Source organism: Atractosteus spatula, chromosome 4 (genome assembly GCF_055471065.1).
Source record: "Atractosteus spatula isolate fAtrSpa1 chromosome 4, fAtrSpa1.hap1, whole genome shotgun sequence".
In the NCBI taxonomy this organism is placed as follows: domain Eukaryota; kingdom Metazoa; phylum Chordata; class Actinopteri; order Semionotiformes; family Lepisosteidae; genus Atractosteus; species Atractosteus spatula.
The window spans coordinates 58,395,020-58,683,377 of record NC_142709.1 but is presented as its reverse complement, the minus strand read 5'-3'; the positions used below and the strand labels follow the sequence as shown (position 1 = coordinate 58,683,377).

Genomic DNA, 288,358 nt, shown 5'->3' with positions numbered 1-288,358 from the left:
AAGTAGTATGTCAACTATATTATCACTGGAACAATGGTTATTAAAAGATAACAGATAGACTTTGTGGTTAAAGATTAAAATAAATGCGGGCCCATTTTAGTGCTTTTTAATTTGCTTACTATGAAAATAAAGCCATAAATTTGTCATAAAGTGTATAATGCGTACTGTATGCTGGTATTAATACCTTTAGGGTGATCAGTTTTAGAACATTAAAAACTTGCTAATGAATTGATACAAGCACATGGGAGAGTATATAATATTATCGATCACATGTACAGTACAAGGAGACCTTGAAGCATCAGAAATATACTATAAAGAAATTCAGCTGCTCACACATGCCAAGTCCTAAAATTAAAGAGCAGGATAGACACTGAGTTGAAAAGTAATCAATACTATATGTAATTCTACACATTTTGCAATGAGAAATATTTTCAAAGGGCTAAATCTGCAGCCCTCAGTGTTCAGGGCTTATCCATCATGTTTGGTGTTCTTGAGTTGAGTCAGCAAAGTTGGTACCGAAGCTTTTGAAGCTGCTACCCGAGGACTGGAGAACTGAAAGAATGAAGAATGCCACAGTGTCACTCGTATCTGTCCTGTGCTGATTTGCCATTTGAAAACATTCCAGAAATGCAACACTGGCAGGGCCTCCTTGATATTATAGATTAGCCGTGGCTCCGGGAAAATTACATGTTGACTCTACATTGGAAGGGAAAAAAAAACTTTTCATTAAGTTCTTAGCTGGTCTTTTCTTCTTTTTTCTGAACTCCTGTCAGAAGACATGTTTTCTTGCAGTGCAAAAGTAGAACAGCTCAACACTTGAACGACTGGTGTTTTGGAAACTCGTCATAAAGTCAGATGCTTTTCTGTTAGTCAGAGATAATTATTGTCTGAGAGAGGGGAGAAATCAGCTGAGAACAACTTCTTTGCCTTTCATTGAATTGTCGCTCCTTCTAAGCTTTATTAAGTGCAAATGAATACTTACACGTAGGAACACCAGCAGGTCATGAAACAGGACTAAAGATACCAAACAAGTGACATCACTGCCCAAAATGTTTCAGGGCTGTTGCGCTGAAAATCAACAGCTCATTTCCTAAACCATTTCCAGTCATTATGAATAAACAAATTATTGTATATTAATAATATTTCAAGATTTCAGTTGTTCATGAATGTTAGAATAACCATCAGGCCAATTTGACAGTAAAATCTAAACATACAGAATCTTTTTTCCTTTCCTCTTATTTGACAGAAAATAAGAAAAAAAACACTCAAAATCAACAGACATAAAACAGCTTTGTCAGTGACTTGAACTAATTACACATACTATGTTAGCCACGTCTATTCATATCCATGTGCCCTTAACACTCAAGGCTGGAGCAAAACCCACTGGCAACTGTACAAGAAATAATGTAATGTGGCATAACCTACCACAGTCTTAGTAGTGGAAGAATATTGGTACTGATGTTTGAGAAATATGGTAACTGACCTTGGTCAATACCATGTAAATGAAGCTATTACTTCCCTTTCACATCTGTTGATTTTATATTTACATAACCTACAATTATATCCTGACTCTCAAACTCTTTTTTGAGTCAATTTCTCATGGGTCATTTTTCTTCTGGAAGTGTCTGAATAATGAGTGACAGTGGTATGGCATAAACCACTACAATCCACTTTCAGAGGTCACCGTTATTTATTGTGGCTGAACAAATGAGCTGATGAGAAAGTCTTTGCTGCAAGACTGATAGTGCATGGAGCATTGCCACTGGTATTGATTCACTTATAAGCTTGACTTGATCAAAATGTACTGCTTATACTATCCTCTGCCCTTGCCCTTAATGTAATCTGATATTGATCAGATGGAATTGTTGTACAAATACTGTCGTTTCTATTATATTCCTACATGAAACAGAGTAATAGTGTGTTGATAAAAGCACGGCTGTCAACAAACACAATAAATTAGCATGTGTTGAATGATGCCTCCATCTACTGAATATTGAGTTATTCAGCTGAGGAGCTCCAGCATAAATTCAAGAGAAAACATAATACTGCCTTATGTCACAGGATGAAGTTTAAAGGTCAAATGTAAAAACAAAAGCAGCAGCAAAGATATCTTAGCTTATCTTTGCATATTTATTATTTATGAGAACAATGGGTTTTGGCATCAACGGTAAGGATTATATTGCAAAGCTGAGAAAGGGTATTACCTCAGTTTTATTTAGCTTCATTGGTAAGTTCAAACAATTTGATAGAGAAAAGCTAACATTTTAGGAAATTATTCCTGCAACAGAAACTCATTCATATATCTATCTGTTTAGCCCTCCATGCCTCGCATTTATGTCTCACATTTGATGTAAATACAAAACACAGCTCTTTGAATATGAATCAGTCTTTTTTAGCATACTCATCTGTAACACACCCTTATTAAAGTATTAAAACTTTATTTTTGGTTTGAATGGATTCGACTAATGTGCTTTTCCTATATTTCCTATATTTTATGTGGAATGTTTGCTATTCTGAAGCTATTATTTATTAAACTTCCTAGAAAGTTTTGTGCACTTCTTGAGGTGGACAATAGTAAATACTGGCAAGTACTGTACACTGCATGCTGAAGTGTCAAAAAACTGAAAGTTGCCTGGTTACATTTCTCTTCATCTTCATTAGTAAAAAAGCAGTATAAAAATAGTTGATCAGCTCAGACAGTTTACCATGGAGCAATGGAAGTTATTTTGTTAATTTTGGCCCACATCATCAACCACTACCATGCGTAAGAATGTGTTACCCAAGCCATATTATTTGAATACATTATCCAAGATCACGTTATTCTATTCCCATTACTATTAGTTTCCTGAAACAGATGTTTGAGTAAACCAACTACTGCAATGTCATAAGCACTTTGTACTTTTTCCCTTGCTGGAGTTCCTATGCACATCTTGATATTTTTGTTATATTGCCACCCAGTCTGCCCCTTAATGGCAGCATTGTGAAGTGGCACACAGGATTCTGAACTCATAAGTGGAATAAATCCCAGGTGAGACACTGCTGAACCCTTCAGCAAGGTACTTCACCTAAAATGATCCAGTAAAATACCAGGCTGTATGGGTCACTTTGGATAAAAGCCTCAGCCAAATGAATGATTCCATTAGTGCCCAATTTATAAAATATGCCTTAACCCGATAAGCCGATAACACACTCATTCAATAAATAATTTCATTCTGTTGAATCGGTGTTATAAGGAAATCTTCAGTTTTTTAGAACTTTTACTTGATTGAACCTTTTAACTGACCAGACATTCAAGATACAAGGTTATATTGGGTCAGGCCTTTTTATTATTTTTTTTATCTGATATTTTTGTACAAGTGAAAGCACAACTATGAAAATTGCATTAGCAAGATAAAGTTTCCTCACTATTCAAATTCTATTCTACTCACAGTTCCTTATGTTTTCCCCTGGTTGACAATTGACAGAGTTGATACTGTTAGTTAATGAAATGTGTTCTGCTCCCACCTTTGATGGTGAAAATGGAGATGTCTAGGTTACTGCCTAGCAGGGAGCCTAGTAATTACAGCAAACACTGACAACTGCTGTGCTTTATATTTTTCAGACTGTTAGATTATTTAAAATTCCAGTTCTTTTCTTTGCTATTTAAGCTGGAGCAATACAGCTTTAAAAATGAATTCATTTATTTATGTTCCAATTGTCTGTGAATACTTTACTATATTTAACTATATTTATGATTCTGTACAATATCATTCACAGACAATTTGAGGGTGAAACGAGACAAAGATAATCCTGGTAGAGCATAGTTTATTAGTATCATCATACTCAACTCACAAATCTTTAGGCTATGACACTTAAGCACTGCATCAGCAATTGTAGATCTTTGTAATCTCTTTAAACACTCAACATAAATCTTAAAAGCTATTCACATTTATCTGGAGCACCATTTAGCATGATATTGTTTTTCATTTTATACTCCAGTTTAGAGTACTACTTTGGCATAACTCATGTTTTTGTTTGTGTAAATGCATAACAATGTCTCTTTTGTATGCATCGTTTTGTTGATAGAGATTTTCAAATTTCAGGAAAGCCATCTTGGTTGAATGTTTTATTGAATGTTAAATCTTCCTGTTTCTTTTTTACCTAAATATGTTTTCTTAATCAAGGACAGCAGTTTTAATAAAACATCATATCATTTTGAAATTATTTTAAGGTTTTTCACCCCACGATTTCCAAATATACATTTTATTTCTTCTGTTGCTTTATGAATTTCTTAACTGTGCAGCAGTACATAGATGTTTTGCAAATTACTTTTTCCAATCAATGAGAAAAAAGAGTTCATTAAATTATCCATTATGTAAAATTAAAAGATCTTCAAGGCCATACCTTTAGGGTGATCTCTGGTGTATGATTTCCTTTGATACATGTTACACTAAGTGCTCTCTGGGGCTTTCATTCATGTACTTTAAGCCTTTTCAGGCTGGAATAAGGACAGTGATGCTTCATTAAGGTTTTTATGTAAAAAATTAAAGTAGGGGGTACAAGTTACATTTATAAATGCTAACTTGAAACCTATAAAGAGAATATTAACAAAATGTCAGCAATCCACTGATGTTTGCACTGTATGTTAATAGTTTGAAATTTGAGCACTTATGTGTCATTCACAACCTGTAATCTGACGTGTTACTGATATTTATGATTTATTTTTTAATACTGTTCAATTATATTGAATTTATAATTTATTTTGAGCGTAAGAGGAAAACATTGGACCTGGTCTGCTCATTAGGCTGAGAATGAGTTGTTGGTCCAAAGATCTGAGACAATTCGTTTTCTACACTGTGATCTATGCCAACCCAATATCATCTGAATGGCTCAGCGGAACCTCAATTGTTCTTGTAAAAAGGTATAGATAATAGTATTGCTAATTCATTAGAAACATTTTTCCTTGTGCATCCATTGCAACCATTATATATAATCCAAACCTCTAAAGTTAGTCTGAATGAACTTCACCTCACCTTTCTGATTTATCAGTTTATCAGAAACAAATTAAAGAGCTTCAGCTTAACAGTAAGCTTAAAAACTCCCAGTCATCGACTGGAATGCTTCTTAAATTTATGCACATAACATTATCAGTTATGAGTTGAATCACCATAAATTGATCAACAAATCTCAAAACATTATTAAAAGGCTTTAGAAACTTAAAATGTATTGACTATTGGCACTTTGAATGTTAAACTTTGCAACAGAAAGCTCATTAAACATGTGAAAGCCTTCCATATATAGCCGTAAACTGTGTTTGTCATCATCTACATAGATGTTTTTAATTAGCAAGGCTCCTTCACCGTCAGAATCAATATAGTTAAGACTTACTCAGACTTTGGAAGTAAATAACATTGGAATTGGATCAAGTAACATAGACAGATGGATGCCTCTCTCCAGTATTCCAAGATATATAATGTTCTAAAATTCACAATTATGGGAATTGAAGACATAAGGTCCTCTACGAATTATGATTTCCCATGTCATATCTGCAGGCTGTCGTGGATAAATTCAGAAAACAAAAATCCCAATGAGGCAATACTTTACACAAGTATTTTGTTTTCTTTTTCTGTTTTCTGTCTGTTGCGCAGAAAGGGGAAAACACAGGAGATCTATCGCATTGCTGTTTGATCTATTGCAAGTGTTATGAACTGCAAGATACTGTTCAGATTACATGAATGTCATACAAGAAAACAGATGCTAGAAAAGGCATTTGTTTTAAACTTCATGCATGCATCTCTCAAAGCCTGCATTTGACCAAAATGCTTAGCAATGGGAATCTGTCCATTATAGAAATAATACATTTTTATTCTACTTACAGCAAAATAAGTGACAAGAATAATAAATAGCATAAATAAACTACATATGGAAATTAGCACACATGTCAACTGGAAATAGAATACAGAATTATTGGGATACATTAACACTGTTCTCTGTGGTACATGTGTTCTTTAGATTGTTTTATCATGACAAGTGTTCTCAAGTATTCTTTTCCTGATTTTCCCTGTGTAAAACAGTCATACTAGATAAAAAAGCAGATGTGCAGAGCTGATATTGCAGAATTTTGCCTTAAACTTTGTGCTTTAACTTCCATGGGAATGCAGCCCAAAGCAAAGTACTCTACAAAGCAAAGCCTTAAGAGCCAGATTTCTTTCAGTCTAGACATCCCTGGCTTGCTGCCTAACAGCTATATTGAGAAGCTTTATTTCCAATGAATATGTCAGAATGATTTAATGGAAAACAAAGGTGTTGTCAAAAAACAATGAGATACTACAGTGCTTATTACATTGAAAATGCTCCTTTCATTCACAGAGAATGCAAAAAAAATCATAAAAAAGACACACTTTGTAACCCCTGGCAACAGAAAGTCGTATTTTAATTAATATTCACAACTGAAGAATGCATGTTGTAACTCCTGCACAGCTAAATATGAGGACATTTCTAGTATAATCCCTATAGTCTAGAAACACATAGGCCTTTGGATTCTATTAATTGTTATAGATGCTGTTCAGTCCATAGTAAATACAGTAACTTAGATAAAACAGATCTTTAATTAATAATTAATTAAAGACTGAACAGACTCTTCATAATGTACATATCTCATGGTTTGGCGATCCATTGTGTTGCCATTAAAAGTAAAATAAAGAATGGGGTAGTCTGCTGGGGAAGATTTTTCACAGATGCTGAGTACAGATGACGCTGTGACAGATTCTACGTTGAATGTCACGGTTTAGCTTTTGCAACACACCTCTGCTGATTTTACTCCAGGAAAGAATAGAATGAATGTCAAGGAAATGACATTCACTACTGGCTGATATTCCATTTAAAGTCTTACCAATCCATCATCGCATGGTAATAAATTGGATATAGTGAAAGAAAAAAGTTAACACAAACAAAACTGAGCACATGCATACAGACATAGCAAGAACTGCTAAGAATTTTGTGCATCATACTGTATACCATGAAAGGATCTGAAAAATAAAAATGCATGGCGGTGAAAAGTATGACTTTTCCTCAAGTTTACGCTGGCCCAAAAAAACAGCCATGAGGTTAAAAAATGACTAAGTACTATGAGAGTCCTAACCCTAACCCTAGCTGGGGTTTAAACTGAGCAATTTTTCAGTCTGATTCTGAAGCCCTCCATTCATCAAAATTCAAAAGTCTTTGCTCAAACCAAAAATAGGACACTAAAACAATTCAATCTATTCCTAAAATCTCTTTAAAAATTCACCTTCTTGAATCTTGTACCTTCTAGAGAAAATCTTCATTCCCTTGAATAATTCAGTTACGATGGTATTTAAATGAAAATGCATTACAGAACTAACTAGGGTTAGGGTTGGAGGACCCATCCAAATTTGACACCATGTTTTCCTCTAATTCCACTTTAATTAACAAAACTGAGAGAGTTTACTCAATACAATGTGTTTTCCTAACACTTTTAATTTCACTCAGTTTTGAAGTACAGTTCCTGAATTTTGCTATACCTTGTAAGGAGCCAAATCTATCTGAAAAATAAAAATGTATGTCGGTGAAAAGTATGACCTTTCCTCAAATGTACTCTGGCCCGCAAATACTGTATTTTTGTTTTACGGTCACCACAATAATGATTGTGAATATTTAATGTCTTGCAGTTTAACTCAATTAATTACACTTGGGAGATATGCACCAAGTAAAAGATCATGCATGCTACATCCGTGCATTCTGTAATTCCACTAACAGAATTTGATGAGGATTTGATAGGTTAAGCTCACTTTATGATACTTAGTGAGCAGCTTCTTTGAGACGTGAAACAGCAGGGCAGCCAGAGCCATATAACTGAAAGAGGAAGAAAATCAGTTTAAAGAAGCTGCAACTTGGCTTTAACATGATAGTTAAATGAGCCTCGGCTCTCCTTTACTTAATACAGAAGTCTCTGAAGAAAGCTGTTTAATTTGTTACTAAGGAAAGGTTGTTATATTAAATTTTTGTATTAAAAATGTCAATGTCCTTACAGATGTTTCATTCTATACTGAAATCCTGCAGAGGACACTTCCATCTATCCATTTTTTAAACCGCTTTATCCAGTTTAGGGTCATAGGAGAGCCAGTACTTATCCCGGTAACCAACAGCCACAAGGCGGGATATGCTCTGGATGGGATAGTGTTCCTTCACAGGGGAGACACAGACATGCACATGCTAGCACCTGGGCCAATTTTCCCAGAAGCCAAGTAACCTGCAGTACCAGTGTGTCTGTGGACTGTGGGAGGAAACCCACGCGAACACAGGGAGTATAAACTAAAACCACACAGATAGCACCCCAGGTCTGGAATTCAGCCCAGGGCCCCAGTAGTGCAGGTCGAGTGATGACCAGTGAGTATTAATCACTTACTACTGTACATTTCTATTGATAAACAGTAAGTAGCTCAATGGATAAAGCACAAAAGCCTATTCTCAACCTGCACTGTCAAAACATAGATTACTTTTTTGTTCCAAAGAACATTTATCATCTGAAATGTAGTCAATAAATACTTAAACACCTAATTAATACATGTCTAAGCAGGGAGGAAGAGTGTTGTTTCACTGAATTTTAATTGATGCCACATTATCAAGTCATCTAGCACCATAACTGAAATAGAGTTGTACACGGTAGAGCTACGATGCATTGGAAGAGCCAAGAGCTTTTGTAAGAGATTTTAACTTTTTATTTTTTTTCACCTGCCATTTTGTCTGATACATACTGAGTAAAAATCTCATTTTGTTTTCATGGAGAAACCTCCCCATGTTGGGGATCACCTCTGTGCTTTACAAAGGGTATGATATAGAAAACGGATTATTGTGAATTATGTCAGCAATGTGTAATCTATTCAATGAATCTGTTGCAGAAATTTACAAAGCCACCTTTAAAGCACTCGATACAATGTACTATAAAGCTGACGTTTGTTTAAGATTTGTGGTCGTATTTTATGATTAGTTTGGAAAATGTGTAGATTGTAATACTTCATCATAAAAAGAATAACCTATCATTATTTAATAGAAAATTGGCTAATGTAATCACTATATAATACAGTGAAAATACCTTAACAAAAAAACGATTGCCCAGGATGTGTTGCATCTACTGTCCTTTTAATCTATGACTAATTTTGAAGTATGGCTACAGTAATTATAATGATGGTTTTATTCTATTTTCATTTTCTGTTCCACTGCTATCTTGTTTTTATATGCTACTGTACAGACCCCTAAATTGCATATGGCCTATCTGTGCAAAATATGTCAAACTTCAAGAATGATTTGGTCTTGATAGAATGTAGGGTGTGCAACAAAAATGCCATTTATATGCAGGGAACATAGTTTGTAATGTTCTTGTCAAACTGTCTGGCTTAAAAGCCAGCTGCTCTAATTAGTTATGGATTCTTCTGTCAGTCTCCCTCATTATTTAATGTAATGCAGTTTGTTCTTCAAGTGCTCCAAACGTAATAACAGTAAGTATTTGAACAGCTGTTTCACCCAGAATTAAAATCCTGCTGAAGAAAAGTTTTTAAAGCACAGCCCAGGAATAGGTTTCTGTTTCTAAAATCAATAATGAATAAAGGAATGGCAGTTTTTACGATTTACAGTGTGTTCTCCATCTTCTTATTTCCATTGATTAAAAATAACATGACTATTACATAGGTAACAAATGTTAAAAACAAATAAATTAGTCACATACAGTATCAACTCAAGATAAAATAATTATTTTCACAGAACCAGCTAATTTACAAATGTAATATTAATAACAGTTTGGTATTTAACATAATCACCTCCACCTTCCACTGAAGTAATTAATAAACATATAAACTTGAAGTAAAATCATCTGCCCTTTGTGTGTTGAAACGTAGTCAATGGCAAAAGAACACAAACGTAATCTTTGAGCTAACACGGATATGACTCATTGAAGGGGCTGTTTTTCATGGTTTCATATGGAACACATACTATTCAGCAGGGCTGTCTAATCATGTTTGGCATATTCTATATTTACTTTATCTTTCAAAGGAAATTAAATCTTTATAGACAATGCACATTTAACATTCAAAGGAGCTGCATCTGCTCTCATTGCACATCGTTTTGTACAGTACATGTTTTGTACTGTAAGCTGTTGTATATAAATCTAAAGCATGGCTACATTAATGAAACAGTGAACTAAGTCTTAAGGGTTTGCTGCAAAGAAATGACATCCACTACTTTGATGTGGTGAGAAAATAAGCTTCCTCTTAACACCATGAGAAATGATCACATGCTCTGTAAATGAAGAAAATGTTGTTTACATAAATAATGGAAGTGAAGAGTGTGAAAAAGATGTGGAAAGTAATGGATGTTGTCATCTTCACTTTTGTCATTTGTACTTGAGAAGAAGCTGAAAAATATCAGCAATTCTTAAAGCTAATACGGAGACAGATGGCTATCACATCCGTTACTGTTTAACAATCTACACTCATCAATTTTTTTTCCTGAACAAATGAGAGAAAGAAAAATCTGTTACATAACAGTATATAAAATGGACACATGGCTTGCAAGGAAACAACACCATACAGTAGATGGATGTAAGACTGATTTTAAGTAAATAGAAAAATCAACTTTAAAATAAAGCCAGACTTTGCTGGCCCAAAAAATAACCAAGACGTTTCATACAAAGTAGATTGGAAATTGAGAAACTGGTGTCGCTGAGACCCTACAAAGAAATGAAAAAACTCAACTGACAGATTTGACTGCATGAGTGGAGTGTGGACAGTGAGAATGTCACTCCTTACAGATCATAGCCTAATCTCCTAATAATATTAGTTGGCTTTTGACTAATTTTGGAGCAGGTCAGGATTTTTTTATGTAGAATCAGGGCCCATTTTAAGGGATACTGTATGTGCTTACAATTACCTCTCAGTTTTTCTACAGTATTACCTTAATATTCTATGGTTCTATGGTTTATTTTTCTACATAAAGTAAATAATGTTTTTAGTTTTTCTTCTATTAAGCTATTAAAGAGGACAGCCAACTTTTTAATTGTGAACAAAAATGGTTTTCATGGTCAGCTGAAGGACACAGGTCTGATCACATGGTCTGAAAATATAAGCTTAACTTTCAATTCAAATAATATCACCAAGGCATAAGTGTTTAGAACTTTGAATTCAATATCTGGGTAATGAACGTTTGCCAGCAATTACAGCTGCAAGTCTTTTAGGGTACATCTCTACCAACTGTGCACATTGTTTTTGGCAGATATGCTCAAGCTCTCTAAAGTTGCTTGGGACATCAGCGTTCAGCCTTCATCTTGCCACAGACTGAGGCAATATCCTTCAGTGACCCTTTAACTAAGCCACTCATTGACATTTACTTTCTTATTTTTAAGCTTTTCCACTGTAGCTTTAGTTGTGTGCTTTGGATCATTGTTCTGCTGAAGGGTCTTTAGCAGACAGAAATATGTTTTACTCTAGTATTTGCTCTTTTGCTCAGTCCATTTTTCCTTCAGTCCCAATGAGCTTTCCAGTCCCTTTGCAATTACACCAAGAATTTTGCCTAGTCTCACAAAAAAGCACTTTTGCACATTTGCAGTATCACGTAAATTATTTGTTTAAAGCTACATGAACATGTGGGATTTAAGACAGGCAGGCTGACCAGTATATTGTTATATGAAGCACATTTTCTCCCATCTCAGCCATTAAGCACTGCAGCTCTTTTTAACTAGCTTTAAATTCACTACCTAACCAGAAACCCTCAGAGAGGTAGGTGTTTTTATTATGCAATAATGAGTGCTACTATTATTGCACAGAGACAGAGGCCAATCAACCAATTGTGTGACTCATTAAGGTAATCATGTGCACCTAAATTAATTTACTCTAGGTTTGTCACAACTAAGGGTTAGAAAACATAAGCAATCATCACTTTTCCATTTCTCTTTCCTAATAATTATCTGTTTTCTTTTTTGTTTTTTGCTGTGAATGCATGGAGTAGGTTGTGTACTGTATATAACAGATATTAATTGCTACTCAAAAGAGTTATGGCTGCAAGTTATAAAGCAGCAAAATGTGAAAACAGTGCAAGGGTCTGACTACTTTTGCAAGGTACCATAGCAGGAGTCTAATATTTGAGATCTAAAAATAAAAACAATAATGTGCAGAGCTATTAGTGTCAGGAGAAATTCTAGTGAAAAAGGATTAAAGCTAAATTAAAATGTAGAATAGAGGACCCAAGGTATTATTAGAAAAGCAGCTTTGCTGTTTCACATAAGTGCAATTGGAACTCTTCTTTTGAATTGGTAAACAAGAATAATGCTGTAAATGGTTTGTGTTGTAACTGAACTGGTACATTGTTAGGATGATGCGTATCAGACAGACTTAGTACTTCTAGCTTAGTACAGTGCTAGTCACACCTAAGAATGAAATTTTTAAAAGCCTATAAGGAAGCTATGACCAATGCAACGAAATGAATTTTACTATGGGTCTAATTATTGCTGGCTCATACACAGAAATATACTGTACATGACCATTCAGTTTTGTCAGTTTTCCTCTTTCTCTTTGTACATTTTTTAAACCCACGAGAAGCACCTCTTGTGAATAATTCATCCACGACTCTCATCCGTGCCCTACAATTTTGTAACTAAGAATAAGAAAAATAATAATAAAGAGCTGTGCACAGAATTTTGGTGTTTCCACTTTAGTGAAAATTTGTTACTGCTCTCTAACACTTTGCTAATCCATCTGTGGTTAGAAACTTAATTTTGTATATTAATTCTATACAGGAGGACAGGGGGATAACAAATGTAAATTTCTGGCTTTGTGAGCCATCTCAATAAGCAGATGTCAGCACTATCACATTACAGTTCACTAATGTTGTTCAATTATGCAGAAGGAGTCGGATTATTTCATTCTTATTCTTACTTGGTGGTTTTGCAGTATATATTCTATTTATTGCACATAAAATAAATGGCCCATGACATTGCTTTTCATGACCTCAATATATTTACATCTAATAGAGCAAGATAACGCAGCATTGCAATCACTATTTGCCCTCCTATGGAGAAACTAAGATACAAGGAGCCTTTGATATGGAGTAACAAATTGCTGCCATTGTCCTAGATTGTGCACGTTTTCAATAATACAGTCAAATTTTATCCCCACGGCTGTTTAAACATTAAAATGATAATATGGGAAAGTGGTTATACAAACTGGCTGCATATATGAGAAAGTACTAAAACAGTACTGAAGGTGGCATGAAGCATCAATCATGGAGGTAGGTAATGTTTTACTGATGGGAAAGTTCTAACCTTTCACATTCAGTACAAGGATTACATTAAAAAGAAAATGAATTCTGATATGTTATGCTCTCAGCTTGCCACTTTTCTAAATCGCGTCTTCAGTTTTCTTTGAAGCACATGCTTCACGGTATGGTTTTCTTTTAGCATTCTCTACAAATCACAAAACCAACCAAAATAATTCAGTGTCGTGGGGCTGCCAGAGCCTATCCAAGCGACCAATGGGTTCAAGGCAGGAAACACCCTGGATGGCATGCCAGTCCATGGCAGGGCACATGCAGATACAAACACGCACACACTCACACCAGGACCAGTTGTCTCAGAAGCCAATTAACATACCATAACATACATGTGGGAGGAAACCGGCGCACCGGAAGAAAATCCACACAGGGAGAACTTACAAACTCTACACACCTAGCACCCCAGATCCAGCATTGAACCCAGGGCCCTAGCACTGCAAAGAATCATGACCCTGAATTGAATGAAGTAGTTGGAAAATTAATGGATGGATATGAGCTTCTTGTCCTAAGTAATCTTTAATAAAGGACAGTAAATGTTTCACTAGGGCAACCATAAACAGATCTCTAAATATTTAACCTTGTCTAGTTAGAAGATGCATAAGAATGCCTACTACTAATGCCTTTTTGACTTCAAAGTGAGCAAAAAGATCTGTGTACTGCATCCTTTAAAAAAATGAAGAGGTGAAGCAAAGCAGCCAAGGTGATTAAATGCACAGATTTTATTGACAGTTTTGCATACAAGAGAAAAAGTGAATGTCCACCAAGGCACAGGAGTCTTTGATTGCAGTCATACTGTATACAGTATGACTGCAGGTATGCTCAGGCCGCTGCAACTGCTGGGCTGCTCTGCAATGATGTGCTTCAACAGCACATGTGGACAGCTGCTTATTAAGACATGAACTAAAGCCAGGACAACTCATACTGGGATTTATTAGGCACACCATATAGTAACCTTTATGTGACTAGAAACCTTATTTAACAGCAATATTCATGAAATGCAGATTTCAAAGAAATGTGCTGTGTCTGAAATGCAAGAACCTATAGTATCACAATATTAGTGAAAATTACAAAACTCCTTCTATCCCAAAATAGGAATATTGGGAAAACATGATACTGTAGATCATTTCACGAATGAGCAAGGAATGATTTATTTTAAATAATTGAGGTCTGTATTTTTGTTTGCAAGTGCATAAATGGAGAATATATTTCTAAATCTTCTGTCTTGGTTACCTTATGTTACATTTTTTTTATTTTGCCATCATTATTGTTTATTAATATATCACACAATAATTCAGTGAACACAACATTAACAGCTTTCATTCAAAAAATATGCAAGAGCAAAGAAACTAATTAAAGTTTATGTCAAGCCAAGGTCTATCCTGCTGAAACATTCATGGAGCTTAAAGACCAAGTGTTAATTTTTCATTAAATACAACAACGTACAGGAGCTACAAGAAAAGTCATGCACTTCTATGATGTATATTCTCATTTCTAGAACTCTATGCTATCACCCAAGAAACAGAATAATAGAAAGGGAATAATAAGGAGCTATGAGCTCCAGAAACATAAGCACCATATTTGTTAAGATGTACTTTGTACTGTAGGATATGAAACAGTGAGTATACAGTATGTCAAAAGCTTAAGGGATAATTATACTGTAGATCTTTCAGTAAAACTAAGTAACACCACCATGGTATTTTTGCCAATAGTTTAAGTAGTTGCTCAATATCATATTTTAAAGAAAAAAGTCTTATTTACTTTTTCAAACACCTTATCATGTGTGAATTCCAATGGAAGGAGTGAATCCGGAAACATACTGAAGTGGGAAAAACCCACTGTATCAGAGGTAGTATATCAGTATATTAAAAGCATTTATTTCTCTGCTGCATCATTAAAACATTCTTCCTCTTACAAACCCTGATTTTGCATTAAGCTCTTGTGATTTCTTCAGCACGAAAGCAACAGAAGCAGAGCTTTTGGAGGGGTTCCACAAGTACCTGACATGAGGGTTTAATTTTGGGCCTTGAAAGTAACAGACTACAAAGGGACCTTCCTTTTGGAAAGCAAATAGTGTGAGGGGAGAAGCTTCCAACCTCATCCAAAGGAAGGATGCAATACTTCCTTCAGCTCAACTCCCCAAGCCCAAGCAAGAAGCTGCTGTCACCTCAGATTGTCAGAGAGGGCTGCAATAGTGCTCTGCTTGATGCTTAATCTTCTGTTGTAGCTGTGCAGCTCACAGCCTGAAAAAGATGGCTGACTATCCCTCCCATGAATGTACCCTCCCATGAATGTACAAGGCTTGTAAATCGAAAGTTGAACAAATCCACATACAGTAGAAGAGCGAACACAATCTCTAGAATTTGCTTCAATGTCTTCTTTGCATGTTCTCAGCAACTGCTATAATCTACCGAATTAATTATATTGATGTGTTAGAACCTGTTCTTTTTGGGATGAGGTTTTGTTTTCAGAGAAAAGGAGAATGTGGAGTGTAATTTAGAGACCAGCAACAAAGTAATTAATCAGTATTTTATAAAGGTCATAAATACCAGATAGGCTTAACTACTAATTACTTCCACCCTTCCTTCAGCTTGAACACATTCAATAACATATAATTAGTTGATGTAAACTCTGAATCAGACAGCGGTCTATTTCTCTACATTGTACGTTGCTTTGTCTGTAATCCAATAAAGGGTTTTTAAAAATCCTCTTCCTCATACAAACACCTGATAATGTTTTTTTGAAGTTGTAAAGCTGTAAAACTTTTTTTTACTGTACAGTAATATTTTCTGATAATTTAGATTCAATAGTCCTGATGCTAATGTGGGGAAAAGGGGTTGGAAAATCTAGTAAGACCTAGTTAGAAATCAAGAAACACTATTATCTTGATAGTATGGAGATATATTCTTCAATGTGTTATGCCAGATAAGGAACATACTTTTTTATTTTTTAAAATACAACAAAAATCCATGAGAATTCATAGTTGGGCCTTGTCAAATTGCAACCAGGTCATTTAATAGTATTGAAAAGTATTTAATAATAGAAATACATGAATTACACAGAAATTCCATTTAATTTGACACATAATGATACTTCTAATCAGTATACGTTATATTAATTCACAATAAAATCCTTTAACTACTACAATATGAACTTTTTGTTGACGTCTCTCATTTCATCGATAGAGCATGGAAGTTGTTTTCCAGGGTAACAGGGTTTCAGTTGGAAACCTTTGCCACAGTGAACAAAAGAATTGTATTTCAACCTGAGAACCAGTGCTGGGTCCCCTTCTGCTATGGGTTGAATGCAATTGTAATTATGGGTTTAATGCCAAATGTAAAGACAATTGTATACCTCCAGTCAGAGTGCTGCTGGTTTTACAGGTTCTATTCAATTGCTCAATCACTAAGAACTAATTATCTGGATAAGGAGAGATATCACTTTATTCAAATAATTAGTTCAATTAAACAATGAAAATCAGAAGTGCAAAGAAAGTCACAGGTCCCTCAGGCCTGTGAGGACTGCTGTATCCCATCCTTGGTGTACTGTACAGTATGTACCAAGATACCAGTACCTGAACCTCACAGAGTAGAGATTATTCCCACTCAGCCATATCACTCTGCAGCTCACAGCTGGTAACCCACTGAAGCTAAGCAGGTGTGAGCCTGGATGGGAGACCTCCTGGGAAATAGTAAGGTTGCTGCTGGAAAAGGTATTAGAGGGACCAGTAGGGGGGTGCTCACCCTGCAGTCTGTGTTGATCCTAATTCCCCAGTATTGTGAAGGGGACACTATACTGTAAAAAGGCGCCATCCTTCGGATGGGACGTAAAACTGTGGTCCTGACTCTCTCTGGTCATTAAAAGTACGGGTGTTATCCTACCCAATTTCCCATTGGCTTTTACCAATCATGGCCTCCTTATAATCCCCATCTTTGAATTGGCTTCATTACTCTGCTCTCCTCCCCACTAATAGCTGTGTGGTGAGTGTTCTGGTGCACAATGGCTGCCGTCACATCATCCAGGTGGGGCTGCACATTGGTGGTGGTGGAGGAGAGTCCCCATTACCTGTAAAGTGCTCTGAGTAGAGTGTTCAGAAAAGTTCTATATGCGTGTAAGGAATTATTATTATTATTAATATTATTAAATAATTAGGCATAAACCTTCATTAGTCATTATAACTGGGTTGCTAAAGAATTAGAGTGAGTGATATTAGGACCCCACAATAATAAAGATACAGTTTTGTATCGGTTTTTGTGTTTATTTTGAATCACACAACATCACTTTAGATTTGCCATAGGCCATTTCTGTTTCCCTGTTAAAAACAGTAAAACCCCACTAATTACAAAACAAGACAACCTGCTTTTTACTTAACATCACATCTGCTGGGCGCTGTATTGCCTCATCAATCCCTCCAGCAGGACTACAGGTTACACTTACAGGTGATGTTGATCACCAGTTCCAGAGCTGAACTTCAGCCATGCTCTTACATACTTTTGCCAGGGAGTGTTTTTTATGGTTTAGACTATTAATTTTGCATGCAATTGAATTGGTCCAGAAAATATGCACACACTGTACATGTTCATATTCATATTATTATTGTTATTATTAATAATTATTATTTTCAGCAAAATAAAATATATGGAACATGCCACAATCACAAGCACAATGATTAAATTACTGCAGTTAATAATTATACATTACCCAAAACTAAGAAGGCAAGGAACATTTTTCACTTACTTGGCAACTAAGTGACTGCTAATTAACATTTAAGGGCATTTAAGCTAATAAAAAAAATAAACTAAACATCTTTAAGTATTAGAAATTGTATTATTTTCAATATTAGTATCTACCTTATATTTTAATGTTTAAATTTGTTTATTTTATATCACACCTTTGATAAAAGGTGCATTTTCCCATTCTAAAATTGGCATGATTTCTTCTGTTAATTAAAATCCAGGTACTTTATATTATTTTATTATATTATATTATCAGGGTGATGTGCAGATATTGTGTTGTAAATGAAAACCAAATTGCTTTAGAGACTACATAAATAGAAAATATAAACTTGCACTATTTGAGATTATATTACAGTATTACATATCCATTCTGTGGTTTCAGTAAAAGCCTGAGCAATCATGTTTAATTCCTTTTTTCTCACTGTGTTTTACTAAATTGTATTATCTTTTACAAATTCACTCTTCCGTAAATACAATATAGTACTTATTGCTCAAGAATTTACATTACACAATATTCCTTGTTAACAACAGCCAACTCATTCTGTTCCTCTTTATCAATGCTATTTGTTGCTTATCATTTTGCCTTTTCATGCCTTCTTTCCTTCTGCATTATATTTAACAAGTTATCAAAAATCTTTTTAAGATTTTTAAGAACATCTGTCACAGCATACTGTAGGTCATTACCAGATGGCAAAGCAACTCACTAGCATTCAATATGCAGATATTCTAAAGCTTTACTGTACATGTTCCATACAACATAAGCTGATTAGCAAACCATCTTATTGTCGAGCATTTTAAAACTGTAACATCTGAAGCTTTTGTTTCTTTGTTGTTTTAAAATATAGGAGGATATTGTTTGGATAGGAAAATAAATTATTGAAATGTATTTAATATGTTGTGCTTTTCAAAATCATATGTGGGTTAAAACCTAATTTAGCAAATCTAAAGATAGACTCATCTTTTGGTTGATGTGGTTCAGTCCATTGTTCAATGTAATTTAAATTGTCAGGGGCCAAATCTACTTCTCTTCCACCAGTTGAACCTGTGACAAAGTGTGGAGTCAAGAAAATAGTTGTGTAATTACCAGTTGTGTAAAAATCTAGCATTCTGTAAACAACATACAAAAGAGGTGATCAGAAGATAGAAATTTAAATACAGAGTTAACATGCAAAATAAAAGAAATTTTCAGACCTGTATGGCACATGGCATATACTGTATCTCAATGTTGAAACTATATTATACTGTTTTGAGCCAGGGTGTGCAGACTTTGGCACTGGAATTTGAATCAGCACCTGGTATTTGGCCATTTTATTATGCCCTGTGATTCAAGACAGAGACATCATGTAACATTAAAGAAATAACTTTTTTATTTTGGTGCATGGTTATTTGAGAACTGAATGGCTACAATTACATGAAACCCTGGGGAATTGCATGTTTGTAGATAAGTTCTAAATATATAAAATCAGTCTAATTAAATGGTATACAAACATGTACAGTATGTGAATTATTGATGTTTTGTAAAGAAAGGGCAATTACATCATGTAATTAGAGGCATGGGTAATCTCAATCATCTTTATTTATGTAGTTTTCCTCTTCTACATTCTTTCATTTTCTGGAAGATTTTTGAAAGATACAAATAAAAATACCGTGCCTATGTGAGGGCTTTTTTTTTATTTCACACTCCCCCCTGTAATCCCAGTCATTAACACTCAAGTGTTTTTAACTCTCACTGAATTTTTTTATACATTAATGTATATTTCAAAAAGCGATACTTTTGCATCTGTTTTCACTCATTTTCTCTAACATTATGAAATGTTCGTTCAATGGCTTTCATGTCATTGAAATCAGAACAACAAAACTAAACAACTAATTAAATAAATGTTTAACAAAAAGCGTCTTTATAATCTTGAGTTTTGATATATACAGCTTTCTATAACACCCCAGTGAATAGCCATGGCACTAAGAAATACAAAGAAGGCATTCATTGATTCATTCTGTGCTGATGATAAGCCCTTCTTTGTGCTTTCTTCATACAATACTTCCACTACATTCCACTTTTCATCTGCTCACCGCTCCATCTTACCTTTTGATTGCTGTTTAAATATACATTCACAGCATATATGTTTGTGCAATTCTGCCATACACAAGGAATAAAGTTCTAAATACTTGAGACACCTGTGGGGATTGTGACTGTCCTGCTGACATGAACAATTGTTTTTATCAGTGATTCCCATTCCCATTAACAATACCCACCAATGAAGAAGTCCTCACATACATTCCAGTTAAAAAGCATGCTGAGTAAATTAAAATATTTCCTATTCCATTAACTTAAAAAAAATGTCCTTAATGATATTCAGCGCATCCTGATTTAATGGAAGATGCCTGGATAGTATGACCCTCATGTAATTACTTCTTCATTGTTATTCACCATAAAATCTCTGGGTAGAATATGTGTTAATTGCATATTAAACAATGAGACATAAGCATGATAATTACTTGCTGAAATGATGGGAATACGTACCCTCACAATGAGCGAAGGAGCACTTTTAAAAATCTGTAGCAGACCATATTGTTTTCACTGCTCTGTAATTATACAAGCAAGTCTTAAGTAAAGAAAAGAAATGCAGCTGTGCACCATTAGAAAGCCCCAGCTCATATCAAGAACTTTTGTTTTCAAGAATAAAGGCGTGATTACTTTTATTAAACATTTGACACACTTTCAATGAAAGCAGGAGAAAAATATTTTAAAAAAGGAGAAGCTGACTAGGACAACTCCAAGACTTCTTGGCTATTTGAACTGTAAGAGGATTATTATTGTATAATAAATGTAAAAATGCGAGGCTACAATGACATTTTGAGTGGAATAATCTTTAACTGGTAATGTGATGTGTATTAAATGCTAGAGTCCATCTCTTCATATTTCATTTTAATTCCATTTACACTCTATGGGTTTGGTTGTTGTCACAAGCTGTTAGAATTTGTTTAAGCCAGCTTGAAGCAATGGCTATTTAGTGGATTGGAGTTCTGTGTTTTGGAATGCAAAAAGCCCTTTGTACATGAAAATGCATGTTCCCTACATTATTAATAATTTGTTGTCTATTAAAATATTATTTTAAACACATGCTTCTATATTTCAAGCTCAAACTTTTGTATTTGACATTCCCCATGCCGATCCCCGACGTTAAAATGAATAAGACTTGAAGACTTCTGTGTAGCCAGTAATATATATTCTTGGAGTTTCCTAAACACAACCCCATAAAGTGTAGTTTGACCACAGTGTTGAAAATGCAGGGAACACCTAGCCTCTTGCTCCTGTCTTAAGAAGCTAATTACAATGCTTGCGACACACATGGGCTATTGAAAAGATGATGCAGGAATTAAGTATCATAAACTGCTGCTTCATGACACAATATAAATGTTGACATTTTCTTCTGTGATGAATAGAGCTTTTGTTTGGTGGACTATAATAAATGAGCAGGAAAGGTGACAGATTTGTTATATCCTACTTTTAGATGGAGGTGACTGGGTATAATGAAGTTACCATTTCCTTTCTCTATTGGCTTAACATCCTGTCTCTGTCTGCTTGATAGCCCAAGTGAAGGTCACACAAGTCAGTAATGGATGGCCATGTTCGTTTTTTTTTTCTTTCTGTTAAAGACACAACCAGTTCACTTTGAGAAAAGATTGTAAAATGAAAACATTACAGGAAAGGGTATAGTTTTAATGTTGGAGTTTTGCAAAACAAAATACATTTTTGAAAATGATGAGACAATCTGTAAATTAACAGCAGAGGAGAATACTGGGCGGCACTGTTTTAAGTTGGGAGTGTAACTGTCAGAGGAGCTGCAAAATGGGAATTTCTTTGCACAGATAAGTTGTTTTGACCTGTGAATAGACACCCTAGGAGAAGAGGCTTGGAAGCTGAAACCACTAGGCAGTGTTAGGATTCATTATGTCTACACCACTCAAAAGCAGAGCATAGAACTGCTTGGAGCTAGTCTCTTATGAGAATGTTAAGCCCATTAGTCCACATTCCACAGCTGTTCTAGAGATTTCATTTTCCTCTCCCTCAGAAGGTTCTTAAACAAGCAGGAGATGTTTATTGAAATAATGAAGAGACATGAAGAAATAATGTAATTACAATTTAAACTCAGCTAGTGGGAAAATTAATAAAATATATTGTATCAGGCTGTTCATTCAATTGTGCATTCTTTACAAAGTCCTTTTAACATGGAGGTAGGAAATTAAGACACCATTAGATGTACCAAAGGGAACGTAAGTGGTCTCTTATTTTAATGGCCTCTTATGTCTTTCAATACGAGCACGATAGGGCATTTTTTATTTTTTTCACTTTATGAAATACAATCCTTTTCTTATATGTTCTACGAAGTGTATGTATACACCGAATAAGTACAGAGAGAGTTATCTAAAATTTGAAAGGTAAAATATTTTATTTTAACTGTATTTTAACTGTATTTTAGTTAGATAGATGTTTTTTGTAGTTTTGAAACACATTTGTGCCAAAATAAAGCACAGTAAGTTGGAAAAAAGCACTCATTGAACAACCAGAACTAGAAAATCACTACTGCCACAATAGCCTCATTATTTACAAGCTGCCAGCATGACCTCATTTTCAGTGAGTGACATATTTGAACATCCAGCAGACAATGCACCCCCATAACGACTCCATTTCATTCTCTTTCTTTCATCTGTCACCTGTTTTCCCAACTTATTTCAGTGATAACTTAATGGTACTGTACCTTACCTAAAATCTAGTATATTCTGGTTCTGTCAGTCCACAGAATGTTGGTCATTGAAGTAGTGTATTTGAAGGTTTTACTTTCTATTTAAAGGTTTTACTTTCAATCCTAGTTTATTTTAAAATTAATGGGTCCACTGAGACAACAAAGAATACTCATGAAAAGCATCCAGTTAATAGTTACCAAAAATATAAGAACAAATGTACACTAGTAGACCTGATTTACTGTTAAGGGCAGTCGCTTTAGAATACACCAATACACCTACCAATAATGTGAATATACCAATTTCATAGGTAGTCAGTTATATAATTAATTACATGAATTCACATTATGCATCACTCCTAACCCACCAAAACAACAGTCCACACAAACTGCTTCACAACAAACTTTGAATGAGGATTGGCTCTCTAACAAGACCATCATGAATCTACAAAAAGCATGAATCTACAAAGACCATTTCACTGAACATTCATCAATACACAAATGTAAGTCATACTGAAATTCTAAACGACATTCACATTATACTTGTACTTTTTGTTCTGTGTTATGACCTACAGCTATGGACAAAGGTATTTGTACTATGTATCGAATAACGTCTCAGATTTACTAGATTATCAATTGTGATATTTTAGTTACATATAACTGTTTTGAACAAAAATCAATACAGCTACAGATTAATGCCTTTTTCTGTTTTGTGTTGATGATGATTGCTATGATATAACTGGAAATAGGCCTACCGCAGACAAGGAATTTAAGTATATATGTTTAAGGTGTTTATGCAAGCCTAGAGTTTATAATGGTATGAATAGTATTAAACAGACAATATATGGTCCATTTCAGGTATATATTCTGTAAATATGGACCAATATACAGTATTCCGAAGGGTGTACTAGAACAATGAATCAATTACATAAAAGTACAACAGCAGTGTCTGCAGTGGGAACTTGAATATGCAACTTTCTGGTGTAGTCTATTCCAGACTGAAATCTCATGAGGCGTTCATCTACAGTATACTGTATTTGTGGATAAGTCCCAGCATTTTCTACAAATCTACCCTAAGCCTAAACAGTTTTCCCTGGTATACTGAACATCCTTTCATCCTTACAATCACCCTTTCTTTGAGAAGCACTATGAAACAGGTTGATTTGCCCATATAGGTCTCCTTCTTATCCTAAAGCAACTACAGATTTGCAAAGAAATGGGACAGGGCATCATGAAATATGGCTTTGGATGTGGCTGCATTGGAAATGAATGAGTCAGTCTCCATGACCCAGATCTCCTGTATTCTTGCATTGTCAACAATTGAAAGAACCTCTAGGCTCTGTGGAATCAAGGTCATGAAGCTGCAGCCCTTTTTTCTTTGAAAAATAAAGACATCTATTTATATTTAAATATGTAATAAGTACACACAATAGACAGAAAGGACACTGCGCATCTAACTTGCCAGAAAAAAATATTCTGGTGAGGCAAAATACAGTTTTTTCATTAAGCACTTTTCTCTACATTCATGTGTCTCAAAGAATCCCATATTTTGTTTCTCAAAATATCCCAACAAAATGAATAAGCGGAAGTTTGGTTTTACAGCAAATAAATCCTTTCATAAAGTATGCCTTCTCAATTTTCTACACCACATTTTATTCTCCATAAACAATACAGTGTGTGGGTACAATTTGGTTTGCATGCTGAGGCTCAGGCTCTGAGTGAGAAAGGCAGGCTTCCAGTTTCAAGATCAATTCTATTTAAATAGTATATAAAATTGATTACAGTAGTTTGTAAAAAAGGTTGTAGCAACAGTACGGTTAAATAAAAAAGAATAGGAAAAAATAAGTTTCTCAACTACATGTACAGTAATTAGAAAACATTTGTGTCACAGAGAGCATATTGTTACAACCACTGCATTAGCTCTGGTCAGAGTGTGAAAGAATTTGTGAATTATGCAGTCTGCAACACATTTCAAACGAAATAACATAATTTTCATTCAGATTCTGTCCCATAGTTCAATATTTAAATGATGAATTCTTCAAAAACATAGGAGTGGTTACAAATGAGAGAAAGCCATAAAGCCCCTCTAAGCTTTTTGGTCGTTAGTAACTTATTGATCTCTTCCAGTTATTTCTTAAAGGAAGCGGCATCAACAATATGGTTGGGTATCTTATTTCATATTCCCATAGCCTTTTGTGTACAGAAATGCCTCCTGTTGTCAGTTTTAAATGTACTTCCACTTTTGAACTCCCAAGCAAATGTCAGAAAGGGGTTTAGAATGATATTGGTTTAATGTTAAGTTTTTATTAGCCTATGCAAGACATGTCATTCTTAGTTCTAGAAATTTCTACTGTACCATCACTCAACACTACATGTCGCATGTTGTTTTAGAAAGTTTTAGTGGGTGGTCATTGCTATAAGAATGTTTATATCTCCTCTGGGATCCTACTGTAGGTCTCTTTTTTGCCACCCAACAAATATTGCAACAATTTATACCACACAGTGGAGTATTCACTCCATAATATTCAAACAACTCTCAAATAAACATTGGAAAAATCAAAATTTCATTCTTTAATATGAAACAAAAATGTTTTCTCTGAGGTAGCAAACTATGTCTTCACTGCAATTCATTAGAAATTAAGCAATAGAAAGCAAGAGGCAACAGAAGGTCATGCTACAATACTGGCTCTCAATATATTTCCATTTAAGGAATTTACTGAATTCTATTAAAGTAAAATAAGCTTACAAATAATTCACAGCTTATCTTTACAGTATGGAGAGAAAAAAAAACTGCCTGGCTTTTGAAATAAATGGCTCCTGATTTTGAATAAATGGTGAAGCTGATTTGCAGTCATTTTTTTTATACTTCCAAATTAAGCTAAAAAATTGAAATAATTTCATAATGAGATCTGACACAATGTGTGAATCTACAGTGATTTTACAGGTATTCACCTCTCTTGTGCATGACTGGTGTGTTTCACTTAACTGCAGTTACTGAAAGACTTTTGTCTAAGCCTGGTTATTGACAGAGAATAAGTAAGTCTCCACTCATTCCATTGATTTGCGTCCACCAGGGTCTCTGCAATAGCTATGATGAAGACAGTAAAATTATCTAAAGTGCTATGAGAGAAGCTTATAGAGCTTTCAGTAGATTTTCTGTTTGTTGAAGTTTAAATTCCCATAGCGGGGGGGATCAATAAAGTCTTGTTGCTGATGAATTGATCAGGTCTGTTTGCTCAACACAGTTCTTTTCTTGCATAATATCACCGTATTTCCGCTTTTGCATTGTGCTTTACCAGCTGGGGGCCAACCTTGGCATGAAAATGTAAAACTCTCAGAAATACTAAAAGACAATGAATTGGAAGAGGATTAGGGTTTTTTTTGCCTAATGGTGACATTCAGCTTCACTACATATGGAAATAATTTTTGTGACTTAATTTTTCATAATTTTTGTCAACCGTCTTCTGTAGAACTCCGGATTTAATTCTAAAAATGAGAAATACACTTCTATTCTGTCCATTCCCAGCTCTGAGAATCTACCCAAAGGAGAATGTCTCCAAACTATTTTTTCTTTAATATTGAAGAGTTTATCTGAAAATAAAACACGCATAACAAAGCAGTCATGTTCTTGCACAAAAGAATAAAAATACCATTAAGTACAGTGGTTTTGTCTTGAAAATAAATATTTAATCCTAGAAGAATGACCTGAGATTATGGAAAGAGAAGTGTTCAGGCGTTTTGCCAGCTGCATTTAATATTCAAAAGCCCCGAACATGGGTGCCAGCATTTGAAACAACTGAGCCTGGTTTGCAACAGGCTTTTAAATGTTTAATGAGACTTTGTGTTTTGAGGAACAATGAGCAGGAGACTTTGAAAAGAATGAGGGTTCTTAAAAATTCATTAAAAAGGTTCTGTCTGAATTCAGGTTCATATCTGTTTTCTGCAATAGTAAACCCAGGGACCTGTTGTGACCTTCAAGCTCTCCAGTGCGAGAAACTGATAAAAACCTAAACTGTGCTATATCTATATTATTTTTATTTATGACTAAGGGCCCAGTATAATAAATGAGAGTGAAGTCAGATAGCTACTGCTGCGAATGGTACTCACAGGCAAGCTGCAAAATGTGAGTTGCACTGTAAGGATGGCAAGATGTAGCTTGAAATTATTAATAGTCTGTTTTGCTTGAACAGTTTGTACACAACTCAATTCATTGTTTTCAGAGATACATAATATACTACGTCAATATCTGTGTAGCATTTATGTAAATCAATATTTAATTACGGAACCACCGGGCTAGCTTCTACGGCAATATGCATTAACCTATGTTTTGATTAAACTCAGACCTCTCCTTCGCAAGAAGATCAATTTTAGCTCAGTGCCAACAGACAATCAGACCTACAATATAATAATATAATCTTGTGATTTCATTCATGCAGCTGCTCAGTAAATCACCTGCTCTGTTTGCCTTTTTTTTCTGTAGAGTGGGGCAATCTTTAATAATACCACAGTTCTACATCAAACATATGCAGATGACTGGGTAATGAGATCACAGAAAAGCAGAACCTGTTTTAAAATGCTAAATGCAGGTCACAGCTCCCTGATGATTTAAATGCGATATATAGCAGATAATATCCAACTTGGCTTAGTGTACAGGAAAGAGCTCAGACTGTGCACATTCACCGTTTATTAAGAGTCTTCTATTGTGAATGAAGTCCTAAAAACATTTGCAAAATGCAAAACATTTTCAGCATTTCTTTTATTTTAAGAAATGTCTAAAACAGTAACATTTAAATACATTATTTAATTTATATTCAGAGTTCACACACAGAAGCAGATTCCACTTTTCATATGTATAGTATATATTAGTGTAACAGAAGAGTAAAAATAATAAAACAACAAACACTGAGGCCTATTCATAAAGCACATTAACGCAGGCTGTGTTTGATCTGGATCTTTTTCCAGCAACAAAACTGGAACTCATTCAAGTCATTCAGCTTTATGGATGCACAGAGTGTTTGGATTTCTGAATGTAAACCATTGTGAACGTCTCAGGATGCTTGTTGTAGACTGTAAGACACATTCTATCCATGGGTGAGTGCCCCCTTTTAATTGGGATAGTAATGTGTTTATTTTTTTACTACTTTCATTAAAATGAAGTGCAGAAACAAGCTGCAGGGAACAGCAAAACACATTAAGTAGATGTTAGGATTCCTAGTTGACTGTCTTTGATAATTCAATCATCTCTAAAGGCAAAAACAAAGTTACTTTCAGATATCAACACCAATCATTCTTTGAAACCTTGTTTTTCCTGTCCACTGAAGTTTTACATATAGCTTTTTACTTACAGCTTTTTCTAATGATGAAGATGGCATAGTAACAGGTCTTGTGTCCCTTACTTTATAATAACTGTACATGTCAAATATTAGAAATAATTGAGTGAAAGAGGAATCATCTGCTTATATGATAGATGAATGACAATTGAAAAAAGATTACAGAATCACACTTAGAGCCCTTTATCTAAGAGAAGTTTTTTGTTTCTATTCATGCAGTGATTGAACAAATAAATTAATTATTTCTATGAAGAACAGCACTAATGTGGATGCAATACAAGATGCATAAAACTATGGTTTGATTAAGAGAGAAGATCTTCCTTTGCTTCCTCATGAAATATGTTTTTTAATTTACAATTATGGGTAAGGCTGTTGTAGTGATGCTCTCTGAAGGCACCAGTTCTGTAGGGTTTGGGCATTTACTGGGACAATTATTAATTGTAGCAGTAAATCACAAAATTGATTCTTTTGATGGCTTTAGAATCCATCCATGCAATATAACTCAAACAACGCACACACACACGGGTACTAATACACGAGGATACATTATTAATACATAAAATATGCATATAAACCTAACTGATCTTATCGAGAGGGTTATCAGAATACAAAAGATATATATTCAATCAGTTACAAAGAGTTACACATATCAAGAGGACATACGTTCGGTATATCATTCATTTAGACCGTTTCATAAATGAACTTGGTTATAACTTCTACATTAGATACTCAAAACAAGTACATAACTCTTAGGAATTAAATTGATATCAACTGGTTGGGATAACAATTGAATTCTCGAGCTGTAATGCATTGAAGTTGAATACTCATCCAATCTCTGGGGATTCAGATCTCCTGCGGGCAGAAAGAAACAGTTGCAGGCTGTTGCTGTCCAATCCGCGCTCTCTGGCTCCATGCCAGGCTGTCCTGTGTGGCTTGCGACGGTGCACTGCTGATGCTCACTGACCGGCTAGTTAGTGTTAGCTTTAACTAGCAAAGTTTGTGCACAGGAGAAAAGATGACTGTGGGTCCCAGCAAGTCAGGAAGAGGACCGGTTCGTTCCTGATGAAGCGCTAGTTCTGAATAGTGATTCAGCTGTCCACAGTTCCAACCTGTTCACGAGGCTTGCTGCTGGTGCTAACCTCGGGTGGATCCTCTGGTTACTCTCTGGCAACCTCCGCTCTCGACTCTTAGAACAAAGCAAAGTTCTGGCACTTGGACACACTGGCCGTTCCGTGGTTGTCCGGGCTGAGTCTCAGGATGGTCAGGAGGCGCGCTGCGAGAATGTCCTGCCCTTGGGAGCCTTCTGCTCCTGGGCTGTCCTGCCCTGGAATTCTCCTTTGAATTCCCTTCGAAAAAGTTCACAGAATTCTCTCAGGCCCTCTGTGTTGCCTGTTTTTACCTGGAGGAACTTCAGCTCGTTCATTGGCTGAAAGTTCCATGGGCATCAGAGTCCCACGTGGGTTACTCGGCCCTACCAGTCCCTGATTGGTTGATCAAGGTGAGATATGAGTCACTTACTCCTGACACCTAGGAATGCAGTCCAGATGTCCATCTGGCACTCCCTAGACAGATAGGCGCCAATGGATGACCATTGATCATGATAGCCAGGCTTAGCTAAGTGCATCCCCATTTGGGAGCTGTCCCTTATCAAAAGAAAACATCTTTAAATCAGCCTGCATGAATAGCTTCTCTGTGGCTGCACCACAGAGATGAAGGAAGAGATGGGGCCTCATTTGGGAAAGCCCAGCAACACTTAATTCTGTCTTATTAACAAGCATTGCCGCTACACTGTGCAATGACAAAATGGAAATTTCACAACAGCAGAGCATACAATAGCAGCAAACAGTTATCCTTCACAGCTTGATGTTACTCTGCTGTCCTGCTATTTACTAAACAGCTAACTTTACTCTTAGTGAAGTAACAGTAACAGTGATAGCTCTTCACTAGAGATTACTTTGATCCATTATCACATGATATACAGCTCATGGCTCATTACACATACATTTAGTGTGGTTTGTGGAAAGGGGATTAATCTTACAAATATGAATCACTCAGTAGTTTTCTGTCTGTCTATGATTTTAACAAAGCAAGACAATCAAGTCAACAATATGCACTTCGGAGAAAGAAAATATAGTCTACAGTACTTGTGAACAAGCACTCGTTACCCTAAATACACTGTGGATCAATCGAAGGGTTAAAAATACTTGCAAATAACTGATAGAATATTTTCCATCTTCCAGAGATCAGGAATCACTTCATCGAGCTTAATGCATGCAATCATGCGCTCTTCACTCAGCCGGGATTGCATATGTAATGTGTGAGAACAAGAAAACAGCTCAGCTGTCCCATTGTGATTCCACAGCTACTGGGAGCTGAAAGAAATCAAATCCTAGAACACCCACAGGCAGATTCCTCAATTTTGTGTTGCAAGACTTTTTTGTGGGTGTAGTGCAATGGTTTATGGTCTCATAAGATGCTGGCAAGCGAGAGACTATACAGTATGGAACTTGGTGTGAAATGGACAGCCAGGAGTTGTGACACCTGGCCAGGACTGTTTCATTAAGCTGATGTATCTTCACAATCACTTTCGAAATTCACAGCAGGAGCACTCCCTGGACCTAACAGTAGTTCCATTACTGCTTGTCAGTATCTGCATGTCTACATGAAAGTGGAATCTAAGCACATCAACATTAACAATCACATATTTCTCCCAGACACAGATCTGAGTTCAGTAGGCTAACCATTTCTCCAGCTATAGATGTTTCCTCCAAAAAAAATCAAGATTTATATACTATTTTGCATCTCTGACACTTCAGTGATCATCAGGTCTGTGCCCTTCAAAGAAAACTGCTAAAATAGCCAAGGTAAGCAGACGTTCATTAGAGCATGGACTGCCATGTTCCCAAGGACAGACTGAAACTTTGATGAGGTCAATGAATAGTCAATGCAACACTGTCATTGCTGGAAGGGGTGACACCCGATACTGACATTCATTCACCTGACATGTTCTACAGTAGGTACTGTAACACATGTTCCAACAGCAAGAATTACATTTAATTTGAAAAGAAGGAGACATTATTTTTCCTATAAAATTACATTATAGTAAAACTAAGAGATAAGTAATTACAGTATAAATTACAGACAAGAACTTGTGTACAGTCCCTTTTAGTGGAAAGTGTCTATATACAATACTTTCTTACAAAATCCAAAACAGTAATGCTTGACAGGATTAAAAAGTAGGATCAATATATGAGTCTACTGCAGTTTGAAAGCCTTTCCTAACCTCTTGTTTCAGGGGATTGGTATTTTTTAGCAGATTTAACTCTTGTTGTGTGAGTTTGCCTTCAGGGCTCAGACGAGACAACACACAATTCGAATGGCAGCTCTGACCACAACTGCCATATGAGCACACCCTTCTCAAATAAAAAAAAATCATTAATTTTATGAAAAGTGTTGTGACTATTTTGTAAATGGAGCTGCTAATATTTTTTAAACCACAAACCTATTTTCACAAATGAGCACCTGTCATTTAAATAGTACAAATACATCCCTGTGATTTGTATGCATTTTGAGAAAAACCCTAATCATGTAAAAAATGACTGCAGACTTAGAAAGCCTCCAGCTTACAACATGCAAAATGCAGTCAGCTGTTGTACAAAACTGCCTTCAGTATTCACCACTTTCACAGCTTCTCTGGAACTTCCAACAAAAGAGTTCATGTTGGTCTCATATCAGCCAAGTGAGATTGTATTGTTTCCCAGAGGACAAGGCAACACTAACCATCTTAAGTAAAAGTAATAATGAAAACTTACAGTAATTAAACATCAAGGCTGTGGAAACTCAGTACTAATCCCTGTGACCCAGCTGATTTCTCTCTTCCAAAACTATTTACACTTTCATTAAAGAGATTAGTGAAGCAGAACAAAATAATTTCTGCATAAACATAGGAGATGAACCCATGGCCACTCCTGCCATTGTACTTTCCTACATAATTAGGGCATGCTGTAGCTATTGCTTGGACCCATGATACAGATAATACAGTTCTGAATATCGTTAAGCTATCTTACATAACAGGTCAACAGGTCAAAGAGTAAAACACTGCATTAAAATGATGCCATTTAAAATTCTCAATTTCAATTAACAAAAACTAGAGCAATGAGGTTTAAAAAAGCAACATATTTAACACTCCTTTGTTAATAATAGTCATTGGTGGTATATAGAGTTATTTTAGGAAAACTAGCCTTTCCTCATACAGCATTTGTGTCTTTGCAACAGCAGATGTATTCTTTGGGAACATGAGGATAGATTAGATTAATGTCAACCTCAAAAACTGCACATTTAATATCTTTCTCCTGAAACAGCTCCCAACAGCAATGCTGGCTGAATTTTCTTAGCCAGGAGAAGCTTGTAGGAAACAGAAGGTCAGTGCTGAAAATCTTTACTGTTTAGAGGTATTTTATTTTCTTTCCTTGCTACATGATGTAATTCAGAGTATCTCTGATTTTAATACTGGATTAAAACAATTATTTATCACATATCTGATACCTCAAACTTTAATTATCTTTGATCCCAGACTAGTAGTATCTAATGTGTAGGTAAGATATGGCCTAGAATTATTACAAAACTGCTCTTAGTTTTAGGTTATGGTAATGCAAATAAAAAAGAAAGATTTTCTACAGAAACCAGTTTGATTACTGTATGTCTTTCTCCTTTCTTCTGCATAATGTATTTATATTCTTCCACTTGAGTACTCTTGGTCTATAAGTGGATAGATTATTTTCCTGTTGCTCTCTCTGTGCAACCTTTTGCTTCCTCCCTGCTTCTTGGCAAATTTCTTTAATCATAATGAATTCCCTCTTTGGCCTTCATGTACATTAATTTCCTTCCACATGTAGGATTTCTGTGAAAGCTGTTAGAGTACGCTTTTTGCCTAATGTTTATTTCAGTATGTAATTAGGGAATGGGAGATTGTCCTCTGCCCCACCAAAAAAAATCCTATTTCATTTATCTAAGCGTGCATTTATTGATTGCTCTCAAACAAGGTACACATCAGCATGCATCCTGTACGAGGGATTGCAGTAAGATTTAGACATTTAATTAATTAAGGCAAAGTAGTAGTTAAGAAAATTACGTAAAACAGAGTGACAGAAAAGCATTAATCTGACAATCAAGGCAGGCTCTTTAAACTGCTAATTGAGTCAATGGCTCCTTCTGAAGGAGTATGAGGTAATTTTGAACTTACAAATGAGCAATGGCATCGCTCAACAGCAATTTGAAAGTTTGAACTGAAACAAATAGAATTCATTAAGCATAAATCATAAAGACAGCAGAAGAATTTTCACTTGTTGGCAGAAACATTGCATTACTCTTAGAATTATGGTAGGCCTTTTCATAGTAGAAAAAGGGCATTTGCTATCCCAGACAGTTTTCTGTTTTTCAAACACATTCTTATGTACTCTATATGTTTTGTATATCTATATATTTAACAGGATTATAAAAATTCAATGTATAAATGTACTCCTCGTATTGACTTACCTGGATTTTCTCCAGGTGCTCCGGTTTCCTCCCAGCTTCCAGAGATACTGTATGCTAGGCTAAGTGGTGTCTCCAAATTGGCCCTTTGTGTATGTGCCCTTTAATAACCTGAGGTAGGGAGCTGTGCTGCTTTAGTCCTTGTGCCCTGTGCTGCCAAAATGGACAGGAGGATGGTGTTGCTACCCTTACCAGATAAATGCTGCTTTCTGTTAATGAATAATTTGAACTTTAAACAAATATGAAGCATAATGATTGGTTGGGTCTTCGTATATGTAAGTAAACACAGTATGAAGTTTTCAAAATAAACACTGCAATATATTAACTCTTTTTTAAAAATCCAGGATAATTGCAGATTTCTGTCATTCCCCTCAAAGGAGGGTTCCCTGGCCTGAAACCAAAGACTGACAAATGCAGTTCTGGAAGGCAAAATAAAAAAAGCTTAAATATGCATTCCACTTGGTTCGGGTCTTAATACTGTAAATGCCTGTAAATGTGCTGGACCTGAGGTCTGGAGTTTCCAGTTCCTGGTTTAGACCACCAAACACTCCAACACCAATATTTTACAGTGGCTCAACCAGTAAACACACTCACCAAGAACAAAGTGAATTCTATGATCACAGATCTGAACCTGGGTCAAGTCATTAGTCAACTGTGAACAAGATTCCTCAAGAGGCAGGGTGGAATTAGTTGACCCTGCATGGTGATTTCCTTTAAAAAACAATATTTGTTGATATTTTTATGTTTAGCATTGAGAGCTTAAAATTAAACTATTACCAAGCGGATTACAGTACAGTATGTGAGCCTTTGTGAGCTATGAAACAATGAACTCTGCACAGTTCATTAGCTTGAAAATAAAAAAAATCAATAAGCAAAATCTATAAGGTCAGCCTGAATATCGGTAAACGGTCTCAATAATCCAGCAATCTAACATGACTTCAAAGTCTCCACAGTCAATTTTTTACCACATTTTATTGGCATCTGTCTTATGTACTTATTTTAAATGATTTTGTCATTTCAGATGTATCAAGGGCTCTGTCAATCAATTGGATGTTATGCCAGAGGTAACAGTTACCACACTTACCTGAGGCAACATGAGGTCTCAGTTTAGGTTCCTTAATTGGCATCACAAAGATGTGTAAATGAACCTAAGCTTTACAAACCGAGGAAACCTTTTAAATCAAATTCATTGCAATTACATATTCCTGATACAATGTCTGAGTGGTTGACAGAAGCAGAAAAGGGAAAGCTAGCATTATGTGAGTACTTCTGAATGGGATGAGAGTCTGGACTTATTCCAGACTTTTTTTTTGTGGTTGAGCCAAAATTACTAAAAGAGTAATGATCTCAGATGAAAGAAAATATTTTAGGGTAAATAAATCATCACATTTAGCATTAACAATATTGTTCATATCAATATTAACAAGCAGTTTAGGTGGATTGCTGCGTCAGCATGCGTAGGCTGCAAAGGCACAAGAAATAGGTTTATTCCATGCTGAAAAGAGAAGAAATAAAATGCAACGTTTTGGGTGTGGAGCATTCTTGGTATGTAAGCTTACACCCATACTTACAGCTGAAGAAGGCTCCACAGCCGAAACGTTGCATTTTCTTTCTTCTCTTTTCAACATGGAATAAACCTACAGTATTACTTATTCCTTCAATATTAACAAGCCCGATTGTAGGATCCACTTCTATGTAACCTGGCCCTATAGTGTATACTGTACTGTAGCTTCTGTCTAAATTCATTAGCAGTAAGCATTAGCATTAGCTTTATGCATTGCATACTTTGAAATTTTAAATCTAAATCATCCACTAAACTGGTTATGGCCTAAAGCCTTGTTTGTTAAATTTCCCTTTGAGGTTTCACCTATGGGAACTAAAGAATATATGCCAGTTTAAAATGGAAGTACTGTAAGGTCTGTATTTCAGTTAAACTCCTATGCATATGTAAGGACTCAGTGGCTCTAAGCATGTTACAGAAGTGGTGTCAAAGAGTGAAGAATTCTCCTACTGCAGAAGATCTACTGTAGTACAGTATTTTGGCACAGATGGATTCGGTACCGTTTACGGAGTATGTTCTCTGGGCTGAGCCCATGAGCTACTGTGTCTAAATCCCAGCCAAGGCACAGCAGAGCTGCACCCACTACACATATTGACCCCAGCCTGTATTCTTTCTCATTTGTGATTCATTACTCGGATATACAAAATGTAACACAATGGGGTACTTTAGGACTTGGGCTTCCTTGTAGAGAATAGTTTTGAAACTGTAGGTCTTTTCAAATTTCCAGTGCAGTATCATGTGTAAATTGATATTTACAGCTATTTAGGAGCTGAAAACAAAAAAAGTCAGCACATTATTTTAATGAAATGTTCCAAGAAGAGGTCCCAAGAACTAAAAGATCACCAGGGAATACAGACATTATTCCTATAATAAAAATGGAAAACCTCTATGAAGAGCACAAACATAAACAATATCAAAACAACTGTTTAAAATCCAAAGTAAAATGTGGCATACCCACATTGACTGACTCTTCTTGGAAACAAGACATTAAAACAGCATAGAAAATAAACTCAAATAATCCTCTTCTTCACTCAATAAGCAGGTTTTATAACAGATAATGCTCTAAAACTGTGAGTGCATAAAATGGGAAAGAAATGAAAAAAGTAGAAATACAAATATTTATTGAGACAGAATTCATCAGAGTCCTAAAATTTTAATTTAGAAGAGAAATGACAATATTGAGGTAAGTTATATTATATTATTGAATGAGATGGATGGTATGCAATACATAATATAAAAAGAAAAGTTCAATTATCCATGAAGGCCATAAGAATCTTTTCAATGACGTTTTTGAAGACTTTTAGGCTTTAAATAAAAAGCCATAGAAAGAAAAATACACCGCCTATTAAAAAAGCTAGTGATATCATTTTTGGTCATAGTCTAAAAAAACAAATACTAATGGAAAACAAGGGATCTCTCTGATATACTATAAACTATACAATGAATCAAGACATTTCTGAATAATATAATATTCTATTCATATATAGTGCACAATAGGAAACTAAATAATTTATTTAAAGAGACTGCAATGTCAATCCAGTAATTTATATCTAACTGAATATTAAATAAAGAACAAAGATTTTTATTCCTACATAATTGGTTGAGGTTAAACATTAAAGGACATTCCCAAATACTGTAGGTGTTATTACATTATGCATTAACTTAGTGTTAACAAGGTAGGGTTATAGGGCTGTACATGGTTTACTGTGTATTTAATGTTTAATTTGAAATTCTTAGCATTAAAGGAAAACTGTGGAGGCAAAACAAAATCAGAATGTGGAAACTCTGTACTCATGTTTATACTGTATGTAGGTATCCAGATCACTAAATTGGCATAATATGATATATACTCCATAATTGGATAAGCTCTCACTTTCCACAGAGCACAGGGAAATGAATGAATTCTGATCAGAAGTATTCAGCCAAGTAAGGCTAAGTACCAGTCACAAACTGAAGGTCATTTTTACTGTTTGCTTTGCATTTGATCATTCTGGAGGGGTGGAAGAGCCATATTGTTCAAGTATTGTAATAATTGGAATAATTCAGACAACTTCAGTGATTAAAATGATTACATTTGTTAATTATCAATCAAACTTCAGACATAACTACTCTTCCAGGTGGTTATAACTACAGCTAAAAAAGCTTCTGAGGTGGGGTGGAGACCAAGATACCATTAGATTGTTCTTGGATCATTCAAATGGAAAAAGGCTGATGCAAATATTGTGACAGAATGATAAGCTTTTTTACAGTGTTTTTTCAAATGTTTCCATTAATGAATTCCACTGCTCAGTGTGGCATAGTCAACTTTTATAAAAGAGCTGCTTTTCAGTGACTCCTTAGAATATTCAGATATCTCATGTCATAGAACTAACTTAAATAAAACATGTATATTAATCAAACTATCAGATATTAATTATTAACATTACTCAGTGGAGGCTTTTTGTTTTTCCAAAGGCTTCTTCTTTTTCACCCAATGAAAACCCAGCATTAAATTCTGCATTTATTACTTGTATTTGACAGCTGTAGTTTTGTATGCGTTCAGAGAAGAGCAACCGGATACACTCCAAGACTTAAGGGAATGCCCTACACTGTCCTACACTGACAGGCTGAAAGAACAGAAGCTGTTTAGTCTTGAACAGTAACGATTATGAGGGGACTTCATAAAACAATTCAAAATCCTCCAAGCCATTGCCGCCCAAAGTTAAGACAGTAGGTTGCTTCAGAATGAACAGTGAAAACATATCAGAGGGCAAAGGTGGAAGCTACATGGAAATATGAGAACAGAGGGCACTTCTTTATACAAAGGGTTGTGAGTGTATGGAACAAGCTACCCAGCCCTGTTATTGAAGTCAACACCTTACTTTCACAAAATGGCAGGATGAGATCCTGGTATCACTTAATGACTTAATACCAAACAGGCTAGATGGGAAAAATCGTCTCTTCTTGTTTGTAACATTTCTTATTTTCTTATTTTGCAAAACGACAAGATTTTATGTGCAATGTGAGATGTGTTTATGCGGAAGCACTAAAATGACCAGATCATTACTTTAGTAAAAGCCAGCTGGCAGAACAGGTCCACACCACAGGTGATCGCTGCAATTCGGACGCTCAGTCAGTGTCAGTCGCACACTCAGGTTTGCAGTCATGTCCACGCAGACTGGGAGACTTTGCAAAATGAAACTGTTCCCTGCGACTGCGACAGAGAAGAAGTGAATCCAGTGATCTATTTGTATCATTTGCTATGACCACATACAAAAACAAATGGTTTGTAATGCAAGGAGAGATATTCAGGCTATTTAAAATAGATTTAGAAACTGAGGGAGAAAAGGACACTTTTACATTCTGGATCTGAATAAGATTTCATTAAGAAATTATTTGTGCACGATAGGATCAATGAGGCATAGAATAAGTTGGTATGATCCATAAAACATATACGTACTGTAGCAAGTGGGAAAGACAGTAGAGTGTACTGTGCAAATGTAGCAATATAAACTGAAGCGCATATACTATTGAGTGCCACTCCATGCTTTGTTCAAATGCAGAATATAAGTATACCTTAAATTACTTCTAATCATTGACTGGAGCCCTGACCATTTCTGTGATTAGAACTAGAAATCCCAAACAAGTCACAATGTATTTATAATTTATAACATAACATTAGAATGGATATGGCCAGTGTAACGAAAGCGTTCTTTCCGGACCCTATGCGGACGACATGATCCAGGGGAAAGTGAAGAAAACACGGGGGGAAAAAAGTCATCCAGGATACGGGGATGAAAACAGGGGGCGTGTCCTTGGTGCGCTGGTGTTCGGGGGAGGTGTGGCCGAGGCAAACAATCCAGGAAGAAGTCCAAAGGAGAATCAAAAAGGAGGCAAAAGTCCAAAGCCGGGCGGTCCATCCTAGACAGACAATTAAAAACAGGAACCGGATCGGAACCGGCGGGGAACAGGAACAGAAAATAAAACCTTAACAGGACCAGGCGCTTCCAGGTCCCGGACCCGCCTGGTGCGGAAACCAGAGCAGAGTCCGGATTAATGTCAGCATCTGGCTTTTAAGGAGGGCTGGAAGGAAGCTGGAACAAGGGGCAGGTGCACAAAATTAGGTCAGAAGTGAAAGAGCTGGAGCGCCCTTAAGAAGGAGGGACTACAATCATGACAGCCAGGGACCCAGCATCTCATGAAAAATGCTGGGAATTACAATAAGACATTCAGGATAATGATAAAAGAATCAGGTATTATAGACACAATAACTGATCACTTTTGGGAGTATCACGAAAAGTCATGGCAATTTATAAATATATACAGTATGGATATTATTGTGCTACGGGCTTCACATCTGCTCTCTTTGGCACCACAACTTTGGTCATAAAATACAATCATAAAATACTTACAAAGAACCTACAGTAGAAACTCTGCTACACACATTGAAAGATATATTAAACATAGCCATGTGCTGGAATATGCTGTATAATTAGCACAGTACAAAGAAAATGATTTAGGTACTGCAAATGCCTAAAAGGTACTTTCGGGGAAGATTTAATTTATGGTTTTAAGAACACCAGTGTTTGTAAACTAACACCAAGAAGTAAATTAAAAATGCATTTAGGGAACAGAGTTCAGAATTAAAGAGATGAAGACTGTAATGCTACCATTTCCATTGACCTTGAGATACTTTTTTCTCTTTGTTAATAATGCAGGGAGGAGTGAAGAACAAGACAAGAAAAATATTGATTTTCTTTTTCTTTCCCCTCTCTTTTTATATGAAGGAATGCCTGGCTTGATTTATAATAGAAAAGACAAGCGACTTCCAGACAAGTCCACACTTGTGGTCAAAAAATGAAATTAGTAGAAGATTGGACTGTCCAGGCTTGGAGTGAGTAATGGTTTTAAGTGAAACAGGTCAGCTTGTGGAGAACAATACAAATTGTGAGTACTAGTTTCAAAATGTGGGATTTCCAAATACTATTGAGGCTAATTTAACCTCATTTTTTATTATGTTTGCTTTTTAAAGGGTAAATTAATTGGAAATGTGGGAGGGAGGGGTTCAGGGCCTTATGTATTTCAGGGTTTTTTTCTTCTAGAATGTGTTACAATTGAATACGTACAGTAGAATAAGAAGATTTAAAATAATCTTGTCATTATTAAACTGTCATTATTTTAACAGGTTCTTATTTTATGTATATTGCTTTTGCATACTCTATTGTCTGAAAAATAATGTAAATTTAAAAAATAAGAATAATGCAATACTATTTCTAAAGATGAAAAAACAGATGATTTGATGAAATATATATTATAATAGCACTGGTACTGTATGTACTGCATGCTCATCATACAGTAATACACATGATCCAGCTCAATACAACAGGATTTGTTTCACAGAAAATAAATCACATTTGATTACTTGCTTGGATATCTCAGAATATACACTGAGTTTTACCATGACAATCTGCACATAGGGCCTGGCGTGGCACAATTAAAAATCATATGTACACAAGGGGTATGAGGGCCTGTACAACTCCTAATTTTAGGAAGCAAAGCACATAGAGCTATGACTTGGCACACCTACAAAAGGCAACAGGACTGCCCAGTGGGAAAACTCCCTCTCTGTGGCATTTACTTGATGATTCAGAAGTGATTCTCTGCCAGATTGTGTGAGGAGTACTTAAATTAGAAATATATGGAAAACCAATTAAATTAAAATGAAAGTACACACAAAAATATTTTTTTCAGGAGGCCTGACTTCATATTCAGGTCACTAGATCTTGCCCTGTAATTTAACATTTTATTTTTTGCAGACAGCAACTGATATACTGATAAAAGAATGATTGAGGCACACAGCCACACAATGTGCAAATTCAAGATATCTACAAGATCCACAGGACAGAACTAGGGGGATACACAAAGACATCGGACAAGTAGCTGGGCAGTGAAGGTCAATCTCTTATTTAAAGTCCAAATTCAGAAATTAAGTTCTACGAGGAAACAGATTGTGTGAACAGCACAAAGAAGCTTACATTCCACTGCCTGGTGGAAGACAGATGGATACAAAAGTGTAAGACATCTTTTTCATCAGTGTACATCAAAGGACCTTGAAGAGCACATATAAACCTCATGAGCCTATATAAAATATTGTTATCCACTAATCAGGATGCCTGTTGGTTTTAATATCCCACATTCTTAATTAGAAAGCTGCATTCTGCCGGTCAGTTTTTATGAATAATTCTGAAAAACTCTCCATATAAAATCTTCTGACAACTTGCCTAAGGTGAAATGCTCTGTAAGGCCAATACAGTACAGTACATGCCGCTTCTGCTGTAGAACAAACCACATTTAAAATGCGAAATGCAGTTTTATTTTTAATAAATATTTTTGGTCTCTCAAATACAAAAAGATTAATATTAGCGTTGAAAACATTTTTCAATAGCTCTCATCACAAGAGAGTTTTAAATAGTAAGTAGAGGTCAAATTTTTAATTCCTTATTTTGCAACCTTCCCCATGTTTTCTAGACTCTAGAGATAGGAGAGGTTTCGTTACATATTCAGTAACAGAATTTCTCTTCAGGCTTGGCAAGGACATCCCAATTCTGAACAATCAAATGTTGCAAACTGAGCACAGCTGCAAGACTGGTTTTACAACATGAACTCATGACATACGGAATTATAGTTAGAAACACGTGTGTTTATGTTGCTTCTGACCTATGATAAAACTTTAAGCCATATCTATTTGAATTTCATTGGAACCACATATGCAACAATTTTTTTCCTTGCTGAAGAACAGTCATATGAGATCCATTATCTCATTTTCATAAAGGCCCATAATACTAATATTGAAGGTAAAAGATTATCTTGCTCATAAGTTAGTGCATTGAGTTAAATAGACCCAGCACTACTATTGAGGAGTAATGAATATACTGTATATATATATATCCTATTCTTGTAGGCACATTATTTTTTTAAATAGCTTCTGTATTTATTTTAATTTTTGCTATGTGGGAAAATATTAAGGTTCCTCAGCGCAGAAGACAGTAGAAGTACTGATCTGTAGCACAAGTTGAGCCCTATAAAGCGCATATGATATCAGTGCTTCAGGTTGGGCTTTAAGACAAGTCTTCAAGACTTCCAGACACAATGCGTTTAAGTTGATAAACTATTTAAAAGTGGAAATCATTAGAAGAAAGAATCCTGTTTGATTCTGGATTATTAAGAAATGTCATTACTAATGTCTGTCTGATACTCTGGCAGGGGAGACACCCATTTTTCTATTGTCTTAGACATATTATTGTACATTTTACATATGCTTTCCTTTTCGTTAAACAAAACAGGCCTATTTGCTCTTTCTTTGGGGATTTATGCACCTAAGTATTTTGAATATTGGGCCCAAAGAGCAACTCGTGTTTGTCATAAGATGTAGACATTCACTCTCATGTAATGTCAGAAATACTGTAGTTGCAGGAGGATCAATCTTTTCTGAGCAAATATACTGTATAACATTGCTTTACTGACTCTTTCATACCCCAACACTGGATAAGTGAAGATTATTTTAGGGTTGCCTGAAGGTTAGACTCACTATTGTAACAGTGCTTTACTTTACAGATTTACAAAACATTCTAACCTAAAGCCCTTTCATCAGTTTTTAGCTGGCAAATATATTTCTAGACACCTAAAATGGTCTTTTGGGACACGATGGAGAGGGAAAAGAAAATAGAAAACGATGCCTTAAATATGACAGCCTGAAATAATGTACTTTGTTCATTTTGAATGCCTTCAGTTAAATCATAATGTCAAATTCTCTCTTTGGATGTTGTACATAGTAGACAGTGGGTACTGGAGATAAATATCTGATTTATTAAAAACATTAACTTTAAATGGCTGAGGTGCGTATGACATTGCTCAGTATTCACGTTACTGAACATGACATCAACATCAATCTGAGACTGACAATGTTAAGATCAAAAAGGTCAGTACTGCTTCATACATAGTCTATGAGGATAAAATCTTGTTCAATAAAATAAATGTCAGGATGAAACATCAGCAGATCATCAACTAAAAAGAATTGTGAATGGTGTGACATTTTCTTATCAGTATCATTTGGATAACAGAATGTACCAAAGATCACGTTGGACATTCAGTGAATTTTAATTAGCTCCCATAGACATTTCAAACTACATGCGAAACAATGCCATTAATGTCTTCCATTGTTGTTTTTTCCATTACTTTCAAAGCACCTCTAAGGCTTTAGAAATTATTTGAATATAAGAAAACCATTCAATGTCTTCATTTTTTTCTTGTATAATTCATTCCTCTAGAGGACCTTTAACATTATTGATTAATGAGATTCTTGTTATTTCTATGCAAAACATGACTATGGAAAATAATACATTTTAATGTCATTTTCCCTTTTTATAGATGCTGCTTAGACATTACTTGTATTTCATCACCTTACAAATGCTAAAGCTAAATCACTCTTCCATTAACAGATTAAGAAATCTAAATTAAAAGGTATTGCACAGCAATAGCTGTAGTTTATACTAGCTATTATACTGTAATAATTTTGTATTTAATCTGCCTATTGGATTATTTTATATATTAAAGAGGTATTTTAAGGACCATTTCTATATATTAGGACTATAAGAAGGGTGGCAGTGTGGCACAGTTCTTAGCATTGCTGGCTTGCAGTGGTGGGGCACTGGGTTACACTTCTGGGATGCTATCTGTGTGGAGTTTGAATGTTAGTCCCCATGTTCATGTGATTTTCCTTCGGGTGTTCTGGTTTCCTCCCACAGTCCAAAGACAATTTGGCCCTAGTGTGACTGTGTACATGTTTGTGTCAGTGTGTGCTCTGTAATGGACTGGCGTCCCATCCAGGGTGTACCCTGCCTTACAAATGTTGGTTGCCAGGATAGGCTCCAGCTCAACCGCTACCCTTAAGTGGATAAAGCAGTCAGAAAATGAATGGATGTTTATAATAATCTAATTCCTTTAGGAAACTATTTCATTCTCTTTTATTTAACATACAAATAGAAACACAATAAACTCCTTCTTCCCTCTTAATGAGAATCCCCCCTCCCAGAGGCCATTTCTGCCTGGAATGAATGTGCACTTAAACATCTTGCATTACCTTAGAAAGTATAGACAGTATGGATCTCTTTCAGGGCTTGAATTCAAGGTAAGTCTCACACACATACAATAGAGCTCATCATGGGTAAAGGTCATTCATCAGAAAGTGGATAGTGTTTTCAGGATCAGGAAAAAGCATTTTAGTGTTATTTTTCACCACACTGTGTAGTTGGAGAAACAAAAAAAAGTTTCACATGGGGACAGAGCTAAACTGAACAAGGTTTTCCATCTTTAACATAAACATAAATGAATCTATAAAGTTTATAAATTGATCTTTAAAGAGCCTGACTGGGATTAGAGCTGAGCAATCTTTTACAATGCAGAATTACCCCCTTGTACAGTAGCATGATCCCATCAGATCTTAGAAGCTAAACAAGACATGACCTAGTCAGTACTGTGGATCACAGAAATGTGAAGAAACATATGTTGCTGATGTAAGTAGTATTTGTCGAACAGTTGGTGGGACTCTTCTATGTGGTCCAGAATTTTCAAACCAAAGTCACAATATGGTGACAGACCACACTGTGCTTTAGGAAGTGCTGTTTTTTAGGCGAGATGTTAAACTGAGATCCTAACTACTTCATCATTAAAAGTCCTAAAGAAAAAAGGGCTGATACCTCCAGTGTCCTGGCTCAATTTCACTGTGGGCCTGTACAATTTGACCTTGCTAAATTTCCTGCTGATTAAATTAGTAAAACAATTACTGACTTCTCTCCTGACCTGCTGTGTAGTGGGGCTGTTGATGCATAATGAGCACCTCGTGTTACCCAAGTGGTTGCTGCACATAAACGATGGATATGAGATGCTTTGGGATCCTTTGGCATGAAAATCACTGTACAAAAACAGTTATCAGCTAATGCTCTTTTTAAATACACATTTTAAAATTGTGCCCAATAAATGAATGTTTCAGAATCTTTTAAAAGTGCAGAATCTTCACTTCTGAAGTGAACCATTCTGAAGCAGTTTTGGATGTCAAATTTATTTAAAAGATATTCAGCTTTTGGTTGAAGTATTGCTAATAAGGTGAAACTGTCTGAAAACTCTCTTATTAAGCCATTCTCTCCTGAAGGCTCTCCTGAGTCATTAAAGCTATTCAGCTGTTAATAATTATTGTTTTTGCTTTTGTTCTATTTTTCCAACTTGCAATAAATATACTATAAAACCAACTAGAAACACTGTACTCTAGCCTGCAGCAATATTCACATTTGAGGCGTTAATGAAGTAGAAAATTAAAAGGTTTAGCTGGACATGAATCTTGTCACCTTCTAACAAGACACTTTTTTCCCAGACAATCTCACACTTGCATCTAATATATTCGGACCTGCTCCAGATGGATTTTATTTAGCAGTGAATACAGATCAGCCACAAATGAGTGCTTTTGCAAAACCTATAAAGCAAAGAAATCAACACATGTAAGTGGATTTCTTTTGGTATTTGTCTGTTCATCGACAACAACATGAAACGTTTACTTTTAATGCTATATAAGTTGCTGTATCTTCCTGGTTATGTTATATAACACAAGTTAAAAATGCTGATGACCTAACTTGTCTCCTTAGAGACAAAAAGCTAACAGTAGTACATGTGAGTAGAGTTTCAACACCCATACAGTATATAATTGCTTAAAGCAATGATACACACGCTTTAAATGTGTGAATTGGTAAAATGTAATAATTTTCTTGACAACCAAATTCCAATAGGAATTAACCAAAATCCTCTCATAATGAACAGAAAGCAATTTTTGATTTGCACTCCTCACTCTATGAACCTTTTACAGCCTCTCTGTAAAACTTCTCTTTATAACCCTACCACTCATCCCCCAAAGAAACAGAGGCAATCTGAATGCAAGCTTTATGTACTGTACATATAGTTTTGCAGTTCTCCTATCACAAAGTTAGGAGCTGGCACTTTGTAATCTATACCATTGGATCAGATTATACATTAGGACCTTGCACTGCAGCTACCAGATACAATCCTGAACAATGACAGCCCTGTTGAAAATCCTTATTTCTCTTGTTTAATTCAACATAAATACACACCCAGTCCCCAGCTCTCAAAAATATTCACTTAACAATAAGCAAATAGGAGAACAGGTCTGTCCTTTTTTTCTGTGTTTGCTTTTTCCCAGTTTGCCACAGACTCTTGGTCTTGGGTGTAGATCTTAAAAGGAGCTGCATGCAGCCTTTGTGGTCTGGTGCTGACTTGTTAATGTACCCCTTCCGTGACTTCCTTTGCTATTCCCCACGAGTCTCTCGCCTGGTTGCTTGGAGCCATGTTTGTTTGGCTCAGTTAATTAGGAAAAGGAACAGAAAGTTCTGGCTGTACCCTAAACATTCCGGAGCTGATCTATAAGATTTTAAGGCGATTTTATTTTGTCTTTCGCCCTTATCTCCTTCATTGGCTTTAATTTCCAGTTGCCATTTAAACACTGCTACTTTTTGTCCTGTCCAAGTTGGAGTTGAACACAACTTGTAACATTATGCCCTTGTTTATGCTTTTTCCTAAATAATTTAAATTTTTGCTGATTCTTCTCACAGACATTGCTTCACTGGAGGGATCAAGAATTATTTTAACAAGCATGTCAGCCTTTGTTCTGAATGTAAATCTATAAGTTGAAAGGACAAGATACCATATAATATGAAGTAGTTTAGGTGGGTAGCTGCGTCAGCATGTGTAGGCTGCAAAGGAACAAGTAATAGGTTTATTCCATGCTGAAAAGAGAAGAAAGAAACCTGAAGAAGGCTCCACGGCTGGAATGTTGTGTTTTCTTTCTTCTCTTTTCAGCATGGAATAAACCTATTACTTGTTCCTTTGTACCATATAATATGTTGCATTTCATTCTTCAATTAATTGAAGGTTTCATGTCTTGTAAATTTTGCAACTTTGTTTCTGCAAGATATTGATAAATAGGGCATTATTAACTTTAGATCACAAAAAAAAGTATCTCTTTCTGTTTTAAGTGTGAAATTGAGTTTTTTGGCAAGCCTGCAGATACAAACTGCCATGTTGTTTGCTACAGTATATCATACATTTATAATGCCTGCAAAGCACAAAATAAAACCTTCTGGTAATCGCTTGGTGACTCATCGTGTTATTTTTAATTTGAAGTGTTCCAATTATTCAGTTTGATATATCTCACACCTCCGAGGTTTCTTTACCAATTTCTATTATACTCTCCCATGCTTTTGCTTGGAAGAGTGGTATGTATTTTGACCCCACAGATGCACAGTGGCAATACATATTATTTAAAAGGACAAAAGGTTTAGTAACAGTGTTAACTGCCATTATAACGGAGTCTGTTTAAAAGGGAATTTAATGGCACAGCAGCAGTTGTGCTAAGTAAATTTCAGATGTGTCTGACAGCATTGTGAAAATGGCACACTGTGTCTATTGGTGTTTGCTGGTTTGTGAGGCATCTCTGACAACGAGCTGAACTGTGCAAGTTAAAGGTAAAACTTGAGCATTCTTTTCACTGAAGAACTTCGAGAACCTCTATTTTTTCTAAGATGTATTCAGCTATCATTCACACAGAATACCTAATACTGTATGTCACCCCTTTAGGATAAACCACATTTGGCTTGTTATTTATATGATTAAAAGCTATTTACTGTATTGATTTAATACATGCAAGTATAGCAGTTTTGCAAGCCATTGTGATACTGTTAAATATCCATGTGTCAGAACTAACTTTTATCAAACTAATTCTATTCTCACTGCCATATTCACTAATTAACAGTTGTGTAAGTGCTGTCGTCAGTAAAGCGAAAAAAAACTAAAAATCCATGTTACACCCTATCTTTCCATATCCTTGAGCAGTGAGGGTGAGAAGTATATGTTTTACGTTTTTTTAAACTTGTTTGAAAAAATGAATTAACACCTTGAAAAAATGTTTTTACTGTCACAAAATTCTTTACAAAAGTGCTTCAACCCAAATGAATGTGATGATTAAATAAAGTTATTGGTGAAATGTGCTTTTCTAATTAAAAGAAATTTGTATATAATGTTGTCACCTCTTTAATGAATCTTTAATATTTGCTCTCATGGTAGCTGTCCCCCAACCACTCTGAATTTTAACTAGTGGCAAACATCGATGTGACATTCTTTGAAAGAAAGCTGGTCACTAAGGACATTGCACAAGATTAATTACTCTTGGTACAAACAAGACAAAGCCTTTTGTTATTGCCTGTGCATTGGGTGGCAAAGTCATTAGAGTAAACAGCATCACAACAATTCCATTGATATGCTTTTGGCACTACATATACTGAATTATTACAGCATATCAAAGTGCCAATAAGTTGTGATCTTTCTTCAAAACAAAACAAATTGAAATTAAAAAGCAGCAATGATTTAATAATACTTTTATCAGATTAATTTCTACAAACAGTGTATAAATGCATAATTCACAGTATAATTATGTGAATTATAATTTCATACCAAAATATCTACTTTAATTGTTTTTATCTTCAAATCAAAACGGTTTATGTTTATCCATTCAATGTTTTCAAAGCACAGTGATGTACGAGGTAAAAAAAATAATTATGAATCAGTTTATTGTATGTGAGCTTACAAGTGAATCTTAAGTTTACTTAGCACAATTAATTGAGTGTTTAGAATAAAATTTTTGTTGGCTAAATAAATGGACATCAATTAAACAAGGACTCTGTTTGGTTGGCCCTGTCCAATATAATGGCCAGAAACTTTGTCAGCTTGGTCTTCACCAAACAGTTTGGAAATCTATCATGCCATGATTTAAACAGATTTTGGACGACCTCAGAAAAAGAGGAAATCAATCTGGAGAGAGTTACAAAAACATTGTTAGACATTTGGAACTCCATCCATTCACTGTCAGATCTACAAATGGCAAATATTCAAGACCATGGTGACTCTGCTGAAAGTGGAGCAAGACAACAATTGTAACAAAAAATAACAATAGATCTATAACAGAATTGATGAAGAAAATGAAATATCCCATTTTGAAATGGTCAAGCCAAAACCCAGACCTAAACTGCATTGAGATATCATGGCAGCACCAGAAGCAAGGTACTCATGAAAGTAACCCCTCAAATACCACAGAGTTGAAGCAGTTCTCTGAAGAAGAATGAGACTAAAGAATTCTAAAAGCAAATGTTTAATACAGGAACAAACAGTTAAGGGAAACATCTTCTGTGGTTGCAGTCAAGATGAAAGTGGCAACTATCTTGCAACTGAAGAAGGTGCTTCCATTTGTTGAATCTAACAGTTCACCGAATCACATGTAGACACTGACTGGTGCATCATTTTGTTAATTAAATAATCCAATTATATCATATGCCTGTGTTATTCATTAAATCAGGCTATTGCTTTCAGGAGGATCTAATTATGTTTGAGGTCTAAAAAATACAAAAAATATGGCCATCCTATGGGGTTCACAAAACTTTTCATGGCACTGTAGTCAAAGCAATGGCAAAACTGTTTTCAAAAATAAGATTAAGAATGAAAGAGTGAAATTTGTTCTCCATATGTAAGATATTCTGAAGTTACAGAAGTATGCAGTCTACAGTAATATATTATCAACATATTTTATGTTATTGCTGTCTCAGATTCAGTCACAGACAGAGTCTCTTGCATCACCATTTCATTGTTTCTACAAGCCCACACAAATCTTTGTCTAGATGTGAAATATTTAATGCAGCTGATCTTGCACTGGGATGGATGGACAGTTGTTTTATTCCCTGAGAAAAGATCAGATTTACAATCATAGCATACTTGACTGTGAAGTTTAAATAACAGTGAAATTCACCTTACCAAATCCAAGGTGTAAAATAAGCTTTCTTTGGGCAAATTACTTTTTCAATACAAACTTAACTCTTTTGATTTAATGTCTTAAATCTATCAGACAGGCTACTTATTCCTCAAGATCTTGTTAAGTGGCATGACGAAGCTCTAGGAAGTACACACAGAAGCACTGTTCTGTGGCGAAACTGATAGTTCTTCATATCTACTGGAGCTTGTCTGACTCATAATAACTTTGATCTAGAAAGGCGCAAGACACTAACCGGGAAAAGGTGCTGCAAAATTAATTGTTAAATATATGAGGAGGAAGTCATCCATTCTAATGTGTGCTTGGGGTCAAATAATCTTTAACAGCCTATCATTGCAAAGGCTATTTCATTTTGTATTTTCTTCATGTATACAGTGGTCTTTATACGGTGATTTTGACTTTTTAATGTGTTTATGTTCCATTTGTATTAAATGTTTTTGCAGTTCTGGTATTTTTACTCCTGCTAAGCTATACTGTATTTCCCAAGATTTTAATTAGTGGAGACTACAAGAGAATTATTTGAATAAATTATAGAAGCAGGTTGCCTTACTATTCTCAGACTGAAAAAAATGAAAGAACCCACCTACACATACAGTATACTGTACCATAAATATGTGTAAAGGAGACTAGCTCCTAAAAATCATCACTAGTATCCTTTGCAATATGTAGAATATGTAGTTATGTAGAAAGTGCATCCATATACAGTAGTAATCGCACACCCCAAGAGAAAATCTGGATAATTTCAGATTATATTTTTATAAACTGGTTGCTTTTGAAATGAATCCAAAATTTCTGGGTTTATTCTATTATTAGAGCCTTCCATCTGTATTATAAACATGTTTCTTACTCTCGGTCTCTATTCCGAATGCAGAATATTTGTGTTTAAATCTCCATTTAAATCTTGTTTTTAAATCTTCCTTCTGGATGGTTACATTGGCCCTTTTCATCAGCCATGTTATATCTAATATGTCCTGAAAATGATCTTTTTTCATCCCTTAAAGCCACATTTTTATGGCTTCAGCAAGTAATTGCTGAGACAGAGAGAAAAATGCCTCCAGTACCACTCTCATCTTTAATGCTCCAACAAGGCCTCACAGTTAAACAGTACATCTGATTGGGGTCTTCAGACAAAAACCCACTCTTTGCACATGTAATGCATCTTGATGGGGAAGAAACAAAGCAGCATCAAAAAGAGGGTTATCTGGAAGTCCAAAGCCCAGGGCATGCCTATTTTTTCTCAGTATACTTCCTTGGACTAAAAAAAATCCAAATTACCTGTATAAGATATAGTACAATATGATATGATGTTAATAATAAATGACTACATTTTATTTGTTTCCATTAATTTGAATGAAGTATTTTTGCCATCATGTAATCATGTGTTCCTTCTACTTAGTAGGTTATAGACTGTATCTCTGTCAAAGAATTTGGGTATTGCAGACAGGATATTGGTCTTAATGTAGCACTCAAACTAGGACCAGTTTATATCCATCTGTTGAACTGGTAGCTTTACAGTATGTTTCTGGAGAGCCCCAATACAGCATGTTTCATAGGTCACTTCATGCCACTCATTTCTAAAGAATGAAAACACTTGTAAGTTATTGATCAATTAATATGCTCACTCATAGGATCTCAGGTCCTTGGGGGCTGACAATTTTGGTTGCGAATTAATTCTGAATTACTTAATTTAACAAACCAATTGCAATTGACCATAAGTAAAATTGTCCAAGTTTTTATAAATGGACTGCCACTCTTTGAGAACAAGATAGGAGGTACTGTACCTTCTTTAGCCAGTTGTTCGTCCCTCTGTTACCATCATTTCTGCCATATGTGCTGTATTGTTTTGGACTTTTATCATGTTTTATTATGTATTGAATTCATTTATTTTGTTTATACTACACTAGATCATGAATTATTGCATTTCATTAATTTTGTTAGGGGTCATTGGTTGTTTTAAGCTCAGTCGCCTTAAATAAAGCTCTTAAGCATCTCTGCTGCAGGCTGTACAAATTTTAACAGTTGTGCTTTTGAAGATGATGAAATATTGTCTTTTTTATAAGCTTGTCTAATTACAAAACAAGTTCTGTTTGCTATGTTGGTGTGCTGTTTGCACTATTTTTGAAGGCATTGGTGTCCTTCTGCTTCTTTGTTTCTATGTGTGCCAAGCTTTCCATATAGTTATTATATACAGTATAAAAGCTTCAACCCAATGTTTCATATGCTGTGCATCAAAAGAAAATTATCACTTTATGAATATTAGTTTTTACAAAAATAAAGAGAAGAGATTTTGGATCATGACTTCATGTTTTTGGTGTGATTTTGCTCATTTGATAATTCATGATAGACTGCAAAACCCTCAAGTGACTTTGTCTCACCTCTTTAGTGAGACAATTGATTGGGCACAGATAATGAAGTGATTGAACCTATTGAGTGACAAGCCTGGTGAATAACAAGAAAGTAACAGCTTCACAATTCTGGGTATGTTGTTCACCATCTGGGGAGTTTACAGCCAGCAATTTATAACCTGCTAGGATGTTACAGTTAAACACAGTCTGTCAGTTGTAGGCTATGATCTGGAAACCATGAGGCACACACCTTGTTGATTAACACTTCATCGTGATCCAACTTTGGAACTGTTTTTGCACTGCCAGATCCCACTGCATTAGGAACACCAGGTCACAACAGCTTGCACATCAGCAAGGGGTCCTCATTTCCAGGCCAGATAAGCCAGCACTCACAATGTTCATTTACAGAACAGAATGAAGAACAACACCTCAGGTGAACACACTAGCAGTGGAGTTTCCTTGAGTGATGAAACAAGGTTTTGTCTATATGCCCTGATGGGAGTCAGTGAGTATGTCCCAGATATAAAACAATATGTTCATTGATGAGGACTCATCCTGACACATCAACTCTTCAGCAGGGCAATATATGCCTCCGAGCTTGTTGTGTAACAATGTCTTTCTTGTGAGATGAGAATAAATTATGCCAGACTCTTCAGACTTTAGTCCAGTGAACAGGTACTGCCATACTGTAGGAATTGTAGAAAATCCCACAAGACTACATCTCCATCCATCTGTACAGCTTGTATTGCTTTCGACATTGGTCGAAATTTCGACATTCATAGTGTTTGTGTTGCCACTTTGTGACTTCCACTGCAGACCACTTGCTGATCAACCATGCTGATGACAAAAATGTTACTCAGCACAACAAATCTGCCTATTACATGTTTTTTTAATAAATTACCAGTGCACCAGCCTCAAAAAGATTATCATTTTCCCAGCAGCTGTGTTATTGAACAAAGTGATAAGTTTCCTTTGTTAAACAGTATATATGAATGGATTCATGGATGTTTGTGTTTAGAACCCGTATGTGCTTGATTTTGAATGATTAAAAAATGATACAAAAATTCCAGATAATCCAAGGAAGCACAGAACATGTGCTTTTATTAATTTTATTAAATTAATGCATTTATTAAGGTAATAAATAGCAAATAAAGTGATAAATGAGTAAGGTCAGGAACAGGAGTCTGTGGCATCATTATAAAAATGAAGAAATTTAAGTCTCAAAATGGCAGAGTGCACTGCAAGAAGGATGAGTAATCACTAAGCCAATGGTATAAGGGAGGTGATCCCAAGAGGCAAGAATTGGCAAAGAAGAATTCCTCTCAGAACATGGCAAGATGAACTCAAGATGTGAGCAGGAGCATTCTGGATGTGGACAGCTGGACACATTAATTTGAGGAGGACTCTCGGGGTGGCCTTCTTCCAGCTGTGTTCAATAAACAATGATGACACTTTATAAAGTAATGCACTGCAGTTAAAACTTTCTTATGCAGGGAACTACTTTTAAAAATAATGTCTGGGGTAAATAATCATAAACAGTCATCAATACACTGGATAGTTCAGTGTGTATAGCCACAATTCAATCTTTGGATTGTCTGGAATTTTTGTATAATTTTTGAGTCATTCAAAATGTCCCCTTGCTTGTAAATTTAAAATACAATCCTTTTTTTAAAGAAACTTATGTCTTACTTTTGAGAAAAAAATTAGATGCCTCACTTTAATTTCTGTTTCAGATACAAAAATGAAACATTTGATTTTACAGATGCTTCAAATTAATATATTTCAATGATATACATGTACATCATCATCGAGAATTTGAGATATACAGCAATCATTTAAATTACCGCCTCCCATATGCAATCAGGAATGAGGCTTACAGATTAAAAAGGGTAGTTATAGATCTATAGCAAATTTAGCACAGGCACATCACCTAACTGCCCTAAATGTAAAACCCAGGTTGGAACACTGTTTCACTGTCTATGGGAATGTAAATGTGTCCAGAGGTTCTGGTGGGAGGTATGTAAAAAAATATCTTTGATCTGTGTAATCCAGTTAGATCCTCATCCTCTCACGTGCTTTTGGGAGTCTTGCCTGTTCAGCTGCTGAACCATAGAGAAGTAGTCCAGCCTGTCCTGATGCTGGCAAGAAAGGCAATCATGACCAGGTGGGTGGGTGACGAGCCTCCCTCTCTAGCTCTCTGGGTATTACTAATAAGAGACTTGATCTCTTTGGAAAAGTTAAGATTCATCCTAAAAGGTGAGCTGGACTGTTTTAAAGATTTGTGGGATAAGCCTTTGAGAGCATTAGGTTTAAAAGAGGAGCTCAGTATATATTCCTAAGCCATTATACAGTATATAACTATGCTATAGCCTTTATGCCTTTAAATAGTAAACTCTGATATAGCTGCGACTGTACCTGTTTTTGTTTTTATTTATTTTTTCTGTTTTCTTCTTTCCTCTTTCACTCATTTTTTTTCCTTAACTCCATTCTTCATTTCTTTTTTTATATTCATGGTTATTCTCTTAAAAAATTTAAAAGTTTAAAAATTGATGTATCTGCTGTGATATTTAATAAACAGAATTGGGAAAAAAAAGGGTAGTTATGTTCCAGTTCTTATTCACAGTTCATGGTATTTTAATCTTATTTTTGATCACTTTTTTGTCCAGCTTTGCCAGCACTCTGTTGTGAAAATATTATATTGCTCAGGCATGTAAACAGACCTGTCTTCCATCTGCTTCTTACTGAGAACTACTACACCATTTTTAGTTAAAGGTGAATCAACCATGTTATGCAAGTATATTTTCATTGGCTTTTAAAGTTTATTACTGCACCTCTGTTATGTATCCCAGCTACTCTCAGCACATTTTCATAATAATAAAATTCATACCATGGACTACTTAAAATGAATAAAGGCCTTTTGTGAAGAAAGTTGACATCCTGTAAATGCTTCTGCCTTTTTTGATCAGCTGATTTGCAAACAGTATACCCAGAAGGGTGCTGAATCTGTTTGTCCTCACTTAATTGTTTAACGCTCCTGTTTTCAGCATGAAGTTGAGATAATATAATCACACCAGAGTAAATTAGCTGCTTCTACTCTTGGCATCCACAACTGTACTATGTATGTACTGAAAAAGTAAGCCTAGCGGCAAGAACTCAGTTCTCTAAGAGAGCCTTATGTAAAAAGTAACCTGTCTTGCAACCTGGTAATTAACAGCTAATTCTGCTTTATCAGAACAAAAGAGTGTACTTTCACATCGCTGGTATTCAGTCTTCATTCTAATCTCTTTTATACTTCTAAAACAAAGTCTTCCTTGTAAGTCTCCCATTTGTTAATTTTGGGACAGATCATTCTTTTATCTGCTGTCTTCCACACTGCTTGTAGATAAAAGTCTGAATGTGCAGACCTTGAGGTGACCAGGAAAGATAATGCAAAGTTCACAGGCTTGCCTCAAGACATGCTGCTGCTGTGGAGACCAGATCCAAGTCCCCTGTCTTTAAAAGGCATCCCGCGGGCCAGTGACTGAGTAATTCCCTAAGCAACAAGTGCAAGCCATGCAGTCACATTCTCATGTGGGTCAGTAACCCAGTCAAGTCTCCTGAACATGCTGTCTAGCCAAGTCCAGGTGTGGCTCATCAGCTACACTCTCTCACAAGAAAGGAAGTAGAATGTGGAATTAGAAAGCACTTTACGAAGTCTGTGATCTTATTTGAATGTAATTTAATTCCATTTTACGCAAAACAGAGTTGATGTGATCATGAATGTAAGTGTTTCCTGCTACCAAAACCTTCAAATAAAAAAAACATTGCAAACCCATTTCTTTGGATGGATTATGCTTCTGCAGGCACATAAGGAAAAAACATTCACGCTCACTTCCGATTAATACAAACTGCTGCTCCCATTTCTGTTTATACAATTGACGCAACATCACCACACCACAGCAGGTGTGAGTGCATCACAGTTTCACTCTCCGCCTCGCAGCCCACGGCTCATGGTGTCATTGTAATAATGTAGCTGAACTGTGGAAAAATTTTCTTCTTTGATCACTGATTATTTAGAATTAATCATTTGCATTTTTATATACAAACATCCTGTATACAGTATATATAATTTATTTTAGGGGTGACACAGTGACGCAGAGGTTACCTTCAATTCTGGACCTGGGGAGCAATCTGTGAGGAGTTTGTATGTTCTCCACATTTTCTGTACTCAGTCCAAAGACATGATGGTACAGCAGATTATTTGGCTTCTGAGAAAATGTCCCTAGTGTGAGTGTGTGTCTGTGTTTGCATGTCCCCTGTGTGTCCCATCCACTATGTATCCCACCTCGCGCCCTTTGCTTACCAGGATAATCTCTAGCTCCCCTAAAACACTGCATTGGATGAAGTGGTCAGAAAATGGATGTTTCTATACAGTATAGAGTATATAATTGTATATAGTGTAGACTGTATATCCTGGTCCTACTTCCCTAGATCTGCTGTATAACAGGCACTGAGTCACATTCCCTCCAGAAGGATCCAGACTTCCCCCTCTATGGGGTTTGCTGTTTGTTATAATTTGAGTTTTCTTCTCAGAAACACTTGAGAAGGTTCTTCCCTTCACCATATTCCCTATCCTGGAGAGGACAAGAAGAAACAGAATCAAACGTCTCACTTTCCCTCTCTGCTTGATTATTTCCCTCTACCATGCCTGATGTTCTTTCATGAGAGGCTGTTTCTGTGTGCATTCCCTGGTCTCCCTTCTTGTCCTCCCTAGCACAGGTGTGCATGCAGTGGTGATTGGCAACTTGGCATTACTCCCTCTCTCTCAGAGATGCTCCAGGGCATTGCTGCTCCTACTTCTATACTGGCATGAATGAAGACCTTCCCTTCTTGGAGCACACTGTCACAAGCGTGCAGGGTGGGGAGTGAGTAGACGAGTGAGTAGTTAAGAGCAGAGAAAAGAGTGGAGGAAAGAGTCGGTAATACGTTCACAGAACGAGTCAATAAGGGAAAGTCGAAAGAAAGCAGAGGCAGGAGGAGACAGAACTGGAAGCTGCAACACAGCATTACAATGGAGGATGAAGACACAGAAGTGAGAGAAGGAAAAAGCTGTAATAAGTGATCAAAATGGTGGAGAGGGCTGACAGAGAGGAAGGTAGGGACCCGTCCCTGGAGAAGAAAACTTCCAGTTGCATTCGATTTGTGCTCCTTCCTCCCTCCCCCAAAGTGACCAGGCTGGACCAATTTCTCTCAGTGTGAGATGAAGAATCGTGCTGCCAGCCTGAGTGCAGTGTGCTTTCATATTGCTCAGGGGTTCATGGAGACGAAAGTGGGACGGTTTGAAAGCACTTTCAACTCTTTCCCTGTTGGAAGTGAGAACAGGGAATAACAGAGAACAAATGCTATGGCTTGAGGGAGTTTTCAGTTTCTTTCATTCTTGACAATAGAAGCTGTCTCTTAACATGCTCAACCACATCATGAAATCATAATGTTTTTCATTTCTAAATACTTTTTTAATCCAGAAAAATGTTTTTACTATTTCGCTTTCTTAATAGCATCCAAGAAATGATATTTTACTGGTATTTAATAATGCACAAACGTTAAGAAAAAAATCTTTTTCATTAAAATGAGAATTTTAGAAATCGGAGATTAAAAACATTGTACCTGGCTTGTTTGGCTTCTTCTCAAGTTAATTGCTTGATTAAATCTCTTCAATTTTTTTGGGCTTAAATGGGATTTAAAAGGATGTTCTTATATCGTAGTGCCATTAAGAGTGCAATGCATGTGTTTAATTAAATTTTCCAGCTATTAAAATAGCACCTATTGAATTTTTTCAGATTTTCACATCAGTCTCTCGCATTTGATGTATAGGTTCCACAGGATAGTGAGAGGTGATAAATTTGAAATTAAATTACATGTGTGCTCCTTATAACCTATAAGGCTCTGGAAAATATTCTCATGAGTATCTATCCAATTCAATCAATTTTTAATTGCACAGTACTTTCTCACACCAAGTTGACTGCATCATTGTTCCAATTACATTAAATATATTTTGCACAAGTGGATTTGCCTTGTTCAAATACTTGTGTTGAAATTCTGAGGGCTAAATATGGAATTTAGAAATTTTAGAAAATAAAACAAATTTGAATGTGAACAGTGATATCTACACTAAACTCTCACATGATTAGAAAGAGATAAACCTTCTAGCTTGTCTTTATCTAGTCATTTGTTGATTATTTGTCATTTTGATTGTGGTTAATGACAGTTACCATATTGGAATCAGGAAGAAAATTTACATTGATTTTTTTAAAAGTTTGTACTGAAGTGAAAAAAAGCTCTAGATACTCATCTTCATTATGCTTATAATAGTTAAGACATTTCAGAGTAGATATTGCCACCATCTGCCTCAAGGCGTAGAAGCTTAATAGTGCCAAACGCTTCCTTCACATACAGCTCATCTGTCAAACATGTAGAAATTAAGATAGTTAAAATAGTCAGTACTACTGAAAAAAATGTTGAAATTTAATAAAAAAACAAGAACTTAATGCAAATGTAAGAGCTTTTTATATAACTCCCTGAGGTAATTATTGGAAAAAAAGGTTTATAGACAGCAATGACAACTTATTTTGTATGAGTGAATTCTAGAATCTAAAAAAGAAAACAACACAAATACATTTTTTCCCTGTGGTGGATAAGATTTAAAAATCAATGCTAGCTCATAATTAAATCCTCAATGTCTCTGCCGTGTTATAAACATTGGAATATTATAGAGTCAAGCAGTAAGAATCCTTCACTGAACTGGTGTTCCAAGCTTCTCCAGTATTTTCTGCCCATGCTTTCAAAATGCCAGAGACAAATATTCTATTTACTTATAGCATTCTGTTAATGTTATGGCATTTCTTTATGCACAAATAGGGGACTGGAAATGGTCCACTGTCTTGTGTCCCCCTTAATCTGAATGTTTAGTGTCTCCACATCCATCCATTTTCTAACCGCTTTATCCAATTCAGGGTTGCAAGGGATCCAGTCCCAGCAAGCAGTGGCACAAGGCTGGATACACACTAGATGGGACACTAGTCCATCACATGACAGACATGCAGGCACACACATACTCCAGGTATCACAATTGCATACGCCAGGGCCAGCTTTCCCAGAAGCCAATTAAACTAGTAGTGCTGTACATCTTTGGACTGTGGGAGGGAACCTATGCGAACACAGGGAGAATAAACGCCCCAGGATTCAAACCCAGGACCCCAGCTCTGCAAGGCAGCAATGCTAACAACTGTTCCACCATGCTGCCCTAACTCTCCACATTAAGTATAAAATTACCTACTAAATATGTAAGTGCTTACAAATAATAATAGTCCTGTTATGCATTGTTTCAATGCAATTGATTTGTATTTTCTTTAAATTTCAGTTTAGAAAGTCCCTTTCATAATAAAGATATGTCAAAGTCCTGTATAATTAAAACCCAGGAAAAGAAAACTTAAATATTAACAAACAAATCACATCAACACATCTAATAAAAACTATAGGAACAGTCCAGTTTAAATAGTTAAGTATTGAGGCGAGATTTGAAAACAGATGGAGTCTCAGCATTCCTGGTCTCATAGGGATGAGTATTACACAGCCCAGGTGCAGAGCAGAGTAAGGCTCTATCACCCACAGATTGATCAGAGCACCAGAGCATATGACTAGGGGTGTAATTTATAACGCGGTCACAAATATAAGGGAGACAGATTTCATAGCCTTGAAAGTCAAGAGCCATATCTTGAGGTACATTTGTAATTAGTAAGCAATTACTATGTGAATATTCTGTACAGACACAATATAAAGCTAACAGATATTCTGAGTCATACTATAGGCATAGTGAAGTGATTTGTTAATATACTTTGACAAGACTGCCAATGCAATTTGTCAGACAGCTCAGGGATTATATTCAGATATTCACTAGAGTATACAAGCAGATATTTTTAATGATTTATTGCAGTGTAATGATATTCACATTGTCTTGAAAATTTAACACAAATCTATACACTGTACATGGAAAACAAATATCTTGGGAGTAGAGAGACAGGAATGGTCATTAATGAATAGGGATTCATGTAATGCCTTTTATTTAAAACAAATTGAGACTAGCTGACACTTTTTGACACAGACCAGCGTGCAGTATAAAAAAAGTAAGAAGAAATAATCAATAAAAAGCACAAGGGGTCATATTCATAAGACTATAGTATTATTCATAATTCCTAGGACGTATTCATCTTTAACACCTGTTGTTTTATGATAGGAATACAACACATAAAGATGGGACATTACAAAAACCTTAACAATAATAAACTGCTAAAAGACATAAAAGCTTCTTTAGTTTTTTGGTAACATTCACAGTTTGTATTTTCTAGTTGAAACATAATTTATAGTTAAAAATTAAAGGCCCAATATATGCTTTATATTATAGATGTCACGAACCACACGCGAGCACTTAGACATCACCGCATACCCACGAGCACCTCTCACTGTAGACAGTCACACACTAATTAATCAATTATCATTCCACACACTCTTCCCTATTTATACCCTCTCACTCCACTCAGTCTCTGCTCACTATTGAGGTCCCCTCTCCCGAGCTCAACCTACGTCATACCTTTTTGGAAAGACGCTATTCTTCTGATCGACTTTTTGGCTCTTGAAACTCTTGCTCTTTCCGTCGACTATGGCTTCACTTATCGTTTTTCGGACTTGGATACTTTTGTACTTAACGGAACCCTTTCGGGAAAGGACCTACTACCGCCTCGCATAGGGTCCAAACCAGCCACTTCAAAGCAACACCTGACAATAGGTTGAATGGGTTGTCATCATGCTTGGAGACAAGATGCTCAAGTTTCTCATTTGAAGCCAAATGAACCTCAGATTCCTCTAAGTTTACATCGTCTGCCAGGTGTTGTTACTGCATAACATTATTGTTGAATATTTCCTGCTCAAGGAATGTAGAAGAAACAGTTTTTGTCACTTCTAATTTTATCTTCAAATCTTTCTGACTTTGCATGGCTTTTTACATTACACTGTACTATTTACTTTTTAAAAATGTATCTTTCCTATTATGAAACACATTTAAAAAATGTTTCAAACTAGAGTCATGTAATTTCAGGCACAAGACGTTCAGCTGTTTAAAATATTACTTTTTCATTGAAGGTTTTAATGGCAGGGTGAGAATGAGGGTAATTTTTATGTTTTGCTTTAAAAGTGCTGATTGTATTGTGAGAATAAAAGAAAAATACTTTGCTTGTTATGGCAACCACTGAGTAATGGTGCTCTTGATAATGCTGTTCTTTTTTCTTAGTGGTTTTAGGAGTGTTAACAGAGCAGAGTTTTTGTAAGAAGAATATGAGGAAAGAAGCTGTTTAAAACCTTGAAAGCAACCCTGGCATTAGCAGTAAAGTGATTTAGATGTCAGTGCCACTTGAAGCACTTCACCATAAAGCTCTCGTATTCTGTGCGGCTGTGTCCAATTAGATGCCCAGAGGTAATGTGATTGGTTTTACTCAGTTTTATGAATCTTGCAGGCTCCTGAATAGAAAAATGGGATACTATTTGAAAATAAAGCTTGTGGTTACCACAAGGGATTATTAAAGCTTCACTAATGCATAATTGTTAGCTCCTAAAATCATCTCCTGACATCTAAGGCAATATTTCAGTACCATAAATATATCCGCCAAATGTGCATTGTATAACACATCAAGTACAGTGTACTAGTCACACACGTAAAAGTAAAAACGGTTTCCACGGCAGGCTCATCATAGCCAACACATGCTTGTGCTGCTGGCGGATTCTCATTGGCGCCAGTATTTCCATTGGTGCCAGCATATGCACCAATACGGAATACTTGCTGCCACCAAGGGAAAAAAAAACACCCCCTTATCTCGTAATTATGAGATAGCAATGATTACTTCAGTGTATGTACAACTTGTTACCTTGTGCACTGAACGCATCTAGAAGCCATCATGAACTTGGCTGGCACTTTGGTTTAATGATCGTGTCGATGTTTAGCGTTGAAGAATTTGTACGGATTTACTTTCGACTGGGGTTTAGTCATAATGAAATCTTGCATTTTTTAGCAAATATAAACAGAATCATTTATAAGCATGAGGTCAAGTTTTGTGGGACATCAAAGCAACGATGGTTCCGTTATGAACAGTTAATAGTGCAATCAGTTCCACTGCTTAAAACTGCAAGTCTGCACATAGCAATATACTGTAGGTATTATATGACAATTGTGCTTTCATGTGATCACACAAAGGACATGATAATTACTATCTCGTAATTATGAAATAAGGGTGAGGATTTTTTTTCCTTGATGGCAGCAATGGGCTTATTTACATCAAAGCTTGGAAACATGGATATAAATATCGCTTTTAAAATGACTGGCAAGGGTATGAAGTGTTCTTCTAGTGCATGTGGTGCAAGTGAAAAAAGGAAAGCTACAACTTTGGAACAAAAGCTTAATGTGACAAAACGATGAGAGAAACTAAATTACACATGGCATTATTCGCGCTATTGGGCTTGGTAGTGTGTATTGTTAAAAAAAAGTTCCTCACGCAAATCGTTGTCTTCCCCTTCTCTTCAACAGTTTCTCAACCATTAGTGATAAAAATACTGATGCCTATGCCTTATTTCATCTGTTTTAACCCTGTTTAAAATTGTCTAAAAATACACCTTATACAGAAGTAATACATTCATTAACATGATCAATTACGAAACAAAAATGCCTTCATTCTTGTGAATCCAAAGTCTCTCTACCCCCTAACCCTTTAATTCTTGTTGAGCCAGAAAAACTCTGAACTCCGAAAACTCTAAAGTTGTTTTCAGGAACACAACTATTGCATTATAGAAGAAATGGGTGTAATATACAGTATATATTCAGAATCAATTCAGAAAACATGTTTGTGCGCAGTCTATCATTGAGAGCGAGTGGATGTTGTGGTCCCAGTCTCAGGATAATCTTGACTTAGAGGTATGATACAGTATCTATCCTAGAGCCCTAAGAGTCCTAGAACCACAGACAGATCTTTGATCCTCATTGCTCTGACTTGTTGCCCAAAATAGTTGTCCAGTCTTATTCCTGTTTCACCAATGAAATGGAAGGGCACTTTTTGCAAGAGATGTAATCAATCTGATTCTGGGTGATCTTGAAATGGCCAGAGGAGCCACGTATGTGACTGCAACTTGATATATACTGTATTGGCAGGCGATGCAGTGGCTTCTGATGCTGCAAAAAGTGTATGGTGTAGATGGCTGCTCTGTGTGGTTAAAGGAATTTTAGATAAGAAGATACAGTAACATAGGTCAGTGGTATTAGATGCTTCCTGGGCCTGGAAAAAAATGGTTCCAGTCAAAGAGCCATCCTGTAAAATTGAGAAATTTCCTTTGCTGACCTTGGTAATAGAAAATATCATGGGGTGGAACAGAAGCACTTACGGAAAGCAGTTTTGGGTGTGGAAATTCCTTGCTGTTCCATGGGCTGTTTCTGGCATGTGTCAGCACCCTGTCAGTGCAGTCTGAGAGATAACCTCGGCCTGTGACAAAAGAGAACATTGCTTTTTAAGGGCTTGGTTTTGGAAATCTGTACCGTGACTGCGTAGCATCATTCAGAAGTATGGAGAGAAAGGACAAGGGTTTTGTAGTGTGTTTTGGATGCAAGTTCTTATATAGGAAATAACAGTGGGTGTGTGAAGTTTTTTGGTCCCAGGTAATAAAGGAGCTAATAAAGGAGTTAATGTCTAGAAAAGGAATAATGGTAAAGGACGCATTGACAGTGAATTTGAGAGACAGAAGGAAGTTGGTGAATTGATGCAGAACTGCTGCAACTGATTGCAGGAACAGGTGGCAATACTGAGATGGTCATCAGTGCAGTGCTTGTGAAGGTCCTGTACAAATCCAATACAGAAGCAGAAGAAATATTCTTCCACCCAACTGACAAGGATGTTCACATTTATCTCCATGAATTGTAACTGGGTTACAAAAGATCCATTTGCCAGGGAATATAATTTTTCTTTATCTAGTACTACAGTATATGTTACAGTTACTCAAATGTTGTTCCAGCAATCTACCTTTTTGTTGTTGAAAGCAAGTGGGATTTTAGAAAATCTGAAAAACTGATGCTGTTGGCACTGATCAAATTCAGCAGGTTTAATACATTTAAATTGCAAAGTTTATGCTTATTTTCTTTGACTAGCTGGGATTAGCAAATCATATTTTTGTTCAAAGCTACTATGCATCTACATGATTCAGGTCAAAAGAGATAAATGTGATTGAAGCAATTGGTACTATTCTGTCATTTTAGTTTGGTATCATTTACGGTCATTATAAATGAGGGGATAAGGGAAAACAATCATACGAAATAAAGGACTGGGAACCATTTCGTACTCAAGATGTCTCATCTTTTCCTATTAAAAAAAATTAGCACTGAGTAATTAATCCTAATTTTACTGTATTTTAAAGAAGTGCTGACGATGATATTGATACCCGTTCACAGCTGCTGTTTCTTGTCCAGTATTTAAACTCCTTACCCACTGTCACAGACGCAGGTCTCTGACACCATGCACTCCAACAGGTTTGCACAGTCCATGGCACCCTGCTGTCCAGCCCTACCATATCTCAGGCAAAAATCATGCCACCAGCCTTTTGATGGATACCATTGTCTTGCAGAGCACTGGCACAGACTCCTTCACGACATATACAGTATTATCACCTCTGCAGCATTCACAGGCCAAGTGTCCCAGATGGCAAGGCCACACACAACTCACTTCTCACACATACCCGTGCCTCCGTAGCTCGGGGCTGGCTAGACCTGATGTGCCAGGCAATCCTACTCACAGAAACACTGCACTTACAGCAGATTCATACCACCTTCCTCTCCTACAAGAGGAGCAAGGAATCCATTTTAGTAGCACCGCCCACAGCTGTAGCTCTGTGAAGCACCAGCTCCTCACAGCTGTGTGTTCTTAAAGGTACAGCAGCAGATGGCCTGTCACACCCATTTACACTTCACCAGTGCTACGTGCACTTTTTCCATCACCTGAAACTCCCCTAAAGACGCAAACACTTTCATGTTCAAGACTGGGAGCAGAGCCTGCTGCAAATTCTTCTGATGGCCATTGTTCAGTTTCATAGTGAAGTTTGGAAGAAAAAAGAAATACAGTTCATTACATTTACAGGTGTATTTGATGTGGGTGTGTATAAAAGACAGATTTCTAGGATCTAACAAACTATGTCAGAATGTGACAAAATAGCTCCCAAAATGTTGATGAAATGTTACAGGAAACAAGGGAATGGGAAGCTGACCTAACAAGTGATACATCAGAATGGATTGAGTTACAGAAAAGAAACTCTGAAATGTATGAAATTCCATATTGAGGCAGGAATAATGTCAAAATCCACATTGCCAGAATCAGTAAACACATCATGAGGAGTAGAATATCCAACGTAAAAATTGTCCCATCTAGTTCAAGGTTATTCTCCACAAATCTGTGGTGTAATAATAAATCTTTGCTTAATGGGTCATGTTCATAGTCCTGTTTCCAGTCCTATAATTGATTTAGTATGGATCTACACTGAGAAGACATTGACTTTATTACTTTTGACACATTTATATATTTTGGTAATTAACTCCTCAGCACAACTCAGCTTCAAGATAATGAAATGACAAGCCAGGATAAGGGTTGTGCATGCTTTATGTCACCTGTAAACAATACTCATAGGTAATGGATAGGTGTATAAAAGTCCAGCTATTCCAAGGATTCAGGAAAAAAAGACTTATTACAAGGCTCAAGCCCTGATTCTGCCACCCAATGCAAGATACTTAACCTCCCTTGCGTTCTCTTCTTCAGATGAGACAAAACAAGTTGTGACTCCATTAACAGCAGTTAATTTTTTAAATACTTGAAAAGGAAAGATTATTATATACAAATATTTTGACCTAGACTATTAAGTTAGATGTTTGCTTTGGATCCTGACTTTGTTTGAACTTTGTCTAAAAAAAATAGTTTCCTGACAATCTCAATCCGTAGTGAAATATAGTATGTTCATAAATCCTATTTTTTAATCTTCATGGTACCCCGACCTGACTAACAGTAACATCTTCCAGCACTTGGACAGGATACCAGGATTGACACATAAACTGATTTTTGTGATCAACCAACTGTTAATTTTCAAATGCAACACTTTTTCCCCATGATTTTGGAAACTGATAATTGAATGTATCTCTTCACTCCTTCTACTATTTTTAACAGATAAGCGTAAGATAGAAGAAGCAACATCCATTTGATGGTGTGCACAGTTTGCTTAGATTCTGGTTTACAATGTACTGTACAGTATATGAGTATCACTTGATAACTGATGGATTGGAGTGGTTAGTTTGGCTAAAGTGATAAACACCGATACATTTGTAGGAATTTTCTCAATGTGTTATGGGAAGATTTATCCCGGGCAACAATATGACACTACAATTCATTGTACAAAGGGAAACTATTTAAAGCAAAAGGTATAGTAATGGCTAATCAGAATCAAAGTATATGATTTTCACATACTGTAGTATGGCAAAGGAGTTTACAAAAGTGCAGAAAAAAATGTAGAAATTATATATGTTTCTAACAAGGACACTTTCTGGAGCAAAATGCGTTGCATTCTTATCCCCTGAGCCATTTAAATATTGTGGCAGCAAACTGAGATAATTAACACCTGATGGTTCCTAATTAGTTTATAAAAAATACAGAACACTAATGAGGTATCCCATTTAAGAAGCATAGAATTGTATATGTATTCCAAATTGAAAAGTAAAGAGAGTGAAAAACTGATTTGCTTTTAATGAAATGTCAGGTCAAACAACTAATTGTTCCACTAGCTATATTCAAATCTGTGTGGAGCCCTCACTTTATGGCAAGGGCTGTGGACTATTGTAGTACTTTTCTCTAAAGAACATTTCTCTTAATTTATATTGCCTGTTGATTTCCAAACCACTAAAAATAAAAAGGACTCAAGATAAATACAGTAGGTGTTACAGCTGCTTCAAATCCTCTTCTTCCTAAAAAATATGAACAAATGCCCGTCCTTCAAAGCAACCCAGTTGTCATTATCTACTTGCATCTAGGTGGTGTGAATTTAGGAGGCTTTGTAACTACAGTATGATGCATAATTCACTGGATTTGTGAAATGCTTGAGACGATATATCTACTAAATGCATAGTTATTATTGTTAAACAGGCCACTGTCATCTCTCACCACATCAATACAGCAATGTGCAGTACTGTTTAATTGCAGACATAATTTAATTCATACACAGCAACCGTTTTCACATGCAGCTGTACTAGTGGGATTAGACCACATAGTCCTGGCTGCTCAGCAATGGTTGTTGGTTTCTACTGTCAGATGTTTAGAGGTTAGGATCTGAAAAGACAAGAAGCTGGAAGCAGAAAATCTTAAGAACACCACTAACTGACAAGAACAAATAGGCTGGGAGGAGATAAACTGGCCTTGCCACAGAAAGCTGGAGTTATAAAGCTGGAGTTATAGCCCTTGGCATCCACTGCGATAGGGGACTAATAAACATCTCTTCTCCCTGCCCTATGAAGATGTTAGAATTAGCTCTCGTTTCCACTGCAAGCGGCTCATGACATTGTGATGAGTACAGTATGTTCTCCCTGTCCTAGTGCAAGACACCGCTGACTACAGTACATGCTCTTTCTCACGAAAAAGTATGCAATGATTTAAAATATGCAAAAAATTTCACCTTTGCATACAGTAGATATATGTTACATACTGTATATACAGTATACATAAAAGTCTCTGGACTGCGTACAATGTTAAAAAAGAGCTTAAGCTCTGTTTTAAGTAAAAATAGCCTCACACTTGGGATGGATTCGTCCTGCACTGAGGATTTTGATAGATTGATTGCTTTATAGAGAACTTACATCACTATTTGATCAAGCAGCAACATATAAATGTCAAACCATGCTGATCGTAAGGCAGTGCAGTAAATTTTGCTGAAGTACTGTAACCTTGATTTTAAAAAGAGCACATAGCCTTAATGAAGCTTATGTAAATTATTTCAGAATGTATTTTGGCTCCCTACAGATATAGTTAATCACACACTAGAGTTTCATTATTTAGCAACATAAAAACTAATGAAGGCATGGCCACAGAACAGTGCTCCTGTTCTATATAACTGTGGAAAATCTGTTAATAACTTCAATAATATGTGCAACAAAACAAATTACTGCAAATCATTTTATGCATGCATGAGAAGATTTTTCTGAAATAATTGTATTGAAAACTTTTATTTCTAAACAAAATGTTACTGTAAATACATAAAACTAAAAACAGTGGACTTCATGAGTTTGAATAAGAGTAATCTTGCCTGTTGATTTCCAAAGCACTTACACTGCACTGCTTTTCATGCAAAAGTTATGTTTTGCTTAGAAAAAACAATTAAGGATACATAAAAGCATAATCATATAGGCTATAGAGTATCTACAATAAGTCATATTGCACATTATTGTCATGGTGTACAGTATATCCAGTGAAGTCATGCTGAATTGTTTAGAATGGGGCTGTGAATTTTTCATATCTTAATGTTTAAAAATGTGGTACAGTGTTGTACTGTACCTCCAGCTTTTATAGGCAGTTACAGTTACAGTATGTTTCTGCTTTATCATAATTGTGCAATCCGTACATGAAACTGACTCATTGTAAAATATCCCCCCGATTACAAGGAGCAACTATAGCCATATAAAGAGAAATTGCATTTATTTTACTTGCAGCCCATTTTGTTGTAATTATATTCTTGCCTGTTAATTTAAAATCAACTGTTAGGGGTGGTTTTATCAGAAGAACTAAAGTCAAAGCAAGGAACACATATTAAGCATTGGTCCTTCAGTATTGTCAGGATTCGGAACATTCTATACCAGGTTTTGCTACTTACTGTAAATTAGAAACAACAGGATGCAAAATGTATGATGGGAACTTCTCTGAAGCAACTTTGGAGAAACTATTTTTCAATATAACAAGTTACTGTAGCTACCTGTGTTCATACAGTATGTTCCAAAAGTGTCCAAGCTAAGGTTAGGGTTAGTGTTGGACCAACACCTACACATTTTCTAATACATTTGCTGTGCTTTAGGATGTATTTGAAGTGCAGGAAAGGTGTTTTGCCATTTCCCCGAAAAACAAATTTGGCCCTTTTCTGTGTTTAAAACTAAAGGAAAGAACAAGTTCAATCAAACTTTACTGGTAATTGTAATGCTCACATGAAAACAACTCAATAATTCAGTATTTAAATACTTACTGTGACTTCTCCAGTAAAGCCTGAAAAATAACTGCATGTTGTATTGTTTAAGAAATTTTAGTGCTATGCTTAAAAGTCCCCTGTCAAGAGCTGATGCACATTTCTAGCGGTTGTGATAGTGTCGGTAGTGTTAGGAGGCTGCCTAAACACCGGCAGAGCGCGTGTTATCTTCCCTGCGGTTTGCCGGTGTGTAGTCGTCTGCAGAAGTTTCAGTTTTCTGGTATAGGAGAGAAATCTTTCTCTGATCGGAGAGGTTAGTTTACGTCGCACGTAAGAGGAACACATTCGATTCTGCCGTGAACGCCGTCTGCGGGCGCGTGAGGATCTGAAAGCGCAACCCTGATTAGCGTCAGGTGTGGACGCTGCACATTCCCGCGCGCCGCGGAGTGGGAAGTGCAGTGGGAGGCGTGTTCCACTGTCACAGTGTTGAGTGTCAAGGTGTTGACATGGTGCACTGATGTCTGGCGTGTAAAACATCGATGATTGTGTTGGGAGGAGTCGTGGGTTAAGCCATTGGCAACACGATTTACCAATTGCCTGGTGTCAAAGATATTCGGCAATCACATTGAAAGCAGTGTCGCCTGTCAAGTCAAGCATTGATACTGTATGTGGCACGCATCATACAGTAGGTATCAACACCATGTGTCTTTATGCACTAAGCACTGAACTACTGCACCAAGTTCCAATGTGCGTTGAGAGCAACATCACACATCAAAGCACTGAAGAGGATGGAGGTCAAGGATGAGACTCCTGCTGTTTACTTATAATCAGTGTAGTTCAAAGAACTGTATATACAGCAGAGGATCCAAAAGATGTGCTGATGCATCAGCAGTGGGGAGAAAAATCGTGATGGGCAACCATATCACCACTGCATTGTAAGAGGAGGATGTTGCGTCAGATGGCATCTAATGGCTGGATTTTTAATTGAAAGGGAAATAAATTAACAAAAATATGTTAAAGTTAACATATATGTTAACAAATAATACGTTTGTTAATATATATTAACATATAAAGATATTAACAAATTATATGCAATAATTTATCTTATACATAAGTAATAAAGTCTCTTTATGACTTTTTAATATTTCAATCATAATTCTATAAAATCTAATGAAAAGCTAAAGATCAAAATCCTACGGTAAAAAGTTACTGTACATTTTATTATTTCCTGAACTATGATGTGCAAAAAAATAGAAACTTACCAATAATACTGTAATTATAGTACATTTCCTCTTCTTTTGATAAATTACATATGCCTAGAAGCCAAAATTCAATTATCAAAGAAATGTATTTATTTGTACAATGTCTTTTACAATGGATTAATAAGCACATTGAAACAATGTCTGTCATACTATTGGAAAGAAATAGAACCACTCAAACATCTGTTTATATCCTGTTATACTGTAGATAATTCTAAGAATGTGAAGGGTAAATAAATGCCTGTAGCTAACTCTAGCACAATTAATTAATCTGTTAATCACATACTTTGTGGTAATGACCAGAAAGGCTAACTGAAATGATTAAAGTAAGACAATGGAATGATTATTTAATGATCACTCACTATGAGGCTCTATATTGATTCTCTGTAACTGGCTGACTGCATCATTGGATAAAAAAATAGGTTGTGAAAAACATACCCTAATATATAGATAAGTTATCGGAGTACATTTTATGTTGGATGTCACACTTTTCAGATTATACTTGGCCTTCATGAAGCCTAAGAATCTTTCCTCTCCATCACAAATGATCAAGCTGTGGAGATCAAAAAATGTATACTAATACCCTACAGTACTGCTTTTGGTCTTGATTTTTCTCCGTTGCTACACATTATATCTTATGTGATTTCCTCCTGCACATTCACTCAGACGTTTGACTGATCCAGTTCAGTGATCTTGCCCAAAGGTTCAAACTGATCATAACATACTGTAACAGTTTTAAGTCAAAGATCCAAGGGGAATTTTTTATCTTAATTGCGTGAAGCCCAGTACTCATTCCAGAATATTTGTATTCATTTTCACATTATGCTCTGCCTCCGAATAATTTAACTGTTTCATAATAACATTTGAGGCAAAAAACACACATCACCCCCTATTTATCTGTGAATGTATGACGACTTTGGTGTGAAAGGTGTTGTCTTTCTCAAAATGAGTGATTTTTGACAAAATCTCCATCATTCTCAATAACCTTACTTGCCAGCAGGGTAGTTAAATCACATTGCAGAGCATAAAATTAAAATAATATTAAAAAAGGACAACAATTGTACTAGCAAGATTTTTCTTCCTTTATCATTTTCTTCACAGAATATGGCATTAAAGGACTAATTAATTACATTAATTTATTAAAAGTTATTACAACTTAAGTGTGGTTTCACACCTAGCATTTATTAATATTAATATGTGTTTTAGCCAGCAGCCATATCACTCTGCAACTCACAACATCCAGTACCTGGATGGGAGACCTCCTGGGAAAAACTAAGGTTGCTGCTGGAAGAGGTGTTAGTAGGGCCAGCAGGGGGCGCTCACCCTGCTGTCCAGGTGGGTTCTAATGCCCCAGTATAGTGACGGGGACACTATACTGTAAACAGGTGCCGTCCTTCGGATGAGACACAAAACTGAGGTCCTGACTCTCTGTAGTCATTAAAAATCCCAGGGTGTTCCTCGAAAAGAGTAGGGGTGTAACCCCAGCGTCCTGGCCAAATTTCCCATTGGCCCTTACCAATCATGGCCTCCTAATAATCTCCATCTATGAATTGGCTACATTACTCTGCTCTCCTCCCCACTGATAGCTGGTGTGTGGTGAGTGTACTGGCGCACTATGGCTGCTGTCGCATCATCCATGTGGATGCTGCACATTGGTGGAGGTGGAGGGGAGTCCCCATTACCTGTAAAGCGCTTTGAGTGGAATGTCCAGAAAAGTGCTATATAAGTGTAAGCAATTATTATTATTAATAATAATAATAATAATAATAATACGTAATTCATGTACAACAATTTTTCTAATTTGCACTTAATTTATCTTTGGAAAGGTTTGTTTTTAGATGGATAAGGGAGGTTTGCATACAGTATTTCCAGTTTTACCTTCCAGTCATCAGACCAGAAACAATGATGAGGATTTTAAATAGTGTACCTACACAATGTGCTTAATAGTTTTTCCAAATCTCATTAGTGTAATCTTGCTCTCTCTGTGTCACATCAAATAATTTTCCACCAAAGACTGCTAGCAACAATTTAAACCACTAAAATTATTCTTTTGGGCAATTTTCAAAGATAATGTTATAAACAGCTGTTACTTGATTGTTCATCCAGTTAACAGCTGATAATAAACTATAATTCTGTCAGAAAATGTCTAAGTATGTCTAAGAAAATAGGCGTCAGAAATTTTTGCAGTTGTTTTCCTATGAAATAATTTATATATTGAAACAGCTAAAAGGAAAAAAACACTAAAGTGAGAATGTGAATGCATTCCTTGAAAATACTAAAGAAAATGTATTGCATTCATGTAGGATTTCACAAGATTAGCATTCAGTTTTAAGATTTTTTTACAGTCTATTCATTATCAGATTCTTCAACAATCATACTCTCTCCTCCAGCCAAAAAGGGTAAAGTAAAGGAAAACTAATCTCCTGCAGGCAAAAATCTTTACATTATAGAAAAAATACAAATTTCTTAATTTCAAATCTGGACCATTACTCTGTGGTAATTTGTCAGTAAATGTAATATCACTTTTCTTTCAAGTGTATCAGGACCTTCATCATAAGACATGAAAGGAAATAGACTGTCATCTCTTTACAGTACATCACCTTGAGCAGCATTTTAAAAAGCTTTTAGTCTTCATTTCCCCACTCACAGAACTACTTTCCCTGAAATTAATATTGAATTTATGAAGGATGTGCATTTAGTTGCCCTTTTTATGTTTTAAGATGCCTTCTCCTAAACCTTTTTTTCTTTTACCATATTTGAATAGATTCGCATACAGACATGTACAGTAGGTTCAAAATGTATTTCATTTTGTCTTCTTTCAAATGCAGACAATAAAATGATTTACTTTTTATCCACACCAAAATGAAGTTCCGCTGCTCAGGTTTGATTTGGCTAAACATTCACATCCTCTTTAAAGTTTACAGTAAAAGAAAAGAGCTCCACAAAGTTATGCTTTGGGCCATGGCAGCTATTGCAGATACAGAACTTAATGTCGACTGATTCAATGTAGAAATACAAATTAAATTCACATAATTTAAAAATCACAAATACAAAGAATATTTTAAAACACTCTGAAAAGTATTTTCATGTGTAAAAAGAATAGGATTGTGGACAACACTGAAAAATCCACCTGTTGTGGATAAAACATCATTTATTTTTAATTTGTGCCAGTTTCATATTTTAAGATTGATATTAATTTTATTTTCTTTTATACAGTACACAATCCAAAGCCATACAGATTTCACCTGGCACTGACTTTGATGATCAATTTTTTCTTGGGTCTAATTGCTGAAAAATAATGATTTAAACAGTCTAATCTTTGTCTTTCAAATTAAAGGACCAGATAACTTTTACTGATCTACTGTACATTAAAGGTGTTGCCCTTTCTGACGATGTGTACTTTAATATTGCTGTGTATAACTATCTTCAGGTTAATATTAATGTAAACAGTAGTTCATCAATAATATGCAACAGAACTCTTTCTTGTTGAAATTTGTTTTCCCTGGCTAAGCTCTGGTGGCAGACAAATCTTATGCAGATCTTGTTTGACCTGCAATTACTTCACAAAGGCTCATTATTTGTCCTACATACTAATCTCTTCTGAATTTGTTTCTTTTTTTGGAGTAGGTGTTCTCTGAGAAAGATAGAGTTGAAAGGATTATGCCTTCTGGAAAATCTCCTTAAGTCAGTGCTGTGGCTACAGTAATATGAATTTCTCATTTAGGAAGATATGAGAGTTTAAAGTTTAAGTACTGTACTTATGCAAATCTATACAGCTCAGAGATACAATTCCATCACTGCAACTTAATATAGAGTTTTGAACAAAAATAAAATCCCTTAAAAATGCAAATGAGCATAAGCAAGGCCAAAGTCAGAAATACGTGAATCAAAAGGGGTGGTAGTCCCAATTAATAGTCCCAATTAAAAATGCGTAATTCTCTGTCAGCAGACAGTTTCCTCTTTTGACAGTATTGCCACAACCCAACTAAATCAACCGAAAATACCACTTTATACATGCAAACATTATTAAAAAATGTTAAAGAACAATTCTCCTTTTGCTAAGACAGATAAGAGCAATAGATCACCAAAGTGAGACAGTTTTATACTTATTTTATGTCTGATAAACCTTTTATTAACATGCTGTCACATTTAAGAATACTTGTCTAACAAGACGTACAGTACAACTTTCATGATATTTCATGTGGTTGATGATAATAAAAGCAAAACAATTATGTTGCATTTCATAGTGTATACCATATTAAATAATTTATATTTATGTATTAAACTTCTCAAAATACATATTTTGAAGTAAAAACCCAAATGTATTTTTTCCTGAATAAGGTAAATCTTTAACTTTAATCTTAATTTGTTTTCCTGTAAAGCTAAATTAAATTAAATACATCCTACATTTTTTATTTTATTCAATTTAAACATGAATGTTTGTCAACAGCAACAGAATTCATTAATATGAAGGCAGTTATATTCAAATATAGCTTGATGAACAGATTATTGATGTTTTTAAAAGTAAGAATTCTGTACATTCAGCACATACTGTACGAGCTAAACGTTTAGCGGCCCAATCAGTTGAAAGGGTGCTGGAGTTAGTCCAATAGATGTAATCCATTTCTAATGAAAAATCATGAACTGTATGTCAGACCCTGCAGGAGATTTTACTCAGTCAATAATATTTCTTCATCATGTTTTTCATCTATTAAAACGGTGCATTGTATTGTTACTGGCATAGTGACAAAAGAAACAATCATGGTTACAGTACAGAAGAGTTTTTCAAAAACCCATGGTTCCATTTAAAGATTGACAGTCTTTAACTTTGTTGAAATTAAATGCTACGGGACTGGGTTGAGGAACAGTCCTGCAATTGAAGGCCCTTATCTTGAAGACAGGTGAATAACCAAGCAGGGATAGGAAGGAGATCATGGCTGAAATATATTTTATTTATTAGGTTTCCTAATAACCTGATCATCTAGATAAATCCACTACAAATGTTAGGCCTTTAAAATAAGTGCCTTGAAGACTGTCGCTTGAGAAGATGCTGTACTGTGGCTGGCATTTGTAATCCAATCTTTGATTTCACAGAACCCAGTAACTGGATACAGGAATCAGCCGTTAAACAGTAGCAGTGGGAAGGAGGTGGCTTCCTTGAGAATTAGTCCGGAGCTAAGTGGAGAGGAAGCAAAAGTGGGCAGCAGAGCACTGCTGAAACAGAGCTTGCAGTGTAACGGCTAATTTTGAAGGCAACTACCTAAAAGCAGTTTTAAGCAGCAGTTAAAAGTGAAGTGGCGAATTGACTGGCAAATTGGTGCTAGAATGACACCACCTGGAAATAGTAGTCTAGAGGCCTGTATTTACAGTATAGTGCAGAGCAGGCAATTGATGGGAACTTGGCCTTATCATCCCCCAGAATGTGAATTTTATTTAAAGCTAAAATTAGATAAGTCAGTGAGCACCATCTTGTAATATGGAAGATAACTGAGGTAGAATATATGAATGAATTAATTAATTAATTAAAATAAGAACACTTAAATAGTAAGAATGCTGTCCAAATCTGAACGCTGTTCTGATTTTTATTTTTTTATAATTTTTCAGATAAGCAGTGCCATACTTCATGTTTTCCAAATATAAATCTTACATAAACATAAATCTTAATTTAATTCAGGGTTATAACTGTCACGGTACATGATGTGTTTTGACGACAGCTGAAAGCACATTGCTCCTCTTAAAATACCTTTTAATACAGGTGCTGAATTATAGACTATTTTTCTGTTTCACATTTTCTTATAAGAAGTGCTGTCCTGTTGCTGAATATTCAATTAATCCTAATTTAATTAGACCTAATTTAAAAGGCTGACTTTGTTTTGTAACTCCATATCAATTAAATATTCATTATGCTATGTAATTTAAAATAATACAAAATAGCAAGATAGCAAATGCATTTTCCCCAAAAATGAGCTTCATCGAGGCCATGTGCTTTTTCTTCTTTTTTCACTAAGGTCGAGGAAGGAAAAAGATCAGAATTTTGGTGCAAATCTCCAGATGGAAACAGCCTTGGCTTTCAACACTGTCACAAAGGCCTGACATGAACCAGCAACCAGCCCTTATAGCTCTAAACCCTATGCTATACCCTTCTGATTATGTCCTGCCCACCTAGCCCTGTCAGTGTTCAGTCCGTTTACTTCACAACAAGGAGAATCTGGACACAACTGAGAACTGATATCATGCAGATTTTAACATAAAACTCCAGAGCCCCAGAAGACTATAGACTATAGAGTTTAAACCTTTACTCTTAGAGGAGGCTTTGACTGCTCAACATACCTGAGATTTGACATTAAAAACTTGAAAATGCTTCATAAAAGAACGTTCCCACACACCTTTTTTCTTCCTTATTTTAAATAAATGTTGTGACATTTTTGTTTGCAGAAATTCATGGCTTACTGTGAAAGCTGAAGCTCTGCTTATTGTTTCCTAGCATTAACATTTTTATATATAATTAGCCGTCAAAAAAAGTGAAAATGAGATATAATTCAAAACATTCCATTCTGGAAGCCTCTCTCCTTTTTATTTTCCATTTTGCTGAAGCCTGACAGTGATGTTAATTAAAATGCTAGTCTTGTGGCTCATTCATAATTAGTTTAACAGCTGTTTCAGTGGCTCTATAAAGAAAAAAGTCTGTCCTCAAAGATTATGTCATCTTGTGTTTGAAATCATTGAAAATGGACATTTCGGGAGAACAAAGCAAATATTTTTTATTTATCCCACTCTCAGACTGAGAAGCTTTTTGTTTACTAAGAAATGCTCTGGAGCCCTCAGAGAGGCCTTTGGATTATGTGGATGTCCTCTCTTTTAATAGCGTGCCTTCTTACCATGTGAAAACAAAATCATCCATGTACTTCTAAATATTCAAAAGCTCACATTTTCATTTAATTTGACACATTAGAAATCTTTTTGAATCATGTCTGTATTAATGATTGGCTTCTATGTTGAACAATTGTTCAGGGAATGTTATCACACCAAAATAACCATCTGAGTTGCTGTGATTCCTGTAGCTTAAAAATATTTCCTTAATGGAGTGACCAAAAGATGCAGCTTACATTATTTCTCACTGCGCCTTTCACTCAGGGAATAGTTTTTTAAGCTGCAAGAATCATGCTATGCGAAGTAATAGCATTCTTATGGCAAATAGCATCACTTATTCTTGCCAATGCCAGTGTGTTACCGTGGTAACCTTTTCCTGAAGGTACATATTGTTTACAAATGTGGGCTAGCCACTTGGAATCACCAGTCGCTTTGAAAAATGGGCCAAAAACATTAAATATGTTAAGGCAGATCTGTAAACCTAGCACAAAGCATAGTGCTGATGTCTAGCTAATTATAGCCTTTCAAGGAAAGGCTTTCAGTTCCCTGTTTTGAGTTGTTTTATTTGAAGAAACAGTGCAATCATAACAATGCAATTTTCAGCACAAAAAATGCACCCTAACCACATTGTCCTCCTGTCAGTCTGTCTATCTACTTAAGTATATAACTATCTAACAAAGTTAACAACAAAGGTAGTTCTTCTGGATTATGTTTTTTTTTACAAGACCAAGCAGTCATGATAAACTATGGGAATGTGCATTATAATTAGCTCTTTTTCATAACATTAGAAAACAAAACCACCTAAACAAACTTTAATTCCACTTCACATATACACTGAAAGCCATTAAAATCACAACAAATGAATACTGAAACCAACAGCAGTAATTTTGTTTCTCATTAAGTCAAACATAGCAACCATAGACTGCAGTTTTGCACTTATGAGGACACATCAGTGGGACATAGCCAACTTTGACCAGTAAAATGGACACACAGTATACTATATTTTAATAAAGGACACTATGATGTGTTCTAATTATCTTTTATAACTTTGTTGAAAAAGACATAACAACAGTTGTGTAAGTATTCAGGATAATAGTATAGCATAGATATATTCGGTAATAGCTGAGGTTAGGGTTATTGGTCTCATTGCAGTTAGCATTAAGGTTACAAGTAATGTTTAAGTTAGGGCTGGAGTCTTTTAAAAAATGGTTTAAAGTGTTAAAAATTGTTATTATTGTTATTATAACTAAGTTATAAAGCCCCTGTGAAACAGTTATTCCAGTTCCATTGTACCACATTACAATAAATAACATTTTAGCAGTTCTAATTACAATGAAACAAAACATTGAATACTTTGGCATACAGTAGACATACAGTAGGAGCACTGGCTGAAAATGTCACAACCCCCAAAAGGATCCCCAAAATACTGATGCAGATTTCATCAAACATGGAGCTCAGAGCCTATTTGGCTGCAAGTTTCACAGGAACAGATCAGTAAAAGTACAATTTACTGCAGAGGGAAGGAGAAGTGCATATGATGCAGGTTTGAGTTTTGTTGGATCGAGTAGATTCGGATATGCAATGTTTCAGTAAAACACTGATGAAGAAAAGTTTGAAAGGAAGCACATATGATGCAGGTGACGGAACACACGTCAGTGGAGGTCGTACAGCCGCTAAAGCCTAGCTCGCTCGAGATTGGAACTCAGTGCTGGGCAGCGGAAGACACTGCAGCAACCCAGAAGAGCAGCCGGAGGTGAACTGTGCCGACGCAGAACAGGACCCAGTAGTAATTTGAGACTCACTACTGGTCTAAAATGAGAGACATTCACAGGTGGAAGCTTGGGGAAGAGAAAGAGTTGAGGGCCGACACCAGTTGGACACCAACAGAGTGGGGGGGACCCATCACCAGTAGATTCCAGGGCTGCAACCAAGACAGTGCGGACTGAGGCTGTGTGTTCACACCCTTACGGCAAACTGAGTGTAAACAACCAGGAGGGTTCCCATGGGTACAGAGAAAAAGAGGACTGGGGAAAGACAAGAGATGAACCAACAAGTATAGATTGGTGACGTAGGCGTGATTGATCAGAAACAGAGAGCGGGAGGCGTGGGGATGGGCGAGAGCGGGATTAGGGAAACAGAATGAGGGGAAACAAAGACAAAACGGCTGTGGTTGTTTGGACATCAGGAGAACTCAAAGAAAAGCACACACAGCATGACAAGCGGAAAAAAAAATATTTTCAATGGAGAATGTGTGGTTGAAGAGCTAGCTGCTTGTTTGAGAGGAGGTCATAAAGCATCTTAAGTCTGGGTGAGCTCAACAAAGGTGCTTTATGACCTCCTCTCAAACAAGCAGGTCTCAGCAACACCTAGTGCAATAGATGTCTATCTTCAAAAAGACCAAAAAGTCACGTGTTAGAAAAGATGCAAAAAAGGTTGCGGGCAGCCAGCAAGTATTTATACATGGGACTGCAGAAGTATAAGTTTAGAATTTGAACTCCTCTCGAACTTCTGTTAAATAAGACCATAGTACATTGTCAATACATCCTGCCGTGAAATGTTCCTCATAAGCACCACAGAGACAGCTCTCGTGTCTTTCTTTTTCATCTCTTAGTTAAGTAGCTGATCTGTGGGTAACACAAGTGCAATCAAAAGTATATATACACATTTAAATATATGCATTATGCATGTATGTATGTATCAGTGATGAGTTCTTCATATTAAATATTTTTATTTTTAAAACTTACAATATCAATAATTTGCTTTCTAAATATTCATTGCAATACTCATGGGAGCAGTAAATGAATAGTTCTCTTGGGCACAGAAATGACAAAACTAGCTGAATTCTTAAATAACAACAGCAGATCCAGTATCACATACATTATGTATTGTCTTTAAAATCACAGAATCATGTTTGGCTGCAGTAGTGCAGCAGTTATTCTTTGCACTGCAATGATGGGAGTAGTCAGCTTTAAATGCAACTTTAATGGTGCTGGTATCTGTTGTTTGAGAACCAATCATTTAAGATGTGTTAATGATGTGTTATACAGTGAATACCTCATTACACACAATAACCTAAGCGACTTTATTCGTATAATATGCATCACATTTTAAACAATGTTTTTGTTTAGTTGCTCAAGCTTTGAGTTTATGATGCTGACCACATATACAACATTGAATTTCTATTCATCTGTGAAATTGGAGCACAACACAACTGTATCTTCTTTCAGGAACAGATTTCTAATCTGTGGGAGTATTCACAACATTGAAATGGTTGATTATATTTACTCTTTTAACATCTGAGTCACTGCTTTTGATAAACCTGCAACATGGTAGAAAAAACATTTATTGACCTTTCACATGCACAGCAACTTGTCAGTGTAAACATTTCTTACAGCAGAATAAATGCAAAACAGTGATTAAATATGTCAAAACTGTTGAAAAGTTTTTTTTAAACATATATAATATATTTATTAAGTGTTCACTTTATTTATATAAGTCTCAGGATTGATAGTATAGCCAACTCATATTGTTATAGCCAGCTGCTGTATTGCTTTGTGTCTCACAACTGGCAATCCACTGAAGCTAATCAGGTGTGAGCCTGGCCAGTAGTGTGACTGGGACAAACAGGAAGCTCTCACCCTGTGGTCTGTGTGGGGTACTAATGTCCCGGTATAGTGATGGGGACACTAAATTGGAAAAAAGCACCGTCCTTCAGATGAGATATAAATCCAAGTTTCTGGTCTGTGGTCATTAAAAATCCCAGGTCATATCTTGAAAAGAGCAGGGGTGTCAAACCTGGTGTCCTGGCCAAGTTTCCTCTTGGTCTTTATCAATCATGCCATACCAATAATAATCCCCATCTACAAAATTTCTTCATTACTCTGTTCTCCTCCCCACTGATAGATGGTGTGTGGGGAGCATACTGGCACACTTTGGCTGCCATTGTATGATCCAGATGGGTGCTGCACATTGGTGGTGGTGGAGGGTAGTCTTCATTACGTGTAAAGTGCTTTGAGTTGAGTGTCCAGAAAGAATTAACTATAAGGATTATATATTATTTATTATTTCTTCAATTTGGTACCATGCAGTGGCAATAGCACAGAGCTTTTCTTTAATGTTTCACTTACATCAGAGATTAAGTTTGAGTTCTTGTACAGTATAGATAATTTATCAGAAAAAAACAATTGTAATCTTTCAATTGTTATTTACGTGAAGAAATTGTAGTAAATGTATGTGCTGTTTAAACAAGTGGTCTTCCAACATCTTAATTAACTAACTATTCAATTTTCATTGGGTCCTTGCGTATAGATAGCTAATTCTATTCACATTTCCTATTAAATCTAGCCAAGAATGCCAAAATGGATTTCTCTTCTCACTATGGGATGACTTGATTACAATATCCTTAACATTGTACTTAATGAAGAAAGGAAGTCCTTTCTTCATTAACACAATAAGACCAAATTTCTGGAAGACCTTCATTTTCATAGGTAATTTTATGCAGCACTCCTACTGTATTCCAAAGGCTCATTAAATTTAATTGTTAAGTGATTATAGGTTTAATTCCCAATTGTGCACCGCAGGATGCAACTGTTTAATATTTAAAGAGAAAGGAAACATCTTATGCTGCAGTCATTTGCCATACTTACAGTGTAGGTTATCATAAATACAGTATCTCAACAATAAACATCTTCTCCATAATACCATGAATGGCATCTGTCTGTAGAAAACTACTAGGTGCATTATTCTAATGTCTTTGTGTTGAGCAGAAAGCAAATTGTTTGAAGCAATTATCTCCCAAATGCATTGTCTGTCAGAACTTGAAAAGGTGCCACACAGTGATGGTTTCAAACTGTATTTAAATTTCCAGAAACCATTGATAATGGCATTATTTCTTCCCACTTTCAAGAATTTTATAAAGTGCAACATTTATTGTTGTTTTTTTACCTTATTTTAAGAGCCATATATTACAGATATTTTTCCATAAATCTAACTCTAACCTACAGACTGTGGTTGCTTTAATAGGAATTCATTACCATTTCAGAAGGAGTGCTGGTAGTTTTCGCCTACAAAAAAAAAACATAGTACAAAGGGAATAGCAGAAGCACACTGCATAGAACTCTGTCATCTCAAATAACATGTGCTGTATGTCTGCAAAACAGCAGAGGAGAGAAAGTTCAATTCCCTCCAGTCCAATAAACCTATACCGTGTACTATTCATCCTAATTAAGAAGCGTGCATTAACCTCTTGGGATCAGGAAACCAGTCTGTCAAGACAAAGGAACATTTTGTTCATTTGGCCTAAAACTGCTTGAGAGTTCAAGGCCTGGTGACAAACAAAACAATCCAGAAACGGTTGTGACAACCCTTCATCGACAGGGTGCTCTTCGATCAGTGGGGTTTGCCCTACTGCACACACAGCTCCCAACCCCAGACTAAGTGGCTTCATAATTCTTCACAGTAAGAACTGGCTGTCCTAGTACAGAAAGTTTAGTGTTAAATAGGATTGTGTCTAGGCATTTCAGTTGTTACTTTCATTTAAAACAGTAATCACAAAGACTGATGAAGCTAACATTTAATGTATATGGATAGGATGAAATCATTATCTAATACCAACAGAGGGGTAAGATACAATCAGTTAAAAAAAGGAAATTAAAGGAAGTGTAATATCTCACTGGTATGTAATCTGTTTACTTAATGCATTATACTGACAGTCTCTTAGTCAAGCTTCTAAGATTGACAGATGGTAAAATTAATGAGTGATAAAATCTCAAATGAACATCATTATCAGTGTAATTAACTAAATTTATATAAATTAAATTAGTATTAATGTAGAAACATCAGTATTCCAGGCTGAAATTGCAGACGTTATCTGCTTATGAAACATCTTGATCTCTGGCCAAGTTTTAGCTAAAATAAAGCGAATGAAAATATTGCATACTGTATGCGCATCTACAATATCTGTCCTTTAATATTTCTGTACTAAAAATTCAGTCCTTGCATAAAATATAACTCTTGGAATTAAACCTTCCACCCTGTGGTCCATGTGGGTCCTAATACCCCAGTATAGTGACCGGGACACTATACTGTAAACAGGCGCCGTCTTTCCAATGAGACGTAAAACCGAGGTCCTGACTCTCCGTGGTCATTAAAAAATCCCAGGGTGTTTCTCGAAAAGAGTAGAGGTGTAACCCCGGCGTCCTGGCCAAATTTCCCATTGGCCCTTACCAATCACGGCCTCCTAATAATCCCCATCTATGAACTGGCTTCATCACTCTGCTCTCCTCCCCACTGATAGCTGATGTGTGGTGAGTGTTCTGGTGCACTATGGCTGCCGTCGCATCATCCAGGTGGATGCTGCACATTGGTGGTGGTGGAAGAGAGTCCCTGTAAAGCGCTTTGAGTGGAGTGTCCAGAAAAGCCCTATATAAGTGTAAGCAATTATTATTATATTATTATTATTATTATTATTATTATAATACAAAGAACCACAGACAAAATCCTGTAGAACTGTTTTTCTCCAGCATCTCTAAATGCATAAGAGTGCTGTCATGCTTGTGACTGATTTTGAGACCTAATTTACTGGCAAACCTGAGCTCCTGTTTTGTCTGATCCAGCAATGGATACTTTCTTCCAACAATGCATGAGCAGATCACAGGCATTGTAATGGTATTCCCAACAGAAATGGATAGATAGAATCGAACATCAAAAAGAAGTAGGCTTAACAAATACAACTGCTCTGTTTCCTAAAGAAAAAAAAAGTGCACATTTAAGAAAAGATATGCTCACTTGGAAAATAATTAATCATATAAATTAAACTCTTGTTTATAAGCCCAGAAAAAATGAAGAGAGAATACTTCGGAGTATTTGCTACCCAATTTTTGTGAAACATTTCTTTTTTTTTTAAATAAAGTTCCTATATAAATTTTTCAGAAAGGTTGAGCTTCACTATTGATTTATTATCAAAAAGCAGATTTTACCCTTGAGGCTACATAACAATCCATACAGTCATACAGCAGAGATTTATTTAAATACTGATTAATTTCTGAATGAGAGCAGCTGTGTGCATGACAGAAAAATAAAAAAAATCACACCTGCTTTATTTTAGCTTTGACAGCAATTCACACAAAGATCATCTGGAATAAATATTTACAGCTACCTACAGTACCTCTTACCAAGACTTGTACTGTTTTTCTTTAGAAAATACAAAGGTGTGACAGAATTTAAAAAGCTTAAAAACTGTTCTTAGCATGTTGTAGCTTGATCTCTAATGAGATCAGCAATGCTGGGCTTGGTCAGTACTGTTATGGGTTTCCTCCAAGGAAAACAAGTAGGAAGTGATGGTGTAAGTGGTGTTGATACAGCAGCAGGAAGGGACTCTTCAATCTGATTTTTTTTATAACCAATGCCACAATGTGGAGATCAGGACACTGTGTCGTAGGATGAGCTATCCTTAGGATAAGACGCTAAACTGAAGTCCAGTGAGCCCAATAAGAAAATACATTGTTTATTGAGTAGTTGGGCATGAAGTGTTTTGGCTTACCTGTGATGTGCTTGGCTGAGGGACAACCATATGACAGTAGAACTAGGAAATTAGAACCTAAAAAGAACAAAGAGGCACCTCAAACCACTTCTGCAGAATTTAGGATTACAATTTTGGAAAAAAATAAACACTGATCACCTTTCCCGAAGAATTGCAAGACCTTATACTTTGGAAATTGTCAATTTGGGTGAGTAACTGGAAATATGAGCAGCATGAATTGGTTGTCGAGGGGTTTACAGATTTACAATGTTTACAATGTGTGGGAATTTGAAGTGTCCTTATTTATAATGGAGTGATTTTCTTTTATGTATGGAAACCCCAAAGAAGCAATAATAATGATGTGGTGCAGTTCCCAAACACTGCAAAGGAATCCAAATGGAGAAAACCTGTAAGGCCTGTAGCCTCAAGCCTTTTACACTGTAGGAGGTACAAAACTATATCTAACAAGACAGACTGTACAATACTGTTTGTTTTGTTGTGATTGGGTTTATAATCTAAGCGTTTTCTGTTCTTGCACATTACAACACTTTACTAACTCATGCTTTATTAGTTCTATTTCTCTCTTTAATTTTTCAGCAAATAAAACCTCATTGCTTTCAGCCACAGCCTTAAGCTCCATCTGACAATCCATACTTCTCTTTGAGCTTATGCTCACATTTGCCAAGCTTCTTTTTCTTTGACATCCAGTCAGACACTTCCATCTCTTTTTCCTGACACCAACCCATTTTCATGTCTCCCACGCGCCACGAGAAATCCCCCAGTCAAGACAACCTGACAGACTAATCAATTTGGTAACGCGAACCGGGTTCCAAATCCCAGCTTTCCCGAACTGTGCAACAACTACAGCTTGCCGACAGTCACAATCCAGTCAACACCTGGAACTGTACTGCATACCGTGTGCCAGGTGGGCTAAATCCTAGTCTTAACGCAACACTAAATGGTGGGTGGAATGCTATACCTTCAGCAATTCCTCTTCCTCTACCCCCGCTGCTTGCGCATCTGGATCACCTCAACTTTTTGTTGTACCCGCTTCAACTTCAGGAAATCCCTGCAGTACGATATGGAAAGAAGAAGGGACTTTTCTAAAAGAGGAGTCCTTATCTCTTCATAAGTGGCGCCTATCTTTGTCTCTCCACCATCCACTGGAGTCCCCTTCAGTCGGGGGTACCCTGCTCGCAGCACCAAAACTGTTGTGCACAACAAAGGAGACACAATCCAAGTGTGTATGAAGCAGACATTACCTTTATTACAAATGCATACGGGAGCCAAAGCCGATGAAGCACTGACTCAACTTCTTGATACAAAAGGAGGCCTTTTATACAAAATCACAAACAGAAAGCCCACCCAGAACTGGTTCAGTAAAATTCCATGCCATATATGGTGTAAAGCCAAGTTGGCTAGCCTTGGTACGTGATAAACTGTAAGAATTGTAAGAATGTTTTGGGGTCCTTTTAATCATTGTTTAAGCAGACATTATGTACTTTGGAATTTTGTTAATCATGGCTTAAGCAGATATCGGGCTCTCAGTTCTGTTCAGGCTGCCCGGAGCTGGCTCTGCCCTTCACGTTCCAGGCGCATAGCCAGCTCACACTTAAGTTGTAGTTAGAAGTTTTCCATTATTCTAGCAGGATAGTTAGTAAAACAATGTTAGTAAATTATTTACACAGTAAAAGCAAACTAGCGAAATACGAGAAATAAATAAATCATTCCCTCTCCAAAGACATGGTAGAGATTTTGGTTAGTGGCATTAGTTTTAAGGCATTAGCGTTGTCCATCTCAAGACAGGTATTTCGCCTTGCCACCTTGATAAAATATATGGTGTGGTGATTGCACAATGCAGAGAATTGTCATTTAGGTAGACTGACTGACAGGCTGACTGATTTGAAGCAGAAGCTGGGAGCCGAGGTAAGTGGAAGGAACTTGTGTTTCCCCTGAACAGCTGGAGGACGTGATGAGGAATTAAACTCCAATGGAGTTAAAGTTGGTTTGACTTTGACATCCCCCTGAGAAGGTGATGAAGCGACATCGAGCATCCTATGACATGAAAGAGGGATGAGGGTCAGGGAGAGAGAGGAAGTGAGGGACAGCAAACAACAGAAAGAGGTCAATGAGGCAGAGAAATCACAGAAGTTGAGTGCAGGGAGGTGTGAAAGTAGGGGTTGCAAATAATGCAGGCAATGTGATGTACTGTAAGTAAGCAAAACCGATTACAGAAGTCAATATTTAGTAGTCTGGCATGTAGGTAATGGATCCACTGCTGAAGGTGGACTGTGACACAAGTTTAACACTGTCTGTAGTAATGGAAAAAGCAGAGCTGCCAAAGTGAAGGGCAATGTCAAGGATGAAGGCTTCTGGTTCAGATAGACTCTTTTGAAAGGGTCCACATTCTCAATTATCTGTTGACAGACGTAGGGAGATATAGACCCTATAGCAAGAAATAGCATAAGCTGGGAAAGTGGGTGTGGAGCAAGATAAGGAGTCACAGAAGGAAATGTCTGAAGAGCTGGGCCAGGAAGTTGGCTGATACCACGTCAGGTGGGACACCCAGAGGAAAGGTTAAAAAGATATCGTTGGGGCCAAAGTCATGGCTGGTTGGATTCCCTACATTGAGAATGGGACAGACAAAGAGGATGACAGGGAGGTAGAGAGTAGGAGAATGACACCGCTCCAGGTAGGATGCCATAATAGAAGGGAACACATCACTGCTGCTCATCACTGCTGCTGCCCTGGATACTTGAAGGAGTAAGGACTGTTTTTGGGGGAGTGGGGACAGCAAGGACTGTGGACGCTTGGACCTGAGACCTGGGTCTGATGAAAACCTGACAGTAGTAGATGACAGTGGGGTTCATTTGGATTCACAAAAGGGTGGCAAAACATTCACTGGAAGAGGGGGACAAGGGAAGGGGAAGAGAAGAGAACTAAAAGAACATGCTGTTACCTAGGTAGGATGCCTGAAGTTGAAGAGACAGAAAGAGAAAAATGGGCAGACAGAAAAGAGACTGCAAAATGAACAAGAGAGAATGAAGTATAGGATGGGCATGGCAGGCAGGGAGCAAAGAGGTCCTCGTCGGGATGACAGAACTGGAGACACAGTGAAATGCTGGGGAGATTTTTTCAAGTAAAACCGCAGCAGTGAAGAATGGGTAGGAAGTAATACATCGCCATTGCATGGATTTGCATGCATGTAGTGTTTTTGCTGAGATACTGATTTTTATAAGATGAACAGGTTTGGGTGCCAATGAGATCTGTCAAGATTCAGTTAAATTAGTACTTGACAAACACTAGAAGCTTCTAAGTTTGAAAGTCGAAATATGCAGGTTTTATGCAATATTGTACCATAAAGTGCTCTTCATCTTCAATTGCAGTCCTTCATCTTCTTTGTTCAAGGTCCTGTGTCATCTTACATAATCACACTGAAGGGTCATCGACTTGTCCATGACAAGATGTTTCCCAATCTGTACAGTTGCCTCAGAAACGTGAACCATCGAAAGGAACCTAAAATAGTTTAATGTTAATTAAGGTTGGCTGAATAACTGAAGTCACTGGTGATTGTATAATACTGTTTCCCACCCAACATCTATTTGGCTAAACTATTAAAAAGTTGTTTCTAAAAAAACAGTCTGTGCACAGTTAACCAAAACTAAAGGTGTATATGAACAAGTAATAGGTTTATTCCATGCATTCCAAAAAGAAGAAAGAAAACACAACGTTTTTGCTGTGGAGCCTTCTTCACACCTGGAGAAGGCTCCACGGCTGAAATGTTGTGTTTTCTTCTTTTTTTCAGCATGGAATAAACCTATTACTTGTTCCTTTGCAGCCTACGCATGCTGACGCAGCTACTCACCTGAACTTCTAAAGGTGTATACGTTTACCTACTCATTTAAGGGTGTAACGCTGTAAGTCTTTAAGGTTGCCTGCTTAAAAGAAAGGATGTAATACAGGACTTGTCTCTGCATGTAAGTTAAAATATAAAGACAAGGTTGAGGAGGTGACAGGGAGAGCTATTTTTGCTCGTCATAAGTAATGCTTGTTTTTCCAGTCTGATCAACTGTGATTATTAATCTTCAAGACGGCAGTGGGAAGAAAATTGCCACAGAACATGATGTATGTGGCAAAGCTTTGCGCCATTTTTCCATCATTGCATGATGATTACTGGTTTTAAGAGAAATCTTTTTCTGTCACATGTCAAAAGCTCGTCATTCTTTTAAAAAGGAGTCAGCTCTCTCCTAATGTGTCTTGTCAGATTTAGTGTCTCAGTGTAACAACTCCCTCTGTGGATTAAAGAACCCTTGAGGGTATTTTTTGCCTTTCCCATAAATAAGCCACAGCTCTCTCAATAAGCCTCTTATCCTGAATGCCCTATCTTCCCCCTCCGTTCTTCTGATTAGGCAAGTAAGTTCATAATATCTTACAGTAGTGTCCATCTGTCACCTCCACGCCCATCACATGATTGCACTGCCTGGTTCTGACAAGCTGTCAGTGCCTGGGTAGAAAGAGCTGGCCTTCGTGCCTTCAGGGTCTCAGTAGCAGGCAATATTTGGCACTACCATCCAGATTCATTAAGAGCTACAGTATATGCAACTTGCAGCATATTAACTGAAAAGCAATTAAAATTTTACATTTTACTGAAGTGAGTAGCCAAGAAAATGATCTACTTAACCCAAACATACATTTCTCTTTTTGAGTTGAATGAACTTAAAACAGGTGTACCATGTCCTGTGATCATATTTGCTTATCAATAAACATTGCACTCAGCTAGAGACAGTAACTACATCTAACTGTATCCAGACACACATTCTAGAGACAGCATTCAACAAATGACTGAAAGTCTACTGTGGAAGTAATGTGCAATAACCACATATCTAAGCATGTTAAAGACTGGAACCATCACTTACGAATTAAAAAAGAACGACCGATGTACTTAAATGCAGCTTGTTTGTCAAGAATCTCCTGCAACATCCTACATGAATTCCGATAGCTGTAGGGTTTCATATTTTTTTTAAATTGTTATTTTATTGACATTACTGTGAGATCACACTGACACCTCATGATGTAGTATACTGTATATCCATGACAAATACACTCAAATCTGTTGCCAGTAAAAAACAGCAATTGATACAATTAATTCATAACACTAGATCTCATTATTTCATTTTAGGGATACTGTTGCTTCTAATCTTAAGATCTCTCCACAAATTCAAATGTAGTGGTGAGATAAAAAGGAAATGCTGTCTTTAGTCTTGGCTCCCTATGGTGTCTCAAAGGTACAGTAAAGTCAATGCAGACTATCTAGGATTATCAAATTAATTAGACAAGAAGTCTAAGATACATGACGCAGGTATCATTTGTGACACTATGTTTAGCTCTAAAAATCCCACGATAACTTTAATGCAATTAGACCCAGCATAGCATTAAGCACAAAGTAGCAGCAACTGGAATTCAAATCAATAATACCTCATAATTTATACATGTATTGTGCTTGATTTCACAAAACTACTAATGAGCACAAATGGAAAAGTCTAGAATTGTATTTCATCACTCATATGATACTGTTTACTATGCTTTCCACCCTGAAATCCAGAACTAGGTTCTTTTTACATACATATATTTTCAAAGCATGCATTACAGTTTTCAGATTCAGAAACTCTGTGGTTGTTTTAAAACTGCAACCTTATAAAATCAATTCCCCAGTCATATGGAAAATTATTATTTACGGAACATTAAAAAAAGGTGCACAACTGTGCCTCTTCAAAGGTTTCCATTCACTTTCAAACCATTTTCTGGGAAGCCTGTAATGAAGGCAAGTCTTTAAAATTACAGTCTTTCAAATGAAAATGTTGTGCAATGAAATCACTACAATAACCATCTCTGAGATCAAAATGACTCCGCATAATTTAAAGCAAATTAAATAGCACAGCTCGCTCTATCAGCACCTTAGGCTATTCACTTCTATATTATTATAAAAACACTTTTTTTTACATTTTCCCATTGCCCCTTAACTTGTCTTTAAAGAATAACACCGAGGTTTACTATAGAACACCACCAAATGTTATAATGACCTCTAGTGCACAATACTGCATTTATATGATTTTCAATTGAAATTGATGTTCAATTTCCACAGGCTGTGGATATGAAAATCTTTACCAATTTGCATTGTAAGAAGCCCATAAATTATCTTCAGCATCACAGACAATGTAGGCTTACACTAACCCTAATACCTGGGCACTCTTGATAGTCACAATATCACAAGCTCTTTGAAAGTTGTGCATGTGCTGTCCAGGTCCCAATCATATTGTTATTGTTCATGTCTCAGTTGGACACATACTCATGAAAAACAGAATTCCCATTTATGTAAAATACTACTGAATTACCAAAGAAACAATAAAAGTAACAAAATAAACAACAAAAAGTAAATTTTAATCATTTTGCCCTTTCGGAACTGAGTAAATGCATGCTTCTTTCAGATTTTGAATCCAAGCTAGCTAAATATCTTTGCTGTCATTGTAATGGGACATCATTAAAATGTTATGAGTATAATGCAACAACTGAAACCTGAAGAAGAAGTCCCAAGACAGCACTGTCTGTAAAGCAGGAGTGATATATAACCTTTCTTCTGTGTCTCAAAGCTTTGCTTACTGTTGTGTGAAATGGCAATAGTACAGTATTTTCCTTTGAGAGATCAATTATTACATTCAGTAATGCAATGTAATATTAGCTCCTTTGGGTTTTCAGCATTGTTAAACTTATAACTTCACTAAATAATGCGTGTGGCCTTAATGCTACGCACCATAATACATTCTCAATTTACTTGATTTTCACATGTATTGCCAATTACATGATATACAAAAAATGGGATTTTTTCCAATTTCTGTGCAAAACCTTATGCATAGACTCCATAGAAACCACAATGATCGTATACTTACCCTACTACCTTCCATTTCATGGGGAATAACAACATCTGAGAATCAGATGCTTTTGCTACTATTTGAGTATTTTAGTAGGCTTTGGCATAATTTTAAGAGGTAGCCTCTTGCCCATAGGACAAGAAGGCTTGGTCCCCCCAGATAAAACATGTCAATCCCAAAACCAGCAATGCAGAAATAGAGATGGAAAAGCACAAAATGGTATGGAAATGTGAACATTAATAAAAAGGAAAAGCAGACTACAAGCTTAAAAGCTGTAGGACACCTGCTGGCTGGGCCAGTGGTAGGATGCCGGACAGATCCATGGCCAAGGAGATATCATAAGGAGCAGCAGGAGCTGAGAGGGAGGAAGATGGGCTGAATTGGACACCAGAGATAGAATAAACTGTAGGACGCCTGCTGTCTGAACCAGAGACAGGACGCCAGAAAGACCCGGGGCCAAGAAGATGGCATCGGGAGCAGCAGGGGCAAATAAGGGGGGGAACTTGGGGCTGAATTATACACTGGGGAACAGGAGCAGAAGAGAACACAGAAAAACACAAGGTCCACATATTAGGCATGCAAAATGTGAGACAAGAAGCATATTTTATGGTTTCTCTTTTGTTCTACTGTATCTGATTTAGCTATCCTGCTTATAGTTAAGAGCACAGTCCATGTTTAGAATTAATGGAAAAAAATGTGAGAAGAGGTGTGTGCAAGAGATAAACATTCAGTCTACAGAGAAAGCTGGTAATGATTGTGATTTAAAACAGCTGAGTAAGAATGACTTGTATAGTATGTCGTTATCCATTCTGAACTTCCATTTCTGTGCCATTTCTCTTAGCATTCACAAAACTAATTCACCGAACACAAATTGAATTTTACTACTGACATGTCACTGACATTTGTTTAGGCAGCACACACAGAGGGAAGGGTAAAAATCAATCAGCCTTATGTTTATGTTATCATTTTAGTTCATTTGTTCAATTTGTCTCAGGATTCTAAAACACAGTCAGAGTGCTGCTGCTGACATGAGAAATTAAACAGTAGTTCTTGATCTTTAGCAAAGGTCTCAAGATTAATCTGCAAACATGGTCAATCTGTTGAAATAAGTGTTTTGATTAAGTGCCTTCATAAATTCTTTTTTCTGCAAACCTCTTGCCCTGCTGTACTTGTAAAGAAGGCTGTACAATGTATTGCATAAATAGTGTTTAATCCACTAGGCCATGGGGATTAAACCTGCTGCACAAATTCTATCACTTTATGTACTATACAGTGTATATTGCCAAATAAACTGTTTTGTATTTTGCCTTTTAACACTGCTATACCAGAGTCCACTAAAGAGTATGGCACTGATTGTTTTATATAAAAAAATACAACTTTGAACATGACATTTGCAAAATCTGTCATTTTGTGAATAAAGTCCGATATTTAAGAATGAACTGCCATGGAAACTGTGGCATACGGTACTCATATACAACCTTGCATTGAAAAATTTCATGAAACAAAACTTTTCTAGCTTTCATATATAAAAACAGTAAGCTTTTACAAAGTGTTTTTTCCCCGTCATCCACTGTAAAGCCACTTACAGTGTAGCAATGACAATATGGAGATTTTCTTTCCAGTCTTTTTTTTTCAGTGTGGGTCTACATTAGTAATAAGCGACATATTTGTACAAATACCTTTTGGAGGTATTGCATTGTAGCGTATTGCTGTTGAAAAGGGACATCCCTTCTCAGTGCCAGTCTTCTCTGCTTTCTCCCTTAAACATCCTCAAATGTAGTGGAGATTTTGTCCTGTGTGTGCGATCATTGTACGGGTTATCTGTTGCTAGTAGTCATTATACATAATCTGAACAGTTAAAAGAGGTTGCTCTTCAGTCTTATTAAATATACTACTAATATTGATTTGAACAATCTCATTTTAGAGAGGGCTGTGGGCATAATTACCTACAGTATGCTTTCATTCTCAGAATCTACAGTAACTAAATTTTGCATAGTTCCTAACACGGAAGATCATGGATGAATGCTGTTGCTGCTGTTTTTAACACAACATTAGCTATAGCTAAAGCTGTTTCAAAATCTCATTATCAGTGTCAGTTAAAATGTGTTAGCTCAGTAGTTCTCTTACAAAATAGTTCTTTTCCACAAATACTGCCTCAACAAAGTATAAGAAAATGCCCAATGGCAATTACAACTAGTGTACAACATATCTGAGAACCAATTCCAGATGTTCACAGATGTCCATGTAGATATAGGACTATTCATTCAACAGCAGTTTATTCAAGCCTATGTGAGATGTAGTCAGGACAGCAGTCCTGTAGCTTCTTACAGCCTGAATTGCACATCCTGTCCGTTATTAGTTTATCCATTAACTGTGACCTTGATCTGAAGAGATGCATTAGGCAGGTACAGTATATTGTTACCTTCAGCCATGCAGTTAAGGCATGTGCACCTAAAGCCATGTTTGGAAGGATTGTCAGCCTTCTTTTTTATAACACCGAGGAAATGGTCTGGTCTGCTCCTAGTTTACAGTCCACAGGAAGCATGAGACATGTTTTTATAGGGGGCTATGTTATGCATGTTTTGCATGTATAAACTGATTGATCAGTATTGATATAGATACAGTAGATAAATCTGGATAAAACTCATATAACAAATAACACAAATTTCATTATTTATTAACAATAAAATCAGTCAGCATTCAGAAGCCTTGTGTGAAATCAGGTGCTGCTTAACAAGAGCACATAATTAATCATCGGGAAGTGCTTCTACCTGTATATAGAATTAGAAACTTTGTCAGTTTGGTCTAGAGAATTTAGGTTTGTGGTAACACATCATGCCTAGGTCAAAAGATATCTGTGACCGTCTCAGTGAAAGAATTGTTGCTGCTCATCAGTCTAGAAAGGGCTATAAGGGCATTTCCAATTTCCAAGTCTGTCATTTCACAGTGAGAAAGATCATTTACAAATGGAGTAAGTTCAAGACTGTGGCCCTATTCAGGGCTTGGCATCCCAGCAAATTCACTCCAAGATGAGACCTTATGATACTGCTAAAGATCACAAAGAACCCCAAAACTTAATCCAGGAATCTAATGGCCTCTCTCAATATGATAATGTTAGAGTTCACAATTTTACCATTAGGAAAAGTCTGAACAAGAATGGCTTTTGTGGAAGAGTAGCCAGGAGAACAAATAGAATATTGCTGCACTGCATAGGTTTGCCAAACCTGAATGAACCACAAGACACCTGGAATGATCTCCTCTGGACAGATGAGACATGTTTGGTGAAAATTAAACACTGTGTATCACCACCACAACCTCATACCAACTGTCAAGCATAGTGGTGGAGCGGTGAAGATTTGGGCCTACTTTGCAGCCACAATTCCTGGACACCTCACAATCACTGAATCCACCATGAATTCCTTTCTATACCAGTGCAATCTAGAGGAAAATGGGAGACCTTCTGTCCATCAGCTAAATCTTAGCCAAAAGTGGATCATGCAACAGCATAATGATCCAGAACACAACTTACAATCAGAGGTAGAAGAAAAGAACTTGGTCGTGTTTTTTTTATGAGGTAGACTGAAATATTTCACTCTTCATGACCAAGTCCATTTATTTCAGCTTGAACTCCCCAGTAGTCAAAGGTCAGAATATTACAAGGGAATCTGGAGTTTGATTAAAAATATATGCAGGTCCCTAAAAACACTGTCTATTTTGTTTGATCCAAACCCCATCCAACAGTCATTCCTTTGTTCTTTGGATCACTTTGTCCTTATCTTTAATCCTTCATTTTCTAATTGCTGTACAGTACCTTATTAAATGTCCACCGGAATGTTTTCTATACCGTTGTGTTATTTAAAAAAAATTAAAACTTACAGGTTTGTCTAATACACCAAGAGCCACTTTTCAGATTTTCTCCAAAAATGTATTGTGTTCCCTGGTGAAGCACGTTAAATAGAGCACTCCTGGCACCTGAAAAAAAATATCATGAATAAATATATTCCAATGAAAGGAAGCATTTCAACTATTTGCCTGACAGGTATAAATATGAAACAATGTTTGAGAAACATTTTCCCCTCTCATAATATGTACTTTATGTCACTGTTGCTGGAGCTGCAAAAACCTGAATTCTTACATCAAAAGAGAATATATCATATGCAGTAGCATCTGATTGATGCAGTGAAATAAAATAAGTGCATTTAATTAATATTTGTGCTGTACTGTAGCTGACATTAGTCAAGTTGGCTGCTAATACAGAAAAGAACAAACTTTCCACAAAATTTTACGAAGGCTGAGGCACTATGCTAGAAAATGACACATGGAAATGTAAAATCTGTATTGTGTCTTCCTAATGAATACTTTTTAGCTGACATGCAAATGGATGGGTAGGAAGACAATACACTTTGAACATGAAATGAAATATGATAATAAATATGATCCAGTTATAATGCACCACCTTAAAGCCAAAAGACAATAGAAATATAAATATTCACTGGAGCTTAATACTTTGAAAGATCTTTGCTATTTAACTGATTCAAGGTAGTGTCTAGAAAATAATGATACTGTGCACTTACAGGAAGAGTGTGAGATTACAGGGTTTGACAGTAAGCAATCAGTCCACTTTAACCTAAGGCTATTTTAACCTTAATGAGACATTGAAAGTTTACATCTTTTATATATTAATGATTTTGTGTAGGTTTCAGAACTTAAGACAAATGTCTCTGTCTAATGTAGTATGTTTTAGCTTAAAATGCACTGTCAGGTTTAGAGAAGCATTACAAATTGATGGGCCTATCATAAAAGAAACTAAAGCTGTTGTTCATGGTTAAGTCAAGTGTGCCTTAGTTTAAAGAAGCTGTTTCAGTACGCAGATTCTATTTTACCATCAGTATTCAGTAACTTCAGATTTAAGAGGCTGTATAGCATAAACAGTATTCTGTAGAATCAAGGAGTCATATCTGTGCCAAAAAGAAACTGGTCACTTCGGCAAAACTTACAGATCGCACAAATGCCACTGCTTGCGACACAAATTGTCATTATTATTACAGTGCTACTCACTATATAAGATCAGATCTCAAGCATTTTATTTGTAATACTACACTGTTGCTGTCAAGGTGTGGCTTCTGTCCCTCTGTTGCAGAGACAGCATTGAGAATTCAGCATAATTACAAAGCAAAATATTCTGCTACATTAATGTAAGTGTGACAGACTTGTCCATAAGAGGCCTGCAGAGAGCAACAGTTCTTCTTTGTCAATAAGAATTAGATATTACACATTTTAAATTGGATATTCTACACTATCCTGAGTCTGCAGTCTTGTCATTAATAAGATCCGGTTTCCACAACCCACCATTAAGGCTCTTCAGACATCAAACTTGACTTCTCCGAGAGTAACTTTTCATTCAGTAACTCCAGAACCAGGAGCTGCCAAATGCCAAACCTTTCCCAGGAGAATCACTATCCTGCAGGCTTACCATTATTTCTAAATCACTGATCAGTTAAAACATTTTAGAAAATAAATAAAAGACAGTTGACTACAACTGAATGCAATGCTACACATTCACACATGCAGTTCAGAACAAAATGATGTGTAAAAATTCAAATGCGTCTAGTTTGAAGACAATTTTTAAATCAGATAGTCATCAATGAGTTGATCAATGATCAACAATCTTGAACATTTATTTAGGGCATCTTCAAGTCTGCTTTAAAGAGCTTTTGGAGCTGTAAACCTACATTAACTCTGTAAAATGGCCTGTTCCTGGAATGCTTTCAGCCATTTTTCTTTTCACTCTTCTGTTTTTTTTCACCAAGTCAAGGAAAAAAAAAGCTATTCTCCTCCTTCCCTGAGTTTCCATCAAGTAATTTTCCATCACTGCTTCCTCAGATTCCCTCTGACATTGCACTCTCTATTCCCATACATTACCAAAGCAAACTAGAAAACCCTATCACAAAAATAATATATTGCAAACACTAGAATAGATCCACATATTGTTATTTATAAACCATATGCAACAGTGGCCAGATTTATTTCCCTCAAAAAATGGGTTATTCCCTTTCTAAAAATGTCTTTCTTCTACAGGACCTGACAGACCATGAAATAGACTTTACATCAAGTAAGCACGAATGTAGCACTCAGGAAGGTTTTACTTTATCATTGCTCATTTTTCTTTTCTCTTCAGTAATCGAGAACGGGGAGATATGATCCTTATGCCCAGAATAAGATATCGACAGGAGACTGGTATACTTGGGACAGGTTTATGGAACAGCAGCTGCTTCAAACATTAGTTTTTCAAAACTGTGCTACGCTGTATGATATTCTACTTTTATTAAAGCCCTTCCTGGCGATAAACAGAATGCATAAATCTATTTGAAAAGCCTGCTGTGTATTTTCTTTCAGTTTCATCCTGTTATTTAAAGAACATAAAGGTTACAAACGAGATGAGAGAATTCAGCTCGTTTCAGTTTCAAGTGATTCAAGAATTTCATACAGCTACTTCTTGAACAAAATCAGGTTATTACCCTCAAAAACTAGGTAGCTTGTTTGACTAGGTAGCTTGTTTCACACACCCACAACATTGACACCCAAAGTGTCTCCTGTTTTAAGATTTAAACTCCTTTCCCTCTAGTTTCCACCTATGTTGTTTCATTGCTTAACTGTTGATTTTAAAAAGTCCATTGGGATAACGATGCCAATGCCTTTGAAGATGTATATCTCTGCTGTATGATTCAGTTGTTTTTGCATTTGTGCAAGGGTAGATGACAGCTACCAAAAAAAAGATTCAATGAATGTTGCAGTCCAGGCCATTTATGTTCTGATAGAAACCTTGTCACGTCAGTATTTGTAGAACTGATAATAAATTGACCTGCAGTCTTTAATTACAATCCCATCAATTTATCATTCTCCTTGTAAGAACTAAAACACCTGTTTGCAAAGTACTGTATTAAGGTCTGTCAATATAAGAAGAAATGTGAAGGTAAACTTTAAAGTAAAATGCGGTGATCTTAAAGCTGGAGTTTCAAAACATGCGTAGGCGTATCACAGTACAATGGAACTTATAAGGTCTTAAAGACGAAAAGTTTTTGCAAGAAACCTTACAGCAAACTCCTAATTTTGACTTAAATGTCTACCATAAAACAGAATGTGTGCATTTTTAAACAACTTAGTAAAGTGCTGCACATGCATTTAAAAAAATGATTTATACAAATGGCTTCTAAAAAGTTTTAAATTTAGGATCAGCCACAGGGCTGACTTGGAAGTAGCCTCGGTTCCTTTCAAGGCTTTCATTTAAACTGTGTGCAAAGTTGGATAGCAGAACCCATTCTGGCAGCTCCAGAAGCCCATCCCTTCTTTTAAAATGGTCAGCATCAATCAGGTAAAAAACCAAAAGCATGAAAATGACTACCATTAATTATTTTTGAGCTGTGTTTGATGAATGCACATGACTGTTTTCATTTTCAGTAAGTGCTGAAATAATCATGCCAAAGACATGGTTTGCTAAATTTGTGTTCACCGGCTATAAGCTACTGCAAGCTATATACTGTATAGGCTATTCATACACAGCATGTTTTAGAGTTTTTCTGAAAAAAAATATATCTTGTCATGATCTTAAATTTTTGTTCTTAAGGAAACTCCATTTTTATAATTTTACCGTATGTGAGAACATAAGGTTACGCAAGGAAGCCATTCAAGCCTGGTATTTTGATAAAAATAAAAGCTTCTTGAATGCCTTAACAGTTTTCACATTTCTGACATTGAAAACTTAGTAAGGTACTAAACTGGCTACATACACCGACAGTTAGCTATCGTCTCTTGTGAAACAAGTAGCAGGATAAAATCCAGAAGCTATGATTTCGCAGAGGAAGGGTCTGTTCTCACAAACAAGTCAAGTGGAAAATACTGGTTGTTCCAATTTCATTGAGGAACCATAGGAGTGCCATTTAAAAATGTATTAAATCCAGTTTTAGATCTTATCTACAAAACAGTAATATACAGTAAATCACTGTAAAACACTTTCCAGTGCTGCTCACCCTAAAATGACACCGAATAAACAGCATTTGAAATAAAGCAAATCCAATTACCTTAAATATGGATTTCAGTAAACTTCCCTGTCATAACCTTTTCAGATGTGCTGTCACAAACTGATTTTATTCAGTTTTGTTTCAGCCTTCACCTTGAACCTGACAGCAGTAGTCTGATTAGATTCTTCTAAAACAAAGACTTGTCTATGTGCAGTTAAAGATTGATCAATATTCAGGAACATGCTGAAAAAACTTGTCAAATTTAATCTAATCATGATCACAGCTGTTAAATAAGCCCATCATGCACATAAACATTCAAATGAAAATTTAGATGCCAAGATAAGCATTTGAATACAAATTTGAAAAACAACTACACAAACTTGCTCAATAGTTGTAATTGGGGAATTATCTAATCCACTACTAATTACCAGAACAATTATGATTTACAGGAAGGGGTACATATTTCTTTTCTAACACTGTATGCTTCAAAGTGCAATGGTTAACTGGAGAACGTCTCCGCATTTCTGGACTTCAAAACTGCTGTCTGGATCTCTAAAGCACTGCTTGGCACTTTCAGAAACAGAAAACCACATAAAATAGCAACCACTTATTCATTTCTGGACTCTCAACAAACACCAAGTTTACCAAGGACGTATTTAGAGCTGCTGTAAGAAAGTGGATGAACTGCTTTCAATCGTGTCAGATAGCACTGATACAATCTCAGAAATGGGACCAAGGTCATTTATGGAAACAGCTGAGAAGCACCTCAATCTGACAAGCGTAATGCTATGACTGCTCTCTTTGTAGTGACAAACTAGTGAGAAATAACACTTTTTTGCAAACTCGAAAAATGTACTCAACATGTTTATCCCTCCTTATCAAAACCCACTTGCAGGCTGCAGACTGAATGAAACTCTCTACAAAAAGTCAATGGATTCAGCCAAAGCCTCTCATCCCCACCTACTGTACATTCACAGTTTCAAAGAGCTTGTAACTACAGGACTTGCAATTCAGACTGTGCAGACAAGCTTCTCTATCATGCTGATCTTTTTCAGTAAAAATCTATGAACATTAATGCACATTGACAAAGAGAAATACAGGAAATTACAAGAAAGGTTGTTCTGCGTCTACTGATAGTGTCTTAATTCTAAAATAAACACTATTTCATAATCTGCAGTGAACACAAGCTGATTTGTCTCCGCTTCAACTTCTAATATTTGTAATGTTTTTTAAAAAATGTTCAAACAAGGTTAAAATGCAAGTTTTTATTAACAAAGCGATAGGTCAATTTCCTATTTGCCCAATATATACTGTAATTTACAGATAGTATATAAGATTAATTGCTGGGAACAAGTTTATTACCTCTCATTTTAACTATAGTAACAAGAGAAAATACCAAAATCCCTAATCACAAAAGCTGTGTAATTATTTTTACAAAATTGTAATTTTATTCAATACTCACCCAGCAGTAAATATTCATGTTCACAGATGATTCGCTGAATACTTGAACTTAATACCACTGTATCAGCAGAAGCCTCCTGAACAGGATTTATATTTCATGAAAGCCAGAAATATAAAATATCTATTTAAATAGCACTAAACTTTTTAAAAACTTTTTTTAACACCTAGAAAAGACAAACTGTCGCACATTAAACTCCATATCCCAAAAATGGAGTAAAAAAAAGTCCATACACTTAAGATATGTATATATATTTTTAATATTTAAACCCACTAAAAGTTGTAAATACAACTTTTTAATGAAAGGCACAGTAAAATCAGACATTGCTGATGTAATACTCAAATGAAAAATTACAGTACAAAAGCAGACAGTTATTTATGCACATACAAATTTCCCAAACTCACACTGGAAAATATGTCCTCTACCACATCCTTATGGGGCAAAAACTGGATTAAGAATAGACAATATAAACTGGCATCTGAAACGGTAAACTAAGCAAACTGCACTTATACTTAACGGTTACTTAAAAATGTGCTTTATTGCTTTTCCATATAAACAGAATTTCTTTTCCCTGTATTAAAAAAAGTAAATCCATTATTTTAGAAGGGGAATGGTTTTACTTCCAATGCTATTTTACATGACAGTGTTTAGTGTAATTAAGCCATTAAGCAAACAATTATTTCCGCTTTAACTTGTCCAATACACACAGGAATTTACAGTAGCAACAAAATAAGTTTGCTTATTTATAAAGTATAAAGTGGATGATGGAACATCCATCAAAAATTAGAGTTGTAATTTACTGGTCCAACAAGAAGAGAGTAGTAAGGTGAAATAAATCATGCTAGAACACCTGTGAAAATCCACAACCTTTATTTCCAAACCTCGGTAACTTCTTAAACTGTTTGCTACCCGAAGGAAATCGTAAAAATATTTATCGATACATACTTTTTTTTTAAATAAAAGGAGCAAAATAACAAATGTTGCTAGACCCATTAAAAAAAGTGGTCAGGTATACATTCCCTTTTAAGACAACAGTCTTGGGTTACTACTTATTGGACCAGAGGAAAGCTGTATAATGCCAGCCATTTATCAAAGCTAATTAAAGCCTAGTGCAGGTCAACTGCAATAGAAACGCACCATTTAAATTCATCATATGCACTTCCTCTGGCTTTCAGTCAGTACATACAAGTGAAACCATCTGAATCAAACATTAATAGGTAAAGCACAAGGAGTTTCTTGTACTGATGAATTTCTTCACTACATGCTCATACCCCGTTTCCTACGTAAGTTACACTTGAGTCATTAGGGAGCACAAAATAAAAAGGCATTTTTAAGCAAGACTGGGATCTATGATACATATAACCAGAATCTTTGGTATATGCACAAATGTTGTGATACATGGGAATTCACAGTCCCGTAAGCATTTCATCCCCCTTATGTACAATTTTTCAAATGCTCTCTGTCGCCAACACATTTTTTGATTGCCACATTCCAGGACACTAGAAGTAAACACAGATCTACTGTACAATATTGAATAAAAACCACTTCCAGCCATCCATAGGTGGAAAGGTCAAGTGACACGACACATAATTATCCTTGTCTCAAGTATTGGGAGGACTGTTTAAATAACCCAGAGGTGTCAAATGCCAGAGGATTTACCAGTAGAATCCATCTAGGCCACACAGACAGTAATGTAAACTCATTTTACACACAGATACAAAAAAATACAAAAGGTTCAATAAATTCTACAGACGAAACCAGTGGAGATTAAAAGAAATGAGTGTTTTATCTAAAGTAGCCCACCAGAAAAAGGGACCACCAGCTAAGATATGCCTATAAGAGGAATCAAATTCAAAATTGAGCACTATAATAACTGTGACTTCCCTCTAATATGCGTGGCATTTATAAAGCCTTCAGCATTTTATCCAGCTGTACACTGAACTTCCACTCACCCTCCAGTTAAAAAAAATGCAAACACTCAGGATAAGTGCAAACTTTAATCACTTCATAATAGTCATCCTTTAAATACAAAAACTCAATTCTTATAACAACAAAGAAAGAAGAAACTGAAAAAAAACAGCTGACTTATGAGGGGGAAAAGACTGTGCAATGCTGCCCAGTTTAGAACCACAAAAAAAAAGACAACTCAAAACAGAGCCTCCACAAAGCCCAACAGCTCCATTCACTACCTCGCTTTATTGCCAAGTTGCGCAAGGTAATCGTGTAGTTCTTTAGCTGCCTGAAATCGCCCGTAGCGTTTTTTTGGGTTGGCACACTCGTCCAACAGGGCTTCGAGTCGTCCATCTTTGGCTATTTCTGCTGGAGGGTCATGAAGCAGTCCCCCAGTGGTGCCACGCCACATGGCATGCTTAGAAAGTAGGTTTTGGCAGATGGCATAGTAGTTGTGGTCCACTGTGACGCGCGAGCAGAGAATGTCCTTTGAGAAAGAAAGACAGGCCTCTTTGTCACAGTCCTCGAATTTACTCTCATACCAAACATCCCAGTTTTCTGGTTTATCTGTGGGGAGAGACAGAAATAAAAGTTATGGACCATAAGCACATGATACAGTATATGCAAGTTTTTGTAAAAATCTGTATATATACACTTACTTCCAGACCTGCATGTTTGAGTAATTTGGAAAATCAGCACCTCTCACAAAATACAAAGATTCTTCCAGTTGTAGGCATGACTAACAGTATTTGTGCAAATGTTGGGTTACAAAAAAAAAGAGAAGAATAATACAAACCTATATTTCATGACCACGCCATAACATTCATTGGTGGTCATTCTCTTAATGTGACTGAGAAGCTAAGGATAGGATTCATTAAGCCTGAAAGCATGTCTATGACCCTGAACCTCACACAACCATGCAACAATGGTGAAGGATGTGTTACTTTCACACAATTCAAAACAACTGACTTTGTAAATACCACCATTCAATAAGCTAAAAACGGGACACTTTAGGTCAAAGTGACAAAGTGAATACATAAAAGACAAACATTATTAAGAGGCCAGAGCAAGTTAGTACACAAAGAGCTTAAACTGCCAGTTGTCATACCTGCATGTGTACCCATATGCACTCTTATATGGTATATTATCATTTACAACATATCATTGAACTGTAATACAAGATCACTATTACAATATTATTGTAGTATACTGTCCAGTACTTTAATAATAAAACTGTACCCTCGCAGAGTACTCATATGGTACTTTTTCACATCGTTGGCATCTTTCACATTAGAAGACCGACTTTAAGCCACAACTAATGGGGCAAAACTGTGAACACACTGCGGTAATTATTCCAGACAACGCACAAGTGAGAGAAGACACACATATGAGGCATTACCGAATAAGGCTGAGCTACATGCCCCACTTTTTACACCAAACTGGATTTACAAAAACCAGAGAGTACCCATATTAGAAATAATAAATAGAAGGGATGGCCGTTTACAGTATTTTACATGGCACTAGTATAATCAAATAAATTGCTCCATTGCTATGCTTTAAAAAACCCTTTTCGCAGTTGTAAATTTTGGAGGAAATGGGGCAGAAAGGCTTGCATACAGTTCTGAAATTAGAACGAATTCAATTTAAATAACTCCAAACGGTTTAAAGTAACACAAAAATCAATAATCTCTCACCACGTGTTGTCATATAGCAATCCTCCATTTCAATCTGGACAAAATCACAATTTGACTCGCTTTTCCGCAGACACCGTGCAGCCATGCTGCCTTGTTTCCAGTCAATCGATAGCAACGAAGAGCACTGATGGAGACAGATTTCTAAACATTTTGTCAAAGTTGCAGGGGTGAATCCAATTAATCTTTTACTGCAACCCCACTCTCGCAAGCAATTCATATCCTGAAATTGACAGTGCCGTGTCAACAGAATACCACAATTGTCTTCCTTCCTACTCTAACCATAAAAATCTGATGACTGTTGCCTTCAGAAAATGCAACAGCTGCCAAAAATACCAACTCAGCTGCTTTCTTATACACCATGAGCTGTTAATGAATGCTGCAGAGGTCTCGCAACTGCTCCCATCTTCCCCAAAACATCAATTTGCAAAAACGCCTTGAGTTTCATTTGCGGTTTTCAAACCATCTTGTAAATCACATTTTTAAAATACATTCTAGAATTTTCTGTATGAGTGCAAAAAGTTTTTTAAGAGGTATACAAAAAAAGTCTCTATGGTCTAGTTTAACAAACCTCAAAGAACAAGAAGTGCTACTGTATACATACAACTTAACAGGTTAAATGCTAAAAACCACATATAACACTTTCCTTAGCATTAATAAAGGCCGGACTCGAAAAAGGCACACAACTTTCCACAGGATGTATTCATGTGCATTCGTGAAAGACCACCCATAGAGCCTAAACACCAAACTACTTACTCTAGTCAGAGTTCAAATTTACTAGCTAAGGATATCTAGGCTTTTATGTATTTAAACCAGTCAAGCAAAACATACTGGGTAACAGAATTAATTTAAGAGACATACTTTAGTTGAATCCCAGAGATATACAAACATCCCTTAAAGTAAATGAAAAGGACTTCAATGAATTTGTATGCTCTTCACATGGCTTTAATTTGTTTGACTCAAAAGACTTACCCAAATCTCCTGAGAAACCCTCCTAAGTCATTCCAAAATAGCTTTCATTACACCGCAACAAGACAACCTTAAATTTTCAGTTTACTACTCCGTTATGAGAACCACTAAACAAAGAAAATCACAATGTTCAGGTCTTTTTTGTATTTCCAATTAAATGTAATAAACATCTCAAATCCTTGCATACCAAGATAAAAATCAAAGTCAGATTCTGATCTGGGGCAATTTCATGTGCAGCATGAAATACTTTAAATACTTAACATTTTAAATTAAACATTCACAGCATTTCCCATAAATAAAATTCAAACATTTATATATCTGTTCTACAGTGTCATTTTGTAACGCTTTCATTTTGTGCATAAAACCTTAAATGGACAGCATTTGCAACAGAAGTTCTCAAACAATAACTGCATTACTACTACAAAGATATTCAAATCTTTTTTTTTTTTAACTTTGTCATGGTCTTCTTTCAAGTGAACTTTAAACGATAATGCTGCCTATTTTGGCAATAGAGCACATCTTGAGTAAAGCCCACATGTGCTACTCACTGGAACAGCAGCCTCTGCACATGTGAGATACATAATGTCCATCTGCTGTCAGGATTACAAACCTTGTACCTTGGCCAATATGTGAATATTTGTAAGTCTAATGATTTTGGACAGCAGAACACAGTGCTCAGTAACGGAAAGCCTCTTGCGATTTGTTAAATCAGTATATTTTTCTTCGATACTTAAAAGGGGAAATCTGGAAAGAAACAAAAAAAACTGAACAGGAGTTCATAATGCAATATGACCCTTTGTAATAATTCCACAATCCATAACACCGCCACAATGCTACACTGCCAAGATCTTCAACCTGTCCTCACAGTGGAGGCTCCTGAGAATGAAAAGATACCTGTACCTTCCTATAATGTACAAAGGCAAACTGCAGACACATCATACCCAAGCAGTGTCCAAAACACACTGAAACATCTGGGTATAAATTCTGGGAATAAAAGCAGTCTTAAAAAACAGTTAGCAAAACTAATAAGTAATATTTGTTTCCTAGACTGTTAAATACAGTAGATTTACCTTTAATATAGGGGGCTGGTGTATATAATTGTGTACTACAGTGAAATGAATACATAAAATACTGGCAGCTAAATTATGCATTCGATTTCTATTAATGTATTGTACAGTATGGTGGTTACAAAATACATCAAAAGGTGACCATATCAAAGCACAGATGGCACAATTGTGTTTTGTTAGCACATATTACATAAAACACAGTGCCATGAATTAATTTAGAGCTATACATTAAGCAAGCTACAACAACAAAAGACAAAGGAAGAGTTTAGTTACTGTACTTCAGTTTTTAAAGACAATATCTATAAATATGAATACTCAGACACTACAATATTAAACTCAAATTAAAAAACGGAACCATGTAATTTCTTCCATATGCTGTCTGCAACCTCTTAGTTTTGGAATGTTTAACCATCCTTAATTGGTAGGCAACCCCTGCCAGGCATACTAGACGTTGGCACAAGAGGATATTTAGCCTGGTACACCAAACCCTTTCATAGTCACTCAGACTTGTAAAGTAACTCGCTAATTTCTTCAATTGATGTGTTGGGTAGAGAGCCATTTCATGATACAATGCCTAGGTATTTAATGATTTCAGACTGGCTCTCCTTTCTGTTGTTGGCATTATTAATAAGGCTGGCATTTATGAAATAAATGCCTAACTCAGATCTAAGTCTGCCCAAAACACCAAAAATCATGCAGGTTATATACTAATAACATTTACTATTACTATACTTTAAATTAGTATTAAACTAATAACATTTACATCCTAATAATGTGATGTGTGACAGTCCCAGCACCAATACTTCACTGCACTGCAGTAAGAAGAAAATTTACCAATTTGAGAGGATTGGTGTGTGCTTTTCCCAAGATATTCCTAACAGACTGGCATTCCGCCTCGCTCATTCCATTACATGTAATTATATACCCCCAACCCCCTTATGTAAAGGAAAAGCTACACTTATCAATCAAGGAAAGACAAAAAAAAAATAATTTGAGACCAGAGAATACTGTCAGGTATTTATGTGCGAGATCCAAGCCCAAAGTATTTCTAAATGGACATTTTAGAGTATGATGTCCCAGTACTAGCAGAAGGCATCTCTTCTTACATAATAGTCTACATGAAGAGGACTCATCCTTAATGGGGCATTGCTAGATATTTTGGAGTATAAGATTATCATAAAATTATTACCTATCTGCAGTCTGGTATAGTTTGGTATCTGTTTCACAGTTTTGACTTTAAAAGCTTATACATCAAACAAAAACTATTCAATATATCGCAAAATGGCATGGATATAACATGCTAAAGGTGTTTATATTTCAATGCTGCATATGTGAAGTAAACAGTTAATTAGTTCAGAGCTGCAACATTAATCCCTCTCCAGCAATGTAATTTTATTGTTTTATGTTAAATAAGGAAACGTTTAACTCAGCTATCTCGGAGAGGCACCAAAAGGCTGCTGTGACAAAGTATCTACAAGTATAAAAGTAACCTGAGAACTTACTTTGTTTTATTAATCTTTTATCCGCTACTAAAACATTCTCGGCATCCACAACAATGACTTTCCCATCTCTGGGTCCAACTGCAAAGTTGTCGAAGCTCACATCAAGGAGATAGAGTGCAAAGTCAAAATCGTTATTTGTGAGCTGTTCTGCAATTTCCATCAGCTGTGTGGCCAGGTCTACCCGTTTTTCCCAGGGGGCATTGTAGAAGCTCCAGAGCTCTTCTCCCACATAGTTCACTGCCACCATTCTCCCACATGCTCCAAGGTACTTTGCAAAAGGCCAGCCCTCATCTGAAGGGAAACTCTGTGGAGAAAAATAATTCATTGCCAATTTAAAATTAGCATGTATGCAGAAAGCACAAACATTCGACACGAGTCTTACACAAATCCCAGCCTTTCTGCTATATAAACAAGGGCTTCATTATATACAGTACAAAAGACACTACATGAAGCCTACAAGGTTTAAGAAAAAAACTGAATATATAATCAGGTTTAAAGCACACACAAAATCAAGTGACACATCAAGTAATATTTAAGAGGAAGGTTTTACTGGAATGTCCTGGGAAAAATTTATTTTAAACATTTGGTTTTGTAAAATACAGCACAGTGAGCTCTATGAGTAATACCATAAAAAGCTTTAAAATACAAATGCTTTCAAAAGGAAAGAATTTTTATAACTCCTTTAAACATTATGAGGGCATTGGCAACAAAGAAATAACAGGGACAAATACCTTTAAAGTTAGATCTTTCAGACACCCCACAACGCAATATAAATAAGCACACAAATGTTCTCGCTCGATATTAACAAGCTTACTCCAAAGTAACCTGAATTAGTTTAATTCAACGCATTCCAGAGTGCCTCCAGAGCTTTCACTTCATTGCTTTTTCACGCTTTAATACCAAGTTGTTGTGAAACCAAACCAATTAAAGATGAAAGCAAAAACTTTTAAAAAAACCTGAAACATCCTACCTTAAAATTTAAAGCTATACTATCCCATTTCTCTAATGACGATATTGTCGAATTTCTTTACGTCCGAGTCATCCGATTGTAGAAATAAGACTCCAGCCCTTCCTGAGACACATGCAGCAATTCAGTGCAGGGAATCAGTAGAAGTTATTAGTGTTCTGGATACACACCACTGGAAGGTGGCAGGTTCAAATCCCAGGTAAGGTACCATTTTTGCACATTTAACCAAGGTTATTCAACGGAACTGCTCCAGTAAAATAGACAGTTGTATAAAGGGATGCAAATGAAAGTTGTTTTAAATAAAAGCACAAGCCAAAACAATGGAAAGGTGTTACTTTTCATCAATTTATCCTGAACTTGGCTAAAAGCACTTCAAAATAGTAACTGAGTAAGATAATGGATATAGGCATTTAAAGCTCAAGGACCAGTACTGTTACCATAATGGTTAAATGAGTTGCTGTAGAAAATGGATATAGTTGTAAGGTGCGACCAAGTCTTTATAATATTCCTTTAGAGCTTATAGAAGCTCTAACAAATTCAATGTTGGGCATGCTTTAATTTCATGAGTGCCCTTAAATATTAATGGCTGCTTTCTTTAAAATGTCATAAGGAGCCTCAAAAAATGAAAAAAGCTGTTATCCAGTAAAGTCAGTTCATTTCTTTCCTTCTTCAGTGGAGTGTCAGGTTCAGGCACAGTTGTAAACAATTTTCTGCCGACATTCACGCTCCTACAAGAGCAACATGAAGCTCATTCTCTTTGGTATTCTGAAAATTCTGAACATGAAGTTAACCACTGACCCTGAAACTTTGCCTGATCTTTGAAAGATATTAATTCACTGTTTATTCGAGGTCTCCTGTTAAAAGAGACGCAAAGCATACCTCAGGGACAACAAGCAAGATTCAACTGGCAATTAAAAGAAACCCAGCAAAACGCAACTCCTGAAAATGTACTGGAGGCACACAACCAGGAAGCTGACATACTATTATTGGGTTTATTCATTTTATGCAAGCTGAAACCAGAAAACAACTTTAAATTATTTGTGAGAGAAGGCATGTGGTAGATTAAATGGCATTATACACAGCAAGCGCAATCGGATGTATACTGTACATCAACTGTCTTCACAAGAAGTCTTTTAAACCGAGATCTTGCATCTCAAAGGTGTGATCCATGTCCAAAATGTAAATAACTGCACAAACTGTACTTGGCTCAATTATCCAAGTAATTTCCTGGAATTCAAAATCTCAATCAGGAGAACATCTTGCAGCGCCACACAGGCTACATCAATATTTCCTGTCTGTCATAAACAGCAATCAATAAAAAATGAGCTCAATGGCAGAACTTAAATCTTCCATTGCAGAAGAAGCCTTTATTCTGGGGAGACGCATATCAAATCGAAAATAATTTTAATCAGTTTATGAAAATGGTGCCTAAGACCGCCAGGTTCATATACTTGGATTTAACCTGAGAATTACAAAGAAACCCTTAAATGAAGTTTCCCATCTAATCAAGATTCTGATTTTCTGGTGCAAGTTTCTTGCAATAGGCTTGTTCTATTTCTCTACTACTCCTGTACGAAATCCTACCTACCCATTAAAGCTGCATTGAGAATGTTATTTCCCTTCCCTCCTTGAAGTCTATGGCAACCTCTTACAGTAAAAGATTTCTAAATGAAACCTTAAACTTTTAGTAATCATTGGAAAAGTTCTCCAAACCACAGACAAACACCCCTTGAGCCTCTTTTTCATGATGTCCTTGAGTGTAATAGCTTCACATGCTGTGACATTTAGGTGAAATACACTGAGAAGAAAAGGTTTTATTAAAAGCACATGGCTTTAAAGAAGGCCAGACTACATACAGCTTTCAACAATTACAGGTCTGAATGTGAACGTAGGCTTTGTTTCCCCCTAAGTGGAAAAAATGGTGGAAAATAGCAAATAAAATGATTGAACTTTCTGGAAAACTCACAATTACCATTCAACGCACATTTTTGTGCATGTATTCAGTAATTATTGGATCCAAAATAATCTATACAAACACAAGTAAGCTGCTGTAAAACAATGAACCTCCAAAAAAACCGTGCAAAAGTGGGGATGAAAAACTCCTTGAGACTAGGCTAGAGAACAACAAAGGCATGTGCTGTCCTGACTCCCTCATAGGGGCATCTGATACTGTAGAAATGAAAAGGTATTGTTACTAGATATGGGTGGAACACTGGCAGGTCCTGAACTTTGGAGAGGAATAAAAATATAGGCTATATATTTAGTTATATATATATATAATTTATTACATTAATTACATGTAATCTGCTTTGGGATAAAAACTGCTATACATAAATATGCTATACATGTTCCGGAAGGAATTTTTATTTGGTCTTGAACACCAAACAATCCCCTAACAAAAAGGATCCCAGGTTTCTCGCCGCACATCCCTACAGGAAGAAATCGTCTCTTCTACAGCTGCTCCACTTGTGCAAAATAACCATTTTTTAAAATCTCTTACCCTGACTTGAATTTACTGGCTTGACCTTCCATTTATGGGGGTATAATAGCCACCTTTACTGTGGCGTTTTCTTACCTACTAAAAATGTAACCACAACCAGCCCAGAACGAATCGAGTGCCCCAGCGGAAACTTCTCAAAACCCACTTGCTGGCACGCTCCACTCACTACACGCTGCCTGAGCTTGTCTGTCGAAAACAAAAAAATGTGCGCTTGCCTGCAACTGTGCTACACTTAAGAGTACAAAAAAAGCATACATGTTTAGGACAACATGCACACTGATGCAAAAGGACTGAATCATGCTTACGTAGGGCAAGAGAAGTGTTGAAGGACAGAAGTGCACAGAAGACCTGGACGCAATTTCAGAAAGATCTTTCTCAAGACTTGTTCAAAAACAAGAAAACAGATTAAGCTGTACCCAGTATTCCTAAATCATCACGTTCACAATATTAAAGAATAAACCAGAAAGTGTAAGCCTCTTAACTGCAAACTGTAATGCTCTGTGCAAATTATATTCAGTCAGTATTTGTTGTGCCAGGTAAGCTGTTAAGGATAAATGACACTCCTGTATAATGTTCGGCGGCACGTTCTGCAACCAAAAAAAAAATCTGTCATTAAGACATTCTTTTATCTCCCTTTGCTGCAGCTCTGCAAGCCTCCATCTGGTTTTTGACCTCAACCTTCAATATGTTTACAAACCCTTTAATTAGGAAATAAGTGGTAAAGTACATCTCTAGGGGGAGATGGGGGGGTAGACAGGTGTCTTCAGGCCCTGAGATTAAGTAATTATCGCACTGACCAACACAGGGCTGGTTGTAAATATCAAAAGATGCAATAGAACACCCAAACAGAAAACTCCTTAGAAGTTACTCGTTGTTAATCTAACCAAACAGCTAGCATCTAAATGCAGAGTAGATTGGTTCACAGGCAGTAGAATCTATTCAAAGAGAAGTCCCTGGGACCACCAGGCAGCAGGCAATCAGTTTTCTCTACACCATCATCCAGGGAGACAAACCAAAGTTTTTAAGCAGCTGGAAAACGGTCTCAGATATTTCCCCATCTCACATCAACTGGCTTTAGTCCGAAATCAAAAGGCTCTCTAGAATAATAAAAAGCCTTTACGTATTTGGGGACATTAAGCTACAGTGCACAAACCATTTCACATACATCTCGTGTTCCACCATTGCTGACTGATGTTTTTAGCAAGAAAACTAGCAAGTGGATCACTTAGACTTCTGCTTAACTGTTTTTACACTCAGTCCTTGGTATCAAAAATACCTTGCTTCAAGTACATTGTTCCACATACAGACCTTTATCCAATTTCTCCTCAGCCACTTTATTAAATAGTTTGCTCTCTTATTTCTGTCTGAACAGCTCTTAATAAGCATTTGGATTATAATAGCAGGTGAGAATGACAATGCATAACAAAACCACAGTGAGTGTTTTCCTGGCAACATATCTGAACAAGTTATGAGACTCAAATTGGTACAGGATGGGGACCAATTATAAATTCCATTCAACTTTTTAAGAGCTGTAAGCAAGTTTAAAAATATACCTTAGATAGACAATTGAAATCAAACAGCCTGTGATTAAGAGCTCAGCTGGAACAAAAAAACAGATGGTACAAGCATCCCCCAGGATGAGTGTAAGAACCACTGGCGTAGTGCTGTATATATGAAGCCTAACTCACATTATATACTTACAGTCAAAATTAAACCAATCCAATTTATAGTGTCAGCACTGACTGCTAGTAAGCATACATCTAAACAGCTCAGCGATGAGATCTACTGCTAAAAAAACAAGTGCTCAGATGTACCGAAATGTACCAACCACAGGTGTGCAGGTGGTTAGCATGTAATGGTAAAAAAGGCCTAAGTGCTGATGTTAAACTTAGTGAAGTTATTCTGATTACTAAAAATCTCAAGATTGATAGCAAGAAAGCCTTTTTTTGTCATTTATCAGTATTTGTCCACTGATTTAGTTAATACATGCTATTGTGATAGCAGTCATGAGGATAAATCAACCACCTTAATGGTTAGAGTTAATTCAGAAATGGAAAAAAAGGATTACTTGATTAATCAAAATGAAGAACTGTATGTGTTAAATTTAATTTTTCAGTGGATTTCGAGTTTTCTAAAAATGATTAAAATTCCCTTCTGACTGCACCAAATTCAGTTTTCTAAAACTGAACATGTACGTGCCTGGAAAAAAAAATATATGCTTGTTTCCAAATATATGGATATTCATGAAAGTCTGTGGTATATTGTGCGATTTCAAAAGGAGAACTATTAGTCAGTTACATACTTTAACATTTAATATAGGGCACAGAAAGATATTACATGAAAAACTGAACTAGCTTTTTGACAACTCCTGATCTTGTAGTTCTTAAATTAAGACCCTAGAGCTTTTTTTCCAATACACCTACTTGTTTTGAGATACTAATCTCAATATAACTTAAAAGCAGAACATCACAGCTGACCCGAAATGTTCTGTTTTCGTCTGTAGAAAACGAATGCATTTGACTGACGTAACCGCAAAAGCATGTCATGTACTATTCTCAGCATGACTGAACAGATGGGCCTGAAGACTCTGAAAAAGGAAGAAGGTAACAGTCAACATGCACCGATTATAGGAACTCTTTCAAATGGAGGAATTTCTGCCAGTTAAGGTATCCTGTCAAATAAACGGGTAATGTTGTTAATGTTTCTGTGCAGGGCAGGAGTTTTATTCAAGTTTTGGAATATGTTTTGGTGGTGGTTGGGATGGGGGATTTAGGCCTGTAGAGACTTTAAAATAACTGCTCAATAACAGTATTCGGCATATCTGGTTTAAAAAAAAATCAACTGCATTCAGAGATTTACATTTCACAAGGCTTCAGTTGTTCTGTCATTATTTTTTTTGCAAAAATATTTTTCCCCTCAAAGCCAAGCAGCCAAGCCTACTCATGACTTTACAAGCAGGGAAATTGTACTCCAGTTCGTCTGAGCACACAGTCCCCACTGTCTGCCAAGCCTACTATATCACAAAGAATTTTTTTCAGCTGACAAAGGGAGTCTGGTTTCTTATACAAAAAAAGTTGTTGCCACTAATTGTGGCCTCCAAGTGAATGTAAGTTGTTTTGAATTAATCCAATCTTGCTGCATTTTTGGCTCACCATTAAATATTAGTTTGCAAGAAAATTGGTTAAATGTAAATGGCATGATGGTTTTTATGCCTATTGTGTGTAAAGTAATAAGCAATTTAAAATGTAATATGGCAGACATTTCACTTGATGTAGTATACAATAGATGGTACAGAAGGGTACAGATACATTTCCTTAGCCCAATCTCTTATCCAGCATTTCCTTGAAAGATGGCAGGGTATCAGTCTCAAAACCATAGCTGGGCAGCTTGTTCCATACTCCCATAACCCCCTGTGTAAAAATGTGCCATCAATTCTGTTTTATGTGCTTCTTTGAAGACTGAGTACTTAAATCAGTTCGCATTGTAGTCTTCTCTGTTGAACACTAAAAAGACTTTACTGTACTTTAGTACATTCCTTTAAACCTAAAAATGTATCTGGTTGCTCTTTGTTGGGCTAATTCTAGAACAGCAATATGTTGTAGAGTGATTACTAAAATTGTGCACATTACTCTAAATTAGATGTTACCAGGGAAGCAATAAAGACACCTATTTTCATATACAGCTTCATTGAGGGCAGTGTTTTTCATTCAGTACCTGTAGTTTAGCTGTATATTCTGCTTTTGTCAGCATTAAATGTTATCCGCCAGGTTTGCCCAGTCTTGAATTTTGTCAAGGATTTTAATTTTCCTTTGCAACTTTTACAGCGTTTGTAAAACTTCCCCTTTTGGCGTAATCAGGAAACTCATCTAGTGTACTAACTATACCAGAATCTAGATCTTTGGTATGGATTAGGAAGAGCAGGTGTCTTAATGCAGATTCCTGCTCTACTTCACCCAAACCAGGACCTTCACCGCTTATGTCTACTTGTTTATCCAATGACCTGTTGCAATCCAAGCACACATTACCGTGAATGCATACAGCTTGTAATTTGAGAATGTTATAAGCAATTTTACCAAAGGGCTTCTGAAAATCATAAATGAATGATCATACCATATGGTTTATTACTACTGTTCCTTTTTCATAAATAAAGCAAGACCAACCTTAACAGACTATCCCCTAGGATACTATTTCCATTATGATGATACTCTGGTTTAATTCTAATTGTTTCCATTTCAATAACCTTAAAAGTCAGAAGTAAAAACAAAAATTAAATCTATTACTTGGCTCAGTTTTGTCACCCTTTTTACAGGTGGCCACTGCATTAGCAATTTTCCAGTCCATGAGCACCACCTTTGTCTTGAGCGACTGCTGGGAGTGTTATGATAATGGTCTATGAATAGCATGTATTTAAGGAAACAAGACAATCAGGTCCTGGCAAATTATTCATCTTAACATCCTAAGAGCTTCTAGTATCTGCAGAACGTTTGCTTCTTCTTTACTAAAATAATTTATAACAGTCCTTTCTCAGTCTGAGGCATGCTGTTGATTTCTTCTTTGGTAAACACCAAGATAAAGACTAATTTGATACATCAGTTTCTTTTTTGTTACCTAAAAGTTTCCCTGTCACTATCCTGGATGCATTTTACTTCATCCTTTACTGTTCTTTTGCTTAAATAATACTGAAAAAACCTTTTATTAAATAACGCAACCTCGATTGCAATTTTATTTTCAACCTCACTTGGTCTTATATCCTTTTAACTTGTGCTTGCAATTAATATTATTCCTTTAAACACTTTTCATCCATATGAGAGAATTTGGTTTTTCCTCTTGTGCAAACAATGCAGAACCCTAGTCTTTCAAAACTGAGAACAGCACAAAAATGGATCATTTAAGAAAAACAAATGCAAAGAAAACTGGCATAAATAAGAACGCCACTGGCTGTTACACAGTTAGACGATTCTTTATTCAGTTTCTAAAGGCAATTCTAAATACCCTGGCATGAATCCCTGTGTTTCTTGTCATAAATAGAAAAAACACTTTAAGCCGAAAAAACAGCTAAAGGCACAGAGGCACTCAATAATCAGCCTGCGATTTGCCCTTCTCCATCTTGTAAAGCACCATGAACCTATCCCAATCTCCTTCAACAGGAGGTGTACAACTTCCTTTTTCCTGGAAAAGGACTAACCTTTAAGATGAAATACAGACATTCCAATAAACAAAGCTCCTCCATATCCTTCAGAGCTTGTGGTTATTTTTTCTCATACTACAGATCTCATGGCTGAGACACAGAAATTCTTAGCTACCATTAACAGATGCACAGCCTAAATAATTAAAAGTGCTATAAATGCATTGTTAAATATGCAGTGCTGCAAGATAAAATTACTTCACTTAAAGGAGACATCACCACTTAAGAGTCAACACAGCAAAGAAATAATTGTGCAGGAATGGATTACTGGCTGGCCTTAAAACCCTAAAAAATGGAATGAACAAGAATACGAAAGGAAAAAAAATACCCCTTAAATTCGAGGTGCTCTCCCGGACAAGGTCTATTTGCAGAACAAAAAATGATAGATTCTGCTCTACTTGCTCTACTATCTAGGGCAAAGCAAGCACAAATCTTATGATTAGGTTTTAGAATACTACTGGCCATAGATCACAGTAAACAGCCTTATGTCAAAATAACGGAGCAAATAAGACAACACAGAGGACATACCTGAAGCACCAGGGGTTCTGGATTGAATGCCAAGGTCATCAACAGCTGCATACGTTCAGTGTCCTTTAAATTCTTAAGCAGAAAACTCCCTGAATCTTTAGTCTCAGCATACCGCCTTACTATTCTGTCCAGCAGTCTTTGAGATGGACAGTGCACAAGATCTGACCATCCCTCTACAACCTCCGGAGTTAGCAACCGAACATCCCCGTTTAGGCGAGCAAATTCAGTCTTGTACATTGCTTGTATCAGGTCGCAGCGTGGTCGACCTGTGGCTCGTTTACAGATTTTCTGGTCGATCTCCGCCAGCTCCTGATTGGACCCCAGGCGTTTGAGAACAATCCTCCTGGTCCCCTCCCTTGGTTCCCCATACTGTGCAAAATAGACATTTTTCACGTTGAAAAAGTCAAGAAATCTCAATCGTCCCCATGTCTCAAAAGAGATCTGCCCATTCATGAACTTGCGGCACCAACTTGTGCCAAAACAAGCGGGGCACTTGTTGAGGTTGATGAAGCGACGGTCCGTGAGTTCATTTTTTTGGAAAGAGGCAAACAAGTTGTGAGTGTTCATCAGCAGGATGACGAACAAACCAATGACGAACAGGAACTTCAGGCATCGGTACAGACGGCCGAACTTGAGGGAAAGGAGGCGCAGCATGGTCTCACATAACACTATATGGTACTAAGGGAAGGTCTGATGATGCCTTAGAGCTTCTCCATCATGTCTAATCAGGCCCAGATTTCTTCTTGTTCATAGTCTACAGCTCTTTATTTAGGAAGCAATGCTGGAGTCGTATTGCAGCGAGAATTATGTGCCCCATATTTTCAGACGTTTAGCAAGCCCGCCATATGAAAACTCAACAGCAGCCTAGAAGAAAAGAAAAAGAAAAATATTAAATCCATAGAAAACAAAAACACAATGCTACAACCTGACTTTGTGGGGCATAATGAACTTAAACTCAACATTCACTGAAATCCAACAGCTACATCAAGTTTACTTCCTGTGCACATCGTGCATTATAAAATGTTTTTTTCTTTGTGCTCTTGTTTTATATCCGCTTTTTGGGGTATAATTTTTTCCAAATGGCATTTCTTGGGTAATTCAAGAAAACTCACTAGACTGGTTTGTGAGCTGAAACCAGATCCCAAAATGCACCCTGCTCCAGGAATTACAGGTCTTACAACCTTAATTACTGCATTGACTATGTTACTGGACATTCTTCAGCAGCAGTTTCATGACATCTCCAAACCTGTAATATGTATGTGTACTGGAGTCCATGTCCTTAAAACAGTATCAAATTCACAATTCATGCACAATACATACTGTACTTGCAATTTAATGTTGTGCTATGTGTTAAAGGTACAGTACAAGAAAAACTCATCAGGAATTAAATCTTGTTTCCTCAGAATTGAGAGGAACATGACAGAGCACAGTACTAGACTGCAGCTTGGCCTTATCAAACAATCATGACACTAGGCACTACATACTAATGAAAATTTGTTTGATGCTACCTTTTTGAAAAATAATACAGTATACAGCAAATAAACAGGGTGTAAAAGCTCACATTTCAAAAAGATTTCTAAACTCCGTTTTAAAAACACTGAAACAGATGTTGTATGAAGACAATAGCCTGGGGTCTGAATATTAGCTTTTCATGTACCATAATATTAAAGGTTGGTGAATCGGTCTTTTTGGAACAGTACTGAAACTGCTGACTGTTCACAAAAAAGTACTCCCATTTGTGTGCAAAACATGAGACTGGTGTTGCTGAACTTGATCTTATGAAGAAAAGGTTTTGTTTTTCTAGGTACATCCAGTTAAGCCTCAGTCATGCACTAACCATTCCTTATCAACTGCAGAATGGCCATACCCCCTTACAACACAAAATGTGCACATTATAGACACTCAGATTGGGTTGATAGCATCAATATTCATTAGAGGTTTTGCGGGAGACATCTCGTATACATTAGCTGGATTGTTCCGATTCACCCATGGAACAAAGCAAGGTCTATCTAAGCAATTACTATGAATGCAGACGTTTATATTTTGTTACTGCAGAAGGTTCAGAGTGCTAATTGATCTTTGATCAGGGTGTTATCACAGAGATGAATAATGCTATGTTAACACTAACAGCTGCACAGGATATTTTTTACAGACATTTACTGCCAAAAAAATAATTCCAGCAGTTAAGATGCTGTACTAGAGAAAGGGCAGGGGAAGCCTTCACCAGGCTACCTAAATGATCCCAGAAGCACCTGGAAATAAAAATGTGATTTTAATACACTGCCTATCACTGTCTTAAACTTTGTGAGGCAGATGTTCAAGGTACTAGAGACACTGAAAAACTGCATAGATGTGCAGTGTTGGCAAAAAACGGTAAGTCAGTAAAAATCCTGTATATTACCAGACAAATTGCCACTACTTTATTATTCACACTCCGAAAGTGATCCAAATGAGAAAACCGAGCGCGTTCATCTCTAATCTTTCCTTCAGAGGCAGGTCTACATGTGTTTCTGTAGGAATTTCAGTGTTGACGGCCTAATTAATTTCCAGCAGAACAGAAGTGAAGCTGCTTACAGGCAACAAGAAGCATGACCAAACAAGAGCTATTGACTTCAGGAGCTGCCATTCCAACTGAGACCTGCCGTTATCACACGTCTTAACGCGCATGCTTCTCTGGAAAGCTAAGCCTTAAGCACTTTGAAAAGTGCAGATTGCAGGAAGGAATTTAATGAGCTTGGAAAGACTGTTTAAAAGTTTGATCCCCCAGGTCTTCTACTTGCTTTTCCACAAAGTGCATCACACCTAGCGCCTAACGTTTGGCTACTTAATTGAATCAACACACAAATTGAAGCCCAACACACATATTACCACCTTATTTTAGAAATCTTCAAGGAGAAGTCTATTTTACTCACGAAAATGATTTGTGAAATAGTCAAGGCATCTGAAGGTCAGTAGAATATCTGAACAATGGACTGCTCAGATACTTTTCAGATTTTACTGAAGATGTACATATGAGTGGATTAAGAAAAGCTTCCTATTACGAAAGCCTTCCCTACTGACAGTGGTACATTTTTATAATAAATGTAGAGTTCTAAATTTTATAAAGCTCTGCATTTAGAACAAATCTTTATAAATAATGGCAAATTCATATTACTAAAAGAATACCACTAATGAGACACTTCCACTAGTGTTGAGCCTCGAACTGGAGATTAGAAAATATGATTGCTTGAAATGCCCCAAGCACAGATGGGCACACAATCTTTAAACCTGTTAACTTCTGTGCAATCAACAGGCACAGAAAACAGACAGCTGAATTGGCAAGATATTTAAGGTATACTTCCAGATATTTAAAGTCACTTCAGGTGAGATGCAGAAGCTGTGACTGAAGCCCACTGTAAATGCAAAATCAGAATGAGAGCGTTATGAATTATTTGTCTATTATTTTGCATACTGTACAACACCATGTCCCTAGCGGCAATCCAGAATTCCAGCTATCCAAGCAAAAGCATGGAAATTCGTACAGCTCTGCATTTCCATTTATGTGCTAACCTTCATTTCAGAAAATACAGTGACCTCCCAGCAGATTTTATACTGCTGTTCCTTATCTAACAGGACATTAGGAGTCTTCAGAAGCCAATTAAGAACATTAACCCCAAGTCTACCCTTACTATCAACTAAACATAGCACATGCCTAGAACATGTAAGACAAGTTGTATTTTTTTAACTAATCTACAAAGGTAATGCGAACATTTACAAAAATGTAATCACAATTGCTATGGATTGCTATTAGACATTTGCTGTAGGAGACAGTTGGTGTTAAGTCCAACACAGACCTTTCACTAGGTCAAGTACAAGGAGACATTAGGAGTCCCCTACAGAGACTATCAGTCTTCAATTAAAGCCTAATCCAAGGCTGTATCCCTTGTATCTGCTAGTTTTGCGGTTAATAGGGAAATAGGGATTCACAATAGAGGTAGTGCTTAGGTTTGCCTCCCTGTGAAAAAAAAAACATTTAATAACTGTAAAAGTTTCATTTATATAACATTATATATACAGAGCCCATATATATCATTTAATTTGTAGAGTTCCAATACAATGCAGGTCTAGAAATGCTCAAACAAACAACTTCAAGGTCATCTTGGGGCACATTAAACATAAAATTGCCAGTCTCTGTACATACTGTACCAAAGAACAAAGAAAAAAGCTTTTCAGCTGTTGGTTAGACCACTGTACTATCTCAAATCAAAAAGCAGACAAAACTAAAACTTGTTTCTTTATATAACCTGGTTTTGTCTTGAATTTTTGGATGTTTCATCACTGGCCATCAAGCAATGTAAACTTTACTTTTATCAACCCTCACAGCATGGACAAACCCAGGTTTACAAAACTCCAAGGTCCCTGTTATATTAATGTTTATTACAGTTTCTGAAGAAAGAGCCAAATCAGTTTTCATCATGGCAAATCTGCCAAGTGAAAATCAGTTCCTAAACATGCTTAATAAACCATATGCTTGCACATTGTCCACAAAACAGAGCAAAAACTAGTTCATGAAGGCTACTTCGAAGTACACATTTTCCAAATCAACACCTGGCCATACAGACTACAGTAGGACTTAACCAGCAGATGGAAATTACAAAAAGTGCCTCAGTGATAACATGTAAAACATGCAGAATAAAAACCAAATAGTCAAAAACACTAAGATTTATATTAAAGGCCAAAAAGCCAGTATTTCCACAAGTTTGGCTCCTTTATTCGAGTAAATAGACAGTTTTCAGTGTAGATGATACATGTACTGTACCTATCATTTCGGTCTCTCTCTTGCAAACGGCCCTGTTTCCCTAAAACGCACAAGAGCAGTACATAGAATAGAACAAACAACAAAAAAAGATAACTAAATGAATGCCAAGGAGATAGGCAGATAGATGGAGAATCAACTAATATATTTCCAAGTCTTGCACTACATCATGAGATGCAAAGGTTTCCAATAATGTAAAATAATGCACATTTTTTGCAACTATACATAACTTGGTCTCAGAATCAACACTGGTGTCTGTATGCTAGGAAAATGTAACAAATGTCAGATTTATTCATATTTGTTACTACATGTATAAAGAAACTAACATCACAATTAAATTGAAACACTATCAAATGTTTTATTTCTAAACAATTCATATTAAGATTACACATTTTAAGCTTAGCAATTTTAAACCAGATACATGGGTTTCGCATTGTTAAGCTTAATGTAGATGGCAGACATTGTGAGCCATATACAAAGAACAGACCTGTAACTCACAAGCATGCCTAATTGGCAAAACCATATATTAAAAATAAAATGCTGAATAGCTGAATACATCCAGCATTTTTCAAAAATCACAAATGTTACTTATCTGCAGATTGCAAATATGAAAATTGACCAAAAAATAAACAGTACCATATCTAACTGCTTTTCACATAAAATTGACCGCAGTGCTTTGAATTATTGTTGATAGGGATATCTACGGTATATGCGTTTCTAAACACACCACATCCGAATACTGTAAATGGATAAACCGATTCAAGCATTGCATAAAAACATTACCACTGTATTTTGCAATTTAAAGAATCTCACAGGATTTTCCAAACATTTGCTGTGATAGAGATACATTGACAATGTTATTTAAATACTAGAAAGAGCAGCACACTGCTTCTAGATTATCAGTAAATTCAAACCTTAATTACGAAATTAAAATTTTCTAACTCTATGCTGTGCACATTATCTGAACCTACAAAGGGAGGAGCTGAGCGAATTAAACCACTACCCCAATATCTTACAATTTGATTCAGCTGCAATGATAAAATTAAAAATTAAAGTCATGCAACTTTTAAGAAGTACAAAATTAAGCTTAAAATTCATTTTACCCACTGCTCAATGCAGTTTTGTCGATTCTTGTCCTGCCCCTACCTTTCACAAGCTTATGCACAAAACTGTGGAAGTTCAGGAGCTGATAGAAATAAACAATTGTACATGAAACAACTGAGAAGTCTGGAAACAGGTTTTAAAATATAAGATATCTAAAATATTCCTAAGATCATTCCTAAGCTAAAAGAACCAAACTTATAATGTGGCAGTCCTGTCTCTAACTTATCTTCATGAACTTACCTTTGCGATAATGCTTTATAAAATAACTCTATAAATGACTTGCAGCACTACTGAAAGTGGCAATGGACAGGACATTGGTCAGTTTTTTTGTTTCATATAGAGAATTGTTCAAATACACCCGTTATCTAAAGTTTTCTTTACTTTCTATTTATCAGTTATTGCCAGAAATATTTCCCTTCAGTAATTGCCAGTAATTACCCAAAGTGCCGGAAATGTTTTTTTTTTAAACTGTCAAATTATTTCTAACAATACTAATTATAGCAATTCAATACTTCCTAACATGGAAAATAATTAAAATGGCATACATTTCTATTAGAATCTTAATGATTTATTGGAATACAGTATAGAACTACTTTGCAGTGGTTACACTAAGTAAATCTTGTCTCTCCTGACAATGTAATATGCACTGTGTTTCACAAGGCAATTCTGTGACACCTTGTAAAAATATTTCAGAAACATTCATTTTTGGATTGTCTGGTGAAAATGGTATGCACCACATTCAAAATCAAAGAAGACTTTATTTAATCATGGGAAGATATTTAATGAAGCCTGAAATTAAAACAATTTCTGCTTAAGTCTTACCCTTTTAAAAGGTTCACCAGGCGTTCCTATACAAAAGAACAGTTTTATTCATCGCTTCGAGTTCATATGCAGTAGCACACAGATAAGAAACTCAAGTTTAAAAAAAAGAAATCAAAAGTGTGATGGAATTGTTTCTGACATCTGCCCCCATTTTGTACCACAAATACCATCCAGATCATTAAGAGAAACTCTGGGGGGTTGTTCTGTTGTGCTTATAAATTTTCTTTTATAATTATAATTAGAAATGTTTTCGTTTTGTATAGAAAAGCACTCGAGCTCCGAGTATTCCTCCATGCGTTACGGAAGAACAAAGACTCAAGTAGGAGCTGCACTAAATTTAAAGTCAAGTTCTTGTTCTTGAATTGATCCAAATAACCTATTCGAGACGAGGGAACGATATTTCACAGTGCAATTCTTTAGAAACGACTTGAATTGTCTATGAACTTCGGTACAGTTCGCGAAGGTGCATTTCCCTGCGGAAAATCCGCGCTTTTGCAGAGTAAAGTTATGATGTGGCGCAGAAGTGCTAATTGCAACTGTAGCCTGGCTCAAGCTGCCACAAAGTTTCCAACACAAACTGGCAAACATGAGTCAAAAATCTGTCCTAAAGCGGACGGCAGGATTTGTCACCTTGTTGAGGAATTACTGGCATGGGTCCCTTCCTGGATTCAGTGCATAGCTGACTTTTTTCTTACCCTTACCTCATATTTGAAGCTTCTCAGAACCATGGAGCGAAATCAGAAACTGTTACACTGTGCGGATGTTATTTTCAAACTGCTCACATATTGTTTTCAAAATAAAACCAAAACAGAGAACTGTTTGTTCCGTTCAGTGTTACGGTTAAAACACCATCTGTCAATATCACCCGCAGATGAAAAACAACCTGTACAACGCACGCTGAAAAAACTTCAAGTCTTCACATGCATATACAAACCCTTGTCTAAAACCATCACGCTGTAAATCATTACATCAAAGGAGAGGAATCATTACCAAAAAAAAAAACAGCAGGCCTGTGATACCTGCACGCTATATGCGATTTGCCATTCAAACAAAATCAACTATTATTATCTCAGCTTCGGAAACCCCGAAATTTGTAAGAGCAGGTTTAAATAGGCAAAGCTCCCAAAGACTTTTCAGGAAAACAACAAAATGTAAGTCTACTTTAGAATTCAAATCCAGTTCAAGCTGCTTCTTACTTAACTGTAGTCCATTCATTTGCCAGGTGAATTCACAATACATTTTCATATCAAATTCCGTAAGCACCCCGTTTTTTCTTGTAAAGCGAAAATCTTCAGTTTCAAAACCTAATCTGCATTTACCAACAGCGGAGGATGAGAATTTACCGCTTTGATCATTCTGAACGGCAACTTTAGTTTAATTTCACTTAGTATGTTCGCTACTGTATTTTAACCTAGTCCCAAATGCAACATACTCTCCCACTTTTCTAGGATTTGTCCTTTTCGAGAAGCGTTGTTCCAACACAAAACCGAACTTTAATAAAGGGTTTGTGAAGTTGGAACAGAACTAGCCACATCACTCATCGTCTTTTTATTGAAACAAACATGCTTTGCAACATATGTTTTAGACTTTTCGCCCCCCAAGAACAATACTGTGAGCAGTTCATTCTGATTTCGTCACGGTCGCTAGCAAACCATATCGTGTTTCAACTAAATTCTGAGGTGTGCAGTGCAAAAGACATCTAGCCTTTTTACCGATATCTTTAAAACGTTTTTACTTTTCCATTGCTTTGCACGAAAGTTGTACTGTTTACACAATTATTATTATTCTTAGCATCAGTGCATGAAAGAAATAGTAAAAACAAACCTGCATTCGACTTTTCTTGACTCTCTGCTGTATATAGAAGTACTGTAGTTTCAAATCAGCACTCAAACGCGAGGCTTATTCTCCAAACTGCAGCTGAATATTTTGACTTGACACCTTGGAGCACTTAAGACGAAAATAAAAGGACTAAAGTAGATATGATATGCATGCCCAGCGTTACTCGCGAAAACAAACTCAAAAATCCCTCCAGATAACAGCTGGTTTGCAAAGAAATAAACGGTTTTGAGGTCGCTTCTTAACTCTCCCTCCGATTAATGTTTACCATGAGTCGCTTTTGTCCTTTTTAATAGATTATCTTATTTTGCACATTGCAGCTTCCCCCTCTTTATTCCGATTTCGTATTGCTGCTACGGGTATAGCTTGTTTCTGCTCCTATCTCACTCAGACTCTCACAAGCACCACAATGGATCCTATCCCGACTTTTCCAACAGTACACGATTAGCATTTACGACCCTCCTTGCCCCTTTACGTTACTGGTTTCCAGGAGATCGGTTTACCGTTGCTAAGGCACAACTCCTCCTTCCTCAGTAAAATTGGCTGGTCATTGGTTGGTAAATCGCTACTAAAAAGCTCTTTAAAGGTTAAATCCTATGTGGAATATCTCCTAAAGAAGATTTTTTCCATAATGTCGTTGAACCTCGGGTGCCCCTAACCACCCACGCACAAATAATTGGCAGTTTCTTATTCTGATGGTGCCATAAACTATATTGTGATATTCCTGCATGGAATGGAAAGAAGGTTAATAACTGTTTAGGACAATATCATAACCTTATCATTACAATATAAGTGCCTGTACGTTTACAATCCTGCGAGTTACAGTATATCAACGGTTTATTTTCTTTCATGAGATCATGAGCATTTTGTGTATTTTCTGATTGAGCAATGAATATTTCGAATCTTGAAACCTGGGACTTAAAGTAACGCTATCAACACCTTTATTTGATATTAACTGAGGTAGTCCGTACATATTGTACATACAGTACTGTATGAGCGAACGTTTATACAGTACTGTAGTAATACATGAGTGTTAGGGGAATTACTTAGGAATACTCTTGTAAATGAACACACTTTTAATGTTCTAATACTAGCAATTATTATTAAATTTTAAACTTCATATTAATAATAAATAATAGATGGTGTATTCTTATTTCACTGCATAGCTGATTCAACAGTGGCGAAACGTTTGTATTCATTGTGCAAACTAACACATACTGTACTATGTATAGAAGTATTCTGAAAGAGGAAGTTTCTTTTGGACTGTTTGCCAAAAGGGTTGGGGGAGACTTTCAAGGAACATTTAGAAATTAGCTTGACCTAGTGAGCTGAGACAAGACAAAGGGAAGAGTGGAATTTGTTTTGGTTAACATCAAATATCATTCCCCAAATACATTCTATGGGAGTATGGGGTTCTTGTGTGAAGCTGAAATTGGACTAGAATCACATGCATTTAAGAGCTAAGATGGACAGCTTATCGAAAAAATGGATGCTATTGTCTTATATAAAAAAAAACTATCCCCTAAAAAATGTACTTTGCATTGTAATGTCCCAACTGAGAAAGTCACCTACGAATATTTGGTCAGATTGCACCCTGAGGCAAATCTGATTTTAGAGTGTTAGAGAGAGAAATTAGGACCAATAAACTTTCCTGCTCATCATTTTCTGTCTAAAGTAAAACAATAGATTGTTTCAGAAAAGAGTGTTTCAGAAAAGGTCTTATTAATCCTTTGGCTGAGGAAAGATTAGATATTTGCCTAGTATTATCAATACTTGGATGGGCTTAAAGCACCATTTACATAATAATAATAATATCCTAACTTCACTGTATATTGGATTTGTATGAATCTGTAACAATAGCTTGTAGTGTTTCAGAAACCCATTAGGTCTTATTAATGCTTTGGCTGAGGAAAGATTAGATATTTGCCTAGTATTATCAATACTTGGATGGGTTTAAAGCACCATTTACATAATAATAATAATATTCTAACTTCACTGTATATTGGATTTTTATGAATCTGTAAGAGAAATGCAACACTTCTAAAAAAGTTATTTTGCTTTTCTAAGTGTTCAAAAAATAAATCTGTTAAAATAATTTTTGTCAACCTGACAAATTAAAGCTAAAGAAGCAACATAGACAATATACATTATACGATAAAGTTATAAAGAAAGGACAGAAGTAAGGGAAAGTGAGAGGCTCTATCAATTTTTTTATCGTAGTTCCAAAATACTTTCTGGTCAAAGTTATTCTTAAGGCCACACTTCTTAACAATTAGTAAAACACCTCAGCTAACACGTTTTGAAAAACATCAGCTGTCACACTGACTCAAACAAGACCACTCTAGTAATGGATAGATGAATGACTTGATCAGGCTTTACATCTCACTTAAAGGGTTTTTTGGGCACATTGAAGTTGTCATCACCCTGAGACCCAACATGAACTGACTATTAGAGCTGACTGACTATTTGAGCTCATTTTTAAAAAGCATACAATTGTCATAACTGGGAATTAAACTGTTTTACTAACAGTATTTTCTCTACAATTTTTTATTGTTCCATGATCAAAAAAGCATACAAACAAATAAGAAAACACAGCAACACTTTAGTACAAACATTGTCCATTATTATTAAAAATAATAATAATAATTGTATCTATGTAGTACTTATTAACCCAGAGGCTCCCAAAGTACTTCACACATAGAATAAGACCCTCTTCATCCACCTCTGAAGTGGGTTATGCATGGTAGCCATTATCCACCAAAAACTTTTCAGAGCGAATCTGACTGAGAGGTGTTCAGTTATAATCCCACAGATGGCAGCTTCACACCATTGGCTCCTCAGCCAAGCAAAGACAAGAAATGTCTGAACCTGTGGTCCCTCTTGTACTGAGCAGGATTACTATTGCAACAACACATCATCAGTAGGGTAAAGCTAACCACTAACAACAGATTTAGCAATCAGCCATCCAAACACTTTGTAACTACTCCTTCCAATTCAGGGTTGCAGGGGAACCTGAGCCTGTCTTGACAAGCAAAGGGCAGAAGGCAGGATACATGCAGGATGGGACGCCAGTATATCGTAGGAGCAGCAACACAGACGCAAACACACACACACTCACACCAGGGCCAGCTTGGTGTCCTTGATAAAGACCACTCTGGCCTTGCTGGCCATACTCTACAAGTCTGTCTTTGGACTGTGGGAGGAAACCAGAGCACCTGGAGAAACCCAAGCAACACGCAAACACAGGGAACATATACAGTACAAATTCCAGAAAGATAGCACCCAAGGTCTGGAATTAAACCCATCTCCGGCGCTATAAGGCAACAATGCTTCATCAGTTGAAGTAAGGGGTAACTAGGAGGGCCCGACTGTACAAGGCCAGAGCAGTCTTTATCAAGGACACCATGCTTAACACCCCTACTCTTTTGAAAAGTGCCATAGGATCATTAATGACCATTCGGAATTAGAATGTCTCATCTAAAGGACAAAACTCATGGCCCTCATTATCATACTTGATTTTGTAATTCTGCTCTACAGGAAAAAGCGCCACCTACTGGTCCACCAACACCACTTGCAGCAGCAACCTGAATTTTTCTAAGTGATCTCCCATTTCAGTATTGACCAGCCTTACTTACCTTCCAAGATCTGGCTATAAAGCAGTACCACTGCTGCATAAATAAACATGAGTATTTGTATTGCATTAAAACATGGTACTGCAGGTGATTTTCAAAAAAAGGCAGGTAAGTCTGGAACACAAAATAAAATTGCTTTCTTAAAGGGTTAATAAATACATTAAAATGTCCCACTGGATTTTTTTCTCGCAATTCCAAGAGTAAAAGTCTTTCCCCAAGTACTTGTGTATTAACACACTCCAAACCATTTCTCTTCACTGAACTATATTTTCTCTCAGTACTGTTAGCTTTATAGTTTGTCTTTTACAGATCTGGGCTGTGGAAATCACACTTCTTAAAAACTGACCAAGAATATTTAATGTTTCAAAAATTTAAAAACTGAAAAACGTTTCTGCAACTGATTGGACGAGTCATACCCTTAATACGTTTTAAAAATATTTTCTAAGACAAAATAGGACACAATTAAATTAGGACATCTAAGTTGTAAGTAAGCTGTCTAGTCACGATTTAGGTGGTAGTTATGAAATTGTAACTAAATAAATTAAATTCGTACAAAATACTTAGGCAAATGAAAAAACATTTTAACGCATAGGCATTTAGTGACCTCTAGTGGTACTCTTGGTGTATTACAAATGATCGCAATGAATAAAGAATGTTATTCCCTGGAATATTATTATTAAAATTTAGAATAAACAATATATACTTAAATTTTGTTAAATTAATGTTATATAGGTGGGATATCTGGTTCTTTGGTCATTATAATTCCAAGAAAAAGTATTTATAAGTGTATATTAGTACAACATACTAAAGTGCTTTATTGAGGCAATTACATGATGTCTAAATTCTGTTAAAAAATAATATGAATGTAAGTTCATTTCTGTGAGCTTCTCAAGAAAACTCAAAGGGCTGTAAACCAGTACACAAATAATACACATAAGTAAAAAATAAAGAAAACCACTGATGTGGAATGTGGAAAGATGGGTCTTTAAGCACATTTTAAAAACATCAGCAGTCGCAGGGTATCTGTTTGGGCAATGAATTCCACACATGAGGTGCAGAGCATGGGAAGACCATCTCTGGCGCTTCGTGTGGCCTGTGAGCCTGGTCTTCAGTAGAGCTGACCAAGCATGAATCAGCAGATCTCTCACTAAGAACTGCACTAAGCTCCTATAATAAGTCCTTAAGATAGCCTGGAGCTAGACTATTCAGTGCCTCATGCTGTAGGTGAGCAAATTAAACTTTAAAGTCCACTCTACACTTAACAGGAAGCCTGTGCAATTCACAGAGGATGAGTGTTATGTGGTGATACAGAGTAATTGCCCACTGAAGCTAAGCACGTGTGAGCCTGGTCAGTACCTGGATGGGAGACCTCCTGGGAAAAACTAAGGTTGCTGCTGGAAGAGGTGTTAGTGGGGCCAGCAGGGGGCACTCACCCTGCGGTCCACGTGGGTCCTTTGGATGAGACGTAAAACCGAGGTCCTGACTCTCTGTGCTCATTAAAAATCCCAGGGCATTTTTCAAAAAGAGTAGGGGTGTAACCCCGGCATCCTGGCCAAATTTCCCATTGGCCGTTACCAATCATGGCCTCCTAATAATCCAATTCTATGAGTTGGCTACATTACTCTGCTCTCCTCCCCCACTGATAACTGATGTGTGGTGAGTGTTCTGGCGCACTATGGCTGCCGTCGCAACATCCAGGTGGATGCTGCACATTGGTTGTGGTGGAGGGGCATCCCCATTACCTGTAAAGTGCTTTGAGTGGAGTGTCCAGAAAAGCGCTATATAAGTGTAAGCAATTATTATTATAATTAATTTTAGAGCTGCAGAATTCTGGACATAATATTGCCAACTTCAAAGCTGAACTTCAAGTTGACATTTTAAAGTATTTAAAGTTTATTAAATGAATGGATCACTGATACAGACTTCACCTGGCTTAATTCTACATACACTAAAATGTCAGACTGTATAATAAGGCTTGGTCTTTAAATGAAAGACAGAAAGCATCTAAAAATGAATAGGAAAAAGCACCGGATTCAAATATTTTTGAATTAACATGCAAATCTCAGTGGCTTTGGGAAATGTAAACAAATGAACTCGTTTCCAATGGCAATGTCACAGTAAATCCTCCTAGTTCTCCTCCCACAGCTTTTGATAACACAGGGCAGAGCACAAATTTTTGCACTCACTAAAAACAGTAAAAGACAATGTTGAACTTCAAAGCGATACACGTTTGTCACATTGTGCACCTTGACTTAAAGAGTGCAACTGCTCTACTTCTTTGTGCTCAACTGCAGAACTTCTGCTTAAGCTTATTCTTATTTATTGAATGACTGTACTTGAAACACACAGTAAATGTTATAGTTACTGCAGCCATGTGGCTTCTGAACTAAATAAGCATTCATATTGTCCAGATCTATATTTTCTACTGTGGGCCAAAGCAAGGAATTTTTGCTGCCATTTTCCCAGTCTGCACATTGGCAGACTCATGCCCTGTGTACGATAACGCGTACAACAGCTGCAATATATTATAAAGCACATCTAAAAAACACACTTCTAGATTTCTACATACAATACAAATAGTAGAAGGTCAGTGTTGTTGTGCCTATATAATCTCCAAATCACTTATATAAATAGAAAATTAAATGTTTTATGAGCAGTTTATTGAAACGTTGGGCAATTTCTTCACATTGATTTCAGTTTCTTATTGTGTTTATTTTGGCACATAATGTACAGCCTTGTGCACAGAAACCTGTAGGCTGTTCCGATGTTGGGAAGGAATATGATGACTAAGTAATGGGAATTTAATGACTACACTAATGCCAGCGGGCATGACAGGTGGTAATCAAGGCCACCTTCCCTCCAGACAAAGTCTGCCATGCTGGGTATGTGGGCGGATTCTCACTTTAGAAATCCAGTGCATGTTTCCAATGAATAAAGTGAAAAGAAATTGTAACTGAGACCTAAAAATGGAGCAAAGATCCATTTTGCAGTTGCTTCAGTTTTACAAACTTCTGAATACCGATTTAAATCTTTTTTTTTTGCAAGATTAAGTGTTTTTGCCTTTTCTATTAGCAGAAATGGAGAGATTCACAGATGACCTCTTGCTCTTGGTCTTGAAAAACAGAACCCAGACAGCATGAAGCCAGATATCTGCTCTATCTGCTGTAATGTCACCTAACAGCTTGAAAACATCCAGCGCTTAAGGGCAAGAGTAACTAGCAGTGATGTATGAAGGACTACAAGTTTCTATATATACCAGTGCAGTGCTTCTCAGCTGGGCTATTCTGCTGTTGCATTTGTAAGGTCCTACTGCCAGTTAGAGCATTTTTAATTAGGCACGCTCTTGAGACAGAAATGCCAGAGGTCTGCTTGTCATGAGTGTGTGGTGATGACAGATGAGATAGAAATATAATAGTGTAACAAGAGTAAAAGGCACCTAAAAGGCACTGAGAAATAGAGGAGACCCAATCTATACTGGAGGCCCGGAGGGCATGTGCTACAGTTGAGCAACAGTCTTTTCTGCAGAAAGACATTAAAAAGGCGTTCATTTCAAGTGCCAGTATCTGTGAGCCTCTTTTTTGAAAGAATATTGACTGTCCAATGGAGTCTGTTTTAGCGTTACATAATTAAATGCACTTCTTGATAAAAACTAAAGGGATGCAATTGGTATTAAAAAAAAACAGGATTCAGAATGATAAATACAGTATACCTGTCCAATTATCAGTTTATCCACTTAAAATATTAGTGGGTTTATCAGAATACCCCCACCTACAAAAAGATTAATTGAATTCATCCTCTCATAAAAAAGTATATTTGACCGTTAATTTTATTTCCACCGTGAGCACGACGATACTGCATTGTTCCAGACAGCTAGACAGCTACTGTGCTGGAGTCATAGCTTCACAGCCCTCAATTATGTTTTTGCTTTATGAGAAGTGGGGAATTTAATTTAGTAAACGTGCTTTAAGAAGCACACGCAGTTAAAATATATACAAAAAAGGCAGACAGACATAAAAAGGTCAGCAGCTTCAGAAAAATGAAGTTAATGCATGTAAATATTGCACTGATAGAGTTGATGTTTATGTATTGCACTACGTGTCTGAAGTTAAATGATTTGATTATAACAAATTAAAACAGGGGTTATTTATTCACCCTGCGTGACTCATCATACTGTAGTTTTGGAAAGAGGAAATTGATTCACTTCCTATTTATAAACCAGCCAGTTACAGATTTAGCTTCTGCTTTCTATAGCCTGCTTTTGGCTGCACATCCCAATTACCTCCAGCTGTCTTTGAATTTGACCATAGCACGTAACTTTAAGAATATATTAGGATTAATAAGTGCCACGATAAAAAAAAGAAATCTTTTTTTTACGTTACGTTTTTAAGTATGTAAAAAGTTACGCATGCAAAGAGTTATGCACAATTTTTGTGTTAATAATATTACATTTATTTCTGCAAGATTTATATAGTATTTGGCATTTCAACTATTATCATGCCTGATATTTGGTCTTTTTCAGCAGTAGTTTTATTCGAACGAATAGCGCACAACCCCATGCCCCCCCAGATTTCCTCCCCCGTAAAATTTGTATAAAGTCATATTTAACATTCGCATAGATGTGTTGGAGTGCATTTATTTTGTAACTCACTGCTACGGTTCTCCAGAAGCTGGTCTGGCGCTGAATAAAAATTAAAAAAAACTCAATATAATTTTAACGAACACTTCCCAGAGAATGGTAGTTTTGAGTCTTTCCACAAAAAGTACAGTGCAGCGTTAAGGACTACAGATACCAGAAGCCTTTGCAGCCTCTCTGCATGGTGCAGGTTTGCTTATCGGAATAGAGTGCTTGCATCCTGGTTCATCTTTATGCAATATGTCTGATTGACAGTGTGTAGCTCAAAATACGGATGTATTGCCTCCTACTATATTGTTCGGCACTGTTAAATTGTTTTTGTCGATTTCATCTTTTTTTTTCCTCACCAAGGGTATCAAAATGATTATAACAGAGAAAAGTCATCGCCAGGAGAGCGCAGAACTGCTTGCATTGAATTTCTTACTGATACTTACAATTTTAACGATGTGGTTATTTAGGCAACGTCAAGTTAGGTTTCTGCACGAAACTGGCGGAGCAATGTTTTATGGTAAGTAATGGAGAAAGATTAATTACATTTAAAAACTAGATGTCTTTTATTCAATTTATGTTAAGTCTTTTGCATCTTTTACGATTTACAGACTTCCAAATTATGCCATTTGTGTTTTTTACAAAGTTATGTTAAACGTTCAGCAGACTAAAAATTGCACTTGTTCAAGTTCACGTCTGTACAACTAATGACGTATAAAGGTATGTAAAATATAAAGGAAATACTCGTACTAGTTACTAGTTCTCAAAACTATTTCTCCATTGTGTTTGCAATTGTTATTTAATATGATACACGTTTAATTTTATTCTAATGTGTTTGATTAGAATGAAGGTAGTATGTTTGTAACTAAACGACTTTTTACTTTCATGGGATTTCGTCTGTTTATGTTGTTTTGAATTAATTAAATTTTGAAAAAAATTCTGTACAGGTGTCATATACTCACCTAGAGGCCGAGGCCTAAAAACACTGTGCATTGTTAGTACAACGATCACAATAAAGTACTTTAGCCATCTGTCACAAATTCGTAGAATATCATAGTTTCACATTTTAGAAGAATGAATTGAAATGTTTGTAATGGCCAGCGAGTGTCTTTGTCATTCTGTAATGACAATGGACAGTGTAATGCCCTAGGAATTCTGGAGCTTCTTTCTGGGTGCCTGTTAAGCTGATGTTTCTGCATGGTATAAAACTGTATTTCTATATGAAATACAGTAAGTAAATCATTTATAATATCCATTTACTTACATGGTCAAGGTATTACTTTCAAGGGTGCAAGGCATTCTGTTTTTCAAAACATTTTTGGTGTTTTTCAAGAATGAAAAACAAGGGAAAAAAAGTTTTGAAGAGAAAGCAGCTTTTCATTGTTTTTTTCCGTGTTTCCAGGATCATAATGGACAAAACTACTGGGTATAATTATTAGTAAGAGAAAATTCTCAGAAGTCTTCATAAATTTCTGTGCATCAGTAGTAATGCCTTTTCTAAGGCAGATGTATTGCACAGCAGGTGTGGGTGACTCTAGACAGGATACTGCAAGCCTGCAGTTCTAAAATGATTAAGACATAAAAAACATCCTACCCAAATAATTTATCCAGTAAAGCAGCTGAGGTACCTTATAGAATGGCATTGGTAATCTCTGCTGTAGGATTGTATAGTATTGTATATTCTATAAGTATATTTGGGTTTATATACTTTTTCAAATTATAAAGGAGATGGTTGGCTTTTCCAAAATTTCAGAAAATAAAAAAATGAAAGTCAAGTACAGTTTTTTTTCATAAGTAGTATTTTACCCTGATTATTACTGTGATTGCTGTTATAAGATACATATATTATGAGTGCTAATGGAAGCTGTAATTTGCTAGGCCTTGCCTGAACATTCAGACCTGTAGATGATTCTCCCATAGGGAAATCAAAATGCCATTTCATCAGTATTAACTTCCATTATCCCCTGCATCTGCCTGCCTCCTTTTATATGGCAAAGGAAAATTACAAGAGTCTTATACACACTGAAATAACGGAAATCATAGGCTTGTCTGTGTGCCAGCAGAGCCTCGATCAGAGTGAAGCAGTTCATTTTGGAGGGAATGAAATACATAATGATAGAGTCAGTGATCGTAAAGTTTCTTCAGTGCTTCAGACAATGACTTTTGCTGTATTCCTCCACAGTCTGCTCAGTGTGATATGTACAGTACAATGAAGTCCAGTAGCAAATTATACTGTTACACATCACTTGTGTCCTAGACTCTGAATGCTCTGAGTAATCTTCTTTTATCTCAGATATAAATCTTCGTGGGATGAAATACAGTGTTCTCTTTTGTACAAAACCATCATTTTCTAACATTAGTTTTTAAAAGCTTTTAGTATACAATTACCTTGCCTGTCTTTTTTTTCCTGAACAAAATAGCATTCACTTCCTCAGTACTGTGCAACATTTATTCTCTTTGTGATATTTAATGCACTTCTACCTGATATATTTATCTATTTTCTGTATCTTTGGAAAATGTATATTAATCTAACTATGATATTATATTACAAATTATAATGGAAATTGTAGTGTCCTGCATACCCATTGACTGTTAAAAAAAAAATATGTTTAGATTGCCTTTTGATTTCTTCTTTAGAGAAAATAGAAATTGGTTCAAGTTTTTATTCCATTGTTTATTCTTTTAAAGGTTTAATAATGGGACTGATTCTTCGATACGCTGTCTCTCCATCAAGCCATGAAGTTGCTAAGGTGCACGAGTGCAGGAGCCTGAACAGTACACCTCTCTCCCTTATGGTTAATGTAACAGCTCAGATACACCAGTATAAATACATAGGAGAGGTCAGCCAGCGCAAGGTTGAAGGCTTCTATGCAAGCCCAGTACTCCAGAAGGTAAGACATTCACATTTGCTTACTGCTTTTATATCCACCCCTTTTGGGGTGTCTTTAAGTGTTACGTTTCCTCAGGGCAGAGGGGACAAGCTAGAACAAGAACATAAATGGTGGGAAAGTACGGCTCGTGTCACTGTAAGACAGACATTCACCAGGCGAAATTACATCAAAAGCACTTTTATCAGCCTAGCATCCTGTTTATGACAGAGAAGAACTTTGGGCCTTGACAGAGGAAACTCCCTTGCTATATCGCCTCCTATTTATGTAAAGCTTCAACTGAATTATCCACAGTCAAAACTAGTGCTACCTGTAGTTCATCACATTACTAGTTGAAGAAGGATATGGCCTGGATTTTTTTCTTATGAGCCCAAATTAAGAGCATTACCATAAACATTTTGTTGCATTAAAGACCTGGAGCTTAATTTTCTGGTGGGTGTCTACATGTCTGCATCTTTGTATCTCTTACATTCATACCATATGTTTCACCGTTGACCATATTTGTGCAAATTAATGCATAAAAACCGATAACTCCAGAAACGGGGGTGCTTAATATTTCTACATTGGACTACCAACACAAACAGAAATACTGCTGATGCCCTCGTCATGTTCCTGCCAATTCAGGTTTAGTGAAACTGCAGTACGACTTCCATGCCCTTCCCACATACCTGACCTCTTTTGTAAAACTATGTAGCACTTCTGAAATTTTATCTGACATCTTCTGGAGGCCACTAAGCTCATTTTCAATGTGATCTGAGTTAGCATTGAGCTTGATAGCGGAAGTTTCAGTGTTTAATCATCTGTGGATTTTTTGCACGGGGTAGTGGGGTATATATACAAATTTGCATCTCACCATATGACCTGGCACACTGAGATTTATCCCAACTATTTCTTTGCTCCAGTAAGCATTTTTCATTTATTAATTACAGTTGCAGCAGGGGGCCCGAAGAAAATGAACTTCACGGTTCCCTCAGGAAAGCTTATGTTCTCCTTAATAGCCTGAGCTCGTCATCCACATTCGATGGAGTGGTCTTATTAACAATCCAGTTGAGACTTCTTCAAAGGCCATTTCATGTGCTGCTGAGTCCGGAACACCGTAAATGTCATTAAGCAGTGTTCCAGATGGGCATCACTTTGAAAGATAAGGATTTCGTTGCATTACTGAGTCCATTAGATTGTGGCCTGTTGGGAATAGGATACTAAATTTTGTAGTCTGATTTACTTTACAGCCATTCTGGTGAAGTGGTAATTAGTGCAGTATACCCCATACTCTGTATTGTTAAACCCCTGCAAAAATAAAATCACTTCAATATGCATAACTTACTTTCCTTTTATTAGTTTCTGTTATAAAGGGTTTCATTTATTTGGCAAAGGTTATTAAAATCTGTAATATATTTTTTCCATGTGGATACTTCTTGTCACTACCAGCAATTTATATCCTATTGACTAATGCAGGCATGGTAATGGAAGACATTACTGACTACTTTGTCTCTGCAATTAACTGAGCATATTGTTACCAAATTAAAATAGACTTTTAAATGTTGGTGGCCCAGATATACATATTTCTGTTTAATGGCAACACACATTATCTTATTGATTTTCCTACAAGTAATAAAGTAGACAATTAAGGGTTTTATTTTACGTTCCATGCATTTTTAACAGATGTAACACACATTCTGTGTTTTAGTGGCTTAACAACTTCTAAAAGGCTTTTTCCCTTTATGGTTTGTAGGTGGTTTGTTTTTTTAGATCTGCATCATAAATATATATCATCCAATTGCCTTTTGGACCTTAGGGTTTCCTGCCAGTGGGGGATTTTGATATTTTAAAGGTTCTGTCATTAAGGGCAATTGTTTAGATATTCTATGTGAATTGTAAAATGCTATGGATAAATCATTTAACATTAGGGATGTTTTTTCCCAAGCCAGTTAACGAGATCTGTTATTAGGTGGACATTGTCACAGTGATTGCTGCTGTTGAATCACATAGGACCTCACTTTTATTTCTCCAAAGAGCAGAACTTGCTTAGCACAATACAAAAGTGGCAGACCCAGAATGTGAAACAGGAGTCATCTGCTTTTAATCTTGTTTTCTTAACCACTAGACAACCTAGTGGCCTACTGTAGTTATATCTGATTAATGATAAAAGTATGCAAGTCTGAAAGATTAAAATTACATCATAGTAAGCCCAATTACTTGGCCAGAAAAAGAGTTGGCAAGGAGGTCTGATCAACCCATATGTGTATCTTATTTAATAGAATAAAAATGCTTAAATGCACATTTAAGGCAGCAATTTCTGTAGTTTTATCAAAGGTATACTGAGACTGGAAAAAAACAATGGAAATATCAGTGTTGTATTCTGCCTTTCTGGATATTGTAAACCAGAGTTCAAATCAGTTAGCTAAATATAAGTTTAGGGATTGTGCTTTCAATCGAAATAGTATTCCACCCCTGTGCTGTCCATTGTAGCTACTAGCCTGTGATAGCCTGTAGATTCCTCAGTCTTTCAGAAGTATGACACTGATATAATGTCAGCAGTGAATCCTTTTATCATTTGTATTAATGCTATGTTGCTACAGCATAGATCGCCCAGGGGAATTTGATTTAAATTTTAATCCTTAGCTGTCATTTCATGCTCAAGGCCTGAGCGCTTTTCATGCAAAGCCTATAGTCGTCAACTATGCTTTGATGTGTAAATGATTTTTCAAGTGTCCCAAACACTGTCCACTCTCAAGCAGTGTGTGCATGGTTGTAGTGTAATCAGAATAGGATTTGTCTGTATAGTTATTTAATGCAGGTGTAATGGTAGTTTTTAATTTTAAACTTCAATTTTTTAATGTTCACTTGGTATAAGTAGAAACACTTGTATTTTTAAATGATGAATGTTCAATGTAACTAAGCAGGATTTCACACACAAAAACAAAAATGGTATTTGAAATATTACTGAGCATATACAGCAGATGTGCTGAGAGCAGTTCTCTGGTGACTTCTTGGTGAACATGTCAAAGTCAATGCACACCCAGAATGATCAGATAGCAATAAATGGGATCATGTGGACATACTGAACAGTAGTGTGTCCAATTGTGACATTTGACATAGCATTAACAGATTGTGCGACTAAATGAGATATATGGAGGTTATTTTATTTTGCTGAAGAAAAGTGAAGTGAGATGCTGAACAGCAATGTGGTTTTGCTTGGCATTGCTCCTCTGGATTGAAAACAAAAGACTGTTACATTTAGCAATAGCGAGAGGGAATTTGTAATTTCTGAACACATTGTGTTTTCATATTGTCCACCAGCCTTTTTCCACCTTTCAAAAAAAATCTGCTCTGTGGTGAAATGTGTTTCTCCTGATCCATGGCAATGGCCCTGACCAAGGGAAGTAATGGATTATGTAAATTGGCACAGTGCAGCAGTTCTTTACTGCATGATTATTATATCGTGTTACTAATTGTATGTGGACTTGTATGTGCAAGGTGTTAGTTCACATACTGTACCTGTGTACCAATGTGACAGAAATCAGCATTAATGATATTAAGATAATGCCTTTAGTCAAGGTGACATACAGTACATAAAATATTAACAATAGATGTGAGTAACTGTAACAAAGTTACAGTTCAATGTACAGTATAAGGGGGATGGAATGAATCTGGGGATCCTAATAAATCATATCCTAATAAATGAATCGTAATCTACAGAAGCTTCCTGATTACTAATTACTATCATTATCATCAACAAAATAACATGATTTTATTTGTAAGTGCCTTTTAAGAAAATAAAAGTGCTGTACAATAGCACACGTGTAGTACAAAAGATTTCAAATGAATTATGTAAATATATGTACAACACATTTTGGTTGGCTTTTTATTTGTTTGGTATCTGGTGGTAATTCCAAAGTAGGATTTACATTTGCTGAACTAATGTATGATTAATCTATTCATAATTTATTTATATTTTATTTCCTCTGTATTGAGATACCATTATCAGAAAAAGCAGTCATAACTCAAAATAAATGGTTCAATTTTTACAATTAGGATTTTTACTGTTTTTACTGCACCTTTGGGCTTCATGTTTTTCATTGTGTTTGTAGTGTTCTAGTCAAAATCCTATTTTTGTTGTTGTGTGTTGTTCACTTTTATTACACTTTTTAATTGAATATCCGGCTATCCAGTTTACATCATAATTCTCTGTAGCATGTAATGATATGATTCTATTTACTTGAGCTAAGATGTCATATGGAGATACCTGTATACACCTTGTTGTTCTTACAGTAGATCATTCACGGTTAATGAAAGTAAACATAACTGCTTTTTGCACATTCTTTGATTACATCTGATTACATAGTCTATATCAGTTACGCCAATCTAGCTGTCAAATGCACAGAACGCTCATCTAAAACAGTGTTGTCTAGATGATCTTGTTTTCCTGTACTAATGGGGTTACAGTCTCAAGCAATACTGTTAGATCTTCGGGAGTCCATTACTACTGTATAATGGTGTTTTAAGAAGATGCTATTGGTGTCTGCATTACCAGTATTCAAAACAAAAGCAGGAAAATCAATCAAAGAAAGATATATTTTCATGCATATGTATTTTTCCTTTTGAGTTTAATTTCAGAACATTATTTTACATTTTTAAAGAGTTAACATTGTCAAAATCTAAATTTCAGTACTAAGCTCTGAAGATCTTTTATCTTTAGCTTCAGGAGCAAAATTGTTTGTTGGATAGTGTACATTAAAGTAAGAGAGTTTTCCTAACCTCAAAGCATTACGTTTTTGCAATATAATTTAAACCGTATGGTCTAAAAATGCCTGTAGTTGTGTACATTTTTCTATGCAGCTATTAGCATTGCCTTGCACACTGAAGGTCATTTGTAAAGCTTCATACTTTACCTGGGTTAAAACATACAAATCTTGTAGCTGTGTCACAGCATTGAAGTCTTGTGACTGTTTTTCTCTCGGCAGATGATATTTGACCCTGAAGTTTTCTTCAATCTGTTGCTACCACCAATCATATTTTATGGGGCATATAGTTTAAATCAAGTAAGTATTTGTATGGGAGTTTTTTTTTACATTTGCTGTCAAGTGACTCTTTATTTTATATGCATATACAAAATACAGTACACAAAAGAGCAAATTGTTTTGATCTACTTTGTAAAGTAGTTGAGGCAGATCCCCTCTTGAGCTTTTACCAAAACTGTTCTTCCTGGCTTACATGTTGGACATGTCTTGTTGGAAGAAAACCAAGGGGCGGACTCTAACAATTGGGTAAATTAAATGTTTTTATTTGGCGTGAGCTGTCTTTGAGTGCTGTGCAATACCACACAAGTGCACAGGCCAACAGATGGCTCAGCCCACAGGTCAATTCACCATGGTTCTTATTGTTCTTTACAGAAGTATTTTTTTCACAACTTTGGCTCAGTGTTAACATATGCCTTTCTGGGGACTCTGATCAGCTGTGCTGTTATTGGGTGAGTATCCATACTTAACAGTTAGGTTTTAAAGCAATGCTCTGATTCTAGCTCATTCTGAAAGGTAAGTGCCATTTGCTACTAACATTGTTTATTTCTGAAGATTTATACTTCTAGGGAAAATAAGAATTAGCTGTACAGCTTTACCTGAAGCGTTATTTTAGCCTTCAGTTCAGAATTATAGCTATGGTCACAAAGAAAACTGTTGTAAATAACACTGAATTGCAATTAAACCAATTTGGAACTAGGCACTATGGGCATTAAATCCTTTCACAGTATTGCACAATAGTGAATGCATCAAACTGTTAGATTCACTAAAGTAGAATGTTTTGTGTTTCACTAAAAATGTGTTGCTACATATTTGCAAAACTAAATACTACCAAATCACCTACTGTACACTGCCTAAAAACATACCATACTCGCTTAGAAAACATATTAAAAGCTCTTTTTTTCAGTGTTGTAATAAAAAAATACTAGCCAATACTACTCTGAAGTTAAATCTTATAACAATATATGACTTGATTCCTTTTCTGATATTTATGTCAATCAGGAATTGTGTTTAACTTTATCCTACTTACTATACATACAAGTACTGTATATTACAGTTGCATTCAATTAAGAGTGCTACACGTGATTTGATGTTCATTTCACCAAATAAAAAATGAGTGAAATCACATAACACAGAATTAGGTTCCAGTGACTCAAACTGGAGGTCAGCTTTCTCTGGTTATTTAAATACAGGGCTGAAACATATTCTGTGGGAAAGCTTTTTTCATCCCCTAGTGAACTAATATTATCTTTGCAAACAGACAAGGCATTTTAACTCCCATAGACTGAAAAGGCCTCCTGTTGTCTGTCAGAACACTGGGATCCACGTCCCTGTTGAGCAGTTTTGTGTGTCTGAAGGAATCTGTTCCTTATTGAGCTACAAGGATTGAATTGTCTCTCTGCTCACCCCCTGAAAAGAAACCTTGGAGGGTCACTTTTGCTCTCTAAACTTGTAATAAAAGACAGTCTTCACTGCAAACATCAATAACTAAAAACAATATGCAGGACATGGCAAGTAACGGCTTTGGTGTTTAATTAAAGTATGCAGTTTCTTTCCATTGTGTGACATTTTCTAATGATTGAGGATTTGGATTTCTAATAATAAAGAACTTGTAGCTGGAGTAAAAGTAATGTCAAGAATGTGCAAATGCTGATCATTTCAGAAACCCGAATTGTTGATCTGGGTTCTGGACAATTAACAGCACAATCAGTTGTATTCACTGGGCCAGTTTACATGAGTATGAGAGGTTTCTTTAATAAAATTGGCAAAGTGTGAGCAAGGCAGGCGAAGAGGGACTTTAAAATATGGTGCAGTGAGTCATCAGGTAAATGCAGGAATGATCGTTTAGACGCAGATAAATTTCGGCAGTCTGTATAAGGAGAGGAGTGAAAATGACGGGCGACAGAAAATCACGCCAAAATCAGTGAGTAGTAGTGACAGCTCGTGTTAGAAGGCATGTGCTCGTGACAAACAGCAACAGGGTGACACTACGCCGATGAAGTGCTCCCTGCTGGGCGATAATTAGGAGCGAAGACAGGAAGTGGATGTGTGGTACGAGGTGAGGGCACACTCAGCTGACAGTGTCAACACAGCTGACTACAAGAAGGTACTGTTGTGGAAAAATCAGAAAATGATCGAACTGCTGCTCTTCCACCTTTTTTCCCCCCAATATCTCCCACTTAGGGATTAGAGTGACAGTGACAGGATAGCGTGGGCACATACAGTAAGGCATCAGGATAGCACTCTGCCACTCGCACTGCTACCAGTATTTCTTTTTTGATGTGTAATTTTGACAGCACCAAAGAACCGTTTTTTTTCGCAATGCCACTAGCAGAATATTTCTAAACTACTTTCAGCTGTGTAACATGCAGAAATAATTACGTGAAATGACTGTTGCTTAGAATAGCTCTCAAGGGGGTAGTATTTTTTTAGTCAGCTAAAGGAAAGAGCTGTGAGTGCTGTGTAGCTGTGGAAATTACCACAGATTGTGAAAGTGATCTGCAGCTGTAGAGATCATGTACAGCAACACCTCATCTTCACATGCAAGAAATTGAAGCTTATACAGTATTAAATTATTTGAGTTTAGAGTGATGCAAAACCTTTTTTTCTACCTGAAGTAAATTAAGAGCCTTTAATTTCACCAAGCACAGCAAAACTTGGCTGTTTCTTACTTCTAGTTCTTGTGATATTCACATGAAGCATTTTCTTTTCTGATCTGATTCTATATTTTGTTTCCAGTTTTAACTGGGATGTCTATTTAGATTGACCAGAATATTAAAAATGTGAGGAAACGTGTTATAGTTATTGTTCCAACATTGGCAGTATTGTTCACTAAGATAACTCAAACATATTCATTGGTTGAAAGTTTATGAAACAATACAATATTTATTAAAAAAATTCATAGGTTTTATGCTTGATTCTTCTCACACATTCAAAACAAATTAATTAGATTAGCGTAAAATGTTATTATTAAGTTAAACTATATTTTCCATAATATCAAATCACAGCTTTAGGCTTTAAGCCAGGAATCCAGATTGTAATGGGTTATAAAAATAAATAAGTCCGTTTCCAGAAAGAAGGATGAAATGTGTAGGAGTATTCCTTCATTTCTAAATTATTTTCAGGGAAGTATGGTATTTGACGAATCATAAATAAAAGCCTTTTAATTAGTAAAAGATTGAATGCTGCTTCAAATTTTGGTTGTATGCTTTAGTGTATTCCTGAGAGAAATATTTGGAAATAATCCAAGTGTTTTGTTATATTTTATGTTCTATTTTTAATTTATAGATTCATGTTTTGCTACTCGTCCTTTCCATTGTAAGTTACTGTATGACATTTCATAATAAATTCACTGCTTTTTCTCAGGTCTATCTGAGGTGGGTGGCAGCTGTAGGGTATTGCAGCTGTGTCTCAGTTTATCCTCATTTAATAATAAAAGATATAAAATCTTGCATTGTTGTGCCAGATTTTCAGTGAAACTATGGAAAAGATGGATAGACTCAGCTATGCCTGAGAAAATGCAGCCTGGTCACAGTCAGTAGCAATTTACACTTCATGCTGCATGTGCAGACAGCACATCTCCTTTGAGAAAAAGCCATGGAAGGTGGACAGTGCAGAACCAGTCTTCTAAAGCAGGCATTTAACTGTCCATCCATCTACTTTGTAACTGCTTTACGAAATACAGGGTCATGGGGGCATTAAATTGTAACTTGGTGAAATACAGTATTCTGCAGATCAGCACCTTGTTTCCTTTGTATGTTTGGTCATTCGACACCTACTGTATTAGCAGTTGTTTAGTCTGGAATAAGGAAGCAACCATGAAATAAGCAAGTTGGGGAGACTAAACAGAGTTCTGCTTGTTACATTTCCAGGTACCAATACACAGATGGCCAGGGTTTTTAAAGCATGGATTGAGTGGAGATTCAGGCCCAATCAAGCCTAATCAAGCAAGCAATTCAATTATAGGGTTCAGTTAGCCTCAGCTTAATTAAAGTTCAAAGGTCTCCCAAGCAACCATGGACAGAAGACCTAAACTTGCATTTCCGAAGGTAAAATATTGCAGTCCAGTGATTAGCAAGAGACTGCTTTTTCCCTGAATTTTTAAGAGCCCAAACTAGTGTTTCAGCACAGGCATTATAGTGGATCCTCCTGTATTGTGCATGTGTCAGAAAATGTTAGTAGTATTGCCTTGCCTTCTGGTACAAGAGGAAGGAAATTGTTTACTGCATAGGAAGCTGCACTGAGGGGAACAATTATTGAGATAGGCAGTGTGGGATTAAGGAATTATTTTGGAACACAATTACTATAGGTCTGCATGGTGGTGCAGTGGTTAGCATTGCTGCCTGGCAGCACTGGGGCCCTAGATTCAATTCCAGATGTGGGGTGCTATCTGTGTTCTATGTGGAGTTTGGATCTTGTTTGTGTGGGCGTCCCCCACAGTCTGAAAACATACTGGTAGGTCAATTGGCTTCTGGGCGAATTGGTCCTGGTGGTCTGTGTGTCTTCTCTGTGATGAACTAGTGTCCTGTCCAGGGTGTACTCTGCATTGTGCCTGTTGCTTGCTGGGAGAGGCTCCAGCTCCCCTACAACCCTCAATTGGAAGAAATGGTTAGAAAATGAATGGATGGATAATCATTATAATTATACAATGACCTGACAGATTCTGAGCTACAGGTTGGACTGTTTATGTTTTATTTTTGCTTACACAGTACTTATATAGCACTTTTCTGGACATTCCACTCAAAGCACTTTACAGATAATGGGGACTCCCCTCCGCCACCACCAATGTGCAGCCCCCAACTGGATGATGCGACGGCAGCCATAGTGTGCCTTAACGCTCACCACACGTCAGCTATTAGGGAGGAGAACAGAGTGATGAAGCCAATTCATAGATGGGGATTACTAGGAGGCCATGATTGGTAAGGGCCAATGGGAAATTTGGCCAGGACACCGAGGTAACACCCCTACTCTTTTTGAGAAACACCCTGGGATTTTTAATGACCACAGAGAATCAGGACCTCAGTTTTACATCTCATCTGAAGGACAGTGCCTATTGTACAGTATAGTGTCCCCGTCACTATACTGGGGCATTAGGATCCACACAGACCAGAGGATGAGCACCCCCTGCTGGCTCCATTAACACCACTTCCAGCAGCAACCTTAGCTTTTCAAGGAGGTCTCCCATCCAGGTTCTGACCGGGTTCACACCTGTTGAGCTTCAGTGGGTTGTCAGTTGTGAGCTGCAGGGTGATATGGCTGCTTGCTGGATTTCATTGGATTTTTAAGGAAAGCAGTGCAAAAGATTCCAAATGAAAAACTGGACAGTCCACCTGTGTGAAAACACAAAACTCCATCATCATTTATTTATTCAGGCCACAGGGGTTTAGCCATTCAGGTTGTAAACCATTGTAGAATGTTCCAGTTTCAGTTCTGAGTTAAAATCATTCACTGCTCGATTTGATAATCGCATAGCTTATTCCAGCCTTAACCCCGTCTGCTATAAAAATTATGTTATAGTGTGAGAGGCGCAGAAGCATGCCTCTGGAGGACTGATATTAATTGCTCAGCAGGTGTGGTCTTTTTGCTGTACGTTGTGCCTCAGCTTAAAGCCTTCTGAGCCTCCTGGGTTGGATCAGACCTACTGTAAGAAAGTCCAGCACCTCATGTTACTGAAGAGTGGGAGTGTAGATGTAGGAGTGTTAACCCTGGTATCCTGGCTGAATTCCACTCGGGGATTATCAAATCTGGCCTTCCTGAAGTTCCCCTAATTCAGTTCTGGAAGCAGTTTCTCACTTCTCTGCCTTATCTGCTCAGTAGTGAGGCAGGCTGCTGGAGCATCATGGCTGCCATGCATCCCCTAGGAGATACTGAGGAAGTGGGTCTCCTCCTTCTTCCTCCTCATCCTGGTGAGCTGCAGGTGAAGAAATCCTTTGGGATGAAAAGTGCTAGACAAATGTAATTACAGTAGTGCTCCTGGTGAGCTCAGCCATTTTCAGCCTTTCACATGTCAAGACAAATCACAGCCTTAGAGGGGTTGAGTCAATATTGAAAACCTGTTAAAACAACGAGGAGACAAAAAAATAGTAATAATTGCAGTTATTGTAGTATTTAACTGTAGTAGAATGTTCTGGTTATTAATATTAATATTGTGTTTTCATCTGTTTCATTCAAAACAATTTTCAAATTTCTCATTTTCTTTTCAGAAAAATAAGAATAACACATTCTACTATTGCTGTCACCAGTTTCCCTTAATCACTGTGGTGATCATATTTATATTTAGGTTGCAAAAACATTCACAGCATTGATGTGCATATAAAAAGGTGGATAAAAAGCAGATTTCATGTCCCATTACGAAACATTTATGACCATTTAGCAAATAAAAGGCTACAATTGATGTGATGTATTTGAACTGACAATAGCTTATAAGAATATTAATTGGTTTACCAGTTTGGTTTAACGACAGTTTGGTTTAAAATTTTATATTTTCAATCAACTCTCTCTCAGTCTATTTTTTCAAAGGTTTTCCTTACTGTTGCTTGTGTCTAAGGAGATAATTATTTGAACAAAGAAATGAAATGTAGCACTTCTCATCACTACATGCACATCAGTTTCAGTGTGTTTCTCTTTGGCACACTAGGTGGCGCTCATGAACCACACAACACTCACCATGCACTGTTTGATGCAGGTCAGCTGTTTCCTGAAACACATCAATAGAGAGCTGCTAATTACTATGCTGAATTCACTGCAGTGGTGCTTTTCAGTTGCAGCTTCAGACTAGTACTCTGCCAGGCACCAGATTTATTATTACACATCCAGACAACCTGCTCATGCAAATTGGTGGAGAGATACCATATTTCTGAATTTTGTTTGATCATTTTCATTTACAAAACATGAATATCCCAGACAGTGTCATTGGTTCCGGTGTTGTGGTGGTGGTGGTGGGGGGGGGGGGAGTAGAGCCAGGAAATTGATCCCTTATCTATATGGGCAGATTTCCTTGTTTTATTATTTTGATTTTTGCTTCTCCAGATCTTACAGTTGATGCATCTGGTCTGGCACTTGATGCAGCTGTTATTTGTTTTTCTGTTACAGTTTAATAAAGAACTGTTGCTGTGAATTTTGGATTTTCTTTTCCTGCAGTATTTTTCGCAAAGGCAAAGGATATTATGTGCATACTGAAAAATGGGCTATTGATTAGTATACGTATGTCTAGAGAATTTATTGACAAGAGAAAGAAAAACCAGATAATATCAGGATCAAATGTAATAATAAAAATAAAACAAAGACACTAGCTCCATAAATTACAGCCAAACGCACCTTCAGAGCCTTTAAATGTCTCTATTTATAGTTTATAGAGAAATACAGGGTAGGAACCAGTTAATTGACTGCAGGTGTGTAGTCAAAGCCAGCAGTCTGCTCTCTGCTTACCAGATATCCTAAATTAGGTTTCTGCTTACAGTTTTATGGATAAACACACACATACATGCACATATATACAGTACCAAGTATTTGCATGTGTACATATACACTGTCTACACAAGGTAGGTCTTTCGATTTAATGTTGTGTATTTATTTTATTAGCAATAATATAATAAAATTAGGCTTTTAATGCAAATATTGCTCGGCTTTCTTATGAAGGCCACCACATTGAAAGAAAGAAAATCTGGGATTTACTAATCCTGCAGTACCCACCAGCCACTTGTTAGAGGAGCTCTGTGTATATGGTAAAAAGTATTATGATAAGTGACATTTTAAAATACTGTGTGTATGCACCTATATCTGAATGTTCTGTCAGTTTTAGCTGTGGTCTTTTAGAAAGCGGAGAAGGTATGAAGATAACTCAAACAGTAAGGAATAAATTACAGGAATATTAAAATTCCCTTATGCTTTGTTATTATGAATCTCATCCCTCAGCCTGAGTTAAATTCAGCACAATGTTCCAACATCACTTTTAAGGCCCAGAGGAATGGGAGGGATTGTTTGTGGCAGCAGGATCTAGAAGGGAATGTGTTTCCCACTTACAGTAGTGGAAACCCAACCCAGATTAATTTACATGTCTGCCTCGGATTAATGAGTCATTACTTTGACTCATTTCATAAACAAACTTGGTCCTGGAATTTATCAGTTGTGTGCAAAGCCTACTCTTTAATTACAAATGAGGATATTGCAGATTTTCAAGACACCAACATAACGTTTTTATTACTTCAAGGTGTAAGAGATGTCGTCTCATGTGTTCTGATCAAGATCACCACATACTGTAGCAGTGCTGTTTGTTTCTAACAGGACAAAGTGTGCAAAGTGGTACTTCTCATACCATAATACGGCCCATGTTGTATAAACTTATTGTATATCACACAGTTGAGATATACAGTAAAGTAATATTACACCTCTTGTGTAAACAATTATGCCACTAGAGCATCTTAGGTGAAAACATTTTTTAAATGACATGCTTAAGCTTCTTAAAATACTTTAGGAAGTAAATAACTTTAAGAAATAGGAAGCAATGTGTTAAAACCACAGACACCCATTACAGTTTAGTTAGGTTATTGGATTAGTACCTCATTTTCTTTGAAGTCTTAGTTATTTTTTTAAATATGCTCTGCCAGTATGAGTACTGCCAATATGTCTGCCAGTGCTGTCCCTCTCTTATAGTTCCTAGTTGCAACTTCCCATTGGTGCTCATGATTTCACTCACTCTGGAATGTCAGCTGACGTTCTTCTCTAATCTGTTCTTATCTACACTGACACTGCTTTACACAGTGATTCGGCATGTGAAACCTAACAGATAGGTTTAGAAAGTGAAATGCATGGCCATAGTTGTCACATCTTTGAGCGCTTGTCTGACTGGTTGGTTAGTCATATTTATAATAAATTCTAATAAATTCTGGTTTCACTGTGTGAGGGGTCAGTTTACACAGTGCAGTCATCTCTGTGATTTTCCTTCTTTCTGCGAACACTTAACTATAACCTGCAGGCTCAGCGATATCACCTTGCCATCTTACAGGAGGTCTTGGTCTTGATCGTTTTTTGGTCTCGTGGATTCCAGTTCAGTAATTGCCTTGGTCCAGTGAAGGTCTGTTCTTCTTACTAGGTGCCTTTCCTTACAATTCTTATTAGTGGGCCTTGATTCCGTTTTCATTTCTTTTTTTTTTTATTGCTTCTTCTTACTCCAAACATACGTCAATATATTTAAATAAAAAGATGAAGTGTACATGTGTATCCCACATATTAACACATAGATCTGTATGGGCACTGGCGAATGCTTGTATTTCCCACCAAAGTGGACACAGTAACAGCTGTGCACTTTGTTTGGGGCGCTGGACAATTCTTGGATAAAGCCATCCTTTCAGCCAATTAGAAATGCAACCCGTCAAAGATCTCTTTGTTAAGTTCTGAAGTTTCAAAGCAGACATTGGGACAACCCTTGGAAATTTATTGAAATTAAGCCTTCATGCATTATAAATAACTATTCTTTCCATCTTTTCACTTCAAACTTATTCATCAAAGCTGTATTTTGTATTTCTTGAATTTCCAACATAATACACATCAATACTGTCATTATGGAGACAGTCTCAAAGTCTGACTCAGAAACCCAGAAATATGGCGGGGTTTGATCCTTCTAGGTCGGAAACTCCTAAACAGCCGATGGCTTTAGTTGTAAATCTTAATTCTAACTCTTATGCAGAAACTGCTGTCAAGGAATGATGATTAAATACTATTTTAAGACAAAGCATTGCCTGTATTCCGTGCTTGAGCAGTGATCACCAAAATGAGCAACAGCAGCTTGGTTAAACCCTAATTAAGTTTAAGAAGAGACGTGATCTAAACAGCGAGCTGCATTGGGGTGACTCATCTCGCTGAGGAGAACGACAACCCATTTGTAATGATGGGGTGGCCTGAACCCCCCTTTCCTTTAGTGAAGGATCAGCCAGGGAGCTGCAGCAGGGGCAGAGGTGGGGTGGAGGGAGGGATGCAAAAACAAGACACAAGCACATCAGCAAGAAGCAGGATATTTATATATAGGTGCTTTATCTATGATCATATAGGTAGTACAGATGTGTGTGTGTGATTAGTGTTTGACCTCCTCTGAAATTTTTGTTTAAATTTCATTTAAGATAAATGAAACTTATTACATTAAACTTATCTTAGCTTATTCATTAAAAAAAAGACATAGCAGAGTTACAAGTATTTCTTAATGCTTATAAGTTATAAGTATTGCTTAAAAGATAGATATACAGTAAGAGCTTAAACTTGTCACAAATCTGCTTTCCAAACACTCAATCTGAAAATGTCACATTCATATTTAGATGGTGATTTCAGGTCTTTGGAATCATTAATCATTTCCATACAGTGTAGTTACTGTATACACTTTAGCAGTAATATCAGGAATAATAAGCATTATCTCATATATAGCACTGTTCTTATCACAATCTGATTTAGAATAAAACATTAAAAAATAGAGACAGGTTTACACAATTAATAAGTTAACAGAATTAAAGATTTGGCAGGTATGTTCAGTGCTGACACCATAGCTTACAACTTGTGCTAATTAATAATGTCAGTGCACCCTTCTTAGCAAGCTCATATCCTCAAGAGGGGAATCATTCAAAAATGTTCTGTTGCAAGAAATGTTTTCATTTGTTCCATATTAATAAGTTTGAATCATTCAAAACATAACAACACTTCTACGTTTGTTATATCTCCCTTTGAGTGTGTGGATTTTGTGTATGTTTGCTTGAATTAACATAGAAATTAGTTTGAAACAAGACTGCAGGTTTCCGCATATTAAATTATGTGCGTATGGAAATATAATTAATGTGGTCTCAGATATGCACTTACGATGTATGGAGAATTCTTTTTAGATTTGTGGCATGAAACTTCTTATAAAATTAGGTTTCCAATTAACATATACATATCATTATCTTATTATCAGAAAAATCTATCTCCCAGTTCTTCAGTTAGTAAGCATTTAATATACAAACTAACCAGGGGGTCAGAATCACTTAATAAGATTTTATTAAAACCACTCAAGCATGGGACATTTCGGTAGGATTTCCATTTTAAAGGATATATTACAGTTTTTGCATTTCGAGGAAAAAACATTATTTTAGAATTGCTGGTGAATGTTTAATTAAACCTGTTAATCATTTGAAAGTCACAGTTTACTTTTCTTAAAATACCCTTTAAAACAGAAGAGACCTTTATGCTGTGATGGGATCATGTGTGCCAGTGCTATTCCTAGAACTACAGTACATAGAAAAAGGAAACAGTCACACTGACACGTCTCATCCTTTTTGTGATGAAATGAAATTCTACTGAAATTCACCCATGGGACTGTGATTTGATCATCGAAAGTGCACAATTGAGCACAAAATCAATTCTGTTTAAAGTGAAGCAATACTGATACACAATTGTATCTTTTATTACTATATAACAACTAAGTCATAACTAATGTAAGATTGCCATTTTGCAATTCAAAAACATTTGGCCATTGAGACCAAATAACCAAATAATTACCAAATAAGATGATCAATCCTGTTTTCAATTACAATAGTACAGAGCTTACTGTAACATACAGTACTATAACATACTGTAAATGAGTTAGTTCAGTTTGCTGTATTGTGATAATCTTTCATCATCTTGATAGACAAATGAAGGACACTTCTTTTTCAATCCAACTTGAACTGACTATATCATTCTTAACAGGGGTAGTATGTATGGCTTTGTTAAACTCATGGTGCATGCTGGCCACATTAAAGAAGGGGATTTCCATCTTACAGACTGCCTCTTCTTTGGAGCATTGATGTCTGCTACTGATCCAGGTACATTGTTTTAAAATACCTTACATCTATGCATGCCGTGATCCTCCTAGAAAGCAGAAATTATATTTTAGTTTCATTTTGCTTCCTTTGCTTTTAATTGCCATATGTTTAACATTGTTTACCAACTCATACCGTTAATCATGAATGGCTGTCTAGTATGCTAGACTCTTTGAATAAGGTCATACTTATAAGATACTTAAATTAATGTTTTATAATTATGTAGCTCTGTTGCTGGGCAGAGTAAAATGTACTTTTGCAGTGGAGCTTTAAAGGGCACCTGAGGAGGGGTTAATTAATTTTGTAATAGTTGAACTGATTAAGTCCTTGAGCTTCTTCTTCCCTTTTGAATTGTCTTGATCTGCAGGAATTGCATAGCACTTCTCAATTCTCACAATCCGTCTCGAAACTCATAAGTTCTCTACAGACAGACATGGCAGGTTTAGTATTAGAGCGCTTAGGTATAAACTCAAACCCCTAAAGTGAAAATGATACTTATCAGAAAGCCACCGATCTTACTGAGGGTTAGGGTAACCTGCGTAAGATATCCTGACAGCATGTAGCACGAGGCAGAACTGATCGTATCTCTCTAATTTGTCAGAGCAATTATAATGGCACCATTGTCTTGTTCGCTATTTTGCAATCTACTATAAATGGGATCTGCTAACACTTCCTCAAAGCCAAAATAGTTCTGTAGAATGTGAACATAGATATTGCATTTCTTGCATTTGATTTCACTCCAATACAGCAACTCGGATGTTTTATACTCTGTACATGCCCAGTCATCTAATAAATATGAGATGCAAAGTCAGTCTGATTCGAATGTTAACTAATTAGCAGCAATGCTTTCTGGTTTCAGCTGCTATGTGCTGTAGGACCTATGGTTTCACTTCTAGTGTCTTGACATTAAATGTGGTAGAACCAGTTATTATTATTTTCCTATTTTAAGTTTATATCAACAAATACCTTTTAATTCACAGGTTTTTAGCAGATTTATGAAAGAATGAACTTTGTTAATTTCAGTATCGTGGCCTCTAGAAATAAAGAATATTGCACCTTTTTAGTTGCAGTTGTACTCCCACAATGAACCCGAGCAGACGAGAGGAATACTTGAGCATGCTGATTTGAATCATGTTGAGATATCAAGGAGACCTGCTTTTTATTTTTAGGCACCTTCATAGCAATGCCAAATATAGCAGCTGCATAGCTATGCAAATCATTTCTATACAATGGGTATTAAACCAACTTGTGTGTGTCTGTGAGAATAAAAAAAAATTCTGTCCCTTACCATGGAGATTTAAGATTAAAACAGAGTTTACAAGAGGATTATCTTCTTAGATTGTTCAGAAATCATACATCCCAGCTAATGTTTATTCTCAGTAAGTCACAGCGAAACTTTTTTGCTTTTATTTTGTGTGCAGCATCCGACAGCTCTGATATATGAAGGCCAGAGTCTTGTTTATGTAAGCTTTGTGGTATATTTGTAATGCCACTATGAAGATTGAATTGCTGATTCTATCTAGAATAGTTAGCTTTGTGTTTTGTGTGCATTGGCATTTAGCTGTAAATTTACATCCAGGACTAATAATGGATTTAGTCAAGCTGCCAACGAATATCATACCCCAAAACAGGCTCCCTTATTGCCTGCTTAAATAATGTTTCTTGATTTGGTAAATCCTTTCATTATACAATTCTGTTGAAGAACATCTAAAAGTTTGACATGAATATTGCATTCAATGTAACCTATCATCATAAATGTTGCCTTCAATCTATCAGTTCTATTCACTTATCATATCCAAGCTCAGATCATCTGTTTAAGTTTGAATACCATATGTATTAGAGAGATGCACCTTCAAATGACAAGTGAAGAAAAGCAGAAATGTCTAGATCCTTCTTCTGGGCAAGGGGTGAAATGAACTGTTCCAGTAGATCCTACACAATCTAGTGAGACTCATCAAGCCGACAGCCTTACTTTAGCTACTGTTAAAAGCAAACTGCTGAAAGAAGCCACTTATTTGTCTCTTGGCTCTTGAATCTAATTAATCCCTGGGAACGGCATTTGCCCACTTCCTGAATTCCATACAGATCAGTGGGAGTTACAGGATATACAGTAGGGATGTGCTACTTCACTAATATATTTGACTCAATATCAAATAATACACTATTCATCTCATCTGTTACCCTTGATAGGGCAAAATAATGATATCAGACAGTTGTGGGGAAACATATATTATGAATTTAAGAAAAATAAGTCAATCCTAAAATTAATTATTTCAGTGTCCATTACGTTCATGTCTGAACTCTATAAAAATAAGCCTTGGATCAGTTTTGATATGTGCTAACTCACTGACTCTTCGAAAATGGAGGTGCGAAGCATTGATTTTATTGAACATAGAGAAGGCGGCATTGATTTTAACTACATGGCATGAAGAGACATCCATACTGGTAAAGGCATGACAGACATTATAGTTCGGGTATATGTGTCTAAGCCCTAGAGTCATATTCAAGGTTATTAACAAACATTTTGGAAATAATAGTGGGGGATGATAATCTGACTGTTACATACAGTACAGTATGTTCAGTAACCTGAACCATGATTAGTTCCACTAGCATGTTCTGATGTGATTGCCAAGGGATTATCAAAAACTAATGAGTCAGAAAAATATCTACTAATTTACATTATTTAGATATTTATAAATTTGTACTGTTGTAATTATTATTATTATTTTTTCAGTTGGTACCTTGAAATAATTCTTAATATAGATTTATAATGCATAGAATATGTATATTTGTCAAGTCTTTGTTGAATTTTATGTTGTAGGGTTTTTATATTCTTGCATCATATTCTGTATTCTCCTCAGGGACAGTAGATAAAATCTGGTATTAATAAAAGTTAAATAACAAAAACAATGTGTGAGTATTAGTGTGGTCAGATTGACTGTAATTAGACATTGAGTAAATAAAAGCATAATGCAGTTCTGTCTAAACACTTTTTATGTAAAATTTCTCAAATAACGATCCTTTTCCCTTATGGTGTTACTGTGGAAACTGATGATTTGTAGACAGCTAGATCTCGTTGCTATGGAGACGTTAACATCAAACAGCTGACAGTATGCTTTGGACGTTCACCACCAGGGACCACAAAGTCATGGTTTCAAGAATGGCATAAAAATACTAAACTTTCATAGCATCATTTTTCACACTGATTTTTTTCTGCAGGTTAAATTTGAGAATTAAAAATGTAGTTGTATGTACCTTCAGGTCCCTGTGGATACCAGCAGCCTGCTCTGCTGTGTGTTTTTTCCTATCAGAGAGTCTCTTGTGGTATTTGTGCTGTAGAGAGAAGGTACTTTACTTAGCATGCATTCTAGTCATGAGAGAAGTGTGATTGGGATGCCACTGCTTGATCTTCACAGAGTACTGCAGTGCTGATTGGCTATGGAAGGCAAAATGTAGTTATAATGGATTTCAAATACTGTATGCCCTCTCTTTGAACATATTTCTTGTCAATCTATTTTCAGAATCAATTCCTGATAGGCAATCATAATCATAATCTGCAACATATGGGTTAAAAATATCTGTGCATTTCATAGGCTAAAAGTTTTGCTATTTTTTTAATTGATGTACAGTATGTTAACCCAGTAGCATATCATCATGGAGTTTATCATTTGTTAGGTCTGATTAGCTAGTGACCCTAAAATGCACAGAGACTTAATAACAGTAACCCATTGTGTTTATGTAGAGACTTTCATTTCAAAGGATCCCAAAGTTCTTTACATACAGTATAAGAAGAGACAAACTTCATCCACCACTGATGTGCATCCCCCACAACTACAGAACAGGTTAGATAGAGATATGAGTAATTGTGTCACCAAACTGAATTAAGGGGGAACAGTGGCATTTAGCCGGGACACTGCAGTTAACACACCTATTCTTAGGAATAGTCCCATGAGATCTTTAACAATCAAATAGCCAGGAACGTCGTTAAACATCATAGCCAAAGGACAGCATTTCCTACAGCACAGTGTTCACCAGACTGGGGCATTGGTTTAAAATGTACCTGAGGCAGGCACAACAACTACTAATCTAGCAGCACCACTTCAAGCAGCAACCTCCAGTTCCTTAGAGGTCTCTGATCTGCAGTAAGTACAGACCAGCCGCAGCCTTGCTTAACTGAGATCTGAAAAGATTAATCTACAATTCTTGCTGCCATTCCTGTAGATGCCAGATTTTAAAAACAACTTTGTGCCTGTCAATGACTGGTGCTGAAATAAAAGATGCAGTATTAAAACATGGGGAAAAGCAAGAAGCTTCTTCCTGAAATTAACCAGCATTCAGAAATCACAGCCCACAACATTTGCTTACTAGCTACTACAGGATATGCTGTACACTTTATGTAGAGTGTTTTGAATCTGGACTGTGCCTCATAGAAACACAAAATTTGTGCCTGTGAAGTATTTTACCATTCTCTGAGGAGATGACTGGTGTAAATTAATGATTTGAATATTTGTAAAGATTTAAATATTTGATATTTTATTTAGAAATGTTTGAAAAATTAACACATTACTTATTCTTCTAGATCTAACTTTAATGCACTCAACAGGCCATGACTCATCCATGAAACCTCTCTTTTAATATCAAGATTAATGTATTATTGAAGCTTAAAAATAGTATTTTGTGTAACAGAATGGAAACAGTTCTCTTATAATTATTTCCAAGAAAAATCCAGAAAATCTAAGCCACAAACCTGTCTCTCTCAAAATTTTTCCTTAATTCTAGTGTTTTTCTGATGCCCAGTATTTATTGTATTAAAAATATGAGAACTATTAGTCACTTTTAAACAAATATGACAAAAGACTGGTTTAATCCTATAAATCATAGTGAGCACAACATTAAAAAACTGTAAAGAATCCCAGTTGTAGATGTAATATAACACCAAATACTGAAAAATATATAACTGGGGACACAAAACAAAATCTCATATAAAATAAGTTTGCTTTGTAATGCTGGTATGAACTGATTGGCCTGTCATTTGTGTCTTTGTAGCAACCAACAGAACCTGACACTTTCATAAAGAAGACACATTATTCTGTAGATGTTTCTGTGAAAAGATGTGTATTCTGTAATTATTAAATATAATTGCTGTGGTATAGCTAGAGGGACAGAGAAAGCACATTACAGAAAACAAAATGTGATTTTGTAGTAAATCCAATGCCTTATTTACACATTTTCAACTAATTAAAAATAACATATAGTTACATTAACATTGTAATAAACATTGCCAGAATTCTGTCCTCATCAGTGCAATAAATGTTAAAAAATAAATTATAATAATAGTTTATTATTATAATATATAATGAACTGTATTTAACATTTTTAAGATAAATTTAAAATGCTTGAAACCCCAAATTATTAACACAGATTCCTGAGAATTAAAGAATTGCAATTCAAGTAAATGTATCTTGACTGAGTCTCAGACTACTCCAGCAGTTTAACAGATGCACAGATATTTCTGACCTTGAGTATGTAGCAAAGGTCACACATGAGAACATGTCATTTGGCAAGAAGCTAATCATTATACTAAACATCTGATCCAGCCATTTCTTCAGTGATCCTAGGGTATTAGCTTTAATTACACAGCTGAGTAACGTGTTCCAGACTCCCACATACTGTGGTGTACGGAAGTGCCTCTAGTTCACAGTTTTTAAAGCTCTTCCAAAGGATTTTGAGTGCTTCTGTGTCAAGTTCCTCCATAATTACCTTTCTGCAAAGCAGATCATTGTGTCTTTTCAGTCAGTGTTTCAGTCAGTGACACAGCACTGAAAAGGCCCTTGTTAAGGTAGTGAAGGTAGTTAGTGATTCGCTGATGGCTTCTGACTCAAGGTCACTTAATATTCCTCTCCTTCTGGGTTTAAGTGCTTCCTCCGGGAAGTTCACACAGAAAAAAATTTGCCTGCAGTAGTTCTGTAAAATTATACAGATCTAATTTTATTCCTACCAGACAATTCATAAAAATCTTGATTGTTTTTAATGGGATATTGTCTTGCTTACTCAGGGTGTTCCATAAGGCTCTGTGCTTACCTTTTAGTATTTAAAGTAGTATGTTGCCTCATATGTTGGTATAGTATGTTATTTCTTGGTCAGATCATTCGCCATCCAAGACTTGTGCTTCCCTGCTATGCTGTGTGACACCCAATTTTATTTGCAGACCAAATTAGATACTCGTGCTGCAGCTTCTGCACCAGCATCTGTCCTGCATTAAGATATAAAAAGAAAAATTTCTATAGCTAAACTCTGACAAGACTGATGTTATGCATATGCCGTAGGCACCCAACATCATTTTCCCGATGATGGTGATTTCAGTGTAGCTGTTAATGGTGCTGAAATCAAACCCTGGATGGAAGCTAGAAACCTAAGTCTTATCATTAAAGTACGTCCTAGGGACACATGGGGATTTATCTTCCACCTGAGTAGTACTGTTTAGTTAATACTTTATCTGATGTTGAAATTACTGATCTATTTTTTCCCCAGGATTAGATTACTATTATGCCTTACTTACTGGAGTACCTTCAGTATATCAAGTATTATATAGCTTGGGTGCTAACAAAACGCACTCTACATCAGTGCATACTTTAATGTCTGTTCTCTTTAAATGTTAAATTATTTTAAGGACATTTTACATGATTACAGTCCAACTCTTAATCTGCTGAGTCAGATCTTCTGCTTCTGGTCACCATGCAGTGGGTTATCAGCAATATGTCTGTTGAACTCATTGCCCACACCAGTAGGAGCCTCTGCAACTGTTAAGAAATTCAGTTTAACCTGTCTTTTTATGAAAAATTTTAATATATAATTTACTTTTACTCTTACTTTCACTAAATCACTTTCCTGTGCATTCTCCTTCTTTCTTTATGCTTCTGCTCTGTTAGATGCATGATACAGTATTTTACATTTACATTAGACTTTATTGAACTCATAAAGGAAATTGTTATAACGGTAACCACCTAGCTATGAATAGGAAATTATTTGAAATGCAGAAACTAACCTGGTGGCTCAACTCTGAAATGATTGCAGAGTTGCAATATATTTTTGTTACATGGTTACAAAATGAAGTCTTACTAATGCATTGTTCAATTTGAACAGTTCACTTCTCTTGAACTTAACAGGAGTCAGCATAAACACCTAAATCTTTTTGAAAATTCAGACACATGTTTAATAATCTCCAGTTCTGCCCATATTTAACAGAATACAAATTGAAAGTTGCATTATGTATGGATCACTGCTTTCTTGTGTTTCATTTATTTCTTTTTAATGTAGTCATGAGCTTGCAATAAGCATTTGGCTAAAACTTCTCATCTGTATAAAGCTTGATTTCTGTCATCATACTGTATATCTATATTTGCGAAATAAAAAAAAACTTTCACAGTAAACATGGTATTTGAAACAATAAATGCTTAAAAATCTTATTTTTTTCCCCAGTGACTGTTCTAGCCATCTTCGCTGATCTTCGTGTGGACAGAAATTTGTACACAATGCTGTTTGGAGAGAGTGTGCTGAATGATGCTGTTGCCATCGTCTTAACATAGTGAGTACAAAAGCTTGTCACATTATATTAGAGGAAATGTGAACAATGTACCATGATAAAGGTTAATTGAATATATTATGGTTGTTTTCTTTTGGGCTGGAAGGTTAAAACTTTGAATAGCATTACTAAATGCAATTGCTGGCTGGCTGGCTTCTTTTAATCATCTGAAAATCTGATCAAGATGGATCTTTTTATAGCAGAACTGGTATTGTATCAAGTATTTCCTCACATCCTCAGCACAAGGCCATGGCAATAACAGAAAACAAGGAAAGAGAAAGCAAGGAGATCCACATGAAACCCTTAAAAAGAATTTTAAAAAAGAGCCAGTACTGAGAACCAAGACAGGAGTTACTTTTTGTTGCTCTCCTCTCATTTGACTGACTGATATTTCTTTGGACTGGCCTTATGCCCAATATACTGCCTTATTAATGAGTACACTGGTGGTTCTGGAAATGCTAACAAGCCTAAAAATAACTCAGGCTGTCTGGGACTAACACTGTTTTCTTACTCAGTCTTACAGCTTTTTAAATGAAAATGTGCAGCAACTGTTTTAAAATGTATTACCCTATAAATATCTCCCTAGGGAGAGCTTGAATTGAGACCAGGTACTATTGCCTTTTTTAAGCCCATGAGTAAGGCAGAATAATTTTTTCAGGTGAACATTAGAGAAAAATTGACAGTCCTATCTACAGTATCATGGACACATTCAAGAGTGGTTTAAAAAATTCTGAGTGTTCAGCAGAGGTGTGGCTGTGAATAGGATATTGCCTTAAATTAACACCTCCCATAATATAATGCCAGTCTTGAATAAATACTGCATTTTCAGCCAGGTTTTAAAATAGGAGACTTGCTTAAATAAACCTCACATTTAAAAGGCATAAATTGTGGACCAGTGCTTTTAGACCATAGTAAAAAAAGAAACATCTTATGCAGGCCTGTCCAGAAATTTAAGGTGTAGATCTACTGGTTTAGAAGCAGTCTATATTTTTCTGTTTACATGAATCAATTAAAAATGAAATAATAGGACAAGGGAGGGGCAGTGGTTTGCGCTCCTGCCTTGGGTTCACATACAGACCTGGTGTGCTATCTGCGTAAAGTTTGTATGTTCTCCTTGTATTTGCATGGGTTCCCTCTGGGTGCTCCAGTTTCCTCCCACAGTCCAAAGGCATACTGGTACGTTAATTGGCTTGTGGGAAAACTGGCCCTGGTGTGAGTGTGAGTGTGTGTGTTTGTGTCTTTGTGTGCCCTGCGATGTATTAGCGTCCTGTCTAGGGTTTATCCCTCCTCGCTCCTGATGCTTGCCAGAATAGGCTCAGACTGCCCCTAAGCCTGCATTGGATAAAGCAGTCAGAAGATGGATGGACAATATGACAGTTTACGGTACAGGAATGGTCCACTGACCAACACTCCTGGCGATTCAGCTCTTCAGACTACCTAGTTAACAGCGTGTTAAACAGAAGATATTCTGTAGATATTTAGTAGTATCTAAATTCTGTAGATATTTCCATCGCATGTACGATGCTTGACTCATTTCACTTTTTTATCTGTTCATTGCCATCTCATCTACGTTGAACAAAAACAATTGAACTCAAATTTCATTTGCATCTCTCCTTTTAATTAAGAAAACATGATGAAAAGGACCCTGGGATACTGTATGTTCAGGGAATAATAGGATGCAAATGTTAAGCTGCTGCCCAAACTTAATGAAGTAGCCTGAAAAGCAATGTTCAACCCAACATTTGTTATTAGGATTTTAATTTATTAGCTCAGAATTTCCAGAAAAAGAATCCCAACATTCATTCTCTTGTTCCTTAGCAAGATGACTCAGAAACCACAAGACCCCTAATGTCATGAATGCCACCCTTGAATAAGAGCCCCAACTGTTTAAGGAAAAGTGCCATAAATGCTGCCAAAGCAATACAATAACTAGAATACACTCAGTTTATTTGTGCTCAAGGCACGAAAAATAGGTTTCATTTGTTTTTTATTTACGTTTGTAGATTTCTTACAAACCATATTGAATACTAAAAAAGATCAAAAGGAGAAGGCAAATATCAAGTTGCTAATTTATTTGGATGCTAGAGCACGCATTCAGAATTTGCTCCTAATTTTCCCAATGCCATGATGTGTGACTTTCAGCTTCCTTCGTGGTGCACCTCCAGAAGATAAGATACAAAGCAGAATCAAAGGAAAGCAGAATCAAGCATTCAGACTGTTTATGTATACTCAGCATGAACTCTCTGTTGTTACAACAAACCACATTTGTGCTTTGAAGCTGTTGCAAAACAGGAATTCTGTGTGGCAGAGAAAGATAATTCCTTGACCATACCTGTCTACAAGATAAAGTGTTGGTACTTGGCTACGGTGAGGAAAAGCAAGGCTATCTTTGGAGCTGCTGCTGCTGGCCTTTCTCGGCATTTATCAAAATCAGCAGAAGCTTAACAGCCTGTAATTTACAGGGGAAAAGCTATGGAAAGAAAATTGGTAATAATGATGTTCAGCTTAGAAGATATAAGAATCCTGATAAACCCTTTAAACATCACCTTTTAAAAACTCAGTTTATTGAACTAACAGAAATCTTTATTTAATTCTGAGTACACTGTCTTCAAGTAACACCTACTGTATAGACCTCCTGTGTTCACTTTTAGTAATTTAAAATCTAATCTGTTAGTAGTTCAAAAGTAATACAAAATCCTAAGGTTTATTTTTTATAATTGAGTTCACAATTCACAAAGAAAATTACGTCTCTAAAATATGTTAAGGGTAAATATCTTTGGTTTAGAAATAACTTAAGTGCTTTGTTCCACTGAAACTATAAAAGAATCCTTCCAGTTCAATAACTTTGTTCCTTTCGGGTTTTCAGGGAAAGGAAAAGCTGATGACATGATAGATATGGAGTTGTAATTGTCACATTCACAGACTGAGCAGTTTAGCATATGTAAAGTTTAAAACTAGTGGAATCACAGGCAAAGTTATTTTAAACAGCTCCTGGCTTTTCACCAGGGAGAGCTCTCTTACAGTTCAATGAATGTCACTTGTAGCGTTAAAACATTTTACAACAAGCCTTCTTTCATTTTTCCATCTGAGATACCACATACTGTACATCCCTGAACAGCATCTGTGCTTCTAAGTGGCAAATACTCATTTCTGAATAGCAAATATTTATGAGGCTTTAAATAAAATTCTTGTATTCCAGACATCTGCGCAACTTTTTTCCCCCGTTTTCTGTGAGAGAAAAGCAAAAGCAAAAAAGGTGTCCAGGAAAGAACATCTGGTAAAAAATATTGGCCTTGTTGAATATTTTTTTCTTTGATTTTTGTTTTATTCAAACCACATTAGTTCAAATCAGCATGGCAAGAAATGGGTGCAGTGCATTACCTAACTTGTTTTCCTGAATTTTCATTCCTACAGTACATTTTCTTTTTCCAGCAGTCTACTGCAAAAAAGGTGTCACTTTTTAAGTATTTCATTATGTATTTATAATGTTTTTCAGTTCAATATCAGCCTACAGCCCAAGAGGAGACCGTTATGCCTTTGATGGAAGTGCATTCTTCCATTCCATTGGCCAATTCATTGGAATTTTTTCTGGCTCTTTCGCCATTGGATCAGCTTTTACCATTATTACAGCTTTGATATCCTTTTCATCTGTCTTTCCGCCCATCAGGTTTTAGAATTAGAATGCTATTTATTATAGCATTGTAGAAACTCGACATATTTTTTACGCTAATTATTAACTATGAGATGCTGAATGATGAGCATGTCATTATAACAGATTTTGATGTTCCTCTGCCATTCTTTCAGTATTCCCTGACTTCTGAAGGTGAATTGTAACAAAGTGTGACGATGCACACGTAGTAAGAAATGTATGCTTGCGAATCTGCACGCATAAGGGTAATGAAAAGGCAGATTCGCACGTCAACGATGCAGCAATCTCACAGCTCGGTGAACAAGAAAGCAGGGAATGTTGCTTCGTGAAGCTTTTGCTGTTCCAACTGTCATTAAACTCCAGCAGTGCGTCATACTGACTGGAAGCACCTGTTAAAGTCCAACAATCAAATAATTGTCTTCAGCTGAGGGATCATTTACAAAAATAGCAAGTATGAAGTAAAAAGACAACAAGAGGATCATTTTCTTCAGCTTAGAGATCATTTCCAAAATGTAGTAAGTGTGAAATAAGGGATCATTTACAAAACAAAGTGACTTGTAGTAAGACTTGTAGTCTTAATATCTACTTAAGGGACTTTATCATTTGAGCACCTGTGGATTGAGTTCAATAGGTATGTACTGTTATGTGAACATGAGCTTCCACCATATTGACCATTTTCCATTTGCTTTATAGATTGGATGGAGAAGCATAGATAGTTGAATGTTTGTGATTGAATTGGTTCACAGAAATTATGGCACAGCGAAAACATACAAAATAAAGTAATGCTGCCTAATATACATCTGGAATATGATGTCCCAACCCATCCCATTTTCTAACAGCTGACTCCTGGACAGGGTCACAGTGATAACAAGCTGAGCGGGGAAGCCTCCAGCTCCTCCTAGAGGAATCCCAGGTGCTCCCAGGCCAGCTGTGGGATATAGTGTAATCCCTTCAGCATCTCCTGGGTCTGCCCTCGGGTCTCTTCCCATTGACTTGTGCCCAGTACATCACCAGCAAGGCAACTGGGGGGCATATTCACCAGATGCCTGAACCACTACAACTGGCTATATGTGAATATAATGTTGCATTTTTATGGTGTTTATATGACATTTCATGTTAAACATGTTTAATTGATCAGAATACGAATTAAATATAACAATCTGTTATATAGTGGCGGTGAAATTCATATAAGATCATTTACTAGATTGGTAATAGTTTATTTCTGTATTTTCTGTGTTAAGAAAAGTAATAACTCAGAATGTGTCCCTGATTAGGTTTCGATCAGCTGTGTAACCTTGCTTTGCTTTTGTTTTTTTTGTAAATAGAATCCTGTGAAAAATAATGTTGATGAAGCAATCAAAGCCTGAAAAGCTTAATTCAGTTCTTATGAAGTTGTTTAGTAACTTTTCAAAGGACCATACTTCTTCCTTCTGCAGAAATCAGCTCATCGCTGATTATTTTTTCTTTAATATTTAAAATTTGGTACTTTTTTATTTCTCATCTTGATGCAATTTTACAATGTTTGATAGGACACATAAATCCAGTATAATGAACATTTCTTGTCAGTAGTATGAATTTATGCAAATTTCTAAGTGATGGGCCCAGTGTTTTTTTTACAGTTTTGATAGAAATGTTTATTCCCAGAAAGGCTTATGATTTATTTTTTCAGATTGCTTAATGTTTTGACCTACCATTCTCTGTACTGTCTTAAAGTGGCTAGTTCAAACTTTATGTCATTTAGATGTTGTGTTTCTATTGTTAAATATAATCTCAAGTTGTTTATATAAGGAGGGCATTTTTTCCTAAAAAGTGTTGCAAATTGTGAGAGATGATGTGAAGATCTTGTAGCTTAAATACATGACAAAATACAGTCTTATTTTACTGCTATGAGTGGACAGTCTTTAAGCAGTCAGGTTTCTTGTCATTGATCTGAGGAGACAAATTGTACTGGGAATCTTTCAATTTTCCATTTGTAATTTATTTGAAATGGCTTTTAGACTTAAATCTATATCATATTGTGCTTATTTGAACATATTGCTTGGATAAGACATCCTAAAGGCTTTTTTCTAGGTCTCAGTCATTTGCTGCCTGAAGGATACCTATAAGAATTAGAGAAATGAACCAATGGATTTGTCCATCCATTAAATACTGTAGGTAATGTTGAAGTCCATAACTCAGGCAATCAACATCAATCAGTCATTTACTGATTGATTCACTTACCAATATCATCAATAACAATGTGCAAATAAAATGCTTTTTGTGCAAATAAAACAAAAAAAGATAATTAAAAGAAAAGACTTGAATATTTGTACAAATGCACATTCTTGTGAGAGTAATGCTGCAGAATGTGAATGAGATTTGCGAACAAACTAAAACTAAATGAATTAAAGACAACTCTGTGACAAAAGAGTAAGTTTGGTAATTATTGGAATTAATTAACTTTGCCTCTCTAGAGAAACTGCTTAATGCATTAACTGAAGAAGCATCAATTCATATTAGACTTTTCCCAGTGAACAGATTCAGTTATGTATTCAAGTTGGAATATATATTGTTTTCTTTAACCTCTCATGCTTACCTGACTAAGTTTACGAGACTGTATGAATACCCAATGCTGGAAACTGGCCTCTTCTTCCTGCTGTCCTGGAGTGCGTTTCTCTCAGCTGAGGCCTGTGGATTGAGTGGTAAGTAGCTTACAGTCAGTTCAAGTTCAGCTCTGGGATCACGACATATTAACCCAATGCTTGTCTCAGGAGCCTGAACTATTTCATAGTTTGATCACACTTAGAACTGCAGGCTTAAAAAGGTAACGCCTGCTTTAAAGGAATCACCTCTCTGGAAGTCTGTATTACATACATGACAGGAAACTCTTTTGAGGTTTTGCAAGGGCATTCAGTCACATTTAATTTTAAACATGTAGCCCAAGTGGTTCTAATGGCTTAACTAAAGGCATATTGCGGGGTAATTTTCTTCATTTTGATTTTTCCTCACCAATGGTTTATTCAATAAAGTAACTCAAAGCTTTGTCCTACTTTGGCCTTTCCTGTATACATCGGGCTGTAAAATTCACCATTCACCATTACAAAATGTCCAGCTAGAAAATCATTCCTTTTCTTGGTACAAACACAAGATGAAACCCTACTGTTCAGTCTTTTATATATAGTATGTGTTTTTAGCTACTGTGTTAAAAAATTAGTCGGGATAACAACAATATTGAAGTATTCTTTGCAATATGACCTTTAATATTAACGTCTGGGCTTGAGACACCTCCAAGAAACATTAGTTCATCTATTAAATTCCTTTCAGACTTTAAGAAAACCATGTAAGTCAAAACATCATAAGACTGCTTAAGTGCTTTTCTACTAGGTTCGATTCCAATTATGGATGTTTGAGGTTATCTATAATATTTGCAAGACAGCACAAGCATACTTTTAATTAGGTTATTACTGTAAGTAGGAGTCCTCTAAGCTACAAAATGAACACATGTATGAAATGAATTTCACTAATCGAAGTCTTGGATAATCTTATTTGCTTTATTTCTTTTTTGTGAAGATCTTGGATCTACCTTTCATTAGGAATTAGCTATAAATGAGTTCAAATTATTAAAATCCACAAAGTTGCAAAAGTCTTAGACATTTTTGCATTGTTCTGCTCTTCTTTATATAGAAACAATTCTGTGGTGATATTCTGTTGAAATTTTAGCTTACTTCATTTAAGCTAATAGTTAATCCAGATAAATCAGTATACACTATTATAGTGCTAAAGAGGGCTTTTACTGTAGCTCTATGGCTGTGTAGAGAGGATCAAATGATGTTAATAACAGGGACAACCTGACTATGAATCAATGCAGTTTGATTAGTAAATGTGTTTAGAGACAGTATTCACCACATACAGTATTAACAGCTCAAGGTAAACTATACAAGAATAGCCGTGATCAGGTTTTTATCATCACGCTGATATGATGGTAGAATACACCAATGTAGGCTGTGTATAAGTTAGTAAATGCTAAAATTATAAATATTGTAAATCTTAATTGTGTCAAAATTCTTGTAGAGTAGCATATCTGTCATGATGGAATTTTTTTGTTCTGAAAGGCACATTTTAATGTAAAGAAATACACAATTTAACTAAAACAGTAATTAGCTGGATGATGTGACTTCATTCTTCTTCGGTGTACTCTTTATTAAACACAATCAGGAGTGTTATTAGACTATTTCAGACCAAAAAATACATTCATGCAACAGACATTTATACAAACTTTCCCACAGTTATTCCTCCAACATTGGATTTAGAAGGTGATTTGTGTAATATGGAGTTGATCTATTCTGAAGTCCCTTAATTTGCATATAGTCTAATAAGATATGAAGTTGATCATAATTAATCAGAATATTGTTGAACTTGTTTATCTCTCCCAGTTTCAGTTTGGGTATTGAAATCCCTAAATGTCATGATCATGCTTCAAAGCGCCAGAAACTCAGTAATAAGTTTTTGTGCTCCAAATAGTTAACCAAAAATTCCATGTATAAGTTGAACAAATTGTGATGAAAATCCAAATTGTGTTATGTGTTGCAATCTGGGAAGTTAAAACGTAACACCTTCTGAGGTTATAAGCCACTCCAGTTATAGTGTCACTTATAAAATTATGTTTCTTACACTTGATACTGATCTTAAAGGTGTGCATGAGTTTTACAGCTGTGGATCGTTCGCTTTTGGTGCTGTAGATGAAAATAAACTAAATACGCTTTAGTACAGAGAAAATAAATCATTCGTGAAACCTGATTTGCAGCAAATAACGTTTATGTGTAAATACAATATTTAGCACCTGTACTACTGTTCAGTCCTATTAATGTTTCAACCTTGTGTTTAAATAAACTTCCATTGTTTCTTCTGTAGGAATTGTTGCAGTTCTTTCCTGTGGTATTACTCAAGCTCGCTACACTTACTACAATCTATCTACTGAAGCCAAAGGAAGAACAAAGCAGGTGAGAGAATTCTTAAACATGGTACACGGATCAATCACAGGTGTTTCAAATACCTTTACTGTTAGTGTATGGAGTTTTCTTTCATTCTGTATGTCACTTTTCTACCTCTAATGTGCACTTTTCAAAAAATGTTAAAACAGGCAGTTGAGAAAGCTTGATTGTCCCCAAAGTGTTGTGATACAATTCACTTACAGGGAAACGCAATAAAAATGCCAAATGTTGCCTTAAAAGAAGTTTCATAAATAATCCGGTAACTTCTGTCGCCAACCTGAATTAAAATAGATGCTTAAGCAATGTTTTGATTTTGTCAGTGTTGTTTCTGACAGGTGTATGTGAATCTCATGAAATGTCATTCAGGTCGAAGATGTCATGGTCCACATGTGTTTTGTGCTGGTCATCTGCCTGTCCACCACCAGCTTTTTAACCAGACAGCAGGGTTCTGATGCTGTAGTCAATGTCTGAATTTAATTATTAATTTAAATCTAAAAAATGATTCCCTATTTATTAACTTTAAAATTACTTTTGAAAATGATTTGTAGTAATATGTATATGTAAAACATATCTAAATAAATTATACAAATGAGGATTGGTGTTCATGAAATGATACTGAGAGGAAACTAATTTAAAACATATACTGCTTTCCTGTTCTGAAAATTAAATTTTGCATGTTATCTGTCTTGCTCAGCTCATGTTTTCTTAGTTATTATTTTCTAGTGGATTCAAAGGAGATTTAATTACCACTTCTAAGTTGGATATTAAGAAAGTTTCACTGTGCATACTTTCACTCAGTTACTTTGCCCTTGTGGTGTGTTGCAGTGTACTGTACCTTGCTTAAAATGGCCACAGCAGATGGAGAGGGAAGTAGCACACAATCTTCTTCACCAATTGACTGAATCAAAATAAAAAACTCATTTATTTTACACTGACTTCAGGCTATGTGTAGGCTGAATTCAGCCTTCTACACTTCAAAGAGTATCTAGAATGCTATTTTTTAACTATACTGCCTTTTCAGTTTATTAGGGAAATGTTTTTCAGCAGTAATGGACATACCAATTCTACATTAATAATTAAATGTGGGGGAAAAGAATCATCAGCATATGATCTTTAGGGCATTCAAAGTACTTGATGTATTTAGTTTTAGAAATCAGAAGAAAACCACATTATACTCTAGTTATTAAATGGAAAGAGATCGAGACCATCTCTAAAAAATCAGCATTTCCTCATCACTGAGTTACAAAAAATCACATCTCCTGAATATCAGTATCTGATCAAATTGTTTCAATGGTCACTCTAAGTGGTCTAGTTTTATTCTATGACTTCATTCTCTCATCTAAACTAGAGAACTGCACAAGATGGATGGTGGTGCTGATTGGGATGGTGTCTGGCAAAATATTTTCGTCTAAAAATCTAGCACACCAGCTAATCCGTTCTAGACTTGCACATAGTCAATACCATTCCAGGGTTTCCAGTTCAAGATTGCTCCCTACACTCTCTCTCAAAGAGGTGTCTACAGTATCTGCATGGTGGAAGCAAAGATACCCAATGAATGTACTATTTTCATACATTTTGACACCATGGTCAGTCACTTTTTCCTTACCTTTACAGCCTCCTTAATTATCTCTATTTTCTACTTTTTTTCTGTGCACTCCTGTTTTCTGGATGTGGTTGTATTTTGCATCTGTTGTTGCTTTTTTCAATTTCTTCTATTTTTGAAAATTAAGAAATGAAAAAGGAAGAGTGACAGATACTGTGACAAGAGGTTCCAAAATGAGCTTTGTTCTCCATCAGCTTCAGCTCTTGCTCTATGTTTAGATCAGCCAAGGGGGGTTAAGAGAGTTAAGCCCATCAGATATCTAACTTCATTTCATTGTAACCATTATCATATGAACAACAGAACTGCATCCATCAGTGTTTGTTGGAGAGGGGAATGTCAGTTTTCATGTGAGACAAAAGAGAGATGTTGACTCAATAGATTTAAGATGCTCTTTTGTCAAGGATTAGCGTTTCATTAATCTTTGATAGCAGTGTGTGTTCAGCACATTAAAAAGAAGTGCTTTTGTTTGCCAAACAGACAATTTCAAGGTTCTGCAGAGTGGTGCAAAGTTACTGATTTTGCTGTCAGTGCGATTTACTTAATAAAGGATAAAGACACTGGTCTTGGCCAGATAAGAATATTGTTGATTTAAGCTGTGTATATAAGAACATAGGAAAGGTTAAAAATCAATGGATCTAGCTCTTTTTGTTTTGTTCAAAACTTGATCCAGACTCCCTTTATATAAGAAAGCATTTTGACTCTTGCACTAAATTTGTAAATTAAACTGTACTAAACTACATTAGTAATTGGTCTTAAATAGAAAAGTTGTTGCCGGCTGTTTTATAACAACTGAGTTATATACATGTAAATGCTGTATTGTTTCTTTGTTCATCAATTTTGCTATGTACAGTATTTGTGTATAACTATACTGGCAAATGGAGAAAAGTGTGAGACATGATGTGGTTTTCACTTCTTGCAGTAAGGCTCATTAATAACAAATAGAAGTCTGGCTTTTTCTTAAGCCGTATTCTTTCTGCACTCATTGCTTTTAAAGCTTAAGAGATTTATTATGCTTTCATAGCGTGTGGGGTAAGCTTTGAACTACAGAGAAATGAGTGCCAGGAGCCCCAATCCAAATACAGTATCTGATTACACTATAGATCACACTATAGATACAGTATGATGGTAACACATACAGAGGATTTACACAGAATTTTAAATATATTAAATATACTGTATTTATTATAGTTTCTATTCCAGGAGAAAAAAATAGCATAAATTAAAAGTTCATTCTACTGAAATACTTGTGTGTAAATAATTTTTAACAGTTTTAATGGCATCTATGGCAACTGGAAAATAAAATTTTAAATCTCAAATTATTATGTACAATTTCCTTAAACTGAGGAATGCACATCAATGTAAAAATCCACTCCTTAAAGTCTTCATCTGACAGACACCAATAGATAAAAGCACCTTATGACTATTGACTACACAAGGACTTCTGAAATTCACTGTGGAAAGCAAAATACTGCAGTTGAGGATCTAGAACTGACTTTGAGAAGCATCTGATATGTTACCTAAAAAATCATTACTATTATTTATGTAAAATGCAAAGTGAAATATGTTTATTGGCATTAAAATGACCTAGCACAGTTTGAAAGCATGCAGTACATTTTCAGAGGAAGAAACCTATTTACTGTATGTAGCCGAATTAGCTTTGATATTGGTTAATTAGCCTGAATTAACCTTCAGAAATACTTCCTGTTAAGAGTTTTTAGGGATTTTTCTTTATCTTATATCTAAAAAACACTTAATCCTTGTTTAACATTTTCTTTGCCAGGAAGCATTATTACAAGTATGTACAGTATGTTATCCTGTTCCTTGAAGACAAAGGTTGTTGACAGCTGGTAAATCAGTGCAGGAATTCTGTAGCTATGGAAGCATGGAGGATTAAGATAGGCCCAGAGAACTACTCCAGGAAAACTCAGCTATGACCTCAGAGAAGTGACCTGTAGGACAGGGATACACAGCAGGAAAAGGAGGGTAGTTTTTTGTTCTGCCTTGAAAGGCAGAAACTTGAGGGAATGATCTATTTTTTTTTTATTTGAATTATCAGACTTTTGGCTTAAGAAGAAAAAGACTGACAGTACAGGACTCCAATTTTTTTACCATTTTTGGACTACAAGTAACGTCTGTGATTTTTTTGTAATAGTCGTTAAGCAGCTTAGCTACCCAGGTGACAGAGAGAGCTCAGTGCTCCAGCAGAGAGATTTTTTTTCTCTTATAATAATATTGTTTATGTTGACTGTTATTCAACCAGTTGAAACTGACAAGATGCCTCCGATATGAAAAAGGACTTGTGCAACAGTGCATAAAAGACTGGATTCTGTCAGTTGAAATGTCTATGTTCTAACACCCTGCCTATTAAAAGTCACACATATTATCACTTCCCTGCAGGATTTAAACTGTGGAATGTGGGCATAGGTTGTGCAGGCTGGAAAAATAACATTGAAGAAATTATTGAAACAGCTGTTTCCAGCCAATCCAGCCAAGACAAAGCCAACAAACAGCCAACAACATGAGGTCAAATAATGGCAACAAGAGGCCAGCCAGTGGCATCAAGGAAGTAATCAACTGCCGTTGAAGAAATAAGGGCAGATGTGCAGATACTTCAAGAGGCACTGTACTTCAGTGGCTACAGATTACCTTCCCATAGCATAAAGGGGTTACAAAATTCAGGCACTATTATGATCAGTCAGTCACCAGAAAAGATGAATGGTGAATGCCATTCCATTGTCCATTTGTAGCACTCACCATCCCCTGCATTCACGGAGATACTTAGAGTTAAAACCTATTTGTACCATTGACATACAGTACAGCTATCCATGATGCGCTTTCTGATGGTAGTAAAGAAGCTAAAGGAACTTAAGCACATCATCCTGAAAGCAACCGGGCTGGTGAAAAGGTTCAATAGAAAATGGAAGAGCACACTAAGTATAGTTGAGACACATGGATGGACCTTGAACCATTTGAAGGAGTTCTCCTCCTTCAAACTGTTGTACACCATACACCCCAAAGAGTTATAGAACATGACCAAGGAGAGAATCGGATGATGGAGAGAATCAAGAAAAAGTTTAGTCAGAGATCCAACAACAGCAAATTACAGTCGACTCTCAATTTACGCACTGTCAATTTACGCAGTCGGTTCAGAAAATAAAAATCTCTGAAAGTGTGTCTAGCACACCTGTGTGAACTGGTTAGTGAGCATATCCAGTTGTCTTATTTACTTTTATTTACTGTTTTTAAACTTACAAGTATATTTAATATTGGCTTTAATATTGGCTTTACACGCTACTCAAAATTCTTAACCTCCACATAAGTAAAGAGTCAACTGTACTGACTCCTGTAAAGCTCTAAATACCAGACATATCATTATTGTTCTCTTGCACTTCATTTTGCTTCTGAAATGTTAACCATCTTTATTAGGAATACGCAAAATACTTCTAGTCATTATGAATTTATGATTTTTGATTAATACTTATCCGCTTTTCAGGATATTTTCAGACATAAACTGGTCAGTTGTTTCCTGGTATGCGCATGCTTGTTATATGTTTTTTCTCCTTCTTTGCCATTGCCTTTCTCGTTTATTATTTTCATTATTTATAGACTTAATTATTAATAATTAAATAATATGTGAATAATGGTTATTGTTCACAGCTGTTTGAATTCATGAACTTCATCGGAGAGAACTTCATTTTCTGTTACATGGGATTGTCCCTGTTTACATTTCAAAACCACGGGTTCAATTCAATCTTCATCACAGGTGCCTTTGTATCCTTTCTGTGGCTTTTTGAGTTGTTGATCACATTCCCCAATGCTTGTGCTTATAAAGAGAATATAGGAAAATACAAACACCTACTGTATATAAATATATATTTGAAGCATGTAAGATTAAAATAAAAAACTAAAAAATTAGTTTGAGTTTGATATTTGGCTCTTAATATAAAGCTGTATTGATAATTTAGAGAGAGACTATTATTCCATTAAGCTGTGATATTGTACTATTAAGTAATTAATGTTGTTTGTATTTGTCTTATTGCACTTTAAAATCATAATTTGGAATTATGGTGCTTGGATCTGCAACTTGCAAAACAACTTGAGTATTAAATGCCTTCAGTGTTATACACGGATACTTTCCATTTAATGACACCATTGATTTCAATGTATTACATACAGTAGGTTGCTCTGTGTGAACACCCTTAAACCTACAGAAAACAGAAGGGCAATTTTCAGAGGAACCAAGCTTAAGGTTTTTCTTTCGACTGAACAATGCTAAATAACACTGTTTTAAGTGGTTTCTAATTTAATCTAATTAGATTTAACTAAATCTAATTAAAACAAGTAATTTTGCTTGTTTCTAATATTCTTTTCTTACCACAAAGCTTTACGGTATTAATAGTTATAGTTTTATGCTTAGAATTACACAATCATCAGTCCAGACTTCCAGATCCAGACAGACCAAGACAGAGTTTCCTTTCCAAAACATCTCTACAGGCTGATCCTTTCTCCCTGCAGAAATCCTTTTTCTCTGCTGGGTCAATTTCCCTGTCTTCCCTGTCGAAAATAAAATATTGATTTGAGTCAGTGCACTCCATTTCCATATGTGAGTTTTTTGAATGAGGGGTGTTTTTACAATTACACACAAAATCATTCATGCCCTTAGATTGAAACACTAATTAGTTGTATTCATTAATTTATTTAGATTAATAAGTAGTGTTTATTTAGCATGACTTGTAAATCAATTATGTTTTATTTTAATGAGCATTGCCGACCTACTCATCCTAGTAAAATGTAGTAACATTTCAAGAATTAAGTAATTTTTGACAGATGTTGACAGTATTTATGAGTTTCAGCTTCATCTGTGGATGTGCGGACATTCTCTAAGGTGTATAATCTATTATCTATGATCAGGAGGAGACCCTGGCCTATTGAAGCCTATGTTGCAAGACAGAGGCTGAGACAGAGGCTGATTGCTGTTCCTCTGGGTGGGACACGAGCCCATTAAAAGCCTATGAGCATCATTTAGAAAACCAATTAATCACGGTCAGAATGTCACTGGAAGGAAACCAAAGTGCCTAGGTAGAACCTACATTTACACAGGGAGAATAGAAAGATTTTATTTTTACGAGTCCCAGACCACTAACACAGGACACACAGAACTATAAGGTACTGTAGCAGTGCCATTCCTCCATATCAGGCTAACTTCATAAAGAAGTTTATAACAGTTAATCATTTTTTATCAATTTCAGGTTGGTACATCAGTATTGACAAAATCTGTTAAAGTTAATTAGTGTTTTTTTCTCCTGTGACTGTGTCTATAGAGCAGTTCTCTTTTTTACACAAGACATTTCATTATTATTTGTCATTTTCATATGAGGATATTGGCTTTTACATTAGTTTCAGATTGAACAACATTAAGATTATTACTCTGGTATTTTGACATCCCAATCTGGAAGGCCAAACTTAATTTGACTGAGGGAAAGAAAATGATTCTTGGTTCATGTGGCTTTTATTGCTGTTGTATTTGTAAAGTATATTACTTTAGTTTCCTGACAGTCTGATATGGCAACCATCCAAAAAGGTTTTCTTTGCAAGACTAATACCCAGATGGTCAGTAATTATTATTCCAAATGCCTTTTGTAAAGCCAAAATAAAAATCATTTTTGACAGCCAGGCTGATCCTATCTGTCTTTGGATTTAAGGTAAATATTTGATATAATTTAAAGATTTTCTTTTTGTGTAAGAGTAACCTTAAATTGTATTTAGAGATGTTTTTCTTGCTGGATTTAGAAAATACATATCCGATTATAGATATGCATACACTGTGGGCTATGTAGATCAGTAAAATCCTTTATCTTTTTGAGATGAAGAGCTTTTATCTAAAATAATGGCAGTCAAAATTATAGGTGAAATTAGTCAGAATGAGAGGAAATTAGTTTAAATTAAATAAAATATATTTTTGTGCCCCAAAAGATTATTTACTGTAAAGCTTAAACCATGAAGTGAAGATAGAAACAGTTTGATCTAAGTACAAAAATACAGATATGCCAGCCAGTCCTGTTTCAACTATGAATAGATGTTCAAGCTGTACAGTGTTTCATATTTAAGGTACACTATGCAGCTAAGTTAGATATAGACTGGTTTATGAAAAGGACAGGAATGCTTTCGGATTTGAGATTCACTGCAGATTCACTTCAGTATCCACTGTTTTAAATACAAAACATGACTTTTCCCTGTACATTTCTCATTAGATATATTTATATATGTACTCTATCTTATTAAATACATTTCTTATGAATCCACAGTGTGTACTCCATAGTAACATCTGAAAAAATTTTAATCTGGTTTTGATAAAGATAACTTCACTAGGCTTTAAAAGTGATATCAGAAGGCACCAGGACTCCAAGAACTGGATAAGCATGTCAGGAAGGGAAATAGTACTCAAAAGAAAAGTTTAAATCTAACTCATGTAGCCAGGATTCTCAACAGAAGGTACTTCCGTGTCTAGGAATAAAACTACAGAATTTGTGTTCAGCTTTTTCCTTCGTTATTTTAACAGGCTGTTACATATTAAAGCAGTAGCAGATAGTTGCATGAAATATTTTAAGTTAAATATCCCCTTTAGTTGTTCCACCAAGTGTTCTTTAAGGTTAAAAGTGTTACACAGAGCATCTTAACACATTTAAATCAATAGCCCATTTACAGTACTGTATGTGGAGAGAAAGCATACTGTATTTAATACTTAAATTGTTCTATATTTCTAGAGCTTTATACAACATGTCTGGCTTTAAGCATGGGGGACCTGCAGTGGAATTATTAAACATTCCTTTTTTTCAAGCATAGACTGTACATGCATGTATAATACACACAGCACTTTCATCCTGTTTCACTGTATACTAAACATAGGCTGGAGGCTTCAGAGCTAAAACATTGCTTGTTACATGAATTGTTTTTGTTATAATATGGCCAGCAAGAATGTTCCTTAAGTTTTCCTTAAGTTTTAAATCCTACAGCTGTCTATATTTGTTGCCAGAGCCTGCAATATATACCCACTTTCCTTCCTGCTCAATCTGGGAAGAGCGAACAAGATCGCCCCGAAAGTCCAACACATGATGATGTTCTCAGGTATGCTGTGGAGTAATTTTCCGTTTCTGGGACTTCAAGCAATTTGATGGGAGGACATAAGTATGTGTCTGTGTCTGAAGAAGGCAGTTTTGCTGATAGTGTTTTGATCATTTTAAGGCCTGAGATACACTGTTAAATGATGTACTGTAGAGCTCTTTTCAAGGGGCTTCTGTTGGAAGAGCTCTTCCACCTTTCTCATTCTGTGCTGAGTGATTGCAGGGGCTTCTGCTGGAGAGCCAAGTCTTAGGGACAAAAGTGTTTTGTTTTGTTTTTTTAAGTTTGATTTAAACGAAGAAAGCAACACAGGAAGCCCATGTTTACATTTCCCAATCTTGTGATTTCCCAAAGGCCTCCGGGGAGCAGTGGCCTTTGCTCTGGCGATCCGGGACACCTCCACGGAAGCGAGACAGATCATGCTCACCACAACACTGCTCATTGTGTTCTTCACAGTCTGGATCTTAGGTGGCGGCACCTATCCGATGCTGACGGTGTTGGATATCAGGTTAGTTTGTTCTGGCTTTGTACAGGAGATAGAAAAGGGTGTAAATAATGTCAGTTTGCCCGTTGATTTAACGGTTACATGGTTTATTTTCAGTCTTGGGGAAGATAAAATTTTATTACCACAATTTTATGCATTTGCAGAAACACTAAAATGACGTATATGTACAGGATGAAGCTAGGCCTGTTGAAGGTTTTGTTATACATAATAATGTGAATTAACAATTAATTGAATCAGAAAATGTAGTCCTTTGGCATCTGTTCTGCACTGTTCTTTTTTCACAAAAGAAACCATCACCCTCTATCTCTTGTATGTACACATTGGTATAGACAACTTAAGTACAGTAAACTCTCTTGTATCTGATAATCATGCACCCAAAAACCTCAAGCAACCAGAAAACAAAATGAAAGAAATTAATGATAAAAAAAAACATCACAATAAAAGAATAAAGAATTGACAACTCTGACAAGGTCGAACCTGAGTGCTCTGAAGTGTATATGTGCAAAGACTTAGTGTTAAGGACTGTTATGTTAAGAAATTGTTTTTTCACTCTCATGTTAGGTATTACAATTAAAAGTGAATTTATACTTAACTGCCCATGATTATTTATTACATTACTGAAGCTTCGTCAGATGGTGATTTTTGTTTTACCATATTTTCATTACATTATTATATTACAAGACTTAATTTCAGATTTTTTTTATCATTGTGGTGTTGTCCTAATCATTTTGATTTAGGTGGGCTGTCATTGCATATCAGTTTTCTTTAAACTCATCTACCCACAAAATCCTTGATGCTGGGACCCCTTCAACCCCATTTCTTCCAGATACAAGGGAGTTTACTGTGTCACTACAAAAGGGACCCAAATAGGCAAGTCCGATGAAAAAAAAGGTTTTATGACCATATTAAAATTGATGCTTGATGATGTTTAATAGCATCTGATTTTTTTCGTTTATGGATATGAGGGGACTAATTTCCATAAAAGAAATCTCATTTAATATCTTGATAAAGGCTTATAATCTTGCAAATCACACCTCCCTTGCTAATTTGTGGATTTTATCGAATAGTTTACACACAGCTGTTGTCGGAGCCCTGTATCAAACCGTTAAAAGCTTTTTCCTCAGTCAGAAGTTTCTGTTCCTCCCACAGTCCTCCTCCAAATGTATTGAAACTCTGAATGTTTCAGAAGCAATAATGAATAATGCAATTGCTTGATGGGAGTCTAATATTAGCATCATGTCCTGTGTGTGTCATTTAAGGTTGTGATCTTCATGCGGGGATGTACAATAACATAAAATGTAACAACAGCTGCAGTTCCAGAAAGCTCAAGTGTGGAAAACTCCCACATTATACTTAAAAAACATTCATCTGAAACATCAGAGGTTCTGTATAATATCATCAGACCAGGTCAGATGTGCGCAACTGAATATACAGTACCTCTCATGAGAACAAACATTCATAACATCCAAACTATAAATAAAATAGCTAACAATAGACATCAATGATATCTGTAATGATTATTAGTTGACATTTGCAAACACACAACAAAGTACAAACTAGGAGCACTAATGCTGCCTTTCTCTGTAAAATTTCCATTTTGTTTGGTCTTTGGTATAAAGACACTGGTATAAAAACATAATTTTATTACCATTGGATCTTTAGACCTAACTGTAGTGTAAACATTTATCCAAACAATTCTTAATTGGTGTCAGTGTTCATCTAGTAAGTATAAGCTGGGGGAAAATGTTGCATTTAATTTAAAGTACATTGGACAGGCACTGACATGTGGTACTCACTACAGCCTGTCTGAATAACTGTATTTGCTCATTAAGGAATAGGAATGAAAATGATTATCTGAGTTTATTCTGGGTGGAACTTTTAAGTAATGCTGACAAAAAGGAAGACTTGCTATCTACAGCAGAGTTGAAGATATTTCATCTTAGTCTGCCGTTTGAAAAAGGCAAAAAAGTATATGGAGCTTATTTCCTGAAGATGATTAAAATATGGTTTGAGTGGCACATCTTAGAATTGTGCTGTGGCAGTGTAATATTATGAGCATTAAATGATTCAATTGCAATGAAGCCAAGTGGTGTCAGTATTTCCTTTAGACGTCAAAGGAGAAGTCTTTTAAAATGTATTGTATGCACTGGTAATTTGTATAAAATCACAATTTTATATTTAATCTAGCCTTCACAATTTACTGTTAAGTAAAGCAATTTGGTTTGGTAATGCTTTCTGTAATGCATTTATGTTTCATTTACTGTATGGGAGACATGTTTATCCAACCAATTGCATATTTTCCCCTGGGAATACTGATAATACAACCTTTCTCTGAAATAAAAGGCTGCCAGATTTCCCATTACTGGCCTGAAATATTTCAATAGCATCATCAATATCTGCCTGGGTTTCTCTCAGATTCTCCTGTGAATCACAAATAGCAGTATTGGAAATCTGCAGACGTAGAGTTTAGAGCTTTATGTGATTCGATTCGTAGGACACAGGTGGATGAGGATGGGAGCTGACTGCTCAAAATGACCATTGATGTTTTTTGAGATCTAAGATTGAGAGCTGATTTTGAAGTCTGCATTTTATCTTTGTTACTATCCATACTTTGTACGTAGTTGTCCACAACCCTTACAAGTAGCTACTACTAATAATTTAATGTCTACAAGAGAAATGGTACTGTATGTCTAGTTTATAGAAACCGCCGTGCATAGGTCTTATACATTTTGCATTGTTCTGATCTTATTCTTTCTTTATGCTGGAGTTCAGGTCTGTGATCTTCTACTGCAATTAAACCTTTTGTTTTAGGCTAAAAGATAATGAAGATAGATACGTACTTAATTGTAAAAAAAGTAGTCTTTTATCTTTATGGGTGTCTGAAAAGAAACAGCTGATGATTTGACAATAAGTAGATTTAGTAAATATCGGAATCACAGATGTTCAATAAAATGTGTTGGTACAGAAGGAATGTTGGTATTGTTCATGATGACTTTGTGAAATATAAGCTACAAATTTAAAAAATGTATGTTTTAATATATAATATTATTATATTTTTTATACTTTGGTATTTTTATAAAAATCATGGTCAGAATCATTCCAGTACACACCCTCAAGGCACCTGTTACAAATACTGTATGCATAAGAGTTAAACAAGTTTTATTTAGTGATCTGGGACAATGATCTAATGAAAACCTAGATACCTCCAGATATTAACGACCCTGTAGTTTGCACATTGTTTCAAAAATGCAGGAAACTGTTCAGGTGCTTATTAAAAATAAAGAAAATCAAAACTTTTGGGACTGCTTTTGTCAAGGATGTGAGCTGTACACCATATGCAAGCAATGGATATTGCATTTTATGGAGAATGTACAGTATGTTGTTTATATAGTTTGAACAGGACAAACTAGTTTTCAACATATTTTTTGCATATGATTTCTAAGTATATAAGTACTTTTTAATTAATTGCAATTGAGATGTGTGACTTGCAGCTAGTCAATATTACTCTAGGTTTCTTGGCAACAGCTGTTGCCACAATGACATAATACTATATGTCATTGTTGTGGGATTTTTATTCCATTTTTAAGTTCTCTTCACATTTAGATGCATCGTTTTACTGCCTTTTACATATAGTTTTAATATTTTTTAACACATGACCCCAAAAGACTAATGTGCACAAATTTTAAATCCACTTAGTAGGCTGTTGCCATTTAAAAAGAATGAGCTTGTGTGTTATCTTGATCCACTTAGTCACAATATTACAGTAGGTGTGTGTTCTTTGCCATGGGGAACGGCAGAGCACATAAAGTAATTCGTTTTTTGCTTTCATGTCATTTCTTTTTCTACTAGGCTTACAAGTGTAGTGCACAATAAGAAAACAGTAACAGTGGAATACAAGGGAAAGCAGATGTGATTGATGTCTAAATAATTCTGTTGATATATTGCTATCTTGTCATAAATGATCAGCAAACTACACTCATTTTGTTTCTTCTTTCTTTAAATCTCTTACTTTTAAAGCACTATTATAGGGTTACTTCTTTCAACTAGAGGCCCTTTATTTTAGAAAATAACTTTATATGATATTATAGCACTTAATGTAAGTCTGAGATATTACCACATGTTTGGCTTTCACTCAGGAATTTTCACCCCTTTTCCTTAGCATCTGTTCAGCTGTTTTCCCCTGTGGGTCCAGTAAACTAGCAATTGCAGACCTCATAGCAACCCCCATTGAGCAGGGGTCCTCTGGGCAAATGTCTAACTCTACAGAAGAATAAAGGGAGAGCCCTCTCACAAAGAATGGAATTCTGTCAGATTGAAATTGGTAGGAATGAGGACTTGCACAGTAACTTCATGCATTGTCAGAGCCATTTGCCATTTTTCACACTAAATGACACACAGCAACTCGTAACATTGATTAGCAGTTAGCAGTGATTGTAGACGTGTTGCTAGTCACTGTGGAAAGATGGACTTGCACACCTTCCTCTGAAACACACTCTGTCGAGAGCTTTCACACTTCGAAATCCCACAGTAACTACAGCAGGGTTACTGTCACCTGCAACATTGTCAATTTACAGTTTCCCATCAAGCCAATGATATCCTGAGCAGTTTTGAACCCACCAAACCACCCTCTTCCCTTTATTCACCCTATTGTGTTCCTCCTGAGGAAACAGTGGCTGCTGTTGACTAATGAGAGAGCCCAGATTCAAACCAGTGATGAAGGGGCTACCAGACTCAACATTGGCACTAAAAGTTGGGATCTATCATATTTTTCTCTTTATCTGTAAATGTTGCTTTCTCAAACAATAGCTGCAATCAAGTTGTGCCAGGTGTTAAAGTTATTATGAGACAAAATAATTGTTCTTCTTTTATCGTGGTCCTGTGAGAATATCTGCATTCCTCATGCTGTTATTTATAATGTGAGTACTCTTAGTCCTCAAACAGCTGAATATCTGATATCTGAACCACAGCAGTGTTGTTTTATTTTTTGTTTGATGTTATTTTATGCCCATGCTCACATTCTCAGCTCCTTTTCTATTCTGTTTGGAGGTTACCGTGCTGTGCTACAGGAATAACCTAATAAATAAAAGATGGCATACAAGAAATTTGTTCAAAAGAAACAAACCTAAATGAGAGTAGAATCTCATGATTAACTGTCACTGGCTGGCTGTGGTTGACATGTGCTTTGTCATCATAGAAGAATTCACTTAGCTCTCCAAAGTGAAAGAAAATCAGAAAAGAACTAAGAATACTTTATTTTCTATTGGGGCATGGCTTCATGCAAATACAAAGTGTGCAAAACAAAAATTAAAAACTGTTAATTTCAAACCTGGCTGTTTAATGAACCCCCTTTAATTGACCAACCAAAAAGACATGATTATTCATAAGAAGTCATTATCTAGCATGCTTGCATAAATTATTTCCTTACGTGAATGATGTTAAAGTACAGTAGATTTCTTACAAAAAACATGGACAAAACTACTTGAACAGAGATTTTACAAGTTTGACAAATGTTATTTTCAGTACTTCATTTTATTCATATTTATTGAGATGCCTAACCTGGAATTTAAAAAAATAAACTCCAGGCTTAAAAAGGAAATGTACCTGTCTTTCTGCTCCTAACACTTTATAAGAACAAAAAGGTATCACACGGGACTCATTATTGCATGTCTTTGAAAAAAGGTAGCTCACTGTAAAACGCCAAGCTCTGATTGTGGATTAAAGCATCTAACGTGCTGAGAGGTATTGAGTTGAAAATGCAACACCAGTGAGCTCTCTTTGATTGACTACTTCTCTTTGAGCCAGGTATTTATCTCATGCCCAGTCTCACTCCTGAGTAGCCTGGGGGAGCAGAGTGTTTTACATTACAGGGTACAGTGTCTACTTTGGGCTTCTCCTTGACTGGACACATTTATCCTGTGCTTCTGTTACCATGTATAAAGTGAAGAGTTTTCCTGTTTTAAAAATGTTGTTTTTTCCAAGTTTGCATGACTACAGTACAGTATGTGTACCACAGTTTGGCTATTTGCTGTCTACTATGCCTGCCTAAAAAATAGTTATTACAATTGGTACATCATGGCTATTTTTAAATTAAAACGGGGTTGCCTGATTACAGGAAGCTCAACTATTTTTCTAGCTGTGTTTTTTAAAGAAATCACTTGGATGAAGTGATTACTTCACTATACTTCACTATTTTGCTTTATAAATGTATTATTATTATTATTAAAGAAATATATCTAGAGGCTGTAATTTTGCATATTACACAAGTGCAGAAATAGCAAACAGTTGAGAGGATTACATACTGTATACCCATCTATTATCTATCTAAGTGTTTAGATCAAGGGTGGAATACTACATCTTCTGATTTTTGATCCAGCTGTGTTATTAATCACGGGCTGATTGATTTAAGTTTTTCTATTTGGGGCATATTTGTAAATAAGCATTAGTTCTTTCATAGTTCTTTAAAAGGCCAAATTGGATTTGTAATCGGTATTAAGCCAATAAAAGTTTCAGAGTTTCAGAATTGCCTTAATCTGGGTGTATACTGGGTTATACTGAAATATAACCTTTAACTGCACCTCTGCAGAATGGAAAAAGCTCATTGTGGGAGTGTCTGATACAGTGTCTTTCCTGCCTGTGTCTGTTCATCATAGGTCGCAAACTAGTGCAAACTGTTAACTTAGAAATAATAGCAAGTAGAGGTGATGCTGTGTAATGTCAGTGTCAGTGTAGTTCAGGACCCTATGCAGACGATATAATCTGGAAGTAAGTGGAGAAGGACATTAGGGGAAGGTACTGTACAGCAGGATTGGATGGATTGACAGACTGGGGGTGACGGCAGTGAACCAGTGCTCAGGGGGCGTAGCGAAGGCAACTAGTCCAGGGAAGTCCAAAACAGGAAATCTGGGGTGCAGTCCAAAGTCCAAAAACCGGGTGATCCATCCAAGACACGACAGGGTTAAAATCTGGAATGGGATCCGGAACAGGAACAAGAAGTTAAAAAAGAGTAATGAGGCCAGGCGCTCTGAGCCCCAGACTCAGACGGTCAGGACGCTGTGAGGAAGCCTATGCTGTTGGGTCTCTCCAGGACCTGCTGGTAGGCAGTCCATCTTCCAATGCTGAGCCAGGGTTAGCGTGAACACCAGGCTTAAATAATGAGACACAAAAAACAGGGGGCAGGTGCACATTATCAACTAAATACGAAAGGGTTGGAGCACCCTTAAGAGGAGGGATCCCGATCGTGACAGTCAGATATTTTGAACACATACAGATGCAGCCATTCAAAACGAGCGGGGTACGCTGCAGAAAACTGCAGCAGCAAGTTAAATAAAAGCCCATAGCAATTACTGTAAGTGTTCAAGTAGAACTAAAGATTTAGAGGTGAGCTGGAATGAAAGCATGCAAACACAGTGTGTCTCCAAGACCAGAGTTGTGAAGCAGATGTATCTACAGTAGAGGCAGTCATTTTGTGTTGTACGCAAGTGCAGTGAAAGCAAACATTTACTCCCGTTTTAAGAAAGAAGGAAGCTATTTAAGTTGCAATAGCCAGCTACTAGGCAAGGAACCTGTTTGAACAATGAAGTAATCAGTGTGCAATGGAATGAAAAAAGGTTCACTAAAAATACAGTGTCGTGCTTCATCAGCCCAGAGACATGCAAAGGTAAGAATATCTTGAACTTCATATTATCAATGAAACAAATAGCCACAGACTCTAGTCCTGGAGCTACATCTAACCTGTAAAGGCGCTATCTGGGGGAGTAGGTTGAGGCCTGTAGTCCATACAGAGCTGGGCGCAGTCTGTGCTTTGTCGATAGCCATTATCCAATTGCAATATTGCACCTTTACATCAGTCAAGTCAGCAAGGAAACTGTCCTGCCAGGTACCTCTGAGCTTATAGTGCGGTCTGTGAATCCTGTCTCAGTTCTTTATTCTGTGCTACTTATGGCTTGTACTATGAACAGAGACGGATACTGTAGCTAAAAGGTGTAGATTTCAGAGAATGCAGGAATGTTGCATTTATCTCTCTAAGAGGGCTACAGAGGTGCTAGGGGTGAGCTGAAATGACTGCAATTTATACAGGTTCTTTCCAAAAGGACATAAATGAAGGGATCAAATCCATTGCCTAGATGGCTTAATGAATTCAGAAAAATATAAACCCTGTTTAATGAACTGCAAGTACAGGTAAAAATGAGTGTTGGAAGGGCCAAGAGAGTTAGAAAGACTAGCAAGTCTTACATCACGTACATTTACAGTTATAGAAACAATAATGAGAACTAAAGCAAATAAGATTCTAGGAAAATAAGATTCTTAGAGTCAGTGCAATGTGGAGTTAGAAGAGGTCTTGTTTTGCTTATTTAAGTTCTTTGGACAGGCAGCAGCAGTAAGGGACACAAACTAAGCATGCTTAAATAGAAAAAATAGAAAAATAGTAGGAGGCCATACAAACTACTCTGCTCATTTTCTCGTTAGTACCTTATGAAACCTCTAGCTCTTTTCTGAAAGATCTAGCTAATCTGCTTCAGCAGCATTAACGGGTACTGTAGCTTGTGCCAGTGACTTTCTAGTTGAGCTGACAAGTACAGTATCAATACACCTAAGATAGTTGGACTTATTTTAAGTCTCTCACTAATGTATTTTTACATCAGTACTGTACAAATTACTCTGTAGCTCCAAAACTATTGAATGTCTCTGTGACTTTCTCCTTGAATTCAATTTAAACCAAAGCCAAAAAGCAACACTCTGTGCCCCGTGTTTATTGTCACAGTGTGAACCAGGTTATAATGATTAGAATAACAAGGGGAACCACAGGGCATGAAGAAGCAGCAGTGGATTAGCACAACACCCATGAGAGAGCTGGTTACAGACAAGGAATAATGAGAACACTTCAGATGTTAAAGAGACCTGGTCACGTATTGTGCTAGAAGGGGAGAATGAAATGATCTGTGAACGGATCTTTTTTCTATCGTAAACCCGTGTGTGAAGCAAAAAAAAAACCGCATTGATCTGGTGTTTTCGAATAATCCACCCAGAGTGAGAAAAACAGAGGTGAGAGATCCACCAGGCAATCATAAGAGGCTCTATGCCTTGAAATCTATTTTCAAACAGTATCAATAGAGTCTAAAACAAAGTTTAACAGCTCATAGTTTACAGACTATGAAGGAATGAGAATTTTAAAGAAGCAGAAGTAGAGAATGAGCAGAGCATTGATGCCAGCAGTTTAAAAAGCCTGACGGGCAGAACAGGTTCTTCCCAAAAGGACATAAATGAAAGGATAAAATCCCTAATAATTCAAATGGCTTAATTAATTCAGAAGAATTTAGACCATGTTTAATTAACTGCAAGCACAGGTACAAGTGAGTGTTAGAAGGGCCAAGAGAATTATAAATTAATATTTCAGTGGAAGATAACAGAGTTTCTTCATTATTATATCAACAATAGAAAAGCAAACCATGAAGTGTCAGTATCAGAGATGCTTTGTGGAAAACTGTTAGATGATGAAAAGGAAAAAGCTGATATGACTGTTTCACTCAGGTCTTCACGAACAAATGAGTCAACAACATGCCTCATCCCGAGGAAAGACAAAGTTCTGTCATAAGTAGAAATAGCATAGAGGCGTGAACATACAGTACCAGTACTTGAAGAGCTTAAGACAGATCTCCAGGTCCAGATGGCTTTCTTCCATTTAAAAAAGGAAACAAGGCATTATTCATAGGTCCATAGCAAAACCCTTTCAGCACTCAAGACAGGTGCAGTTACCATTGTTGTATAATTGCTAATGTTGTAGCATATGGGTAACGAAACTGAAGCTACAGTAGTAATTGCAGACTAATAAGTCTTACATCTAGTACATTTACAGTTTTAGAAACAATAATGAGAACTAATGGAAATAAGATTCTAGGAAAATAGGATTCTAAGGGTCAGTGTAATGTGGATTTAGAACAGGTCTTGTTTTACTTGAGTTCTTTGAACAGGCAGCAACAGTGATGGACACAAACTAAGCACGTGATATTACAAATTTAGATTTTCAGTAGGAATTTTCTTCATAAAATATTAATTCTCACAATACCTGTTTTTGGAATTAAAGGAAATGTACAAAATTGGATTACGAACTGGTTAATTACAGATAATGCTCAGACTCGGGTTGATGTAATTAATGAAGTACTATGGGGATCTGTATTAGGAAAACTGCTCTTTCAAATTCATTTCAGTAATCTAGATTCTGGCAAATAATGTGTACAAGTAAAATTTTCAAATGATACAGTACCAAATTAAGAGGATTAGCAAACACTGTAAAATTAGATTTAACTAGAAACCAAGAGTGGGCATACATCTTGCAGATAATGTTTAATACAGACAAGTGGAGAGTGTTACACACATGTAGCAAAACCATAATATTCAAATATTAAATGTCAAACACTGAGTTTGAAGAAGTAGCTTATGAAAAAGACTTAGGTATTCTTGTCTGCACATCAGGTCTGATTTCTAAAAATATATTCTACAGCGTGTATTTAGCAACTGAAAAGACTGTTTTGTCTCTTTCACTGGAAAAAATACAGAGTGGCATTGAAAATGTCGCAGATAAAGTTCAAAACCATTTGTTGAGCTGAATTCCCAAACACAGGCCATATAGCCACACACGAACAGCATATGGTGTGTTCAGATTTCTGGAAGGACTTTAAGGGCTCCAGTATCCCACAAATCAGACAACACTGAAATCCTGACAGTGAAAACCAATGTCTCTGAGGGCTTGCTTTTGCAACATCACATACTGGCTATGCAGTGTCACAGCCAGGTCTTTTTGTTTTCATGGCTGCAGTCTGCAACACGACACACACGACAGATAGCTCTGTTTCGCGTTTTAATGCACTGAACTAGCCAACAACGAGGGTGGTTCCTACTGCTTTCTTCAGTATTAGTATTTACATTGACAAGCTTGGCATGAGCATCACTCTGTATACCTACAGTAGAACAGAATGTTAAAGGAGTGCCCTCATTGAAAAAGACACAACCTGCATTTTTAGATTCTCAGCTTTTTAGTTGGTAATGCATGAATTCCCTGTAACAGCACTGCTGCTTTTAAAAATACTCAGAAAAAATATAATTCTTAAGTGCTTTTTTTCTCTACATTGTGGAAGTAGTTTCTTTTTAACATTCTTCCCTAGTTTTTTACAATCATTTATCTGTATTTAGATATAAATTGATGCATACAGAAAGATTATATATCTACAGAGCTTTTTGTATAACAAAAAATGTGTTTTTTAGGTTTATAAAACTTGTGTCTAACCTTGGGGCAAAACTTTACCCATACAAAAATTATCAGGGTAATAGAACTCTTGATTAAAAAGTCCCTTGTGTTCTAAATGATTTCTGTTTTTATTCTCTTTTCGCCTGGCTTTAGTGTGTGATGTTTGAGTTACATTGCATTAGTTTAGACTTTCAGGCAGATCCACTGATTATTTCCACTGATTCTTTCAGAAAACTTATATACAGCACATACTGTAGACAATTTTTACTCTCAGCTCTGGATTTTTGGGCCCAAGTCAGCTTTAGGACAGATTATTTTTTGCTCCCACCTGAAAATGTTTTCGTCTCAAGCTTTTCAGTGCCTAAATGGCACGGTGCACCGCTCTGTAATTGTATCCCAAAACTGAGTCAGTCTGATCAAAAGTTGCAACCAAAATTTATAGATTCTAATACATGGGCAACAGCTTTTCACATTCAATGTGTTTGGATGGGGGAACATGTCAAAATCCGATACCGGAGGAATTCACACTCGAAACTTTTAACCCAAAACTGTCGGTGGGATCAAAAACTGCAAGCAAATATTATAGAATCTAATACTGTACATTTGGAACAGCTTTTATCAATGCTTTTGATTACACATTGAAAGTGTTTGGTTGGGGGAACATGTCAAAATCGGATGCAAGAGGAATTCACATATCGATTGCAAAACTGCTCAGTTGACACCCCAGCTAGGGTTAGGGTTAACATTCACTCTCTACTTAAACAATTTTTAAGCTCAGCCCTGGATTTTGGGACCTAAGGCAGCTTCTGGACAGGTGAATGTGTACTGTAGTTAACTAAATGTTGCTACTTTTTTATCACTTCCCTCAACATCAGTTAAGGTGGATTCTTCGACTCCCCACAATATATAGAGAATAATATAGAGATATAACCCTCCTTCATTCACCTGTAAGTTACTTAGGTTTTTATATTTGGGAAAGCCTGGACTGCATGCCTCATTCTTATTGATACCATTTATATATCTAGAGAATAACTGCAGAACAGTGGCCTTTTCAGCAGCACAAAGCGTAATTACTGATTATTCATTACCGAGTCATCTCTTATCAAACTGCTGAAAGCCCTGCAGTCTAAGTTATTATGGAGAAAAATAAAATAGCCTTTTCTGTATCAGAGGCAAGCTAATCCTCCTGGACTGTGCCTTTATGGGGAGGATTTTTACACTGTAAACACTTTGCTGTTTTTACTCAGTAGTTGTCTTTGTCTATTTATAAACAAGAATATTCGTTAAAACTGAAGAAAAAATGTACTTGTTAAAATATTTGTCTTCTGTTCTACTTTATGCTGCTCGGAGAGACAGCTTCCTCCTGACAAACTTCAGAAACTTTTTTGAAGGAGAACTTTTTTTTTCACGGCTCTCTTTGCTGCGGTGGCTGTGATGATCAGATTTCCATGGAAACACAAAAGGCAGTATTAAAAAAAAGAGTTGAAAAGTACTGGGGGCATGAACAGCACCTTGAAGAAGGCAATTATTTGGATTTCAGCCGGAGAAGAGTGGCCTCAGTTAAGCTTCCATTTGTTTCTCTTTTTAGTGAATTTTGTGAATTTGACTTTCAATGTTGGATTGCTTTCATGTGGAATGTGTTTAGTTCAATTTCTTTATTTCAGACAGTCGGACTTTGCCCAGATCACCTTGTTTCACTTTTGGTAGCAGCTGCATAATTAACAGGGTCAGTGTGCATTCTCCTATCTGCATGGACAGATGGTTTGGCGTCTAGTCATGTTATCTCTTTCCTTCATGCCTCAGTAGCTCTTTTGCATTGCATAACGTGATGATATACCAGTTCCAACACAGTACCTTTTAGACCAAGCAACATAGTGGTATCCTTTGGACGTAGTAACTTCAGGCTGTAAAAGCTCTGACAAGCACATCATCTGCCCCTAGGAAAATCGTTCAGTTCTAACTAGTAAATTAATCAGTAATAAATCAGTAAATTTCTGATTCACTCTGAAGGATACCTGCAGTACTCGTTTATTGCTTTTTTCCCCTTTATAGCTTCTTCAGTATCTCTCTGATCTGTTTCCTTCTTGCTGTCATCAAGTGTGGAGGGTGTGATTTAGGCAGGGATTGGGTGGTGTCATACACCTTCTGCTTCTTTATAATCATCTTGACCAAGCCCCAAGGGATATTCAAGAAATTCAGTACCCATCCCCACACAATCTCTGCCTTTCCACAATTTTATCTCTGCTTTGAAATACACTTCCAGACAGAGGAACCCTCCACAAACTAGTGATTTTATCCTGAAATCATTAAAATCACTACAGATTAACACAGGTGGAAGCCAATTAACTTGGTGTATGATTTTGAAGGCAATTGATTACACCTGAGGTAATTATGGATTGCTCTTACAAGAGGGGGGTGGACTCTTATCCAACCAAGCTACTATTTAAATTTGTATTGCCTTTACTTTTTTAAACATTCTAGAATATTTTTTACTTTGAGGCTGTTGGACATGAGGTGTAGATAAATGTGAAAATATATTTTAATGCTTTAATGCACTTTGAATTCCAAGCTATAAGGCAACAAAAGGTGAACATTTTGAAATGGGCTTTTTATTGGCCCTGTAAAACACCATAAATGCACTGACAGACAAGGATCAACTTATGATGCTCTTGAAGAAGATCTTGACTTTGCACATGTTTTTAACTCTTTTTTTGTCCATATTTTTTCACATTTGACCACTAACTCTCATTGTCTAATACAAGGCTAACCAGTCCTAGTCCTAGAAAGTCACAATTCAGCAAATGTTACAAGTTAGCCTGAAATTATTCATTTGTAACAATTAGAACACATGTGAGTTTTAATCAATTTAGTAAATTGATCAAATCATTTAAGTCAGGGATGACAAGCTGTGGTAATTAGAGCTGCAGAACATTGGAATTTCACTTTAAATAATCTGTAAACAACTTGACCATATAAATCACTGGTTTAAGGGTCAAAACAAAAGTAATACAAGTTTAGAACAATGATATTTCCTCCCAGTCGTAGAGGACCACAGTCATTTACAATTGTCAATGAGGAAAAACCTGGATGCAGTGGTAATAAAGGCCAATTAAGTGAAACTTTGATTCAAATCAAATCATCAAGAAAACCAGAAAGCTCTACAAAACCAGGAGAAGATATCAGCGGTTGTAATGTGATGATTTGAGGGTGATCTATAAAACGTGTGGATTGCATTTGGTTGGCCATCCCTGGTCTACTGTTTTTTTTTTTTACTTTCACATTGTGTCTAGCGCTAAATCTCTGCATTTTACAACTGAACATCTTTTCACAAGTCCTAAATACAAACTACATATTTTGCACTACACCCAAACATCTACATACAAACTACAGCACTGCACATTCAAACGGCTCTTACAAATTCCAGATGCAATGTGTTTATTTACACAACCAGGTGTAGCAATTAAAGCTGGAGAGCAAGACAAACCATTGGTTATAACAACGGAAATAATGCAAAAACATACAATACAAATGAAAAATAAATATGAAAAACAGGAACCCTTGTTTGAAAAGGTCACAATCACTGGATTCCCTCAAATGTATAAGGTGTTTACATTTCATTTTGGCTACTTGGAAAAACTGGTTTCCAGAAATTTTGGAAAGCCATGCATCAAAAAAGCAATTTATGATTCTGGTCGCTTTGATATAGTGAAAAGCACTGTAGCTTGAGGGATGTGCTGTGTAGGTTAATGAGTTTTTCAAAGCTATTTTGTTCAATAATATCTTTCATATTTGAACATGAAAATTATGAAAATTAACTACATTTTTTAGTCTGCCACAGTGGGTTTCATAATCCCATATAGAAACTCTCTGTTTATGAGGAGAACTTATAGCAGCAATAACTTAAAATTGTTATTTATTATTCAAATCATTATTATGTTATTTGGCTTTGCTGAAGCTTGGATTGTTATTTATCCTTCAGGCTGCTGATATTTTATAGTGCTAATAATACTATGAACCTCCAGTATTTCTATTTCATCGAAGCATTTTGCTTTCTGTGCATTCTGCATTCTGTTTCTGCCTCAATTTATCATTTAATCAATTTGTGCAAACATTGATTCAGTAGAGCGCAGGTAGGTCAGTTCAACAATAAGTCACAAAAGAAGTTAATATCAATTATCAAAAAGTCAGTATCGATTACAATTATGTAAGAATTAATGTACTCTATTATTTTTTGCTATTATCTGCAGTACGCTTCGGTCAGTGCAGTTTATCTCATCTTGTGGTATTCATTTGTTTGAAAAATAATACTTGCAACCCCGTTATTATTTCCCAACCATCTAAATAGTCCACTGTGGATAGTAAATTAGTTCTAAATTTAAAGGCTGCACTATCTAGCTTTTATAAAGCCTTGCTTAACAAGCCTGTGTATCCTCAGTAAGCACTTTGCCATTTATTATTGTGAACTGTGGTAAACACCTGTAACTTTTAACAAAGCTGATGTTGTTCATTTTATGATTACAACTCCGAGACAGATATGTACAGTAATCTAGGAAACGGCATAAGAACTAAAAGGTGGTTAAAGGATTAATTCAGTGATGACCTCTTTATCCTGGTGACTACTAACTTCTTAAGAAAAATATGATTTTGTGAGTTGCTGATGCTTTCAGTGAGTTGTGTGGTTGCTTTCATTCAGATACAGTACATTTTACAGAATCATCCATGTATTTAAGTGGGAGCGCTTGATAAGGCCAAAGTGCTTTTTTTTAGCAGTATTTTTTTTTAAGTGGCACTGCATGCTAACAGGCTGTGTAACCAAGATAGCAAATTTACAGATAAGTACTTTTCTTTAGCTGTACTGCATGTACTGTATGCTTGATAATCTGATATTTAGAGAGTACTGGCATCAGGGGACTTTTATTCTTAGTTTATTGCTAGGGTACTGACATACTGAAAAACATGCTTTCTATGAAAAGCTGGAGATATCTAACAATGTTTGCGATTTTGTAAGTATGCACTTCTTAAAATGAGAGTGAAAAAAAATTAAGAAGTCTTCCAAAGTTGGGGGGGTGGAGGTGGGTTAAAAAAAAGTATGCACTTCTTTGTGACTCTCTAGTGTCCGTAAGCTGTTAAAACTTTCCAGGATGATTTCAAAGTATAAAGCCATCTTGGTTTTCTTTGTAATTGAAAACGTTACTATCCACTATTCAGTGGAATAGAGTCAGAGATGGCGCTATACATGGAAAAAAGGTTTTCTTGTTTGTTTAACTTCTTAATGGTTGTGAAAGACTACATGGGGACAAAAACATAAACCTGGATTTCTTCTCATATAAATGCTTAGATCCCTGGCCTGGGTACATATTAATTATGAAGACAATGTTTTTTTTTAATAAAAAATATTGCCATATGATGTTAAAACTGCATTCAATGTTCAAACATTTGTGTACTCAAAATTCGAAAGGATTTAAAGTAAAATAAAAGGGGAGAGAAACCAAAGAAAATCTGCAAAGGGGATACACATAGAGTAGAAACAAAAAAAGAACCGCAGGGAAAAAATTAAACATCAAAGGACCGTGTAATTAAGTGCTTATATTTAAATGCCAGGAGTATAAGGAATGCTGCAAGAAATACAAACCACTGTATTGGATTATAATGTGTGTGAAATAGCAGAAACATAGTTAATAGAGAGTGATGGTGAAGAATACAACATTAGTGGATACACAATGTTCCAGTGAGACAGGAAAGAGGAGAGTTGGTGATGAGGCACTATACATCAAGAAGAGCATTCAGACACAAGTACCTTAATCTTGTTGAATCTGGGATCTCAGAATCTATATGGGACATAAATTCAAAAGACATAGTGTTAGCAGTATGCTGTGTGCAAATTCAGCTATCAATTAGAATGCAGACTTAAATGAGGAAATCACAAATATATGTATAAAGGAATAAATTGTTATCATGGGAGATTGGATTATAATTTTCCTTGCACAGATTGGGATTAATCACTGGCACCAATGGAGTTTGATGTCAAACAACTGTTTTTGTTAGTAAACTAGTCAAGGTCACCGTTGATATCAGAATATTGGGATTAACAAACACTGCAGAAGCTGCAAAAGAAATGCAGAAACTATGGATCTTAAGATTTAAGATTGAGCTAACACCTGACAGATTAAATTTAACAAGTATTACATGAATATAGCTAAATAATAACTATAAAATGTGAAACAGAGAATCAAGAAGCTATGAAAGAGACTGAGGTGATTATGTTGACACATCATTTTCTTCTAGACTATGCAGGGAACCAATAAGAAAGTAAAACAGAAATTTAGTATATATAGTTAAAAGTTTAGAAGTTAGATCACGGGGAGTAATATTTGTGCAGGCAGAAGTAAAGTTTTATCTAGTATGTTATGTACAATTTGAATCACCCTGTTACAAAAGATATTGCTGCTCTGGAATCAGTTTAGAGTAGACTACCCAGACACATTCTCAGGAAGGAATAGCTCCATAAATAATTATTAGGGGAGATTAGCATATGAGGCGTAGAGCCACTGTTAATATTTTGTTTTAATATCCTCTAGATGTTTGCTTCTCTATCAGCTATCTCTGAGGCCACTAATGTAGCTGATCCTGTATATTGAAATTGAACGTGTTTTGTGAGAGTATCTATACAGTCCACAGAATTAATTTTGCAAGGTGGTGTGGTTAAGTCCGTGGTAGCCTATTGGCAGAATAGTTCTACTGAGTCTAAGCTTTCTACAGTGAGGGTTAAAATGACATTATTCAAGTATTCAAAACCCTCAAGGCCATTGAGATAACCCATTGGACCTCTTCAGAAAACAATAGTGAAACACTACAGGGAAGTGTATTTATACCCAAGATCAGGAGCTCCTTTTTTTTAAATAGTCTGGAAGAAACTACCCAGCATGTTGCCAAAGCCAGTACCCTGGCTGCTTTCAAGAAATGTCTGGATGAGATCCTTATTTCGCATACCTCTTTGAAACAAGTAGCTCTCACCCACGGCTCTACAGCTTAAGCAATAAAAAGGAACACAGAAGGTTTGGAGCTGGAGGAAAGGAAATTAAAAGTCTTCTGAGAATTTTGATTTCAAATGATGTTCATCACCTAGATTTTTATTTTTTTCTGTCAGGTTTCTGTCTTGGTAGGCGCCTTAATTTGAGCTCTTCTGTTTTTACATATAAAATCTCGATACTTTCATTTTTTTAAATGTGTTTTATACATAAAATTGGCTCCTAACAGAGGAGGAAAAGAAGGGCTGCAGGGCTCCAGAGACCCTGACAGTGAAATGAGGAAGAGTGTGAGGATATTTTTTTTAAATAGAATGAGGAATTTGTACAAAAAAATACAAAAACAAGTAATGGAGAGCTTCAGTAGATAGGTAAATTATTGTCAAATAAATTCATACATATATTAGGGTTTTGAAAACAATGGTACTTCTGTTGACAAATTTGCTTTTTTATTGCAAAATGGGATTTTACAATAATATTGTGCTTTTTTAAATCTGTTCAGGGCTGGTCTAATAAACATTTTAGGACCCAATAAGCTTTTTGAAACTAATTCAGATTACTGGAAATAAAGGGAAGACTTTTATTATCTGACCTTTTATCTGAAATATTTGGCATGATTCTGAGGATGAGGTTTCCATTGATTAGGAGTCTTTGAAAGAACAATGTCAGAAAACTAGAAAGCAGATAAACCTAGCACAAGGCTTTAGAAGCATTTCAAGGTGTTTCAAGATAGTGTAGCTCTGCATTGTTAATGTTTTTTTCCCTCACAAGAAACATTCCTCTCTTACTTCAGAAAGGGGCTTATAATAGCACTTCTCTCCTTTCATTGTCAGTTTCCCTTAAAGTGATGTTCCACTTGCAAATAAAATCCACAGTGTTTTTTGGTAGTCTCTGTGACTCGTTCATTTGTTCTGTGTGAGGTATCTTTATAAACCTTCCACTCATTCCATTCCCTTATTCATTAGTGCTTTTATTACGCCTGTTTATATTTTTGGACATATTAATTTCTCCCATTTTTAAGATCTGATTCTATTTGCCATTTGGCTCCAAGCATTTCTTGTACCTTCACCCTGCATGAACTGCGAAACTGTGGTAACTCTTAGTGCCAACTGTTTTTTTTTTTCCTTTTTGGTTGTGTAATTTCACTCTACTGACTCTTTTTCTGTAGAATCCTTATAAATTAATAACAAATGTGCATCTCTGGAAAGAAAGAGAACAAACCCATTTGCTAAATGCCTGAATTGCGTGCAGTGTCGAAACAAGCATCTGGGTTTTTTAACCACGAGGAGTGTGTGCACCTGGCACACTGGCTCCTCCTCTGACACCGACACTCTTAACAGAAGAGCTTCTTAAATTAACACTATTAATCAGAGCGACATTGTGATGTCTGAGAAGGAGATTTTTATTTATAAACACAAGACAGAAAATCCAAAGATTTAGAAGAAGAAGGTCATATCGAATAAACTGCTGTTTGGGACGGGAGACCTCTGTTGATCACCTTACCAACAGGCTCTCCTTTAGAAACAAAATAATATTTTTTGACCAAATCAACCATATTTGTTTGCATCTTCATGCCATCTGTTTTGTCCTCAAACATTACTTTTACTGTACTTGCTCTGTGTAATCTCTAATTGACTTTGTGAGAGTGATTTTGTATATGTTAATGTCTCAGCTAGCAAACAACGCAAGGTCATTCTTCCAAATTTTGTAAGTGAGTCTTGAGAAGCACAGCATGAGTGCCGTTGGTTTCAGAGATGTTCACCTTCACCCCGTTTCCACGTCTCTCATCTTAGGAATAAAAATCTCTCATTTCTGAGCAGCAGAAGATCTACTCTGCTTATTTTCTTGCATGTTATGGGAACACAATTTGTGGCAATGTACTAAACAGTGAAATACTATATTATACTATACAGTATAATCAATTTCTTTAGGACTTAAGAAGGCTACATTTTCCATCAAATATCTTTGTGTAAAGGCATTGTACTAAGAACCCTCAGACAACATCACTCCAAGTTACAGCAGTCACTACACATAAAAGCTTCTGAATATTATTTCTTTTTATATCATATAGTCCTATGTGTGTTTAAGATATTCTCATTTAAGAAACTCATTTTGTCTCATTGCTTTTCCTGTATAAAGGTGAAATTGAGCTGCCATAATGAATTACCAAATTAAACTTGTCTCTTGGTAACCACTGGATTTTATCAAAAGGTTAAAGTTCCTTGTATGTCTTCAGTGACACCATTGTGTCTCCATAACAGATGGGGGTGGCATTAGATGCATCTAAAATAGCTGCATTTTATTACTGCTGCATTTCACACAAGAAGAAAGGAAAACATGAGAAATCACAGTGAAATTCTTAAGTGCTAATAAAATCCAGCATGAATGCCTTTCACTTGAATGCAATTCAGCAGCAATTAAAAGCCACTCTTTAGAGACTGAGCCAGAAGATGTTAGAGCATTTTGCCAAGTATGTAGCTTTCCACTTGAACTTGTTAATACACAAATATATACGGTTGCCATGCAAGTATCTTCATACAGTCTTATTATTGGATAAAGATTTTTAAAATAGTCCTTTATCTTTCTAGAAATTCCAATGTATTTAATTTAGACAAATATAAAACACCATTCAATTTGAAAGACAAGGTTTCTAAGTGGAGAATTTAGTTATTTCAATTCAGTTATCAAACTTTTTCAGTATCACTGCTGTCGATGGCCTTCAAATCAGAAATAGCAGTCCACCTCTGAACCATTCTTTATTTTTCTTAAGCAATATTTGTTTTTTTTCCTATAGTCTTCAGTATATTCCACAAATGCACACCTAGATTAGAAGTAGCCAAAATCAGCCTAATTAGCAGACTTGGAACTGCTGATATACAGTATACTTGGATAATTTTCCTTTACTCTCAAGCTTAATAATGGTTACAGGCTGTATTACTGAATAAATGAATCAGTTTATTCAGCATCAATAGCTCACTTCACATAATAACAATAGCCACAACAGCCTGTGCTTTCCTCTCCTTTAGTAACAAATGTCAATAATGAAGGTTGCTCTTTACATGAACTATATTGACCTTTTTATCTTTAATTTCCCCCTGACATCTAAACCTTCTAACATTTTTTTTGTTATTAGGAAATCAAAGATTTGGACTTGGAAAATCTTCAGGCTGCAGGCTCCAAAAATACAGGGCAAACAAAACTGGATTGTTTTACTCTAATTTGTGCTTCAATTTTCCCTTATTCAGTGTGATTCCCCTGTCTCTAGTCTGATTCATCTTTTTTCTTATGCAGGGTTTAATTTGGTTGCTGTTTCTGGCTATTGATTTCATTTGTTATGGCAAGAAATAAACAGCTTTAGGTTTGAAACGTAAGTCTCATATTAACCATCACCCAGCTCTATAAATACATTCTATTGAGAATCTTGGTTTGTTAAAAATCTATCAGTAAGGGACTTCAAATTACAGTAGACAAATATATTTGGACTGATTCTCTGTGCTTTTGTAATATTTTTGTATTGGTATCAACATTTTGCAACTGCATATTGCATTTGAGCATAAGTCAGCAGTAGTCAAGAAAAACAATCACAGTTTCTGAATTTCATTATATCATCCATATATTCATTAATCTCACGTATCACCAAACTACTGCAGTTTCCCCATGAAGTCCAACTTCCTGAAGAGCAGTCTGTCCATTGATTCTTTGTGTGCTTTAGCAACCAGGAATACAATGTCTCACGGGCAATGAAAACTAATTGGCAGGCCTGTCTGTGGACATCTGCTCTTCTGCGTACAGTCTAGAATCACATACAGAAAGTTTCTGACTCCTCTTTGGTTTAAACTTGGCTCTGACTCCAGCCTTATGCATTGGCCAGAGAATGTTGGAGGTCAGCGAAAGAGGAGCAGATGGACCTGATTTGTTTTTAAAGCCCAGTGGGGCATGCACCTCAGACAGGCAGGTTAGCCTTGAGCAAAGCAGTGATCCCAGCCCTTAAACAGTGCATGAAATCAATTTAATATCTCCAGTTCTTAATAATTAATGTGTATCTTTAATTTTTTATCGGCTGTGTATCAGATAGTTGATGCACTGGTTAAGAGGTCAAGAAGGAACAGAAAGGTGCTGGTAAGTGCTACAAGACACAGGGCTGAGAATTCAAGTAACAAACAGAGCTGAGTCACTGGTTGTTCCCCAGAGATGAAGTTCCTTGCCTTGGGCTCAGGGGACAAACGATTGTACAACTTCCTGGGGATTAAAAAGAATATTATAGGTGTGGTTAATTTGATCTGACTTTCATGTGAAAAAAATTACCTTTATTGTCTCTGACTGAGAGGTGTCAGGTTCATTTACCAGCTGGACATCCATGATGCTTTACTGTTGGCAAATTAGCTATGAAAGATAGAAATAAATATAGAAAAGGTAGCTGAATTAGTCAAAACATTCTGCCTCATTATATCTGTTTACTGTGTAGCACAGAAGTCAGAAAAGAATGGGACTGTAAAATGGGGCTGAATGTTACTATGTTTTTGCTTCAACTATTACAGTAGGTGCCATTTAAATGCAAACAAAGAAAACTGACTATGTAAGGTTTAAAATTATTAGAATATCGTGGTGTTACTTACCATTGTAATTTTATTTAAAAATAGCATTCAAAATGATAATCTGACACATTTTTTTCAAACAGTAGTGAAAACCAACATACAGTACTGTATCTAGGACAGTGTTATGTTTTCATGTGTAAAAAATGTTTTTCCCATGCAGGTTTCTAAGCTTGTAGATATTGAACTATGATAAAGCAGTTAAACTGTTGTTCCTTACATTCATCAATGAGGACTTAAGCATATATTGTAGACTAGTGTCTGGTGCTTTGGTGATTATTCATAAACAAAAACTGCCTAGCTTAGAAAAGTCATTGGCTGAATCTGAAATGTATTTTTTTTTCATTACCCCACCCCGATATTCTGCTCATCCCAATCTGTTCTACCGCACCTTTTTCATAACTCCTTTCACTGCATTTAGCAAATGTTTGATCTTAGAGAATGGGCTGATTTGATTTGATATATTCCCATTGTGGCTCTTTCAGGGGTCTTCGGGGGTTGGTATAATTGTAAAAGTAAATCTATTTTTTTCACTCCCATTGAAGTAACACAATTGTATCACAATGGACATTACAGAAGAAATGCAAGTTGCTGCAGCGCAGAAGCATGACTGATACAGTATCGCAAAATGGATGGCACACATATAAAGGAAACTACCAACTTCTGCATTTTTAAGGTTCAAGACAACTGTAATAGCAAATGAAGGTTATACAGTATGCAAGAGAATGACAAGTTATGATGGTTATTGGACTGAGCACAGCGCAACAAAAATAATGTCTTATTTAAGCAAAGAACTTTTATACGGCTTACATGGTTCTGTGCAAACATCGGTGCTGTAAAGTTAAGGTGTAACAGTGTCATGTTAAACACCTTGTTGTTATAAGGTCTTTTGCTAGTGTTGATTTGCCTTTCATGCAGGCTCTGGTGCTTTGAGATGTCTGTTCACACCCACAGTTCCAATACGTGGTGCTCCAGTGGTGCCGTCACTTGGCTTCAGCAGGTTAACGCCTACTAGATGCTGAGGTTGTTGCAGAGTTTAAAAGGGGGGAGTACAATAGAGCAATACAATAAGCAATATGTGACAACAGGCTTTAACAGTAGCGTCACTCCCCTTAGTTGTCTACAAAGCATTCAATACCCAATGTAAGGGTACTGATCTTTTGAAAGAATACATTTCATATTTGATTTATACCAATACAGTTTTTTTTAACAAAGCTTTGACTCAAAACAGCAGGGTTTGGCTTCTACAGTATGTTGGTGACTTTAAGCCTCCAGGGTTTACCCTGCCTTGACAACATGGAAAGGTAAACAGTTATAGATAGATAGATACTTTATTGATCCCGTGAGGGAAATTGCAGTGCAACAGCAGCTTAACACACACAACACAGCCACAGTGTAACGAATTATATAATAATAGTACAATACATACAATACAATACAAGAGTTACTCACAGTCCGGACGCACAAGAACAAACTAGAACAGAACAGTACACAGAAAATCGTATCACACTCATATCACACATATGAATATAAATATAGATGTAACTATAGATATAAATATAAATGTATTGCACAGGTCCCTGGCATATATTGCACAAAAAGTGGTTGTAAACGGGAAAAAGAAAAAGAAAAAGAAAGAGAACAGATGTAGCAGTAGATGTGTAGATGCGTTTAGTCCAGAAACAGGTCACTGTCGATGTTGCCTCTGCCAAGACGCAAGGTGGATGCGTTGTACAGTCTTATGGCAGACGGCAAGAATGACCTCCTGTAGCGCTCCCTGTCGCACCGTGGATGAATCAGTCTATTGCTGAACGTGCTCTTCATTCCTGCCAGCCTGTCAAAGAGGGGATGGGAGAAGTTGTCCATGATGGCCTCTAGTTTGGACCTCATTCTCCTCTCAGCCACTACCTCCAAGGAGTCCAGGTCAAACCCAATGACAGAGCTTGCTCTCCTGATGAGCTTGTTCAGCCTTTTGGAATCTACTGCTCTAATCCCAGAGCCCCAGCACACCACTGCGTAGAAAATGGCACTCGCTACCACCGACTGATAGAACATGTGTAGCATCTTACTACACACATTGAAGGACCTGAGCCTCCTCAAGAAGTAGAGTCGGCTCTGTCCCTTCTTATAGATGGCCTCGATGTTCTTAGACCATTCCAGTCTATCGTCGATGTGCACTCCCAGGTACTTGTACGAGTCCACCATCTCCACGCCACTCCCATGGATGTAGACAGGAGTAGGTTTGACCTTTTTCCTCCTGAAATCTACCACCAGTTCCTTTGTCTTCGTCACATTCAGTTCCAAGTGGTTCACCCCACACCACTCCACAAAGCTGCTGACCAGTCCTCTGTACTCCTCCTCCTGCTCACCCTTGATACATCCCACAATTGCAGAGTCATCTGAGAACTTCTGCAGGTGGCATGACTTTGAGTTGTACTTAAAGTCCGAAGTATAGAGGGTGAAGAGGAATGGAGAAAGAACTGTCCCTTGAGGTGCCCCTGTGTTACTCACTACCTGTTCAGACACACAGTTCTGAAGTCTCACAGACTGTGGTCTGCCTGTCAGGTAGTCAGTGATCCACGAGGTCGTGGAGGCATCGACTTGCATCTCCTCCAGCTTCCTCCTTAGAAGTAAGGGCTGGATGGTATTGAAGGTGATTATTGTGACTTTGTCTCCTGTCTGAGGCACTCATTTCTCTGACACTCATTGTTCAAAGTTCTGACTGCTTTCCTGTTGTTAGCTGATGTCACATTTTATTTAGTGCCTTTTTTGGTAGTTTTAGAGTTTTTATTGGAAAAAAGGTGTATCAAAAGAAATGGTGTCATGCAAAGAAGGCCTTATAAGAAGGCCAGTAGGGTGAACTCATCTACACACTATGCCTTGAATGTTTTTAACCTCATCAGATTGTAATGTTGTTTCTGAGAATTCTGATTCTCATTGCACGTGAAAGCAGATTGCAAATGTGATATCTTCCTGCAAAAATAAAGGCAGCAGCTGCATTTTCTCTTCTGCTCACCAACCTAATTTAATTCTATCCTAGAATCTTATTATGTGAACCGTATAAACTGCTTTTACTCAGCAGTTATAGTGGATTTGTTCCATATGGTTTTCTCCATTTTGTTCATCTCTCTTTTTTGGATTGTTAAATCACAAAGGGGTGGGTAACAAGCTCCCATGAGGAAGCTGACAACAGGCAGAAGGCTTCTATATCGCAAAGCTCTGGTGCGCTAGTAATTACCCCTGACCCTCCAGTGAATAGAGCCTATTAGTTTCACAGCAACTTTGAGGAAAAAAAAGACACAAATAGCATGAGAGCGAAGGCAAATACTCACTCTCTGCCTGGGGTACCTTATCTCCACCATTGTGACTACCTGACACCCAAGCTGACAGGTAATGCCGGTTTCCGTCTTCTTTTCTGTAGATTCCCCCCCATAGAAACATTCTGTCCCGTTATTGACACAGCTTGTTCAAAACCAGTGTTGACATCCAGATTAAATGTAATGACCGGTTTAACACACCCTTCATAGTTTCTTCCTTTTTGCTCTCCCATTTCATGACGCAGGTGATCAGAAGGGATCCAGCAGAGAAACAGACATTGTGTATTTTTCCTTCTAAGGTGTACTGTATAATTTGTAGTTGAGCTGTGACGTGCTGTACAAGATTTGTAGAACTGCCAGTGCAGATTCCACAAGCCAGTGGCTTTGCATTGAATATTCAAGCTGTAACAGGAATGTTAAAGAATATTATTGGTTTATTTGGCTGATGCCTTTATCCAAAGCAACATACAATTGTCCCCAACTATAAAGCAGTGTATTTTTCTGGAGCAGTCTGAGTGAAGTACCCTGCTTAAGGGTACAACAGCAGTGTCCCACTGGAGAGTTGAACCCACAGCCTTCCGGTTCTGAGCCCATACCCCTAGCCACTGCTGCACACTACCTAAGTAACATGCCCACTAGGTACTGTAGGGAGACATTATTCACATTATTTTTAAGTGTGTCTGACATAACAGCTTTTGTTGGGGTTTTTATTCCAGTGTAGGATATAACAAAATATTTTGTGATTTATTTATCTGACAGAGTGCAATCTTCCTTTACAACAATTTAATTTAAAAATGCAATATACATTTGTCATAAAAACAATGCAAATTCCTTTTTGCCTGAAGGTTTAGCAGGTTTCTGAGCTGTGGTTTTAGCATGTCCTTATTCTACCTTTCAAATTTTTTGATATTTTCATTTTCACAGCAGTTGTATCTAGCAATATGTTCAAAGATTGTTGGTAATATATCTGCTCCTCATCAGCCAAAATTCCTTAATACGTCAAGCCTTAGTTTGTCATGCCATATACAGCATTTTGTTTTGATTGCTGTGATACGTAGTCTAAAATTGAACACCAAACTGCTGCTTTGTGTCCAGTCTGAACATTTTTAAACAGAAGTTGATGCTGGTCTAAATAATTCATGGCTTTCCCAGAATTTCTGTTAAACAAGCATCAGTGCTGTATAATTTGTGTGGTTTAGAATCGTATGTCATCACCCTGGTGATACAAAAAGAAAAAAAAACATGGTCTTACATACTTTCTTACACAAAGAACCTGCACACACTCAACAAGCAGTGTAGTGCATACTGAACTCCTGCCAGGGTACAATTGTCAGAAAGACACAAGATCCCGTAGTAGCTCTGCTACTACTTGTGCAGGTATCAGAGGCCAGCCTATAACTTAATATTCAGAATATCTTTCATTTATTCAGAAAGGATTTCTAGAAAAAAAAACCAAATGTGTTAGTGAATTTGCCCATTAAATCATTTACACACCATAAACCAGTAAATTCTAAGGATTTTTTTAGTCTTTTTGTTTCACATTAGTCAAATTTAACCTACATTCCAATGTTCAGTGTTTGCTTTTTTTCATGAGCTACTTGGTGACTTTTTGCTTTTTGGGGTTGGTAGTGGGACTTTATTAATCTTGTAATTAAAATTACTATGCACACGTGCTTGTATCATATGTAGACGAAGCAGTCTGTTGTGAGGTGCAAAAGTCTTACCCATCTTTGACACGATTTATGTATGATATAAGGATCACCGGTTTATACAAAGCTTCCACAAGTGTTTCTAACATAAAACAGGAGGCCAGATATATAAGTAATTGTGTTTTGTCCCTATGGGACTAAAAGGTCTTTCATGCAGCCAGCAGCAAGGTGAATTAATTACAATTCCATTTGCAAAGTAGAGATTGTAAAATGCAGAACTAGTAATTTTAGTCAGTGTTTGTAATCAGCTGTAACTGGTCTGAACCTTTGAGGAATGAGAGAAAGAACAAAGCTTCTTACTCTTCACACATCTTCTGAACCTGAAATGGATGCCTGCTGCACCAGTACTGAGAAACATGCTGAAGAGATTAAGCAATGGCACAGAGCTAGGTTTAATAATTCGAGAAGAGAAAAAGTGAAGAAATACCAGTGAGACATACTCCCTTTAACTGTTTTTTTTCTATTTTTAATTTTATACTCACTCGAATTTGGAATCGCCAGTTCTTTCTTTGCGTCTCAGCTCATCACAGCAACAACTCCTGCTTTACACAGGGATAATGACACACTGCCAGCTCTGCAGTGCCTTAGTGGAGTGTTGGCACCAATCTCAGGAGAGTCTTGGACTGAGGTACAGTAGCTACAAACCTATAGGCACCCAAGAAGTCACATGGGTCACTGTTTCGCCAGGGAGAGCCCTGGCTGACTAATCCCTACTCTGTCCTGAGGGCACTCTGCCAGTTGTGTGCTTGTGCTTGGGCAGCCTTGGTCACAGTCAGCTGGTGGCATGACCCCTGGCTCCAACCTGATTCCACACACTAGAAGGCTGACACACATCACTTTTCACAGCACAAACAGCTTTGGGAATTGATGGGAGGGTTTTCAAAACTGAATCGCTGCTCGTAGCAGTTACACAAGAACAGTTATTGTGATTTTAAAAGTCTGCCTGTTATCTCGCTCTAAACAAAACCTATTGCCAATGCTACATCATTTATTGCAGGTTTGTCAGGGTAGTTAACATCCTGCCTTGTGCATTATCCCGTCTTATTTCTCATAGTGTACTTTCATTATATACACCACAAGAAACACACAGCTGTTTCCCACTCCCAGGCATTCTGTGATTGGTCACATTTAAAAAACAAGTACTGGAGGTTCTAGCAGACCATCTGCAAAAATGGGAAAGAAAGAAGAGACATTAATGTCTGAGACAGAATATAATTAACAGATGATTTCTGCAAAGGGGTTACATGATCTGAGTTTTTACTAAAGTACACTAAGCAGTGCTTTTTGTGGTATTCTAAATGAGATGGATGGAATGATGAATATTTTCTATAATGAGGGTGCATTGAAGGAGATGGGTAAGATATATAGCATTTTAAAAGTGAAAGGAGTCTAAGTCCACATCACTGGTTTTCACGATTATGGTTCAGGTTTATTGCTACACATAAACAGATATCTTTGTACATAATTTAAATTTTGCAACCCTGTTTTAAATTGCTGGCTTAATCTCAAAGGCCTGTTTAATGTAAGAGTGACACATCTATTAAAAACCACAATAAAATATTTAATATCTGAAGAGAGAGCTTTCTCTGTTGTGACACAAAAACACAGTTACAGATGGCTGCCAGCCAGAGCCACACAAGAGAGCAGTAGCTATAAACTGTATTTTGCAGTTTGTCTTTATTTTTACCACAAAAAATGGAGAGACAGTTAGTCCTGTTTTGCCAAACATCCCCCCAAATAAGCTGCTTTTTTCTGTAAAAAAATAAATAGTTCACTATTGAGATGTAATTCTAAAACAAGAATTATCATTGGACACCTTTTTTCTTGATTAGCTTAATATGTGAAGACATTGAACGTTTTTGTTTCAGACAGTGTTTGCACACAGACCTGTTAAGAGATGTTGTTGGATACATGAAAACTCTGTTTGGGTACATGAGCCCTGGTTTCCTTCCTGTTGAGAGAGAACCTTTCCAGTGTTGGTGCCTCCTTGTTCCTAAATGAAAACACTCTCTAAGCAGGGTTTTGATCAAAGATTCATCACTCGGCCCCTCACTGGAAGTAAACTTAGACCTGCAGCTGATGGAACAGCTAGAAGCAATCTGAGAAGCCCCAGCACTCTCTGCCTGCACATGTTTTTAAGTGATGCTCAAAACAGTTTTAATTGCTGTACAGATGCATTGTCTAAACAAGCAGCTAATGTTCCAAGCTAAGAATGACACTTGGCTCGATCCTCCTCCACAGTTCAGACTGCAGAATTGTGCAGGGTTTTTATTTTTCATCACTTGGTATATCTTATATCTTAGTTGCATAACATGCTGGAGTCGATTTAATTATGATTCTGTGTTTAAACACCTATAATCCCTCCTGGAACAAAACAAAATCCCCTACTTCCTGTGGAACAAAATGTATAACTACTTTTTTGTTTCTGTATTAGTCACTTTTAATTTATCTTTTTAAACATTCAATTAATTTTTAGTTTAGAATCAATAAGCAAAAAAGGTATTCAAATATCTGCATTATATGTTCATTCAGCACCTTCACACAGCTGTGCCGTAGTATTTATGTTGAATGGTTTTTGTAGAAAACCACCCTCAGAGCAGTGAAAAAGCACCTTTTTATTTTTGAAATGTTAAATTCATATGCTTTTCCTGGAATGTATCCAAATAATCTGAACTCAGGGGACAGTGCCTTCTGCGTTCCACTCCCTCCCCACACTCTGCTAATATTAAAACACTGCATTCTTGTTTCCACTTCCTGTCACAAAGGCACACTTCCACACAAGTTAGGCAGACATCTTAGAACAAATGTATTAAGCTGTGATTTTCCATAAGTTCCAGAAGACATTAAGCTAAAAAGACAAGCTTTGAGAAAAGGCTTTCTTATCCTGAAATTGTTTAAATCAATTGCAATCACCAGCAGAGTTTACTGCCATGCTCATTTCAGCAGTGCAGACTTCTTGTCTTCTTTCTTGTTTCTTGTACTTTTCAGCATGGAATTAACCTCTACTTGTTCATTTGCAGCTCTCACACTGACACATTGCCTTGCTCTAAATTGTTAAAATCCGACACACACTGACATTACATTTAAGTGGTCTCATTTTCATTATACTGTAGGTCTTCTTGGTTGAGTGTTAACGATACTCCAAATTGCAAATACTGGAACAACAAATAACTAAATGACCCCAAAGAACATTTTTTTAACTTCTTGAGCTGGATAGGAATAATTACACAATCCTTCACCCTGTACTCTCGTAATTCATTTCACTTTTGTGTGCAGAAACATACCACTTAAATTTGTATGTAATCAGCTGTGCTCTAATTGACTACCGCCTATGAAAAAGATTACTGACATCTCAGGAAGAAGAGCTGATTACGGGTGCTTGTTAAGGGATAGCTGCTGCTTGAGAGAATGAGCAGATCAATATTTGTGTTAACCATGCTAGACCTGGCTCCAGCTTCTGCAGGGCAAAATCCACCTGTAATGCTGTTCTGCACAAAGTGGCCAGTCAGCCCCAAGCCTGGTTGGTATCATTCTAATAACCATGCAATTACACTATAGCAAAATAGGGTTCCTGTTTAACGCAGGATGATCACCTGACCACTGTTTTCTTCTCTAGTTATTGATACTCCTGAGCAAAACCTGTTGGGTGAATTAACTCGATATTTGGTATATATCACTATAGTGGCAATTACAGATTCCTGCTGAAACCAAGATATTAGCCTGGATAAAATTTTGTTTTCAAACCATGTATGCTTTGGGATTCACAGCACCAATTGAATTGAAACCTGGAACACTCAATCACATTAAAGCATATTGTACACCTACAACGGGACATCACCTGCTTAGCAAAATGTACCTTGTAGTGCTAACTTCTCTTTTTCAAAACAGTTTACTCTAAACTTGGAATCATTATAGTTACAATTACAATACAGACAGTTCAGTACAATTACACTGCAAACTGCTACTGTACAAAACCTGTTATGGTCACGTGGTTTTGTAGTATTTCATGATACTGTTTCTTACTTGGAAGCTTTTGAAACTGCTTGCAGTTTTCTAGTATTATATTTATTGACTGGGAGAACCAGCATATTCAAGGTGCCTATTCAAATAATTAATGAAAACTGCGCTGTAAAACAATCATATTTGTCACACATGCAAAAGGGACCAAGGTAACAGATACGGGTGGAGAATGGCTTCTACATGTGGTCTATGTAGAAGTGTGTGCCCAAGGTGGCTTGTGTGCTAGAAGGACAGCTGCTTGAAGCAGGTTGGTGTCTAATGAACTTGGCCATGGAGGTCTGCTCTCCGGGGGCTAATTCATTCTTCCATCCATTTTCTAACAGCTTCTTCCAGTTCAGGGTTGCAGGAGAGCCAGAGTCAGTGCCAGCAAGCAATGGGCGCAAGGCAGGGTAAACTCAGGAGGGGACGCCAGTCTATCACAGAGCAGACACACACTCATACCTGAGGCCAATTTTCCCAGAAGCCAATTAATCTACCAGTATGTCTTTGAACTGTGGGAGGAAGCTGGAGCACCTGGAGGAAACCCATGCAAACAAAGGAAGAACATACAAACTCCACACATATAGCACCAAAGGAATCTAACCCAGGGCCCCAGCACTGCAAGGCAGCAATGCTAACCACTGCGCTAACATGCCACCCAGGTCTAATTCACAAAATTGGCTCAATATCATGCAGTTTCCATAATACTATTGAGTAAGCCACCAATCTTGAATACCTTTCTGACATAAAACACAATATTGTGAGTGTTTTATTTTGCTATTTTGTTCTAAAATCCTTCAATTGACTTACAGGTATGAGTATATGTATGGGTTTACAACTGACCTGTCTACATTTTATTTTTAAAAGGGTGGATGTTGATCCTGATGAAGATATGAAAGTGGAGTTTTCTTATCAGGTAAAATATGGGTCATACTGTATATATGTTTTTAGAACATTTGTAATATGTGACCTCATACCAATATGGTAAATATTTCAGATTAAGAAGTGGAATTCATATGTATTTTAGTGAGTGAACATAAGTGTGTACAAATTTGGCTTTCTATTTATTGTAATTTGAGAAATGTTCTGATATATGACATATTGCAAAAAATGAAAGAAGTCCTTACGCTCCATTGAAGTATCACAGCAAATGCTGTCTGTTTGGTTTTAAATGTTGTCCTCTCAGTTGTCCTGTTGTCCTTCCAGTAGCGGAGATTCCTGTCTAAATTGTTAGGGGTTTTTGAGCCTCTGTTCTGTTTCATCCGCCTGTTTGACCTTGATTCGATCATTATCTGCAGAGCAGCATAAACTATTCTGCTAGCTTTTCATGTCTTAATGGCATTATCAGTGGAGACAGCAAAGTATGATATCTTGATGAAGGGAGATGAAATCTATTGAGTTGAGTCCACAGACTTTTCAAATGCTAATGTAAAGTGCAATAGTGCATTGAAAGGCTTCCTCTGAGGGTTCACGCGTATTCCTTCTCTGAGACAGACTGCACATAGGCCACTTGTGCCACCAAAGTACCTGTCCTGAATTGGGCTTTCTTATTCATGAAACAACCAGGGTATCTCAGCAAAGGTCATTAGATATCACTTATTGAAGTCAGGTATACTTTACACTCATTTCCATTCCTGACTCACTGCTCAGAGCAGTTAGTCTTTGTCTACGTCTCCTAACAGCCCTTTTATACATTTATTTTTTTTCAGACAGCCACTGAGGGACTGGATGCACCAACCACACAGCCAGACAACCCCTGGCTTCAGAGAATATGGAACAACTTAGATCATAAGTATCCTTATATTGTGTCTTTGTTTATACATACGTAAGAGGTAATTAGTGAAGAAAAAGAACATCGACCAATGCTTCAAAGTAGCTTAGTGTTGTTGTTATGATGAAATTCAACAAACGTGATGGCATCTTGTTGCTATGGAGCACTCATATACAGGGCTGTCTCGGCATCTTGTCCACTGTGAATTCCCACAATTGTGTGTTATCATAAGTGGGTCTCCCAATGTCTCTAATTTCCAGGGCAGAGGGCAGCCACCCTCATAACCCTTTTGCTTTCCATGACAGAATTTCAGGAATTGGAGACTCATTCTCAATTCCTGGACATTTTCAAAAGTTGAGTAGCTTGGCTGAATACATAAGATATAAAAAGGTGAAACCCAAATGCACAGGAGGTTCTTTGTGCTTTTCACAAATTGGGGGTTATGCAAGTTAATAAGGACACAGTAGAACAATAGGGATAGACTCATAGTAAAACAGTATTGCACAGTATATTCCCATTTATTTTATTTAGCTTTCTCTTATTAGTAAGATAATGAAGGCACTGTACCTTCAAGCAGTAGTCATTAAACTGGTTGCTACATTTTATAAGGCTATCTGTTCTGATGTTAAGATAAATACTCTCAAAGGATGACTTGCCTGATCACACCAGGTCCGGTTTCTGTCAGTTCTTATGTCTCTCTGTCTCTCACTCTTGATCTAGCAGGATATACATTCTGTATTAGTCTCTGCTTTGCCTGCGCCAAGAACATACAGTATCTACCATCGGTTGCTACAGGTCCGATGGTATGTAGAAATATATATTTTCTTTTTTTAATGTCTTCCAAGAATTTAATTTGTTTTCACACTTCACACCGTCTGCTGTAGAGAGAGCATCACACAGCTTGTTCGCAGAGCCCATTACTATTGTTGAACTTAGACATCTCAGCGAGCTGAGCTGGAGTGACTGCAAATCTCACTTCAGCTGACTGAATAACTCTACTATGCACCATTGATAAAGTAAAACAACAGATGAAACTGTACTCTACATATTCTTACCTCCCTATAAAGAAAAAAATAAAATCAGTGAAGTAATGACATTAGGATCACACCAATGTTCCTCTGAATGTGGTATAATATTTCACATTGAAGCTGAAGGAAGAATCTTTATGGTATGTAATTTGCATCTGCTTGAACTGTGGTGAAAAATTCAAATTACCTAGAAATTATGGCTTATATTCTGCAGAAATGTCATGCATTTTTAATGACAAGGACAACATAGTCTCCCATTCAGTGCTAATTGAGAAAAGTGGTAAGAAAAAAAGGCATATTTCAGTTTTAAAGAAGAAAAATAAGTGGTATTTCTCTGCTTCTGACTAACCTGCAGTATATAACCATTCTTGTCATGTGCCCTCCTTTCTGTATTACATGTCACGACCTGCTCTAGAAACAGAGAAGCAAAAAATAATATATTATCCTGTGTTAATTAGTCTTTTTTTGCTAGATTATTATACTTTGTAAATGTGGGATTTTTAATTTCAAACATATGTTGTCTTTTTATAAATCTTTACCAAGATAACAGTGAATGCCCTAGACATCCAATGAATAAGTGATCCTAAGAAATTGGTGAGTACCACAGCACTGGAGTTTGGAGCTACCAATTTTTGTCACTTACATTACAGGTGCACTTACTATTACTGTCCTTCCTCCACCTCTTAGAGAAGGAACTACAGGTGCCCATTAATCCGAAAGCCGATATCTGATGGGAATTGCAAGAACAGATACAGTATATACCAGTTTGGTCAGAATCTTGTAGTCTCAAGTAGTCTAACACTCAGCCCCTTTCTTAAATTTCATATTCTTGTACAAACAGCCTCCACTGACCTTGTTTGAAGAAGATTTTGTGTCTGTCCCAAACCACATTTAACTACAGATGCCAATATTACAGAGAGTATAACTTTCAGATGTGTGTGAATTATTTCTCAGAGTTAAGCAAGACAGAGGGTCAAGTATTTGCACCAAGACCATTGTCTGCATAGAACCAATGTTTTTTTTCTTAGGGGAAAACAGAATGTACCACTGTTCATTCCTCTGGTAACATACAGGCTTAAGATAAGTGTTCACTTCTCCCTTTTTTCATCTCCCAGAAGGTTTTGATTAACACCATCTGTCCCAGTTGGTCTGGCCCCATTCATATTCTAGGGCATCTTGTCCTGAGTTACCATAGTAACTGCAGCAAGCACTGGTTCAGTGAGAGGACTGGCATCCAAGGCTTTAGTGCAGAATATGTAAACTGTTCAAAAACATGCAATTTCCAATTATCAGGAAATACAGACCTAATATTTATACTTTAGGCTTATGGTTATGTTGATTTTATTTAACCCCTTCATAATACAGTATATAATATATACACTGGAAGCTGTTCATCTGATTATGTTTTGAATATTTTATACACAGTTATTCTTTAGAGTTACTCCTACATGCAAAAATATGACACCATCTTAGCTTAAAATAAAATAAAACCTTAAAATCAAGAAGATTAATACACAACCTAAAATAGAAAACTTAGGTAATGTATCCTAGGTGTCAGTAATAACTTTTAAATTATAGGTTTGTTTTCAGCAGCTTTTGTGCACAGTATTCTGCTGTAGAAGGTTCTTCTAATAGTCTATTGTTCTATTGTGCAGATAAACCCATAATTTCCCAAAAAACAACCCTATAATTTTTATTCTAGTTCCGATAAGGACTGTATTGCTTTTACTCTCGTTTTGCTTTCTGATTTTCTTTTCTGGTTAAATAGAATTTGAAGGAACACCTACCAAAGTAAAATGATGGTGTGCGAGTATTATAGCTTTTAATCTAGACCCCAATGTAAGTGAGCAAGAGAGATGTGTTTCATTGTGACTTTTACAATCTAAAATTCATTTGAATTTAACAGATAAACATGTGTCTTCATGTTCCTGTGATTTTTTAGTTTCTGTTGTCTCATACGCTTCTGGTAAACTTCATAGTTTCTTGAAATGAATATTGCTTTACAGCCTTGTGTATGTTTCTATTCCTTTTCTGAAGAAGTTGTTCTGAAATTTGAAAGCTAATTAATCTGAGTGACATACTGTAAGAGTCACATGTACATAGTAAGGTGTAGAAGTCTTCTGGGCTTCTATTCAAATCCTTATACAGAGTATGTTTTCATAACAGCCCCTGTTTAGAGATCCATCAAGAAAATAAAATGTTTATCACAGTTATTACAGAAATTAAGCAATTATTTGAAATAGGCATATTGAAACTTTATGAAATTGTGCAAAATTCTTATCTAGAAATAAGTCAATGTATAATTGTAGCCTGGTTACTGACAGATCAAGAAAGAGGTTTGTTGAATATATTGGTTTAGTGCAGCTTGTCTTGGATTTTTATTGCTTCTCTTCAAAAGGAGAGGTATTCTGTGTGCCTGCTGCACGAGAAAAAAATTAAGGGGGAATTGAGCTATTCATTCCTGTTTTTCACTCTGAAAAATTAAAGCTGTGCAAAAGTGTTGAACATGGGATTTGACCCACTTTATTTTCCTGTAACACTGTGAGGTTTTTTTTTTCCCCAAGGATCTGAAGAAACTATACTGCATGTTCTGAAGTGAATAATCCCTAATGTTCCTGAGCTGGACAAATATTTTTAGATTGTAATCTGTCACTTGACAAAAATATTCAAAATGTAAATTGTTCCTCTGCAACAAAACAACTGGGGTAAAATTGTGTTGTTTTGTATATAACAGTGTGACCAATTGTGGTAAGGCTGTAGTTTAGATGTTCTCTTAAAGGGGAACTGCAACGCTGTTTTTATATTTTGACTTTAGAAAGAATGAACATTGATGAGTGCATTTCACAGTGCAAATGTACACAGTAACTTGTAAAACTTCCAATTTAAATCACAAAATAAATTACATTTCCAGGTATGCACAGCACCATGTTCTGTGACTCGGAACAAGGCAACAAAACATCCTGTGATGTGGCCCAATGACATTGTAAAGGATCAGGCTTGCAAATTCATCTTTAAATCCGATAGAAATATGGCTTTCGACGTCAACATGGTTTTGCCAATAAATGGAACTTGTTAACTTTCAGTGCATAACACATAGGAACATTTCTGTGGTAAAATATTTGCTGCACCACCTGTACTTCTTCACTTGTACATCTCATTTCATTGGTCATTACAGTGACTAGTGAGCAGGAAGGGCCATTTAACGTCACAATTCACACAAACTCTTACTCTCACTCATTGTGAGACCAGGGGTTTTCAACAACATAGCGACTTACAGTCCTTTCACAAAGTTCACGATTCTGTGCTTAATTCAAAATTTGTTAAAAGTTTATATAACACCAATTAATTTTTTCACTGAGATTTAATAACCAGTCTGAGAAATTGGAACTGCAGCTCCCCCACACAAAAGAATCTAGATCAGGTAGGCTTCCTGGAATAAGAAGCTCCAAAGAATCCTAGAGGGAACAAAGAGGGGAGGAGTTAACCAGGAAAAAAAGAGGGGCAGGAGTTTTATTTCACTGGCAGATACTGTAACGAGGGCTGGGTTGGAAACTGACAAAGGTGGCTGATATTCCACTTCCCAAATCCCTTAGATATTTATTGATAGCAGCTGAAATGGCTAAGAGCTCATTCTTTTGCAGATTAAGCTACAGTAGATGTGTAGTAGTGCCAAAATAATGATTGCTTCTGCTTTGCAGCATTTTTTCATACCAGACTAGTCCAGACTGCAAAATAAACATACACTTAGAGCCACAAGTATTATATATAAAGCAAAGCAGCCGATGAAGTTATTTTTAATTATTGCAACTAGTAGCACCTGAGAAGACTGGTGCTACTAGAGAAGTCCTGAGAAGACTGTGGAGGTGAATCTACAGTATGTATATAAGGCACTAAACTGACTGAGGCAAGTAGATTTCAGCCTTCAGTTTAAAAGCCTTTAGTCTAACAGTTTTTTTTTTCTGCAAGGATATCCATAATTACAGCCTCGACTGCGCTGTTGTATATTGTCAGCAGTACAAATAACTGTTGATCACTTGTCTTTCATACCATTTATTTGGGAATACTGCTACCTTGGGTGGATAACTCGCTGCTAGGAAGAACTCTTTTCACAGTTTTTCTCTGAATCTAAAGAAAGTTTGTTCAATTAACCCATTATCTAAAATATTCGAGCCTATGCAACAAAATCTTGGCTGTGCTTTGGTCGAACCCAAGTGATTTCTCAGCTGCCGATATGTTTAACTGCACAAATGATGAGGAAATGATGTTCTGCCCCAGGCAGGAGAGAATATGAGCTTCAGGATACCATGGTAACTTAATCATTGTGCTTTGTTCTCTGCACTTTCCATACAAACAAAAATCTAAATGCTTGTAAATGTCACTGTAGTGCTATTGTTTGTGCTTCACTAAAATGTTTCAGTCAGTAAATCTGTAGTCCAGAAGGGCAAGTCATGCATCGTGATTGTCTAGGATGTCAGCAGTGACGTCCAAGGATAGGGATTGTATAACCAAAATCCATGAGTGGCCTAGGCTGGTGAAATGAAAACAGCGATTAATCCATAATTTAGTGTAGATACATTTGGTCATCCATTCTGGGTCATGTCACTGACCAGCTGTGACTGAGTTTCTTCAGCAGTAGTGCACTATGACACTGCGACTTGCTGGGCACCTGCAGGCTTGCAGTGATGTCAGCGATGATCCACAGTGACTCTCCTGTCAGCCACTGTGGAGCCTGCAGTGTACCTGATGGCAGGAGGGAGTCAGGGGAGCATGTCTCTTTCTCTCCTGTGGTATGCCTTAAAGCCAAATCGATACAGTTGGTGTTTCTAACTTTTCTAGATATAAAAATAAGTTATAATTTTATTTTTAAAAATACACAAAAACATGGAGAAAGTGAGTTTCCTTGTCCTTGCAAGGTGTCAGCTAACTCATTGAATACTTATTTCATATAACATGCGAGTCGTATTTTTGCTTTACTGTATCACTTGAACAGTACCCTAAGCCCCCATCCTCTCCACACACATTTCTTGGAGACATAATGTCTTTGACTCATCTAGTAGCGTCAGCATGACTTCCTGTACTGCATTACTATCTGTTATAAAACTGTACACAGATTAAAGTTGCACTTTTATGGCTGGTGTACTGTGTAACACGGAACCACAGCCTGTCTCTTATGAGTGCTAATTGGATTAAGAATATTCAATATTCCAAACTGAAAGTTGAATGGCAAAACTATTACTTTTCTATGTTTCGGGATGTCATACACTTCCTTAGCTAAAATTAACTAATAAACTAACAGAATATTTGTCCAATAAAATGCCACAGACTAAAATGAAAAAAAATCTGCAGGAATAATGTGCTTTCTTGCTCACCCTCATTCTTATACACTGCAAGACGTTTTTCTGTGGTCGCTTTCACTGATCCCTCTCTTTCATTGCTGCCCCTAAGAAAATTTACAGTGAATTAACATACAAGATTTATTCAGCATCAGCACATTCAGTAAGGTTTAGCATCTGCCTATTCAACAGCTAGGTTACAAGATAAGTGACTTGGTAAATAAATCTATAATGTCAATAAAGGCTTGCTGAGAGCACATATAAACATATTGTAATGTTGATTGTAAAAGACTGATAATATGTCATTGATCCAGGTCAGATTATGCCATTAATATTAAATTACACATGGTTTGGGTAGAATCAGTAATTTAAAACATCTCCTTTTAATCAGCCTTTATGAAACAGTGTTAAAAGCTGAAGGCATGAAATCAAAACTACTTTACTTACACCAGATATCATTACATTGTGTTTTTAGACAATTGGGTTTTGTTGACCTAAAACTTTCATGATCAGGTAGAAAATCTGTTGCTTATTTTACTTTACTACACATTCTGTCTTTTATTTTTTGACTCTGCATTCATTCATCTTCCCATGGATGGATACTTCCAATATTTTTCATTCTTCTTTCTTTTTTATACTTATGTTTTGTTACTCTAGAGGAAGCCCAGCTACCTCAGTTATTACAGAAATTTTGGTACTTTCACTCCCTCAATTCAACAAATATTTTTGTAGTTTTTTAAGTCTCAGTTACAGAAATAATATTTTTCTTTATACTTCAGGTTTCCTTCTTCAGATCTTTAATTGGCATGAAAAGTATAACTCTGAAGCATACAATAAAAAATTAACCAAAAGCTAACATTTTAGATGGCATTTGGAGTTTTTCTCCACGAAACACTTAGACGATCTGATCTTTTAATTAGAGGTCCTGCCAGTAAAAGCAAAAGTAGTTTGAATCATTAGAAGATAAGAGGTCAAACATTCCTGAGAATAAGTACTTTAGATAGAATAGGGACAAAGCAGAGGATGCATATCTTGGTTATTTGGTTATTGGTAGCTTACTGCTCTGTGGATCTCATACAAACATTTTTTGAAGAATACCAAGGAATCAGTGTTTCATGAAATGTTTACTACCTATGCTCAGCAGCACAGAATTAAAACTACTGATGTGAGGCCTTAAGAGTCAAGGTCAAAGGCTTTCAAATATTAATTTGAAAAATAAACTCATTTCAATATTGTTCATCTCTTATAGTTTTAACCTGTGCTGCTCTGTGCATATTATTAATAGGGTATACTAATACTAAAAAATAATGACATCAACAAGTAACATTTCTGAAATACTTTGAATTTTCAGTTTTTCATGATACTTCTTCTATGTAAGCATCGTAGAGAGAAATGTTTTTTTAAGGTGGTGTTTATTTTTTTAACCTCGTTATCAGGCAAGTTGTTCCATCTTTGGATCTTTCATCAGAACATTATCTAACCTTAATCAGGAGCCCTTGATCACGCAGTAATTTGTTATAATAAGACTGGATAACAGGAAGAAAACATCAACCAACAACAACAACTACAACTGTAGTTTTCCAGCCCTAGTCCTGGAAGAACACTTTGTTCTCTGGTTTTTGCTCTGGCTGAGCTCTTAATCACTGGCTAAATCATTTCAGTTTTCTATTGAGAACATATTTGTACATTTGCTTTCAGCTCTTAAAGGTCAAATAGGATTTGTAATTGGTATTAAACCAGGAGAAATTTCAGAATTTAGGTGCTGCAATCATTGAGTTGCACTGAAGCAAAATCATTCACTGTTGGCATGTCTGATAGTGTCATTCTCACCTGCGTCTGTTCATTATGAATTGATCAACTAGTAGGATCTGTTTAGAATGCCCCTCAAAAATCCTGACAGCTCTAGACAGTGCATTTAATAAAAAAAATCTTAACAGAGCAATAGATATCTGAAGCCACTGCTGACCCACTCTGGACCTCCTCTGACCTCCACTCTGCCCCTGTGGTGTGGACCTCTTGCCAAACTCCTGACCAGCCCACACGCATATGAGGTAAGATCTTCATCCATTGCATTGTGTTCTTCCTTAATTTAACACCTTCTAAAGACACAACCTAAAATAAGTAACACCTACAACAAAAAGAAGGTGCCTTTCTGTGTGGAAAATGAGATAGAGCAGGGCTCCAAATCACTTTAGGATTTCAGAAGACTCTGTGTACTAAAAAAGCACATTTTATACATTTATATCAGTATATCTTCTATATGTCTTAGTCAGTGGTTAGTCTAAAAGTGGATTTCTGGTTTGTTCATTCATAACAAAAATTTAGCACTCACCAGCCATATGGTCCAGAATCAAACTTGAGTGATTATCTTGAGTGGCAGCTAACTTATTTGTCTGTCATTTCCAAACAGGCTTCAGAACACCTCAGAGTACTGAAACAGACATCCTTAAGATCCCTAAGGAATTATAAAAATGATAACCATATTAAGGCATTGTGATGGAGTGCCAGTTTCTCACCATGTTTGCATAACATAAATGTTCACATAACGTTTTTCTCTACATAAGTGTGCTGAATCAGAGTTAATTGTTTCAATATTCAATATCAATATACTTGAAAGTCTGCATAAATATTTTTTTTTCCATTTTTACACAGAACCAAGAGCAGTTACAAAACACAGAGACAGACTTCAGCTCTGTTGGGCTGAATGGGGAAAATAAAGGCATGCCAGCTTCTCCTGACCAGAAAAGAAATACTGATATCGAGAAGATCTCAGCATCCACAAGTCTTGAAAACATGCTGGAGGGCGATTTAGGGCTGGGAGGGGTCACAGATTTGTCTAGTCAGTGCTGATTATTCCAAATTTGAAACATGCAACATGCATACACACAATGTATGCATTCAGGCTCACAGCAGTCAATGTACTGTATTAGGAAAGTATTTGCATTAAGGTTACTAAATCCAGAATTGACTAATTCCCTTCAGATTGTTGCTCTGTTAAATCCTTGTCAATTCTTTTTTGTGAATTTTTTTTATGCTGTTCTTGTTATATTATCTTTTGTAGCCTGTATTCAAAATTTAAATTTCATGCTTTAAGTGCACAATGTTCTTTGGTCTTTACTATGGTATACCACAATGGAAATGTGCTATATCATCTCAGCTTCAAATCTCTTTTCTCTCAAGAGGTACTACGTTGGAGAAGAAACATAAAAATGCCCATGGTGAAGTTACCAATCCAGAACATTTCACATTAAACATTGTTTCCCCCATTAAGCTTTATTCCTAATTATAAAGAACTCCAGATTATCACCTTCTGTTTGGTTTCTTATATCAACCAACTTCTAAAATGGTGACTGCTGTTGTCTGTTCCATTCATTTTGTTGTGATTTTAGCAGAATCTGGCCTCTTGTGTTTAACATGTCACAATTTCGTTGACTTAAATGTGAAATACGTCTGATGTTCTCAAGTCAAAACCAAATCAAGCAGATAAACATTTTTTAACCCATACCAAAACACCTTACTCAGGTATAGATTTTCAAAAAAGTAAAAGTGGTTTTTGACACCAGAAAGCAAAAAGTTTAATTATTCCAGTATTGAAGTTCTAAAAACATGTATGGAAATGTAAAGTTTTTTAAAATGCTTTTTAAAATGTTTTCTTGGTACTTTCTTAAATTAAAAGTTATAATGTTTTTGGCAGAGCATGAGCACTTGAAATTAAAAATCCTGTTTGTTTTTTAACTTTGGTTGTTATTTTGAAATCCTGTCAGTGTTTCTTTCAGGCACAAAGAGCACAAGCCGGTTTTACTTTTGAATTTTTAAATTAATGACCTGTTCATGAATCTACAAAATACACATTTTGTCATTGAATAGAAAAAAACCTACAGAACTGTAACTGATTTTGCCTTAGAAGTGGTCTTATGTTTATACAAGAGGGTAAAAAATGTATTTTTAATACTTTTAATCTTGTTTTTTTTATTTTTTCAGATGCTGTACTGAATAATCAAAATATGTATTTCAATAAATAAATCTCTAAATGTTTATTTTGGTACATTAAGCACATGTGCTTTTATGGCATTATATACAATGTGTATGCAGCATAGGAATGTATTCCGTCACTCTATGCATGCAGTCCTGAAATTTAATTAGAGCTGTACAAACAATGTGACTTACAGTACATCCATACACTCCCAGTTGTCTTGTGTTCCTTGTTAAAGTTAAATATTTAATTTGTATGCTGATTTGAAGGCAAGTGCCATAACACCAAAATGGGAACAAAAGGAAATGTGACCCAATAATGTAAAAACAAGTACATTTGCATTCTGGTGTACTGTATGGAACGGCCTCACAGCACTAGACTGTAATTGGTAAAGAACAAAGGAGGTGCAGAATGTGATAGGATTGTATGAGATAGTCTGTCTGATATGACATTGTAGCATCTTATATCTATTTCAGGGAAAGATGAAAAACTCACCTATGCTAAAGGGTGGGGAGGAAGAGTTTTAATGTCACGGTGAATTCTGCTTTTATCTTAGAGACAAGTGAACATCCTGTGAAGGGTGTGATACACAATTTAAATAACTGTCACTGAGAGGTTTCTGTGAAACATTCCTGTGAAAAACTGTGAGCCTGGCCTCTACCCTCTGAAATATTTAACAACCTTCTGAAATATTTGTTTTTTTGATTATAAAGATTTTTTTTCTTGGCCATACCTCTGTATAGTACTGCGGTTTGTTATTAAAAAAATGTCAATGCAGCCAAGAGAAAACAATCCTCAGGTACTTAAAGTGCTTATTTACATGCATAATTATGCAGCTGCTTACCCAACTGTGGAACAGCCTTTGTGATCCAGAAAAAAAGGCAAAACCTTGCATTGTCTGTCATAACTCCTCCTCAACAGCCACATGAGAAAGCCAGATGACAAGCAAGTTATAGATTCCTGATACGACCACTTGTGTAGAAATAAGAGATGTCCTAATTTCTCATTCAAGGAATGCTACCCTAGAGCTCAGCTGCCTCTGCCTAGCCCGGTGAGCTGGCAGACAAAACGTTAAGAGGGTTTAGTAAGTGCTTTTAAACGGATTGGTGGCTAATAAAGATTTATACACTGGCAGCCGTGTTCAAAGTCAAGCTCTGCTTGACCTAATTGTCACAACAGCCTAATTAATGTTACTGGAAACATTACACACCAGTGTTGTTCTTAAGGATCATGCTTTTTACATGGAAAATCCATGCTTTCTTGTGAAATAATGTCACAGACAATTCAACATGCATACCACAGCAGGCTGTTGATGTACCACATTACTGTGCAAATTGCATTCCCTGCATCTTTCTCATATTAATTAACATATCTAGATGGTTAAAGAGGTGGGATAAAGTACATAAATGCAGACTGTTGATAATATAATCCAGCACATTATCTGCAGTTAAAGCTACTAGAACAACGGACTCAAGAGCACAGCCCCTACTTGTTCTATCACGTTAAACTTGTATTTCCGAGATCCTTCACAGTGAGCTCTTAACGCCCTGGCCTGCACGTTTAAAAAAGTACAGCACACAAGCAGTATCCTGCATTCCAATTCACGTATGTCACAAACACCAGAAAAGCAGCACCGTCTCACCAAACGAGTTTTATTTATAAAGAGGCAAGATGGAGAGCAGTATTATCTGTGCTGAACAGGCAGAAGTAAAAAAAAAAAGGAATAAACTCCTCCAATGCCAGTCACAACACACCCACATTAACAACACCAATAGTTAAATTTGTTGTGTATGTTCATTCCACGGCACATTGCTTTGGGCATGTCTCATTATGCCAGTGCAACACAGCACTACAAGACCTGTTGTATTTTCATGTGTTTTAAAAGGAGGTTTATATCAAACAGATTCTCATTTAAATTTTGAGTCCCCAAAAAAAAAACAACGCGTCTTTCAGATGAGTTACTAAAAAGCCCCCGTTTTAGGACTCTTTAGTGTATTGCGTGGTTGGATTTCTTGGGAACGAGTAACAAAAATTAGTAAACCAAGGTAAAAAAATGTTGCTGTGCGATCTTATACATGTATTAAAATACATAGATCTACTACTATTAAGTATATTTGTCCGATTTAACAGGAGCACTCAACATAAACAAAACGACGGCTTTTTTCAACGTCAAAACGTATCTGCTTACATTTATGAATAATCGCTCTTATTCGATAAGCTTTACACTCATTGGTTTCTTTTCGGTTATGGGCTTTTTAAAATTAGTTTTCCAAGGGGTAAAAACGCAAAGCATTGTAAAATTGGTTTGATATTTCATAGCCTAAGAAGCAGCAACTTTACTAACGATTGCAAACGTAATGTATTTGTCGAAAAAAACTAAGCGCATTTGACAGGAACGTGAAGGAATAAACTGTCTCGACTACAAAAATACAAAAACGGAAAACCGAAATGGAAGGGACGACATGGCATATTATTTACCATTAAATTATTTTAAAACGTTTTCATATTGTTTTTTTTCCATTTATAATGTATCTTTACAAGCATAAAAAACGGATTCAACTTGACTCTGATCTGTATGCACACTAAGAAATGCACGTTTTAAGGCCAAGTTATTGCACAACAAAATAATTGCAGACGGCTTTAATGATTGTCTCTGTTAGGAGTGACCCGGCGTACTTACAAATAGAAACAAACAGCTGAAAACGTTATCTTTTTTTGTATTCAAACAATTCTTTCACAACTTGCACTATTACAGACGGTATGGATGTAAAACCTACCGATAGTCATTTGTTTTGTTTTGTGTTTCGGGCAACATTTTGAAACATTTAAAGAAAGCGGTTTTAAGGGTGAACCAAAACATCCACTCCTTAGTGCTAATAACATACATACAGTACATATCTGATCATTTTCCTGTATTTCAAACAAATATTGTGATTTAAGATTAAAGTTACCATTTAAACAGGGTTCTCACTGTCAAACTAAATGCGTAGTGGTCCAATAACACCGCAGTTCTTGAGTTAATAAAAAAACAATACATTCCCGTGTGATTCGCAGATGCATTTAACGGTTTATTTTTTAAATAAAGCTTCAATTTTTGAGTTCCACGAAAAGCAGTGCTCTGTTAAACTTAAAACGTCTATGCACCGCATTGTCTTTGGTGGATTTGTGTTCACAGCCTGGGAACTGTCAGTAAAGATTTGCTCAGGTCTTTTACCTCTCCAGCTGTTCTTACACGTTCGTACCCTAGCATGGCCATTGAATGATGACAGTAGTCCTCCACTTGTTTTATCTGTTGAAAACTTAACACAGTTCTCCATGCACTGGCCGCCTGTGTGGCATTCCTAGAGGAAACGATGAATGGCTTTGAAGATGAGCTAGTACCGCTCGTCATGTTGAGGGCAAACGACTCTATGTCGTGGTTAGCAGACAGATTTACAAAACGGTAAACATTCCGAACCGTTTTAACGGGATCTTCAACTAAATCTTCATAACGCACTGTCATATATTTCCCCTTGAGCCAGTGGGGTGGGTTCAAAGCAGTTCGTAATGTCTTGGAGGTCCGATCGCAAATAACTTCCATCGCCCCGATCGAGTGGTAATCGGACCCTTCTTTTTTGTTTACTTTGTGATTGGGGTCCACAAATGGTATCCTACGAAGTTTGGGGTCCCTGCTCCTCACCACTTGTAAATTTTCACGGATCAACCCGTGCCTCGATTTGATCCTCGAATTTGCCACCGCCCTCGGATCTCTGACCAGGTGAATCACCTTCAGATCTAAAGAGGGGTCTTCCATCAGTGGTGCCAAGACATTGACATCCAAAATGCGAACCCCCTTTATCACCACAGTACTATACTTGAGGCACTCGTCCTCTAGTATCCTCAGGCTCTGCGGGGGGCACTTTTTACACACTTTGTCGTCCACCATGCCCACGACATCCTTCCTAAATGCGGAACAAAGAGGATAAGAGCAGATTACCTTGTTGAGGGTTGCACCGAAAAGCCCGAGAGAAGTAACATTCTTGCCCCCGGGAGTGTTGTACAGCTGAAAAACGGAAAGATCACACCGGTACAGGGAGCTAAGCATATCCCTGGCTGCCCCTTGTAGAGAAACCGCATCCCCCGGGTACAATTTCTGCCAGATGTGCCACATGGGCTCGTACAAGAAGAACACTTCTGGGTTTTGGTTAAACAGTTCTCCAAAAAAAGAAGATCCAGACCGCCAAGTAGTGAGGACATAGACGAGCTGTCTCTTCTTCGCCACGGATGGTCTGTACAAAAAGCGGATATCGGATCTGCTCTGATACGGAGTGCTTCTCATCTGGTGGTTGCACTGCTGCGGTTCTTTAGTCCATTTGTAGTTCGCCAGGTTCAGCATGGTTAAAATGAGCAGTAAAAAGTAGGCTATAAATAAAACAATCCTTTTTCTGCGTAATACTTTCATCACGAGACCTGGATGAGCGATTATTTTGGTGCGATTTCGGTAGGTTTTGAGCTTTCTCCCGAAGCTTGCATCCTTTTCCCAGGGTGCAAACTTAAATTGTTGATAGTGTTTGCTTTTCATTTATGAAATCAAAAGGCGGGCCGTTACATTCCTCTCCTGTTTTCAATATTTAAAGCATGTTATGTTTAAGGTGGATGCACAGCGCGTCTCCACATGCAAAATTCGAAAGCCTGCAGGTTAGATAATCCAGAAAAGATTATTCAACGTCAGATTTACCATCCAAATACAATGCAAAGCGACTGGTTTACTGCAGTGCGCAAGGCTCCTCATTCAACATGAAAATAAAACAAGAATGCATCCATTGAAGTGCAAGTTGTTGCTGGTTTCTTAAGAAAAGACTAAAACGGCCTGTCTTCAAGATACATTAGCGCCCTCCTTACCAGCAATTTGCTGCCCCTTCTGCGCAGCCGAGAGAGTCAGATATATGAAAACGGATCAAGACCAATCGCTTAATGTAGAAAGAATGTTTATTATGGCTACGTACATCAGCTTCCAACGCGGAGTCTGTTCAACTCATCCTTAAAAAACGACCGCCTGCGTGCGGCGCGTAGCTTCAAACCGTACCATTTCTGTTGCAAAATATCTGTTATTTGCCCGTTCTTTTGTGCTTTAGCTCTGTAACTAATTGAAACTGGACTGATTGAATCGGGATCTGAGAAGCAAAGTCCCTCCCCTGCTCTGTTTCAATTGCTGCAGAGAACAGGATTCTCGTTTTAGTCTAGCAGCCAATTGGTTGCCCGCCACGTCTGTCGGTCCCCTTTCTACTCACACACCAGAGCCCCGGGTTAGTAAAACTGCGGTTGGTGAACGTTGTGGTGGGCGCTGGGTACAGGAGGTTGATTATCAAAAATATTTTTGTCTTAATTCCTGATGTTTTATTAAGCACATTTGGAGGTATTGTGCTGACATCTCACAAAAGTAACGGATCCACGAATCTCTAACGTCGTTTGTTGTGTTTTTTTTTCGTTTTTCTGAATAGTTTATTCGATTTTTTAGAAGGAGAACGTCAGTGGGTTGTTTTTCAAAAGTCATCGCAGGATTGTAAAACAATAAGAATACCCAGGAAAACCAAAACCATTTTGTTATTGCTACCGTTCCTTATTATGTTATTGTTTTTTTTACTTGCATTTTGCTACTACTAAGTTCGTCTTCAATACATGTCTCTTGATAATTATAAGTTATATATTTTGTAAATATAGTATGTATAACATGGGCAGACTAAAATCCGAAAAAATCTTAAATTCCTTCACTGCAACTGCAATGGCTGTGGAGCCATATGCCTTCAGTGCTTCTTTTCAATAAAATCTTGTTTTGTTTTAATGTGCTTGTCCCACCTCTCAGTCGAGCTATATTTATTTAGTTTGCTGATGCAGAACTAAAACCACTTTGATGATTTATGGGCATTAAATGATGTTTGACTGTATGTATAACAACAGAATTTAGTTTTAAAAATTCTAATAAAGAAATAAAACGCACTAAATTAACAGAAATTAAAGTTTAATCATCTGTAGCATTGCACTTGACAGAAATCTTTATGAGTATTCATGTTTGTACCAATTGAGCTTCTGGAAATCTACAAAGGCACCAGCTGAGTTTCTGGGATACCATTAATGATACATTTGCATAGTAACATATATACAGTGTGTAACCAGAGATTAAACACAATTCCTTATAATTTCAATAAATACAGTATGTGAAATCTGTAGTGATAGATTTTTTTTTTCTGTAACACGCATACCCCTGGCATTGACAGTTCTAGGATATAACTACTGTAAATATGTGCTGCCCTAAATTTAAAGAAATTTATCAAAATATAAACAGTGCTACTAGTTAATAATTCAGCTCATTCCACTACCATAATCAAATATTTTGGACAGTAGCAAAATCTGCACAAGTTTCTATTAAAAATAGTCAGGTGATTGTGATAAGATTACAAACTCACCTGCCTACAATATTGTCAGACATATTTACATCAGTTCACATAAAGTTAATTTGCATTTAGCTCGCAGCTGTATCTCATCATATATCCACGGCTAAACAAGACTGAGCCCTGTTAGTCCTCAGATGACAGACCTCCAAAGAAACTAGTTTGATACTTGCTGTAAGTAGTGTTCACACACCAGTACTGTAGGTGGCATTTTTTTCCTTCTGGCAACAGGCTTTCCAAACCATTGCCCAAGTGAGTGACTGGAGGCACTGTGCTAGAGGATGTGACAATAACTGAGAGAGTCATGGACATTGAAGATCTCAGCACACTGTTCATTATTGGGGTTTTAACTCAGGTATTCCAGCAAAATTTCATTCTGGGCTGGAACAATATGGCTTTCTTAAACTTGCCCCTTTACTCAATTGGTGAAGCAGTTGTACGTCACTTGTATTTGACATGAAAGTAGTTGTAAGCACTTGTATTAGGTGCAGTGCTTACTTCTCTACCTAACCTTCTGTGTAGTAGTCCTGGCGCACAATGGCTGCTGTGTGTCACCCGGATGGGTGCTGCACTTCAGTGGTGGACACAGTGAGTCCCCTCCTACATGTAAAACAATTTGGGATCTTTTGGGATGAAAGATGCTATCTCAATGCAAGAAATTATGATGATGTGACCCTCCGGTTTTTCATGTTTCACATTGATTCCCTAATGAACGCTTGTGGGAACAACCCGCCACACATACATAGCAAGCCAGATTTGTTTAGAATAGTTCTGCGCTTTTAGTAAGAAATGTTCAAAGTTTTTTCGTTTTTTTCCCTTAAACACTCACCCAAAGGACTGCCTTCCCACTCGGTAGAAATCGGATGCAGAAGGAAATGCCTTCAGGAGAAATATTTGCTAAAAAAAAAACAACAAATCTGTAGAACAACAGGCATTTCAGTTATTGTTCTTTTGGCAGATGTGGTGACGTTTTGCTACACAGGTGTTTAGACATTTATATAATCGAGAGAAGAAAAGGCCTTGATGTATGAGGAAGCTTTTGTATGGTTCCTTGTTCTTAAGTTGGGATCAATGGCAGGAAATGAAATTGAACAAAACATTGAGGATTAAGGAAGTAAGACAAAACAATGAGGAATAACCTTAACTAACAGCCATTGTAGAAAATAATCCAGGCCTCTGTCACTTTTGACAAGATCTCGTACATTCAGTTCCTCAAATCCAGTGAAGCATCAACTGGGACTTGGAGGGAGAGCCAGAGATTTGTGGTTGTCAGACCTTGCCAAAACACCGAGTGGCTCTGTTGCATGTCCCCAATCTGTCTCTCTGTCACTGAAAGCAGCAAATCAGAAGCATATCTACAGGCAGCAGTGTGGAGCAACAGTTAGGATTCTGGACATAGACCTGGAAGGCTATGTGGTCAAATCCTACATAAGACACCGCCCTTGGAGCCTTGAGCAAGGTGATTCACTCAAATTGTTCCAGTAAAATACTGAGCTGTATGCTGCGAATGGGCACAAATGGCTTTCGATAAAAGTGTCATTCAAATTAGTAATGTCCTCCCATGCTGAAACTTTCAGCTGTGTCCTGTATAAACACCCTGTGGGCTCAGTCCTTATCGGCACCTCTGGGGAATGCCAGGTGTTTGCTCTGACATGTCAGGCAGCTTAGGAGCGTCAGAGTTTTGCAGCTTCCCTCATTCTGTAATTCCTTCCACAGCTGTCAAAAACTTTTTTTATAGTGAGTATGTTATGCAGTTTTTTATTATATTTAAGAAAAAATATTTAAGTATCATAAAAATAATTATGTTCTACACATTTATTTAAGATTACATGTAAGAAAATAAATATTGAATCAGTCCTATCATTCTCATCTACTTTGATTCTTATGGGCTTCTTTTGATATCTACAGGGTGTCTATTCATGGGCAAAGTGATTGTAGCCACATGTTTAACAGGATACACAATTTTTTATGATATTATCTCTTCTCTAGCTTTGCATCAGTGTTTAAATCTCTTGTATCAGCAGGCCATGCCACCTTATTTTCTTACATGAAGTGACCTAAACAATTTGTCACATAAAAGTAAGAATAAATGAAAGATTCAGGAATGTAAAGAACTGTTAACAATTTCCATATGTTATGGCAATAACCTGTTATGGCAGTTGCCATATTATTGCTGTGGGATATAAGAAACTTGCTGCACAACAAAAGCAAGTCAGTAATTACATTCAGACCTCAATGCTGGAAAATGAAAAGTCATCAGTTTTTTTAAATCTGCATAGCCAAGAGCTATGAAACAACATAACTGATGAAATAACTCTTAAATGCTAATTAGAGTGCGGCCAAGACTGGAAAAGCATTAAGAAAATTCCTTGAAAGTTATCCTTACAAGAACAGTTAATAGCTCACATGAATCTGGAAAATCGGCCTCAGACAGTCTTTATCAACCTGAATTTTGTTTACTTTTATATCCTACAATATTTTATTGTGTTGTGTATAAGCAATACAATAACATTGTGTAGAGTACTCATTTTCAGAAATGCATCATTATAACATCATTTTTGTAGCAAATACCCACACTAGCAGGCTCAGTACCGGCCGATTCACTGGTAGTGTGACACCAGTATTTCACATATAAGTGGTAAATCCTTCTCTTTCAGACATCCTTCAGGATCTTAGATCTAAGGATGGTCCCCTCTCAGTAAAGACTGCATACTCCCCTTCCAGCCAGTTTCACTTCACTCAACTTCATATTCACTCAAGTCTCCATGGATCCCCTTAAATAAATCAGTCATCTAAGTCAACAAGCGCAGGATCATTTTACTATTGTAACCAAGTAGAATTGTCTTTTACACAAGGACAGTGATGCATTGAACTAACAATTTAATGTTGCATAACCAGTTTTCAATCTTCACTTTAATAAGCACGGTTCTCATTTGCAATGAGATAATGGACCTTTGAACTCACTTTAACCCTTAAATGTGGTAGTTATGAGGAGGGATAGCAACAGTCAATCTTACACAACTCTACCTAATTACCATTATTGTGAAATTAGCTACATACAGTACAGTATACTGAAGCCAAACACCTGCCTTCACAATTGTCTCAAGCATCCCTACTCCACCTTCCAGATACCTCTTGGTTCAATCACTCTGAATAGGGCTAAAGCCTCCTAGTCCTATGGCCTAGTCCAAGCACTTGCCATTCATCACCAAGCACCAAGGTTAAAGTTCTCCCATGCCTTACTCTACCAGCTGATCCTGTTTGGCCAGGGACACCTGTAACGATATATGTAATGAAGTTCAGACGGGTAGCTGCGTCAGCATGCGTAGGCTGCAAAGGAACAAGTAATAGGTTTATTCCATGCTGAAAAAAAAGAAAAAAACACAACATTTCAGCCGTGGAGCCTTCTTCAGGTGTCAATATGATATATGTAATGAATATCTCTTCCTTTCAGAGGTAATTATTCATTAAGAGCAGCTGTGGGGCATTCAACAGGGTTTTTCAATGAGCAGGCAGCAATCCTGGCAGTGCACTGACATTGTATTGAACAGATATGATATAGGTAAATGAATTATTCTGAATAACATTTGTCTTCAACAGGGCATCTACTGTGAAAGTTACAGGCCAGTAGTGTACAGCATGTGCCCACTACTGGACATGCTTCTCTCCAGGTTGCAGATGCTATCTTGTGGTATAACTGTCAAATTCTTATATCACAAGCCATTGTTACACAAACAATAAGGAACATACATTGCAGAACATTCCTGCTGAAATGTTGTCGTCATGATCAGTCCTCACGAATGACAAAAAGTGTGATAACCAGGAATTGACCAATGTAGTGCCGGGCATTCAGGTGGCCATCAATTACTTCAAGCGATTAGACTAGCAGTCTCCCTTGACACTCCTGTTGAGGCCAACATAATTGGATGATGATATATCGAACCTGTTGTGATTTGTCTCCCTGGTCATGGCTTATCTTTCATGGGCTGTCTAAATATAAAGTCTTACCAGGTTAAAAATTACTGGCTATGAACACTCCACAGTGAGTTTCTAACCCACCATTGAACAAAGGCATTGCTGTCTTGAAAAACAAGATATATATTCCTTTTTGTGTTGTTCGTTCTGTTGATTCAAGGATTGACATTAAACAGGCTAAATTCCATTATGACCAAAGATGTTTTTTCACTAATAAGGTGAAATGGTGTTTAAGCATTCCCGATTAGTCATTAATGACAAGTTGATCAAATTGATGCCAAAAAAATTTAATCTGTGTCCAAATTCCATCCATCCACAGCAAGCAATGGGGGAAGACAAGGTACACCCTAGTTGGGATTCCAGTCCATTGCAGGACAGACAAACACACACACTCACACCAGGGACAATTTTCCCAGAAGCTAATTAACGTACCAGTACGTCTTTGAACTACCGTAGAAAACTGGAATATTTGGAGGAAACCTACTCAAACACAAGGAAAACATACAAACTCCATGCAGATAGCACCCCACACATGAAATTGAACCCTGGGCCCCAGCACCACAAAGCAGCAATGCTGACCACTGCACCACCATGCCACAATTATCCAAAACCCATACTTTATTTTTCTAAAAACATGCATACATATTGACAAGTTTCTTTTATTGTTTTGTGGAGTTTTTTGGAAATCAGATCTTATCACACAAGTTGTCAAACCCATTGTCAACCCATTTAGGTATGACAAGATCTGAAATAATTTTGATCATGCAGTTTTTTGTACACATAAGGCGCTTCCCCTTTTTAGCAAATCCACTTCCAGACTAGCTAAGATTCTTGTGCTGCTGAAAACAACATCCAAAGCTTAAATATAGTAACATGTACTGTAGAAGTACTAGGTCAAAGCCTCCAGTGGAGAATGCAGCAGTGAATACTTATTGGTATGTGGGCTTATGGATGGGGAGACCAAGATGAAAGTAGGCAAAATATTAATATTTGAAATTTCTATCTAAATGATTGTGTTTGGATTTTGATTGCCATCACAGAGAATATGACCATTACTATACACTGCATTAGTAATTGGGGGAGCTGTTTGTGTTCTATGAAAAGGGTAGGTTCGAGAGTTACCTGAATATTCACACTCAGAAATGAAACTAGACAAAATTTTCCACTTCTTTTTTTTTTCCTGACAGTTGATGGATGTCAAGTCTCTCACATACACAGTCCATGGGTTTATAAAATAAGCAGGCTTGCTCATCTTCACATGACTGCTTTCCTTTCCAGTAGGGCTGTATCAGTGCCCAATCTCACTGAGATTGTGTGAAATTACAGACGGGCTTTTGTGTCCACGGGATGTAAAAAACAAAAGAAATTCCTGAGAAAAACTGAGCTTGAAGTAACACGAAATATGAAACCAAGAAAAGCCATGTCATCTGAAAGCCAAGATGAAAATAACATGGTGCTTAAAATCCCTTTCAAAAACAACTGATGGAAAGGCAATGTAGGCACACAGATTGAGAGTTGTAAAAACTATTTTATTCTGATTATCTTATGTTTGCAGTGTTGACATCAAATCAGTACAGTTAACACAACAGCTGTTTACTGATGTGATGATACATTATATCTTTGTGTTGTTAAATTGTTAACAACAGCATAGCACTCAAGTCTCCAGATTTGAAGCTGGTTTTCTGGCTTTGTCTTTTGGGAGGCCATTGATCTATATGCTGTGATACAGACTGAATTAAACATCACCAAGGAGTGACATTATCACCGATATGCAGTACAACTCAAGTATGATGAGCCACCCAACACTAACAGGGTGTTTCAGCCTTTCTATCATTTCACATTATGGTTAAGCATCTTCTGTCCATTACTACAGTGTTTGTTTCTATGGTAGCATCTCTTTACTGTTACTTAACTTTTCTCTTCTTCTCCATTTGTAAAGAACTCTAAAGTGTGGGTGGTTATTGGAGGAACCATGCAGGTCATTTTTCAGCAATCAAAATCACAATAGCAGTTTTTCAACCAGTCATGTCTGCAATTAAGCAACTGCTGTTTATTTTCCTTTCTAATTAGCCCCTTACCTTCGGCATGAACACAAATTGCTACACAACAGATCAATTCAAAAATTCGCAGCTAATATCTGTGCGTTTTTGTGTTAAATCTCTGGATCTCTGGAAGAAGTCTGGAACCAAGGTGCAATTGCACTGCCTTGATAGAGCCAAGTCACATTTGAAATAACACTTAATATTTAATTGAAGAAACACTGTATTCTTCAAAGCTCCATTCATGTTGTGCAGAACAGTCATTAGAACCAGTGGATGCACAAGTGTAATCCTGTTACTTTTATAAAACCCAAGCTCCTGTGGCATATATACATAGAAAACACAACATTTAACTTTAAAGTCCCACATCAGAAATGCATTTTATAATATGCAAAACAATCCTTTCTGCATCATTGCCAGTTTAATAAGAAGAGGATGCATTTACTGGCAAACCACTAATTCTAAGTACATCAATTTAAGTGCAGTATATAGGTAGCTTTAATATGCAGTAATTGGCTAATGTGTCCCACAAGAAGCATACTCAGATTCCTTTGGGTAGAGTGAACAGTTATGTTAACATTATCTTGTTTTGCTGAAACAGCTAAAAAACTAATCTTACGAAACAATGTGACTTCACATTTGCTCCTTAAAGACAGAAAGAATAAGCCAAAGCAGACGTTTTATATTCTGCATTTTAAAAATACCAGTGCGAAAATTTCAACAATGAAGCTAATTTTATTAGCTTTACCTTTATATAGTGCATATTCTTTCCAATTTAGAAAAATAAATTCTAAACATAACAGTCAGTAATCTGGTTTCCCCTTTCCAATTGTCTAAAAGGCATTACTGCATCTATTAAACACAATACCTCACCTTACGATATTCATGGGAATTGTTCTTCACAATTAATCATACACCTTACCAAAATGAGTTCTATAACGATGATTGATTAAAGGTTTTGAACTGAAGTAAAAGTTTTAGACTACAGGATTCACTACACACTACAGGATTTTTATCAATTACCAATTAGATGTTTCTCTCGTCATAAAACTGTTTTACCCCATGTATTCTCCATCTGTCCAACTTTACTATCCGCAACATGCAAAAACCAAATTTACAAAAAATAAATCTGAAAAACTACACTTTGATACTGTAGTGAAATGGTTAAGAACAGAAGACATTTACAACCTTATTTTTGATAAAAAAAGGGAAAATTTCACAATTAAAACAAATGGTTTTCATGTTTTATTTTAAATCCTGTTCATGTCAACTACAAAAAAAGAAAAAAACTGACAATCATGAAAATAAAACTACTGTCAGGAGACCAGATACACAAGTTCAATCCATAACAAGGATGATTAAATCTATCTCATGTAGGAAATTCAACACAAGGTAAGTTCATTATTTTACAATATAAAACATCGTTGGCTCTACAGAAAGGGAGGGCTCACGGCATGGTTATACGTGCATAAAAAAAGGAAGGAGTGGGGGGAAGGAATGCTTTATTTTTATTTTTACAATTTTCCCAGGCACGTAACAAAACTGCAACTCCATTAACTTTTTACATCACAGCTAAGGGTGGGGGTGAGGGTGGCACACTGTTCGTCAGTGCTTGCTTTTCTTTGATTTCTTATGAGACCGATGTGGAGATCTGGATGATGACCTGGATTTCTTGCCTGATTTTTTGGGTGTCCTAGAACGAGACCGCCGAGACCTCTTGGGTGTCCTGGGTGCTGAAGGTGACCTAAATGAAGGGGGGGAAAAAAAAGGAGATTATTTTTGGTTTTATAGAAAAAATTAGTCCTTCGATCTCATTAACCAACAACCAACATGTCTGTGAGGTTAATAAGTAGGATTAGGACAGAAAATGTAAAATGATGCTTCTGAATAGGAAACCACAATTTTATCTAAAATATTCTTGAGCAAATACTTTAGCGTTTTAAACAAACTGCCAAATGATTAATCTGTAGTAGCAAAAGGTTTTAGACCCTCTTATCAATACTGATGTAAATAAAAAAAATACAAAGATGACCAATGAACAAATTAAAAGTTTGACTTCAAGTTACATTCAGCCTCAGATGAAAACTGTTAGGTCCACCACCATCAAAAATGTGACACAAACGCAATAACTATAAAAAACAAATAACCTGAGAGAAATTGCATTACTGCACCTCACAGCTTATACTATTCCCTGAGACAGTGGAGACAGGATGTGATGCACTGTTGAGTATGCATTGGAGCAGAACACTAATTCCACTGATTTTTTTTTTCTATTCATTACACAGTGGTGAGAAAATATAGGGCATACATACAGCAGCAAAATAATTTATCAAAAGTAACACCTCACAGAGATTGTTTCTTGAGTGCAAGAACTACATTAGTCATATACCTTTTTGAAGACTTTTTACTAGTGTCTCTTGGAGAATCTTTATGTGAGGACCTAGACCTAGAGCTCTCCTTTACATATGACCTGTCTGATCGCTCAGACCGAGGGGACGGGGACTTCCCCCTTCTGCTGCTCCTGGAAGGACTGGGAGACCCACTGTGCTTTCGTTTCCTGAAAAAGAGACATGCTATGAGAATCCAGGACTCTTCTCATCTGGGATAATTTCAGTTACAATTCGTAAGAACTCGTGACCCCACTTCTATCATTGTATTTTTTTTTGCATTTTGCAGTTAACTACTTTTGATTTGGAAATACCAACAGTCCCTTCACATTTTGGGTCACAGCAATGGCTCCTTTATGTATGGAGAGAACAAGGAAGGCTAGACATGCACCAACTGGAGATGGACACTGATGGGAGGAAAGGCACAGACCTCACTGATATCACCACAAGCCTGAAAGTAAGTAGGCACCTGTGTAGGCGTAGAGACTTGTACCCTAGTGATGCTCTGCCAACTAGGGGATCCCTGTCACTCCCAGCTCAAGACATCACCTGTCAGACTCACAACAGCTCTACCAGTCAATCTAAATTGGGAGCCCCTCTAACCTCATTTTCAATTTAAAAATGGAACAGATTCAGATTAAAGGACTGTTTCAGAACCTGTTAAATTTAACCAAATATCAAGACGTAAAAGTGAGCGATTTTGTTACAATCAAATTTCATGTCTGCATAAAGCTTATCATTTTGGTTTAAGGGAAAAATCCAGACTCCAGTGCATCTCAAAAATGTAATCTCTGCTTTGTTCCATGATCCAGAGAAAAAGGAAAAACATTGAACGCAACATCTAAAGAGTCAGAAAAACAAGCAACAGACAATAACAAGACAGCACATTCTAACTACAGGTGACATCTGCACTCCCTCTAAGCCATCACTGTCTTCAGCAATCCAACATTACAGTCTTGCATGTAATGATCATTACATACCACAGCAATGTAGGAAAACTGTCCAGACCAGTCCCCGGTATCATAAGGGGATTGAATATTCATAATGTCAGTTTAAATGTATAAAACATACTGGGATAAACATGTTTGTGCTACAAAGTTGTGTCGTACACAACTTGTGACTCTAATCATCTGCAATCCTCAGAAATGAAAACAAAGACTGGAGGTATTCAAACACTATCAACAATGTCAACTAACACAGGGCAAAATAACTCGTGTAAGTTAGTTAGTGAAGGGTTACTTCGAAGTCTAAAATTTAATCCCTGAATCATTTCAAGACAGATTTAAATGTTATCATCTCCAATGTTTTTGTTGCTTAAGTAACCCAAATATATAATTTATGAGGATGTGAATACACGAAATAAAGTGAATTAAGATTAAAACCTGAGTGATGTGGAAACCATGAGAAAAATAACAATAACAATAACAAGAATGCAGACTACTTAAATTTGCTTCTTAATATTTTTAATTAGTCCAACTGTCTGTTGAACAAGTATACTTAAATTCTTTAAGTATTTCCAAAACCAACTAACCTCTCCTTTCTGGTTGGCGTTGAATCGTCTTTTTCCTTCTTTTCTTTACAACGAACTTCTGATTTGTCTTTATCTTTTTTGTCCCGCTCCTTTTCTCTTTCCACTTCTTTTTCTTTTTCCTGGAATGCAAATCAAAGCAGAACATGCAAAAATCTAAAAATGTGAGTTTTCCCATTTAATTTCACAATATATTACGGGAGAGAGGAGAACCTAGTTTTAATACTACTGTATAATTTCAGGGTTCTAAGTACAGATCTCACAGGCCGAAAACTGTCCTTCAGAAGCTTAGGGAGCTTCCTCTTGTGCGACCTTGGGCCCCGCACAACTGAAATTTGACATGAAGTTATTTTTAATCCCTTTTCACTGGCTTCAGTCTCACTTTAGTTAATCCACCTGTGTTTTACTTATTCAGTCAGTTAAAATCTTACACCTGAAATTCCAATGAAGAAGAATAAGACAATATTTCCCTTTGTAATGATTCGGGACTGGGGGTTGCAATATTTGTGCAGCTTGCCAATGATCATCATTACTCATGCAGTTCTTCACAATCTGATATAACAATATAACAAAAGGGCATTGCAGTTACAAAATGTTTTTAGAAATACAGTATCAGTGCCCCCTTGTGGTGGGCAATCCAAAAAATCCTACAACAGAAATTATATGGTGATGAACTGTAAATGTGATAATTTAGATCTGACTACTCTGTCGATAACAAAACAGGGGTAGGAACAAATGGAGTATTACAACTGTAAAAATGCAAATTTATTTTATTATTAAAATTTCTTTACCAACCCTTTGCAATAGTTTATCACGATAATGTTCCACTTGCTCCTGAATACTCTGTCCAGATTTCTTGGGTCGTTTCCCAGACTCCAATTCATCTTGAAACTTCATAACTTTTAGCTGTATGAAAATAAAAATGTTTTGAAAATCCAAGCAGTGCTGATGTGACAAACTAACAAAATGAAACCTGAGAGGCATGGTCTCCGCCTTTACCTCAATTTCTCTTAGTTTGGCACGCTTCTCTTCACTCATTTCAGAGTACTTTACAGAAAATTTGGAGTCGGAGGATTCCTCTTTTATTGGGTTTGAAAAGAGCGACTGCTCTTCTGATCGAGAACTCCTGGTATCATCATCATCGTCACTTTCTTCTTCTTCCCTATGGAAGAGAAGTGAACAATAACAATTCACTAAATGAAGCAAAGCAAAATGAAAACATTGGAAAACATTACCCTTGTGATTATGAAAAGGTATATAATTGGCACAGATTATGTTCACAATAATGTGAGGTGGAAGATGAGAAACGTCTTTAAATATCACCTTGCAAATCATACAGTCTAGTGCTGATAAAAGACATTTTAGGGTCATTTTAGGGCATAAAATACTGTCCTAGAAATTTGGCAACGAAATATAATACTTTTCAACACTGTAATGTACCCAAGACAATCTCCTGATAAGACTGCTTTCGCACCACTGCAAATTAGAATGCAGGATGCAATGATAATGGAAATTAATAACTTTGCCTACTGATTCAATTAGTTTTTTTAATCAGATTTCACAGAAGGATAATTTTCACTTACTTTTTCTGTTCTTCTTCAGATTCTTCAGGCTGATCAAATATTTCCCACTTTGAAGTTGTAACCGCTGAGGAAACAAAGGACCAACTCAAGCTAATGAATTTTTATTCCAGAAAAAAATGAATCGATGAGCAAAACCTGGGGCGATAATCTTGATGCAAAGATGTTCTTAGTAAAGGAGGTATTACAACTAAAGTACATCACTACATCAATCTGTTTGATTCAAGACAGAATCCTTTCATCAAATTGGTGATTGGCAAGGCTGGCAACAAGCTAATGGGCACCGATAACATGCTTTCCCCCTTACCTACGCAGAACTGTTGAAAAAAATTAGGTGCCTAAACTAAAATAGAGTATTTATAAATTGGAGGTTAATTAACGGTTTAATGAAAACGTGTGAGTCAGCTTGTTTCAGATTTAAAAAAACATATATACCTAACAACTTACAAGTGACTATTAAGTAAGATCTTTCACAAAAGAAATGAATGGCTCAGTAATTTGCTCTGCTAATTCCAACAGTGAGCATATATAAAGTTTACTTACATTTCACAAATCTATGATGCCTCACCAGTATATATACACAATATACATGCATTGGACATTTTCAACAGAAACCATAAAAGCCAGAATATGGTCACACTATGGCACTTTCCCTCCAAATTCTAAATACAGTATTATGTTCACATTATTGTTATATTATTGTTTTGCAACAACTAAAAAAACAGATGAAGAGAAAATGTTTCTAAAGAAGGAAACATTTCCAGAGGAACTCCAACAAAACATTTTCAGAATAACACTACATTTTTAATAAAGGCAATCAATGCTATACAAATCAGATGCAAAGGAAAACAATGCTTTCATTTTCTCAGTGTGAACGAGGACTGTAGGTCCAGATATGAAGTACATCTGATACAGAAAGTAACTTTCAAGCTAAAGTCTTACCTTGTGCTTCGAGTTCGGACTCATCTACTGCTTCCCATTTAGATGGCGCCATTTTAAAAGCAGGTTCCTTTGACTGGCTAGGAGCTTCCACTAATTAATTCAAACAAAAGAAATGATCTGTAGAGGCACTTATACCTGAGAGCAGGGTGCACTTTTTATGCAAAGGGTTGTCGAAGTATGCAACAGGAAGTGGCTTACCCAGCTTTTTTAAAGAAATGGCTGGATGAGATCCTTGGACCAATTAGCTACTAGCAATCAGGCAGGATGGGGCAAAAGGCCTCCTCTCATTTGCAACCTTACGTTTTTAAATTTCTATTACAAATGCAACCACGACCAAAATTCAATTCCGATAACTTGAAAAAAATATTTTAGAAAGTACTTAGAAATACTTCTTACGGTTAGTTTAGCTAGACACCTAAAGACACTGTAACTGCAGTGCTGTGTTCAGCTGTTAGTGGTATTAGGAAAATCGTAAATTCACGACATTTATTGTAGATGGCTCCATTTCAAATGTCTGCATTTTATTTACATTAAAAATTCACAGCAGACATGATTTCAAACTCATGACCAACGACAGTAAAGAAAGTATTTAAAGGTGAGAAAAAAAAACATTAAACAATAAGCAGAGGGATGACTTCTTTCAAAAGGTTCGGCAGCAAATACATGACTTACAAGGAATACCATCGAGGTCATCATCTACTGTCTTTATTGGAACTCCATCTAGGTCATCTAAAGGAGCACCGTCTATGGGCGCACTGTCAATAGGTACACCATCCACATCATCCAGTGGAGCCCCATCGAGCTCTTCTTCAATGGGAGCCCCGTCAAGATCTTCGGCAACTTCAGGCTGCAAGATGCAAAAAGAAGGTAATGCTTTTTAGCAAATAGGCAATCAAAGCGTGCAAACAACCTTCTCTTCACACATACACACACAAAAGAACAACAAAATGTGTTTCTTCTGATTTTCTACCTCTACGACAACAGATGGAGCGACATCTTTCTCCCCACTGAGGTTGACCAGACCAAGGAAGATGTTCTGGAGTTTGATTAGAAACGGCTCCGGATAAACAGTCCAGTCCTCCCATGCTCTGAAGCAGGACATAACTCTTTGCTGTGTTTGGTGTGGGAAAAGAAAAACTTGAAATTAGCTGAAGTGTCAATGTTTCTAATGAACTATAGAAAGAATGGCTTCTTAATGTCATAGCTGAGCTTAACTACTAATTCTTCTCTATGACACTACTCATATTACTCGGTATGAAATCACAGATCAATGAAAGAATCCTAGATTGGAAAAGTTCATTCTACATAATCAGTTTATTACCTTATCTACGTATGCATTCACTAATCTTGAAGAAAAACAAATACCTTGAAGTTTTCAGATTGCAAATGGCCCTGTATCGTCTTGTATGTGGCATTGAGGTCTGAAAATATCTGGCAGAGCTTAGATTCAAAGCTGCAAGAAAAAATGTAAACTTTTACCCTTATGCTTTTAAAACCAAGGGTGACATTTTAGTTTGTAGACTTCAGTGCACACTTACTATTTTCTATAATAAGAAGCATTGGCAACTTTTGCAGATGAATTGTACAACACGTCGGATACCAAATATAACCGTGCAATCTGAAAAAGAAAAGAAGAATGAATACCTGTCCCAAAGTGAAGAATTTACAAAACAATGTGCATTAATGAAAAACACAAAAATCCAAAATAACACTCTAAGGAATAATTTAAGAATAGTTTAAAAGCCTCCTACACAGCAAGTGGAAGCATAACAGTATTACAACACACCTTTTTTGGCAGTGGAGTCTTCAGTATAGACAATGATTCAGCAATACACTCTACTATTTCTTCAGCAGCTTCTGCATGGTTCAGACAGAATAGCATCGCATCAGCTATATCATTCTTCCGCGGTGTCAGGCCACGCAACATCTCCTCCAATTTGTCTCTTTGTCTACAGAATGAGAAACAAATTAAGTTACATTTAAAGTTGTGAAGTTCATTATCTGCATCTTCACTGACACAATGTTTCCTGAACGTGAATCTCTGTGAAGTGTTATGTTTTGTTAAGCTAATTTAGGCAAGCTTCATTTTAGAAATTACCAGTAAGGGAAAACATTTTCCTCCGATTTAATTACTTTAAATTGAACCTGGGTATACTTATAGCTAGGACTATTAAGCAACGTTTAAAAAAAGTGTGAATGCCTGGGAAACTGCTCATCTGGCAGAACCTATCATTTGACAAAGATTATGGGCAATGACATAATGGAAAAAAATTCAAAAGCTTTTGATTAACCAGTAAATTGTTGCAGACTTTACAAGGGCCATACGTCCTTGAGAAATCCTTACTCTTCTTTAAGAGAGCCTTTTTTGGTTGTCTCTTCCTCAGACTCCTTATCGTCATCATCAAGCGACCCATGCAGATATGGGTTCAGGGGAGGCGGTCGCCACATTGACCCATTCTTAAACATTCTGAAGTCTTCCGTCCTCCATTTAGTTGGAGAGTCGCCCTGTAAAAAAACATTGTAACCAGTTCAGTACAAACATCCTCTCAAAAAATTAAAAATGTCCGGTCAAAAAAAATCAAAACAGAAACCAGACCAATCAAATAACTTACCTGCAAGATGGAGTATAACTTCCACCTGTAGTAAACATGAGCCGGGCTTTGATTCTCAAAAAGAAACCTGTTTTAGAGAGGGGAACAAAATAAAAGGACATAAAGACTAATGTTTGGTGCCACACTTTTCTCAATTGAAATGAAGTATTTTTCTGGCTAAATGGTACCCAAGGCTCACGTGAAGTCTACAAAAACTGAAAATTCAACGATTCTATTGTAAAATGAATGAATGGTCCTACGCAGATGAAGGACAAAAAAGTATTTTAAAAAAAAGGAGTACAAACCTAAACATTGGGTTGTTAATCTCTCGGTTCATGATCATAGCTTCAAACATAGGTCCTTCACGCACCACAAACTCGATCATTCGATGTATCAGAGAGAGCAAATTCCTATAAGAAAAACACAGTTAAAGCAAACACATTCAGAATCTTAATCTCTATCCAAAGCACTCTCTCCACTCCACATTTCTACCACACTAATGAAAGAGTTCTGGCTATCTTCCAAATTTAAGCAAAATTAGGATGGATAAACATTTTACTTTCAAATTCATCTTCTGAGTATATATTATGTGAAATGTTAATATATAAAGAACTTTTAGAAATTTAAGCATCATGTTACTAGATTAATTCAGGTCAGATCAAATTGTTTTAAACTAATTAAAAGCCAATTTTCATTTTCCAAGCCATTTCTATATAGCTTTTTAGGGTGAACTTACTAACAAAGCTTAATGCTTAAAAAACAAAGACAGCCAAGATCATAATGTTTCGGACTTCAGTATTCTAAAATTTGCAGTTTTGCAATGTAATCGACATTGGAAGCACAAAACACTAAGAGGTAAAATTGTGTAAATTTATTGACGTGAAACAACTGCAAACCACATTTTTGAGAATAGGTAGCAAACATACGCATTATGCATAAAACATGACTAGCAGGGGCCAGTCTTTTGAAAGAAATAAAATCCAACTTTGCTTGAATTATTTCCATGATGGTATAATATCCAGACCACAAATAGAAACTACACATTTTCAAATTTTAATACTTGAAGAGCAAAAAAAGACATTAAAGAAAATCTTAATGTCTCAAACTTTAATCCTTCTGCACCCAATACCTATTTAAAAAAATATTTATTTAAATCAATTTGAAAGAATTTATTCATAAGAAATAAAGCATGACCTTTAATAACTATTTCAACAGGTGGAACTTCATTATAACTCTTCACAAATTGTAGTATAAAGCTACAAGCATTACATTGTCTGTCTGACCACTGTTTTACATTGTGTGGTGAAAAGGTACTAATTTATAAATGTGCAAACTTCAGATATAGAACTTCAGTGAAAAAAAGCAGGAAATAACTACAACAAATGCTCTTCTGTAGCAATTAAAACTGCTGCAGTATAAACTAAAAACCCAGTATCATTCAATGTAATTTTTCCGATTTTAAATTTAAAAAATATAGAATTGTTGGCCTTAATAGGCTAAATTTTAAATGAAGACTTTCTACAGTGACAGCTGCAGCTTCTTGAAATGTGACTAATAAAATGTACAGGATTTAAGAATGCATGGAAGTGAATAAAGGTGGATGACGAGCAAGAAAAATAATGTGCTATTTAGATTAATTTAGGGAAAATGTACAAATTAGCCTAAAGTGGCCAACAAAACAACATACGATGCCTTTCATTTACAACACAATCACATTTATTGGAGCTGATCGTACCAATGTCAGGTAAAATTCTGTATACTTTCCCAATCCATCCCATGACGCTTTTCTGGTCCCTCGCTGCTGCAGACAGTTCAACTTGTGCTGCTCACCAAGGCCAATGTCAAAGGTCATACAGAATAAGGGGATTGGATTTATCTGCATAGGTAATTTGATTTTACCCATGCTTGGCTGACAGAGGCCAGGAGGATTTTAGTTAAGAGTGAGCAATAGTATAAAAGGGAGAGGACTCTTTTCAATATAAGCTAAGACAGCACTGCAATTAGGTACAGCAAACAAATAACTTGGACCATTAGTGTAAAAATAAGGTGTAAATCCTGATTTTATGCATGTGAAATAAATACGAAGAAACACCAGAGAACGGCTGAGATAAACTAGCCTTAATTCTAAGAGGGATCTTGTGCTATTTATGCTTAAATGATATTTGACTTATTTCTGCTCTGTCGACAGTGAACTCACTGCTACGTTAAGCATCTAGTGCATACAATTATTACGTCATTGATATTATAACAACATAATACGATATACACTATTTTTGCATTTTAGATACTAATTTCAAAGTGGGCCCGAAACGGCTATATAACACTGGAAAACATTACAAATATATTCCTGTTCAATTTCAAGCTTTGTTTTCCTTGTGTTCCATTTGTGAGTAAACTGGACAATCCATATTGAAAAACTGGTGGAGTACACAGCCCCTAGCTTGCCCAAAGGAACTATCAGGACATATATCTGGCAGGGGTGGGGTGTTGAACCTGAACTATTGCTCACTCAAACTAACCTCCAGTAGCATGCAACGCCCAATTAATCCAAGTTTTTTTTAGTTATATGGGACTTGTTTTTCTACAATTTACATCAATTTAAAAAAAAGAAAAACATGTACCTTTCTGTTGGGATAACCACTTTGACTATGGCTTGCGACAGAGTCTGTATATGAAGTCACATCAGATAATAAACATAGAATATGTGAGTATTGTTAACAAGCAACAAGCAAAATATAAAATGCATTAAAAATTGCATATTATAACAAACGTTCCTTTACTGCTGTCAGTTTTCACATAAGAAAATGCTAACACTTCTCCCTGCACTGCATATTTCAATCAACAGAAAATGTAAGAAAACTACTTCAGTTATAATGCAAATGCCTAGACTTTAATTTACAGATTAACTGATCAATTTCACTAGCATTAGAAAACTACTTCAGCTCCTTGAAATGCCTCTTTAAGGCTAGAGAAGTGTTTCACCATTCATAATTTAAGTTGCTACTGTACAGTACAAAATACTATGTACATAAATCAATACATACTGAAATAAGCACAACAACCTAAGACACAAATAACTACATAAAAAATATGACCTCCATACTTACCTTTTTTAAAAATCACAGAACATTTAACCTTACATACTAGACCATACTAGCAATGATATCAATTTTATTTTTCTTATTTTAAATTTTGAAAAATCAGATTTAAAAAAAATGCAGTGTACAGCTGTTTACTTGTATTCATTATGTTTGGGAACATAATGTTATATATGTACAAATAGTGCACTACATAATTGACTATTATGAAAGAGGGATTTTTTTCTATTTAGATAAACAGGATTTCTGAAAAGCAAGGCTTTACAATCTTACCAGATTTCACTTGCTTAAAGAAAAAATTAAACAATAACTTAAGTTGCCCATGCATAACGTACTAAATTACCTTATCGAACTCCTCTTTGTTTTTGGGAGGGGGGAGCAATGCAGCATTGGGGTTCTTCAACCTCTCTCTTGGCTGTGCATTGAAAGGAAGCCCTGATGGAGGTGGTGGAAGGGTGTGCTCCATCATGGAAGGTGGAATGTATATGGGGTGAGGGGGGATTGGTACAGCTTTCCCCCATCCCAGCTTCATTTCAAAATTCATAATCATCTTTCCTGGAATGAATAAAACAAAAGACTTCTATGGCGGCCCGTCATCAAATCATTTCAACGTGCTATGGCCAATTATTGTTCTATATCCTCAACCTGTTTGGAAGTACCAACTGTTTTCTAAGCTTCGGCTCCTGCTCTGGCGAGAACAAGATACCGAGACCAACCTGCTCCTCCCACTCGTGACCTCACATGGCGCAAACTCCTCAGTGCCCGAGAGGAGAGGTGGTGCCACAGAAGCTATCGTTGGTCAGAAAGCCAAGGCAGCTTTGGCCATACATCAACTTCCCATCAAGCCAAGGCCATAGAGCTCAACCAGCACTCAAGTCAGAGTCTTCACTACTCGGAAACAACTCATTCTTAGCTCTTGACTCGAACGACACGTAATCATGACCAATATCCAACGTTTCAAAACCTGTTCTCACACAGAGATTTTTCAGACTACATCACTAAAAGATCAGAACATTCCCATGAAAATCAAGGACACTACGCCTACCTACGCGGTACACTAGTTTCTTACCGTTTAAATGTTTTAATGCTCTTTCCGCATCTCTTCTACTCATAAACGCCACAAAGCCGCAGTTCCGTTCCCTAGCACGCTCTTCATCGGTTCTTGGCCACATGATCTTCACACTGGCTAAAGGACCAAAGCGGCCAAACTCCTGACACAGCATCTCTTCATTCATCTAGGAAAGAAAAAACTCAACTGATCGAACTCTTCTGGCACCTCTGCATGCGTTTTCTCACTTATCGGGGTAACGTCCTCAGACATCCATTTCAAAGGCAGTCAAGCGCATTTCAGTTACCTGAGGGTTTATATTTCCAAGATATAAATTAGTGGTAGAAGGATCCCCAACATCATGTGAACCGGGCGCGGAGTCATCGAGAACTACAAAACAAGAACAAAGTGATTTATCTCTTTAGAGTTGAGAGTGCTGCATGATCAAATGATATCAAACGAAAAGCATGCCACAAAGTAAAATTAAATTACCACTGGACGGACGGTTTCTTCTTGAAGAACCATCCGCTAAAAGAAGCAGAAAAGCAGTATAAATTTTGTTTCAATATAACGACAGCAAGGACACTACGGTATTACAGGGAAGGCCAACAACTAACAGAAATAAGATAAGGAGACTCAATAGTATTTTAAAAAATGCTACTCACAAGATCGTCTCGCATCCATACTAGACAGAGGTTCAAATCTGCTGATTCGGCCCTTCATCTTATGTCTCTCATCACGCTCTTCCTGAATTCTAATTACAAAAAAACAAGTTATTAAATGGGCTGTAATTTAAATAAGAACAAAGAGCACACAGTAATCAAACTCACTAATCCAAATTTAATTCTTATGTTTAAATATTTCTCTTATAAGAATAGTAAACTGCAATTTCAAATGATCAGGTGCTGCATTCCAACAAATAAGCTTAAACCTGAACTTTACTTTGATCACATCTTATAATTAGTCAGTGTGAATTAGTTAAGAAAGCCTGAAACAAGTTGTGCTATTTGTGTATGTTGTTGTTATGTTTTGTATATGTTGTGTATAACAGGGAAGAGAAACCTTTTGTAGTGTCAGTTTTTTAATTTGTAATTTTAAAGGTACAAAACAGCTCTGCTAATTATTTTATAAAACGTTGTAATGTGCTGTACAATAGTAAAAATTAAAAATTACACTGAATAAAAGCACCAGCTTGACGATTGAGTAATCTGTAATAGCAGTAACTTCCTCAGATACAATGTCGGTATGGTTCTGTTCCACACTGAGAGTTTGAAGTCTTTCAGATGTTTCTCACTTTAACAAGTTTATAAAGTAAGAGTCAATATCATCGACTCTGCAATGCTTGCTGTAAGAATCGAATTGCATCTAAAAATAAAATCATCAGGGACATGAAGGGGCTCACAATATGGCAAGTAACCACCATCTTTCCCCATTAAACAATATTCTTGATGTAATTCAAGAAGATGTTCTTTTAATTGATATCCACTGGTATCAAACAGTTTAAATATCTTATTAAAAATAGTAACTACAACTTAAATCAAACAATCCAGTTATTAATTTTACATCACATGTAAGACATCTGCAACAATTTATGGTCAATGCCAGTTCAGATCGGTGACCCAAAAAAACACCTTATTTAATAAGCTAGTTTATGTCAGATTTAAGAAATGACAGGGGAAACTTTGCAAAGAATGAAACCAAAAGACATTTTAAAGAGAATGTCAAACGAAACACCTCAGATAAATCTGAGCTCTAAAGAAGAGAACACACTTACTGTTTTAATTCTTCTTTGAACAGTTCCAAATTGCTCTTCTTTTTTTCCTTTTCTCCCTTCTTTAATGACTATAAAAGAAAAGCATATTTCTTTTATATTCTATCCTGCAGCTTACATAATATTTCTTTCCATGGGTTCAAACTAAGTTAGCAACAAAGCAGCAGTATTACAAGGTACTTACAGGCCTTTTATCGTGTACAAAAAATTGCGGAGGTTTTTCAACAGGCAAAGAACTTTTGGGTTCCACAAAACGAGATGTTGGTTTGTACAGTTTGCCTTTCTTATCATCTGCTTCAGATTCTTCTGCAAAGGAAAAAAGAATATGGTGATAGACCTTTTACCACCTATAATCCATACACAATAAGAAACTGAACATATCCTCTATAACCAAACAATACTAATCATAGTTACCAAAGCTACTTCACAAAATGAGGTCCCAAAAGCAGTACTTTTATATCCCTTTCTAAAGTAACAAGCTAAAAGATTAAAAATGCATCTTGCTCTTGTTAAGCATGAGGTGCACAACATTCTACAAATAGAGACATAAAGCATGAAATATTAGCCATACCTTTTGATGCATTTGCAATGCCTCCTCTAACAAAAGCTTTCACTTTACTTCCATCTCCTCCTTCAAACGCAGCAAGAAATTCTTCATAAATCTCTGCTGCTGCTCGCTCATCCTCCTACAACAAGAGACAAGTGTAAGAAGACATTGTCCCAAGTAAACATACTTTACTACAATCAGACACCCACTGCAGCTACCTTAGAAACACATGAAAGTTCGTGATTAAAGCTTCTACAAACAGTGATTCCAAAGACGCTTTTCTCAGCATCAGAATTTTGAATGAAAGAAAAACAAAATGCATTTCATACAAAGAAGTTTATTTTATTGAAAAATAAACTGATAAAGCCCATGCTGGACTATAAAAATAGTGAAGGTACAATCATCTATGGAATGGGACAGAATATTTTATATCAGAAACATGTTCTGTTTCTTTTCATGCTGCAGCAGAAACAAATGTAAATTACATCCCTTTAATACCATCTGCAATTACATGCTTCATCGTGTAATTACACGTGATACCTCACTGCAAAATACAGTGCTTGAAGAACGGGCCAAATCAGAAGTTGGCACACATTCCACACCATGTAACTCATAAATACCAACACATGTTTTAATGAAAAGTTATGAGAGATTTTTACAAAAGGGTTCATCTGAAGGTGCTTTGAACTAGCTATACCAGGAACACCACCAACTCAAACACAATAAGGGATGATAATATATGTGCCACAAACTTGAAATGAAAAAAAACATAGAACAAACTTCTGACCGGTTAGTGCCCCACTAAATTACTCATCTTTAATTGCTCATTAAAACAGATTAATATACAAAATATTTCTAAATTTAAAAATGGCAAAAACATCTAGTGTTTGAAAGTAACGTGGAGGCCATTCTTTGCAACTTTTACCTTCTTTTTAATTTCTTCTTGTTCCTTCTTACTGAGAGTTCTCTTAGCAGCAGACATCTTGCCAATACTGAAGGACTTTAACTTGCTCTCCAATAGAGTCTGAAATAGATTAAAATACTCATAACCTACAAATGGTCATATCTGACAAAACGTTCCTCTAGTACAATAGAATAAATCTTTGTTATAACCAATATTAAGTTTCATTGCAATACTTATGAAAATCATTTCAGACTGAATCCATCCCCAACCTTTTTGGGTAGACAGGGGGTAGAGTTTTGAACAGTTAAAAAATATTTACCCCCCAAAATTAAAAAAAACTTATGCATTAATGGTAGTAGTAACGTCTCAAATATTTCTGTTAGTTATATTTCAGACATTAATATTCTATCAGTATGTTGAGTGAAAAAAAACACTCATCCATTTCCTTCAAACAACTCCAAATCGTGGTTTCCACGGTTACAGCATTTTAAAATGAAAAAAAGTGTTAAAAAGACCAGTGCAGATGTCACAAACGCGCAGTTTCGAGAGGGAAACAAATGGGGCAGCGCATAGTTTGTTTTCAAAGTGCAGCAGCTCGCAAGTAAAAAAAATGTTAAGTGCTGAAAAAGACCCATTCTAATTTGTGTTCGCGTGTAATACCACAAACCTAAGTTTGAAAACTTAAAGGGAAAAAAAAGGTAAGAGTTTCCAAGCCAAAACCGCAGAAATAATCATCCTCACATATAACTCTTATGCAGAAACGTCACTAGGGACATACCTCAACATGCAGTGCTGCTCAACCGAGCTTCTCTCTATAATGAGCGGCACTTCACGACATCGGAAACTCAAAACTTTTTAATGAAATCGTAGAAAACCGATATAAGTAAGGCCTCGTATCGAGAGACCGGCTTACTATTCCTTTGGCTACATAAACATAAGCCCTTAAATGCACGGTAAAGCCTGGCCAAATAACTCAATCTAGAAAAACGGAACAGCCAGAGACCTGGCGCTAAATTTGAATAAAGATCGCACCACAAATAATCTGAAATTAACAAAGTATGGCAGTTCGACTGGATACTTAAATTAAATTGCACGACGCAATTGAGAACCACTATCAATTCATGGGAGACTATTAAGGTAGACGTTTGTACATACTGTACATAACACAGGCATGGGGTAAGCATACGAGCTAAGACTGCAAATGAGATCTTCCAGCAGTCTGGCGTACATTATTTAGTTTCAGAAAAGTGTTTGGAAAGCGCTACGCAAAATGTACAAAAAATATTTTTTCCAAGGACACCTTGGTCAAAGACGCACGTTTACTACTGCTTGGGCCGTAAAGAAACCCCTCGGCCTTCCATCTTCCTGCACGACCGCACAATGCTCGTCCCAGGACTGTCACATACCAGGCCAACGAACAAAAACATCAAATACAACTATGGCACAATACGACATTCAAACACTGCTGAACTAGTATTCAGACTCGTCTTTGCCATCTTATTTTAAATATATCCCCCAGGAAATTAACTTACCTTTGCGCTAGCTTTCTGCGCACCGCCAGGCGTTTTGTCCGCCATCTTCCTTCCTCCTTCACTCGCGTAATCTATCACCGAATACTTGATCACAGCGCGGCGAAGCGGAGGCTTTTTTTCAATGAGTCGATTGCCGAAATATAGATGGGTGAGAGGACTGGCAGAGTGTTGATATGGAGGAGTCTAGCGCCTTAACGATACACCCGTTACCTTTATTTATAATAAAACCACTGTTGCCAAGAACGACGAAAAGCAATAATGTATACTTTATTTTAATCTGATAGGATACATTATAACATAACACGTGGCATTAATGTCTTAAGACCTGGAATCAAATTGATAAAAATCCGTGCAAAATACAGCTATATTTAAAAATCGGACGCTTTACCTGATTTTACCATTAAAAAAGTATTGCTACCCAGCGGAGAAGGGCACAGAACAATGACGGATACATTTCGCACGTTCATAAGAAAGCAGTGCTAGTAATGGTACAATCAGGTAATCGTGGTAATGATAACTTTTCATTACTGAAATAAATCAATAAATACTTAAAATAAGTATGAATAAAATAATACTGAAATAAAGCTATACGACTGAGCTGACGGATTTTTCTGTATAAGTATCCCCCCCCTTATCTTCTCAGAGAAGGTTATGGAATGGAATTCGAAAGTGTTTTCTCTTAAAAGCTATTTGTTTCCCATCAGGAATTTAAGTTGCCTCATTTTTTTCTCAGCCACAAAGTGCTGCAAATAAGACACTGGCATATCACATGTGAAGTCGAACAGTTAAAAAAGTCCCAATCTGTTGTTAAATTTTCCACCTACATCTTTGGCAGGGTACAGTATGTGCTGATCAGGTCATGTGCTCCATTTTGACAAAGTTAGCACATATGAATCCTATTCAGTTGATTATATAAATATGTTTATGAAAACCCACAGAACAGTGACCTTCAAGGACCGTGGTCTGACATTTCTCTGAATCTCACATAGTATGAATTGGGTGAATACTTTAATATCACCCTTGGCAGGATGTGACATTTCAGGAATCCTAAATGGTACATCTGCAGCCCATGCCTGTAAGATCCCAGGTGAGACAGTTCCATGCAGTGTGTTTAGGGGATGATTGTATAGGGATCAATAATAATCAATAAAAATCAACAAATTCCCATTCATACTGGTGTCTGATTTGCAAGGCTGTTGAAGAGCTCTAAGATGGAAGTTTTTAAAAATATTTTGCTGTAAGCCGGTGGTGAAAGTGTGAGCTGAGGCACCATCTTCCATAGTAAATACGTCCCTCTTTCAACAGCTGGCCTCTGGTGTAAACAGGCTGAAAAAAGATCTGTCTTGGCAAAGGTACTGTCTCTGGCTGCCCTGACCACCATGCATCCCGTGGGTCAAATTAAAGGCCGACCAAAAGGGTTGTAAACAGCCTGTGGCTTTCCCCCAAGGCAAAGGTCACCAACGCAAAACAGTAACTCCTCTCCTGCTGAACCAGTGCAGGAGTATATTCCAGAACGCACAGAGTGGCTCTTCATTCCAAATGTAAGCGTCCACTGACCTGTGGCTGGGTAATTCTTTGTTTACACCTAAGGCAGTTTACACTCCAGCCTTTAGAGGTTGTGTGTAGGTTTTATAGTTAACTATTCAATTGTTAGTTTCTACTAGACATCTTAACTCTTATCAGCTGAAAAGGCATTTTTTTAATGAAGCAATAAAGTGATCATTAAGGCTGTGCGGAGTTTGTGTGTTCTCCCTGTGCTTGCATGGGTTTCCTACAGGTGCTCTGGTTTCCTCCCACAGTCCAGAGCCTGGCTGGTAGGTTAACTTGGCTGATGGAAAAACTGGCCCTAGTATGAGTGGGTCTGTGCTGGCGTCCCATCCATGGTGTATCCCTCCTTGTGCCCATTGCTCTCCGGGATAGGCTATGACCCCCAACGACTTTGAATTGGATGAAGCGGTTAAAAAATGGATGGATGGATGGTGATCATTAAGGAAAACAATCTGAAGAACCTTTTGATCTCACGGACCAGAGTCTTTAAAATAGTTTTAATAGTTAAAATAGGCAAAAATAGTTACTTAATTGATCAGTACCTTCCAAGTGTTTCTAATTTTAATAAGCCCGGAAGATTTAGGCAGAGCAATCATACTCACTGGTTTGTGACTGGCTCCAGGACCAATTTTAGAAACTTAAGTTGGCACAAAACTTATAGTTGTTATTATGGTATGCTACCACCAGGTGGAGCCATTTGTATTACAATGAACAATTTAATGTGTTTGATACTGGAAAAACAAGTTTGCCTTTGCAAAATAGCTATAAATACATACAGTACCATTCCGAAAATTCCGCGCTTTTATAATGTATTTTTTAAGAACTTAGACGCTACCAATGTTTATTTTACCCATATTCAGGTTTGCTTAATAATGTAAAATAAATCAGTCGTAATTGCATATTATCATGCAAATACGACTGAAATATTATGTAAAGTTTAAAATATAAATATAAATAATCAAGCAGGTGTATAGTTGAATGTTATTTTTTTTTATTCTGAGGTCACATAGTTTACAAATTAAACATAAAACACTTGGGTTTCATTCACTTCTCTTCAGCAAAATATTAAGGATAGTCAGTTTTCCTGTTTTCAGCACATGCCAAGATGAATGTTAAAGTGCCTGAAAACATCTTCTGTTCTTCTGTACCATGTCCAGCTAACACACGGCTTGCCTTTCACGAAGCAAAACACCTGATGATTCTACAGTATACTGCGCTCACGTTGGCTTTTGCCTATACACTTTTCATCCAGGACAGATATGCTACCTCTGCAATAGATCTATTCGCAAATATCTACTTATAGAACTATGTCCACGAAGAAGCGAGGTAATTAAACCTAAGCACCTACAACGACAGTTTTAATTGAATTTCGGTGTCAGAACACATCATATTCAACGATTACTTTTAAGATGAACAACTCTTGCTCTAATTCTTATTTTCTGAATAGCATACTAGGAACATATTTCTGGAATGGACGGCATTTGTGTTAATAGTGTCAGAAATATAAAGCTGCAAGTTTATTTTTTTACTTTATATGATAGTGTGTGCATTTTTTACATTGATCATACAAAGGGCGCTAAGAAGAGAGTTTCGACAATCTGTCTTGCTCTTCGGTTCCATAAGAAAGATGATCGACCTCAAGCCGGGACGCGGTAACATAGGCCGTCAGTATTTTTTTTAAGAGGGCAGAGCGCAATGTGTTCATTCATTTTATAGGGTCAGGTGTCCTTCCATCAATGACAGTATTGGGTGTCCTCTTCAGACTCTATCTCGATCGGTCTTTGATCTGAGTTTTTGGAAAGCGGAGGCAGCTGTTTCGTGAGGAGACTGTTCCCTCCTGCTCTTAGGAACAAACGCTATATTCATCCACACCAGCTTGCAGCCGCAGAAACTCCCCTAAGGAACTTTATAATACTCGTGTTCACAGTGGAGCTGGCTACGATTTTCTTTACACTAGTCGGACTTCAAGCAGCTTAAACCCTACCTATAGCTGCCTGTTCCAGCTCACCAAGAATGAAGAGAATCATTTGGTGCGTTTTAATGCTGCTTCTGCATACGCGGGTCTCTGCGCAGTCTCAACCTCGGAGGTAATTTGTATACAAAAGCTATTTCAACTGAATTAGAACGTCTTTGCGTTTCGTTTTCCTGCCACTTGCTAGAAGGAACGAACAGTTTATTAGGTAAAAATAAGCGGACGAGACTGGATGAGCTATACAAATGGTGAGAGCTTCAAAGGGCTTAGCTTGGCAAGACGGGCAGTTAAGCGAGTTTGAGCTGAGTTGTGTGATTTGAAATTGGCAAAACGTTTTACGGGACGTTGGTGGCAGGTAAAGTACAGCCTATGCACAGGGAATCCCAGTTACATTTTGGCAACATTGAAGTTATGTCCCTTGAAGTCATGTTAAAAAATGTGTTCGAGCGTATTTTTACAACTTATCCATTTTTAGTCTGATATACTGTAGCTTCTTACCTTGTATAGCATTTCATTCAGTACTTAGATGCCATTTTAACGGGACTTTTGGTCAACTTAATACATTTAAAATTGTTTTGCAGGCCTTCTTTCACATGTGGTGGAAATCTAACAGCGGATTCGGGACTCATTGGTAGCGAGGGATACCCCGGGGTATACCCACCAAATACAAAATGCGTTTGGAAAATTACGGTGAGCAAGACTTGACTGATCGTTTACCATTCCATACACAACAGAAGTACTTGCTCTTTAAGTACTTTAAAGTATCTAAGATTGAAATGTTAAAACGTGGAGTTTAACAGACTTGCGTTATAATTGGGGAAGCTAATTCATAATATGATACTGTATGTGCTGATCTGGCACTTAGTCACTTTTAGAAGGCAATAGCTACCCTTGAACTCTCCAGTGAGCTTGAAGTTGAGGTATTCTGTGCCTTAAGGTAAATTCAGTGTATGCGGCCTTTGTACGGTCTTCATGGGATATTTATCAGGGGGTTAAAAATTAAATGAAAACTAAATGCATTGCCTTAATAATATGATGGCAGAGTTCCAGTTTTTTTTAAAGGGTAACGCTCTCAAGAATCTGTTTCTTGAAATCTCTTGTCTCGCAGTTCGAAGTTTCTTCATTCTTTATGTGAAGAATGAAGAAAGGTGTTAACCACTTCACCTCTTTAACATTGTATCCTTCTGTACCTGTCGTCCTCAGAGTACTGTACTGTGCAATGTCAGGGCAGCTTTGTTGTCTAGTGGTGGATTGAACCAGCGAACTCTCACCGCTTCTGTAATATCTGTGTAATTTTAAGTGCTGTTGGTTGCCAGCTGCAAAACCTTCTTTCCCCGAGGACATACAGTATTTGAGGTTTATGTGATTAAACTTTTAACGTCTTTAAGTGCTGTAGACTTACAACCTCAGTTAAAAATGGCATCCTGTAGAATAAGAACTAAAGCTTTAGGCATTATACATTTTTGAGGTCGTATTTCTTATCATTCTGAATCAAAATTAAGTTTGAGTGTTTCAATTTTTATACCCATTACTTGTCCACGAGTACAAGATTTTGCTTGGGTGATCAATCTTCACCAGGTCTTAGAGGGTGTCCTGTGGCATGTTTATGCGGATTAATAGCAGGTTATGGAATTCCTCAATTAAACATAAGGATTTTTCATAATATCCATTCTATTAATTGGGGAGATATATAGTGTACATAAAACCCTGCATACGTTTCTATACGTTTCCCGAACGTACTGACAATGTGTTGGATCCTGGAGTTTTTGTTGGTGTGTCATTTTTAAAGAGGGCACTCCTTAAAAAAATGGCCTGCTGGTTTTTAGAGCCCTGCTTTGCTTTATCATACCTTTTTATAACTGTCCCGTGCAGGTCCCTGAAGGGAAGGTTGCTGTCCTGACATTCGGTTTCATTGACCTGGAAAGTGACAGTCTGTGCCGCTACGACTATGTGGATGTGTACAGCGGGCACTCAAGTGGCCATCGCCTTGGCAGATTCTGTGGGACTTTCAGGCCGGGGGCCCTTGTTTCCAGCAGCAACAAAATGTTGGTCCAGATGGTCTCTGACGCCAACACAGCTGGCAATGGCTTTATTGCCATGTATTCCTCAGCTGAGCCTAACGAAAGAGGTGAGAGCAGCCACTGGCGATTGTGCCAGTTTGGAGTTAGCAAGACAACAGCTACTGCTACTACGGTTCATTCAGCCTCCCTTTCTGCAGCCTCTGTAAGTGGGCTTACTATTTTGATTAATCATATGAAAGCGAACGAGAAATATTTCAACAGCAAGTTCATGTGAGCAATATGGTAATAGCTGATAGGTAAGTAAACTTTGTAGCAGGGGTCATGTTTTAGCACAAAATGTAATAATGGCTGGGGATCCTGCAGTGTTAAACCTCGTGAAGTGTCATGGTTTGTTATCACAAGGTTGCAGACGATCACAGGTGGTTTTACATTCATCCATTTTCTAGCCACTTCATCCAGTACAGGGTTGTGGGGTAGCCAGGGCCTATCCCAGCAGGCAACGGGCACAAGGATGCAACTTGGATGGGATGCCAGTCCATCGCAGGGCAGACACACAGACATGCACACACTCACATCAGGACCAGTTTTTCCAGAAGGCAATTAACCTACTAGTCTGTCTTGAGAGTCCGGGGGAAACCAGAGCACCTGGAGGAAGCCCACGTGAACACTAACAGAACATGCAAACTCCACACAGATCAGCACCCCAGATCTGGAATTAAACCCGAGGCCCCACTACCGTGAGGCAGCAATGATAACTGCTATGCCACCATACCACCCAGTGGATTTACTGCACAAATTAAATGATTTGCACAGATTTTTTGTAAAAGGAAGCTGATGGTGCAGGAGATGATTGGAACAGGTACATGTTAAAAAAATTGTCCCTGAGCTGTTCATTTAGAGGTTTGTGGCTGGCAAAGAGTCCGTGGCCAAACCCTTCACAATATCACTTGGAATTTCTCACATTAATTTTCAGAGAACTATAGTGGCACACTGGTGCCAAGCTGATGTGCATTGGGCTGGGACTTTGGTCAGTTTCTCACAGTGCTTGCAGCAGCTTTAATGCCAGGGTATTTGCTCGGTATGTAGACAGCTCAGACAGCTTGGTGCCCATCTGATAGCAGTACAAACTTTACGGTCCAGCTTATTCAGCAACAAACAGAAGGTCTGTTTCTGTTCCTTTTATGACCCTGACCTTTTTAGAGTATCATGGAACCTAAATCCATCTTCTATAAACATTTTACACAATGTTCTTTACTTATGTCTTTGCCTATTTTGAGACATGTTCTGAGTTGTGCAGAAATCCACAAGGAATAGACGTGTTTGTTTTTGTAAAATTGTGGAAAGATGAGGTATTTCAATAGTTTTAAAAATTACTGTCTTTGCCAGAAGAACCCAAGGTTATTTTTAGGAGTCTGAGAGATCCGCCTTCTGCAAAAATTATATGTGGTTACTTTCTTGGTCTTGTGGAGAGGTTTACTGAAATCCAGCCTATTTTCTTTCATTGTCATTGTTTATAGAGATGTCTGAGATAAAAAGAATTTCTTGCACTGTGCTTGTTTTCTGCAAAATTAAAAAAAGATCTTTCTTTTCTTGTTTAATTGGAGTTTTCACCAGTGAACTTATTTTATGGCTTATCCAAAAATTTGCCACTGGACACAAGATTTCTATACAGTGTTGAATTTTTTTTGTGTCCACCCGTCCTGCTGAAATGACATTTTTACAGGTGTGTTTCTACAGTAGGCCTCTTATGCAGAACTAGAAAATCTTAAATTTAGCATTATTCTTTTCACTACCGATTGCATTGTCTCAGTGGTTCCGTGGTTAAAAGAATACCATACATCAGCAACATTCTGGCAGATTCGTTTTTCATGCATCAGAGAAGATTCTTGTTTTATTTCTAATTCCAGGGGATCAGTACTGTGGAGGTCACTTATACAAACCTTCTGGGTCTTTTAAAACACCAAACTGGCCAGATAAGGATTATCCAGCAGGGGTTTCCTGTTCCTGGCACATTGTGGCACCAAAAAACCAGGTAAAATAGCTGCACTACGGTTGATTGCATGAATTATAACCATATAATCAAAATGTAACTTTTTGAATACGATAGCAGAATTTATTAATAGAAATATAAATAGATATCCAATAGGAAGTATTGAACAAACTCTGGTATCAGTATTTTAAGAACAGCTCCTGAATCTGAGGAGCTACTTTTGAAAATTGGGAGGTTATGATAAGGAACATGTGATACTTTTAGAAATATTACCTTAGCAGTCTTAGAGTTAACAGCTAAGTAAAACATAAGAACATATGAAAGCATACAAGTGGAAGAAGGTAAGTTGCCCATCTAGCTTGTTTGGTAGTTAGTAGTTTTTTCATCCAAGGATTTTACCCAGCCATTTCTTGAATGAAAGCAATGTATTGGTTTCAACCAAATGTTAAACAAAAAAAAAACAACCAGAGTTCATAGACGAGTGCTAGTCTGGTGTTTCCTGACTTTCTGTTTATTTGAAGTGTAGTGTTATAAAGTAGGAGTGTTATAAAATTTGCATTGACATATTGTATCAGCCAGTTGGAGATTGTGGAGATATCAGACTGACTGGGCTGAACTATGTTATTATGTGTGGGGGATTATGGGAAAGATATGTTCTTTTTATATTAACACATACAGAAAACCAGAGCCAGGAACTGAGTTCCTCTTAACTTACTGTATAAACTGTAGGTCTGTTTATTTAACTCGTGAGGCTCGTCTCTTATTGTAAGTTCCTCTCTCATTGCTAGTTGTTCTGAATAGCATCTGCAAATAACACTTGTCCCGATGATTCCTCTCCATTTGCGCAGATTATTGAAGTGAAGTTTGAAAAATTCGATGTGGAGAGAGACAACTACTGCCGCTATGACTATGTTGCAGTTTTCAATGGTGGAGAAATCAACGATGCCAGAAGAATCGGGAAGTATTGCGGAGACAGCCCTCCACCGTAGGTCCAGTTTTTGTACTTGAAATATGGTGGGTCAGTCTGGTTACCTAGAAGATCCCTATGACACCAACAAACTAAACTGGTCAAATTACATCATGCTCAACCCAAGCAGCAGAGCCCTCAAACACCCCTTTCTAAGTATCTGCTCACTTCTCCATTAATTAGCTGCTTTGTGGATTGTAGACTGCCTTTTGTTTATTACAATAGTTTTTGCTTAGCTCTATGAAATGCTCTGTATGGTAGAAATATTATAGCCTAAGGTTTAGTCTGTCACTGTGCCTTTTATGCAGCTTGCAGCCTACTATATTCTGTCATTTTTCAAACCCAACTCCTCTGAGTTGTACTCACCTGCGCAGACAAGACAAAAAAGTGCTTTAGGACAGAGATTACAGTGCTCATTACAATAAATCCTGGGTTGAAGTAAATTGCCAAGCCTTCTAACACAGTGTTACAGCACCTGCATTTCCTTGCAATTTTGCTGAGTATAATATATGGAGTCAGGTTAACAAGTAGTATTTTAACCACATTTTGTGCCAGTTGTGTATGTTTAGCGTCTAAAGTAAAGATTAAAGTAAGGACCTATAAGCATTGCTCCAGCTGTACTGCACCTGTTTCTCCAGTCTCCTTGTTAAAGCTGTGGTGCATACTAAAATATCTCCAGTTATTAAACATACGTTATCAATCTCAATTCTCTTGTGATACACTGACTGGAAGGTTGCTGGTTCAAATCCCGTGGCTGGCAGAGGAATCCTACTCCGTTGGGCCCCTGAGCAAGGCCCTTAACCCCAACTGCTCCAGGGACGCTGTACAATGGCTGACCCTGCGCTCTGACCCCAAGCTTCTCTCCCTGTCTGTGTGTTTGTGTCTCATGGAGAAAAGCTGGGGTATGCGAAAAGACGAATTCCTAATGCAAGAAATTGTATAGGGCTAATAAAGAAACATTATTATTATATTTGTCAAATCCCCATAAGATCAAACGTTAGCCTGCAACAGGAAAATAATTTGTACATTTCATTTCGTCTTCTGAAATTTTGTTGTCTATCAGACCAATTTTCTCAGATGGAAACGAGCTGCTAATCCAGTTCCTGTCAGATTTGAGTTTAACAGCTGATGGATTCATCGGCTACTACAAATTCAGGCCCAAGAAATATCCCACAACGACAGCACCTCCTGTCATGACAACTACGCTGGCCACTACAAGAGCAACACGTAGGTACTATGGTTTTCATTTTGCCCTTCCACATCTCTGTTCGGTTATTTTTCTTGCTACTTAAGATCTTACTCTGGGAGTTAGTAGTCAGGTCCCATAAAGAGTAAAAAAGTTTAAAAAATAATTGTAATTTAACAGAAAGTCTTAACCAATTTCCAAAATCCTTTCTTTTCATCCACTTTCATAAAGTGGATATGCTAGGATTCTGTTTAATCAAGCAAATGAAAACAATGTAGCTGGAATGCCCGATGGTCCTTTAATCTCAGTTGCTACTATGAATGTGGAAAGAAAAATCTTTCTAAACAATATTTCTAAGTGACCAAGCCAGGCTGAGGGACACTAATTTTATGTTTGTTTTGAATAGAAGGAGGGTATCATAAAGCCTGGACGCATAAAGATCTGTGATTTTGTTAAAGATATGTCTTTACTAGGATGAATTCTAAATACAGAATTCTTGGTAAATGTAAAAAGTGTACAATGTTTCTTGAGCCTAGATAGTATGTAGAAGTTATTAAGATGTTATGCTCTATCACACTATTATTTAGGTCCTGTTTTGTGCTTGACATGGAAAGACAGATTAATTAAATTTTGTTTAATGGCAGCAGCTAAGGATTTTAGGCTATATTTTAGTGTTAAACTCTTCTATGTAATCTAAATTGCTTATTAATATTTTATATCTCAATAAGAGGAGAGTACTTATTGAAAACTTTGACCTGTGTGACTAGTGACTGTATCTCAGCTGGAGTTTATTCTGATAATGTGTGGGACGTGTCCGTGTCTGTCTGCCCTATCTCCAGTAAAATGATGGACAACAGCACTGGAATGGAATGACCGATGTAAATCACAGTGAAGAGTAAATTGCCCCATGACTTTTGTTTTCATGTGTACAAACCAAAACCTACTGTGCCATATCAAATTAATACCATTAGTTTGGCAGCCACTTAAATGATGTCATTCTGTACTAATGCTGCCATTTATTATCTTAATCATTTTTTAATGCTTTGGGTCTGTTTTAAGTCAGATTCTCCATTTAGCATCCCAGTTTTTTTTCTGGTTGCAGCTCAACCTTGTATCAATAAGAAATACAGTACAATATACAAAATTGCTTATCCACAAGCAATAACAGAAATATTTTTGCAACCTTTAAAATATACAAACATGTAACAATCTGATAGTACCCAATCAGCAGAAATAAAGAATGGCAACTTTGGTAAATATGTTGTATTTTTAATTATTATAGCAGAGGAGTCAATATTAAAAAGAGCAGATTACAATGTACAAGGGGAGAATGGAACAAAAGAACATGCTGTTGTTTTCTTTTTGCATAGTGAACTAAATATCTTTACATGTATGTGTGTGATTCTCCACAGCATTAAAGTACTCTGTAGCACTCTGCCAGCAAAAATGCAAAAGGAGTGGTACCCCTGAGAGCAATTACTGTTCCAGCAGCTTTGGTAAGAAATGTCTACTTTTCCAGCCAGATAGGCAAGTCGGGACAGTGCATGTCCATGTGTGAGAAAGTACACAGGTTTTCTCTATATGGAACAAGAGCATGTTTTCATGCATTACTATCTTTGGCCCTCCAGTTTGCTTCTGTGCGTATCAAAAGATTCCTTGAGGATTTCGAGTGGGAACAGTGGATTTATATATCAGACACAGTTCCTTACTGTAAACAAGGACGGCTAAACTGTGGGTAAACTGTTGGTAAATGAAGGTGTTTATTCAGTTACTACACTGGCCAGTGTTCATCTTGGAACAGTTTATATTTTTGTCTCCAGGGTATGTTTATCAAATGTGCTAGATACGTAATTGCCGTTTCTGAGAGTGTTTTCTTGGATTTGCATATGGAAAATGTTTTAACGCTTGGGTGTCCTTCATTACTTATTCACACCGATTATTTTTGACTTTTTTATCTCAATATCTGCCTGTAGCAGTAATTACAGCTTACAGTAACTGTTAGCAACATTTCAGCCAAGACTGGAACCCATTGTCAGTGTCCTCCACACACATGGTAGACTGAAAACCATTTGTGATCACGTGAAGTGAGAATTCGGATTGAAGAAACAACCAACAGAAAATCTTTGTTTTCACCCAAGTTGTTGTCTGCTTTATTCTTTTTTTGTAGTTATCACAGGCACAGTCATAACAGCAGTGACACGAGGGGGCAGCATGTTCGCCACTGTGTCCATCATCAACGTTTACAAAGAGGGGAACCTGGCGATTCAGCAGGCTGGCAAGAACATGAGCACCAAAATTCACATTCTGTGCAAGAAGTGTCCCTTCGTCAGACGGGGTGAGCTGAGACCAGACGCAAAGCATATGGTGTCTCTGTTTTTCCTTTATTATGGGATGGTACGTGTGTTGGTGCTGCGTCATGGTGCGTGGTGCTCTGATGAATCCCACAGTCTCTGTGAACTTATTTTTTTATGTCTCTTAGTCACCCAATGAAGCCCAGACATTTCGGAAAACAGCGGTGTTATTTTTACAGGATTCAGTGAGGTCATTTGTCTGTCTTCGAAGCCACAAACGTGAAAAATTACGCTTGTTTATTTCTGACTAATAGCCCCTAAAATATATTACAGCAACACAGTGAATCTGAGGCACTTTCAGAATGTCCTGAGTGCAGAATCCAATCATACAAAGGTTTGTTTTTGGTCTTCAGGTAAATAATGCATGAGCGTGAACGAGGGTAAAAATAGGACAGAAAATAACCCAGCATAAATGAATATATAGCAGTACAGGGGCCTGTGGAAGTCATTTTATTCTTACTAACATTCAAAAGTGACATTGAGAAGATGGAGTCTTCTCAAAATGGAGTTTGGAGTTTGGATGGAGCTTGCCTTCTTGATAATTAAGACTGACCTGAGCTGCTTTGTCTGAATGTGCTTCAGTCACAAGTGAAATGTCTCCTGTTTTTGCGCCTACTGTATGATGAGAAACAGTAAAATACAACAAAAGGAAAAATGCTTGTCTGTAATAGTTGTGCGCTTATATTGAATACGTGGAGACGAGCTAACTAGAGCTTGCCAATACAAGCCCTCAGGCTGGAGTGGAGAGACTCATGTTTCTGATGTTTCTGTGTGTGGCTTTTTGAAAATTTTCTCTTCATTGCTGTTTTTATCCAGCTGGACCCAATGAGAAATTGATTCAATTTCAAAGGCTGGCAACAGATGTAACTGCTGTAAAACCCCAGGTTAAGACATTGTAGCCAAAAACATTTTGGGCAAGGTTTACATTTTATGTTCAGTTGCAGATTTAGCTAGGCCAAGTATCTGGAACACGGTTATTCAGTATTTTATTACAATAAATACAGTTTGTTTCACTGTATTAATACTTCTTCCAAGTGTGTTGCACCACTCATTCATCTTGTGATGTGGTAGGTATGTTGTTTCAGTGAATCCATTTAAAATGTGGGTGCAAATACTGTACTTCCATATGCATACATTTATACCTATATATATGAATATAAAAATAGAAATAGCTCTCAGGCATACTCTATGTCAAATATCTGAATGTTTAAACATTCCATTCCGCAACCCTAAAATGGCTAGAAGCTTCAGGTTGAGGAAACCTCCTGCCCATAATGCCCACAACCTGTTTCATATGCTGGAAAAATGTACAAATTCTGTGTATCTCATCTCAAAGCTGTTGCAGGCATTGAAGAGTAAACCCAGAGTAAGCTGGGATATGTACAAAGAAAACATCGTAAACACCCTCCCTGTGACACCTACTAGTCTAAAATGTGCTAATGTAAAATTCTTAACTGGGATAAGGACAGGAGAAATTGGTTTCCTATAATTTAATTAAAATAGCATACAATAGGAAATTCCTTTGTACAACATTTCCAGTTTTTACAATGCTGTTTTAATCAGGCAGTTATGCATTTATAATGCAGCGAGCACTTCTTTGATTTTACGCTTTGTCTCACCAGGTTTGAATTACCTCTTCATGGGCCAAGCAGATGAGGAAGGATACGGTAAAATTGCACCGAATAACTTTGTCGTGGCATTCAAAGCTAAGAACCAGAGGCTTCTGAATAACCTGAAGAACAAACGGTGTCCAGTGGTGTAACTGAGACTGCCCTGAAAACATCTCTCACAGAGCTTTACCATAACTCCTGCTGTGAGCTTGTCCCTATGGTTTTAGCCACATTCAAAGAACACGTTCACACAGCAATCTAAAAACGACAAAAGAAGCCCTGGGTCATCTTCTTGTTCACACTGTATGATTTTTTTTTTCTGAAAGCAAAGCAGTTTCCCTAATGAATTTGTTTGTTCGGGGAAACCTGGAGTCCAGATGCGCTGCATTTGAACAAGAAACATAAGCTATGCCTTCTTTCACTGCCAGGGCCTCTACCAGTGTGTTTCAGGCCTATAAGTACTGTATACATACTGTATGTATTTTAGGAAGCAACATTTACAAGCTATTCTCCCTCAGTCTCCCTGCAGGATATTTTAAAGAACACTGTGTGGGAAGTATTCTATGTGGTGATGAAAAGTGCAATAATATAAGATATTTCAATGTTTTCTCTACAGGTGTATTATTCTTTTAAAAAAAAACATCACGTCTGCCATATCTTGCTGAATAAAAAAGCAATTTTATAGTTTCAGTCAGAGCAAAAAGCTTTTTGTTTTATTATGCACACAAAGACATCAAGTCATCTTTGGGGTGTGCAGCAATAGGACCTATTTTTAAGTTTTTGTAATAAGACTAGTAGAATGAATTAAATATTTTCCTATACAGATAACTGTTAAAGCTTTTATTTTTTTATTTAAAATAGCTGTTATTGACAATAACACTCACAATGTTCATTTTGACAAGAAGTGTTTTCTCTTTATTGTCTTAATCTTCACCTACTGCAGTTTACTCCATTACCTGAATATTATAATTAGAATATTTAAGATTTTGTTTTAAAGACTTAGAAGTTTGTAAATGTGTGTTGTCTGTGGAAATAACAAATGTCTGGTTGTTCAAAGCTGTATAGGGATGCCAACATATTTTATTTACAACAGAGTGTCAGTGTTTAACCACATGAAATCAATAACGTAGTTTTGAACACCTCTACAATGTTTCATTAAACTCCACACAAACATCCTTTGTGTTTTGGGGGGTTTTCTTTTTTGCTCTTTCCTTAATAACAATCAATGTTCCATCCCTCTTTCAGAATAATTACCAAAGCCTGCAAATAAAAAAAGAGCAAAGACTATGTTGTGGGAAAAGAGTGTTTTCCGAAAAATTTTATTTGATCTTTTCGTTGAAAAGAGTAGGAGTTAAAAAAAAGCCCAAGGAACACGAGCATGTCATACAAGGAAGGCATCTTCAGAGGCTTTATATGAAAGATGCTCCAGTGAGTTCCAGGTAAAGTTCAACGTTCTCTGCTGTCCAGCACAAAGAGACATCTTCTGACAATCTGGCTTTAATCTCACCGAGAACTAAGAAAGGAATTAGCTTCTGGGGTAAAACATAGCATACTTGGAGGTTCGGAAGCCAAGGAGGTCTCTCATTTCATTTCGAAATTTGGAAAGGTCCTGCCTGAGGTCATTGAGATTCTCCACCGTGGCCTGATCTGTACTCTGCAGCTTCTGCCTGGTGGAAGTCAGGTATCGGTGCACAAGGCAGCACATGATCTTCTGATAATTTTCATCTCGTTTCTGTTTCAGGGTCCTCCACTCCTAGACACAAGTTCCCAAATAAAATGTATTAGTTTTTATTCAATAACCTCTTAACACAGTGAAAACTACATAGGAAGGTCAGCAAATATCTAAAAAATCTTGTCTGGTGTTGTGTTTTAACTGTGTTTGCGGATTTGTCTTCTGCAAATTACTGAAGAATCAAATTATTTAGGTACTTTCCAATACTCCCACTCATCTCTTCTTAATGATGAGTAGGTATGTTAGTTACGGATTTTAAAGTTCAAGATATGCTTTTATGATGCAATTTTGTGTAGTTCACTGTGTTTGACGTGGAATTTTTAAAAAGATTTTGGAATTCCATTTTATCCAGTGGTTTTTGGTAGTACAGTACAGTACGTTACAATATACAGTAATGTGAAAATAATGAAATCTCCGCAGTTGCACTTAAAATCCCCACTGTTGCATGAACGAAAGAAACCGATAAATGCAGAAAGTTTATTTTTTATCATATCTTTGCCACTGCAAAGGAAATAGAGGGGGAAGGGGAGGGACTTGGGGAGCTAGAGGCTTGCTAAAGTTGTGGAAAAATACCAAGCCCCATTGATTTTTAAATGAAATGGGATTTTCCAGCTTGCTGCACTAAGGAGGCGGCGGCAAGGCACAGACCTGCAATTAGGGCCTTCCAGACACACACACACTTACTTTCAGGCTGTTTTGTCTTTTGACCTTGCCCGCCGTGGTGTGAGAGCAGATCCATTTGCTGAGACTGGTGACGAGATAGCAGACGGTCTTGGGGGAAGGTATGATGTTGAAGGGAGGAGGCAGCGTACACTTGTCATCAAAGTAACTCAGCCACAACTTGGCCCTGGCAAATTTCCACTCCTTGTCTTCGTGGTTCTGAAGCATTAGAACAGGACAAGGGAGCACTAGTTAGGTTATAATGAACCACAGCAATGTCATTACTCCTTTTAACTGGCTTATTAACATCAGCTGCATAGCATTTCAACCAGACCGCTTTTAACTTTGCGTCTCGTGTGCTGCACACAAGAAAGCAGTTGTGATTTGTACTGAAAAAATAAATCCACAATCCACTATTCATATTGCTTTTGGTACATTCCTTGTCTAGACATCTTGAGAGTCTACTGGATGTGTCCAAAATCTTCAAAGGAGCAAACAAATATACAAAAAATAGTACAAAGATCTCTCAAGAGCTGGGTCATTCAGCACTGATCTATGACCAGAACACAGGTTTTTTCTTAAAGCAGAAAATGTACCAGTTTCCCATAAAGGACAGTAACTCCTTCAGACGGTTCTGAATGTGTCATTATTTCCATCCTTGGTTTTCAGAAAAGGTAGCACAGCTAAATATGTTTTGACTTAAAAAATTGATACTGCTAAACAAAATCCATGAGCCTTTTGAGGTACAGTATTCTTCTTACCAAGAAAAATAAACGCTGTGCCTACACATGGCTTGAAAGCAAGAAATATTCATCCCTCTTCGGTAACCACATCTTACAGCTCTGAGGCAGCATAACATAATAACACCTTGTCTACTACATGACAGGTCCCCTGGACAAAATGATTTGATATTGGATCTATGATATGCTTAATATCTGGACACTTCAGGCACCTGTGTTGCAAATAACTAGATCAGGAAATCTCCACTTCAGCTCCTAGGGATTAAATCAGCAATTTCTGAAGCCCTCTAACAATAAAACTGTGAAAATTTAAAGTGTGATTTTTACAATTACGAGATAATAAGTGGTAAAAATCAGTATACCCTTCAGCCCTAAAGGACCACAATTCCCTTAATTAAATCAATTAGTTGCTTATTTGATCAATAACTTACAGGTGTTCCTAATCTTTAAAAAAGCTACATTTTTTTAAAAAGAAATCAGGGTGATCTTTACGAATATCTGGGTTGGGTCTCTTTTGGGTGTCCACTGAAAGCAGTTGGCTGAAATCCTTTGTACAAATAACCCAAGCGCTACCTAATCACCTGTTTTCAAATGCTGTCTTCAAAACATGATGGAATTCATAACAGGTGAAAGCAATTACACAGAGGCACAAGCTGGCTAATACAACTTACTTTCACAGGCATTGAGAAGACTTAAAAGCTAATGACAAGAACAGACTATTCAGGCCATCAGTGCTCATCATTGTGCCACTCAATCACCGTATCAGGTCTTGACTTGAAATTTCCTAGTGTCTCTGCCTTCACCATGTGCCCTGACAATTCATACATTGAATGTTCTCTATGTTGAAGAAAGTGATATTAGGATCAAGCTTATTGACCCTGCAATATTTTGGAGTTGTCATTTGCATCTCCTTAAATGTTGTCCACTGAGACTGAAAATCTTATGTCCCTTCATTATCGTCTCCTTAAAACCTGGAATGAATCTTGTTGCTGTTTTCTGGAGTGCTTCCTGATGTCTTTTCTGAACAGTAGACAATGAAGTGAGCTTCCGTTACATGAGGCAGTGCATGTGGGTTTAGGGCCTGTTGTTTCACTTACCGCAATCTGTTGAAAACTTTTGTGGAGCATAGCCACGAGAAGCTTGGTCAGGACAATCACAACCACTATGTTGTATGTGCCAACAATCAAGGCGCCAACAAATGACCGTAACTCCTCAGTATAGCTGATCCTCGTTACAAACAGTGCAACATGCGCCAGTGAAAAGATATACCAGAACAAGGCATAGCAGGTCCCTATGAACCTGGAAGAGGAAATCAAGAGGTGCTTTAGTGTTGAATATGAAGTGACATTTTAAAATAATCTTAAACACATTCTCACGCTTCAAAAAACACTTACAGAAACATTGAAGGATGGACTTTTTCTTAATATTTCTAAATACAACAGATACAATATGTATATTGTGTGGTTTTGTGTATCCTGAGCACCTATATGGACCTGGGGATTCAAGTAGTAATGCAATATTATGAAGCTTTTCCATTCAATATAAATACATCTCTTCATAAAAAGATATCCCAGCTTACGAGTAGAATGTGTCGTTGCTCTGTTGCTCACAGAAAATGCCCTCACAGTCTTTCCCTCCACTTTTGCTGGGGTCCTTCTGGTCTTTGCCATATAGCTGCGTCAAACCAATGGTAAAGGAGAAGAGCACAAGAAGAAACAGACCCAGGAACTTGCCAAACTCTTGCAGCATCTGTCCCATTGAAATCTATTGAAGATTATAACCAAGAAAAAAGTCATCACAACCCAGTAGCAAATGATATGTAACCAATAATACACAATGCACACTATAGTCTCCAACTACCTATTTTAAAACACAAGCAATTGTTTAGACTGAATTTCTGACTAGTATTTATATCTTGGCTAAAACAGGCTTACATTTGCACTGTTGATTTTAGACTAAGAAGCACAAATGTGAGTGAGAATAGAATAAAAGATAATGCAAAGAGTTGTCTCTCAATGGCTGTTTTATAGTAAAGTTATGTCACAACAAACTGAAAAAGAGAAACATGCTATATTACATGTGAATGTAGTTTTTAATGATATTAATAAACTAATATTGTTAGCATCTGATTTTGGTAACCATGACATGTCTCCAAAAATCACTAAAGTAATTAACCGATCATTTAAGTTTCTTTTTTAGTCTTTCTTAAGACTCTTATGCAATGTAGACTGTTCAAGCAAAACACAAAGCACCATCTGAAAAGCCAGTGGACCGTAGTTTGTGTTCTAGATTCCTGGTACAAATCACTATGAAGTGTAGGAAAAGTACAGCATCATGACTTTTTTGTTTGTGGAAAAGACCATAAACGCTTGACTGGGGTAGATGCAGGATTCAAGAAACACAAGCTTCACTGTGCAGCTCTGAATGGTACGATTTACCGGTCAGAGACAGGGGCGGTTACTCGCTCGTACTGGCTTAAAAGAACCAATGAAAAGCCCACAAGATTAACTGATGAGAAGCCTCAACAAATTTATATTAAAACAGCCATGTGTATGAATCCAAAGATGGTTTGCTCTTTTTTTAATAAAAATCTTGACTAAGGCTACAAAGACCTTCTATTTGCCTTCTGATTCTTAAATATTCACTCCACAATTCATGCATTCAAAAAGGCATCAGTTTTAACTCAGCATAGAGTTTAACAAACCAATTCTTTCTGTTGGATTTTTAAAATAATACTCTTTCAGCTATAGTCATTGCCAGTCTTCAATAACAGATCTTTTTTTTTCACTGTAAAAAATATTGAAGGAATGTAGGGGTCACAAGAAAAATCCCTAGGTGCAGTGCAATGATGCAGAATGGAATGATTCAGTCTTTCTGAGTATTCTTACAGCTGTGGGTTTTAAGTTTCCTCTCAAATCCTGCACACACGAATTTAGTCTTCATCACATACAAGGCCTCTCTCTCCCTGTAACCCTGAAGCTCTCTATGATCCTAACTCACATCGCACAAGTTCACCTCAAACACCCAGTCCAGACATTTTGACCATGTCTGGGGAAAAATTGTTCTCTCGATGGTGGAGCATTTGTGCAATTCTTTAGACAAGAAGCAACACTTTAAATATTTAAGAACTGCAAATTGTCTCTGCTACAGCATCACTAGGAATATAAAAATCACCAGTTCTGTGAAATAATTGCCTCACTGGGTCTCTGCCCTGTAAATCTGTTATCTGTCCGAAGAAGCCAGACAGTGTTATTCTAGCCAGCGCCTGTGTATATTAATATACCTGGCACACAACTCTCCACTTCAAAACAAACGAGTTTAAGACCGCCAAAATAATACTGTTATTTTCTGCTCTACATATTATGTTACATTTCAATCAATTCTTGAGTAAAACCTTCATGAAAGGTCAACAAGTGTAATGTGTTGTCTATGAGAGCTGAAGACAGAGACTTACAGTTTATCACCATCATGGGGTGAAAAGTTCATAAACAATTCTTTTCTAAAAGCTTTTTTTACATTATACGGTTTTTATTATCCCAGTTAGAGTATAGCGTACGTGTTGTGAATTGGAAATGCCTTACCTGTAAGGGCCCTAGGATTGAGCTGGTTGTATACATGAAGAAGAGGCGAAGGTAACTCAGGACATTGGCAAAGGCAAACAGTCCTTCTGCCACCAGAATAGGGTGGAAGGCATCCCAGTTCTTCCTGTCTTCTGTGTTTTGTATGTTTTTGAACTAAGAGAAAAGATGGCAGGCCTTTAAAAAATGCAGACATTCCAGAGATTTCCTCAGGAAAAACTGGATATGTTTCCAGTAAATAATCAGCCTTACAATCAATATGACTTGACTTATTTTATTTTCTCAAATCAACAGAACAATGTTGCGTGTTGACTTAGCCAAAACAGGTTTTGGCCTATCCGGCACTTTGGCAAAACATCTAAATTGCCTAATAAAGAGAAGTACATTTACAGAGTGTGCTGATTTTATTCTTAATTCTCTATCACAGCAGATAGTCTACCCAGCTGTTTTCCTGTGCATATCATATGCATTGCTTGTACTGGAGGGGTTTTTGAAAGCTGCTCTTTACTATGCTACCTGTTAATCATGGAATATCTATCCTTTCTTTTACTTTCTGCTTTTGTTCAACACATTTTTATTTACTGATATTGGAATTGCCAATCAATTATATTATACTCTCTTTATCTGGAATAACCTATTGTACTTTTTTAAGACTTTTATTCAGAAATGTATATTACATGTAATCAATTTCCTTATAACATCCATCTATCCATTTTCCAAACAATAACAATTATTATATATTCTTCTGTACATTTTTCGGCTGCTGCGCATTCCTACAACTTTCCTAATTTTTCATCAGAAATGTTCAAATGTAAAATGCTGTTGTTGTAGCCATTGAGTGCTGTTTTTTTTAAAACAGAGAAGTGTGAACTTCACAAAAAATCTAGTGCAAGAATGCTGCATTTTGTGGAATACTGCTCCTGCATGGCTTTACATTGAGTGCAAAGCATCAGAAGGTGTAATGGTCTATGAATCCCCTGAGCTCCTTTCAGACAGACTGAGATTAACTCACCTTGTGGTGTGCTACCACTTTGAGGGCAAAGGTTGACAAATAGAGGGAGTTCATGACAAAGCTGAGCTGATTGCGAGACTCTTCCAGAAAATCTTCCAGGCCTTCATACCACAGCCTTTTCACATCCGACCACACCATTCCTGAGGGAGAAGTACACATTTTCCACATACTACAGAATGACGAAAGACAACTTTCTCACAACGGTGCTTTAATTTGGGAAATTTCGCAATCGTTTCCTGATTCCTTCCTTTGCTACAAGTAATTTCCCTGATGATACCTTGGGGGCCATAGTCACAGCCATTTGGAAAATGTGTCAGTGTTATCATCACTCAAAACTGTGAAATTAGAGGTTTACTTTGAAAACCGAAGAATCATCTGATGCTTTCTGGTTATTTTTATAGCATAAAATATATTATTATATATAGCATATAGAATATATACATACATTTGTAACTATATATTGATTTGGGGAAATCATAGCATAGTAAGTAAGTCCATGCAGACACTGCTATTGAACATTATGTGAGGTACTGCACCCTAATTCATATATAGATTTATAGAGAGAGAGAATATTAGACATAAAGTGTGACTGCTATCGTGCAGTCCCTTTTAATAAGATAATTATTCAGATATTCACCTGAATTTAATAATATCCACTTCAGCAATGCACACCTTGATCCAGAAATATTCATGCAGGTTTAGCTTCACATTATTGTTTCTATGCTATGCACTGAGTCTAGTGGGAATGTTCACAATACATAAGCATCTCCAGCTGGGCAGACTGTTGCATAGTTATGCTTTAAACTCCCAAAGCATTAGTTTCCCATTCCTTTTCGGAACACCACCACAGGACTTGAACCTTATATTTTAGCTGACATCTAACACGAATGGAAGGCTGCCACAACAGCTCTAGTAAGAAGAGCCCTTGAAGTGGAAATCTCTCCCATCTGGCACATACCACTGTGAGGCTGCACAGGGCATGAGCAACCAAAAGTTCTCCTTCTAGGTATGTGGGGTAGTTTTGGTTTCCTATTATGGTTTTTGCAAAGGGGAATGCAAACAATTTGGGATTTCATTGAGCTCGGGATATGCACTGGAACACGCAAGTTAAGAAAACAAAAAACAGTAACGGATACTGGTGTCTTACAGAGGAGCAGGCATGTGTCTGGGAGAGAAGGCCTGCAAAGTAGAAGATTTCTAAGACTGCCCATTCTGCAGGGTACTCAACACTTGAGAATACAGCCTTCCCTGAACACAAACTATTCAACCCCTCAGCCCTGGAGAAAAGACGCGTTACCAGTGCCTCACCGATAATCCACAAAATCAGCAGGTAGTCGATCATCTCCAGGGCTGGGCCCATGGTGTTCTTTTTGCCCTCGTTGTACACCAGGGAGTAGAGGTTGAGAAGGAGCAGGAAGGTGAAGTAAGACGCCATATGGATAATGAACTTCATGAAGGGCGTGTGGATGACCTGCCCCACGCGGGACCTGGGCACCAGCAGGTAACAGACAGACAGGATGGGCCAGAGCACAGCCACAGTCAGCACTGTCAGGATCTTCAGGCACGTGTGTTTGCGGCGGTAGCTGGCCGTCTGCCCGAACCACACTGTGTTGAGGAACTGCTGACAGTTTGACTGGGCCACAAACTGGAGGGGATGGACCGACAGAGGGGAAAAAGGGAAGAGAGTGTGTGAGAGGCAGGCTGTTAGAAACATTCCTTGGATTGTAGAAAACGCTACATAATTTCTCTACTTATAACTTTGCAGTAATTCAGATTGCTGTATAAACAGAACTAGGAGAGATGTTTTATAACACGTGCAGTGCCATTTCACTTATGTGTAAAATGTTTAGATTTTCCTCACCCTTTTAAAAAATGGAATATTTTCACATACCAAATAATTATGTGCACATATCAAAATACTCTCATTATCCTACAGTGTTATGGAGAAGAAAAGCAGTGCAAAGCAGTAAACCATTGTTACAAAAACTTCTGTGCAAAACCAAAAGTGCTTTCGGAGCAACAAATCTTCGTAACTACCAAAGACAGCATGAACTGAACACTCACAATGATCAACTAAGGTAAATATTCTTACTGCAAGGGCTTTGCTGAGATACTTGTATGTGTGTAGTCATAAAACAAATAGAAAACCTGATCATGGCAGCATCTGTCTCTCAGCAGGCAATTGAACTGTGCTTACAACAGTGTGATATATTACTACAACACACCGAAACAAAGAGGGTCATCCATAAATTATCACTAGGCACCAAAGATAATCCTCATGAAAGAAAAACAATCTCAGCACAGCTTTTTTTATTTATTTTTACAGTGCTTTGGGGTATTAAGAGCAGGAAGCAATACTTCCTATTAAGTTTTTTTAACAAAATACCACAGTATCCTGTCTTACAGAAAGCAAATGACTCTTCCACAGAAAAGGCAAGCCAGTTGATTTCTTTTGGCTCAGATTGTTTTTTTTTTCCCTGTGACAAATTGTTTTTTCATCTTCTGTATGTACCTGCTGTTTACTGTTTTTACACAGGTGGATGGTTAGTTGTTCAATGTACTGTAGATCCCATTTCTCGGCATGTGGTTCAGGTGGGGTTTAGCATTGTTTGAAATCATCCTTTCTTTTCCCATGTCTGTTATTTGAGCACTTGTACTGCCTTCTACAATACTGCTCTGCAGTGTGCTGCTCTGAAGTGTAGGATTGTTGTTTCATGTATCTTTTATATAACACCATGATAATCTCAAAATTATCTCAATGATAACACTTGTAATCTTCTGCCTGTACTTTCTGGCAGCAGAGGTCAATATAGGCTATCTAATGGAGAACATACCTCTTTCTGGTTGTACTTGATGGCCAGTTTGAGACGACTGAGGTTCATTCGCTCCTCCAGGAGGCCCCGCTTGTCCACGTGCTCGTCGCTGGATGTGTGGTTCAGGATCACCTCCAGTTCTCGAGAGTTGCGGGCCTGAGCCAGCAGGTCTTTGGCGAACATCTTACACTGCTTCGCCAGCTCCTCGTAGTCATTCCTGTCACCAAAATCACAGGGACAACCCTTAGTGGTTACATCCTGTCAGCCCAGACTGATTTTGAGAGAAGTGACAAGCAGTGTTTCAGTTAGGGGGTTTGGGACTTTTGAATGTAATAACTGCCGCATCAGTTTCAAAGTGGGAAATGTACATGAATACAGTGTTAATGTCTGTTTAATATGCTGCTAGCATCATGTAAATTTGGATAATGTATGTTTTCCACATTCCCTCAATACACTTTCACTAAAGGACAGACCAGTGCTGAAAGATATTTTTAAGGAAATCCAGAAACTTCCTATATTGTATATTTAAGCAAAAAAAAGATACAACTGTGGTAACTACTTGCACATAAAAAGCAGATAAAGTCCCTTTTCAGGGCCCATGGGGAATGGTGGGCAAAGGCCACCATTTTTCTTGACCATCCAACACTGGAGGTGGAGGTGATGTGGTCAGCCTCACACTCTGGTCAGCCTATTACCCCCAGAAGGATTAGCCCCTGGTACTCGTTTGGAAAGCAGGCTGTGGACCTGGGAGCCGTGTGGAAGGAAATAGAGCAAACTACTGTACATTGCTTGCCCCTACCTGGGATTGAACCTGGACCTTCTGGTCAGAAGCTAGATGCCCTTGCTGTCTGAGCTACCACGGCTCCACATAAAAAATACAACATCCATCCATTTTTCAATTGTCCAATACAGGGTCAAGGTAGAGCCGGAGCTTATCCCCGCAAGCAATGGGTGCAAGGCAGTAAACACCCTGCACAGATCACCAGTGCAGGTTACAGGGCACACATAGACATAAACACACACACACTATGGACAATTTTCCCAGAAGTCAATTAACCTACTAATTTGTCTTTGAACTATGGGAAGAAACTGGTACATCTGAAGGAAACCCATGCAAACACAGGAAGAACATACAAACTCCATGCAAATAGCAACCCAAATCTGAAATTGAATCCTGGGCCCCATCACTGTGAGGCAATGCTAACCACTGTGTCACCACACAGTGTAACGTTAAATTAACATATTAATGTATGAGAGGAAACTGCATAAACTGAAAAATGCAGTTGACATTTTTTTAGAAGTCCACCATCCATGTGCAAATTAAATATTTTTCATTTCCCTTTCATGCCATCCTGCAGTGTTTCCTTAGCAAACTGCCACTGCTGTTGTAATTACAGTACAAGTACCTGAACTCCACTTCCACAAGACTGAGCTCTTTCAGGTCAGCACTAAGCTCAAAGGCTCTCAGTATTGGGTCTTCCTCAGTGAGCATTATCAAAGATGGGCTTGCCAGGCAACGATAGATATCCAGACGAAACCTAATCAAGGCAAAACATAGAGAAAAAAATATATAAGATATCCACAGCTTCTAATCTCATGTGACAGAGTGTTTGTGAGAATAAATCACAAAGCATAAAATTCTTTGTTCACTTGTCTAAATGTAGCATTACAACAAGTGAATCAGGTACTGTCGCTGCAAGTCAGTATATTTGCTATGGTTAACAGCAACTCAGAGTGGATAGATGACTCACACTGTCCTCCATTTTGTATTCTAGCTCCATAATGAAATTCTTAAAAACAGGCTCTGACATTATGCCTTGGTAATGGCTTAAATTCTTTGGGTATAACTGTTGTGTTGTGGAATAACAGCATACTTTGTAAGTGGAAGCCATTATTACTATTTGGCTTAAAGCCATTCTAGCAGTCAGACTGAAGATGCTTGTAAACTGTTTGTGTTTGATTTACTACAGGAAGAGACTGCCTTCTGTCTTGCTGTTTTAGAGTGGCTAAAAATTATTATTAATCATAAACTTCTAATGAGGTCCATTATAAAACCATAAACAAAATGTCATAAATAATACAGGCATGACTTTAATTAAGGAACAGATACTTTTATAAATGTCATTAAAAACTGTTACAACACTAATGAAGCCTTCTTTTTTTAATCATAATCAAAATACATTTTGAAAGGATCCAAATGAATGACAATAACATTTTCATTTTTAACTATAATTAAAATGTTTCTTAAATATTTAAAGATAAGATAGCTGTGAGGTTAAAAGTTTGATACTGATGAACATTTGCTTATATTGATGAATTTCATTTAAGAACTTCAAGCTCCATAGTAAACAATACTTTTGGACCTGAAAAGATAACCAGGCATTGCAAACATATTGCAGGTTCTCTAGAAACCCTTTTTTGGTTTGCGATATATCTGCATTCCTCACACAAAAACGATAGATTGGTGGTAAACATTGTAGTGGAGGGATGGAGGTGGACAATAAATTTGACCTTTTTGCACCCTCAACTGTGTAATCAATCTATTATGCTCCTCAGATGTGAGAGCAGACTACAGTAGCACTTTAACTTTGTAATACCTAGCAAACCTGAAGAAAAGTCAACATTTAGAGACCACACAAATCACTTATCCAGCTTTGTTCTCCACGTGTTTCTCAGTGTATTTAATACCGAGGGGTAGCATAGTACTGGGCTCATAACTGCAAGGTCACGGGTTCATGTCCTGGCTATGGTCACTGTTGTTGCTCCCATAGCTATAATTGCTCCAATCTACCCAGAGACACAGATGGGTACAAACATTTTCAGGAAGTCATCCTGCAATGGTCTGGCATTCTATCAATGGGATGAGTATCACATGCTCTCTGTCCACTTCACTGTTCAGGGAAATTAAGATAAGATTCCCTCAGAAGAACCTTTAGCCTCAGAGTATGGACTCTGTGTGTATACATGGTATCAAAAACACAATGCTAAAAAAGGTAGATGTTTATAAAGGTTTCTGCCTGTCTCTACCAGTATGAACCTTACTGCATCCCTGCGCTTCTGAACATTTCTTTTAAACTAAAATGGAAAAAAATCATATTCTATACACAATAACATGGTCCTTAACTAGTAATTAAATTCAAGAAACAATAAACACTGAAGTTTGATCTAATCTCTACCAAGGCCATTTGTGTTTCCCTTGTGCTTGAAAAGTGATTTCATTATCTAACTGGACTGTATCCTGACTGATATTTAATCAAATCCTTGAAGGACACATTTCAGCAACACTTAGAGACACATTTAAAAGACATATGCTTAATTAAGCCATCTACTTTCATGGTTTTAACAACAGAAGGCTTTTCATCATTATGAATAATCTAAAGTATGTTAAAACACAGTCTATTATAAAGAAGTAAATAATTCACTTTACCTTTTGAAGTGAAGGGGAATAGAGCTGAAAGTAAAGCATACATACTGTATCTAGTAATTGAATCCATTGTTGCTCTGAAAGAAGTGCTGATGGAAAGCCTTTTTGGTGGAAGGTAAACAAATTCTTCCAAAGACTTAAGAGCTACTGTAATCCTGTGAAGCGTTCTGGTTTAATTCAGTTTTTATGACACTTGTGTACCTTTGAAGAGCAGTACAATTTTATTGAAAGGAAGCACCCTTTCAGCCAAGGAATAATAAGAATAAATGTCAAATTCCCTTTAAGGACACAATGTTTATTGAAACATCTCTATTTTGGATATTCTCTGTTAATTGTTTTCACAATTTCCTTTATATTTAACTAGTTTCAGTGTGTCATAACTGGCAAAAACCTCATACAATATAACTGTAATCTACTATTTAAGAAGGCTATTGCAAATCTGATCTGGAAAGGAAAACAGACTAAAAATAATGGAACACTGGTCAGTCAGACAGTAGATACAGGTGCTTTTACTGAGGTATCTCTGCTGTGTTTTTCCTGTTTTGAAAAATGACATCGGAAATCAATTGATAAGCCGCTTTTGAGATCGAAGCCTGGACCCAATTATAACTTTGACCTACCCCCAGATAGCAAATTACAAAATCCATTGTTTAGTGACAGATTTCCTTTGAGTAGAAGAAGAAGGCTGTCTCCTGCAAACAAAAGGCGTCCACCAGGTCCTATTGGAACCCTTAAATACTCAAACTTCCTTAAGGGATTACACCAGCTGTACTGCAACAACTACTGCATTAGCATTTGCTCCTTATCATCTAGCCCATGGCTGTAAGGTGGCCAGTGATTGTATCACATGGGAAATATAACAGACTTCCTTTTACATACTTTTTGAGTGTATATTTTGTGTCTGGTAACTGGGTTGAAGCTTTGCGTGGGCCGTGCTTGAAAACCACCACCCCTACAGACATCACCGCGTCCCGGGGGCTGTCTACGCACCTGGAGTGGCGGAGACTGTCCTTCTTGTTTTTGACATTGCACAGCGTGCACTCACAGCCGACTGCATGAGGCCTTGGAAGGGAGATGTCCTGTTTGAGCAGCATGGTGAGGATCTCATAGTTGTTTCGATGAGCTGCTAGAATGACAGGGGCGACATCCATTGTCGTGGAGTATTCTGGGTTCTGAATACGGTGGATCAGTTTCTGTGAAATGAAGAATACCAGAACAGTGTTAAGAGCAACCGACATCAGTAATTAACTATGCCTAATCTTCCTTCCTTGAGTATGGTAGTATTACTAAGCATATCTTGGCAGATTCCCTACACACTTTCATATCTGTATTCTCTTAACTAGGCTAACGGTACGATCTGCCTGTTCCAGTTGTTAAGGTGGAGCCCAGCGTAGCAAACAAACTCTGACACAGGGCCTGATTTCAGCTGATCTGATTAGAGCCGTTTTCTTTCCAGTCGAATCAAATGAAGACCAGATGGCTGACTTATTTCTGACTGCTCACCACTGGAGAGGAATATAGGAAAATGTCATCTCTGTCCAGGCGCCTTTCCTTGCTCACACACAGATGTTTTAAACAAAAAATATATATATAGAGAAAAAACAATTGATCACAGTGCTGGGGTAACTGATTAAACTGTATTCTTTAATGAAAATACCTTGCCTTCCATGTTAAGGGTTTCTGCAATTTCCATTGCATACTTGCTAAGATGATAACTCTACTGCATAATGATCACAAATGATTTTTTTTAAAACCCCTTAGATCAAAACGGGACAGAAAGCACTAACTGCTATCGACGGCTTGGAGGACCTCCGTGGTCTATGATTGAGCAGGATATCGACGGCTCCCACCACTTCTGAGTCAATAGCGACGAGAAGTGCATCTGTTGTCTACCAAAAAAAAAGAAGAAGAGAAACAACAACAACAAAAAAAAAAATTACTGTCAACAAAGGGCATGCACAAAGCAAAATCACACAAAAAAGAATCCATGTGCGTGTAGTCAAGTGTGGCATGTGCAGCTTTCAGTAATGGGACTAACCTTGCATATATCTGGCAAATTGCTGGGTGGTCAATGTCTAATCCACCCCTCCTCCTCAGTGGCGTTTGTCTAATGTGGGAACCAGCAACCTCTGGACAAGGGCCTAGCCTACTCCTAGAACAGGACCCTTTACCATTGGCCACTAGAGGGCACTCATCACAAAGATTTTCAATCAGGAGCTAAAAATCACTTTAATCTTGACTTAATTGAAACCATCAACTGTAACGTGAGAGCTCAGCTGGGATGAAATTGAAATTCCCTGTAGCTTCCCAGGAAATGGACAGGAGATCCACTCTTCAGAGTCCATTTCCCAATCCACACTTCTCTTCCAACCAAGCCTTGAACTTAAATAAAAGAAGCTCCCTTTGAGTTTCCAACATGTCTCTTTTCAAATGCAGCATGGTCCGACTGCTGAATCACATTTCTTTGTCTACCCTCTGAAATAGAGGTCTGGGCAAGAGAGTCACATTACTTTAAATGTTAAGACGAACAAAAACCAGACCTGTATATGACGCGCCAGGGTCAGGCTTACCTGCACTTTAAAAAAGGTTGTTTATGAATTCCTTTTCTGGGCCACTCGGGGGATATCTGCCACAATCTTCACAGTAAGATTTTTTTTACTCAAAATGAAAGGCTGTTAAATAGTTTGCTATGTCTCCACAGGCTATAAAAACATACTGTTGTCGTTTTTTTCTCTTTTTACCTGACAGCCATGATCCAGAAGCAGCTGCAGTATGTCCAGGTTCTCATTCTCTATTGATATCGTCACCGCGTTTCTCCCCAGCACGTCCACGCAGTTTATGTTAAAATCACCATGTCTCTTCTCCTCAAGGAGCTTTTTCACCATGTAATAGTCACCTTCACAGAAAGAACAGAAGGGTCAGTGGTGACCTACAGGGGCTTGAGAAGTCCTGCCGCTGGTACGATAAGTGACAGTACCAGTAACCATGCTGGTTTCACTGTGTGTGCTCCACTATGCCCTTATATAGGCAGCAAGTACCAAGCATTGAGACATTACCCTTCGAGGTCAGTCTCCAAATTTAATCTTCCTAAACTGATTATGTTTCACTGTAAAACCCTCTGCCATTATCCTTCATTTGGCTGAGGACTTCCTAGATATAAATATGCTAGACTACAATAACAACATTATAGAACAACCCAACAGCTATTATTCCTTAAAGTCGGCCCTACCTTCTCTCTCACTCGCTCACAAGGCTCCAAAAGAGTAGACGTACAATATTTATTGCAACAGCCACTTTTATGGTCAGTCAACTCATTTAGCAGGTTTGCTGACAAACCTTGAAATGTTGATACCAGGAGCACTGTCCAATGTGCCCTGATATCTGAATGTCATGGATATGCATGGGTACAAATAATTATTTGAAGACGTCCAAAAACTATATTTTGGATGGAAAATGAGGAAAACATGGAACATTTAACCCTAGGGTAAATTTCACTACAGCACAGTAGTTTACCAGCTGAACGTGGCAGATGAATTGCACACATACACACGTGCAGAAACATTAGCAATAAAGATGTAAACAAAGACGCACTTCAAACATAGATATTGTGCAGTTGCTTTAAATGTATTCAGGTACTTTTCAATCTACAAATAGACTACATTTAATTGCTTTGGAATGGGATGCAGTGATCAGAATTGACATACCCTGACTCATATGTCCATTCTTATCACAATATTTGATCATATTCTTTAGTTCACTCGGGAATAAATAATAAAATGCATAGCAGCCGCTTCAATATATACCGTAAATCACTGTAGTTTACCCGAGAACTACAGGAGGAGTTGTTGTTTTCTTTCCTTTGAGGTGTACAAAGATATTGTGAAAAGAAACGGCTGAGCTCTTTATTAAGAACCATTAGCTTCCGAAGTGAGGAGCTGAACTATTTTACATATGGCCTTTAAATAAATTACTTCTGTTGATTCTTTTTGACTTTATAGTTAGCGTCAGGATCGCACAGTGGTTGTGTCGTTAAGACAACGCAAAATCAAACCGACTTTTGTATGTTATGATTTAAAAAATAAGCAAAAGCTTATAAGCAATGAACTTCGGGATGGACAAATATTAAAGGGAATAAAAAATTACCTTAAACGCATTGCAGTGTTTTAACGGTCCATGCAGGTTGATCTGCTTAGAGTCACCCCGTATGTTAAAAGTCCCGTGTCGTAAAAATTGTTAACCAAAGCTTTAGGCTAGCCACTGACTGCACATCAATAATATTTTAATAATTTAAAGTTGTCGTTTGTTTATACACTCCAGTATCTTTCAAATAACCGCACCTGCGTTAAGGACGTTTCCTACCTTTTTCACAAGCAAGGAGGAACAGCTTTTCGTCCAGGGTCGTCTCCTCTTTTACCTCTCTCACATCCTTGAGTGCGAGATATTTATCCGGAGAGGAAGAATCCGTGCTCTGGTACAGAGCAGCCATTATGACAGAAAACGAGTACGGCAATACATTGATGTGCATCACACACTAAACAGTAACGTCCATTAAATGAAGAACCCCTTCAGATTTTGTTGTAAGAAAAAAATACAGAAAAACACCTCTTAAGCACGACGCTCGTTATTTAGCATCAGGAGTTGCAGTGTTATAAGACACAGTTTGAAGAGAATTAAGATATCCACGCTTCAGGCTTTGTAATTGTTCTTATTTGTGAAATTCGTTTTCATCTTCACGGCGATGTTCGCAGTGCAGGTCCTGTTTTTTTGTCCTTTTGGTTTTTGACAAAAACCTTAAATCTACCTTTGAAATGAGTATGCTATTATATAACGGCGCAAGATAAAGAAATGATACGAGCAACTTCTCTCTATGAAACTGGCGACGTACTGGTCCTGATGGTGGTACTGCAGTGTTCTGCGCATGTGTATTGTTCACCTGCTTTTTCATGTTGAGGGTGCAACATCTTGAGAGACGGACTATTATATAATATCGGCGATTAGCGTCACTGCTGCTAACAGATCCAGCTGATCTGTGTAAAGGATTCGATTATAAATTGTTTTTAAATATCTGTATCTATTATGTTATATAAAATCTAATATCATTTTCGTGGCTAGACATATTTTCAAAATCAGAGAACCACCACATGTATGGATGCTGGCCTTGATAATGAAATGATAACCATCTTGTTTCATTCTTGTTGTAAAAGGGTTGAATTGCGGACGCAATTCAAGGCTTGAACTCAGGAAAGTTAGTGGACTAAAAAAAACAACAACACGAAGAACAGGGAGCCATGTAGAAAAGATTTTAAAATTATTTAATTAGAGCCTCAAGATAACTGGTTAATCTGCACTGAATAAAATAAGATCAAAACCAAAGATTTTGTGTTGTACACAAGGTTTAATGATTAGAAAAATGTTTTTTTCAAGACGGCACTTCTTAATCTCTGTAAGAGATGTAAACAGTGTAGCGCAGCTGGCTGTGTTGAAAGATAGTGTGATTATGAAAGAATATAACGTACGGGTAGAACATACAATAGTTCGTAGTTTGATAATAGGATTTTGTTTCTTTTAGTCGAGGGAGGGAGGGATAGTTTTACATGTGTCCAATTCTCAGGCATTGTAGTGTTTTCTGTTTTTTGTTCTGAGGGTAATTACTTGAGCTAATTAATAATTAACATCTGTTCTTCCAAGATGTGTAGTACCTGATGATCTGAGGAGAATTTCTGTATATAACCTCCTGTGAGACAGTATTAGGACACTCTTAGAAAGACTGGAGCTAGCCATCATTTGTCTAAGCATATGAAAGTGCTGTGAGGGACCTTTTACTGTCTGGTCCTCAAGAGATGTATGGGTTTTCTATTTTCTTTTCATCTATGACCGCACTTGATCTGTTGGCTGGTTCGTGTACAATTGAGGAGTTAATGATAACTATGAAGCAAGGGATGGGCTTTGGAGAACACTATTTGATGTGGAAGCTCTCAAAGAGTGGGGATGCTCACTGCCTCTGTTTCAACTACAACTATAAACAATTGATTATATTATCATATTAGAAGCTGTTCATTTCACCAGTTACAGTTACTAATTGAGGCTACAGAAAAAAATGCCTCCCTTTCAAGCATATTTAATATGTGTATCCATGGTATAAACAATCCCCTAACTACTTTATTTGGAAAACAGATAATATCAATGAGACAGTTAAGGATCTACTTACTGTACAAACAAATCCTGTCCAGGACTGTGAACTGTCTTGTAAACCAGAGGTCTCAGGCTCAATTCCTTGAGGACACAGTGTTTTCTT

The 288,358-nt window shown here is 36.7% G+C and overlaps 6 protein-coding genes and 1 long non-coding RNA gene across 8 annotated transcripts; 2 read left to right on the top strand and 5 right to left on the bottom strand.

The window, feature by feature from the left end:
* Positions 1-103,759: 103,759 nt before the first annotated feature.
* On the bottom strand, positions 103,760-127,136 carry dipk2ab (divergent protein kinase domain 2Ab). Its single transcript, XM_088914107.1, has 4 exons — positions 126,683-127,136; positions 118,138-119,001; positions 108,958-109,261; positions 103,760-104,295 (listed from the first exon to the last, which is right to left on the bottom strand). The coding sequence occupies exons 2-4, from the start codon at positions 118,789-118,791 to the stop codon at positions 103,964-103,966; spliced, it is 1,290 nt and encodes a 429-aa protein (XP_088770233.1). The 5' UTR covers positions 118,792-119,001; positions 126,683-127,136; the 3' UTR covers positions 103,760-103,963.
* Positions 127,137-135,186: 8,050 nt separating this feature from the next.
* Positions 135,187-224,149, top strand: LOC148836690 (sodium/hydrogen exchanger 9-like). 2 transcript variants are annotated; one of them, XM_088914106.1, is made up of 16 exons: positions 135,187-135,467; positions 137,636-137,838; positions 142,800-142,877; positions 143,229-143,305; positions 154,560-154,675; positions 162,152-162,257; positions 165,751-165,889; positions 168,479-168,584; positions 170,794-170,882; positions 176,134-176,247; positions 179,490-179,601; positions 179,950-180,103; positions 212,852-212,900; positions 213,694-213,776; positions 222,062-222,167; positions 222,769-224,149. In XM_088914106.1, the coding sequence occupies exons 1-16, from the start codon at positions 135,320-135,322 to the stop codon at positions 222,964-222,966; spliced, it is 1,878 nt and encodes a 625-aa protein (XP_088770232.1). In that variant the 5' UTR covers positions 135,187-135,319; the 3' UTR covers positions 222,967-224,149. The 2 variants fall into 2 exon arrangements, 1 of the variants encoding a protein (XP_088770232.1); XR_016090980.1 differs by lacking the exons at positions 222,062-222,167; positions 222,769-224,149 and adding an exon at positions 215,327-215,377 and having other exon boundaries at positions 213,694-214,558.
* On the bottom strand, positions 189,727-202,700 carry LOC148836691 (uncharacterized). Its single transcript, XR_016090981.1, has 3 exons — positions 202,673-202,700; positions 197,140-197,170; positions 189,727-189,772 (listed from the first exon to the last, which is right to left on the bottom strand). It is a non-coding gene; the product is annotated as an uncharacterized LOC148836691 (long non-coding RNA).
* A 1,580-nt stretch (positions 224,150-225,729) lies between the features above and the next one.
* chst2b (carbohydrate sulfotransferase 2b) lies at positions 225,730-229,222 on the bottom strand. Its single transcript, XM_088914109.1, has one exon. The coding sequence runs from the start codon at positions 228,648-228,650 to the stop codon at positions 227,259-227,261; it is 1,392 nt and encodes a 463-aa protein (XP_088770235.1). The 5' UTR covers positions 228,651-229,222; the 3' UTR covers positions 225,730-227,258.
* An 8,541-nt stretch (positions 229,223-237,763) lies between these two features.
* Positions 237,764-254,539, bottom strand: u2surp (U2 snRNP-associated SURP domain containing). Its single transcript, XM_088914105.1, has 26 exons — positions 254,460-254,539; positions 252,949-253,047; positions 252,048-252,162; positions 251,661-251,782; positions 251,480-251,547; positions 250,371-250,459; positions 250,198-250,233; positions 250,013-250,095; positions 249,727-249,892; positions 249,001-249,212; positions 248,181-248,224; positions 245,865-245,969; positions 245,581-245,647; positions 245,313-245,473; positions 244,755-244,917; positions 244,507-244,586; positions 244,334-244,421; positions 243,939-244,079; positions 243,641-243,815; positions 242,969-243,058; positions 242,030-242,093; positions 241,446-241,608; positions 241,242-241,352; positions 240,450-240,568; positions 238,921-239,088; positions 237,764-238,275 (listed from the first exon to the last, which is right to left on the bottom strand). Exons 1-26 carry the CDS (start codon positions 254,502-254,504, stop codon positions 238,137-238,139), a joined length of 2,913 nt encoding a protein of 970 aa, XP_088770231.1. The 5' UTR covers positions 254,505-254,539; the 3' UTR covers positions 237,764-238,136.
* A 3,400-nt stretch (positions 254,540-257,939) lies between these two features.
* On the top strand, positions 257,940-269,359 carry pcolce2b (procollagen C-endopeptidase enhancer 2b). Its single transcript, XM_088913980.1, has 9 exons — positions 257,940-258,094; positions 258,561-258,669; positions 259,852-260,107; positions 261,908-262,032; positions 262,839-262,975; positions 264,021-264,184; positions 265,556-265,639; positions 266,311-266,478; positions 268,117-269,359. Exons 1-9 carry the CDS (start codon positions 258,021-258,023, stop codon positions 268,254-268,256), a joined length of 1,257 nt encoding a protein of 418 aa, XP_088770106.1. The 5' UTR covers positions 257,940-258,020; the 3' UTR covers positions 268,257-269,359.
* Positions 269,360-269,393: 34 nt separating this feature from the next.
* trpc1 (transient receptor potential cation channel, subfamily C, member 1) lies at positions 269,394-286,989 on the bottom strand. Its single transcript, XM_088913296.1, has 13 exons — positions 286,423-286,989; positions 284,805-284,959; positions 283,851-283,952; positions 283,054-283,256; positions 280,046-280,177; positions 278,661-278,856; positions 277,135-277,471; positions 275,827-275,966; positions 274,818-274,970; positions 272,816-273,000; positions 272,334-272,535; positions 270,521-270,715; positions 269,394-269,857 (listed from the first exon to the last, which is right to left on the bottom strand). Exons 1-13 carry the CDS (start codon positions 286,586-286,588, stop codon positions 269,630-269,632), a joined length of 2,394 nt encoding a protein of 797 aa, XP_088769422.1. The 5' UTR covers positions 286,589-286,989; the 3' UTR covers positions 269,394-269,629.
* Between the last annotated feature and the right edge of the window lie 1,369 nt (positions 286,990-288,358).

Excerpts from the sequence above, each read along its gene's own strand:
- dipk2ab (XM_088914107.1), bottom strand. The coding sequence starts at position 118,791 with ATGCTGCGCCTCCTTTCCCTCAAGTTCGGCCGTCTGTACCGATGCCTG. Across the intron at positions 109,262-118,137 it reads CAGAACCCCTGGTGCTTCAG|AGTTTCCCTTCAGATGAGGG; the intron begins GTATGTCCTCTG and ends TTTTCTCCACAG. Across the intron at positions 104,296-108,957 it reads TAAAAGATTAATAAAACAAA|ATAAACCAGAAAACTGGGAT; the intron begins GTAAGTTCTCAG and ends CTCTCCCCACAG.
- LOC148836690 (XM_088914106.1), top strand. The coding sequence starts at position 135,320 with ATGATTATAACAGAGAAAAGTCATCGCCAGGAGAGCGCAGAACTGCTT. Across the intron at positions 143,306-154,559 it reads ATCAGCTGTGCTGTTATTGG|GGGTAGTATGTATGGCTTTG; the intron begins GTGAGTATCCAT and ends CATTCTTAACAG. Across the intron at positions 179,602-179,949 it reads ACACATGATGATGTTCTCAG|GCCTCCGGGGAGCAGTGGCC; the intron begins GTATGCTGTGGA and ends GATTTCCCAAAG.
- chst2b (XM_088914109.1), bottom strand. The coding sequence starts at position 228,650 with ATGAAAAGCAAACACTATCAACAATTTAAGTTTGCACCCTGGGAAAAG.
- u2surp (XM_088914105.1), bottom strand. The coding sequence starts at position 254,504 with ATGGCGGACAAAACGCCTGGCGGTGCGCAGAAAGCTAGCGCAAAG. Across the intron at positions 241,609-242,029 it reads TCTGAAGAAGAACAGAAAAA|GGAAGAAGAAGAAAGTGACG; the intron begins GTAAGTGAAAAT and ends TCTCTTCCATAG. Across the intron at positions 240,569-241,241 it reads GTGATAAACTATTGCAAAGG|GAAAAAGAAAAAGAAGTGGA; the intron begins GTTGGTAAAGAA and ends TTTGCATTCCAG.
- pcolce2b (XM_088913980.1), top strand. The coding sequence starts at position 258,021 with ATGAAGAGAATCATTTGGTGCGTTTTAATGCTGCTTCTGCATACGCGG. Across the intron at positions 258,095-258,560 it reads GCGCAGTCTCAACCTCGGAG|GCCTTCTTTCACATGTGGTG; the intron begins GTAATTTGTATA and ends ATTGTTTTGCAG. Across the intron at positions 265,640-266,310 it reads TTACTGTTCCAGCAGCTTTG|TTATCACAGGCACAGTCATA; the intron begins GTAAGAAATGTC and ends CTTTTTTTGTAG.
- trpc1 (XM_088913296.1), bottom strand. The coding sequence starts at position 286,588 with ATGCACATCAATGTATTGCCGTACTCGTTTTCTGTCATAATGGCTGCT. Across the intron at positions 283,257-283,850 it reads CCTCCAAGCCGTCGATAGCA|AAACTGATCCACCGTATTCA; the intron begins GTTAGTGCTTTC and ends TTCATTTCACAG. Across the intron at positions 275,967-277,134 it reads GCTGATTTTGTGGATTATCG|GAATGGTGTGGTCGGATGTG; the intron begins GTGAGGCACTGG and ends CTTCTCCCTCAG.